Genomic DNA, 288,358 nt, shown 5'->3' with positions numbered 1-288,358 from the left:
TTAGCTATCCTGGGTTTTTTGTTATTCCAGATGAATTTGCAAATTTTTCTGTCTAACTCTTTGAAGAATTGGATTGGTATTTTGATGCAGATTGCATGGAATCTGTAGATCGCTTTTGGTAAAATGGCCACTTTTACTATATTAATCCTGCCAATCCATGAGCATGGGAGATCTTTCCATCTTCTGAGGTCTTCTTCAATTTCTTTCTTCAGAGTCTTGAAGTTCTTATTGTACAGATCTTTTACTTGCTTGGTTAAAGTCACACCAAGGTACTTTATATTATTTGGGTCTATTATGAAGGGTGTCGTTTCCCTAATTTCTTTCTCAGCTTGTTTCTCTTTTGTGTAGAGGAAGGCTACTGATTTATTTGAGGTAATTTTATACTTCAGCCACTTTGCTGAAGTTGTTTATTAGGTTTAGTAGTTCTCTGGTGGAACTTTTGGGATCACTTAAATATACTATCATATCATCTGCAAATAGTGATATTTTGATTTCTTTTCCGATCTGTATCCCCTTGACCTCCTTTTGTTGTCTGATTGCTCTGGCTAGAACTTCAAGAACTATATTGAATAAGTAGGGAGAGAGTGGGCAGCCTTGCCTAGTCCCTGATTTTAGTGGGATTGCTTCAAGTTTCTCTCCATTTAGTTTAATGTTAGCAACTGGTTTGCTGTATATGGCTTTTACTATGTTTAGGTATGGGCCTTGAATTCCTATTCTTTCCAGGACTTTTATCATGAAGGGGTGTTGAATTTTGTCAAATGCTTTCTCAGCATCTAATGAAATGATCATGTGGTTTTGTTCTTTCAGTTTGTTTATATAATGGATCACGTTGATGGTTTTCCATATATTAAACCATCCCTGCATGCCTGGGATGAAGCCTACTTGATCATGGTGGATGACTGTTTTGATGTGCTCTTGAATTCGGTTTGCCAGAATTTTATTGAGTATTTTTGCATCGATATTCATAAGGGAAATTGGTCTGAAGTTCTCTTTCTTTGTTGGGTCTTTGTGTGGTTTAGGTATAAGAGTAATTGTGGCTTCATAGAAGGAATTCGGTAGTGCTCCATCTGTTTCAATTTTGTGGAATAGTTTGGATAATATTGGTACGAGGCCTTCTATGAAGGTCTGATAGAATTCTGCACTAAACCTGTCTGGACCTGGGCTCTTTTTGGTTGGGAGACCTTTAATGACTGCTTCTACTTCCTTAGGAGTTATGGGGTTGTTTAACTGGTTTATCTGTTCCTGATTTAACTTCGGTACCTGGTATCTGTCTAGGAAATTGTCCATTTCCTGCAGATTTTCAAGTTTTGTTGAATATAGGCTTTTATAGTAAGATCTGATGATTTTTTGAGTTTGGCATTTGTATTCTCTTAGGGTCTGTATGACATCTGTCCAGGGTCTTCTGGCTTTCATAGTCTCTGGCGAGAAGTCTGGTGTGATTCTGATAGGTCTGCCTTTACATGTTACTTGACTTTTTCCCTTACTGCTTTTAGTATTCTTTCTTTATTTTGTGCATTTGGTGTTTTGACTATTATGTGATGGGAGGAGTTTTTTTTTCTGGTCCAATCTATTTGGAGTTCTGTAGGCTTCTTGTATGTTTATGGGCATCTCTTTCTTTAGGTTAGGGAAATTTTCTATGATTTTGTTAAAGGTATTTACTGGTCCTTTGAGCTGGGAAGCTTCACTCTCTTCCCTACCTATTATCCTTAGGTTTGATCTTCTCATTGAGTCCTGGATTTCCTGTATGTTTTGGACCAGTAGCTTTTTCCCTTTTACATTTATCTTTGACAGTCTTGTCGATGCTTTCTATGGAATCTTCTGCTCCTGAGATTCTCTCTTCTATCTCTTGTATTCTGTTGGTGATTCTTGTATCTACGGCTCCTTGTCTCTTCCTTTGGTTTTCTATATCCAGGCTTGTTTCCCTGTGTTCTTATTTCATTGCTTTTATTTCCATTTTTAATTCCTTCAACTGTTTGATTGTGTTTTCCTGGAATTCTTTTAGGGATTTTGTGATTCCTCTCTATAGGCTTCTACTTGTTTATTATGTTTTCCTGTGTTTCTCTAAGGGAGTTCTTCACGTCTTTCTTGAAGTCCTCCAGCATCATGATCAAATATGATTTTAAATCTAGATCTTGCTTTTCTGGTGTGTTTGGATATTCCGTGTTTGCTTTGGTGGGAGAATTGGGCTCCGATGATGCCATGTGTTCTTGGTTTCTGTTTCTTGGGTTCCTGCACTTGCCTCTTGCCATCAGATTGTCTCTGGTGTTACTTTGTTCTGCTATTTCTGACAGTGGCTAGACCGTCCTATAGGCCTGTGTGTCAGGAGTGCTGTAGTCTTGTTTTCCTGTTTTCTTTCAGCCAGTTATGGGAACAGAGTGTTCTGCTTTCAGGTGTGTAGTCTTTCCTGTCTACTGGTCTTCAGCTGTTTCTGTGGACCTGTGTCCTGAGTCCACCAGGTAGGTCGCTTGGAGCAGAAAAGTTGGTCTTACCTGTGGTCCTGAGGCTCAAGTTGCTCATGGGGGACTGCTTTTGAGCTCTCTGTGAGGGTGGCAACGAGGTGGGCCTGCGCCGCCCTTTGTGGGAGCCCCCGTGCACCAGAGTCCCAGATGGCATTAGGTGTTTTCCTCTGGAGTCAGAAATGTGGGCAGAGTGTAGTCTCTTCTGGCTTCCCAGGTGTGTCTGCCCCTGTGAAGTTTTAGCTCTCCCTCCCACAGGATTTGGGTGCAGAGAACTGTTGATCCGGTCCCTTCAGGTCAGGGCGGTGTCTGGAGAGCAGGGGACCTGCAGCTCTAGTGTCCCTATCTTCCAGTTCCCAGAGGCCGTATACAGTTTCCTCTTGGGCCAGGGATGTGGGCAGGGGTGGGCAGTATTGGTGGTCTCTCCCTCTCTGCAGTCTCAGGAGTGCCCACCTGTCTGGGCGGTGAGCTCTCTCTCCCAACGTGTTTGGGAGCAGTGAGCTGCGGGCTGGGACCAGCGAGTTGGGGCTCCCGAACATTTCTTTAAGTGTTTCTCAGTCATTTGATATTCTTCTGTTGCTAGTTCTATACCTCATTTTTTTTTAATTGAGTTATTTGGTTTTTGGAGGTTAATTTCTTGAGTTACTTATATATTTTGGATATTAGCCCTCTATCAGATGTAGGGTTAGTAAAGATTTTTTCCCAATCTGTAAGTCACTGGTTTGCCTTATTGACAGTGTCTTTTGCCTTACAGACAGTTTTCAGACTCATAAGGTTCCATTTATCAATTGTTGATCTTAAAGCCTGGGCCTTTGGTATTCTATTCAGGAAATTTCCCCCTGTGCCAATGTGTTTGAGGCTCTTTCCCACTTTCTCTTCTATTAGATTCTGTATATCTGGTTTTATATTGAAGTCTGAGATCCAATTGGACTGGAGCTTTGTGCAAGGTCATCAATATGGATCTATTTTCATTCATCTACATACAGACCACCAGTTGGACGAGCAACATTTATTGAAGATACCCTCTTTTTCCCACTGTATGTTTTTGGCTTCTTTGTCAAAGATCAAGTGTCCATAGGTGTATGGGTTTATTTATGGATCTTCAATTCTATTCCATTGATTGCCCTGTCTGTCTCTGTACCAATATCATTCTGTCTTCATCACTATTGCTTTGTAGTACAGCTTGAGGTCAAGCACGGTGATTCTCCTAGAATATCTTTTATTGTTGGGAATTGTTTTGACTATCCTGTTTTTTTTTATTCATATGAAATTGAGAATTTCTCTTTCCAGAACTGTGAAGAATTGTGTTGGACTCTTGATAGAGATTTCACTGAATCTGTAGATTGCTTTTGGTATGATGGCCATTATTACTATGTCAATCTTACCAATCCATGAACATGGGAGATCTCTCCATCTTCGGATATCTTCTTCAATTTCTTTCTTCAGGGTTTGAAGTTCTTGTCATACAAATCTTTCACTTGCTTGGTAAGAGTCATATAAGATATTTTATACTATTTGTGGCTATTGTGAAGGGTGTTGTTTCCCTAATTTCTTTCTCAGGCTACAGATTTGTTAGAGCTAATTTTACATCTGGCCCCTTTGCTGAAGTTGTTTATCAGCTGTAGGAGTTCTCTGGTAGAATTTTGGGGTTACTTATGTATACTATCATATTGTCTGCAAATAGTGATACTTTCCAGTTTATAGCCTCATGATCTACTTTTGTTATCTAATTGTTCTAGCTAGAACTTTAAGTACTAAATAAATAGGGAGAGAGCAACAACCTTGTCTTGTCCTTGATTGCTTCTAGTTTCTCTCCATTTACTTTCATTTTGGCTGTTGGTTTGCTGTATATTGCTTTTATTATGTTTACATATGGGCTGTGAATTCTTGATCTCTCCAAGACTTTTTTTTTTAACTAAAATGGTTTTTAATGGGAATCAGAGATATGGTTACGATTATGGTAGTCTGACTGATACACACACACACACACACACACACACACACACACACACCCCGCTGCCGCCCCCCCCCCCACAAATATCCATGAGCAATCCTGAATTGTAAGTTTGCAAAATAACAAGGGTAACACTGGGTACAGGAAGAGCTGTTCCAGAACTTCAGGAGCCAGGCTAATATGGCTTCTCCCTATCTGTGCTCACCCCTGGAGTCCATCTTGCCAAGGCCAAAACCACCTCTGTCCCCACCACCCCGGCCCCCTCTGAAGCCCCCACGGTCCCCTCCTCAGCCCTGGTAGCCGGCCCGATCATATCCTCCTCTGCCCTGTCGGTCATCTTTGTAGTTTCTCCCAACATGAGAGCCTCCTGGTCCCCATCCTGGGCCATCTGGCTTAGGTGCCTTACACTGGTTGCATTCATTTCTCCAAGAGAAGTTCATGTTCTCACATGTAGGATTAGGACACTTCCAGTCCCCAGCTCGTTGCTGTCCTCCACCTCCACCACCTCCACTGGGGAATCCTCCCCGGCCACCACCACTGCTGCCACCTCCTCCATAGCCTCCACAGCCCATGGGTCCTCCTCGCCCTCGGCCTCCACAACCACTTCTACCACCCCGGTTGAAATCAGCACTTTGGGTAGCAAATGAAACTTTAATAGGATTCCCAGAGAATTCTTTACCATCAAACCAGTCGATTGCAGCTTTAGTAGAAGGTGGGTCATCAAATGAGATGTTGCCTCACCCTTCAACTTGCCAGTTTCCCTGTCTGTATACAAATTAATCATAGGCTGTCCAGTTTTCTTGTTTGTCTTAATAATTCCAATCTGCTTGAAGTAATCTGCCACAGACTCAATTGTAACATTTCGCCTAGGCCTTGCACGAAGATGGTATTGTTGTCTGAATTATCCTGTTTATAATCATGACGAGATCCTTGATCCCGAGGATGACCAAATTTATTGAAGCCACCATGGTCACTTTCGCCCGTGTTGCCTCTGCCTCCTCAGCCACCTCCACAGCCTCTGGGTTCATAGCCACCACTGCTTCAGTTGTAACCACCTCCACCGCCCTTGCCACGACCCCCACGATCCTATAGGCCTCCCCCGTAGCCACCACCCACCGCCGCCACCACTCTGGTCCTGATTGCCATAACCACCCCCGCCACTGCCACCGCCACTCATAGAGGACTGATGTTGGCCATAGTTGCCTCCACCACCTCCACTGCTGCTGTTGTACTGGTTCTGTTCTCCATAACCCTGAGGTGGGTTATAGGAGCTTTGTTGCTATCCACCATAGGCAGACTGTTGACCATAGCTTCCATTTTGGGGCTGCCCATAGCTGCTGCTCTGAGAACTCCATCATAACTTCCTGAGGTGCTGCTAGGAGCTGGCTGTTGGCCATAGCCGGGGTAGGAGGACTGCTGCCCATAAGAAGGCTGGGAACTTTGGCTGCTGCCATAGCCACCAGGGGAACCCTATCCCTGGAGAGCTGACTGAGTTCCATAGCTGTTTTGGGTCTGTCCATAAGAAGAACCATAGCTGCTCTGGCCGTATCTTGAAGTATCAGCGGTTTGGCCATAACCACTTAACTCTGCTGGTCATAGGGCTGATTGCTCTGTTGGGAATAGCCCTGCCCAGGCTGGGTAGGATAGGTCCCATAGCTTTGAGTTGCTTGTTGGATATAGTCGTTTGAAGCCATGTCCACGCACGTGCACAAGCAACAGGATTCCAGACGACTGTGAAGGGACACCACGAGGACTGATCTCCAAGACTTTTTAACATGAAAGAGTGTTATATTTTGTAGAAGGCTTTTTCAGCATCTAATGAGATGATCATGTGACTTATTTTCTTGAGTTTGTTTATATAGTGTATTACATTGATGGGTTTTTATATATTGAACCTTCCCTGAATTCCTGGGATGAAACCTACTTCATCATGGTAAATGATGGTTTTGATGTGTTCTTGGATTCAGTGTGCAAGAATTTTATGGAGTATTTTTGCACCGATATTAATAAGCGAGATCAGCCTGAAGTTTCTTTTCTTTGTTGGGTCTTTCTGTGATTTAGGGATCAGAGTAACTGTGACTTTACAGAATGAGTTAGTTTTCCTACTGTATCTATTTTGTGGAAATGGTTTGAGGAGTATTGGTATTAGCTCTTCTTTGAAACTCTGGAAGAATTCTGCACTAAAACCGTCTGAGATTTTTTTAGGTTGGGAGGTCTTTAATGACTATTTCTATTACCTTAGGAGATAAGAGAAATGGTTTGCCTGCTCTTGATTTAACTTTGGTATGTGTTATCTGTCTAGGAAATCATGCATTTCACCTCAATTTTCCAGTTTTGTATAGGTTTCTGTAGTAGGTTCTGATGACGTTTTGAATTTCTTCAGTTTCTGTTGTTATGTCTCCCTTTTCATTCCTGATTTTGTTAATTTGGATACTGTCTCTGTGCCCCTTTGGCTAAGGGTTTGTCTCTCTTCTTGATTTTCTCAAAGAACCAGCTTTTGGTTTTGTTGATTTTTTGCATCTTTCTCTGTTTCTACTTGGTTGATTTCAGCCCTGAGTTTGATTGTTTCCTGCCATCTACTTTTCTTGGGTATGTTTACTTCTTTCTGTTCTATAGCTTTCAGGTGTGCTATTAAGTTGCTTGTAGGAAGTCTCTCCATTTTCTTTATGAAGACCCTTAGTGCTATGAATTTTCCTTTTCACACTGCTTTCATTGTGTCCCATCAGATTGGGTATGTTGTGTCTTCACTCTCATTGAATTTTATATAGTCTTTGATTTCTTTCTTTATTTCTTCCTTGATCACTGAGCTGATAATTGTTCAGTTTCCATGGGCACATGGGGTTTCTGTTGTTTTTGTTGTTATTGAAGTCCAGCCTTAGTTTGTGGTGGTCTGATAGAATGAATGGGATTATTTCAATATTTTTGTATCTGTTGAATCTTGTTTTGTGTATGGTCAATTTTGGAGAAGGTTCTATGAGGTGTGGAGAAGAAAGTATATTCTTTTTTGGGGGGTAAAATGTTCTGTAGTAATCTGTTAAATCTATTTGGTTGATAACTTCTGTTAGTTTCATTGAGACTCTGTTTAGTTTCTATTTCAATATCCTGTCCATTGGTGAGAGTAGGTTGTTGAAGCCTCCCACTTTTTTTTTTTTTTTGGCTCTTTTTTTCGGAGCTGGGGACCGAACCCAGGGCCTTGCGCTTCCTAGGTAAGCGCTCTACCACTGAGCTAAATCCCCAGCCCCTGAAGCCTCCCACTTTTAATGTGTGAGATTCAATGTGTGTTTTGAGATTTAGTAAAGTTTCTTTTAAGAATGTAGGTGCCCTTGCATTTGGGGCATAGATGCTCAGAATTGCAACTTTCTCTTTCTGAATTTTTTCTTTGATGAATATGAAGTGTCCTTCCCCATCTCATTTGATAACTTTTGTTTGAAAGTCTATTTAATCAGATATTAGAAAGGCAACTCAAGCTTGTTTGTTGAAACCATTTGCTTTGAAATTGTTTTCCAGTCTTTTACTCTGAAGTAGTAGCTGTCTTTGTCACTGAGGTGTGTTTCCTGTATGCAGCAAAATGCTGGGTCCTGTTTATGTATCCAGTCTGTTAGTCTATGTCTTTTTATTGGGGAATTGAGTCCATTGATGTTGAGAGATATTAAAGACATGATTGTTAGTTCCTGTTATTTTTATTGCTGGAGGTGGTATTATTTATGTGTGAAGCTTTTCTTTTGGGTTAGTTGTGAAATGTTTAATTTCTTGTGTTTTCTTGAGTGTAGTTACCTCCTTGTGTTGGAGATTTCCTTCCAGTATCCTCTGTAGGACTGGATTAGTAGAAAGATATTATTTAAATTTGGTTTTGTCATGGAATATCTTATTTTGTTTTTTAATCTATGGTGATTAAGGTTTTTTGGGGGGAGGGAGTATAGTATTCAGGGCTGGCATTTGTTTTCTCTTAGGTTCTGGAAGACATCCAGGATCTTCAGACTTTTAGAGTCTTTGCTGAGGAATCTATGTGTAATTCTCATAGGTTTGTGTTTGTATGTTGCTTGGCTTTTTTTCCCTTACAGCTTTTAATATTCTTTCTTTGTTCAGTGCATTTAGTGTTTTGATTATTTTGTGATGAAAGGAATTTATTTTCTGATCCAATCTATTTGGTGTTCTGTAGGCTTCTTGTACATTTATAGTCATCTCTTTCTTTTGGTTAGGGAAGTTTTCCTCTGTGATTTTGTTGAAGATGTTTTCTGGTTCCTTGAGCTGGGATTCTTCACCCTCTTCTATTCCTATTATTCTTAGGTTTGACCTTTGCATTGTGTCCTGAATTTCCTGGGTATTTTGGGTTAGGAAGTTTTTACACTTTGTATTTTCTTTGACCAATGTGTCAGTATTGCTTATGGTATCTTCTACACCTGAGATTCTCTCTTCTATCTCTAGTATTCTGTTGGTGATGCTTGTGACTGCAGCTCTTTATCTGTTTCCTAACTTGTCCATTTCCAGGGTTGTCTCCATTTGTGTTTTCTTTATTGTTTCTATTCCCATTTTTAGTTCTTGGACCTTGTTTAATTCCTTCACCCGCTTGATTACATTTTCCTGTATTCCTTTAAGGGATATATTTTTTCTTTAAGTGCTTCTGCCTGTTTGACTGTGTTTTCCTGTATTTCTTTGAGTTATTTATATTCTGCTTAGAGGCCTCTATCATCTTCACAAGATTGGGTTTTAGGTCATTATCTTGCTTTTCAGGCATGTTAGGGTATCAAGAGCTTGCTGTGGTGGGAGAACTGGGTTCTGATGGTGCCAAATTTCATTGGGTTCTGTTTATTTTCATTACTTTTAATCATGTGGAGGTGTGAGTGTTCATTTGTGGGTATGTACATGTGAATGCAGTTGTCCAAAGAGGTTAGAGGCTAGAGGCATTGAATTCCTTGGAGCTAGAGTTACAGGTTGTTGTGAGCCACCTAACACATGTTCAAGGAACTGAATTTAGGTCCTTTGTAAAAGCAGCAAGTGCTCTTAATAGTTGAGTCATCTCTCCTGCTCCTAATCTATGTTTTTAAATAGAAAGACCTGATTATGATTTTTTCCCTTTAGTTTTTAAATTTGTGCTTCTCACTGAATATTTGTTTTGGAATGAAATACGTGATTGACAATCATTGTTCCTGACACTTAGTGTTACTTCTCTGTTGCCTTCCAATCTCTACTGCTGGTTTTGTGAACTCAGTTATCAATCCAGTTGTCTTCGTAATATTCATTTAATCCACTTTTATGCATTAAGTATAATTTTCAGTTTATTCAACAAGCTTCTTGAAGCTTCGATTTCAAGGATATACTCTATTTTGAAAAAAAAAACCTCAGTTTTTTTTATTCCTGCACCCCCACACTATTATTTTTTTTTAAAATTGCCTCTCCCTATCCTTTTCTTTCTCTTCCATAAGCTCTCATTTAAAGAATGTTGAACTTCTTAGTTGGTTTTCCAAGATTTTAACTTTTTTAAAAAATGATTTGTTAGTTTCCTCATTTTTTTTTAACTGTTGATTTCATTTCTCCAAGCATCTTAGGACTCCAGGTTACCAATCGCCTACCTTGTATAGTGTCTTAACTCCTCAGCATTATAAACAGGCTACTCTTGCTTTTTCTTTAGATTATCTCACAGTGGCCGCCATCCTGCAACTCTGGTTTTTCTGCAGGCCTGTTGCTTCTCCATGGTTGGCCTGTTCCCCATGAGATTGACACAATTTTGGAGTAGATTTATAACCTGTTTTTGTTGATTTGTCAGGAGGAAACTTGCTCCTTGAAGCCTAGGGTATAGAAGAATTCTCTAGATGAATTATTTATTTCCTTATACCATGTTATGCATATGTACTGCTGCTCTGGGAGAGAGTTTTTTGCTACCTTTTCAGCTCAGAGGTCTTCAGACCACAGAGGTACATGCAATTAAGATTAGTGGTCTGCTAAATAAAATTACACCATGTGTATGCACCACACAGTATCATTTGGTGATGAACAGCTTGGCTGGTAATGGGATCCATGTGCCCTGAAATCAGAAGAGGATCAATCAGTCAGGAGAGAATGGGGACTGGCAGAAGGGAGAATACAGAAGGAGGACTAATGGGAACACAATTATAAAAACGCCACAACGAAACACATCCCTTTGTATAGGAATCTAAACTATGGACTTGAGAAAACATTGCTAGTCATTTAGATTCTTCCCTTTGAACTTTCCCAGAGTCAGAAGCAATACTCTCCTTTTCTTAGTGTAGACAGATTTCTAGAATTTTGAAACTGACATCATATGCCACAAAAGAAGCATATATTAGTATATATAGAAAGACTAGAAATACTTTATAATAAAGGCAAATATGACCTGTATCCTACCCCAGGCTGACAACCACTTTGATACCTTGATATTGGATATTTTTTATTCATATTTCAAAGGTTATTCCCTTTCCTGGTTTCCCCTCTATAAGCCCACCCTTCCTCTTTCTTCTATAAGGGTATTCCCCCTCCCCAACTATCTCCCTTTCCCACCTCCCTACCTTGAAATTCCCCTACACTGTGGGGTTCAGCCTTGGCAGGACCAAGGGCTTCTCCTCCCATTGGTGCCCAAGAAGGCCATCTTCTGCTACATATGCATTTGGAGCCATGGGTCTGTCCATGCATATTCTTTGGGTAGTGGTTTAGTCCCTGGGAGCTCTGGTTGGTTGGTATTGTTGTTCTTATGGGGTTGCAAGCCCCTTCAGCTCCTCCAATCCTTTCTTTAACTCCTCCAATGGGGACTCCCTTTGCTAATAGCATTCACCTCTGTACTTGTCACACTCTGGCTGAGCCTCTCAGGAGATAGCTATATTAGACTCCTGTCAGCATGCACTTTTTAGCTTCATCAATATTGTCTAGGTTTGGTGGCTTTATATAGATGGGCTAGATCCCCAGGTAGGGCAGGCTCTGAATGGCCAATCCTTCAATTTCTGCTCCAAGCTTTGTCTCCATAACTCCTCCTATGAATATTTTCCCCCTTTTTAAGAAGGACTGAGGCATCCATACTTTGGTTGCCCTTTTCCTTGAGATTCATGTGGTCTGTGGATTGTAGCTTAGGTAATTTGAGCTTTCGGGCTAATATCCACATCTCAGTGCATACCATGTGTGTTTTTTATGATTGGTTACCTCACTCAGGATGATATTTTCTAGTTCATTCCATTTGCCTATGAATTTCATGAAGTCATTGTTTTTGATAGCTGAGTAGTACTCCATTGTGTAGATGTACCACATTTTCTGTATCCATTGGTCTGTTGAAGGGCATCTGGGTTCTTTCCAGTTTCTGACTATTATAAATAAGGCTGCTATGAACATAGTGGAGCATGTGTCTTTGTTATAGGTTGGGGCATCTTTTGGGAATATGACCAGGGGTGGTATAGCTGGGTCCTGAGGTAGTGCATTGTCCAATTTTTCTGAGGAATCTGCAGACTCATTTCCAGAAAGGTTGTACTAGCTTGCAGTTCCACCAACAATGGAGGAATGTATCTCTTTCTTCACATCCTCGCCACGATCTGTTGTCACCTGAGTTTTTGATCTTAACTATTCTGACTGGTGTGAGGTGGAATCTCAGGGTTGTTTTGATTTGCATTTCCCTGATGACTAAGGATGTTGAACATTTCTTTAGGTATGTCTCAGCCATTCGAGATTCTTCTGTCATGAATTCTATTTGGCTCTGTACCTCATTTTTAATAGGGTTATTTGGCTCTCTGAAGTCTAACTTCCCGAGTTCTTTGTATATATTGAATATTAGTCCTCCATCAGATGTAGGATTGGTAAAGATCTTTTCCCAATCTGTTGGTTGCTGTTTTGTCCTAATGACAGTGTCCTTTGCCTTACAGAAGCTTCACAGTTTTATTAGGTCCCTGTCGATTCTTAATCTTAGAACATAAGCCATTGGTGCTTTGTTCAGGACATTTTCCCCAGTGCCCATGTGTTTAAGGTTCTTTTTCACATTTTCTTCTATTTGTGTGTATCTGGTTTTATGTGGAGGTTTTTAATCCACTTGGATTTAAGCTTTGTACAGGGAGATAAGAATGGACTGATTTACATTCTTCTACATGCTGACCTCCAGTCGAACCAACACCATTTGTTGAAAATGTAATCTTTTTTTCACTGGATGGTTTTGGCTTCTTTGTCAAAGATCAAGTGACCATAGGTGTGTGGGTTCATTTCTGAATGTTCAATTCTATTCAATTGATCTACTGTCTGTCTCTGTACCAATACCAGACAGTTTTTATCACTATTGCTTTGTAAAACAGCTTGAGGTCAGGGATGGTGATTCCCCCAGAATTTCTTTTATTGTTGAGAATAGTTTTCTCTATCCTGGAGTTTTTGTTATTTTAAATGAATTTACAAATTTTTCTTTCTAAGTATATTAAGAATTGAGTTGGAATATTGATGGTGATTGCATTGAAACTGTAGGTTGGTTTTGGCAAAATGGCCATTTTTGCTATATTAATCCTGCCAATCCATGAGCGTGGGAGATCTTTCCATATTCTGAGATATTCAATTCCTTTCTTCAGAGACTTGAAATTATTGTCATACAGATCTATCACTTGCTTTGTTAAAGTCACAACGAAGTATTTTATGCTATTTGTGACAATTGTGAAGGGTGTCGATTCTCTAATTTCTTTCCCAGACTGCATATCCTTTGAGTAGACAAAGTCTACTGATTTGTTTGAGTTAATTTTATACCCAGCCACTTTGCTGAAGTTGTTTATCAGGTTTAGTAGTTCTCTAGTGGAACTTTGGGGTCACTTAAGTATACTATCATATCATCTGCAATAGTGATATTTTGACTTCTTCCTTTCCAATTTGTATCCCTTTGACCTCCTTTTGTTGTCTGATTGCTCTGGCTAGGACTCCAAGGAGCACTATATTGAATAAGTAGGAAGAGTGTGGGCAGTCTTGTCTAATCCCTGATTTTAGTGGGATTGCTTCAAGTTTCTCTCCATTTAGTTTGATGTTGGCTACTGGTTTGCTGTATTGGCTTTTACTATGTTTAGGTATGGGCCTTGAATTTCTAATCTTCCCAAGACTTTTATCATGAAGGGGTGTTGAATTTTGTCAAATGCTTTCTCAACTTCTAATGAGATGATCATGTGGATTTTTTTTCCTTTGAGTTTGTTTACATAGTGGATTCCGTTGATGGATTTCCATATACTGAACAATTCCTGCATACCTGGGGTGAAGCCACTTGATCATGATAGTTAATCATTTTGATGTGTTCTTGGATCCGGTTTGCAAGAATTTTATTGAGTATTTTTGCATCAATATTCATAAGGGAAATTGGCCTGAAGTTCTCTTTCTTTGTTGGGTCTTTGCGGGTTTAGATATAAGCATAATTGTGGCATCATAGACAGAATTGGCAGTGTTCCTTCTGTTTCTATTTCGTGGAATATTTTGAACAGTATTGGTGTGAGGTCTTCTATGAAGGTCTGATAGAATTCTGCACTGAACCCATCTGGTCCTGGGATTGCTTTGGTTGGGAGACTTGTAATAACTGCTTCTATTTCTTTAGGAGCTATGGGATTGTTTAGCTGGTTTATCTGATCCTGATTTAATTCTGGTACCTGGTATCTGTCTAGAATATTGCATTTTCCTCCAGATTTTCAAGTTTTGTTTAATATAGGCTTTTGTAGTAGGATCTGAATATTTTTTAAATTTCCTCAGAGTCTGTTGTTATTTCTCCCTTTTCATTTCTGATTTTGTTAATTTGGATACACTGTCTCTGCCCTCTGGTTAGTCTGGCTAAAGGTTTGTCTATCTTGTTGATTTTCTCAGAGAACCAGATCCTTGTTTTGTTGATTCTTTGTATAGTTTTTTTTTTATTTCTTTTCATCCCTGAATTTGATTATTTCCTGCCATCTACTCCTCTTGTGTGTATTGTCTTCTTTTTGTTCTAGAGCTTTGAGGTATGTTGTCAAGCTGCTAGTTTATGCTCTCTCCAGTTTCTTTTGGGAGGCACTCAGAGCTATGAGTTTTCCTCTTAGCACAACTTTCATTTTGTCTCATAAGTTTGGGTATGTTGTGACTTGATTTTCATTAAATTCTAAAAAGTCTTTAATTTCTTTTTTTATTTCTTCCTTGACCAAGTTATCATTGAGGAAAGCATTGTTCAACATCCTTGGATATGTGGGCTTTCTGTTGTTATTGTTGTTATTGAATATCACCCCTAGTCCATGGTGATCTGATAGAATGCGTGGAATTATTTCATTCTTCTTGTATCCGTTGGGGTCTGTCTTGTGACCTATTATATGGTCAGTTTTGGAGAAGGTATCATGAGGTGCTGAGAAGAAAGTATATCCTTTTGTTTTAGGATGAAATGTTCTATAAATACCTGCTAAATCCATTTGGTTCATAACTTCTGTTAGTTTCTATATGTCTCTTTTTAGTTTCTGTTTTCATGATCTGTCCATTGATAAGAGTGGGGTGTTGAAATCTCCTACTATTACTGTGTGAGATGCAATGAGCGTTTTGAACTTTTAGTAAGATTTCTTTTATGAATGTAGGTGTTCATGCATTTGGAGACTATCTATTCAGGATTGAGAGTTTATCTCGGTGGATTTTTCCTTTGATGAATATGAAGTGTCCTTCCTTATCTTTTTTGATAACTTTTGGTTGGAAGTAGATTTTATGTGATATTAGAATGGCTACTCAATGTTGTTTCTTGGGACCATTTGCTTGGAAAATTGTTTTCTAGCCCTTTACTCTGAGGTAGTGTCTATCTTTGCCACTAGGGTGTATGTTTCCTGTATGCAGCAAAATGCTGGGTCCTCTATATATATCCAGTTTGTTAGTCTATGTCTTTTTATTGGGGAATTGAGGCCATTGATGTTAAGAGATATTAAGGAATAGTGATTGTTGTTTCCTGTTATTTTTGTTGTTTGTGTAGCTCTCTTCTTTTGGGTTCATTGCAAGGAGATTCCTTTTTTGGTTTTTCTTATATTTTTGGTTGTGAGCCTAGCCTTTAACAGCTGAGCCATCTCTCCAGCCCCTTTTTTGGCTTTTCTAAGGTGTAGTTTCCCTCCTTGTGTTGGAGTTTTCCATCTATTATCCTTTGTAGGGCTGGATTTGTGGAAAGATATTGTGTAATTTTGGTTTTGTCATCTAATATCTTGGTTTCTCCATCTATTTTCCTTGAGAGTTTTGCTGGATATCATATCCTGGGCTGGCATTTGTGTTCTCCTAGGGTCTATATGAAATTTGCCCAGGATCTTCTGTCTTTCATAGTCTCTGTTGAGAAGTCTGGTGTAATTCTGAGAGGTCTGCCTTTATATATTGCTTGACCTTTTTCCCTTACTGCTTTTAAAATTCTTTCTTTGTTTTGTGTATTTGGTGTTTTGACTGTTATGTGATTGGAGGAATTTCTTTTCTGGTCCAATCTATTTGGAGTTTTGTAGGCTTCTTGTATGTCCTGGGCATCTCTTTCTTTAGATTAGGAAAGTTTTCTTGTATAATTTTGTTGATATTTACTGGCCTTTTTATTTGGAAATCTTTGCTCCCTTCTATAACTATTAAACTTCAGTTTGATCTTCTTATTGTGTCCTGGATTTCCTGGATGTTTTGGGTTAGGAGAGTTTTGCCTTTTATATTTTCTTTGACTTTTGTTTCAATGTTTTCTGTGGTATCTTCTGCCCCTGAGAGTCTCTCTTCTATCTCTTGTATTCTGTTGGTGATTCTTGCATCTATGAATCCTGATCTCTTTCCTAAGTTTTCTATCTCCAGGGCTGTCTCTCTTTGTGATGTCTTTATTGTTTCTATTTCCATTTTTAAATCTTGGATGGTTTTGTTCATTTCCTTTACCTGTTTGCTTTTGTTTTCCTCTAATTCTTTAATGGATTTTTGCATTTCCTCTTTAAAGGCTTCTACTTGTTTACCTGTGTTATCCTGTATTTCTTTAAGAGAGTTATTTAGGACCTTCATGATGTCCTCTATCAACATCATGAGATGTGATTTTAAATCCAAGTCTTGTTTTTCCGGTGTGTTTGCATATCCCATGTTTGCTTTGGTGGGAGAGTTGGGCTCTGATGATGCCAGGTAGCCTTGGTTTCTGTTACTTAAGTTCCTGTGCTTGCCTCTTGCCATCAAGTTGTCTCTAGTGTTAGCTTGTCTTGCTATCTCTGACAGTAGTTTGTCCCTCCTGTAAGCCTGTGTGTCAGCACTCCTGTAGACCTGTTTTCTCTCAGTCAGATCTGGGTACAGACAGCCGTGGGACCTGGTCAGCTCTGGGTGCAGGCAGAAACAGGTAGGGTCTTATGCAATACAGCTCCTGGGTTTGTGTGTCTTGAGGGCTCTAGGCAGGTTACTTGGAGCAGAAGAGTTGGTCTTGCCTCTGCTCTTAGGTGTGTTGGCACTGATGGTGACTGGCTTCAGCTCTGGACTCAGGCAGAAACCAGAAGGTTCCAGAGGGCACTAGGCAGGTTCCTCTTTGGTCAGGAATGTGAACAGAAGTGGTGGTCTCCCCTGAGCTCTCAGGATTTTCAGCACTCCTGAGAATCAACCTCTCTCCCCCTCAGGATTCGGATATAGAGAGCTTTAGGACCAGTTCAGTTCCAGATGCAGCTAGCAATGGAAAGTGTCTTGTCCCGGCCTGCTCCTGCATTTGTGTGTCGTGAGACCACCATGCGGGTTGCTTGGAGCAGAAGAGTTGGTCTGCTCTTAGGTGTGTCGGCGCTCCTGGCTACTGGCTTTCAGCTCTGAGTGCAGGCAGAAACCAGATATTTTAAAAGTTGTATTGATTTGTATCTACATGCACAGAAAAAAAAATTAGGTCATATACTGCATTTTTGTTTATAACTGTTTTTTACTTAAGATAGCATTTAATACTTCCAATAAAATAGAATTTTAATTAAAATATTAACTTATTTATTGGAGAGAGTTAACATTTATTTCACTTTAATATATTTAATATTAAAACCATGGCTTAGGGTATATTCAGTGGCAGAGTACTAGCATGCCATGTTTTGTGCAAGGTCTTTGAAACACACACACACACACACACACACACACACACACACACACACATACACTTCATGTTGTACACACAACATACCTATGCACTTTCACACACACATATGCACATGTGCACACACATGCACACACAGAGGCACCCCACACACAGTTTAAATGCCTGGGGTTAGGGAGAGAGTTAAGTTGGTAAAGTGCTTACCGCATAAGCATTAAGTCTTGACTGTGAGTCTCACCACCCACAGAGAAAGCCTAGTACAATGGCGTGTGTCTCTAATTCCAAGGCTAACAGGTCCAGACAGGCAGATTGCTGGTACTCAGTGTTTAGTCAACCTATCCTAATCTGACAGTGAGCCAGATGTTTAGTTAGAGATCTGGCCTCAAAACAAAACCACAAAGACCAAGGCAGACAGTTCCTGAGGAATAACTCCTGAGAGTGAACTCTGACTTGCAAAACACACATGCACATGCACACACACTCATGCACATGCACACACACCTATGCATATATTCAAACATATTTAAATAGTTTTCTATATAATGTCTTCTTTCTTTCTGTCTTTTGGGTTTTTTCTTCTTTCTCTTTTTTTTAAGTGAGGAAGTTTTTGTATTTTTGTTTTGAAAGAGGGAGGGTTGGGGAGAGGGAGAAAGGAAGGGAGAGGGAGAGGGAGAGGGAGAGGGAGAGGGAGAGGGAGAGAGAGAACTTGATTTTTTAATCTTCTTTCTTTACATTCTTGCACTGGGCAACATCTGAGAACAATTTAATTGCTATTGGTAGAAAATGGTACAGATGTCTAGTAGGCAGAGACCAGGCAGGACACCAAGCACTCTATTGGCTAAAGAATGGTCTTATATCAGTCAATCAATTCAAAATGTCAGTGGTGTCAAGGGTAGGACATGGTTCTATAATGCCATTTTAATAGGTGTTAATAAGATTGGTCTGTTGTCCTCTAATCACCGCAATCTTTAGTGATCAAAACCTTTAGTAACTGTATTCTGAACTTTAGTGAGTTTACATTACTTCTTAAGCAATGATACATGCAGCCTTTAATGATGTTCATTCAGTGTATCTGCTCTCTAAAGATCAACTTCTTTGTTTTGTTGGCAAATCTAGGGCCTTGACTCTGAGCAGTAGTATTGAATAATGAGAACAATGGGAGCTCCTCTTGTGGAGATGCACTGTAGTTTGTTGGGTAACCTTGGGTTCATGATTGAATTCAAGCATTGCTGTTTAGGGATTTTGAGAACTGGATATACTTTTCTAATCTTAATTTAGTGCCTGTAGTATGGTCACCACAATATTTTACTATTAGAGCTTTTGGTGGCATTTGAGAGTCTGTGGGGAAAATGTCAAACACTACTATATAATTTGCAAGTTTTAAAGCATTGGAATATGTGTCTTATTGGACAAGCATATGTAGAATATTTTGACTAATATTAGATCTCAAAGGGCCAGGAAGAGGCAGGTCCTGCTGAGAGTCTACCAGGGTTCAATCAATTCCTTCAGATTGAATTATGGAATTCCTTAGGGAATTGACTTTCTCTAGACAAACATGACACTGTTGAGTGTACTAAGACAGTAATAACTAGTAGCCTAAATATATTACTAGATGAGTATGTGCTGAACTTTGAAAGGGTCCTAGACCCAGAAAGATAAAAGTCACATGTTTTCTCTGATCTGCATATATTAGCTTTGAATCTTCAGATATGTATACTAATTTTGAAATAAAGACAAAAGTAAGGAAATTAATAAGAGGCTATAGGGAGAGTCTTTCAAAAAAAAGGGAAGACTTTATGCACTGTTATAAAGGTCAAAGGGAAAAATGGAATGGAAAGGGTTAAGGAGTTTGAGTTTGAAGAGTAGAGAAAGTAAGGTAGAAGAGGGGATATGGCAGGGGATAAATACCACACACACAAAGAGCCTACTCCCTGGGATGGGTTCCTTCTTTTATAATTGTTGGCGAGTGAATTCTCATAGTCCTCCAATCACTATAAATCATTGCCATTGCTCTTGTTCACCATCTAGAACTTGAATATAAAACCCTATTGAGAAAGATAGCATATACTTTAGTAGTAGTACATGATAAAATCAAGCTGGTACCCCATGGAAGCTTCATACCTGATGCCTAGATTTCATGGCACTGGACTGTTCTATGCAAGCTACTAGAGAGGAAAATAAGCATCAGTAATACCCAGTTTTGAACCCTCTGAGTTACGATGACTGGTCTGACAAGACATACTGATTGGGTGTAATAGTGGCATGGATGTCATGGGAGTAACCAACAACTTTCTGATTGGATTTAAGTCCTGCTCTACAAGATAAAATCGATACACAGAATCACTATTGGGCCAAGAATGTAAGGCTAGACAGGGCATAGGCCCTAGAGGAGAAGCTACTACATTTTTGAAAAGTGTATAAAGTTTAAACTGACATCTAATGACCTACTATAATTGCACATAGATCATTGTATCCTTCAATCCTCAATTGATAAGGTTCTATTTTTGGTATTAGTGACTACACAGTGACCCTCAACTGTCCCAGGTACAGAGAAGAAAAGACTGTAGAAGGCTCGATCCTAAAAGGATATATACTGCGTGTACTCCTCCCAACATTCAGGGATTATTGTAGAAGAGGAATTGGAGAGTGTAAGAGTCAGAGTGGTAGACGACAACATAGAAACATTATCTTTTGGACACAGCAGGGACATTTCACACGTTAACTCACAGCAGGTGTGACAACACTTATAAAACTTGTGCAAATTTAAGACAGGTCAAGACCATGGGGAGAAGAGTTAGACACAATTTCCCTCTCGAGCTTCAGAGATTTATTAATTATTAACTACCAGGGGAGGGAAATAGGTTTTTAAAAAGACTTTAGCCCCTGCGAAGTTGAAGGCTTCTTTAGTAGGAGGCCAAAGATCTAAGAGTATTTGAGCAGCACAAATTTGTCTTTAATGATTTTTTTTTTTAAAAAGGACATAATTAGGTGTGTAGGAAAAAGGGAGTGAATCTAAGAAGAGTTCTTGGATGATGCAATGTGAATATCATCAAAATGTTTCTTAAAAGTCTCAGGGAAATTTTAAAAAAGAAAAGGAATTTGAAATCTATTTATTATTTTTAGGTATTTTGTTGGAATTGTTTTGCATCTATGAATTGATTTTGGTAGAATGGTTATGTTCACACTGCCAATTCTGCCATCCATTAGCATAGGAGATCTTCCCATTTCCCAGTATCGTCATCAATTTCTTTCTTTGGAAATTTAAATTTTTTTATATTAGAGGTCTTTCATCTCCTTGGTTAATTTTATTCCTAGATGCTTTTTCTTTGGGGCTATTGTGAATAGGGGTGTGGCAGCGATCTCTTTCTCGGCATGCTTGTTTTCGGTTTATAGAAAGCTACTGAATTTTGTAAGTAGATTTTGTATCCTGACATTTTGTTGAAATTGCTGATGATTTCTAGAAGTTTTCTGGTAGAATTTCTGGGATTTCTAATATATACTTTCCCTTTTTCTATTTGTATTCCTTTAAACTTTATTTTTTTTTTTGCCTTATTGTTCTGCTTTGGAATAAAGGTGGCAGGGGTAGGGAAGTTGAAAACCCTGTTCATTCCTGTTTTTTTTTTTTTTTTTTTTTTTTTTTTTTTTTTATAATACTTGTGTGTTTATTTTAAAAATCTCTAAAATTGTCACTACAGCATATGAAACTTTTCTCTTTACATTTAGTAATACAAGTAATTTTTTAATATTTCGTGTTTGAAATGCTATATGTTTACTTGAAAATTGTGGCTAACAATGAAATCAGACAAAATAGAATTAAAATCTTATCATAGCGGAATGTAGTCACATCTTAAAAAAACTGAGGGAAATTAAATGCTATTTAGGCTCAAAGGACAATGTGGAAACAGACCGTGTTTGCTAGTAGCTTGGAAAAAAAAGACTGGGTATTTGTAGTAGACACAAAATTATAATCTTGCAAAGTGTAAAATGTTATAAGCACCTTGTTTATACTTAACTATAATATGTGGTATACAGAATATTTGTTCAAATGGTCACTTTCAAGTTATCTTTTTAGCAAATAGAGATAAATACTGAGAAATAGCAACTGATTTGTAAAAAAATTACAAAGCAGGATAATTAAGATTATGTTTTGGAGTTTAAAGTAGACAACTTCTTTGTAAAGATCAGGCATTAATCTTTTTATGTAAGAAATAATATCCTTTTATAAGATCAAAAATCACTTCATATTTACTCCCATAGTCACGTGATTTACAATCAGTTAAAATGTATCATGTTAATGCTGTCTTTTAGATGGCTTAAATCATTACTTATCAACAATCTCTATTTTAACGTTATGAAAACCCATTTCAGAGAGTTGAATAGCATGTTCAAGGCCACACAAGAATGAAATAAAATTTTAAAATACACGAAGTTAATAAATGTTAGGAGTATTTTAACCTACTTTTCCACTTTTTATGTTCTCTAGTTAATTTTTATTCACTCATGGCAAAATATAACATAGATGTTTTGATTAAAATATGTAACAGGAAAATACTATTGACCTGTATAATTGTTTTCTTCTTTTTTTTTTTTTCATTCCTGTTTTTAATTGACCTGCTTCTAGTTCTTCTCCATTTAGGATGATGTTGGCTGTGGGTTTGTCATATGTAGCCTTTAGTATGCTGAGCTATGTTCCTTCAAGTTCTACTCACTCACTTTGGTATATTTCTATACTATGTGCATGAAAGCAGACAGATATATGTACGAACATATGTGAATATGTATATTAACATTTAGTTAAATTTATGTTTGGAGAAGTCTTACCAGCAAACCCAGTATCTTTTAGCCTGTCTCAAGTATACAATTGGCCTACTTTGTTTATCTTATGTTAGCATCAGGGTTGGTAATGTCCACTGCTTGGCTTTTAGTCTGTGAAGTCCGCTGGGGTTTTGTAGAGCTTTAATGACATTAGAAAAAGCTTATACACTGTTATGCTATGACCCATTTGCTGCTAGTCATATGTGACCTCATGCTGTCATGTTCAAAGAGAGGACATGTTTTGTAGCTGTAGGATAGACTTCTACTCCTGCAACACACCAGCAGCATGACCCTCCCGAGCCTCCTCTGTGAACAGAGCCAGACCTATGATGCCTCCAGCTCTGTAGTACTGGGAATTGGAGACTGCATGTAAAACGTACTTAAAGCCATCTGTTTGACACTGAGGCTTTAAAAAGAAAAGCCATAGACTATTTATGCTCTCATCTTATAATGAGATGTTATCTACAGGCCCCAGGCTGTGTCCTGGTTACATTACTGCTCCACAAAAGTAAAACATTACTTTTTGTGGTTACATTCAAAATTATTTGTCATCTTTTTTCTGGCTATATATATCCACTGATCTCATCAATAGACAGCTGTATATGCTCGCTTTTAAATACAGGGAAGTCACAGTGCTTTATCAAATAATGCTACAGCTTCTAGAGTTTGTTAATGGCTCATTGCCACAAAAGATTCTCCCTGAAAAAGTGTGTGTGTGTGTGTGTGTGTGTGTGTGTGTGTGTGTGTGTGTGTGTCTGTGGTGTAATGTAGGAGAAGGCTGCTTTGGTTTAGGTATTCCCAAAGTCCCCACTTTTTCAGGAGGAAAAGAATTCCGAGTGCAAATCTTAACTATGTTCGAATAGGATGATTTGAATGTCGATTTGCACAGGGTCACTTTTCTAGCTCAGTGCCTATGAGAGTGAATACAAAATATGACCAGAATACCCTAGAAATGCTGTCCTTAAAACATAATTCTAAGGGATGGAGAGGCAGCTAAGTGATTAGAAAGATTGGCTTCTCTTCCAGAGGATTCACGTTAATCCCCAACACCTACAAGTTGGCTCATACCCATTTGAAACTCCAATTTCGGTGGGTCTGATGTCCGCCTCTGGCTTTTGTGGGTATCATGCACGCAAGCAGCATACTTGACTGCAACGCAAGCAAAACACCCATCCACATAAAATTCAGAACTGAAATATATATTCATAAATCCTCTCAGGAAAATTCTTTAGGATGGAAATAAAGCTTAGCAAGGCTTAAAAATAGTGGCGCTCCAATAGTGCCAAATGAAACTGTTTTCACTATGGTTTGAGGAGAGCAGTGAGACCCAAATGAAGTAATACTGGGTCACCAAGAGCTCCGAAAAACACACGATGGAGTCCTTTAGGGCAGGGACATGCATATCTTTGACCTCTGCAATTTCTGTAGCAATCTCGAGATGTCCTCTGTGCATTTCCCAATGATAAACTGCTGCCCGAGAGGATGAATGCGGCCCTGTTGGTCACACTGACAAAGGGCAGACTCAGGCCACATTAATTAGGGCCGTGCCATATGTCACTGGGAGTTCAGGACAGATCAAAACTTGCTCAACCTTTTATTTCCCGAGAGGGCAGAGCTAATTGTGACTAAGAAATATATCACTCTGGACTGAATTCAGTTCCTAAAAGGAAGACGCTTACATGTTTTTATTCAGAAACTGAGTGTGCTATGTGTCTTAGTTAGGCTTCCTATTGCTACGAAGACACTACAACTATAGGAACTCTTCTAAAGGAAAATATTTTGTTGGGGATTGCTTACAGGTTCAGAGGTTTAGTTCATTATTGTCCTTGTGTGAGGCATGGAGACATTCAGGCAGGTACCATGGTTATCATGAAAAGAAATGGCTTCACTGTGACATTTTTATATACATATGTATTACTTTATCCTTATTCACTCCCTTATGCACATTACCATATACTGTCCTCCATAGCCCCTCTTGTCTGTCTGTTTCTCATCTATCTATCTATCTATCTATCTATCTATCTATCTATCTATCTATCTATCTATCTATCTATCTATCTATCTATCTACTATTTATCCTGTCTGGTTTTGTGTGTCAACTTGACACAAACTGGAGTTATCACAGAAAAAGGAGCCTTAGTTGTGGAAATGCCTTCATGAGATCCAGCTGTAAGGCATTTTCTCAACTAATGATCAAGAGGGGAGGACCTACTGTGGGTGGTGCCATCCCTGGGCTGGTAGTCTTGGGTTCTATAAGAAAGCAAGCCGAGCAAGCCATGAGAAACAAGCCAGTAAGTAACATCCCTCCATGGCCTCTGCATCAGCTCCTGCTTCCTGACCTGCTTGAGTTCCAGTCCTGACTTCTTGGTGATGAGCAGCAATGTGGAAGTGTAAGCTGAATAAACCCTTTCCTCCCCAACTTGCTTCCTAGTCATGATCTCTGTGCAGGAATAGAAACCCTGATTAAGACTCTATCTATCTATCTATCTATCTATCTATCTATCTATCTATCTATCTATCTATCTATCTATCTATCTATCATCTATCTATCTAAACATCTATGGATCTATCATCTATCTATCTATCTAAACATCTATCTATTCTCTTTCTTTCTCTCTCACATATGGTATGTATGTATTTTTTAATCTCCTTTGTCCCCCTCTCTTCACTTTAGTGTTCTTTCCCAGCTCTGAAAAGCTTCATGTCATATGCATAAACACACACACACACACACACACACACACACACACACGCACACGAGAGGAGAGAGAGAAAGAGAGAGAGAGAGAGAGAGAGAGAGAGAGAGAGAGAGAGAGATTTAACACAATGATTTCTGACTGCTCCAAATATCCTGAAGCTGTCAATATCGTTTTCTTTATGACTGAATAAAGTCTATTGTGTATATGTGCCATCCTTTACTTAACCATTCATTTCTTTTTTTTTGATTTGTTCTATGTTTAACACATTAAAACATTTTTTGCTTGTATTTACATAGCCATAGTCTCTTAGCTCTTTCACTGGAGTTCTCTGTATTTTTTTTTTATTAACTTGAGTATTTCTTATATACATTTCAAGTGTTATTCCCTTACCCAGTTTCCGGGCAAACATCCCCCTCCCCCCTCCCCTTCCTTATGGGTGTTCCCCTCCCAACCCTCCCCCCATTGCCGCCCTCCCCCCATAGTCTAGTTCACTGGGGGTTCAGTCTTAGCAGGACCCAGGGCTTCCCCTTCCACTGGTGCTCTTACTAGGATATTCATTGCTACCTATGGGGTCAGAGTCCAGGGTCAGTCCATGTATAGTCTTTAGGTAGTGGCTTAGTCCCTGGAAGCTCTGGTTGCTTGACATTGTTGTACTTTTGGGGTCTCGAGCCCCTTCAAACTCTTCCAGTTCTTTCTTTGATTCCTTCAACGGGGGACCTATTCTCAGTTCAGTGGTTTGCTGCTGGCATTCGCCTCTGTATTTGCTGTATTCTGGCTGTGTCTCTCAGGAGCGATCTACATCCGGCTCCTGTCGGTCTGCACTTCTTTGCTTCATCCATCTTGTCTAATTGGGTGGCTGTATAGGTATGGGCCACATGTGGGGCAGGCTCTGAATGGGTGTTCCTTCAGTCTCTGTTTTAATCTTTGCCTCTCCCTTCCCTGCCAAGGGTATTCTTTTTCCTCATTTAAAGAAGGAGTGAAGCATTCACATTTTGATCAACCGTCTTGAGTTTCATTTGTTCTAGGGATCTAGGGTAATTCAAGCATTTGGGCTAATAGCCACTTATCAATGAGTGCATACCATGTATGTCTTTCTGTGATTGGGTTAGCTCACTCAGGATGATATTTTCCAGTTCCAAACATTTGCCTACGAATTTCATAAACTCGTTGTTTTTGATAGCTGAGTAATATTCCATTGTGTAGATGTACCACATTTTCTGTATCCATTCCTCTGTTGAAGGGCATCTGGGTTCTTTCCATTTTCTGGCTATTATAAATAAGGCTGCGATGAACATAGTGGAGCACGTGTCTCTTTTATATGTTGAGGCATCTTTTGGGTATATGCCCAAGAGAGGTATAGCTGGATCCTCAGGCAGTTCAATGTCCAATTTTCTGAGGAACCTCCAGACTGATTTCCAGAATGGTTTTACCAGTCTGCAATCCCACCAACAATGGAGGAGTGTTCCTCTTTCTCCACATCCTCGCCAGCATCTGCTGTCACCTGAGTTTTTGATCTTAGCCATTCTCACTGGTGTGAGGTGAAATCTCAGGGTTGTTTTGATTTGCATTTCCCTTGTGACTAAAGATGTTGAACATTTCTTTAGGTGTTTCTCAGCCATTCGGCAATCCTCAGCTGTGAATTCTTTGTTTAGCTCTGAACCCCATTTTTTAATAGGGTTATTTGTTTCCCTGCGGTCTAACTTCTTGAGTTCTTTGTATATTTTGGATATAAGGCCTCTATCTGTTGTAAGATTGGTAAAGATCTTTTCCCAATCTGTTGGATGCCGATTTGTCCTAACCACAGTGTCCTTTGCCTTACAGAAGCTTTGCAGTTTTATGAGATCCCATTTGTCGATTCTTGATCTTAGAGCATAAGCCATTGGTGTTTTGTTCAGGAAATTTTTTCCAGTGCCCATGTGTTCCAGATGCTTCCCTAGTTTTTCTTCTATTAGTTTGAGTGTGTCTGGTTTGATGTGGAGGTCCTTGATCCACTTGGACTTAAGCTTTGTACAGGGTGATAAGGATGGATCGATCTGCATTCTTCTACATGTTGCCCTCCAGTTGAACCAGCACCATTTGCTGAAAATGCTATCTTTTTTCTATTGGATGGTTTTGGCTCCTTTGTCAAAAATCAAGTGACTATAGGTGTGTGGGTTCATGTCTGGGTCTTCAATTCTATTCCATTGGTCTATCTGTCTGTCTCTGTACCAATACCATGCAGTTTTTTTCACTATTGCTCTGTAATACTGCTTGACTTCAGGGATAGTGATTCCCCCTGAAGTCCTTTTATTGTTGAGGATAGTTTTAGCTATCCTGGGTTTTTTGTTATTCCAGATGAATTTGCAAATTGTTCTGTCTAACTCTTTGAAGAATTGGATTGGTATTTTGATGGGGATTGCATTGAATCTGTAGATTGCTTTTGGTAAAATGGCCATTTTTACTATATTAATCCTGCCAATCCATGAGCATGGGAGATCTTTCCATCTTCTGAGGCCTTCTTCAATTTCTTTCCTCAGTGTCTTGAAGTTCTTATTGTACAGATCTTTAACTTGCTTGGTTAAAGTCACACCGAGGTACTTTATATTATTTGGGTCTATTATGAAGGGTGTCGTTTCCCTAATTTCTTTCTCGGCTTGTTTCTCTTTTGTATAGAGGAAGGCAACTGATTTATTTGAGTTAATTTTATACCCAGCCACTTTGCTGAAGTTGTTTATCAGCTTTAGTAGTTCTCTGGTGGAACTTTTGGGATCACTTAAATATACTATCATGTCATCTGCAAATAGTGATATTTTGACCTCTTCTTTTCCGATCTGTATCCCCTTGATCTCCTTTTGTTGTCTGATTGCTCTGGCTAGAACTTCAAGAACTATATTGAATAAGTAGGGAGAGAGTGGGCAGCCTTGTCTAGTCCCTGATTTTAGTGGGATTGCTTCAAGTTTCTCTCCATTTAGTTTAATGTTAGCAACTGGTTTGCTGTATATGGCTTTTACTATGTTTAGGTATGGGCCTTGAATTCCTATTCTTTCCAGGACTTTTATCATGAAGGGGTGTTGAATTTTGTCAAATGCTTTCTCAGCATCTAATGAAATGATCATGTGGTTCTGTTCTTTCAGTTTGTTTATATAATGGATCACGTTGATGGTTTTCCGTATATTAAACCATCCCTGCATGCCTGGGATGAAGCCTACTTGATCATGGTGGATGATTGTTTTGATGTGCTCTTGAATTCGGTTTGCCAGAATTTTATTGAGTATTTTTGCGTCGATATTCATAAGGGAAATTGGTCTGAAGTTCTCTTTCTTTGTTGTGTCTTTGTGTGGTTTAGGTATAAGAGTAATTGTGGCTTCGTAGAAGGAATTCGGTAGTGCTCCATCTGTTTCAATTTTGTGGAATAGTTTGGATAATATTGGTATGAGGTCTTCTATGCAGGTTTGATAGAATTCTGCACTAAACCTGTCTGGGCCTGGGCCTTGGGAGACCTTTAATGACTGCTTCTATTTCCTTAGGAGTTATGGGGTTGTTTAACTGGTTTATCTGTTCCTGATTTAACTTCGGTACCTGGTATCTGTCTAGGAAATTGTCCATTTCCTGAAGATTTTCAAGTTTTGTTGAATATAGGTTTTTATAGTAAGATCTGATGATTTTTTGAATTTCCTCTGAATCTGTAGTTATGTCTCCCTTTTCATTTCTGATTTTGTTAATTTGGACACACTCTCTGTGTCCTCTCATTAGTCTGGCTAAGGGTTTATCTATCTTGTTGATTTTCTCAAAGAACCAACTTTTGTTTCTGTTGATTCTTTCTATGGTTCTTTTTGTTTCTACTTGGTTGATTTCAGCTCTGAGTTTGATTATTTCCTGCCTTCTACTCCTCCTGGGTGTATTTGCTTCTTTTTGTTCTAGAGCTTTTAGGTGTGCTGTCAAGCTGCTGACATATGCTCTTTCCGGTTTCTTTCTGCAGGCACTCAGCGCTATGAGTTTTCTTCTTAGCACAGCTTTCATTGTGTCCCATAAGTTTGGGTATGTTGTACCTTCATTTTCATTAAATTCTAAAAAGTTTTTAATTTCTTTCTTTATTTCTTCCTTGACCAGGTTATCATTGAGTAGAGCATTGTTCAATTTCCACGTATATGTGGGCATTCTTCCCTTATTGTTATTGAAGACCAGTTTTAGGCCGTGGTGGTCCGATAGCACGCATGGGATTATTTCTACCTTTCTGTACCTGTTGAGGCCCGTTTTTTGACCAATTATATGGTCAATTTTGGAGAAAGTACCATGAGGAGCTGAGAAGAAGGTATATCCTTTTGCTTTAGGATAGAATGTTCTATAAATATCTTTTAAGTCCATTTGGGTCATGACTTCTCTTAGTCTGTCTACGTCTCTGTTTAATTTCTGTTTCCATGATCTGTCCATTGATGAGAGTGGGGTGTTGAAATCTCCCACTATTATTGTGTGAGGTGCAATGTGTGTTTTGAGCTTTAGTAAGGTTTCTTTTATGTATGTAGGTGCCCTTGTATTTGGGGCATAGATATTTAGGATTGAGAGTTCATCTTGGTGGATTTTTCCTTTGATGAATATGAAGTGTCCTTCCTTATCTTTTTTGATGATTTTAGTTGAAAATTGATTTTATTTGATATTAGAATGGCTACTCCAGCTTGCTTCTTCTGACCATTTGCTTGGAAAGTTGTTTTCCAGCCTTTCACTCTGAGGTAGTGTCTGTCTTTGTCTCTGAGGTGTGTTTCCTGTAGGCAGCAGAATGCAGGGTCCTCGTTGCGTATCCAGTTTGTTAATCTATGTCTTTTTATTGGGGAGTTGAGGCCATTGATATTGAGGGATATTAAGGAATAGTGATTATTGCTTCCCGTTATATTCATATTTGGATGTGAGGTTATGTTTGTGTGCTTTCATTCTCTTTGTTTTGTTGCCAAGACGATTAGTTTCTTGCTTCTTCTAGTGTATAGCTTGCCTCCTTATGTTGGGCTTTACCATTTATTATCCTTTGTAGTGCTGGATTTGTAGAAAGATATTGTGTAAATTTGGTTTTGTCATGGAATATCTTGGTTTCTCCATCAATGTTAATTGAGAGTTTTGCTGGATACAGTAACGTGGGCTGGCATTTGTGTTCTCTTAGGGTCTGTATGACATCAGTCCAGGATCTTCTGGCCTTCATAGTTTCTGGCGAGAAGTCTGGTGTGATTCTGATAGGTCTGCCTTTATATGTTACTTGACCTTTTTCCCTTACTGCTTTTAATATTCTTTCTTTATTTTGTGCGTTTGGTGTTTTGACAATTATGTGACGGGAGGTGTTTCTTTTCTGGTCCAATCTATTTGGAGTTCTGTAGGCTTCTTGTATGTCTATGGGTATCTCTTTTTTTAGGTTAGGGAAGTTTTCTTCTATGATTTTGTTGAAGATATTTACTGGTCCTTTGAGCTGGGAGTCTTCACTCTCTTCTCTACGTATTATCCTTAGGTTTGATCTTCTCATTGAGTCCTGGATTTCCTGTATGTTTTGGACCAGTAGCTTTTTCCGCTTTACATTATCTTTGACAGTTGAGTCAATGATTTCTATGGAATCTTCTGCTCCTGAGATTCTCTCTTCCATCTCTTGTATTCTGTTGGTGAAGCTTGTATCTACAGCTCCTTGTCTCTTCTTTTGGTTTTCTATATCCAGGGTTGTTTCCATGTGTTCTTTCTTGATTGCTTCTATTTCCATTTTTAATTCCTTCACCTGTTTGATTGTGTTTTCCTGGAATTCTTTCAGGGATTTTTGTGTCTCCTCTCTATGGGCTTCTACTTGTTTATTTATGTTTTCCTGGAATTCTTTCAGGCATTTTTGCGATTCCTCTCTGTAGGCTTCTACTTGTTCTCTAAGGGAGTTCTTCACGTCTTTCTTGAAGTCCTCCAGCATCATGACCAAAAATGATTTTGAAACTAGATCTTGCTTTTCTGGTGTGTTTGGATATTCCATGTTTGTTTTGATGGGAGAATTGGGCTCCGATGGTGCCATGTAGTCTTGGTTTCTGTTGCTTGGGTTCCTGCGCTTGCCTCTCGCCATCAGATTATCTCTAGTGTTACTTTGTTCTGCTATTTCTCACAGTGGCTAGACTGTCCTATAAGCCTGTGTGTCAGGAGTGCTGTAGACCTGTTTTCCTCTCTTTCAGTCAGTTATGGGGACAGAGTGTTCTGCTTTCGGGCGTGTAGTTTTTCCTCTCTACAGGTCTTCAGCTGTTCCTGTGGGTCTGTGTCTTGAGTTCACCAGGCAGCTTTCTTGCAGCAGACAAGTTGGTCTTACCTGTGGTCCCGAGGCTCAAGTTCACTCGTGGGGTGCTGCCCACGATCTCTCTGCAGCGGCAGCAACCAGGAAGACCTGTGCCGCCCCTTCTGGGAGCTTCAGTGCACCAGGGTTCCAGATGGTCTTTGGCTTTTTCCTCTGGCGTCCGAGATGTGTGTGCAGAGAGCAGTCTCTTCTGGTTTCCCAGGCTTGTCTGCCTCTCTGAAGGTTTAGCTCTCCCTCCCACGGGATTTGGGTGCAGAGAACTGTTTATCCGGTCTGTTTCCTTCAGGTTCCGGCGGTGTCTCAGGCAGGGGTCCTGCCGCTCCTGGGCCCTCCCCCACGGGAGCCCAGAGGCCTTATACAGTTTCCTCTTGGGCCAGGAATGTGGGCAGGGGTGAGCAGTGTTGGTGGTCTCTTCCGCTCTGCAGCCTCAGGAGTGCCCACCTGACCAGGCGGTTGGGTCTCTCTCTCACGGGGTCTGGGAGCAGAGAGCTGCTTTGGGCCGGGATCCGCGGGTGTGGGACTTCCGGTAAACACAGAACGTGCCCGGTCCTAGAGGAATTCTGCTTCCGTGTGTCCCAAGCTCACCAGGCAGCTTTCTTGCAGCAGAAAAGTTGGTCTTACCTGTGGTCCCGAGGCTCAAGTTCGCTCGTGGGGTGCTGCCCACGGGCTCTCTGCAGCGGCAGCAACCAGGAAGACCTGTGCCTAACCATTCATTTTTTGATGGACACTTAGCTTGCTCCTAAACATTATAAAGAGAAGATGATGGAAGATGATGGCTAAAGATGAATACCTTTTCAAGTATTTTTGACCATTTGTGCTTCTTTCTCGAGAAGGAAGAAATTCTTCAGTTCATTAGTCCTTATATTGCTTGGATATTTTGTTTTGGAGTTTTCTGCAGGTTCTGGAAATTAATCTCCAATATATAGTTGGCAAAGATCATGTATTCTATAAGCTTTCTCTCAACTCTAGTGATTATTTCCCTTTTTGTAAAAAACCCTTTTATTTTCATGCAATACCTTTTGCCATTGTTTTGTTGGTGACTCCCTTTCAGAAAGTCTTTACCTATGGTTGTGTCTTGAATTGCCTATGTTTTTCTTCAGCATTTTCAGAGTGTCAGTTTTCTTAAGGTGTTTGATCTATTTTGAATTGGTCTTCTGTAGAATGAGAGATGCAGATCTGGTTTCATTCTTCTGCATGGGGATCTATCCATGTTTCCCAGCGCTATTGACAAGGCTATCTTTTCTCTAATGTAGTTTTTGACATGTTTGTCAAAGACTAAGTGGTAGTAGGTATGTGAAGTCACTACTGGGTCCCTCATCTTACTCTACAGATCTTTTCCTCAAGGATATTTCATAGAACAAATTCTAAGATTTAAAAGTGAGACTCTATATAATTTTTAAAGCCACCCTCAAATGGGTATCAAGCTTTCTAAACAATGGTATGTATCAAAATCTCGTATTAGTAACAGTAAGTTTGTCATTCCTTTCAATTTCATCTTTATTTTTAAACTGATCTTCAGTTTTTTTCTGGTATCATTTAAATACCAATTTTATTAATTCTGGCATTCCACCATATGCTATTTCCAACACATCTTTGATGTTGATGTGGCTGACATTATCTTTATACTACAAATGACAAAAAGTGATATTTAGAATAGGAAAGTGCCTTGTCTAAGACTCAAACTTTGAGTGGAGCCATGGTATTAGCTGAGGTCTTTTGACCTTGCATTCTTTCCATTGGAAGACTTATGTCTTTGAAAGAGGCTGTAGCATGAAAAGTATTTTAAAATCTTCTAAAGAATCTTAAGAACATTTCCCCCATAGCGTTTAGTCTTTAAAAATGTTTTAATGACATCCCAGTTGCTGGGATTATAGCCATTCACCACCACGCCCATTGTATGTGATACTGGGAATCATACTGAAGGTCTCAGGCAGGCTAGGAAATACTTACTGAACTGAACTGTATCCTTGGTCTCATATTTGAACTTAAAAATTGTAATCTGAAGACAGACAAATCTAATAGAATTTTAGGGAAAAGCACATATCGAGGTTCAGACTATGTATAGTTATGTGAAGGAAAAAGAATTTCTTTGAGCTTTTGTGCAGACAATAGATTAGAATAGGATGATAAAATGAAGCAAAACAGGAAAATAATTATCATAGATGTTCCCTATCCTCACGTGTAGTGACTTATTTGTGAATTTCTCTTCTTAATGACTTTCTGAGGACCAAAGAAGGTATTATCAAAGTTTCTTAAATAAAGAAACCTGTATGCCAATTGAACATGTCTTCTCAGGATCACCATAACACAGTAACCCACAGCAAATGTGCTTCTAAGATGACTGGAGTGCATTATTCACACAAAAACAGAGACATGGCATCCATAGATGCTATAGTTTCCATTACAGTCTGTAAAGACATATGTAAAAATCCCACTACTACTTTATCTTTAGTTTATTATTGTGGTTATTGTAGCTACCCATCCATCCACCCTATTTATTTTGAATAACTTGTGTACAAAGTCAGTATGCATCTGAGAATGTTAGCCTATAACCTACGTGATTGTCATACTGTGTCTTGCCTCTCTGCTGAGGGATGTTAGGGTGCCTCTGTCATGCTGCTGGGAGAGGACATGGCAAAGTCAAAAATGGGAAATCCACAGTGGTTCCTGGTCACCTCTCCGGGTACCCAGGCAACATTGGTATACTGCTAGGAGGGGAAGTCAGAATAGGATTCCATGGTCTACGTTTCCTCTCAGGGCATCTACATACCAGCAGGAAGGGGAACAGAAAGGGGAAGAGGAAAGCAGACCTTGGGATGAACAGGATCCTGATAGCTAAGGAGTGAGGGTCCAGAGTACCAGAGGGATTGGAGGAGAGAAAATCTTCCCCAGGAGTTTTAGACGCTCCTCTTTAAGGCAAAGTCCTTTCCCATGGCAGTTATAAATGAAGCGATTCTCTGAGATGATCCTTGCTTGTTCATACTGCTTATATATCTTTTGGGGAATGGATACCAAGGATGGGAAGGTCATTGACTAAAGGCTAAGGCTATCTTGATACCTCATTAACATGGAGGATTGAGTGCCCATGGTCTTCTCAGGGGTGTTGTGGTTATAAGTTTCAGAGCAGGTGCAGAGAAAGGTAGGGAAAGGCTCCACTCCTGCCGTTCTCAAATTTCTGAGATTCCCAGGGTTTGAGTTCATTCAACTTTACCAGTTCTTACACCTGTGTGGTAGCATGATCCTCCATGCCCTAACAAGTGACCTGTATCAGCTGCAATGGAAAATTCAAAGTTTCATAAAATGGCTGGGCTAGATATGCTACCGGGAGGAAGAGTTCAATAGATGATTGCTACTCTAAGATAGTGACGTCATCAGCTTTGCAACATTCCAAACACCTGAAGAGTCAGGAGCTCATAATAACATTTGACTGAGTGAAGGCAGTAAGGTGTGTGTGTGTGTGTGTGTGGGGGGGGTTGTTATACACATGGATCTCTCTTCTCCCAGCTTTAAATAGTCATGGTGGAGGCCAATAAGACCAGTCCAATCTGAGAACACACTCCAAATCTTTAATTGTGTCAAATCTGCAATGAGGACTCAGTTATGGACTAAAGTGAGTCACATGACCAAGCCCAATATAAACGACATAAAGATGAACGGAACTATGGAAACGATGGGGAGAAAACTATTTCTGAAATATAACCCAAATTACATAACAGCACAAGAGAAGAGCAACAGCAGCAACATGATGTGGTGTGTGATCCTTTTCTTATAGTACAATGGTTGCTAGAGGGAGCCAAGCATGAAAGAGAATAGCTGTCACATCCCAGAATTCTTTGCAGCCCCCCCCACACCCAAAGTTCCTGGGGAAGAAAAGGATACATAGTCTTGGGGGAAAGAGCTTTGGCAAAGCCATTGGAGAAGTATGGGCTGAATTCCAGGTGACAGTTGACAACTGTGGGACCACTTGTGAGTGTAAACAGCAAGCAAGCTTCCCAGGGCTTACATGCTTTAGAACAAATGCCACGAAGCCCCTCAGAGGGTACCTAGTCTAGACATTATGTTCAACATGCCTCTGTGTCTATAATTTCATGGATGAGTTTTGGAGAGCAGGTCCTGCATGCCTGTATCTTACTTGGCATCAGGCAGTCTTGGTCTACAGAGGCAATGGCATGAATAGGAAGGAATGTTGGTCAGACAAAATGGCAGTAAGGCATCTGCTTCTGAAATGAAGAGGTCTTTATTCTCTGTGCTAGCCTTGAACATGCTTTTGTAAGCCAATAAGTTCTCCTCTGGGTCTTTCTTCCACTCCCTGGAACTGTACCTGACATTATAGTAAATTCTTAATGAAATTTTTTTGGCCAAACGAATAATCCATATTTAAAATTTCATGTCTCTAAAATTCCTATAATAAAGCTGACTCGAGGAAGGGAACGGAGTGACTAACATTTCTTTTAAAGTAAAATGAATTAAACATTAATTCTAATGGCGCACTATCAGATTTCATATTCCTCCTTCCAAGAAAAATATGAATTCGAAGTAAATGAAATCCCAGGGAAAACATTTGCTGAGCAAAAAGATAAATGCTCGTGTGTTGCTCTTTATGTAACCTGTAATTCCTATTTGAGAAGGAAAAGACTATCCAGACAGCCATCGCTTCGATTCTTCCCATGGACAAAACCCCCGAGTATCTTAGAACTTGCAGGTTTTAGACTCTCCTGGTGAGTTACAGCTTCCCATGACCCCTCAGTGGATCTGCTGTTTGTCAATCACTTTGATGGGCCCCTTATTTATCCTCATGCTCGGTTGTGAGCCTGGCGTTTAATGGCCGAGCCATCTCTCCATCCCAGTTTATTTATTCTGGATGAAGAAAATAAATCCTTCCATCGACAGAAATATAATTACTGCCCAAATATAGATATTTTCTTTTGTTCCTTTTTAACCACAGATAAATGGTATGGAAGTCTAGTTTTGCTTAACTTAAAAGAAATGCAAAAAACCATCCTGGTGGCAGGACAGAGGAAACCATACAAACGTGGCACTTTCTTTAGGACTCCCTACTAGACAAACAGGAGTATTAAGCAGTGCCACTGTCTCTATTGCTCCTTAAGTGTCAACTTACTATGGGTTTTCAACCTCCTTAAGAAACTAAAAAGGCTCTTAGAGAGATAAGAAAGGCTAGAATCTGTCTCTGTCTCTTTCTCTGTCCTTCATGGCCTTCCCACTCCCATACTGAAAAACATGAAAAACATAATTCAATGATTTTTCTCTAGCCCTATAGGACATTTAAGTTATTATAAGTCGGATTTTGACAGTTGTATGGTGGTTGGTCCCAAGAGTTTGGAGAAAGAGATGCTTTTGTCAAAACCTCAGCACTACCTTTGGGCCATTTGCTTAAGCTGTACCTTGCTCAAGTTAGGATTAAAAGTGTTATAAAGATTGACTTATATCAGAACTTTACAGAGATACCTGGCAGGTAGTATCATTGTCTATGCAGAAGTGTAGGGGTGTGGAGAAAGAGAGGCATCAAGTTTAACATATGCAAGAAGTCAGTTGGCAGAGAGACTGGGAACTCTTCCTGACCTGGTCCTCAGTTACAGAGCGTTCACCAAAAGGCCTGTCTTATGCAAATCGAGAAGAAGGCTGGTGCTATGTAAATACATGTAAAGGATCAGTGGCACGTCGGGTTTGAGCATCTCTCTTCCCATATCACTGGCCCATTTCCATCCCATAGGTCACTCTTTGTTCTTAGTTAACTGTCTCTATTTTGATTGCTATCCATATGCTCTTGGTTCAATTTATTGCCCTGGGACACAGAAAATCTCACTGGCTGGCCCCTTGGACTCCGATCTACAACTGTAACAATCACGCCAATAACATTTCTCTTTGTTGGCATCAGGAACTGGCTTTATGGTCACAGGTCACCGTCGAATCCAGCGATGACGGTGACGTCACCCATACACAGGGACTCTCGCATTCGTGGCAATCGCCATACATTCCCAGTGTCCATCTGGTCCACCTGCCCACTTTTACCTCTGCCAGCGGTGTGTGAGGTTACCTCACAGCCCAAATAAAAGGCAGACCCCCCCCTTACCTTCTCTCTCTTTCCTTCTTCTTTGTTACCCCCTTTGTCCTTTCCCCCACAATAAACCTCTCCGTGGAACTGTACTGGCCTGGTGCGATCGGTCCAGACGAGCTGCCATTCTAAAACGACACTCTCGACTTGTTATTCTACGTCTGTTGTTTGAATATAGATACTCTCGCGGTTACAAGCTCATCAACCTCTTTCCTTTTGCCTTTGCACCTGAGATTCCATCTTTAGAAACATCTATTTGGATTTGGGGACAAACAGTAAACTCTTTAATAAAAACTGTTCATCAGACAGGGAGAAGTTTCTAAGCTATTTAAAGATGCTCCCGTCTTCTCCTAGCTTTGGTGTGTTTTATGTTTTTCTCTGGGCAGCAAAGTCAGTTTGAAATTGTAAAAAAAAGACCCATGAAGCTCTGATCTTGCATTAGGGTGATTCTGGAGGCATCTAATTTGCATGTTATTTTGCATATTAAAAGCCGTCTTTCCGTTGGAAAGTAACCATTTCTACAATTCAGCGTCAGTAAGGAATGTCCTCCAGCAGGAGTGAGAGGCATACTTACAGCGTGAATCCAATAAGAAACTAAACACGATCAGATCAGTTTTCGCTTAGAATGGATCTCACTGTGCACGTGGGGCTCCTTTGGGCGCTCGTCGTGTTTTCTTTAGTTTCTTGTGTGTTTGGCCATCCTTCATTAAGATAGCTCATCTCTCTTAGTGGAATCACGGCAGAAATGTAAACTTTTGGGGCCTCAATAATCTACTTGCTGTAGAATGTCTTCATTTTGCTACAATGACTTTAGGCTGCGGGGTTGGGGGATGAGAGTGGAGACAATTAGAGGAAAACCTGTAACAGTTAAAACTTTGTCGGTCCCCAGCTCCGAAAAAAAAGAACCAAAAAAAAAAAAAAACAAAAAAAAAAAAACAAAAAAAACAAAAAACAAAACAAAACAAAACAAAACAAAAAAAAACAAAAAAACTTTGTGGTGTTCCAAGTGGGGCCCGGTACTTACACTTAAGACTTTGAAAAGCATCCATGGTTTAAATGCTTTATTAGTATAGTCAAAGGGTCACGATTCATCATCTGGATGTTTTGTTGAAGAGGCGTGGCTTCAACATATTAGGAGGTCCTGGCAGAGTAATCACAAGTTAACAGAAATTCGGGTGTTTCCTCTCAAGATTTTTTGGTCTCAATAGTAAAAGAATTCAAGAATGAACTGAAAGGAAAGCTGGAGGACAATTTCAACAGAGTCAAAAAGGAAAACACCTAATTTAGGCAGGCTGTCAATCTCAGTGGCCGCCAGTGAGGGAGGGTGGAAAAGAAGAAAGCCTTTTGATCTTAGTCAGAAGTGAAGTCAGCCACAAGGTGGGGAGGTTTGCTTCAGAGAAAGAGTAAAGAGGCCCCAAGTACCAAGGAAAGAATACTTAGGCACTGGATAGCATCAGAGAAAAGGTACAGCAAAGAAAAAGTTATCCGACAGAATCTAATGGAGTCTTGTAGGGTCTGTGTTATATAAGAAGGAAAAATGTGTTATCTCCACGGATACTTATTCTTTTTACCTCTTTACCATCGCTTAAGGTACACCCACCTTCCTGAGGGGTGGTCTTGCCTTCCTGAGGGATGGTCCTTCCTTTCTGAGAGGTGGTCCCTCAAGCAAGTCATTGAGCTTTGTGACAACTTGCGCTACTTGGTCCCAGCTGTGGTGCTATTGAGGGAGAACATGGAACTTTTAGGATGAAAAGACTTGCCTGATGAAGTATGTCACCTTATGTGGGGTGGTGATGGAGGAGGATTGAGAGTTCATAGCCTCATTTCAATTTCCAACTTCTAATTTGCTCTCTCTGCATCCAATGTGTGAATGGAGATTCTCTCCCTCTCCCTATCCTCCCTCTCTCTCTCTCTCTCTCTCTCTCTCTCTCTCTCTCTCTCTCTCTCTCTCTCTCTCTCTCTCTCAGCTTCCCACTCTCACCCTCTGATGTTATGTTTGCCTCTCCTGCCATTTCAGAACTCCTCCTTTGGAACTCTAAGCTAATTTAAATGCTTTTGCCTGTAAGTTGCTTTTGGTCATGGTATCCCAGCAACAAGGTTAACTAATACAACAAAACCACAAATAATATCTGTAGGAGGTAGAGGCAGGAGTCTGATAGAACACAAAACTGTTAGTGTTCCTATACCCTTACATGCTCTGTTACTCTGTTAATTCCAGAGAAAAGACAGATGGAGATGCTGTGCAACTGTGTTGCTCCGGGATGTTACTCTTGTAACATTTTCACTTCTCTGAAGGAAATACAGAAGGTGGAAAGAGCTAGTTCTATCCAGTCTTGGTAACACCTAGTAAAACAAAAAAAAAAAAAAAAATCTGTCTTCCCAGGTTAGCCAGGGCTCCATAGTGAGTCTCTGTCTCAAAAAGCAAATCAAATAGAAACAACACAAAAGTGAAAATAAAGATAATCATCCTATTCTCTCTCCATTTTCACAGCCAGAGGCCCAGCAGTTCTCCACTGGGCGGGGGAAAGCTTTCCTGTGAGCTCCTTGCTTGCCTTTTATTTCAGAAGACCAAGAGCCACGGCTAATTTTAAGGCTGTCTTGAGCACACCATTCCTTATCATTTCAACTTGAAGTTGCCTCTCAGTTGCTTCTTTTTTCAATTAGGATAAAAACCTCCATTCTTTTATTTTTTTTAAAAATAAATTTAAGTGCATTCACATAAAATTCATTTATTTTTAAAAACTTGTGAAACAAACAATTATGAAAAGCAAGTTAAGTAAGAACTCCCAATTTAAATAATCTACAACCTCTAAAGTCTTTCTAGTGTGTGTGTTACTATGAGTGTGTGTTATATATCAGTGTATGTGTATGTTAATGTGCATGAATGAATTTGCTAGTGTGTGTTGTAAGAGTGTGTGTGTGTTTGTTAATGTGCATGAATGTGTGTTTTACTGTGAGTGTATGTTCCTGAATATGTGTGGGTGTGAGTGTGTGTTATGTATGAGTGTGTGCGTTTGTTAATGTGCATGAATGTGTGTGTTAGTGTGTTGTGTGAGTGTGTCTGTGTGTCCTGTGTTATGTATGTGAGGATGTATATGAGTATGTCTGTGTGTATGAGTGTGTATGCTGTATGTGAGTATGTTTGTGTGTGCGCGTGTGTGTGTGTGTGTGTGTGTGTGTGTGTGCATGGACAGTTATTTATGGTGTAATCCTTCCAAACTTAGTAGCTTTAAGTGAACAACTACTTTGTATGATGGTATTACACTGTGTGTCCATACTTCATGCCGACCGCGATTAGAAACTCCCTTTGCTGCATGTGGTAATCACTGAGGTTACTTGGTCGTCTCTAGCACATGACCAGCCTTGTTTAGGGGAATCCAAACCTGGCTCTTTTTTTGTCGTTCTGCCTGCTGTGTGGGCTGTACTGCTTCTATTGAGCCTTCCCTTCACCAGTAGTGTAAGGCTGTCTGCATCTCGTCTCTCCTGCAGGCCGTGGGCAGGCATATAGCACGCAGCCACTCTAAACACTCTGGTCAGTTTCTGCTCCTTGGAGAGACTATTCTATGGCTCTTGCCCCTGTTCTCTGTGTCTTCCAGTGTAGCCTGTCTGGAGTTGAGCAGTCTTCTCAGCCTTCTTCTGACCATGAAGGATTGAGATACAATGGTGGCTTTACCTCTGGAATATCTCCATTAGTCCAAGCTAATAAAATTCCTTTATAAGTTTTGTGTGTGTGTGTGTGTGTGTGTGTGTGTGTGTGTGTGTGTGTGTGTAGAGGGGTTCTTAGATATCAATTTATAATAGTCTCCTCCCCACAGAAGTCGCCACAATATTTCTTGCTTAGTCCTTCTGGCTTTGATGAATATGAAGGTGCTATTGGCTGATACCTTTTGGATTTCAAAAACCTCTCTTGCCTCGTATGAGCACATGAGAAGGAATGCTTATACTTAGAAGTCCTCCAGCACACCTTGAAGTGCTCCGGGATAGCCCTGCAGTGACTATGTCTTTAGATCATGCCCTTTAGTTTGTGCTTATATTATTGTGAATGTGTGTATGCATTTATTTATTTACTTATTTAGCCTCCAAGCCATTTCTTTTAGACCAGCATGTTGGAGAGAGTGGAGACAGAGAAACACCTTGCTGTGATCTGACTAGGAAATGTTCCTCATCAGCTCCTGCATTAGAACAGCTGGTCCTGGGTTGGTGATACTGTTTGAGGGCAGGTTATACAAACTTTTTGACTACAGATTTTCTTTAAATTCTACTGGAAAACTGAGCAATATTTTAGGTTGATCTTTTCTTTTCTTTTCTTTTTCTATAATATGCTGCCACAGGCTTTTAGAAGCAACCCGGCATGGCCTACATTCTGCCTGGTAAATTTCACAGCTGGATCTATGAGTTCTTTCATTGTCCTTCCTACATGGCATCTGGTCAGTGTAGCTAACTTCTCTACTATGCAGACCAATAACTCTCTTCCCTCTTTCAGACCCTCACCAACATTCTCCACAGGCTCATTGTGCAGGCCTGGGAGCTAAGGGCTCCCAGTTTTGATTTGTTTCCCCTGGGGTAGAATTCCATGTCTGGAGGCTGACTTCTTGTACATGTCACAAATTTAATGCGTAATTACCACCATCCTTCCTGTCTTCTCTCTCCCACTCCTTGATACATTCTCTGTGATGTCCACACAAGATCTCGAATTTCCTCTCCTTGTTCTTGCTTCTGAGCCTTCTGTCAGTGGAACAGGTTCTAAATAGACTGAGAGAGGGAGACTTTGCATGCTAAAGAATCCTGAAGTCAAATAAACTCCTTTAGACCTAAATTAATCCCAGAGATTCCTCTCTCTTCAGTCTCCTTAATGCTGCAGCATGACACAAAAATAACTGAAAGTAAAACAAAAAGGAAATTTAAGGAAAAGGTCAGAGACAAATATTATTTTACTTCTTGGTCGAGTTTGATAGAACTTGGCCCGTTTGCTCAATGTTTGTATCATGATGCCTAGTCTTAGCGTGGATTATGGGCTTTAGGAATTGATAAGAACACTCCCCTCCACACCTGTGACAACTAATAGACAGGGTGGGAAAGGAGAGATTAGCAAGTGAATGTGAGCTATGTTCCAAATAACATTCTGGGTCGCAAATATTGTTTTATTTCAGTAAGTCTTGGTTAACTTTCTGAAGCCTTTACCATTAAAGTAGTTATTCTTAAGGGGGTGGTACTGTGGGGATTAGGGAAGAACAGGAGAGAGTGGAAAAGAAGGGAGACATATATTAACGGGGGGGACAAGAAATAGGGCTTAGTGGTTAAGGGCACTAGCTACTCTTCTGGAGGACCTGGGTTCAATTTCCAGGACTCATTGGGTTACAACAGTCTATAAGTATAGTTCCAGGAGATCCAATATCCTCTTTTGACTTTCAGGGCACTCCATGCACTTGGTCATGGGCATATATGCAGGCAAAATGCCCATACATATAAAAACAAACAAACAAGCAAACAAACAAACCTTTAAAAAATCATCAGGAAAATGTTTTGACTGTTTACAGCATTAGAGATCGAACCCAAGGATTTGATTAAGATAGGCATCCAGTTTATGTCTGAGTTACATCCCCAGCCACTGACTGAGACAAGGCCTTGCTACGTAGCCTGGGTTAGCTTCAAACTCACCATGTTTTTTTTTTTTTTTTTTTTAATCAACCTTTTTTGCTTCTGCCTCTCAAGTGCTTATATTACTGCTGTTTTCTTTCGGAATACTGGTTCTTAAGCTTCCCAGGGAAGCCATGGTTACTGTTGTGGTCCTTTGAGGCCTGGAAGTAATTTGGCTTTTTGTTCTAGTTGACCAAGCAATTCCAGTTGCTTTAAATTCTTTGCAGTTTATGACTGCCCAGTGGATTTGTAATCACAAAAGTTTTCTATCACAGAGCTTTGAGCAAGTTGCTTCTACCTCCTTGGCACCATTTTTAAAGAATCTCTACAGAGCCTTGAGAGTAATTTCTGTGCTCTTAAAAAGGCCATGGCTCCAGCCACATACGTAGCAGAGGATGTCATTGTCCAGCATCAATAGGAGGAAAAGCCCTTGATCCTGTGAAATCTCGTTTCCTTAATGTAAGGTAATGCCAGGGTGTTGAGGTGAGAGTGGGTGGGTGGGAGTGAGAGCATCCTCATAGAAGCAAGGAGAAAGGGGAGGGGATATGGGTGAGGGGGAAAAGGGGATAACATTTGAAATGTAAATACATAAAATATCCAAGAAAAATAAAATTAAAAAAAGGCATTCCTATGGAAGAAACATCATGTATTGTCTGTGTGCCTGAATGCAGCAAAATTTGAAATAAAACTATACATTTTACTATAAGCTACACCCCAAGTTGTGGCCAGCTAGCGATTTTGCATTTAATGAAGGCTTATTCCAGTGTGAAAGACAGCTAAGGATGATGGATTTATAAAAACATAAAGAGAGGATATGTTCCAGGTTTCAGCACCAACGTTAGTTGATAAAAAGATAAAGAGAAGGGGGGATATGCTGTATGGAGGTCTGAGGAAAGGGGGTGACTCAACTGGCCCATGCTGAGTCATCCCTCCCCACTGAGGGACCAGTCACAGGATGGTATAGTATAGAATAGAGTTTATTCAGGGTAGTAGGGCAGAGAAAAAGAAGTAGAAAAGAGGAAGAGTAGAAGAGTAGAGTAGAGGCCGGCCATGAGCACATGGAGAGAAGGGGAGAAGGGAATGGGGAGAGACGGTTCAAAGGGGGAAGAGGGTTAGAGCAAGAGAGAAAGGAAGGGGTGAGCAGCCCCTTTTATACTGTCAGGCAAACCCTGCTGTTGCCAGGTAACTGTGTGGGTGGAGCTTAGACTGAATGCTAACAAAGGAGGTATTCAATTCAGCTGGAAATCGTTATCTCCTTTTCCTAATCAAAGATAGGGAAGAACTGAGCTGTAGTTTTGAAGGTCACTGTTTGTAAGATCCTGCAACCTTCCAAGCCTCCCTATCTTGTGGAGCAAGAGTAATAAGGATGATTTTCTTTCTTCCTCCTCCTCCTCCTCCTCCTTCTTTTTGGGGGGGGGGTTAGGGAAATGACCCCCATGGGGAGCTATACTTCTTTTATAGCCTTTGTGTTCCTCATTCCTGAAAACTACATAGCAGAAGACAGTGGCTTCTGGCTGCCACTGTTGAGAGAAGAGAACAGCAGAAACTGCTCTGTTTTGATGCCATTTGATGAGGTATTGCAACTTGTTTATCCCTTTCCCCAGCTAAACCTGCATGAGCACTTCCTCTGCGCTGGTGGCAGTCAGCTATCAGGTCCCACATGACTCACAGGAAGGAGTTTTACAAGCGAAGCAAATGGGCCATCACATGAACTGTTTATTATCAACTCAAAGATGAGATTTTTATTAAAGAGCTTCCAAGAACCTACAAGTACTTTAAGAGAGAAAAGTCCAGCTTTGACTATGATTCACATCCCGGCAGCACAAAAAGTATATTAGCATGGAAATACAGAACCGAGTGCTTTTCCTCAACCTTGCCTTCTTCAGCTCCCCATCACCAGGAGGCGGTGGAGGGAACCTAGAGAGTGGCCAGGTGGTGGGAGAGCACCACTTATCCCCAGAGCTGCTCACCCAGAGCAGAACAGACATGTTTGTGGAGAAATGTGCAGAGGAAAGAAATTTCAATTTTAAATGACATGTATGCTATGTTTATGTGCCTCCGTGTGCGTGTGTGTGTGTGTGTGTGTGTGTGTGCGCACGCTCGCGTGTATGTGCATATGTATGCATGAACATGCATTTAGCTACTGCTTTCAGAGACCAGAAGGGGCATCAGATCACCTAGGATTGGAGTTACAGGTAGTCTCGAGCTGCCCCACATGGGTGCTGCCCGACATGGGTGCTGGAAACCGAACTTAGGTCTTTTGCAAGAGCAGGACATGCTCTTAATCATCGAGCCATTCTCCAGGCCCTAAAATTTAAATATTTTAATGAAGATGTGTTAATTTTTATTACTGTTACTTGGGAAAATCTATATATGTTTATGAAAATAAAGAGAATGGTCACAGGGTTTTTAAAGTGAAATAACCCATTAGAACAGAGGTGGAAAAGGAAATATTTCAGCCAAGGCGTCTTTCTTGTTTGATGCAATGACTGCAGAGTTGGAACCTAAAGGTGGATGTTGCAGGGCTTATTATAAAGGAAATATATGTAACCCCAACCAAAAATGTTTCTGGAGTAGAAGGTCATTTCTTGACTTAATTACAAAAGCAATCATAGCTGTAAAATTGATGCGAAATAAATGGGCTGCCACTGTTTTCCTTTTTCCATTTTACTTTCCATTTTTATTTTGCAAGATATTTTGAGGAGTGACTTTTTTTCTGGCCCCACCTTCAGATATAATATTTCAGTTTAGCTACACAGTGTTCCTCTGTTTTTAAATACATTACTTTAGAGAGTGGGGGTGAGGGGGAGGATCTGCAGATAAGGAAGGTAGAATATTTTTTTTCTGTAGACCTCACATTAACTTCTAGAGGCAGTGTCTGATTAAATTTTAACTAAAGTATGGGAAGAATGGTTGGGAGGATGGCATCTGTTGCTCTTTAGGCGATCTGATTTCAGTTCCCAGCACATATCAGGTGGCTCATAACCACCTGAAACTCCAGCTCCAGATGTGACATCCTCCACTGGCTTCTGTGTGCACCTGGTCTCTCCCTACCTCCCCCCCCCCCAAATTATGGGAAGAGGAGTGGTCACAAACTTCTCTGTCCCATTTACCTAGAGCCCATGTCAGGGCAGCAGCCATACACAAAGAGTGGAAACTGATAGCAGGTTCATCCTGAAGCCATTCAGAGACTGAGAAGTCTTGCACTGAGTGTGGTGATTTGAATATGCTTGGCCCATAGGGAGTGGTGCTGTTAGGAGGCGTGGACTTTGTTGGAGGAAGTGTGTTACTGTGGGGGATAGGCTTTGAAGTTCTGCTCAGTGTGGAAGAGTTAGTCTGCTCCTGGCTTCCTTTGAATGAAGATGTAGAACTCTCAGCTCCTCCTACACCATGCCTGTCTGGATGCTGCCATGGTCCTACCTTGATGATAATGGACTGAACCTTTGAACCTGTAAGCCAGCCCCAGTTATGTGTTGTCCTTTATAAGAGTTGTCTTGGTCATGGTGTCTGTTCACAGCAGTAAAACCCTCACTAAGATTGAAAGAACCTAGCTCGAGTCTCGGGATGGCATGCCACAGGAAACACCGATCCCGGACGAGCCCCCAAATGAAAGATTTCCGAAGAGAGACCCTTACTCAAGTCTTGGGAAATCGCGGACCCCAGACACAGAGAGACCATTTTGGATGTAATAAGCAAAGGCGAGGTTTATTACGGAGATCTATAACGGCCCGTAATAGATCTCCGGGCCGACATGTATCCTGTGCAGGAGACAGAGGTGTCGACCCCGAAACTCATAAGTCAGGGGTTTATATAGGGAAAGCCAGGGGGTTTGGCGCGGTTACACACAATTGGCTAATTTCTGGCGCAGCTATAAGTGATTGGCTCATTCAAACATGGCAGTGAGATTACACCACAGCAGAAGAGTACATGTTGACTGGAGCATACATGATTTTAGAAGCCAGGGGCTTATCAGGGTTTGAAGGACATCTGGTTAAAGTATGGCTCTGAGTAAGCTGGGGGAGGTGCCCTCCTGCCAAATGGTTTATGAGAGTCTTGATAGCTTGGGCTGGTTCCTGCATTCCTTTTCTTTATCTTTATGGTCTGTTAGTCCGGGCGGGGCTGCCTGGACTTGCTTTTTACAGTGTTTAGCCCTGAGTCTGTGAATTTTGAAACTTACTCTTTTAATTTTATATTTTTAAACCTTAAATCTGTATAATTTTCCTTTCAAGATGCTATGTAAAGCTCTTCTTCACTGATACCATTTCCATTCACTGACTATTGGAGAAGATTTTTTTCTGGCTGAACTCTGCTACTTACTTACCCCCGCCCTCCGCCCCCAAAAGCCAGGAAGTAGAAAAAGAGACACAGAGTTATTTTTATTCCTTTAAGCAATGTTCTGAACTTGCTGGGGTGGTCTTGGGGCTTTTTCTTTAATTACATACAGCTTTCCTCAAATGAAGGAGAAGTCATGCAGAGGTAAGATATATCAACATTCACACACACTTTGCTCTGTTGTTTTTTAGCCCCTGGTGTTGCAGTTTATAATGGGACCCCCTTTAAGGGAAGCTGTAAGAATATTTTGTTATTATTCCAAGTCTTACTGATTTTATTTGAAAATATGAATGTAAGTTTGACCTGTTCTCTAACTTCATAGTCATAGAATGCAAATTCCCTTCTCACAGATGTAGTTTTTTTGTTTTTTTTCCCCAGGACCTGTCACCTTCCTCCTCTGAGAGATGCATCATCACAGCCTACTTCTGTGGCTATAGTATTTGAATACCTACTCCAGCCCACTCCTTTGACTGTGGCATTTGGATATGACTTCTTCTGTGGTCACAGAAGACTGGAGAAGGGCCAAACTTTTGAGTTCATCTAGTCTTTATTGGCAGGTTGCAGCCAGGATGCAGAAATACAAGTTATTCTAGTCACCTTAAGTGAGATAACATGAGTTCTGGAACAGAGGTAGCTGCAGTGGGCTGGTCGTTTGAAGTGACAGTTTTTAGAGAAAGAGAAAAATGAAACAACTATTTCAAGAGGTTAAAAGATAAGACTGTGTAGGTAGACAGAGAGGAAGGAAGTGTGGCAGAAGTCAGCAGAGACTTGCCTTGGTTACTGGTAGATTGGTTTCCTCCAAAGGTCCTGATTTTCAGGGACAACAATGGCAGGTCTCACAATTTAACCCATATTGACCTAATATTTTGTTTGCTTATTAAGTGTCCTCTTTGGACTAAAGAGTTTCTGATAATTTGAAGCCCAATACAAGATGTGCTGAGCTATTTATCCAGTTGCAAAACAGATGTTGACAGCTCAGCAAATTCTTTGGCTTATGTGACCAGCAGCTGATTCCTTCAAAAGTGCACAACTATGATAACTTGTAAGCCAGATAAACCTCCTTCCCCCCATATTGCTCTTTGTGAAAGTATTTTACCATAGCAACAGAGAATCAAACTTATGCATCATTTAAAAAACAGTATGATGCATGCCCTAGCTAGAATACAAAGGGGAAGCAAGATGAGAGGAATATATTGCCAATTAATAAGAATTTAAGTATGTAAGCTATTGGTCAAACGTGTTCTGGAAGATTTAGTGAAGGTTTCAGATATTTATAGATCAGTGATTCACATCCTGTCTGTCATGACCCTTTGGGGGTCAAATGATCCTTTTACAGGGGTCTCCCAAGAATATAGGAAAATGTAGATATTTACATTATGAATTATAACAGTAGCAAAATGATAATTATGAAGTAGCAATGAAAATAGTAGTATGGTCGGGGTTACCACAGAATGATAAGCTATATTAAAGAGTGGCAACATTGGGAAGTTTGAGAACCGCTATTACAGATGAACATCAGATAGCATGAACAATTCAGATAGATTCAACTTTGTAGGTTGGTGACTCATGATTCATTCCTGAACTCCTACTGATATGCTGTGCTCGCATGGTGAATGACTTGTATAAATTCCAGGACAAAATGAAATGCCACTTTCTAGATTGATCCAGAAGTGATACACACTGTAAATGGTGGCACACACCTGTCATCCTAGAAATCTAGAAAGCTGAGGGAGGAGAACCGACCTGACTAGGGTTTAACCTGGGCTACTGTAGCAAGCCTCTCAAAAAAAAAAAAAAGCTCAAAATACCAAATGACAAAAAGTGTACAAATTAATTTGGTTTTGTATATAGAACAGGATGACTCTCAAGTACTAATAAACCTCAAAACATGTCTGGTGAGATATCCTAAAATCAGATGGTAGAAGGCTTCTTTATTGTATTGTCTCCACACTAAATGTCAACAGTGGCCTTTAGCCATGCTGATGAACAATTTATTTCTCAGGGACTGGGCTGCATCCCTGGGAACAGCTGGAATTGAGCATTGTAATAAATTGGAAGAGGTGCTAAGGAAATGGATTGAGAGATGAACAAGGATGGGCCATTCAGGGATGCGGTAGCCAGGGGACACTCAAAGATCCATGGGTTCTTTTTCCAAGATCTCTTTAATCTTTATAACTTCTTGGCTTTGTTTTTAATAGCTAGTAGAAATGGACTTCTATTTCTAAATGGTCCCTAGGACCATACTAAGCAACATTACCTAGAAACTGCAAGACACAATTGATTTATTTGCCTGCTTCAGTTTAGGGTATTGAAAATGTAAAAGTTATTAAAATTGAATGAGAGCTTAAGGACCTTATGGAAAGATGAGGAGAAGAATTAACCATGAGAAAATGATAAATAAAGGGAAGTTTCAGCTAGATTAAACTTGTCAGCACAAATCCCTTGGAAAAGGCATGTCTTGATGTCATTTGGATAGTTGAATGGATAAATTCTGAATATTCTGAATAGAGATGATAGAAAACCTTAGGCTAGAAGTATTTTCCTCTATTTATTATTGTTTTATAGCTTGTCAACATATATATATATGAAAAACCATAGTTTTGGTACTAAAGGTGGTTCTAAAGGAACTGAATCATAAACACCTGTTTTCTAAATCGCCCTTGTGGTTTTTGGAAATGATTCTATGATCTCCTTATGTTTAACAGTGCTAATGGTTAGTAATTTTCAATATCAAATAAAGTTTTAATAGCTCAATAGGTGTGACCTAGCAGTAGAAATATACAGGGGTTGGGGATTTAGCTCAGTGGTAGAGCACTTGCCTAGGAAGCGCAAGGCCCTGGGTTTGGTCCCCAGCTCCGAAAAAAAGAACCAAAAAAAAAAAAAAAAAAAAAAAAGAAAGAAATATACAGTATATCACTATTTGTGTATTCCCATAAGAAGATAAACACATATGACACTTTAACATCTATTTTTTTTTGGTCATTTTATATAACACAATTTGCTGGTGTGATGGGTAATAGTGTCAGTTTGACAGAATCTAGAATCACATGGAAGATGGGCTTCTGACTATGCCTGTAGGCTTATATTTTTCAAAACCTACTTTAATAAGAGTTCTTAAATGCTCCAAGCTCCCTTATAGCCCTCCGACCACTAGCAAAACACCAAACATGAATAGCAGCTGTGGCGAGATCCAGAAGAAGCTGTGAGACTGCTGATTGCAGGAACCCACTGACATGGGAGCAAGCATCTTGGAACACCACCAGAAATTCTTCGGTGGACTTCTCTCTGCAAAGTATGACAAGAGAAGATCAGCAAAGGAAGCAAGTCAAACCAGTGCAATACAGCTGTTAGCAAAGACGAGTGTCAGTGAAGCTCAACAAAGACCAGCGATGCCAACCAATGCTGAGCGTTGTCAGCTGTCTGTGGGGTTATACTTACACTCTTTCCAAACATTACATGTCTGTTCATCAGGCAGCCTCTAGTAAAACACCACCTGTCTGTTCTCAGCAAAACATTCTCTCACAGGCCTGCTTCAGCAAAGCATCCTCTAATAAGACACCTTCCAGAAAAATATCACATGACACAATGGGGTCGCCAAGGAAACCAGAAACTTCTATTTCATATACTGGTGGGAATCACCTTGATTATGTTAAATTCTATGAGAAGACCCATCAACTGTGGGTGGGACCATTCCCTAGGCAGGGGATTTTGAACTATAGAAAAGAGAAAGTGGGCCAGCAGATATTTACACTCCTCTGTGTCCGGATTGTCCATGTCATGTGACCGACTTTCTCAGGCTCCCCATGCTGCTTTAACTTCCTCAGTATCACGGATTCTGCTAGAACTGTGGGCTTAAACCAAAAACTTCTTTCCTGGATTGCTTCTGTCAGTGTATTTCATTGCAGTAACAGGAGAGAAAGCTAAAGCAGGCTTTTCTTCAGTAATCCCTGGGCAAAGCAGGAATTGGGATGGATGAGTTTGGAATGCAAATTCAACAGATACTAGAGTTGCAGAGGAGGAAGGGTGGATTATCACAACACTGTAGCCTACAACCTCAAGGCTACTTGGGTCAGGCATGGACAGAGCAGTGGAGAATTTGAGGGAATTGCTTCATTGGTAGGAAAAGCAAAGGCCCAGGACTGTAGTGGAAAGTTTAAGGGAAGGAATAAGCTTTGTTCTCTGAAAAATCTCACAACTTCTTGCCTTACCACATTTTTTACTGGTATACACTTAAGAAAGGTTGGTCAAACTGGGCCACATTCTTGATGACAGAGCATTTCTTTCTTTTGCTGCTAAGGCTTTAACACCAATAGAACTGCCTATTAGCTGATGAAGGAGTGCTATGGTGCAGCATACTGGTGAACTAATAAGGTAAGTTTATTTATATCAGTTTGCTTACTCCAGAATAAATGAATAAACACTTTTTAGGTAGGAGGATTTTTTTTTCTTTTTCTTTTTTCATTTCTTTTTTCTTCTTAAATAGCTGACTTAACTACTGATAAGAAACTGAGGACATAGATATTCTACATTGCTTAGCTTTTGGGATCTATACAGTCTCACTTCTGATTTTTATCCCCCTTCAGTTAAGTGAGATAATATTAACCCCAAATCATCTGGCTATTATGAAAAATGTTTTAATAAAAATATTCCCACCCCGAAGCACCCCTTCGGTGATGAGTGAATGTTGGGATAATGAGAAGGTAATCTCCAGCTCAGTAGGAGGGAAAGAACAGAGAACAGCATTAGGAGCCAAAGAGACCTGCAACCTCCCTGGGAGCAATTATGCTAATAACCACAATAGCAAGAATAAGAGCAAAACTCCAACAGCACTTTTTCATTATGTCAGAGCTGCTGTAGGACTTCTGCATGCAAACTGGAAGGAGCTGAGGCTCAAAGGCTTGTCTTGAAGTTGTGTGGAGTGCTGGTCTACCTCCAGTTGAGAAGATGCTAGGATAGCAGCGTTGGGATAGACAAGTGAGCAGACCCGAAGGTGACGGTGAGGATCACTGTGTCAAGCTGCTTTTCTGCCTCTCAAGCTACGTCTTGAGGGTGATGCCTATTGCTTTATATTTGAGTACCTCATCCCCGTACAGTGTCTGTGGAAGGGAGTGTCTTTTAGTACACCATCCACGTGTAGTCTCTGTTGAAGGAAAAATTTTTGCTTAAACTTCTGCTTTATGAAATTCTCTTACTAGATGAAATTATGTAAAAGAAGATGTCAAAGGAAGACTGTTCTGGAAGTTATGAATAAGGGTCTCATCCTATTTGACGTCATCTCAATCACAGTCACAAAGCAAAGGGGAAGGGTGCTACCATCTATATAAAAGCTCCTAGTTTGATTATATGTTGGTAATCAGGACTGAGGGCCACAGTCTTGATCAGGATAAGGTATTCTCATTGTCCCAACCAATACGTCAAGCTTCTCCTTGTCCTAGAATGTCCTAAATATTTTGGAACATAGCTAAAGTTACCATCCTGAAAATGAAACGGTGTCACTTACATGCGAGGAAGGGCTCAGGGCAGCTTCTATGATTCTAATCTGCTATGCACAAAAGGAAAGACACACTTTTATCTCAATTTGAATGCTGGTCCCTTTTATCAGTTTACTGTAGAGGATCTCGTGATTGCTGATTAGAAGTGAATTAAGAATTTCTTCCTTCAGTAACTCCAGTAAGATCCTTTGACAGTATTCCGGCCACACCTTACTGCACGTGCTCCAGGCATCAGATCCATCCTGAGAGGCCAAACTGAACTTTACATGTTAAGCAGTGTATTTGTGTTTTTGATACTTGAGCTTTGCCTGGGGGCATCCTCTATAATTAATCATCCCACAGGTTTAGAAGACTTCTGCTCAATCCTCTTGGATTTGTTAAAGAAAAGTTTTCATATGGGAATGTCCCTCTTTGGTGTCACGTCATATAGATTTCACTTTTTAAATCCACTTCCTGCTAAAATTTAGTGAGCGTCTCAAACCGGGAAGATGAAAAGCCTACATGTATCTGCCATCCATCAACACTGGCAGGTGGAGAACGTAATACGGGAAAGGGAAGGAATAGCTATTTAATACGCCTTCATTCTCCATTCTGATCACACACACTTCTGCTGAACGAGGACACACAGCATGGAGTCTGACCTCATGGCAGGGGTCTTCAGGAAGCCATAGTTGAATAGTCCTCATTAAAAAGATCCACAAAAGAATCACAGCGAGGACAGTGCAAACAATAAACCTTGCAAAAACTGCTTTCATATCTAAGGGAGTGGGGAAGATTCGCTTCAGTAATGGTCTTCCTGATCATGGGATGATTTTTCCTAATCTTGTGGTCTGAATTTATCTAAGGCAGCTGTCCTCAACTTGTGGATGGAGACTCCTTTTGGGGCATGTCGAATGACCCTTTTGCAGGGGTTGCCTAAGACTGTCAGAAAACACAGATATTTACATTACAGCCCATAACAGAAGCAAAATTACAGTTACGGAGTAGCAAGCAAAATAATGTTATGGTTGGGGGTCACCACAATATGAGGAGCTATAATAGATGGTTGCAGCATTAGGAAGGGTGAGAGCCATTGGAGGCAAGCAGGCATCTTCCCCTGAGTTCAGAAGGACCAGGAACCATTTTAAATGCATCCAATTCAAGTTAGTCATCTCCAGAAATTTATCCTTGATCCTGAGAGAATACTCAATAGACAAGCTAATTATCTTGATCACTTAATTAATAGGCAATTCTTACAAAGAGGCTAAACACCTGAACCCATCGAGTCTTCTTTTCCCAGGCAGATTGGCCCAGTCTACACACTAACTTCACTCAGTGAGAACTTGGGCAAAATGTATGTTGCTACAAATAATATTAAATGTATCTCAGTCACAAGCAATAATGAGAAAACACCTCTTGTTTTATCTTTATTCACAAAGGGGGTTTTAGAAGGCTCTCCGGCCCAATGGTAAGGGCTCCAATGTTCCTACAGACAGACAGCTCAGCCCCCTTGTCTGCCTCTCCACAGCTACTCTGCCACTTTCTTCTGGCCTTGCCTGACAAAGTCTCCCTTTTACTCTTAACCACCTAATGAACTTTTGTCTGTTTTTCCCATTGCTGTGTTTGTTCCTCATTCAAATCCTCAGATCTGTTGGTGTCCGGGCACTTAGATGAACTGATCTGTCTCTTCCATGGGTGACCCATTAGCCAGCTTAGGTTTCACAGACTTTGGTTTAGTGGTGGCTCGATTCTTCCCCATCTGAAAAATGCAAGAAGTCCTGTTTTAGCTAAGTGCATTTATGCAATATTTTTATACTTTTGGGTAAGGTCAATGTTGTTGCCTTTGTAATAGCCATTTAATAAAGGATCTGACCTTCTATAACATTTCTTCCATAGGAGTCGTGTGTGTGTGTGTGTGTGTGTGTGTGTGTTTGTGTGTTTGCATGCATGTGTGTTCTTCAAGTCACCTGACTAAATCAGTAGGACTCAAATTTCATTTAAAAACAAAATGAAACATTTAGTTTTTCCAGGGACTTTTGGGAGGCCTGGATAGATCATGAAGTTCGTAGTTCCAAGTTTCCAGGCTGCACAGCAGCTACTGCTTCAAGGGACCTGTTGCTTTAGAGATAAGAGGGAGAGGGATTAATATTTTGGCTTGAGGTTCAATAATTCCTTGAGAGTTGTTATTATTAAATTTTTATTATTTAACACAAATTTTAACTTTTATTTTTTTGATAATTGTTTTCCCTTCCCCATGTTCTTCCAGATCCTTCCCTACTCCCTACTCATCTAACTTTAAGTTCCTTCTCAAAAAATCAAAAATTCAGTCCAACTACAAAACCCTTAAACCAAGAAAAGAGAAAAATCCCAACCCCCCCAAAAAAACACGACCAAAAAAGAACAAACAAAACAAAACACAAATCTGTAAGCAATTAAAAGCACAGACAAAAACCTGTGGAATCCATTATATATTGGTCAACTACTCGTGACCATGGGACCTGCCCTGAAGTGGTCGATAAATCCAATGTCACTTTGTTAGAGAAACCTATTTCCTATTGTGTTGGTTATGGTTATGAGCCTTGCCTTCTTACCTTTGCAGCTGTAGCCTTTCAACTGCTAATGCTCTCTCAACTTTAGATTCGACACTGTTAGTTTAACAGGCATCCTTCACGTAAGAAGAAGAACAGAGAAGAAGTGTATTTAAGGGTCGATTGTGCTGGGAAGTTTTGCTCTTATTACTCATATTTCTTCTCTAGAACTCAATCTTTAGTGTTTCTAATTGAATCATAAATGGTCTAAAAGGTGTATATAACAGAAACCAAAAGAATTTTGAAAGCACACTCTTTTTTAAAAGGTTACAATTTTTTAACATGTTTACTCTTCATATATGAAAATAGAAGGTTTCAATAATCAAAACAACATACTACTAGCTTAGAAAAAAGCAAATGACTTAAAGGAATAGATTAAAAATTTTATCAGGGTTGGAGATTTAGCTCAGTGATAGAGCACTTGCCTAGCAAGCACAAGGCCCTGGGTTCAGTCCCTAGCTCCGAAAAAAAGAAAAGAAAAAAAAAATTATCAGACATAGGCATATAGGCAGATATGAATTTATCCATTTGAAAAGAAATACATACAAATGGATACACAGAGAATTTCAAGTTTGTGAAAAAATATAGACAATTAAACTGTATTGGGAACATTAGCTACTGATTTAAAGTAACTATGACACAAAAGTAATTTCTAGGTGAGTTTTTACAATCTGAAATAAAAGAAACAGAAAATAAAATGAAAACAGGATAGAAAAATCCTGCTATATTTCTGTAATGTTAGAGAATAAAAAGCAAAAGTAAGTGCTGAATGGAAAACCAGAAATTTACATTACTAACTTACATGTAAAAAACATCTACTCATTTTAAATAGTTTGGCTAAAACTATTTTGAAAGCCAAAGTAGAAAATATTTGAATCCAATTATAAGGAAAGGATTAGATAATAAAAGTAGCTTTTCAAAGCACCAGAAGAACAAAACACAGAGTATGATTAAAAAATTTAAGTAAAGCCTAACAGTAGCCAGTGGAGAAGAAGACGGGCTAGAAATGACTGAGGTAGATAGGACATGACATCACCGAAGGGCCCAGTATGGCCGACTCCATATTGTTTTTACATTCCATTTTATTATGAACTTGCCCTCCAAATGAACTCAGCTCCTGGAAAACTCCCAACTTTTTCCAGGAGCCATGTCACCCTGGTAACAATCACAATTCCCCTGAGCAAATGGCCACTCTGCCCCTAGCAACAATCAACCAGTTCTAAGGGGAAAGTACCTAATGTCCAAAGTAGATTGATTAAACTAGCAACAATTGTTCATATCAACCTGAAATCATGACTAGCCAATAAAAGTGTGCCAAGCAAATGTCAACCAATCATGTAACTGCCAAGCTAGAAAGTCCGTCACCATGATACAACAACCATGGTAAAAAGGCAAGGCTTGTACTGGCTCAGGACTTTACACACCATCTACTGTGCTAGAGAAGTTGGAGGGTCTGAGCTCGAGCTTTAATAAAGACTCTTGCTTTTGCATATGACTTGGACTTCTGGTAGTCTGTGGTAGTCTGTGGGGACCTCACGATTTGGGCACAACAATTGCAAGACTGTGGAAGCCCTGTCAAAGTTAAAAATAAAAATAAAAATAACTTTCCACCAAAGTTATTGGTGGAAAACAAAAAGTGCACACTCTTTAAAATGAAAAGCTACTTCTAGCAATTTCTGCATTAGAAATATTTTCATGTAGGAACAATAACATTCATAAGGATGTTTGTTGAAGCATTATAATATTTTAAGATGTTTTAAAACAGATTTTCATCTAATATATTTTGATAATCTTTGTCTTTGCCCCAATTACTCCCACATACTTTCCAAACCTTCTTACTAACCCAATTTTGTGTTCTTTTGTCTCTCTTTCTCTTTAAATAAACAAATGCAAAGGGAAACAAACAACAACCTTTACACTCACAAAAAATACCCCACAAAACACAAAAATAGAAATTGAAATATACAAAGAAATGCCTACCCCCAAGAAAAATGAGGCAAAAAGTACCACTGTGTTTGTTTTATGTTGACCAGCTATTCCTGGGTATGATGCCTGCCCTGAAGTGTGCTTAATACAATCAGGAAGGCACTACTGGGAAAACTGATTTTTCTTTGCCAGTGGGTATCAATTGCAGATAGCTTCTTTATTAAGGCTGAAATCTCATGTCCAGTTTCTTCTATTGATGCTGAGATTCCATCTGGCTTGAACCTGTGCAGTGTGAGTTCATATGTGCATCAATCCTGCTCTTGTTTGAGAGATCCTATTTCCTCAGGGTTATTCATCACTTCTGGATTTTACAGTCTTCCTTCTTTTCTGCTTAGATCCTTGAACCTTGAAGGGAAGATTTAGATGAAAAAAAATCCCGTGTAGGGTTGATTGTTTCAGAGTCTCTCACTCTCTGCACATTGTCCAGTTGTAGGTTTCTGTTAATTATCATCTATTGCAAGACTAAGCTTCTCTAATGAGGGCTGGATGATGCACTGGTTTATGGGTGTAGTAATCTGTCCTTGTGAATCATTTTATTGCTATGTTCCTTTAGTATAGTGGTTTTCAACATTCCTAATGTTGTGGCCCTTTAATACAGTTCCTCATGTTGTGGTGACTCCCCCCACCCCCCAATAAAATTATTTTCTTTGCTACATCATAACTGACGTTTTGCTACTGCTATGAAATGTGATATAAATATATGATGTGCAGAAAATCTGATATGCAACCTATATGAAAGGGTCTTTCAGTCTCCAAAGGGGTCGTGACCCATAGGTTGATTTAATAGAAGAATAATAGTAACATGTCTTCTAGAATTTATTCATATTTTATCTAGTTTCAGGTTCTTGTCAACTTTAGTAGTGTCAGCCTGAGTTCCATGTTATGGAGTGAGACTTAAATCCAATTGGAAAGTGGTTGGTTACTCTTAGAACATTTGTGCCACAATTGCATCAGTATACCTTGCAGGAAATCACTGCTACAGGTTGTACCAATGGTAGCAGGGAGATATTGATGATTGCCTTTCTTCTTTAGTATCACTCAGAGTACCTTCAAGTATCATGAATGTTAGTCAATAGGGATGAGACTTATAGTTCAACTTCTCTGTGTTTGTTGCCGTAGTTAAGTGTTGTCTTCAGCAGTAGAGCTTTGTTGTTATGAAGAGGAACCTCTGATGTTTTCGGTTCTGAGGCCCCTTTGACAAAATACTTAAGAAGATGTAACCAATTTTGTGTACTATAACTATAGGCTTTACTTGGTGAGATTAAACAATTGGGGAATTGTCTTTCTATTATTTGATGACTCCACTTAGATTCCTTTCATCTATCTATCTAGCTGTCTGTCCATCCATCCATCCATCCATCCATCCATCCATCCATCCATCCATCTATCGTCTATCTATCTATCTATCTATCTATCTATCTATCTATCTATCTATCTATCTATCAATGGAAGCTAGTAGGTTGTCATATGGTTTTCATATGGCCTTTACTTTCGGTTGTCTCTCCTTTACTCTTCTCTTGCATCCCCATTCCTATTTAGTCTTCTATTCTGAATTCCCCATTGTCTTCCGATAAAAATTTATTGATCCATCCTTGGGAGATCCTCTCCTCCTCCTAGTTTCTTACTAGGTACATAAACTCAGTGGTTATTCATATTGTTAGAGGCTAACACCAACATTTGGGAGAACAGAGTTGTCTTTTTGTGTGTGGTTTACCATAAAGTTTTAATTGTACAGCTCTTTAGAACAACTTGAAATTGGACATGGTGATACTTCTAGGAGCTCTTTTTCTTACTCAGGTTCTTTTTAACTATCTTGAATTTCTTTTGTGTGTGTTACCATATAAAGCTGAAAATTAACTTTCCAATTTCAAGGAAGACTTGTGCTGGGGATTTGATGGAGATTGTATTGAACTTGGAGATTGTTTTTACTAGGATAACCATTTTCACAAATTTTTAACATGATATCTTCATTAATTATTTGGGAATTCACATAGCTCCACTTCCCTCCCTTTTGACTTGCCCCAAAGAAAATAAGAAAAGGAAAAAGAAAACAAATACCAAGTTCAATTTGTATTATCCATGTATTCACTGGAGTGTGGTCAAATTCCTAGTGGCCAGCGTTTAAAGAAATTTGAGTGTTTTCCCACCCCCTACCCCTCCAGAAGTCATCAGCTGGGAAAAGCTACACTTCAGGATCCCTATCATAATTTTTAGGAGTTCTTTCCAATGCCTTCCTGAATAGATTGTTTCCTTTGGAAGGGTATGCTGTGTGGGGTCTGGGATATGGGAGAGAGATTTTTATAGAAGCTCCCTATGTCTCTCATTCTCAGCTGTAAGTTTGCAGTCATCCATCATACCATGAAAAAGAAGCTTTTTTGCCCTTTAGGGTCAGCAGCAGCACAGGTCATGGTTTCTGGTAGCTGTACAGACCACAGATATCGAAAGGGCCCTTGGCTACAGCATGGACCATAGACATCATTGTGGTCCTCAATGGCAGCACAGGCCATGGACACTGATTTACTGAGTGATGGGCCTAGCATTAGCTGTGCTCTAGCAGGAGTACAAACCACAGGAACACACATGACTTCTAGCCTTGGAGGGGGTCTTCATAAACTCTGGTGCCTTCTTCAACTTTTTTCTTCAATATCTTAAAGTTTTTATTATGTATATATTTCACTTGCTTAGTTAGAGTTTTAGGATGTGTGGTAGTGAGTACTTCTGTGGGTAGAGGTATGAAGACAGAAATGGAGATGGGCTGGGAGGAAAGGGTGAAAGGGGCCATGGGTAAGACCTAGGGGATAAGCCTGCACCAAGAGGCAGGGTATACAGAAAATTGAGGTATGTATGGGGCAAGAGGCTCCTGTAAGCAGACTGTTAAAGGGCTAAGAGTAAGTCTGGATAAATTCCAATGAAGGACAGGAAGGATAGTGAAAACCATCTACCTGAGTCCTAGTCCAGTGTAGCTACTGTGGATCTCTGTTAGAAAGGGTTTCTGCAGATTGGGGGTTGACACAAGGTAATGGATATGGTTTAGCATAGAAAGATTAGAGAGGGTTAGTGGGAATGATTTGAGCTGGGTCTGCACCAAAAGTGTATTTCCTATGACTGAGGCAGTTCTCTGAATGCGAACAAAATTCAAAGCAATCAGTGTGTGTGTATCCAGAAGAACTGGTTAATTATATTGTGGCACTTAAATGTTGTGTAGAGGAATTTCCAGAAAGATGCTCTGCCTACTGGGGCTGTTTGACTGACTAGAACCTGAGTGATGTGTTATTGTAATCCCAGAGCCAAGTTGTTCTTGGGACATTTTTAGCCCTCTTACTAGCATATATTGCTGCCCCCCTACGTATGTTTTAACATATTTCATAACCTCTACAAAAATTCTTTGGAATATATGAACAGACCCTTAGTTTCTAGCAATCAAAGAGCCAAGAATGGTGTCAGATAATACCTAATACTTATAGCAGAGTTTCTCATCCTTTGCTTTGAATCATCTACTTGATATACCCATCAATGTATTTTAAAAGTGTGTTATTTTATGTCTTTTAGTTCTATTTCTGTAAAGAGTTTATGAAATTTGTACTTCATTGGTATTTTGGGAAATCTGAACCTGCAATTCCATACAATGGTCAATCACTTATATTGAGCTCCAAAATTATGGGTAATATATAGAAATCTGCTTTGGGTCGTTGGAATGCACAATGCATAAAACTATTAAGACAGTGAGACATTTAAAAATTACTGATTAACCAAAGAATACAGATTTTTGATTTCTGGTCTCAGAAACCACTATTTCCACAAACAATATCCAAAAAGGATAATGGGACATATACCAGGAGGACTAGAAATTAATGATAAGAGAAACTAAAACAACTCAATTAGTGATCCTCAGATTTGAATGTATATCAAATCCAGCTAGAGGATTTGTTTAAGCACAGATTGACTTCAGCCAATAATGTCTTTTTATTAAAATTTTTATACAATATACTTTGATCATACTATTTTCCTTCCTCTACTTTCCCCAGACCACTTATACTTCTCTGCCTACCCAACTTCATCTCTCCCCCACTCTCTCTCAAAAATTAAAATAAAACAAAAGCAAATTAAAACAAGAAGCAAGCAAGCAAACAAACAAACAAAAAACTCCAATCAGACAAGAAATACCAAACCAAACACACACACACACACACACACACACACACACACACACACACACACACACACACACACACATACACACCAACCAAACATAGCATAACAAGTCCCAATAAGACCGGGCACATACCATCCCATCAAGGCTGGTCAAGGCAACCAAGTAGGAGAAAAGGTTGCACAAATAGGCAAGAGTCAGGGAAAGCACCCATCCCCACTGTTAGTACTCACATAAGAACACTAAGCTACTCAGCTTTAACATATATGCAGAGGACAGCCAGACTCCTGTGGGTTCCTTGATATCTTCCATGAGTTCCAGTCAGTTAATTTTTTGGCCATGTTTTGTGGTGTGTCCTTGACCCCTCTGGTTCCTCCAATCCCTTTTCTTCCTTCTCCACAGAACTCCTCAATCTCTACCTCATGTTTGGCTGTGGTATTCTGCATCTTCTCTTATTGGTTGCTGCATGACGTCTCTCTTGTCTCTTTGATGATGATTTTGCTAGACCCAAAAGGACAAACAGTGTGTAACCACTTATAAGTGGATGTTAGGTGTAAAGGACCATCACACTATAATCCACAGACCCAGAGAGGCTAAGTGAAAAGGAGGGCTTAAGGGGTATGCAAGGATCTCCCTAGGAAGAGGGAATAGAATAGATTTCAAGGGAATGGATGGGAGTGAGTGGGGTTAGTAACAGGAAAGAACATGTGGGGCAGAGGGAGGGAGGAAATACTGGGAGAGAAGACTGGATTTGGAGTGCATTTTGGGGCTAGGTGGAAATCTAGTATAAAGGAAACTCCTTGGAATCTACGAGAGTAATCCTAGTACAGACTCCTAGTAATGGGGTACTGTAGCTGTAAAATTAGTAACTGTAAAATTATAAAAAAAAGCTGTCTTTTATGGCGCACTAGATCCAGCACCATGGTGCCCCAGGATATCTGTTGGATGTCTCCATCTCAGTCAGGAAAGTATCTCACCCGCTTTGCTCCATCTCATATCACATTGCTGATGGCTACTGTCTGAGCCTGGCAACAGTCTCTCTACCTGTCCAGTTCCCAAGGCAAGTTGCCACCATACCAGACATATACATCCCAATTCTGTGTCTCCAGTTGCCTACTCTCTTGAATTCAATTCAATCACCACATGAAAGAACACACAACACAATAACCTCTGATCCAATTGATAAGATATAATTGCCCACCTAGACATCCAAAGCCCTGTACACATCTATCCCTTAAGAATATTCATAACAACCTGTAATGTGCAGAGAGGAATCTTAACATCTGCCTCCATCTTCTCTTGGCTGCTTCTCTCTCTCCCACTCCAGTCTCCTCCTCCTCTCTAAAACTTTTCTCCCACCCATCCTTCCTTCTCGTCCAATGACAGGCCTTGTTGTATCTTGTGCCTGCCTTCACCTGCATAATGACATCATCCTATAGGGTACATGGAGCCTGAGCCGGCCATCTTCTTTAAAAGATTTTAATAGGTTCTCTTTGCTAATTCTTCTCTGAAGGAGCCAAAGGGGACCTCACAAGCAAGGTTGTGCTAGTTTCTAGTACCACTTCCATGGAAAGGAGCCAAGATAAGGCACTGAGAATTATCAACGATTTGAGGTCTTAGACTAGTTTGGGATGTCTTGTGCTAGAAAGTAAGGAAATACGAGAAGGGATGGGCACATGGGACAAGATCACAGAACAACTGCTTAAGTGGCTAGTCTCAGGAGTTTCCCGTGGTGACTCATTGGAATCCTCAGATTGCCAAAGTCATGAAATACAATTAAAAAAGGAGGTATCCTTAGTTACAGATAATTGAATGTATGGCCCATGCTTAGATCATGAATTTTAAAAACATAGTTAGCAAGGATGTCTTTGTAGACAAGGAAATCTGAGCTCAGATTCTCAATAAGGCAATATCACATCTGTACTAAATTTCCTGGTTGTAATAACAATGCTGTTTTTTTTCTGGCCTGAAAAGGTATTTCCATATAAACGTGTAAAGAAAAATTACAGAAGTGAATTTTAAACTTATTTTCTCTGAGTATGTATTAATGTAATGCCAATGAAAGGCAAAGGTGTCTGTCTGAATATACCAGGAATGTCCAGCTGTAATCGGTATATACTTATCAAAGTGTAGCCACTTAAAAAGAGAAGCAAGAATCAATGGAGTTTCCTAATTGTCTTCAGTATGTTAATGTGCTTGTATTCTTTAGACTCTTTCCTCTTAAGAGAAAAGATTGTACTTATCTCTTACAGGGGTCAATGAAACCAATAGGAGCATTTATGTGTGGTTCAGTTTGTTTATTTTCATTATTTGCTTTTCTGTAGATGAGTGTCATGGGAAACATATTGCAGGACTCTAAAAAAAAAAGGAAAACAAAGTAATATCAACAAATTCAGGTGACTAAATTTATGAAAAACATAGAAGAAATTGTAGGTAGAACATAGATAATTTAATTTTTGTTGTCTACAGTGGGATGATATTTCATTCCCTGGTCTTGCTATCTTAGCAGAGGACTAAATACAATGGGTGGCTATGAGGAAGCAGCTGTGAGCCTTCATATCCCACTTCACTTGCCAACATTTTTATGACCAAACAGATGTGCATGCGAATCACACCTGCTCACCCTCCAGAAGCCGTGCTTCAATCAAACACTTGGAAATAACTTCTGCCTTGAAGATAGAAAATGTCCTAAAGAATCCTGAAGGCCGGACAATGAAGGTGTCGGCAGCTCCCGACCAAGGGCACATTTGAGACATATGGTCACATTTTCATAGTTTCATGGGACTCCAGGGAGCACTGGATAACCAATCAATGAAAACCTATTAGATGGGAAAATAAGGCCAGAGAATGTGCAGCAAACAATGAGAGGCAGCTTGCCCTGCAGATGCTGTTCAGAAAAGTCGAGAATGCCAATAGCCTTATTGATATCCTAACTGCAGGCATCCTGCATTTTGAAAGTCAAAGTTGCATTCAGAGAAGATGAAAGATACTGCACTTGCTGTTTTGATTCCTCCTAAAGTACTTTGGTTTGGTTTATGCAATATATCACAACTTAGAAGAGAAGACTGATACTCTTTCTATAATAGTATAGTAATCGAGAGAGACTTGCTTCATTTTGTAACCCACATCCCCCCAAAGTCACCTAGTGTGCTAAAAGATTCTTAAGACTTCTAAAAAAGTACATTTACTGAGTGATGGGTGTAGCATCAGCTGTGCTGTGCCAGGCCCTAAGACTTTTCTTCTCTCACGTAATGGCCTCTTGCTATTTCTTCCTGGTTATTTGGTTCTGGCTGGAATTTGCCGAGGTATGCTCGAAAACAGCACAATTATTTCTCACTGCATTCTTTGCAGACATGTGATGATTTGTTGTTTTTGACAGCAACCCAACTATCCCTGTTGCACTTGCCTTTTATAAACACAAAGCCAAACTTATGGTGGTCCTTCAGTCTCCCAGCTGACGATCTTTCTGCTGGTCCCAATCCTGTGCTGTTAAGATCTTCCCGACGTTTATATTCAGTTTCGATTTCCTAGTAAAGTCTTTGCTACACACATATGTTTTGATCTTTAAATTTTTATGAATGTATAGAACACATAAGAAAGCTAAACAAACACATTATAAGCTTGAATATTCTGAAGAATGTCATATAAATATACCCAGAAAATGGAATACAGACAGAAAATGGCATACTACTCTGATCCCTTTGCGTTTTACTCACACCTTCTGTTAATAATCACAGTCCTAATTTTCAAAAGATTCTCTCAATTTTATCTACTTTTGAATATTTCTCTCTAGTTTTTTTTTAAATTTCTATGCTACAGAGCATTCCATAGAACTGCTTCTTCTACCCTAAGGATGGGACTTAATTCTTTTTTTTTTTTTATGAACTTGAGTATTTCTTATATACATTTTGAGTGTTATTCCCTTTCCTGGTTTCCGGGCAAACATCCCCCTAATCCCTCCCCCCTCCCCTTCCTTATGGGTGTTCCCCTCCCCATCCTCCCCCCATTGCCGCCCTCCCCCCACCAGTCTAGTTCACTGGGGGTTCAGTCTTAGCAGGACCCAGGGCTTCCCCTTCCACTGGTGCTCTTACTAGGATATTCATTGCTACCTATGAGGTCAGAGTCCAGGGTCAGTCCATGTATAGTATTTAGGTAGTGGCTTAGTCCCTGGAAGCTCTGGTTGCTTGGCATTGTTGTACATATGGGGTCTCAAGCCCCTTCAAGCTCTTCCAGTTCTTTCTCTGATTCCTTCAACGGGGTCCTATTCTCAGTTCAGTGGTTTGCTGCTGGCATTCGCCTCTGTGTTTGCTGTATTCTGGCTGTGTCTCTCAGGAGAGATCTACATCCGGTTCCTGTCGGCCTGCCCTTCTTTGCTTCATCCATCTTGTCTAATTGGGTGGCTGTATATGCATGGGCCACATGTGGGGCAGGCTCTGAATGGGTGTTCCTTCAGTCTCTGATTTAATCTTTGCCTCTCTATTCCCTGCCAAGGGTATTCTTGTTCCCCTTTTAAAGAAGGAGTGAAGCATTCATATTTTGATCATCCGTCTTGAGTTTCATTTGTTCTAGGCATCTAGGGTAATTCAAGCATTTGGGCTAATAGCCACTTATCAATGAGTGCATACCATGTGTGTTTTTCTGTGATTGGGTTACCTCACTCAGGATGATAGTTTCCAGTTCCAACCATTTGCCTACGAATTTCATAAAGTCATTGTTTTTGATAGCTGAATAATATTCCATTGTGTAGATGTACCACATTTTCTGTATCCATTCCTCTATTGAAGGGCATCTGGGTTCTTTCCAGCTTCTGGCTATTATAAATAAGGCTGCGATGAACATAGTGGAGCATGTGTCTTTTTTTATATGTTGGGGCATCTTTTGGGTATAGCTGGATCCTCAGGCAGTTCAATGTCCAATTTTCTGAGGAACCTCCAGACTGATTTCCAGAATGGTTGTACCAGTCTGCAATCCCACCAACAATGGAGGAGTGTTCCTCTTTCTCCGCATCCTCGCCAGCATCTGCTGTCATCTGAGTTTTTGATCTTAACCATTCTCACTGGTGTGAGGTGAAATCTAAGGGGTTGTTTTGATTTGCATTTCCCTTATGACTAAAGATGTTGAACATTTCTTTAGGTGTTTCTCAGCCATTCGGCATTCCTCAGCTGTGAATTCTTTGTTTAGCTCTGAACCCCATTTTTTAATAGGGTTATTTGTTTCCCTGCGGTCTAACTTCTTGAGTTCTTTGTATATTTTGGATATAAGGCCTCTATCTGTTGTAGGATTGGTAAAGATTTTTCCCAATCTGTTGGTTGCTGTTTTGTCCTAACCACAGTGTCCTTTGCCTTACAGAAGCTTTGCAGTTTTATTAGATCCCATTTGTCGATTCTTGATCTTAGAGCATAAGCCATTGGTGTTCTGTTCAGGAAATTTTTTCCAGTGCCCATGTGTTCCAGATGCTTCCCTAGTTTTTCTTCTATTAGTTTGAGTGTATCTGGTTTGATGTGGAGGTCCTTGATCCACTTGGACTTAAGCTTTGTACAGGGTGATAAGCATGGATCGATCTGCATTCTTCTACATGTTGCCCTCCAGTTGAACCAGCACCATTTGCTGAAAATGCTGTCTTTTTTCCATTGGATGGTTTTGGCTCCTTTGTCAAAAATCAAGTGACCATAGGTGTGTGAGTTCATTTCTGGGTCTTCAATTCTGTTCCATTGGTCTATCTGTCTGTCTCTGTACCAATACCATGCAGTTTTTATCACTATTGCTCTGAAATACTGCTTGAGTTCAGGGATAGTGATTCCCCCTGAAGTCCTTTTATTGTTGAGGATAGTTTTAGCTATCCTGGGTTTTTTGTTATTCCAGATGAATTTACAAATTGTTCTGTCTAGCTCTTTGAAGAATTGAATTGGTATTTTGATGGGAATTGCATTGAATCTGTAGATCGCTTTTGTTAAAATGGCCATTTTTACTATATTAATCCTGCCAATCCATAAGCATGGGAGATCTTTCCATCTTCTGAGGACTTCTTCAATTTCTTTCTTCAGAGTCTTGAAGTTCTTATTGTACAAATCTTTTACTTGCTTGGTTAAAGTCACACCGAGGTACTTTATATTATTTGGGTCTATTATGAAGGGTGTCGTTTCCCTAATTTCTTTCTCGGCTTGTTTCTCTTTTGTGTAGAGGAAGGCTACTGATTTATTTGAGTTAATTTTATACCCAGCCACTTTGCTGAAGTTGTTTATCAGCTTTAGTAGTTCTCTGGTGGAACTTTTGGGATCACTTAAATATACTATCATATCATCTGCAAATAGTGATATTTTGACTTCTTCTTTTCTGATCTGTATACCCTTGACCTCCTTTTGTTGTCTGATTGCTCTGGCTAGAACTTCAAGAACTATATTGAATAAGTAGGGAGAGAGTGGGCAGCCTTGTCTAGTCCCTGATTTTAGTGGGATTGCTTCAAGTTTCTCTCCATTTAGTTTAATGTTAGCAACTGGTTTGCTGTATATGGCTTTTATTATGTTTAGGTATGGGCCTTGAATTCCTATTCTTTCCAGGACTTTTATCATGAAGGGGTGTTGAATTTTGTCAAATGCTTTCTCAGCATCTAATGAAATGATCATGTGGTTCTGTTCTTTCAGTTTGTTTATATAATGGATCACGTTGATGGTTTTCCGTATATTAATCCATCCCTGCATGCCTGGGATGAAGCCTACTTGATCATGGTGGATGATTGTTTTGATGTGCTCTTGGATTCAGTTTGCCAGAATTTTATTGAGTATTTTTGTGTCGATATTCATAAGGGAAATTGGTCTGAAGTTCTCTTTCTTTGTTGTGTCTTTGTGTGGTTTAGGTATAAGAGTAATTGTGGCTTCGTAGAAGGAATTCGGTAGTGCTCCATCTGTTTCAATTTTGTGGAATAGTTTGGATAATATTGGTAGGAGGTCTTCTATGAAGGTCTGATAGAATTCTGCACTAAACCCATCTGGACCTGGGCTCTTTTTGGTTGGGAGACCTTTAATGACTGCTTCCATTTCCTTAGGAGTTTTGGCGTTGTTTAACTGGTTTATCTGTTCCTTATTTAACTTCGGTACCTGGTATCTGTCTAGGAAATTGTCCATTTCCTGAAGATTTTCAAGTTTTGTTGAATATAGGTTTTTATAGTAAGATCTGATGATTTTTTGAATGTCCTCTGAATCTGTAGTTATGTCTCCCTTTTCATTTCTGATTTTGTTAATTTGGACACACTCTCTGTGTCCTCTCGTTAGTCTGGCTAAGGGTTTATCTATCTTGTTGATTTTCTCAAAGAACCAACTTTTGGTTCTGTTGATTCTTTCTATGGTCCTTTTTGTTTCTACTTGGTTGATTTCAGCTCTGAGTTTGATTATTTCCTGCCTTCTACTCCTCCTGGATGTATTTGCTTCTTTTTTTCTAGAGCTTTTAGGTGTGCTGTGGAGTTGCTGACATATGCTCTTTCCTGTTCTTTCTGCAGGCACTCAGCGCTATGAGTTTTCCTCTTAGCACAGCTTTCATTGTGTCCCATAAGTTTGGGTATGTTGTACCTTCATTTTCATTAAATTCTAAAAAGTCTTTAATTTCTTTCTTTATTTCTTCCTTGACCAGGTTATCATTGAGGAGAACATTGCTCAACTTCCACGTATATGTGGGCATTCTTCCCTTATTTTTATTGAAGACCAGCTTTATCCCGTGGTGGTCTGATAGCACGCATGGGATTATTTCTATCTTTCTGTACCTGTTGAGGCCCGTTTTTTGACCAATTATATGATCAATTTTGGAGAAAGTACCATGAGGAGCTGAGAAGAAGGTATATCCTTTTGCTTTAGGATAGAATGTTCTATAAATATCTGTTAAGTCCATTTGGCTCATGACTTTTCTTAGTCTGTCTACGACTCTGTTTAATTTCTGTTTCCATGATCTGTCCATTGATGAGAGTGGGGTGTTGAAATCTTCTAGTATTATTGTGTGAGGTGCAATGTGTGTTTTGAGCTTTAGTAAGGTTTCTTTTACGTATGTAGGTGCCCTTGTATTTGGGGCATAGATATTTAGGATTGAGAGTTCATCTTGGTGGATTTTTCCTTTGATGAATATGAAGTGTCCTTCCTTATCTTTTTTGATGACTTTTAGTTGAAAATTGATTTTATTTGATATTAGAATGGCTACTCCAGCTTGTTTCTCCTGACCATTTGCTTGGAAAGTTGTTTTCCAGCCTTTCACTCTGAGGTAGTGTCTGTCTTTGTCTCTGAGGTGTGTTTCCTGTAGGCAGCAGAATGTAGGGTCCTCGTTGTGTATCCAGTTTGTTAATCTATGTCTTTTTATTGGGGAGTTGAGGCCATTGATGTTGAGAGGTATTAAGGAATAGTGATTATTGCTTCCTGTTATATTCAAATTTGGATATGAGGTTATGTTTGTGTGCTTTTCTTCTCTTTGTTTTGTTGCCAAGACGATTAGTTTCTTGCTTCTTCTAGGGTATAGCTTGCCTCCTTATGTTGGGCTTTACCATTTATTATCCTTTGTAGTGCTGGACTTGTAGAAAGATATTGTGAAATTTGGTTTTGTCATGGAATATCTTGGTTTCTCCATCTATGTTAATTGAGAGTTTTGCAGGATACAGTAACCTGTGCTGGCATTTGTGTTCCCTTAGGGTCTGTATGACATCTGTCCAGGATCTTCTGGCTTTCATAGTTTCTGGCAAAAAGTCTGGTGTGATTCTGATAGGTCTGCCTTTATATGTTACTTGACCCTTTTCCCTTACTGCTTTTAATATTCTTTCTTTATTTTGTGCGTTTGGTGTTTTGACTATTATGCGATGGGAGGAGTTTCTTTTCTGGTCCAATCTATTTGGAGTTCTGTAGGCTCCTTCTATGCCTATGGGTATCGCTTTTTTTAGGTAAGGGAAGTTTTCTTCTATGATTTTGTTGAAGCTATTTACTGGTCCTTTGAGCTGGGAGTCTTCACTCTCTTCTATACCTATTATCCTTAGGTTTGATCTTCTCATTGAGTCCTGGATTTCCTGTATGTTTTGGACCAGTAGCTTTTCCTGCTTTACATTATCTTTGACAGTTGAGTCAATGATTTCTGTGGAATCTTCTGCTCCTCTTCCATCTCTTGTATTCTGTTGGTGAAGCTTGTATCTACAGCTCCTTGTCTTTTCTTTTGGTTTTCTATATCCAGGGTTGTTTCCATGTGTTCTTTCTTGATTGCTTCTATTTCCATTTTTAATTCCTTCAACTGTTTGATTGTGTTTTCGTTGAATTCTTTCAGGGATTTTTGTGACTCCTCTCTATGGGCTTCTGCTTGTTTATTTATGTTTTCCTGGAATTCTTTCAGGGATTTTTGCGATTCCTCTCTGTAGGCTTCTACTTGTTCTCTAAGGGAGTTCTTCCCGTCTTTCTTGAAGTCCTCCAGCATCATGATCAAATATGATTTTGAAATTAGATCTCGCTTTTCTGGTGTGTTTGGATATTCCATGTTTGCTTTGGTGGGAGAATTGGGCTCCGATGATGCCATGTAGTCTTGGTTTCTGTTGCTTGCGTTCCTGTGCTTGCCTCTCGCCATCAGATTATCTCTAGTGTTACTTTGTTCTGCTATTTCTGACAGTGGCTAGACTGTCCTATAAGCTTGTGTGTCAGGAGTGCTGTAGACCTGTTTTCCTGTTTTCTTTCAGCCAGTTATGGGGACAGAGTGTTCTGCTTTCAGGCATGTAGTTTTTCCTATCTACAGGTCCTCATCTGTTCCTGTGGGTCTGTGTCTTGAGTTCACCAGGCAGGTCTCTTGCAGCAGAAAAGTTGGTCTTACCTGTGGTCCTGAGGATCAGTTTTGCTCGTGGGGTGTTGTTTATGAGCTCTCCACGGCGGCAGCAACCAGGAAGATCTTTGCCCCCCTTTCTGGGAGCTTCTGTGCACCAGGGTTCCAGATGGCGTTTGGTGTTTTTCTCTGGTGTCAGAGATGTGTGCAGAGTGCAGTCTCTTCTGGTTTCCCAGGCATGTCTGCCTCTCTGAAGGTTTAGCTCTCCCTCCCACGGGATTTGGGTGCAGAGAACTGTTTATCTGGTCAGTCCCTTCAGGTTCTGGCGGTGTCTCAGATGCAGTGGATCTGGTCCTCCTGGGCCTTCCTCTATGGGGACCCAGAGGCCGTATACAGTTTCCTCTTGGGCCAGGGATGTGAGTAGGGGTGGGCAGTGTTGGTGGTCTCTTCTGCTCTGCAGCCTCAGGAGTGCCCACCTGACCAGGCGGTGAGGTCTCTCTCCCACGGGGTTTGGGAGCAGAGAGCTGCTGCAGGCAGGGATCCGCTGGTTTGGGACTCCCCCCTCTAAATACCGGAAGTTCCGGGACTTAATTCTTAAGCTCTTACATATAGAACTGTTACACTTAGCTTTATAAATGCTTTGGATGATATGCCATTCTGTTGGGTATATGTCCACAAAGAGAATCACTAGATAGACTAGATAGCTATTTTTGATTGTAGAATCGTAGGAAAGTACATGTCTAAACTGTCTCTTAGAAAGGTCTTTTTTTTTTTTTTTTTTTTTGGTTCTTTTTTTCGGAGCTGGGGACCGAACTCAGGGCCTTGCGCTTCCTAGGCAAGCGCTCTACCACTGAGCTAAATCCCCAACCCAGAAAGGTCTTTCTTAATATCAAGGAAATAATCCCATTGACAATAGCCTTGAACCCACCCCCATACACAGCCCTTGGAATAAACATAGCCAAGATAACAAGAGAGCTCCACAATGAATTGTTTACAACCAAAGGAAGAAATTGAGGAAGACAGCAGAACTATGACTTATCCAATGCTTTTGGATGAAAAGAATTGATTGTAAAAATGATCAAAAGTAATCTACAGATTTAATAGAATTCCAATCAAAATGGTAACTATATTCTTCACAGAAATGGAAAAACTAATCTTCAATTCACATGGTGTCTTAGAGTCATTCTATTGCTCTAGTTCTTCAGCAGAATAATAGTATTTGGTTTCCCCTAGGCCCATAACCTATCAGTTCTTTGCCACTTTATCAGTGTCAGGTATGGACTACATCTCATGGAGTGATCTCTGAATCCAATCAGAAAATGGTTGTGATTTCCCATAACACTGGTGGCACCACTGTATCAGTATACTTTCAGGAGGGTCACTGCTATGTCTTGCAGGGATTGTAGCTGGGAGATATTTGTGATTGAAATCTGGGATGATGATACCTAGAGTAGTTCTTTTATCATTTAGGATTGATGTTAGCAATCCAGGATTTTCTATTTCTATATGAAGTTGAATGTTTATTTTTCAATTTTTGTGAAGAATTGTGTTGGGATTTTGATGGTGATTGCACTGAACCTTAAGATTGCTTTTGGTAGAATGGCTATTTTTTTTTTTTTTTACAATATTAACTTATATCAAGTCAGTGGATGGCAAAAGAGATTGAAATGTGCCAGGAGAAAACGGGTCTTGGGAAAGAGCTAGAGGGATCATATCTACACCAAGAGGTGGAGTCTCTAGGTCATGGAGATGTTGTGGGAGGAAAGGTTCCTGCAAGCAGGTTGCTGTAGGACAAAGAGCAAGTCTGGAGAGATGGGGATGTTAGGGCTTAGGGGACACTGAGTCTGCACCAAAAAGGTGGAATCTTCAGTAAAGAAGGTAGAAGGAGGGGGCTCCTGCCTGCAAGGGCCACTACAGATATAACAGTATGTCTGGACCACAAAAGCTCCATTTTGCAGAGGAGATGGTTAATACAGAGACTCCTATCTGGTCAAAGTTCTGAGAAGAAGTGGCTGTTGAATGCTCAGCCATAAGTGGGATACCATCTAGTACCTAAGGCCCAAGGAACATCATATAAAAAGGGACAGAAAGAGTATATGATCTGGAGATTGGGGAGGAATGCAATCTTAAACACATAGCCACAATGCTGATCTGCTCAAGATTAAGCCATCAAACTTTCCATCATGGATGCAGGAAGTACCCACGAAGCTCTATCTCTTCCTGGGGCCTCTATTGACTGTTAATTGTTTCTGTGAGTGTGGGTGACATTTTCTTTGATAGTGTGGCCACCCCAGGATGAGTTGAGAAGAAGGGGTTCAGAGGGAAAAGAGTGGGGGCAACAGAGATTAATGCGAGGCAAATGTAAGCACAATATATTGTGTGCATATATGAAATTGCCAAAAATTAAAAAAGGCTATAACTGCTACAAAAGATGGAAGATCTTTATCATAGCATTGAATGAAGAGATTAAGGGTGATGAAATAATTTAGATGAGGACTAATACTATTTGAACTAATGATTTCAGTGAGCTGGAAATAAAGATGAATCTGAAAGCTATTTATGAGTCAAAGTAATTTGAACTTGATGCTTTAAGTAGACTCTGGGGGAAGACCAGGATAACTTATCAAGCATCTGAATGGATATTGGTACAATGCTTCAATATTAACCAAGCAGTAGTGAATATTGGTACAATATTAAGCATACTAATACCTAACACATGGTAATTTTTATAATAGACATGAGTTATATTACATTTAGTTAATGCTTTGTTACAATTTATAACAAAGATAGCAGGAGATGGAATCTGGGGGCTGCAATTGTGGCTCAGTGGTTAAGCACATATTGATATTTCAGGGAATGTTGAGTTCAGGTCCCCACATCAAGTGATTCACAGCTGCCTGACTTCAGCCTTAGGGGGTTTGATGCTATCTGCTAGCCTCCATGGATACCCGCACCCACATGTACATAACCCCCCTGCCCCATATTTGCACAACCATTCAACTGATCAATTAATAAATGTGTACATAAAACTGGGATTATATTTATCTTATTTATCAGCTTCTACCTAGGCCTAACCATTCCCAACATGCTGTTTTTGATCTAAAATAGAGATACTAGCATGCTTAACTCTTACCACAAATATATTCCAAGGCTCCCCAACAAACCTGCCCGCCATAATCTTTAATTGATGAGTATCCCCCATTGGATTTAAGGGCCTCAAAGTTTATGCCAAGATAAAGTGTATGCTGATAAGATTCTGCTACATGTTCTTGGTTTCTAAGATATAAACCTCCAATTGCCTTGGGAACAAAGCTGTGCAGAGCACAGTATGAAAACCTACAACCTCAGTTTTGCAGCGTGGAGATTATTGTTATCCACCATCTATCTGTACCTATATCTGTATAGGAGACAGAAAGACCTAGGGCCACACCAGCTTCCGCACCAGTCAGTTTCCATACCTACAGAGTACCACATGTATTCTGTAGAAGCCATGATTTTTCATCCTGCTAGGGGTGTGTGTGTGTGTGTGTGTGTGTGTGTGTGTGTGTGTGTGTGTGTGTGTATTCAGAGAAAACAAGAAAGACCAGGTTTCCCTCTGTCTTTGTCCCTTGTTTTCAGATATGCAGACACTGCAGCATAGGCTGTGGAAAATTTTTGAGGATGAAAATATTGAACACAAGGCAGACTTCTTCATAAGTGAAATCAGGATTGCAAAGAGAAACTTTTATAGAGTGCTTTCTATCAGACAACTGGCTTCCAAGCAGTCCACTCCTATCATGGCCTGTCAGTTTCCTCTACACTACACTACACTAGCCAATGTTTTTACGCAGTACCACACCAAAATAAAAATATGGTAGCAGAGCCAACTAATGTTATTGTGAAATAATATTCACTACCTATTCACGTGGATAATAAGACATACACTGGACTAGAAGACTGATCAAGAGTAGAAGGTCCTCGGCTAGGTCGTCTCTTCCTTCCGGCCCGACAATGGCGACGTACACCTGCATCACCTGCCGGGTGGCGTTCCGCGATGCGGAGATGCAGCGGGCTCACTACAAGACCGACTGGCACCGCTACAACCTGCGGCACAAGGTGGCTAATATGGCCCCGGTGACCGCCGAAGGCTTCCAGGAGCGGGTGCGAGCGCAGCGGGCGGTGGCGGAGGAGGAGAGCAAGGGCACGGCCACCGTGTGCAGCAAGAAGTTCGCCACGTTCAACGCCTACGAGAACTACCTTAAGTCCCGGCTGCACGTGGAGCTGGAGAAGAAGACGGTGCAGGCCGTGAGCCGCCAAGTGGAGATGATGAACGAGAAGAACTTGGAGAAGGGACTGGGCGTGGACAGTGTGAACAAGGATGCCATGAACGCCGCCATCCAGCAGGCCATCAAGGCCCAGCCTTCCACGTCTCCCAAGAAAGCGCCCTTCATGCCCACGGACGAATCCAGGAGGGTGGCGGGCGCGGTCCGACGGGGCACCCGGGAGCAAGACCCGACGGAGAAGCCGCCCTGGCTCCAGTGGTTCGAACAGCAGGAGAAGAAGCTGGCGAAGCAGCAGTGGGAGGAGAGTGAGGAAGAGGGAGAGGAAGACGACGAAGATTGGGAAGATATTGATTCCGATGATGGATTGGAATGTGAGAACCCTGGAGTGGAGGAAGAGGATGCAGAAGATGCAGAGGCTGAGGAGAGCCCACCCCTAGGTGCCATCCCAATAACAGACTGCTTATTTTGTTCCCATCATTCAAGCTCCCTTGTGAAGAATGTGGCTCATATGACTAAAGTCCACAGCTTTTTTATTCCTGATATAGAGTATCTTTCAGATTTGAAAGGATTAATTAAATATTTGGGAGAGAAAGTTGGTGCTGGCAAAATCTGCTTGTGGTGCAATGAGAAAGGGAAGTCCTTCTATTCCACAGAAGCTGTGCAGGCACACATGAATGACAAAAGCCACTGTAAGCTCTTTACAGATGGTGATGCTGTGCTGGAGTTTGCAGACTTCTATGATTTTAGGAGTAGCTACCCAGATTACAAGGAGGGGCAGGATCCTGCTGAGATTGAAGACTTGTCCTTGGAATGTGATGATGAAACCATGGAGCTGATAATTCCCTCTGGTGCCAGGGTGGGTCATCGCTCCTTGATGAGATACTACAAACAACGATTTGGCTTGCCAAGAGCTGTGACAGTTGCTAGAAATCAAAAGGCTGTGGGCAGGGTCCTCCAGCAGTACCGAGCCCTGGGGTGGACGGGCAGCACAGGAGCAGCTCTCATGCGTGAACGGGATATGCAGTATGTACAGAGGTGAAGTCGAAATGGATGCTGAAGACCGGGATGAAGAACAATGCCACCAAGCAGATGCACTTTAGGGCCCAAGTGAGATTCTGAGAGGCTGAGGCTGAGAGATGTATCTCTGGCTGCATTCCCTCCTTGTCTGAGGACCAGTGAAGCCAGATTGCCGAATGGTTCTTTTGCTGCTACTTCATTTGTTCTGATCTAATAAAGTCAAGATCATAAAAAAAAGACATACACTGATTTACTGATCTTTTCTGATGCACAAAAGGACTTGAGATATATTAACTAGCACTCAACTAAATTCTCACTTCCTTGCCCATACTCCCTGGTTACCAGGCTGCAGAAAACTATCATACAAGGCTACTTTGGCCTTTCAAACACAGATGAAAAGGGTATCTTTATAAAACAACCCAGGACGGATCCAAGTGTCTAGTTCTTGTTGTTTTGTGAGGCCCAAGGAAACTGAGGGGAAAAAAGTGTTTTAGGACTCCAAGGTCTCTTGATGGAACATTTTTTTTTTCTGGTCGTGTGGAAGCAGATGTGAAGCAGCTACCGTGTCCTGTTACACTCTGAAGACTCAGTAGAAATCTTTTGTTTACTGAAACCCTAAACAGGTGGGCAGACACATAGCCAGAGTATAAAAATGGTCAAGCTGGGAGATGCTGAGCTTCCAATCAAATAATTGTCTCTGGAGCCCCAACTAATAGCATCAGCCCAGGGCAATAAAATACATTGGAAAATCATTTCCAAACCCTCAGTCATGGCTGAAAGTCTGTATATTTTACAATTCTTTACATGAGATGTGAAAATGATCGAAATCCCAGAGTACCTATTTACGGAGGTTAAATACATCCTCTTCACGCTGGATTTCCTGGCAGTGAAGGATGAGCCAGATATTGTTGAAAGAGAACTGGGAGTGAGTTGACATCCAAGTCTATTGGTGTGCATCCACAATTGATGTCCACTCCTGTGCTGTAGGCCCTTCCCTCAGAACAGGCCTCTGGTGGTCTTGCTGTCTGCTGCTCACGCCTGAGCAGTTGGCAACAGCAGCTGGAAACAGGGTTACAGGCATCAGGGTGAGGTGTGCTGGGTCAGTAGGAGCGAGTTAGCAGGAAACAAGCTTCCTCCAGTCATCCGTGTAGTGAGTCCTACCTGTGTCTCAATCCGCCTCCTACTCTGTTCGTTCTCTGCCTCTAGAAAAATCTGTGATTTCCTACAAATAAACATTTCTGCAAAACTCAGGGGAAAGGCATAAAAGTTGAATGCTCTGGGTGTGTTTTATTCTGCGCTGCATTTCGTGGAGGCGCTTGGTTTGGCTGCCGTGTCTGTTTTGATTTGTTGGCTATTTATTCTTGCTCAAATTTGTTTTTAGCTTCAAGCCTTTGCTTTATGACATTGTGTATTAAAATCTGAAAGGGAGGAACACATGGGATTGGCTTTTCTTCAAAGAGAGTGGTGATATGAATTCTCAAATATTTGACAAAATGCTTTAGACCTGTGAGAGCCAGTCTGTTTCAGTGACACAGATAATTATATGTTGTTTGAATTGATCTTTTCAAGGGTACATATTCTTTTCTGCTAAAGACCTTAATAAGTAAGTGCAAAAAACACTTCTTTTTTTTTTTACTGTAAGTATGTGTCATGTATTTACCTATGAATTTCTTGATGTGTCTCGTCAGAAAGTATTCTTACTGTACACATATATGGGACGTGCATTTATATATGGATTCCCTGAGCTGGTTTGGATTATGGAACATTATCATTGAAGATTTCTACAAGTCTCAGAAATAGCTATTATAGAATCAGTATTTTACCATCAGCTGTATTCATTTAATGTTGACCACATCAGTGGTATGCTGGAGGCGAACGTGAGAGTGTGTCCACGCTGTGACAAGCAAGAGGGCCCAGGGACAGTGAGTCTCTACTCAGAAGCAGTTCCGAACTTGCCTCCAGAACGACTCACACACTTTCTTTTCTGCACAAATTACATCCTATATCCATTTACCTCTACTGATATAACCTTTTACGTCAATGAAATCCTTTTACAATAAAAATACAGCCTGATATGTGATATACACCCGTTCACCCACACACTCATCGATTCCACTTACTAACAGGTTGAAGCCAGGATCTTGAATATACCGCATAGGGGTGTATCGCCAGGTATCAGCCAGCCCTCTTGAAGTTTGAGTTTGGAGACAAGGCTCAGGCTGGCCTCAAACTCACAATCCTCCTGCCTCAGCCTCATGAGTATGTGGGAGCAGAGGTGTGTGCCACCCGGTTGGGGTATATGTGAGTACTCTTTATGCGGGTATAAGCAGTGGCCTTAATTTCCTTAGATCTTTGAGTTGTCACATCCTTACATAGCTTAGATGATATGTCCATCTTCTCTTGGCATTCCCTTCCCTACATGACTTCTCTTCACCGCACTTCCCTCCAGATGACACACGTTTACTTGTAGACATAGCCCTAGCAAATACACGCTTAGGAGACTCTATGCTCACTGCTTACGTCCTAGTTAGGACAGCAACAGGTCTGCAGATGGTGACCACTAAACAGGCATTAAATGAATATGTCCTCCTGTACATTTGAGAGCAGATTGTGTAGGCGAAATCCTAGAAGTGAGGTTGTCATGTTAAGGAATATTTGTGATTTAAACATATATTACCGAATTGATTTCCCCAGAAGTTGTAGAAACTTATACCCACTTCCCCCTTTAATTTAAAAGATTTTTTTCCAAGGTGATAAATCTTAGTTGTCATTTTACTTTAGTCTAATTTCCCCATGGATGATGCACCCAGTTTAAAATCTTTAACTGATTACAGTAACTGGCGATTAATATTTTCATTTAAACCTTCTCGAATATGCACAGATGTTCTCAGTACTCCAGTTCTGGTACTAGAAACCGCGTGCAGGTTGTGCACAGGGCTCTGTAGGCACTTAGAGCTTTCTGACAGCATGAGCTGTTTTTGCTTATTCATGGTGATACCTATCACTGACCTGTGCTGAGTGACAATTTCATCCTTTCGTTCCCTAATGATAGTCCCCAAGTTATCATCTTGTCTTAACAACCATTTCCAAGATACTTCCCAAGTCTACCTTCCATCACTAATCTGTACAGAAGTTTCTAGCATCCAAAGGTACCCTCTTCCCTTCAGGTAGCCCGTGTAAATTTTTCTTATAAAATTTGTCCCACACTACTGTTATAGAGCAGTCTGAGACACAAGTGTAGAGCTACATTTTAGTAGATATTCTTGCCTTTAAATCTCTCTCTCTTTTTTTTATTAACTTGAGTATTTCTTATATACATTTTGAGTGTTATTCCCTTTCCCGGTTTCCGGGCAAACATCCCCTAATCCCCCCCTCCCCTTCTTTATGGGTGTTCCCCTCCCCATCCTCCCCCCATTGCCGCCCTCCCCCCAACAATCTAGTTCACTGGGGGTTCAGTCTTAGCAGGACCCAGGGCTTCCCTTTCCACTGGTGCTCTTACTAGGATAATCATTGCTACCTATGAGGTCAGAGTCCAGGGTCTGTCCATGTATAGTCTTTAGGTAGTGGCTTAGTCCCTGGAAGCTCTGGTTGCTTGGCATTGTTGTACATATGGGGTCTCGAGCCCCTTCAAGCTCTTCCAGTTCTTTCTCTGATTCCTTCAACGGGGGTCTTATTCTCAGTTCAGTGGTTTGCTGCTGGCATTCGCCTCTGTATTTGCTGTATTCTGGCTGTGTCTCTCAGGAGAGATCTACATCTGGCTCCTGTCGGCCTGCACTTCTTTGCTTCATCCATCTTGTCTAATTGGATGGCTGTATATGTATGGGACACATGTGGGGCAGGCTCTGAATGGGTGTTCCTTCATTCTCTGTTTTAATCTTTGCCTCTCTCTTCCCTGCCAAGGGTATTCTTGTTCCCCTTTTAAAGAAGGAGTGAAGCATTCACATTTTGATCATCCGTCTTGAGTTTCATTTGTTCTAGGCATCTAGGGTAAATCAAGCATTTGGGCTAATAGCCACTTATCAATGAGTGCATACCATGTGTGTTTTTCTGTGATTGGGTTACCACACTCAGGATGATAGTTTCCAGTTCCAACCATTTGCCTACGAATTTCATAAAGTCATTGTTTTTGATAGCTGAGTAATATTCCATTGTGTAGATGTACCACATTTTCTGTATCCATTTCTCTGTTGAAGGGTATCTGGGTTCTTTCCAGCTTCTGGCTATTATAAATAAGGCTAAGATGAACATAGTGGAGCACGTGTCTTTTTTATATGTTGGGGCATCTTGTGGGTATATGCCCAAGAGAGGTATAGCTGAGTCCTCAGGCAGTTCAATGTCCAATTTTCTGAGGAACCTCCAGACTGATTTCCAGAATGGTTGTACCAGTCTGCAATCCCACCAACAATGGAGGAGTGTTCCTCTTTCTCCGCATCCTCGCCAGCATCTGCTGTCATCTGAGTTTTTGATCTTAGCCATTCTCACTGGTGTGAGGTGAAATCTCAGGGTTGTTTTGATTTGCATTTCCCTTATGACTAAAGATGTTGAACATTTCTTTAGGTGTTTCTCAGCCATTCGGCATTCCTCAGCTGTGAATTCTTTGTTTAGCTCTGAACCCCATTTTTTAATAGGGTTATTTGTTTCCCTGCGGTCTAACTTCTTGAGTTCTTTGTATATTTTGGATACAAGGCCTCTATCTGTTGTAGGGTTGGTAAAGATCTTTTCCCAATCTGTTGGTTGCCGTTTTGTCCTAACCACAGTGTCCTTTGCCTTACAGAAGCTTTGCAGTTTTATGAGATCCCATTTGTCGATTCTTGATCTTAGAGCATAAGCCATTGGTGTTTTGTTCAGGAAATTTTTTCCAGTGCCCATGTGTTCAAGATGCTTCCCTAGTTTTTCTTCTATTAGTTTGAGTGTATCTGGTTTGATGTGGAGGTCCTTGATCCACTTGGACTTAAGCTTTGTACAGGGTGATAAGCATGGATCGATCTGCATTCTTCTACATGTTGACCTCCAGTTGAACCAGCACCATTTGCTGAAAATGCTATCCTTTTTCCATTGGATGGTTTTGGCTCCTTTGTCAAAAATCAAGTGACCATAGGTGTGTGGGTTCATTTCTGGGTCTTCAATTCTGTTCCACTGGTCTATCTGTCTTTCTCTGTACCAATACCATGCAGTTTTTATCACTATTGCTCTGTAATACTGCTTGAGTTCAGGGATAGTGATTCCCCCTGAAATCCTTTTATTGTTTAGGAAAGTTTTAGCTATCCTGGGCTTTTTGTTATTCCAGATGAATTTGCAAATTGTTCTGTCTAACTCTTTGAAGAATTGGATTGGTATTTTGATGAGGATTGCATTGAATCTGTAGATCACTTTTGGTAAAATGGCCATTTTTACTATATTAATCCTGCCAATCCATGAGCATGGGAGATCTTTCCATCTTCTGAGGTCTTCTTCAATTTCTTTCTTCAGAGTCTTGAAGTTCTTATTGTACAAATCTTTTACTTGCTTGGTTAAAGTCACACAGAGGTACTTTATATTATTTGGGTCTGTTATGAAGGGTGTCGTTTCCCTAATTTCTTTCTTGGCTTGTTTCTCTTTTGTGTAGAGGAAGACTACTGATTTATTTGAGTTAATTTTATACCCAGCCACTTTGCTGAAGTTGTTTATCAGGTTTAGTAGTTCTCTGGTGGAACTTTTGGGATCACTTAAATATACTATCATATCATCTGCAAATAGTGATATTTTGACTTCTTCTTTTCCGATCTGTATCGCCTTGACCTCCTTTTGTTGTCTGATTGCTCTGGCTAGAACTTCAAAAACTATATTGAATAAGTAGGGAGAGAGTGGGCAGCCTTGTCTAGTCCCTGATTTTAGTGGGATTGCTTCAAGTTTCTCTCCATTTAGTTTAATGTTAGCAACTGGTTTGCTGTATATGGCTTTTATTATGTTTAGGTATGGGCCTTGAATTCCTATTCTTTCCAGGACTTTTATCATGAAGGGGTGTTGAATTTTGTCAAATGCTTTCTCAGCATCTAATGAAATGATCATGTGGTTTTGTTCTTTCAGTTTGTTTATATAATGGATCACGTTGATGGTTTTCCGTATAGTAAACCATCCCTGCATGCCTGGGATGAAGCCTACTTGATCATGGTGGATGATTGTTTTGATGTGCTCTTGGATTCGGTTTGCCAGAATTTTATTGAGTATTTTTGTGTCGATATTCATAAGGGAAATTGGTCTGAAGTTCTCTTACTTTGTTGGGTCTTTGTGTGGTTTAGGTATAGGAGTAATTGTGGCTTCATAGAAGGAATTCGGTAGTGCTCTGTCTGTTTCAATTTTGTGGAATAGTTTGGATAATATTGGTATGAGGTCTTCTATGAAGGTCTGATAGAATTCTGCACTAAACCCGTCTGGGCATGGGCTCTTTTTGGTTGGGAGACCTTTAATGACTGCTTCTATTTCCTTAGGAGTTATGGGGTTGTTTAACTGGTTTATCTGTTCCTGATTTAACTTCGGTACCTGGTATCTGTCTAGGAAATTGTCCATTTCCTGCAGATTTTCAAGTTTTGTTGAATATAGGCTTTTATAGTAAGATCTGATGATTTTTTGAATTTCCTCTGAATCTGTAGTTATGTTTCCCTTTTCATTTCTGATTTTGTTAATTTGGACACACTCTCTGTGTCCTCTCGTTAGTCTGGCTAAGGGTTTCTCTATCTTGTTGAATTTCTCAAAGAACCAACTTTTGGTTCTGTTGATTCTTTCTATGGTCCTTTTTGTTTCTACTTGGTTGATTTCAGCTCTGAGTTTGATTATTTCCTGCCTTCTACTCCTCCTGGGTGTATTTGCTTCTTTTTGTTCTAGAGCTTTTAGGTGTGCTGTCAAGCTGCTGACATATGCTCTCTCCTGTGCCTTTCTGCAGGCACTCAGCGCTGTGAGTTTTCCTCTTAGCACAGCTTTCATTGTGTCCCATAACTTTGGGTATGTTGTACCTTCATTTTCATTAAATTCTAAGAAGTCTTTAATTTCTTTCTTTATTTCTTCTTTGACCAGGTTATCATTGAGTAGAGTATTGTTCAATTTCCACCTATACGTGGGCATTCTTCCCTTATTGTTATTGAAGACCAGTTTTAGGCCGTGGTGGTCCGATAGCTCGCATGGGATTATTTCTATCTTTCTGTACCTGTTGAGGCCCGTTTTTTCACCAATGATATGGTCAATTTTGGAGAGAGTACCATGAGGAGCTGAGAAGAAGGTATATCCTTTTGCTTTAGGATAGAATGTTCTATAAATATCTGTTAAGTCCATTTGGCTCATGACTTCTCTTAGTCTGTCTACGTCTCTGTTTAATTTCTGTTTCCATGATCTGTCCATTGATGAGAGTGGGGTGTTGAAATCTCCTAGTATTGTTGTGTGAGGTGCAATGTGTGTTTTGAGCTTTAGTAAGGTTTCTTTTATGTATGTAGGTGCCCTTGTATTTGGGGCATAGATATTTAGGATTGAGAGTTCATCTTGGTGGATTTTTCCTTTGATGAATATGAAGTGTCCTTCCTTACTTTTTTGATGACTTTTAGTTGGAAATTGATTTTATTTGATATTAGAATGGCTACTCCAGCTTGCTTCTTCTGACCATTTGCTTGGAAAGTTGTTTTCCAGCCTTTCACTCTGAGGTAGTGTCTGTCTTTGTCTCTGAGGTGTGTTTCCTGTAGGCAGCAGAATGTAGGGTCCTCGTTGTGTATCCAGTTTGTTAATCTATGTCTTTTTATTGGGGAGTTGAGGCCAATGATGTTGGGAGGTATTAAGGAATAGTGATTATTACTTCCGGTTATATTCATATTTGGATACGAGGTTATGTTTGTGTGCTTTTCTTCTCTTTGTTTTGTTGCCAAGATGATTAGTTTCTTGCTTCCTCTTGGGTATAGCTTGCCTCCTTATGTTGGGCTTTACCATTTATTATCCTTTGTAGTGCTGGATTTGTAGAAAGATATTGTGTAAATTTGGTTTTGTCATGGAATATCTTGGTTTCTCCATCTATGTTAATTGAGAGTTTTGCAGGATACAGTAACCTGGGCTGGCATTTGTGTTCCCTTAGGGTCTGTATGACATCTGTCCAGGATTTTCTGGCTTTCATTGTTTCTGGCAAAAAGTCTGGTGTGATTCTGATAGGTCTGCCTTTATATGTTACTTGACCTTTTTCCCTTACTGCTTTTAATATTCTTTCTTTATTTTGTGCGTTTGGTGTTTTGACTATTATGTGACGGGTGGTGTTTCTTTTCTGGTCTAATCTATTTGGAGTTCTGTTGGCTCCTTCTATGCCTATGGGTATCTCTTTTTTTAGGTAAGGGAAGTTTTCTTCTATGATTTTGTTGAAGATATTTACTGGTCCTTTGAGCTGGGAGTCTTCACTCTCTTCTATACCTATTATCCTTAGGTTTGATCTTCTCATTGAGTCCTGGATTTCCTGTATGTTTTGGACCAGTAGCTTTTTCCGCTTTACATTATCTTTGACAGTTGAGTCAATGATTTCTGTGGAATCTTCTGCTCCTGATATTCTCTCTTCCATCTCTTGTATTCTGTTGGTGAAGCTTGTATCTACAGCTCCTTGTCTCTTCTTTTGGTTTTCTATATCCAGGGTTGTTTCCATGTGTTCTTTCTTGATTGCTTCTATTTCCATTTTTAATTCCTTCAACTGTTTGATTGTGTTTTCGTCGAATTCTTTCAGGGATTTTTGTGACTCCTCTTTATGGGCTTCTGCTTGTTTATTTATGTTTTCCTGAAATTCTTTCAGGGACTTTTGTGACTCCTCTCTATGGGCTTCTACTTGTTTATTTATGTTTTCCTGGAATTCTTTCAGGGATTTTTGCGATTCCTCTCTGTAGGCTTCTACTTGTTCTCTAAGGGAGTTCTTCATGTCTTTCTTGAAGTCCTCCAGCATCATGATCAAATATGATTTTGAAAGTAGATCTTGCTTTTCTGGTGTGTTTGGAGATTCCGTGTTTGCTTTGGTGGGAGAATTGGGCTCCGATGATGCCATGTAGTCTTGGTTTCTGTTGCTTGGGTTCCTGCACTTGGCTCTCGCCATCAGTTATCTCTAGTGTTACTTTGTTCTGCTATTTCTGACAGTGGCTAGACTGTCTTATAAGCCTGTGTGTCAGGAGTGCTGTAGACCTGTTTTCCTGTTTTCTTTCAGCCAGTTATGGGGACAGAGTGTTCTGCTTTCGGGCGTGTAGTTTTTCCTATCTACAGGTCTTCAGGTGTTCCTGTGGGCCTGACTCTTGAGTTCACCAGGCAGGTCACTTGCAGCAGAAAAGTTGGTCTTACCTGTGGTCTCGAGGCTCAAGTTTGCTCATGGGGTGCTGCCTACGAGCTCTCCGCCGGGGCAGCAACCAGGAAGATCTGCGCCGTCCTTTCCGGGAGCTTCCGTGCACCAGGGTTCCAGATGGCATTTGCCTTTAAATCTCTTATGCAGTAACACATAACTTCCCCTGTCGGGCCGTGGGCCTGTTATAGCTTTTAGGATGCCGGAGCTGCAGACAGGTCGCTTAGGTGCGATAGCATGCAATCTGATAGAACTTTAAAGGTTCTGAAAGATTCTGAGAGGCTCTGCCCTGGCCGGAAAGTCTAAAGTGTTACAACTCTCCCAGGGGAAGCTAGGGTGGGGCAGGCAGCCAGATGTCTTCAGTTTCCCTTGCAGCCCCGTGGTAGCAGTAGTGACAGCCATAGCAGGTGGCCAGCTAGGAGAGCCATAGCCTGAGCCACTAAGCAAGAGGTAGAATGTGGCTGCAACCAGCAGCAGGGTAGCTATAGCAACTGTGGCAGGAGCTTGAGCTAGGCATGCTGGGTGGAGTCAAGGTCCAGTCTTGTTTCCTTCTGGAGAGAAAACTCTTCTCTGGAGTGTTACAGCTCAATAAAAAAGCCGCCCTCAGACGATTCTTGATGAAGTAACTCGTGCACTTTAATCCATGCAGTTTTGGGAGTAAGGTGGGATCCAGGGTTAGATGCTTCCTATAGGCTCAGTCTGAGGTGTTAGGGATGCTCTATTTGCATGCAGAAGGTCTTCAAGTGTTGTCCCTATGTAACTGGTTCTCATGGCCTTTTCAATGAAGTGTCGCGGTTCTATGTTCCAGGACAGGTAGACTCTGGGTAGACGTGGTTCCAACACGTGCCACTCTCAATTATGAGAATTCCTGGGGTTTTTGAACCTACTTCAATCACACCAGGTCTTCTGTCTGGTGGCATGGTCCACTTGTCCGCATTCCAGTTCATTTAATGTTCTACAAGAAGAGTATACTTCGCTGAACTCCACAAAGAGTGTATTTTACCACCACCAAGTAAAAGGTAGTAGGAATTTCATATGTAATCGGGTCTGATTTAAAAGGGTAGAATCTGCTTTGTCCTGTTGACCTACCTATAGCCCAATAGTGCCTTTGATTTCCTCTTGTGAATATTTATGCATTTCAGACTCATTTGTTTAGATGGCCATGCTTCCCCTAAAAATGTAATGGGAGTTTCCTGTTGAATTTTTTGGAGTAGCTTGTCAGATGAACTGTAACTGTGTAAGACATGGAGTCCTCACAGCAGGAGGACATGATTTCCCTGAGATGACCTGCAGGGCTGGGTTCTCCTGCCACTGTAAATCTTAGCATGCTGACGCTTCTGTAGAGCTTCCTGACAGAAAGAATAGAAGGCTTCAGGGAAACCATGGAGCTGGCTTGGCCTGGTTGCCTTGAGAGGCATGTGTCATAGGTTTTTCAGATTAAAGTCCATGGCTCCTGCGGTGCAATGTGCCTTCCCATTTCGGACAGACCAATGCACTCCCTCAGGCAGTGAGGCATTCAGGCTGCTTCATGTTTCTCAGACTGTTCCCTCAGTAGTCAAGGAAGTAAGGAGACTTGTCAGGACAATTGGTCTCAGATGATAATTTTGTGAACTCTGCATGGCCTGCACTGTATCCTGGAACTATAACTGTATTGATCCTGGCAATTGGCATTCTATTCTGTCTCTGATAGGGTTATAAAAAGTCCGATTTTCTCAACAAAATTGCCACAGCTTAAGTTTTGGGACAGATTCTTCCAGTGGCCTGCTTTCATTCTTTGTGGCCATATCAGTGAGCTTGGCCTGGTAAGTAAGCACAGGCAGGAGCTTATGGAAGGTGTGGGATATTTACTTTTTAAAAAAATTACTTCTTTAGTTTTTGAGATTATAATTTAATTATATCATCTCCCACCACTTCCATTTTCTCCCTCCCAATCCTCCAATAAGCCCTTTTATGCTCCTTTTCATATTCATGTCCCTTTTTCATTAATTATTACATACACATATGTCTATATCTGTGTACATATTATGTAATATATTACATTATTTAAATCATATATATGAATTGTGCATCAACTTAACACAAGCTCGAGTCATCAGAGAGGAAGGAACCTCAGCTGAGGATTCATCCATGAGATTCATCTGTAAGGCATTTTCTCAATTAGTGATCAATGGGGAGAGCCCAGCCCATTGTGGGTGGGGCTACTCTTGGTCATTCGGTCCTGGGTTCTATAAGAAAGCAGGCTGAGCAAGCCATGGGGAGCAAGCCAGAAAGCAGCACTCCTCTGTGGCCTCTGCATTAACTCCTGCCTCCGGGTTCCTGCTCTGTCCGAGTTCCAGTTCTGACTTCCTTCACTGACGAACTGCAGTGTGGAAGTGTAAGCTGAATACACCTTTTCCCCCCAGCTTGCACTACGGTTACAGTGTCCTTGTTGCATCAGCAAAAACTGTAACTAAGACAATATATACTCTCAAGTACATAACTACAACCTATTAAGACTCTAGAACGTTCTTTATATATATGCTTTTCAGGCTGACCATTGCTATTGGTTCTTTGTTGTGTGTAGGGATGAGGCCTCCTGGAGGACCTTTCCACCATTTTTTGTGTGTTTATTGCTGCTGTGCTTATTCAGCTCATGGTTAGGCAGTCATGTCGGTGAGACTTCGTAAGTGTAGTTTCTGATAGTCTTAAGAGATGCAGTCTCAGAGCAAGCTCCATGATCCTCTGGCTCTAACAGTCTTCCCGCCTCCTCCTGTGCAAAGCAGTGGACCTTAGGCACAGTGCTTATTTACTTTGTACAGTGGTTTCAGACATACAACAAATATCACTGTAAGAATTTTGGACAGAGACTTCAAGGTAATTGCCATGTCTCCTTCAGATGTATACCATTTAACTTCCTAAAATTGCTTTCTTACATTGACTTATCTGTCTGATCCCACACATGTATGGTGACTAGAGACCCACTTTCAGGAGTTGGTTTTTCTCCTTCCACTACGTTGGGTCTGGGAGTCGAACTCAGGTTGTCAGAGTTGCTGGCAGATACCTTTATCCACTGAGTCATCTTGCAGTGGTCTTATTTCTAGCAAATCCAATACATGGTGTGTGAACGTCTAACTGTGGACCCCTAAATTTGGTTATGGCACATGCTTTGTAGATATTGTCTTTACTCTTCTTTCCTTCCGTGGGAAATGATGAGTCACTATTAAGCACTTGGAGATAATACGTAGCATATATTTAAATATTAAACCAAATTAGCAATATGTTGATCAAAATACAATTAAAGATCACAGGGACTTGGTTTTCCTAAAATTCACAAGCTAGAACCAGATAGTAGGTTCTATGAGCAAGGGCAAAGGAAATAAGGAAGATTTTTTTCCCTTATGCTAAACGACATTGGACTGAGTTTGCTCTAACATTCTTGTAGGGTAGAACTGCATGAGATTTTTTTAATAAGCAGCAGCCACAGGGTCTGATGATTACCCAAAGCTCTAGTGGCTGATGATAGAAACATAGAATCCCTGATGGGCTCTGGATGGCTGTGTCGTAGGCATGTAATGTAGAAACCTCTCCATGCTGAGACTTCATACCTGGGGTGGTCGATGCCTTGGTAAAGTTTGTAAAATAAACATATCAACTAAGCAACTTTCATTATTACATCTGCAGGGAGTCTCGGTCTGAAAGCTTTTCACATCAAGGATAATTTCAGTGCAGTTCAGGAAAGCCTTGTTGAGCTTTGGGCTTCTGCTTGTATTGTAATGCTAAATACTGGTTGGCCTCAGGGGCTAGAGAATCTGCACGTACACAGATGATAAATAATGCCTTGTAACCTTCCTCCCACCCCAAGTTATCCCCTATTGGTTAAATAAATAGATGCTCTCGGAGCCAATAGCTAGGCAGAAGAGATATGGGCCTGGCTTGGGGTACCTGGGCTTGGGATTCTGAGAAGAACCACAGGAGAGAGAGGGAGATGGAGAGAGGAGGAAGTTGCCCAGGGAAGCTGAATCATGAAGGCTAGCCAATTGGAGTTAAGAGCTGCCCAGGTGGAACATGGTAAATTATAAAATGGGGTTATTGATGGGGAAATAGAGTCTAATAGCATAGAGGATAGATATCTGCCCAGCTCTAGAACAATTAAGGCTTATTATAAATATAAAGGTTTTGTGTCTTTCATCTGGAAACCGAAGAGTCAAAGGCGGGGTAGAAATCCCTGATTGAGATTAAATACTTCCTACAACAAGCCTGAATGTCAAAGACCAAGCAGGCAGCATCAAAGTTCTTAGAGAGAAATGTGAGCTTTGGAACCTAAGAAATCTCACACGTACTTTGCTCAAAACATGAATTATTAAATAAAGTTTTCATTCCATGAAAAAAAGAAATATCTTATGCGTCAAGTTAGTCTCTTTTCATAAAAATTCCAACCTGTCCTTTCTCCCTGTCGATTATGGTGTATTTTATGTGCGGTGAGTGTGATCCACTGAATGTAGTTCACCCCATGCCTTATTCTTACCTCTGCCTCCATTCAGTGGACACAAGGTTTAAAATTATTTGCTGCTTTCTTCTCACCTCCCTTCTGTCCTATCCTGGTGCTGAGAGCAGTTTTCTATATTTCAGGTGAGCCAACAGCATCCCGAATCTTAAGGCTTGTGTTATGAGAGTTACAAGTGTGTGCAGTAGAGATGGGGTACCATAGGGTGAAGGAATTTGCCACCGAGCCTGATGACTTGAGTTCAGTTATCTGGACTGACGTGGTAGGAGGAGAAACCCCTGTGAGTTGTCCTCCAACCTTCACGTGTATGCACACGGCACTCATATCCCACTGCCCCCTGTAGTAAATCGATTAAAAGGCAGGGTTTCTTTCTTAAGACACCTCAGAAACAAACTTCAGGGAGTTTCCTCACTGAAGCTAAGCATGTGGGGCAGTGCCTGTCCTTAGGATGTCTTTATTGGTTAACTTGCAGCTTCACTTTTCCGGCCTTTTTGCATTTGCAAACACACACACACACACACACACACACACACACACACACACACACACACACACACACACAGAGAGAGAGAGAGAGAGAGAGAGACAGAGACAGAGAGAGAGACAGAGAGAGAGACAGAGAGAGACAGAGAGAGACAGAGACAGAGACAGAGTAAGAGAGGAGACAGAGAGATGGGGAGGGGAGAGAGACAGAGACAGAGAGTCACACACAAAGAGAGACAGACACACAGAAAGACAGAGCAAGAGAGCCAAGGGTCTAGTAGAATAACTAGGGTTTTGTAAACCTGAAGCTGATGTTCAAACCCGAGTTCAACTGATGCTTAGATTGCCTGTCTGAATGAATTCCCAACTCCATTTACTAAAGTACCCAAGAGCAAATATAGTTTAAATAGTTTTTGTACCATGTATGTAAACTAATGTATTATTATGCATATATTTTGCAGATTGCACTCCAAACATTTACAGTGAGAATAACGTTGCAGTTGATTTCAAAAGGGCCAGTGATCTGCAGCCATGCACAAGGTCTCAACACAGGAACAAGAGCAGTAATTTAGTGAGAACAAAATTCTAGCACTTGGTTTCTAATAAGCATCTTGGGAAAAGTATCCAGGAGGCATAAACAAGTGTAAAGTGGCGGGAACTGCAAATGTATTTCTGAAGGCTTGCCATTTTAGACTTGGTATGGAAGTAGTAGGCATGTGCACTTGATGACTCTTATGCTAAAAATACTAGTCAGCGTTTTATAAAGCCTTCAACTTTTTAGCCAATGTTTTATTCATAAATGTTGCAATAACAATGGCTGGCAACACATTACAAGTAACAAGCATGAGTCACCTCAGATGAATCAGTCACTCTTTTTCCTTTTAATGTAACAAGATAGATAAATTTAACACATATATGCAAACACTCTCACACATGTACTTACACAAAATATAGTGCAAGGTCATCCTTAGCTACATAGTAACTTTGAAGCCACCTTGGGCTCCAAAGACCATGTTTAATTAATCCAAAATTTGTTCAAGAGCCTTAACTTCTTAAGCCCTTCTGTTAAATTAATCTGTTTTAAGTGTAGCATCAAAAGGAAATTGATATCTGTGTTTTCCTTGATGACGATCCACTTCATTTTACTGAGACCAGGTTTCTGGATGAATCTAGACTTTGATTCAGCTTGCATTGAAGGTCATCTGACTGGACATATAGATATGTGTTGCCGTGCCCGGCCTCATATGGTGGTGGAGATTGAGCCTGTGGCTTCATGCATGCTAGGCCAACACTCCCAACTGAACTACATGCGTTCTCAATTCATCTCTAATATATATATACATTCTGTTATTTGTTTGCACATGTATGTATGTTTCTCTGTATGCTAGCTTGTGTGGCAGTTAGAGGACAACTCTTGAGGTTAGCTTCTCTCTTGTCACCTTGTGAGATATGGGGGTTGAACATAGGTCATCAGGCCTAAGGACAAGTATCACTTCTCACTATAACATCCCATTGACCCTCAACAATATTACAGGCTAAATTTACTGTGTCTGTAATGATTTTCATGACACTGTCAAAAGCTTAAAATGAAACAACCAACTTGTCTAAGTTTCTCTCACATTCCTTGCCAACTGCTTCCTCTCTAAAGCTTCCAACAGTTTAAATTCTGGTGTCACGAGGAGCAAAACGAAGATCCCATTAGTTAACACTGGCATGTTTCACACAAGTGGGATGTGTCTGTATTAAGGACCTATCCTAGATGACAGGCAGATCCGATTGTCTTAGGCTATGAACTCCATGCCTTTGGCTTGGCTCTCTGATGAGAACGGTCCCGTTGGTGAATCTCCTGTCCATTTCTGCTTGGAGACTGCATTACTTTGGCTCCTTCTGAGCATCCATACTCTCCTTTTGCCTTCCTGTCTTCACTCCTGTGTTTTGTTCTTCTGTTGTAAGCCAATAACTGATGTTCACATCAACAGGGAGATAAATCCAGTGACGAGTCTGGTTATGGCTCATGCCCAGTGTGTGTACTTGTAATCTCCATATAGGTCATCAAGATGACCTAAAAGTGGTGACTTTAGAACGGGATAGTATTTCATGATGGCCACCAAACTCATTACACTGGAGAATTTCTGGGTCCCAGGGGAGTCTATCAGTGTTTCCAACTAATACGACAAAGCTGGGCCACCCAAAGGCAAATGAAACGAACCCTGCATTGGCACATGGCCTGCTACGGTAGCTGAAGAAATGTGCTGGAGTGATGTTTTTGTATACTGTGTGAAGATGTGTCTCTCTCCCCTTCCTTGCCTGTGCCTAAGGGACATTCTGATTGGTTAAAATAACAAGCCTATGGCCTATAGCAAAAGGCAGAATAGTAAGGTGGGACTTCCCGACAGAGAGGGTAGGAGAGAGGCTGAGAAGATTTGTCACTGAGATAGGGAGGAAGTCAGGCATATGAAACTGAAGAGAAGTAACTAGCCATGTGGCGGGGCTTAGGTTAGTATAAATGAGATAATTGGGTTATGAGCCAATGGGAAGCAAACCCAGCATAAGACAGATCTATTAAAGAAATAAGAGTCATTATTCAGGAGCTGGGGTGAGGTTAGAAAGGCCCACAGTTACAGAATGTGTTTTTTTTTCTTTTTAAAATTTTTATTAGACTTTTAAAAAATTTACATTTCAAATGTTATTACCTTTCCCGGTTTCCCGGACATAAGCCCCCTATCCCATCCCACTCCCCTTCTTCTATAAAGGTGTAACCCTCCCCATACAACTCCCCTTCCTACACCTCTGACATTCCCTTAAACTGGGGTTCCAACCTTGGCAGGACCAAGGGCTTCTCCTTCCATTGGTGCCCAGCAAAGCCATCCTCTGCTACATATTCGGCTGGAGCCATGGGTCAGTCCATGTATATAGTCTTTGGGTAGTGGTTTAGCCCCTGGGAATTCTGGTTGGTTGGCATTGCTGTTCTTATGGGGTTGTAAGGCCCTTCAGCTTTTTCAGTCCTTTCTCTAATTCCTCCAACAAGGGTCCTGTTCTTAATTCAGTGGTTTGCTGCTAGCATTTGCCTCCGTATTTGACATGCTCTGGCTGTGCCTCTCAGGAGACAGCTATATCCAGTTCCTGTCAGCATGCCCTTCTTAGTTTCATCAATCTTATTTAGTCTTGGTGACTATATATATACCACATGTGGGGCAGGCTCTGAATGGCTGTTCCTTCAGTCTCTGCTGCAGACTCTGCCTCCATATCCCCTCCTATGAATATTTTTGTTCCCCCTTTTAAGAAGGAGTGAAGCATCTGTACTTTGGTCATCTTTCTTCTTGAGCTTCATGTGGTTTTTGTATTGTTTCTTGGGTAATTTGAGCTTTTAGGCTAATATCCACTTATTAATGAGTGCATACTGTGTGTGTTTTTCTGTGATGGGGTTACCTCACTCAGGATGGTATTTTCTAGTTCAATCCATTTGCCTATGAATTTCATGAAGTCATTGTTTTTGATAGCTGAGTAGTACTCCATTGTGTAGCTATACCACATTTTCTGTATCCATTCCTCTATTGAAGTGCAACTGGGTTCTTTCCAGCTTCTGGCTATTATAAATAAGGCTGCAATGAACATAGTGGAGCATGTGTCTTTGTTGTATGTTGGAGCATCTTTTGGGTATATGCCCAGGAGAGGTATAGCTGGGTCCTCAGGTAGGGGAATGTCCAATTTTCTAAGGAACCTCCAGACTGATTTCCAGAGTGGTTGTACCAGTGTACAATCCCACCAACAATGGAGCAGTGTTCCTCTTTCTCCACATCCTCGCCAAGATCTGCCATCACCTGTGTTTTTTTATCTTAGCCATTCTGGCTGGTGTGAGGTGGAATCTCAGAGTTGTTTTGATTTGCATTTCCCTGATGACTAAGGATGATGAACATCCTTTAGGTGCTTTTTGGCCATTCAATATATCTCAGCTGAGAATGTTTTGTTTAGCTCTGTATCCCATTTTTAAATAGGATTATTTGGCTCTCTGGAGTTTAACTTCTTGAGTTCTTTGTATATTTTGGATATTAGCCTTCTATCAGATATAGAATTGGTAAAGATCTTTTCCCATACTGTTGGTTGCCGTTTTGTCCTAATGACAGTGTTCTTTGTTTTACAGCTTTGCAGTTTTATGAAGTGCCGTTTGTCGATTTTTGATCCAAGCATAAACCATTGGTGTTTTGTTCAGGAAATTTTCCCTAGTGCCCATGTGTTCAAGACTCTTCACCACTTTTTTTCTGTTAGTTTGAATGTATCTGGTTTGATGTGGAGGTCCTTGATTCACTTCGACTTAAGCTTTGTACATGGTGATAAAAATGGATCAATTTGCGTTCTTCTACATGCTGACCTCCAGTTGAACCAACACCATTTGTTGGAAATGCTATATTTTTTCCATTGGATAATTTTAGCTCTTTTGACAAAGATCAAGTGACCATAGGTGTGTGGGTTCATTTCTGGGTCTTCAATTCTATTCCATTGGTCTATCTGCCTCTCCCTGTACCAATACCATACAGTTTTTATCACTATTGCTCTGTAATACTGCTTGAGGTCAGGGATGGTGATTCTCCCAGAAGTCCGTTTATTGTTGAATAATGTTTTCTATATCCTGGATTTTTTGTTATTCCAAGTGAATAACAATTGCTCTTTCTATCTCTATGAAGAATTGAGTTGGAATTTTGATGGGGATTGCGTTGAATCTGTAGATCGCTTTTGGTAAAATGGCCATTTTTACTATATTAATCCTGCCAATCCATGAGCATGGGAGATCTTTCCATCTTCTGAGGTCTTCTTCAATTTCTTTCTTCAGAGTCTTGAAGTTCTTATTGTACAGATCTTTTACTTGCTTGGTTAAAGTCACACCGAGGTATTTTATATTATTTGGGACTACTGTGAACAATGCTAATTTGCTAATTTCTTTCTCAGACTATTTATCCTTTGTGTAGAGGAAGGCTACTGATTTATTTGGTTAATTTTATACCCAGCCACTTTGCTGAAGTTGTTTATCAGATTTAGTACTTCTCTGGTGAAACTTTTAGGGTCACTTAAGTATACTATCTGCAAATAGTGATATTTTTGACTTCTTCCCTTTCAATTTGTATCCCTTTGACCTCCTTTTGTTGTCTGATTGCTCTGGCTAGGAGTTCTAGTACTATATTGAATGAGTAGGGAGAGAGTGGGCAGCCTTGTCTAGTCCCTGATTTTAGTGGGATTGCTTCAAGTTTCTTTCCATTTCTTTAAGGTTAGCTACTGGTTTGTTGTATATTGCTTTTACTATGTTTAGGTATGAGTCTTGAATTCCTGATCTTTCCAGGACTTTTATCATGAAGGTGTGTTGAATTTTGTCAAATGCATTCTCAGCATCTAATGAAATGATCATGTGATCTTTTCTTTGAGTTTGTTTATATAGTGGATTATGTTGATGAATTTCTGTATATTAAACTATCACTGCATCCCTGGGATGAAGCCTTCTTGATCATGATGGATGATCGTTTTGATGTGTTCTTGGATCTGGTTTGTGAGAATTTTAATGAGTATTTTTGTGTCGATATCCATAAGGGACATTGGTCTGAAGTTCTCTTTCTTTGTTGGGTCTTTGTGTGGTTTAGATATAAACACAATTGTGGCTTCATAGAAGGAATTTGGTAGTGCTCCGTCTGTTTCTATTTTGAAGAATAGTTTGGATACTATTGGCATGAGGTCTTCTATGAAGGTCTGATAGAATTCTGCATTAAACCCATCTGGTGCTGGGTTCCTTTTGGTTGGGAGACTTTTAATAAATGCTTCTATTTCTTTATGAGTTTTAGGGTTGTTTAGATGGTTTATCTGTTCCTGATTTAACTTTGGTACCTGGTATTTATCTAGAAAATTTTCCATTTCCTCCAGATTTTCCAGTTTTGTTGAACATAGGCTTTTGTAGTAGGATCTGATGATTTTTTAAAATTTCCTCAGATTGTATTGTTATATCTCCCTTTTCATTTCTGATTTTGTTAATTTGGATGCACTCTCTGTGCCCTCTGGTTAGTTTCATTAAGGGTTTATCTTTCTTGTTGATTTTCTCAAAGAACCAGCTCTTGGTTTTGTTAATTCTTTGTATAGTCCCTTTTATTTCTACTTGGTTGATTTCAACCATGAGTTTGATTATTTCCTGTCTTCTACTCTTCTTGAGTGTATTTGCTTCATTTTGTTCTAGAGCTTTTAGGTGTGCTGTGAAACTGCTGGTATATGCTCTCTCCTGTTTCTTTTTGCAGGCACTCAGAGCTATGAGTTTTCCTCTTAGCACAGCTTTCATTGTGTCCCATTAATTTGGGTATGTTGTCCTTTCATTTTCATTACATTTTAAGAAGTCTTTAATTTCTTTCTTTATTTCTTCCTTGAAATATCATTGAGTAGAGCGTTGTTTAACTTCCACGTATATGTGGCCTTTCTCTTGTTTTTGTTGTTATTGAAGACCAGCTTCAGCCTGTTGTGATCTGATAGGGTGCATGGGATTATTTCTAGCTTCTTGTATATGTTGATGCCTTTTTTCTGATTGATTATGTGGTTAATTTTGGAGAAAATGCTATGAGGTTCTGATAAGAAGGTGTATCCTATTGTTTTAAGATGAAATGTTCAATAAGTATATGTTAAGTCCATTTGGTTCATAACTTCTGTTAGTTTCTCTATGTCTCTGTTTAATGTCTGTTTCCATGGTCTGCCTGTTGATGAGAATGGGGTGTTAAAATCTCCTACTATTGTTGTGTGAGCTTTAATAAGGTTTCTTTTATGAATGTAGATACCCTTGCATTTGAACATAGATATTTAGGATTGAAAGTTCATCTTGGTGGATTTTTCCTTTGATGAATATGAAGTGTCATTTCTTTTCTTTTTTGATGACTTTTGGTTGAAGGTCGATTTCATGTGATATTAGAATGGCTACTCCAAGTTGTTTCTTGGGACCATTTGCTTGGAAAGTTGTTTCCCAGCCTTTTACTCTTAGGTAGTGTTTGTTTTTGTCTCTGAGGTATGTTTCCTGTATGCAGCAAAATGCTGGGTCCTCTTTATATGTCCAGTCTGTGTGTTTTTATTGGGGAATTGAGTCCATTGATGTTAAGAGATACTAAGGAATAATGATTGTTGCTTCCTGTTATTTTCATTATTAGAGGTGGAATTATGTTTGTGTGCCCCTCTTCTTTTGGTTTCCTTGCAAGGAGATTACTTTCTTGCTTTTTCTTGCATGTCGTTTCCTTTCTTGTTTTGGAGTTTTCCATCTAATATCCTTTGTATTGCTGGATTTGTGGAAAGATATTGTGTAAATTTGGTTTTATCATAGAATCTCTTGGTTTCTCCATCTATGTTAATTGAGAGTTTTGCTGGATAGAGCAGTGTGGGCTGGCACTTGTGTTCTCTTAGGGTCTGTATGACATCTGTCCAGGATCTTCTTGCTTTCATAGTCTTTGGTGAGAATTCTGGTGTAATTCCTATAGGTCTGCCTTTATATGTTACTTGACATTTTTTTCCCTTCCTGCTTTTAGTATTTTTTGTTTTGTGCATTTGGTGTTTTGACTATTATGTGACAGGAGGAATTTATTTTCTGGTCCAATCTATTTGGTGTTCTGTAGGCTTCATGTGTGTTTATGGGCATCTCTTTTTTTAGGTTAAGGAAGTTTTCTTCTATGATTTTGTTGAAGATATTTACTGGCCCTTTAAGTTGGGAATATTCACTCTCTCCTATACCTTTTATCCTTATGTTTGATCTTCTCATTGCGTCCTGGATTTCCTGGATGTTTTGCACTAGGAGATTTTTGTGCTTTACATTATCTTTAATGGTTGTCTCAATGTTTTCTATGGTATCTTCTGCCCCTGAGAGTCTCTCTTCTATCTCTTGTATTCTGTTGGTGATTCTTGGATCTATGACTCCTGATCTCTTTCCTAGGTTTAATATCTCCAGGGTTGTCACCCTTTGTGCTTTCTTTATTGTTTCTATTTCCATTTTTAAATCCTGGATAGTTTTGTTCAGTCCCTTCACCTTTTCAGTTGTGTTTTCTTGTAATTCTTTAAGGGATTTTGTGTTTCCTCTTTAAGGGCTTCTATTTGTTTGCTTGTATTGTCCTGTATTTCTTTAAGGGAGTTATTTATGTCCTTTTTTTTTTATTAACTTGAGTATTTCTTATATACATTTCGAGTGTTATTCCCCTTCCTGGTGTCTGGGCAAACATCCTCCTCCCCCCTCCCCTTATCTATGGGTGTTCCCCTCCCCATCCTCCCCCCATTGCCGCCCTCCCCCCAACAATCTAGTTCACTGGGGGTTCAGTCTTAGCAGGACCCAGGGCTTCCCCTTCCACTGGTGCTCTTACTAGGATATTCATTGCTACCTATGAGGTCAGAGTCCAGGGTCAGTCCATGTATAGTCTTTAGGTAGTGGCTTAGTCCCTGGAAGCTCTGGTTGCTTGGCATTGTTGTACATATGGGGTCTCGAGCCCCTTCAAGCTCTTCCAGATCTTTCTCTGATTCCTTTAACGGGGGTCCTATTCTCAGTTCAGTGGTTTGCTGCTGGAATTTGCCTCTGTGTTTGCTGTATTCTGGCTGTGTCTCAGGAGAGATCTACATCTGGATCCTGTCGGCCTGCACTTCTTTGCTTCATCCATCTTGTCTAATTGGGTGGCTGTATATGTATGGGCCACATGTGGGGCAGGTTCTGAATGGGTGTTCCTTCTGTATCTGTTTTAATCTTTGCCTCTCTCTTCCCTGCCAAGGGTATTCTTGTTCCCCTTTTAAAGAAGGAGTGAAGCATTCACATTTTGATCATCCGTCTTGAGTTTCATTTGTTCTAGGCATCTAGGGTAATTCAAGCATTTGGGCTAAAAGCCACTTATCAATGAGTGCATACCATGTGTGTTTTTCTGGGATTGGGTTACCTCATTCAGGATGATAGTTTCTAGTTCCAACCATTTGCCTACGAATTTCATAAAGTCATTGTTTTTGATAGCTGAGTAATATTCCATTGTGTAGATGTACCACATTTTCTGTATCCATTCCTCTGTTGAAGGGCATCTGGGTTCTTTCCAGCTTCTGGCTATTATAAATAAGGCTGCTATGAACATAGTGGAGCACGTGTCTTTTTTATTTGTTGGGGCATCTTGTGGGTATATGCCCAAGAGAGGTATAGCTGGATCCTCAGGAGGTTCAATGTCCAATTTTCTGAGGAACCTCCAGACTGATTTCCAGAATGGTTGTACCAGTCTGCAATCCCACCAACAATGGAGGAGTGTTCCTCTTTCTCCGCATTCTCGCCAGCATCTGCTGTCATCTGAGTTTTTGATCTTAGCCATTCTCACTGGTGTGAGGTGAAATCTCAGGGTTGTTTTGATTTGCATTTCCCTTATGACTAAAGATGTTGAACATTTCTTTAGGTGTTTCTCAGCCATTCGGCATTCCTCAGCTGTGAATTCTTTGTTTAGCTCTGAACCCCATTTTTAATAGGGTTATTTGTCTCCCTGCAGTCTAACTTCTTGAGTTCTTTGTATATTTTGGATATAAGGCCTCTATCTGTTGTAGGATTGGTAAAGATCTTTTCCCAATCTGTTGGTTGCCGTTTTGTCCTAACCACAGTGTCCTTTGCCTTACAGAAGCTTTGCAGTTTTATGAGATCCCATTTGTCCATTCTTGATCTTAGAGCATAAGCCATTGGTGTTTTGTTCAGGAAATTTTTTCCAGTGCCCATGTGTTCCAGATGCTGCCCTAGTTTTTCTTCTATTAGTTTGAGTGTATCTGGTTTGATGTGGAGGTCCTTCATCCACTTGGACTTAAGCTTTGTACAGGGAGATAAATATGGATAATCTGCATTCTTCTACATGTTAACCTCCATTTGAACCAGCACCATTTGCTGAAAATGCTATCTTTTTTCCATTTGATGGTTTTGGACCCTTTGTCAAAAATCAAGTGCCCATAGGTGTGTGGGTTCGATTTCTGGGTCTTCAATTCTGTTCCATTGGTCTGTCTGTCTGTCTCTGTACCAATACCATGCAGTTTTTATCACTATTGCTCTGTAATACTGCTTGAGTTCAGGGATAGTGATTCCCCCTGAAGTCCTTTTATTGTTGAGGATAGTTTTAGCTATCCTGGGTTTTTTGTTATTCCAGATGAATTTGCAAATTTTTCTGTCTAACTCTTTGAAGAATTGGATTGGTATTTTGATGGGGATTGCATTGAATCTGTAGATCGCTTTTGGTAAAATGGCCATTTTTACTATATTAATCCTGCCAATCCATGAGCATGGGAGATCTTTCCATCTTCTGAGGTCTTCTTCAATTTCTTTCTTCAGAGTCTTGAAGTTCTTATTGTACACATCTTTTACTTGCTTGGTTAAAGTCACACCGAGGTACTTTATATTATTTGGGTCTATTATGAAGGGTGTCGTTTCCCTAATTTCTTTCTCGGCTTGTTTCTCTTTTGTGTAGAGGAAGGCTACTGATTTATTTGAGTTAATTTTATACCCAGCCACTTTGCTGAAGTTGTTTATCAGGTTTAGTAGTTCTCTGGTGGAACTTTTGGGATCACTTAAATATACTATCATATCATCTGCAAATAGTGATATTTTGACTTCTTCTTTTCTGATCTGTATCCCCTTGACCTCCTTTTGTTGTCTGATTGCTCTGGCTAGAACTTCAAGAACTATATTGAATAAGTAGGGATAGAGAGTGGGCAGCCTTGTCTAGTCCCTGATTTTAGTGGGATTACTTCAAATTTCTCTCCATTTAGTTTAATGTTAGCAACTGGTTTGCTGTATATGGCTCTTACTGTGTTTAGGTATGGGCCTTGAATTCCTATTCTTTCCAGGACTTTTATCATGAAGGGGTGTTGAATTTTGTCAAATGCTTTCTCAGCATCTAATGAAATGATCATGTGGTTTTGTTCTTTCAGTTTGTTTATATAATGGATCACGTTGATGGTTTTCAGTATATTAAACCATCCCTGCATGCCTGGGATGAAGCCTACTTGATCATGGTGGATGATTGTTTTGATGTGCTCTTGGATTCGGTTTGCCAGAATTTTATTGAGTATTTTTGTGTCGATATTCATAAGGGAAATTGGTCTGAAGTTATCTTTCTTTGTTGGGTCTTTGTGTGGTTTAGGTATAAGAGTAATTGTGGCTTCATAGAAGGAATTTGATAGTGCTTCATCTGCTTCAATTTTGTGGAATAGTTTGGATAGTATTGGTATGAGGTCTTCTATGAAGGTCTGATAGAATTCTGCACTAAACCCGTCTGGACCTGGGCTCTTTTTGGTTGGGAGACCTTTAATGACTGCTTCTATTTCCTTAGGAGTTATGGGGTTGTTTAAGTGGTTTATGTGTTCCTGATTTAACTTCGGTACCTGGTATCTGTGTAGGAAATTGTTCATTTCCTGCAGATTTTCACGTTTTGTTGAATATAGGCTTTTATAGTAAGATATGATGATTTTTTTTAATTTCCTATGAATCTTTAGTTATGTCTCCCTTTTCATTTCTGATTTTGTTAATTTGGACACACTCTCTGTGTCTCCTCGTTAGTCTGGCTAAGGGTTTATCTATCTTGTTGATTTTCTCAAAGAACCAACTTTTGTTTCTGTTGATTCTTTCTATGGTCCTTTTTGTTTCTACTTGGTTGATTTCAGCTCTGAGTTTGATTATTTCCTGCCTTCTACTCCTCCTGGGTGTATTTGCTTCTTTTTGTTCTAGAGCTTTTAGGTGTGCTGTCAAGCTGCTGACATATGCTCTCTCCTGTTTCTTTCTGCAGGCACTCAGCGCTATGAGTTTTCCTCTTAGCACAGCTTTCATTGTGTCCCATAAGTTTGGGTATGTTGGACCTTCATTTTCATTAAATTCTAAAAAGTTTTTAATTTCTTTCTTTATTTCTTCCTTGACCAGGTTATCATTGAGTAGAGCATTGTTCAATTTCCACGTATATGTGGGCATTCTTCCCTTATTGTTATTGAAGACCAGTTTTAGGCCGTGGTGGTCTGATAGCTCGCATGGGATTATTTCTATCTTTCTGTACCTGTTGAGGCCCGTTTTTTCACCAATGATATGGTCAATTTTGGAGAGAGTACCATGAGGAGCTGAGAAGAAGGTATATCCTTTTGCTTTAGGATAGAATGTTCTATAAATATCTGTTAAGTCCATTTGGCTCATGACTTCTCTTAGTCTGTCTACGTCTCTGTTTAATTCTGTTTCCATGATCTGTCCATTGATGAGAGTGGTGTGTTGAAATCTCCCACTATTATTGTGTGAGGTGCAATGTGTGTTTTGAGCTTTAGTAAGGTTTCTTTTATGTATGTATGTGCCCTTGTATTTGGGGCATAGATATTTAGGATTGAGAGTTCATCTTGGTGGATTTTTCCTTTGATGAATATGAAGTGTCCTTCCTTATCTTTTTTGATGAATTTTAGTTGAAAATTGATTTTATTTGATATTAAAATGCCTCTCCAGCTTGTTTCTCCTGACCATTTGCTTGGAAAGTTGTTTTTGAGGTAGTGTCTGTCTTTTTCTCTGAGGTGTGTTTCCTGTAGGCAGCAGAATGCAGGGTCCTCGTTGTGTATCCAGTTTGTTAATCTATGTCTTTTTATTGGGGAGTTGAGGCCATTGATGTTGAGAGATATTAATGAATAGTGATTATTGCTTCCTGTTATATTCATATTTGGATATGAGGTTATGTTTGTGTGCTTTTCTTCTCTTTCTTTTGTTGCCAAGACGATTAGTTTCTTGCTTCTTCTAGGGTATAGCTTGCCTCCTTTTGTTGGGCTTTACCATTCATTATCATTTGTAGTGCTGGATTTGTAGAAAGATATTGTGTAAATTTGGTTTTGTCATGGAATATCTTGGTTTCTCCATCTATGTTAATTGAGAGTTTTGCAGGATACAGTAACCTGGGCTGGCATTTGTGTTCCCTTAGGGTCTGTATGACATCTGTCCAGGATCTTCTGGCTTTCATAGTCTCTGGCGAAAAGTCTGGTGTGATTCTGATAGGTCTGCCTTTATATGTTACTTGACCTTTTTCCCTTACTGCTTTTAATATCCTTCTTTATTTTGTGCGTTTGGTGTTTTGACTATTATGTGACAGGTGGTGTTTCTTTTCTGGTCCAATCTATTTGGAGTTCTGTAGGCTTCTTGTATGTCTATGGGTATCTCTTTTTTTAGGTTAGGGAAGTTTTCTTCTATGATTTTGTTGAAGATATTTACTGGGCCATTGAGCTGGGAGTCTTCACTCTCTTCTATACCTATTATCCTTAGGTTTGATCTTCTCATTGAGTCCTGGATTTCCTGTATGTTTTGGACCAGTAGCTTTTTCTGCTTTACATTATCTTTGACAGTTGTGTCAATGATTTCTATGGAATCTTCTGCTCCTGAGATTCTCTCTTCCATCTCTTGTATTCTGTTGGTGAAGCTCACATCTACAGCTCCTTGTCTCTTCTTTTGGTTTTCTATATCCAGGGTTGTTTCCATGTGTTCTTTCTTGATTGCTTCTATTTCCATTTTTAATTCCTTCAACTGTTTGATTGTGTTTTCGTGGAATTCTTTCAGGGATTTTTGTGACTCCTCTCTATGGGCTTCTACTTTTTTTATTCATGTTTTCCTGGAATTCTTTCAGGGATTTTTGCGATTCCTCTCTGTAGGCTTCTACTTCTTCTCTAAGGGAGTTCTTCATGTCTTTCTTGAAGTCCTCCAGCATCATGATCAAATATGATTTTGAAACTAGATCTTGCTTTTCTGGTGTGTTTGGATATTCCGTGTTTGCTTTGGTGGGAGAATTGGGCTCCGATGATGCCATGTAGTCTTGGTTTCTGTTGTTTGGGTTCCCGTGCTTGCCTCTCGCCATCAGATTATCTCTAGTGTTACTTTGTTCTGCTATTTCTGACAGTGGCTAAACTGTCCTATAAGCCTGTGTGTCATGAGTGCTGTAGACCTGTTTTCTTGTTTTCTTTCAGCCAGTTATGGGGACAGAGTGTTCTGCTTTTGGGCATGTAGTTTTTCCTATCTACAGGTCTTCAGCTGTTCCTGTGGGCCTGTGTCTGGAGTTCACCAGGCAGGTCACTTGCAGCAGAAAAGTTGGTCTTACCTGTGGTTCTGAGGCTCAAGTTTGCTCATGGGGTGTTTTCCTCTGGCATCAGAGATGTGTGCAGAGTGCAGTCTCTTCTGGTTTCCCAGGCGTGTCTGCCTCTCTGAAGTTTTAGCTCTCCCTCCCATGGGATTTGGGTGCAGAGAACTCTTTATCCAGTAAGTCCCTTCTGGTTATGGTGGTGTCTCAGGTGCAGCGGTCCTGCTGCTCCTGGGCCCTCCTCTACGGGGACCCAGAGGCCGTATACAGTTTCCTCTTGGGCCAGGGATGCGGGCAGGGGTGGGCAGTGTTGGTGGACTCTTCCACTCTGCAGCCTCAGGAGTGTCCACCTGACCAGGCGTTGAGGTCTCTCTCCCATGGGGTTTGGGAGCAGAGAGCTGCTGAGGGCAGGGATCCGCCTTTTTGGGACTCCCGGTAAACAGCGGAAGTGCCCGGTCCTAGAGGAATTTTGCGTCTGTGTGTCCTGAGTTCACCAGGCAGGTCTCTTGCAGCAGAAAAGTTGGTCTTACCTGTGGTCCCGAGGCTCAAGTTTGCCCGCGGTGGCAGCAACCAGGAAGATCTGTGCCGCCCTTTCCGGGAGCTTCCGTGCACCAGGGTTCCAGATGGCGTTTGGTGTTTTCCTCTGGCGTCAGAGATGTGTGCAGAGTGCAGTCTTTTCTGGTTTCCCAGGCGTGTCTGCTTCTCTGAAAGTTTAGCTTTCCCTCCCGCGGGATTTGGGTGCAGAGAACTGTTTATCCGGTAGGTCCCTTCAGATTATGGCAGTGTCTCAAGGCGCAGCGGTCCCGCTGCTCCTGGGCCCTCCTCTACAGGCTATTTATGTCCTTCTTAAAGTCCTCCATCCTCATCATAAAATGTGATTTTATATCTAAATCTTGCTTTTCTAATGTGTTTGAATATCTACTATTTGCTTTTGTTGAAGAACTGGGCTCTGATGATGCCAAGTAGTCTTGGTTTCTGTTGCTTAGGTTCCTGTGCTTGCCTCTTTCCCTCAGGTTGTCTCTGGTGTTAGCTTGTCTTGCTGTCTCTGTTGGTGGCTTGACCCTCCTGTTGGCCTGTGTATCAGCACTCCTGTATACCTGTTTTCTTTCAGCCAGATCTGGGAAGAGAGAGCTCTGCTCTCAGGTGTGTAGGTGCTTCTGGTGACTGGTTTTCTGGTCTTGGCACAGCAAAAACCTGATGGGTCTTGCCACTGACTGCTCCTAGGTCCCTGTGCCCTGGGGGCACAGGTGGCACTAGGAGATTTCCTCTTGAGTAGGGAATGTGGGCAGAGAATAGTCTCCTCTGAGTTCTCAGGAGTGTCCACACTTCTGAGGTTCCAGCTCTCCCTCCCATGGGATTTGGGTATAGAGATCTGTGTTGTCTGGTTCAGTTCAGTTCTGGGCACAGGTCAGACCCAGGAGGTTCCTGCCACTGACTACTCCTATATCACAGAAGTCGTTGTCATTCAACATGCTTGCTTTATTTAAAACAACTGAAGCAGTAAATAAATGGTGGAATCAAGGTCTCACCCACCTTGTATTATCCTCCAATCCTGCCAAAGATCTACGTATCACGTCAACAAAGCCAAAATGGAAGGAATGCCATATTCATTAGAATAATGGCATACTACTAATAAAGACCAAAGGCATACAAAACCAAAATTCAAGATTAGCCTTCAGAGAGCTACAACACTAAGCCAGTTAGAAGCAGGGTCAAATGGTGATTGTCGGCTCTTTAGAAGACCCAGCCTTCTCCCTGGGTCTTCAGATCTTCAGAATATCTATATTTGTGCACACTCATCTTTTCTTGTTTCTGGTTGTCTAGGTTCATGAGGAACATTTATAAACTTAACTTTCCCTGTCTTGGTTGATATGAGATCTTCTAGGTGACATCAAGACTCTAACAGTGCATGGATTTAGTAGGTAGTCCTCCAGAATAAAGACCTTTTCTTTTCAGCTAAAGATATCAAAAGAAGTCCAGTGTAGGAGTCAGGGGAGGGAGTGGTAGTAACATGAGGGCTGCCTATCTTGGCCAGTCCTCATGGTCTGAGCCAGATTCCAGTTGAAGGTGAACTAGAGACCATCAATAACTCTAACAAAAAAGTAAAGCTGCCCTCAAACAAAGAAGCTGTAACCAAATCTCTACTGAATAGTCACTAGCAATAGTGGCTGATGACTATGGCATTTCGTCACTGGATATAGCAGCCAACATGGTGGAAGATATCCATAACACTTTGCTGATGGTGGCATTGAATAAGCCTTTTATTTCATTTGTATAGGTGGTGGTTGGTCTGGGAAATGCATAAAAGAAGCAGACAGAATCAAGACTCCAAGGACCCCAAAGCCCCAGGGTCCTTGTCAATAGCTTGTAGGTGTATATGAATTCCCAAACAGTAATTTAGAACAATAGAGAGTCTTGCTAAATTTGTTTCCTGTCTCTCAGGAATCTCTGTCCTTCATTTCTTTATGATCAGTGTCCTGAAACTTTGTTTCACTGAGGGAGTGTTAACCATTTTTTAAGTTGTTTCAGACAATGGATCACTTCATTTTTGCCCAAAGTGGAGGATTCCAAATATTAGCTTCTAAACACTACATTTAAGTATTCTCTTAAAGAATACTTAATATTCTTTGAGAGAAGAATAAGTACTATTGTAAATATGTGAACAAAAAGAGAGCTGAATGCAATATTTACATTTATACCATAATTTTATCCTGTGGCACAACAATAATAGCTTGAACTCTCCTTTAGTTTGTTCGTATATTAAAATGATTATTATTTAATATATGTTAAGCCTCCCAGATATGTATGCCATAACTCTACTGTAATTAATCACATTCTTGCCTGGGGAGCTTGAGATCTAATGGCATGGAAGATAGATACATGGTGTTGGAACTCAAAAATAGAACCGAAGTAAAAGTGGACAGTGCAGGTGAGTGTGGACATGCACTAGGCTAAAATTTTAATCTTTCCCTTAAAAAAGTGCTTTCAATGTCTATAAACAGAGGCTTAATGAAAGGATTTGTCATAGAGGAGATAAATTATGTAGCATTTTATAATTACTATTATAAGTACTATTAGATGATCACACAGAGATGGGACAAAGAGGGGCTCTGTATAACCACATCCAGAAGTAGGGGCACAAGTATTCCCATATTCCCTCAATTTTGATGACAAGAATGTCAGAGTTTGGGGTGGGGCATAAATAATGACTTTGTTAAAGACCTGCTCTGACACATTAATCGAAGGTGACTCACCTAACTATTCATTTCTTTAACATATCTTTTATTAGTGCTTGAGAACTTCACACTGTGTCTATACCCCCACTTCTTCCCAGTTCTACCCTCTTGCCCATCCATACTACTTTGTACCTTTTACCTCCATTAAGGCCAATTCATGATGCCCAAGCATCCTTGGGTGTCTGGCCTTCCACTTGGACATTTTCTTATGAGTGTCTACTCTCAGAGCAAAATGACATTCCTCCCAGTAGCTATCAGTTTCTAATGGCTCCTCAGCAGGAGGTGGGATGTTGTGTCTAACTCTTCTCTGCATGCTGGACTTTGGTCTGGCCTCAACTTGGGCATCATGCCACAACAGCTATTAGTTTACGTGTGCGACCACCCTGCTGTGCCTGGGAGGCTCTGTTTCCTTTTGTTATCCATGGTTTCTCGATTGTATATTCTTTTTTGCCCCCCTTTCCTCAATGGCTCTTTAGTCTTGGAAGGAGGTGAGGTATATACGTTCTGTTCTAGGTGGAGAATTTTGCAGTCTCTTATTCTCTGTACCTTGGCCAGTTGTGTGCCTCTGTGCTCATTACCATCTGTTGCAAATAGAAGATTGTCTGATGAAGGTTGAAAGATGTATTCATCTATGGAAGTAATAATAAGTCATTAGGAATTGATTTTTTTTAAAAAAATATTTAACGCAACAGATGATGTCCAACGGGACAGGCAAGAATCCACTAGAAATATAAGATTCTTAGCCTTTTGTTAGTAATCTAGTAAAAAATTGGGAGAGAGTCGGGTAGAGTTGAGTCATGTGTTGACTCAAGGCAGGAACCCTGAGACAAAGAAAGAGGTCTCTGAGGTCTTCTGCTGTGAAAAGAGACAAGATGGCTGCTCTGAGTCAGAAAGCTGGAGAATGGAAGCTGCCTACTTCTTGGTGGCAGATACTGATTGAATGGTGAATTTATAAAATTGGGATTATTTGCTCTTAGGATAGATTTATATACAGATTTTGTCTGAATCATGTGGGAAATTTTAGAACTAGGATAGGAAAATTAGTCACTGACTTCAAGCAGAGAGCAGTGATAATTTGCCTGCTGTGAAAAGGTATTGATAAATAGAAGTCTGTGACTCCAGGTAGAGAACACAACAGATAGATGGTATATTAAAGTCTACAAAAACTCTTATTCCACCAAAACTAGATAAGATTGTTGACGCTAAGAAGTGCATACTGACAGGAGCTGGATATAGCTGTCTCCTGGGAGGCATAGCCAGAGCATGTCAAATCCAGAGGCAAATTCTATCAGCAAACCACTGAATTGAGAACAGGATCCCTGTTGGAGGAATTAGAGAAAGGATTGAAAGAGCTGAAGGGGTTTGCAACCCCATAAGAACAGCAATGCCAACCAACCAGAGCTCCCAGGGGATAAACCACTACCCAAAGACTATATGCATGGACTGACTCAGGGCTCCAGCTGCATATGTAGCAGAGGAAGGCCTTGTTGGGCACCAATGGAAGGAGAAGCCCTTGGTCCTGCCAAGGCTGGACCCCCCAGTGTAGGGGAAAGTCAGGGGAGGCAGGAAAGGGGGATGGTTAGGGAGGGGAACACCCTTAGAGAAGAAGGGGAGGGAGATGGGATAGGGGGCTAATGTCCCAGGAAAGGGAATAACACTTGAAATGTAAATAAAAATAACCCCAAAAAAAGAAAGAAACTCTTATTCTCCGTTATGGGCTTCATGGGAATTTTGGATTAATTTCCAGACATGACAGAATAGAAAAAAAAAAAAAGTAAGAGTAGGCTCATACAGCATTTCAGTTTGCTTTGTTTTGGATTGTTTTAATTTTCAAAATGGGTGTTGTTTTGTGTTTTGTTGTTATATTATTCCTCTGAGAGAGAGGTCAAGCAAAGACTTTTTTTGTTATTGGCTTAAGAACATGGTATTTTGGGAGAAAGGTTTTGTCTTTGTCTTTTTAGAAAAGGTGATTAGAGTCTATACACCTTTCAGAGTTATATGGATCAGATATGATGAAGGGAGACCCCCTGAAGACTAGATTCCAGAGAATTAAACAAAACAGTATTTTGATGATACTTAAATTTTGTTTTAAGATTTGTATATTACAGAATGTACAGCTTTGGTGAGATCCATTGTCAGACATGCTGAACCGACCTGCTTGAATTCCTGATCTCAGAGCCAATCAGGACAGACATCAGAGAAAACAGCAATTGTTGGTGTGGTCTTCTTAAGGCCAAACAACTCCCCCATTTTCCCTCTCCTCCCCCCAAAACTATCTCAATGTCCATATACAGCTAGAAGTTATGAAGAGTCATTTCCCTGGTTCCCTGGACTTGGGGGACTGGAGGTGATTATTCTAAGGTTACCTTTCTGGGAAATTTAGAAATGGTCATAATTTAGTGGGAGGAACTAGCTAGAATTGATTGTGCAGCGATAATCTCATTTGGTAGATGTGCAAGTCTTGCACCCAGTCCTTCTATAAATGCCATTACAAACTGATCTGAGATGATGAAGCTTATGAGTTAAGGGCCAGATAGCAAATTCTTGGCTCCCAGTTAATTACTAGGGTGTTTACAAGATAATTCTATTAGAAATAGCTGAAAGTAGTTAACGGACACCAATACAGTTACTTTACATAGATAGTTTTCAAAAACATCAGAAATCCACAGAATATGACATTTAATGTTATTTATTCAGTTGTCGAGACATCTTCTCCTAATGTCTCCTCATTTGTGGATTCAAAGAAGCAGCTGAGCATCCCTACCTCCAGGTGAGGTTATACATTGTGCTAGGTGGCCACTGGGCAGAAATTGCCTATTTCTCCTATAGACCTGTGTAGTTCTTGAGAGGACACAGATTACAGGTTAGGACAGCTTAGTTCTGCCAAGACAGAATAAGCTAGTCCTTAATAGTTCCTGTTTCACTAAGGTCTGTCAGATTCCTGGGCCAGAAGGCTGAAGACTGATGCTCCAACTTTCTGACAATACAGGGGCTGTATAGGTAGGCAGCTGTCTCTACAACTTGACTCAGTTCTGGAAGCTGTGTTAGGCTTCCTATATCTCTAGATAATATTGGTCATTCTTGGATGGATTTCTGACAGGGCTGAAAGACTAGTTATAGTTTGTAGCCAACCCAGGCTACTTAGCATTGAGAGAAAATATTTAATTGGATAGCTTTCAGATCGTATACAAGCTAGCCAGGACATAACATATGGATTTTAGGCCTTTCTTAAGTTAGGATATATAACAAGAGTGTTTTATTTAATTGACAAAAATGCTGGGTTGGGTGTTAGTTGTATTTTGTTCTTTGTAAATTACAGAATGGTAGTAGTTGTGCTCAGCTTATAGTTGAGAGAAAAGTTCTTTTTTAATTGGACAGAAAGGGTGAAATGTGGCAGGATCTTCCCCTAATGAAAAAGGATTTCAGGGGACCAATCACTGGGTGAGGAGTAGGTGGGACTTCCAGGACAGAGAGGGTAAGAGAGGAGGCCGGAAAAGGGGACTTACTTTCAGATGGGTAAGCTGGGAGGACAAGGTGTAGCAAACAAAAGACTGCTGGATCAGATGGTGGATCCACTAGGATTCGCCACCGGAGAATTTAACTTAGAATGGCTTGCAAAGTTAGGATGCTATTTCCTGCGCCCTGTGATTGTGTTAGGTGTTGACTCTAAACTAAGATTGTGTGGTGTTTTCCTTCACAGGGTGACCCTGCTGGGTTCCAGAGAAAAAGGTTTGGTGGCCAAACAAGGGTTTTCGAGAAGTATGAACCAGCTAGCCACGTGGATTTGGATGGGTGGGGCTAACACGGCAGTGACCTGCTGTGGGAACTTAGCTAGTTGGGTGGAGAGATTTCAGAGCTTGGGGTAAAAGAGTCTGCCCTGCTGCTGTCCTCAGGTGATGGTATGGGTTCTTGGAGGCCTTGGAGGTGTTGAGACTGCCGGGGCCAGAGAGTAGCCAGTGCTAGCGTGTGATGGTGCCCTTTTTATTATTTCACACAGCAGGCATCATATTCATTTAGCAAAAGAGTAATAGCAGATTCTCCCCTTGGGCCCACGCTATGTCTCACTATAGGTTCTTGGCCGGATAATGTTGCCAGCTATGAGTTTCATCTTGTGGAGCAGAACTTAAATCCAATAACTAAGTGATTTCTTACTCCTATGATGTTCCTGCCATGTTGTGTCCGTGGACATATCTTGGCAGGCACATCATTACCGTAACTTACAGAGTTCAGAGCTGGGTGTAATTGATGGCTACTTTTCTGTTAGTATCCACCTGTTAGCACTATGGAAGCAGTGGATAGAGGAAGCTTCCAGGGGAGTACCATCTTGATTTCATCATGTTTTATGGCTTATGTGTGTGGTGTCTTCAGCACTAGGCTTCTTCCTTTCTGTCAGTTCTGGACAGTAATTAATAGTATTGGCAAGATGCGGTAATGTATGAAGGCCTGTGCACTCTTTTTTTTTTTTTTTTTTTTTTTTGTTTTGTTTTTTTTTTTTGTTTCATGATAATATTCTTTTTTTTTTTTTATTAACTTGAGTATTTCTTATATACATTTCGAGTGTTATTCCCTTTCCCGGTTTCCGGGCAAACATCCCCCTCCCCCCTCCCCTTCCTTATGGGTGTTCCCTTCCCAACCCTCCCCCCATTGCCGCCCTCCCCCCATAGACTAGTTCACTGGGGGTTCAGTCTTAGCAGGACCCAGGGCTTCCCCTTCCACTGGTGCTCTTACTAGGATATTCATTGATACCTATGGGGTCAGAGTCCAGGGTCAGTCCATGTATAGTCTTTAGGTAGTGGCTTAGTCCCTGGAAGCTCTGGTTGCTTGGCATTGTTGTACTTTTGGGGTCTCGAGCCCCTTCAAGCTCTTCCAGTTCTTTCTCTGATTCCTTCAATAGGGGACCTATTCTCAGTTCAGTGGTTTGCTGCTGGCATTCGCCTCTATATTTGCTGTATTCTGGCTGTGTCTCTCAGGAGCGATCTACATCCGGCTCCTGTCGGTCGGCACTTCTTTGCTTCATCCATCTTGTCTAATTGGGTGGCTGTATATGTATGGGCCACATGTGGGGCAGGCTCTGAATGGGTGTTCCTTCAGTCTCTGTTTTAATCTTTGCCTCTCCCTTCCATGCCAAGGGTATTCTTTTTCCTCATTTAAAGAAGGAGTGAAGCATTCACATTTTGATCATCCGTCTTGAGTTTCGTTTGTTCTAGGGATCTAGGGTAATTCAAGCATTTGGGCTAATAGCCACTTATCAATGAGTGCATACCATGTATGTCTTTCTGTGATTGGGTTAGCTCACTCAGGATGATATTTTCCAGTTCCAACCATTTGCCTACGAATTTCATAAACTCGTTGTTTTTGATAGCTGAGTAATATTCCATTGTGTAGATGTACCACATTTTCTGTATCCATTCCTCTGTTGAAGGGCATCTGGGTTCTTTCCAGTTTCTGGCTATTATAAATAAGGCTGCGATGAACATAGTGGAGCACGTGTCTCTTTTATATGTTGAGGCATCTTTTGGGTATATGCCCAAGAGAGGTATAGCTGGATCCTCAGGCAGTTCAATGTCCAATTTTCTGAGGAACCTCCAGACTGATTTCCAGAATGGTTTTACCAGTCTGCAATCCCACCAACAATGGAGGAGTGTTCCTCTTTCTCCGCATCCTCGCCAGCATCTGCTGTCACCTGAGTTTTTGATCTTAGCCAATCGCACTGGTGTGAGGTGAAATCTCAGGGTTGTTTTGATTTGCATTTCCCTTATGACTAAAGATGTTGAACATTTCTTTAGGTGTTTCTCAGCCATTCGGCATTCCTCAGCTGTGAATTCTTTGTTTAGCTCTGAACCCCATTTTTTAATAGGGTTATTTGTTTCCCTGCGGTCTAACTTCTTGAGTTCTTTGTATATTTTGGATATAAGGCCTCTATCTGTTGTAGGATTGGTAAAGATCTTTTCCCAATCTGTTGGTTGCCGTTTTGTCCTAACCACAGTGTCCTTTGCCTTACAGAAGCTTTGAAGTTTTATGAGATCCCATTTGTCAATTCTTGATCTTAGAGCATAAGCCATTGGTGTTTTGTTCAGGAAATTTTTTCCAGTGCCCATGTGTTCCAGATGCTTCCCTATTTTTTCTTCTATTAGTTTGAGTGTGTCTGGTTTGATGTGGAGGTCCTTGATCCACTTGGACTTAAGCTTTGTACAGGGTGATAAGGATGGATCGATCTGCATTCTTCTACATGTTGCCCTCCAGTTGAACCAGCACCATTTGCTGAAAATGCTATCTTTTTTCCATTGGATGGTTTTGGCTCCTTTGTCAAAAATCAAGTGACCATAGGTGTGTGGGTTCATTTCTGGGTCTTCAATTCTATTCCATTGGTCTATCTGTCTGTCTCTGTACCAATACCATGCAGTTTTTATCACTATTGCTCTGTAATACTGCTTGAGTTCAGGGATAGTGATTCCCCCTGAAGTCCTTTTATTGTTGAGGATAGCTTTAGCTATCCTGGGTTTTTTGTTATTCCAGATGAATTTGCAAATTGTTCTGTCTAACTCTTTGAAGAATTGGATTGGTATTTTGATGGGGATTGCATTGAATCTGTAGATTGCTTTTGGTAAAATGGCCATTTTTACTATATTAATCCTGCCAATCCATGAGCATGGGAGATCTTTCCATCTTCTGAGGTCTTCTTCAATTTCTTTCCTCAGTGTCTTGAAGTTCTTATTGTACAGATCTTTTACTTGCTTGGTTAAAGTCACACCGAGGTACTTTATATTATTTGGGTCTATTATGAAGGGTGTCGTTTCCCTAATTTCTTTCTCGGCTTGTTTCTCTTTTGTATAGAGGAAGGCAACTGATTTATTTGAGTTAATTTTATACCCAGCCACTTTGCTGAAGTTGTTTATCAGCTTTAGTAGTTCTCTGGTGGAACTTTTAGGATCACTTAAATATACTATCATGTCATCTGCAAATAGTGATATTTTGACCTCTTCTTTTCCAATCTGTATCCCTTTGATCTCCTTTTGTTGTCTGATTGCTCTGGCTAGAACTTCAAGAACTATATTGAATAAGTAGGGAGAGAGTGGGCAGCCTTGTCTAGTCCCTGATTTTAGTGGGATTGCTTCAAGTTTCTCTCCATTTAGTTTAATGTTAGCAACTGGTTTGCTGTATATGGCTTTTACTATGTTTAGGTATGGGCCTTGAATTCCTATTCCTTCCAGGACTTTTATCATGAAGGGGTGTTGAATTTTGTCAAATGCTTTCTCAGCATCTAATGAAATGATCATGTGGTTCTGTTCTTTCAGTTTGTTTACATAATGGATCACGTTGATGGTTTTCCGTATATTAAACCATCCCTGCATGCCTGGGATGAAGCCTACTTGATCATGGTGGATGATTGTTTTGATGTGCTCTTGAATTCGGTTTGCCAGAATTTTATTGAGTATTTTTGCGTCGATATTCATAAGGGAAATTGGTCTGAAGTTCTCTTTCTTTGTTGTGTCTTTGTGTGGTTTAGGTATAAGAGTAATTGTGGCTTCGTAGAAGGAATTCGGTAGTGCTCCATCTGTTTCAATTTTGTGGAATAGTTTGGATAATATTGGTATGAGGTCTTCTATGAAGGTTTGATAGAATTCTGCACTAAACCCGTCTGGGCCTGGGCTCTTTTTGGTTGGGAGACCTTTAATGACTGCTTCTATTTCCTTAGGAGTTATGGGGTTGTTTAACTGGTTTATCTGTTCCTGATTTAACTTCGGTACCTGGTATCTGTCTAGGAAATTGTCCATTTCCTGAAGATTTTCAAATTTTGTTGAATATAGGTTTTTATAGTAAGATCTGATGATTTTTTGAATTTCCTCCGAATCTGTAGTTATGTCTCCCTTTTCATTTCTGATTTTGTTAATTTGGACACACTCTCTGTGTCCTCTCGTTAGTCTGGCTAAGGGTTTATCTATCTTGTTGATTTTCTCAAAGAACCAACTTTTGGTTCTGTTGATTCTTTCTATGGCCCTTTTTGTTTCTACTTGGTTGATTTCAGCTCTGAGTTTGATTATTTCCTGCCTTCTACTCCTCCTGGGTGTATTTGTTTCTTTTTGTTCTAGAGCTTTTAGGTGTGCTGTCAAGCTGCTGACATATGCTCTTTCCTGTTTCTTTCTGCAGGCACTCAGCGCTATGAGTTTTCCTCTTAGCACAGCTTTCATTGTGTCCCATAAGTTTGAGTATGTTGTATCTTCATTTTCATTAAATTCTAAAAAGTTTTTAATTTCTTTCTTTATTTCTTCCTTGACCAGGTTATCATTGAGTAGAGCATTGTTCAATTTCCACGTATATGTGGGTATTCTTCCCTTATTGTTATTGAAGACCAGTTTTAGGCCGTGGTGGTCCGATAGCACGCATGGGATTATTTCTATCTTTCTGTACCTGTTGAGGCCCGTTTTTTGACCAATTATATGGTCAATTTTGGAGAAAGTACCATGAGGAGCTGAGAAGAAGGTATATCCTTTTGCTTTAGGATAGAATGTTCTATAAATATCCGTTAAGTCCATTTGGCTCATGACTTCTCTTAGTCTGTCTACATCACTGTTTAATTTCTGTTTCCATGATCTGTCCATTGATGAGAGTGGGGTGTTGAAATCTCCCACTATTATTGTGTGAGGTGCAATGTGTGTTTTGAGCTTTAGTAAGGTTTCTTTTACGTATGTAGGTGCCCTTGTATTTGGGGCATAGATATTTAGGATTGAGAGTTCATCTTGGTTGATTTTTCCTTTGATGAATATGAAGTTTCCTTCCTTATCTTTTTTGATGACTTTTAGTTGGAAATTGATTTTATTTGATATTAGAATGGCTACTCCAGCTTGCTTCTTCTGACCATTTGCTTGGAAAGTTGTTTTCCAGCCTTTCACTCTGAGGTAGTGTCTGTCTTTGTCTCTGAGGTGTGTTTCCTGTAGGCAGTAGAAAGCAGGGTCCTCGTTGCGTATCCAGTTTGTTAATCTATGTCTTTTTATTGGGGAGCTGAGGCCTGTGCACTCTTAAGGGCCAACTTCAAAAGAAGTGACCTGGTCCTGGCACTAGGCATTTTTATTTGTTGCTTCCTTATAGGGTAGCTTCATCTTATCCTCTTCCTCTCTTGCATATGTGTATGTGGAGTCCTCTATAGCAACGGGTTTCCATATGACTTTTGCGAAAGCTTTAGTGTTACATATTCCTTCCTACCTTCACGTGTCTACTCTATGATCCCCTTCTTTACCCCAGTTTGACAATTCCTGTTCCATTATCCCCATTTATAGCAGTGTATTCTGTCTCCTCTGTTGTAAGGCCTCCCATCTCCTTTATGTATTTCCTGACCTCTGTGTGTTTTTCAAATGAGCTCACATACCTGGAGAACCAAAGCTAATGGAATTTGTCTTACACAGTTATGAGAACATACTAGGCCTGAGTGGCGAGTTGACATGGTCCTCTAGCTTGCTTGCTGGAGTATGTGCAGATTTGTCACCCAGGGAAAGATAGACTTGGAGGTGTTCAATTTGACACGGACGTGTCAGATGCCTCTGTGGGGGTGTCTTAGGAGTTTCTGTTTCTGTATTTCGAATCCTATTAACAATTTGGTAGTTTTGACAGTATCGTAGAACCATGCTGGGGCCCTTGAGTTCTGAGTTGCTCAGCAGAGTTTTATGCATATGGTAAGGGATGAGTCAATAACTGTGGAAAAATTCAGGAATTGTAGAAGAATTACAGCTAAGATATACCACTGACTTTAAATTAAAAAACAACAACACCTTTCTTGTGAATTCATATTTATTTACAAAGCAAGAGATTTGCAAAGCAAGGCTGGAACCAGTCTGCTGATCTAATGCTTTCGATGAGTGAGGAACAATGAAGGATTCATTGGGTTGCACACTTTCCTGTCTTCCATGGGTACTGTCTTTTCCTCATCCACACATCCACATCACCAGCCTTCTCTCTACCACCGTCATTGTCCCACACCAGAAGCACCATGACCTCAGCTGCCTACTGGCAAGTGGCCTCTCTGCTTCCAACTTTGACCTCCTGTTCTTGACAGAGTATACCTGGTGGTTGAAAAGTGTGTTGTGTTACTCTCTGGTTAAAATTCTTTTGCATGGTGTCCTTTTTAAGTGAAAACAAATTCTTCGGTGGCCTGAGTTGTTAAGCTCTGCTTGTGTTTTATTGCTTGCCAATCACTTGCTTTGGATACTTTGCCCTTTTCCATCCCAAAGTGACCCTCATTATGGGGTCCTCAGTAGGACATATATGAAACTCCCAGTAGACTTCCCTGGGAAATCACACACATTTGGATATTACACGGCTGGTCCAAGTATTAGATGTGATGTGATCTAATTGCAAAGCTTTTGGAAGCAGAGATGGTTTAAAAGTGAGGGTTTGTCACCGAAAAGAAACATTTCCATGTCTTGTACTGTCTTTGGAGGCTGCCAATCCTGTTGGCAAAAGAGCCGCCCAGGGTCTGTGTTGGTATAATAAGCACACGGCATTCATTTTATCTCCCTCAGTATGCTGTCACCTCTGCAAGCAGAGTTTTCCAGCTCGAATGAGCATCCTTAGGACTGGAACCCCTGACCTTCCCTCCAAGGTCAACTGCAGTTCAGTCGACAGGGACGAAGCTATTACACCCGTGTTGTACAATTTGTGCACTGCTCGGATCCGTTTTGTGCCATTCATGTGGGCTTTGCTCTTCTGTCAGACAAAGAGCTACATTCAGGGAGACAGACATGAAAAATGACCTGGGGAGAAATGGGATTTTTCTAACAAAGAGATCCATCAATGGGAGAATGTATTAAAAACATACCGTTTATAACGCACAGAGATCGTTCATTGGTGGAGTCACTGGTGCTATTCTCAGCTCCCTTTCCAAGATTTGAGAGCAGAGCAACGTCCTCACACGGCCTCTGTTGTAAATGATAGGTTTTCCTTTTTATGCTGTGTCTGCAGTGTCTGTCCATCTGTCCATCCCTGTTTGCGCTAATTTCCTTTCTAGCTTGTCTTTTCTAAGGTGGTTATAGGAACTATGTTCCTCCCTTTTTGAAATAAGACATATAGAACTTATCTTTCTGCTTTGAGAAATTTAAAACATCCACAAAAGTATGCATGCTTTTTTTTTTTGAAAAAGGTGATACTCATAAAACATCTGTACCAATCAATTTTGCTTCCAGTAAAAATACTTTGACAGCTTGTGTTGCCATGGCTAAGTGTACTTACTGTGTGTTTGTATAACACTCAACAAGAGGCTAGATTTTTCCTCGGCGGATGTTTATGGACCTTGGTGCAGTCTTTGTTAACCTTTGGCTTCTTCTTATGGTTAGAGATAGCCACCGAGATGCTTGAATCAGCTTAACCAACGTGTTGATAGTTGTGAACGAAGTGCTTCAGAGACTGACCCCACTGGTCTCTCAGAAGCAGAAGAGGTGGTGTCGAATTTAAAGGTTGCCTCTGTACTAGTGGCCACGTGACAGGGTGTCAGGGAGACTGTGGGAGAAAGCACCAGGTAAACTTTAAAAATTTTAAAACATCATCAATTTTTAATTAGAGCCCAGCAGTGTAGGCTGTGTACCCGTGGCATCTTGAAATGTGCTTTTCTTTGCTTTCTCCCTTTCTCCTCTCTGTCTTCCTGACCCCTCCTTGCTCGGGGCACTTTTCCAATCTCTGTATTTGCAAATTCCACAATTCTAGCTTTCTTCATGGCTGAATAAAACTCCATTGCATCTATGTGCCACATTTTCATTATCAACTCATCTGTTAATGTACATCTAGGCTGGTTCCGTTTCTTTGCTATTATGAGTAGAGCAGTGGTAGATACAGATGTTTAGCTACTTCTGTGGTAGGATCTAGAGCCCTTTCCCTATGCCCAGGAGTGATATACCTGCATTATAAGATAGTTCTATATTTAATTTTCAATAAATATTTTAAAAATAATCTCCATGATGGCTATACCAGTTGCCACTGACACCAAAAGTAAAATAAAATAAAAAGTAATACTTCCCCATGTCTGCACCAGCATCTGTTGTCATTTACTTTCTTGATCTTAGCCATTAAGACTAAAGTGAGTTGGAATCTCAGAGTAGTTTTAAGTTGCATTTCCCCAGTGGCTAAGGATGTTGAATACTTTACTGACTGTTTCCATTTCTTCTTGGGAGCTCTGTGTTCAGTTTCCCTCTTTTATGTTGCATTGGTCCACGTTCTGTGTCAAGAGTGTGCTACATTTGTCTACGTGGCCCTATGGTGTGGTTTAAGGCCAAGTGTGCTGGTTAGGATTCCTTTTGAAAATTGCGTTTCCACATGACTTTTAGGATGACATTTATTGATGAACTGTGTTGATATTTCATTGTTCAATTTTTATAGTTCCGTATACGTTACAGACATCAAATCTGAAGTATAGCTGGTGCACCTCCATTGTTTACGTTGCCTCTTCAGTTTGTTGAGTGGTGTGCAGAAATTCATATTTTTAATTCATGTAACCCGATTTATCAATCTAGAGGGCGTTTTGTGCTTTATTAAAGTTTTTTGCACCTATGCTCTGAATTATTTCCCTCTGCTCTGCTTTAGCAGTTTAGAACTTTTCCATTTAAAATAAAGGCCTTTGATCCACTTTGAATTGACTTTTATGGAAAGCGAGAGATTTGAGTGTAATCTTTTTTTCTGGTACATATTTTGATGCCTTTGTAAAAAACCATTTTGCCATATTTGTGTGAGTCTATTTCCGGACCCTCTTTCATGTTCCATTGATCCACATTCCGTGTCAAGAGTGTGCTACAATTGTCTCTGTGGCCTTATGGTGTGGTTTAAGGCCAAGTATGCTGGTTATTTTTGCTCAGGATTCCTTTTGAAAATTGTGTTTCCACATGACTTTTAGGATTGTTTTTCTGGTTCTATGAAAGTATCGTTAGAATTTTAATGGGGATTGCACTGAATCGGTAGATTGGTTTTGGTCAGGTACAAGTTAGATTTTTGCCAACTCGACACAGACTAGAGTCATCTGGGACAAAGGAACGTCAATTAAAGGCATATCTGCAGTCATTTTCTTGGCTAATGATTGACAGTTTGTCTCCATTGGCTTGGCATTGTGCCACGTTGGGCAGGCAGACCTGGGCTGATTGAGAAAGGAAGCTGGGCAAACCGTAAAAAAGCATGCCAATGAGTAACATTCCTCTTTGGTCTCTGACTAAATTCTTTTGTCTTTGTTTGTTTGTTTGTTTGTTTGTTTGTTTCTGAGCTGAGGACTGAACCCAGGGCCCTGTGCTTGCTAGCAAGTGCTCTACCACCGAGATAACTCCCCAACCCTTCTGACTAAATTCTTACATCCGAGATCCTGTCATGGCTTGCCTGGATAGTACACTGTCGTTGTAACCTGTAGGGTAAAACAACGAACCCTTCCTCTCTACATTGCTTTCGTTGTGGTATTGATCAATGATCAGAACACAAACCTGGACAAGTAATACCCTAGTGGTATTAATTCTGTAGTTCAGGATCTTTTCCTCATCTAGAATCTTCTCCGATTTCTTTTTCTTGGGTTTTTTATGTTTTCATTGTAGAAGTTTCTCTGCCTCCTTGGTTAGGGTTGGTTTTGTTTTGTATTTTCTTTTTTTTTTCTTTCTTTCTTTTTTTTCGGAGCTGGGGATTGAACCCAGGGTCTTGCACTTGCTAGGCAAGCACTCTACCACTGAGCTAAATCCCCAACCCCTTGTATTTTATTTTTTAAGCCGCTGTTTATGAGATGCTTTCCCATTCCCCTCTAGATGTGCTGAGTTTAGCTCGGATGATGTTTCTAGTGCTCTGAACTGTTTCCTTTTGGCTCTCACAGAGCCTGGTACTCAGTCTTTTGCTCCACTCCACTCATGGGACCCATCTCGGGCTAGCAGCTTGGCATGGTGGGTTCTTCCCTGAGAATGTCCCATCTGGTCCAACTTCTGCTTTCAGCATCCCTTTATTTTATTGCTGTACTGGTTGTCCTTTTAAAATTATCTTTTTTTAATAGTCCAGTCATTATCCCCCTCCCATTCTGCCCCCTGACAGTTCCTCATCCCATTCCTCCTTCCCCATCTCCAAGAGGATATCCCCACACCCTCATACCCCCACACCTCCCATGCCCTGCCATGCCTCCCCATTCCCTGGGGCCTCAAGTCTCTCAAGGGTCAGGTATGTGTTCTCTTATTGAGACCAAACCAGGCAGTCCTCTGCTGTATATGTGTGGGGTGCCTCATCTCAGCTGGTGTTTGCTGCCTGGTTGGTGGCTCTGTGCCTGAGATCTCAGGGGTCCAGATTAATTGTGACTGCTGGCCCTCCTATGGTGTCTCCTTCTCTTCATCTTCCAGCCTTTCCCTAATTCAACCACAGGGTCCCTGACTTCAGACCATTGGTTGGGTGTAAGTATTTACATCTGTCTCAGTCAGCTGCCTGTTGGGTCAGCCTCTGGGAGGGCAGCCATGCTAGGCTCCTGTCTGAAGGTAACACCAGAGCATCAGGGATATTGTTTGCTTTTAATCTTGATTTTGTTTCCATCTGAATGCCGGATAGGTCACGTGATGCTCCTAGTCTTAGCTCCAGTCCCCAGAAGACAGCCTGTCCCGAAGCAGCAAAGTCAGCTCCATGCCTCCCTCCCTCTGCAGATTCTCTCATTCCTGCTCAAGATTCAGTCTGCCACTCAGTCTGGACATGCTGAGGAAGACTTGTAACCAGTGGTAGCTTGTGTGCTTCCCAGAGCTCAGGCAAGGCATTAGATGTGTTCTACTGATCTGTAATTAGTATTTCCTAAAGATTTGTGTCTGCAAAACTTCATAAGGCAGGATCTTAACTACCAGGAAATGGAACTTGTTGGCTTTGGGGTTCATGCCCTTTGACCATACCAAAGGAACTGGTTTGCTTTTTCTACTGTGAGAAGATGGTGCTGTCTAAGTACCAGGAAACCAGTCTTAACCAGACATCAAAATCTCAGGCTCTGTGATTAAGAACTCCCTGACCTCCATGACTGTGAGAAGCACATAGCTATTTGGAATTTACCAAGTCAAGATCTTTGGTTGCAGCAGTTGAAACAAGAGCAGCACTACCAACAAAACCCACACGTTTGAGTTAACCAAAAAAATTTCCATCTCACAAATCTCCAGTTCGTAATTATTTTATTATTCAACCTGAAAGGGTATTTTACCTGCTTATGTACTGCATACACGGAGTGAAGTGCCTGGGGAGACGAGCAGAGAGTGACAGACGTTTGGAAGAGGAGTGAATAGATGATTCTGTTTTTGTTTATATATATACACACATATGTATGTATGTGTATATACATATATAATGGGATTTTTAAAATTTATTTATATTTCAAATGTTATCCCCTTTCCAGGTTTCCTGTTTATAAAACCCTATCTCATCTCCCCTCCCCCTTCTTTTTTTTTTTTTTTTTTTGGTTCTTTTTTTTTTTCCGGAGCTGGGGACCGAACCCAGGGCCTTGCGCTTCCTAGGCAAGCGCTCTACCACTGAGCTAAATCCCCAACCCCTCTCCCCCTTCTTCTATGAGCGTGTTCCTCCCAACCACCCATCCCTTCCTGACTCCCAGTCCTGACATTTCGCTACACTGGAAAGGTGGTGGTGGTGGGAGTTTCCAGCCTTGGCAGGACCAAGGGCTTCTCCTCCTATTGTTGCCCAACAAGGCCATCATCTGCTACATATGACCTGGAGCCATGGGTCTGTCCATGTGTACTTTTTGGATGGTGGTTTAGTCCCTGGGAGCTCTGGTTGGTTGGTATTGTTCTTATGAGGTTGCAAGCTCCTTCAATCTTTTCTCTAAGTCCTCCACTGGGGACCCCATTCTTAGTTCAATGGTTGGCTGCTAGCATTCACCTCTGTATTTGTCAGGCTCTGGCAGAGCCTCTCAGGAAGCAGATATATCAGGCTCCTGTCAGCATACACCTCTTTGCATCCTCAGTAGTGACTGGGTTTGGTGGCTGTATGTATATGGGCTGGATCCCCAGGTGGGGCAGGCTCTGAATGGCCGTTCCTTCAGTCTCTGCTCCAAACTTTGTCTCCATATCTCCTCCTGTGAATATTTTTGTTCCCCGTTCTAAGAAGGACAGAAACATCCACACTTTGGTTGTCCTTCTTCTTGAGTTTCATGCGGTCTGTGGATTGTATCTTGGGTAATCTGAGCTTTTGGGCTAATATCCACTGAGCTGCCATGTAAATGCTGGAATGTGAACCCAAGTTTTCTAGAAGAGCAGCCAGCTTTCTTAATCTGAGCCATCTTTCCAAAATCCATTAGAGCTTATTCTATGCACAAGTTCTGTTATAACTTAGATACACACATTTAGAAGAAGTGAAGACTCCTTTCAAAGAATCCTGTGTATGAATGCTTTCCAAATTCTAAATTAAAAAAAAATCCTTTTTTCCCTGAGAACTCAGGATTCTGTTTTTAAAATGAACTTTTTGAAGCCCATAGTTTCTCTCTAAGATACAAAAATAGGCTTTATAACATTCTTTTCCCTCAGACTTAATTAAAACAACATCCAGTTTTACTTTGCTGGTAGTTTAAGGCTCAGGCGTCATTCCCTTCTGGGATAAAATTCTATTCTTTGCCAATTGGTTTCAGCTACACGTCTTCAAATAAAACAGTGTTACAAACAAAATAGTTTTTAACATCGTGGAAGTATTTTAAAAAGCTATGCATTTAATTGGTTAATAAAGTCCTCACAGTAAAGAACTCAGGAGCCTAGACTTCTAGTCCTCCTTCTTCCTTCCAGGTTTCATCTTGACTTCGTTTATGAAATATTAGTACCATGTGCCATGGTGGACTTAGAGGTTATGTTCTCTCTCTCCTTATTGCCCTTCAGCTTCCTTTTCTGTATTTGTTGTATTTGAGATTCAGTTCCAATCTCATTCATACTTTGTTACTTTTGATTGAATGTATTTGCCCCAGTTTCAATCTCATTCACGTTTTGTTACATTTTATTGAATGTATTTGCCTTAGTTCCAATCTCATTCATACTTTGTAACATTTGATTGAATGTATTTGCCTCAGTTCCAATACCATTCACATTTTGTTACATTTGATTGAAAGGCTGGCCATAAAAGTGTGAATGAGGATGACTTTTATTTTCAAGGGTTTCATAGGTGTCATAGGGCACACCTATCATGATTTCTTTGTGGTCACTTATTACTTTGAAGCTAGAATAGACACTTAATATAATAACAAAAGATATTGGAGTAAAAGTGTGTCGAATATCAGACTGTTAACTTGGCAAAAATTACATTCTATTTTTAGTACTTAGCCAAGAAAGAAAGTTCTCTTAATTATAAATGAATTTCAAACTGACCAAAGTTGAAATTTTTCTTTAGATATGGCTTTTGTATTCAAAATACTGTCAAAGATTAGACTCTTAAATATATTCTTTAAAAATGCTTACAATAGCCTTAACAAAGCTCTTTGCATTGAGTGGCAAATGGTGAGAAGCTGAATAAGTCTGATGTGCTCTTCTGGTCACCAAATGCTCCTTCACTCATCATCTTTGAGGCCTGAGATTCTATGTGCTTACTCTGTAGATCATAACTTCCTTAAATTTTCCCACTCTTGAACTCCTGTGCATTTATGAAATTTTTACATGACCCCAGCTATAGAGGCATGCAAAATAGTTATACAAGCCAAACACTTTCTAATTATATAAAGAAACATATTTTAAAACAATTCTTTGGTATGCATGTACTTTACCATTTATTAAATATGCAGGCAAATTTGCATACTAATGCCTTGGTTATTCTTGTCTATTTTTTATTTAAAGAATTTAATTTTGTTTGATTATTTGACATGCCAAGATATAAAGCATCTTCAATTTTCAGAGTTATTTGGTAGTCTGATTGTGCTAGTGCTGAGAACACTGGTTTACCTAAATATTAGTGCAAAATGGTAGATATATGTTTATGGCCATTTCAGAATTTTCTGGAAATTATTTTCTAATCCTAAACCAAACTTTACTTAACAGTTTTTTTAGAATTAAACTTGTCATCAACTGGAACAATAGTTGTTTAAAAGGCTAACATTCTTACAATAAAGTCCAAAGGTATAATAACTTGAAACTTGCATACAAGAAGTGATGGTAAGAAAATACTGTTTCTGTTTTCTGTAATTAAGTCATCGTATTTCTGTAAGGGTTACAGAACCTTGCATGATCATCACAAACCCTGCAGCTCATAATTTGTAACTTATAAATGTTTAAACTTTATAAGTGGTGGAACCAGAATACAGGAGAGTTCTGCCTGAAACACCCCAGATTCATCATACATCTGATTTTGAATTAATTCAGAAATCTTTTATTGTAGCCAATTTTTTCATGATCCCTGCATTCAGGTCTAGGCCTGGCAAAGAGCTACAAGTTACAGTTGAAGAATCTGGGCTCTTGACATCTTTCTAGGTAGTAGATCTATTCTTCAGCACTTAGACCCTCTATTTTAGCAAGTATGACCTCAAAAGGTAGGTGTCACATAGGACACGTGGCCATTTATCTCAGCATGGATCTCATGCTTCCAGTGCCCAAGTATAAAATACCAAGAGAAAAATCTATTGAAAGGTTTGAAAAAAATATTCTTATAAGAAAAGTGATTTTGAAAAATTGTTACTTTATTTCATCTGCTTTTTAGCTGTTAAATTTCATCTCCAAATACCTTTACTACACATTCAGTATATCAAATTTTATAAGTTAAGACAGGCTGAAATGCAAATTATGCTGTCTTTAATGATCATGATACCAGAGGGAATATTTTTTATGTTGAACTGTACTGACATATTTAAAGTTAGAATAAACATAAATCTGGGGATTTTTCTGAAGATTACCTATGACAGTGACATATGACACACACGCTGTATTAAGGAATGTAGAATGAATATGATGACATGAAATATTTTTTTAAGGAAACGTAATGTCAATACAGGCATTAGAACAGCTGATGACTATTGCATTAAGATTTATTTTGGCAAGGTAGTCAAAAATTAATCTTTTTAAAAATCATCGGATCATGAAATTTTAAATTCAATTTCTATTAAGAGCACAAGCATGTAATTTATATAAACCATTTTAAACTTTCTTAACTTTTAATGTTTTGATTTTTTTAATGTATGAGTGCATGTATGGCTCTGCACCACATGCATGCAGTGCCTGTGGAGACCAGAAGAGGGCGTTGCATCTCCTGAACCGGAAGTTATGGATAGTTGTTGGCCACTATGGGTGCTGGGAATAGAACCCAGGTCGTTTGTGAGAACAATCAGTGCTCTTACCTGCCAAGCCACCAATCCCACCCATATCTTTTACTGTTTTATTTTACATGTATGAGTATTATATATGTAAGCACACTGTATGTGTATGAGTGCCTGTGTGGTGTGTGCGTGTGTGTGTGTGTGTGTGTGTGTGTGTGCATGTTTGTGACATGTACACATTCATCATGCCTGCAGAGGAAGAAGAGGTTGTTAGATCCTCTACAGCTAGAGTTATAGACAGTTGCCAGCCATCTTACAGGTGCTGGAACTTTTCGCCTACATCCTCTGCAAGAACAGCACCGTTTTAGAGCATAAAACATGTGAAGCTTTTAAATTCTAAATTATCTGTATATTAATAATAAAACACAAAAGGTGATTATATGTCCATTTTATGTCTCAGCATGAGTCCAAATATCTTAAGAGTTTACTAATAAAGGAAGTTTACCATTTCACATTAATGAGAACAGTCAGCAAAATTACCATAATAAGTGGAAATCTTTTTTTTTTAAATCAAGTCACAGAGCACATGTATTCACGCTGATTTAAATGTCTGAAACACATTGGGGGTCTATTCAGTCATTCCTAGAACTTAAGGTTTTACACATACACAAGGGGATGGACAAATGTTGAGTCTGCTACAAGAAGGTGTAGGGAGTTCCTTGCTTGGTTATTGACACATAGTCTTTGCAACAAATAAAGACACCTTTAATTTTTCAGGGAGATCTTTTGTACCAGGAGATAGCATAGAACTGACAGAGAAGACAGCTGAAAGCTGCGCCCCTTTGCACTCCATGGGTCGTGGCATTATCCTGGAGATGTTATTAGTTTGTCTATTCTGGTCTGAAATGATGGTTTGGGCCGAAAACCCTCTATGCTAACTTTATGCTCTATAAATATCCAACTCTTTCTCTTATATCTTTTAAAAGGGAAAGAAGCCACTCATGTTTTTCTTTAAAAAGTAAAAAAGCTCAGCTCAACTTTGGTTAACTAGTAAGTTAGAAGGTTCTAGTTTTAAAGAATGCTAACACATCGCTTTACCAAATAAAGAGATAATGGCCGATCCTTTTGCCTACAAGTCAGCTTGAAATCCTCAACAATGCTGGAGGCTAAAATGCTGTTATTGGGAACTTAGTCTCTAAAAATCAACCTCTTTACCCAGCATGAGAAGCAACCAGGGTGATTTGCCTTATGTCCTAGCAACCATCATAAAGACACCATTTGGTTTTCTATCAAAAGACAAAACAGTTTCTCTCCTGCTATTAATTTTGTGGACCAAAGTTAAGGAGGGAGAGATTAGATCATGATACCAGATGAACACAGGCACACAGTTAAGTGGATGCCACAAAGGGTGTGTCTGAAAACATGGAATTGACTGAGTCTAAGTCAAATTTTGCCCAAGTGGTCTTTAAGATGCCCTTGGCTACAACAATCTCACTGGGAAAAAGAGTTCAAATCCCAGCAACCACATGGTGGCTTGCAACCATCTATATGTGTAAATCTTAAGATGTTATCAATAAATATGTCAAAGACAAAAAGGAAAAATGGATGAGAATTAGTGGGAAAATCATAAATAATTTTAGATATGGTTTTCTATCAAAAATTTCAACTTCAAATGATTAAGTTTTATTAAAGAATGAAGAGAGATGGTTTGTTGCTATTAAATGAATATTTATGCCCTGATGAACTCGATTAGAGTTAAAGTCCTAATCCCAGTATCATAATACTTGGTGTTGGGACCTCTGGGATGTGAACAGGTCTTGCAGACTCTGCCCTTAGTCTTGAAGGATCTTATAGAAGAGATTCCAGAGAGCTCCCCTGTCATGAGAATGATCAAGGAAGTAGGTGCTCACCAGATACCAAATATGCTGGTGAACTGATCTTGTATTCCCTAGTCTCCTTAAATATGTTCTTAGCTACAGACGCGGTGACACTAGTTACTGAGTCCATGCCCACAAATTAATAGAGTCCGAAAACATAATCACTTAGAAATGGAACTTAAAAACAGAATAGATGAAAGAGTAGTTTTTAAACTAGCATAGAGTCTCTGAATGTCTAGAAATAGATGTCATAAAAATGTCAACATCTGTGCATTGGTACTACAATAACTGTGATAAACACCTGCACACTGTATTTCTTAAGAGAACACAGGTGAAGTCTAGGCTCCTTGAAGACAGAGCCATCAGACTGTGAGCTGACAGACAAACCCATGTGCATTCCAGTGCTATGTATCTCCAAAGTCATAAGGCTCTATATTTCCATTTAACTCAGATACCCAGGGGCAAACCCAGGGAGATCCAAGGAAAGGGAGGGTTTCATGAAGACATTTTAAAAGCTGAGTAATCTCTGAATATGCATGAGTGTAGTTGGACCTTAAATAAACAGACCAGAAGCCTAAGCATGTTAACCATCTCAGAAGCAGGCTGATTGGTTATAAACGAATCAAGGCATTGTGTTTTCTCCGTGTATCTGAATTGACTTGTAAACTAAAAGGAAAATTTGAAATGAAGCCTGTACTAGGGTTCTCCGGAGGAATAATTAGTATATATTAAAGAGGGTTTATTAGATTGACTTAATATGATACCGTCTGAGTAGTCCTACAGTGATTGTCGCAGACTGGAGTGGCTGAGAGAACAGGGGTAGCTTGTCAGTTCACAAGGCTGCGTGCCTCAACAGAGCTCCAGACCGGTGCTGAAGGCCTGGAAGATTCCTGGAGAGCTGTTAGCCTTTCGTCCAAGCTAGAGGCTGGTTCTCAAGTCTGAACAGAAATTAGCAGCAACGAACCTCCCTTCTCCTGTGTCCTTTCATCTGGACTGCCACTGGAAGGCGTGTGGCTTGTCTGACTACTTCAAATAATCTTCCAGGAAAAGATTTTGCCTTTTAGTTGATTCTAGATTCAGTCACGTTGACGCCCAAGATTAGCCATCACAAAAACCATGTAAAGGTCTGACTGCATTTCACACTCAGTTAATTGGAATATGTTTGGATAATCCAAACATCTATTTGCATTTGCTTATGTTAAAACAATCAATTATCATAAGTTAAAAATCATGCCCTCTTAACACTTGGAAACAATTAAAACTGTAAGCTTTGCAGTTAGAATGCTTCATGGGTGAGTTAATACATGCATAGTAGTTCATTTGCTTCAAAAGGCACATGCATCTTTAAATATGTGTTATCGTAGGGAAATAGCTTTCGTTCTCATGCAATTTATAGCATCTTAGGGCAAGGCAAATCCCTGAACATTTGCATGTGATTGCCACTGTCTAAAGTCACAGACCATTGTCCACCCTTAAGCTTCCTACCTATTCTGCATATTAATACTTTGGGCCCAAGACAGAGTTTTATCAGCAATAAATCCAATAAATATTAAAGAGGGGAAGCAGTGTCATGGGGTAGGGCATTGTGCTTTTCTCTATGTTTATAAAGGAATATTTTATTCATTTCTTGTTCTTCCTCTCCAGGGTAGAGTGCAAGCAGTCATTTCTTTGTTTCCTCTGTCCCTGTCTTTATGCGTGTGCTTGACTTGGATGAGTACTTCTGTTCATTTGGGAACGCACAAAGCAAGCCAAACCTCCCTATTGATGGTTGCCATTTCAGAGAGCCTCATTGCTAGACTGCTATTCAAGGTTGGGAAGTTGCTGTGACCATCGCAAAGGCGGTGGGCAGCCTTTGCATCAGACAACCAGCTTGGCACCTCAATCCCTTCCTGCCTCCAACTGCAGTAGGCTGTAATGTAATAGAATTCAAATCCTTGGGTGCTTTGGAGCAGCCAGGCAGCAGGCCCAGAGGCCCTTTCAAATGAGGGTTTTCTACACTTATTTTAATCCACGGGAGATGCCAGCATCTCTCTGCCTCACAAAGGCAGGGAAAACTGTACAAAGAGTCTGGTAGGACAGTCTGGCAAAGGAAGTTGAGACCCTATTCTCTCATGGAAAAAAAAGTATGAGCGAATCCACATGGACTATTCATTGTGCTAATCTGCCATTGTCACTGCTTGGGGATGGATTTAGGAAGGACTGAATGAGGGTGACAGTGGGTTCAGGCACACACCAACTCTGTGTAGCAAATCTGTAGCCAGCGCACAGGTAGACCATGTGATTTTTACTCAACAGAGTAAATATTAGCAGTCATTTTCTCTTGCTGTTGGGTGAGGTTGAACATTGAGACATTGGTGGCAACAGGGACATGGCTTTACCAGGTCATCCAGATACAGCTTAGCTCTGGTTACCACCTAAAGCCGAGGAGTAGTGTGGGCCACATAGCTGAGGAAGAGGAGTCTGATTGGTTTGTTGTTGCTTAGGATGCCCGGATGCTGACCCTGCTCCATCATTTATTACATATGAGGATGTGATCCCATTTAAAGAGTTTCCACACTCTGGAGAAAGAAAAAAACTGTGATGCTACCATCTCTAATGCAAACTAGATGGCTAGACAATAGGAAGACGCTACTCATAGTCTGCAAACCTGCAGCAGCAGCAGCATGGCCTGGGAGGGGTAGGTGGAAGGGGCGCTGGAAATGCAGATCCGTCAGTTCTGTTTATGAGAGTGTAGCAGAATCAATTTCAGCAGAATGCCTACTGACGTTAAACTGAGAGATACGATTGCGACATAGATGCTGGTCCTGAGAATTCTGGAGGGCTTGCCTGTAAGCTGTACCAATAACAGCCAGGCACCCTGTTTCCTCTTCTGTTCAGGCTCTAAGCCCGTGGAAGAGACTTTGGTTTCTCTGACACTGGGCTCTGATTACTGTGAGTTTTGGTGGACAATGGCTTTGCAAACCCGTTTTCTACATCATACTCGACCTTCATACTGATCTTCAGTGGTTTCTTTGCCTTTTGAGTCTGATGTTTCTGGCTAGAGCCATCTAATCAGCCCCAAGTATTTCAGTGTCAGTTTGACTCAATGCTTTGGCTTCCACGCCTCATCCTGATGCTTCTTTGTTGGCTGCCAGTGAAACAGGATCCTTTAGGCAGAAGCCCTTATTAACACACCTTCATGTGTCCTTTCCTTTTGTTTCACCTTAAACCTTTTGCAGAAAACTGAGCATGCTCAAAGACGTTCCTGTCTTTTGTACTTCACCTTTTGAGCATATGTTCCATAACCTTGAGCTAAGCATGCTCCCAAGTGTGCCTGCCCATCTTTCCTTCTGGGACAATAGGCAGCGCACATTGAAGAATGCTTTGGGAGATAACTCCCATGTTCTTCTCTCTGCTGTAGACAGGAAATCTCCATTCTTACTTCTTGGTGAGTTTGTTTTTGGCTTTGTACCTATCAAGACACACGCCCTTTCCTTTGGTTACATTTGCAGTTCATCTGGACGGTCCCATGCTCAATTGTTCTTCCTGAACAAAACAAGAGTAGAAGGAACACATTAAGAGAAATGAAAAAATTATTTCATATTGCCCACTAAGGCTCTATGTTGCACCTAAACGTTGGATTTCTATGGGTGTATCCAAGAAGCGATTTTCTAACAGAAATTTTACAACAGAGAAGAGAACTCAGCCTTCAAGGGATACAAAGGTTGACAAAGCAGAATTTCTGTATTTATTGTGTGAGTGTGACATTAAGACCTCTTAGCAGTCAACATTCTTTTGGATTTAGGGAAGAGCTCATCACCGCACCGGCTTGCTTTATTTCACATCTAATAGTCTTTAGTAATGTGGCATAGAAGCAGAGACCTTCCATAAGCTTTCACATCAAGCTCATCACAATCCCATGATGCTTGGCTAGCAAGGCAGCTACACTGGGTAGGCCTAGAATGCTGTGAAGTACGAGGATGCCATTGTACTTGAAACGGACAGAATAAAGGCTTCAAGGCCACCCTTAAAGTAGCAGGGCAACCTGTCGGAGACTGGAATTCACAGAGAATAGGTCTTATGCCCAGGATCAAACTGGCAAAGGGGAGAGGTTAGCTGTTTGGAAACTGTGAGATGACTGTGATCACAGACTTTTTCAGTAATGGATACCTCAACTGCTTGGAAGAAAAAATCAACAACTCAACCACTTGGCCTTTCACAGGCACTGGTTGCATCCTTTTCATATGGTGCCATGTGGGCAGTATAAATCTATAGGTGAAACCCTGGTTCTTCATTCCTAAGAACTGACAGTATGGACCTATGCCCCTGAGAGGAAAGGGTTTTTAACAGGGGAAGGTTGAAGGATCTAAAACTGTAACAGACAGGGAGTTGCTTGTGTTCCATCCAGTCGTCATTAGCTATGCGCAGCAGCATGCAAGTGACACTCTGTTAACCTGCGCAGTTTGTGGTCTCATTGCTACAACTCTGAGACACTCCACAGAGACTGGATCTGCCTGTACCATGGTGAACAGAACAAAATACACTCTGCCTATAGGCACACATCTCGGAAGGAAGGACCAGGAGGCACTGCAGTGTGAGAGCTTAGCTCCTCAAAGTCTACCAGTTAGAAGTCATCATCTTCCTTGAAGATAGATGTCTCTTGTTTCCTCACTTTCTCCAGTTTAGTTTTAATCTTCTGTGTAAGTTGGTATTTATGCAAGAAACCAAATAAATACCACTACTGCTATCAAATATTTTTCTTTTTATTTGTGGTTTTATTTGGTGTCAAAGTATATACATTCTCTCTCTCTCTCTCTCTCTCTCTCTCTCTCTCTCTCTCTCTCTCTCTCTCTTTCTCTGTTAGTGAGGCATGTTCTTTCCGTTAAAGTACTTATCACTTGTTATGGTTTTAAAACTATATAAATTCAGAACAAAGATTGCATAGCTTAGAAATTGCATGCTTTCCTCCTGACTAATAAATTTATTGCATTCTGATTCTTCCTTATGGTTACTCTTGAGGGGTTAAGAGAGATGCTTGCTGGAAAGTGCCTATTCTATCAACCTGATTGAGATCTATTAAAGATGCCTGCATGAAAATATGATTGGAGGCTGAGAGGAAATGAGAAAGCTGTTTGAACTCTCCTGTGGAAGGCAGATGAGATTTAGCCCACATGGCCTCATTATGTGTTACTAAGAGAAATAAGAACTGAAGTCACACGGAGATGCTTTATAGCCTCAGAAAGGAGAAAATTCCAGCAATGTGTAACACATTGGTATTAAGAAGATTGTTTAGAAAGATTGTGAATATCCTATCTCTAGAAATTATAGAGTTCTTTCTAAAGATTATTTTAAGCATTTGATGATTGGTTAGTTACTCCAGAAACTCCTAAAAGCCTGTCTAAAACTAGTGGCCATACTGGCACATTAGACTAACCCCAGAGAGTATGCAAATCAAAAGATTACTAGATATAAAAAATTGATTTATGAACACTGTGATATACATATACATATACATATACATATACATATATATATATATATATATATATATATATATATATATATATATCTCAAGCTTCTTGGTGGGTGTAATAAGACTGTGCCAAGAATGGGCTTCTGTTGAGATTATGTGCCAGGCTACCTCCAAATATGACATCTGAGGAAATAGTAGACAGCTCATACTGTCCTTCCCTGATACAGGTTATAAAGCCTCAGTGCGTCAGTGACTGTCCTCCTGCTCACAGGATGATGGGTGTGTCGGAGAAGAGGAACAGAAACGTAGGCTCTGAGAGTGTGGAATGTGAGCCCGCCTATGTGCCCTGCAGTGTGTCACCTTTAGATCATGCCCTCTTTGTCCCGTCAGGCTCTACACAAACCTCTGCTGTTCATAAAGTTTATGTGTAGAAGTGAAGAGTTTCTGTCCCTTTGGGTTTTTGTATCCGAAGGTCGCGCTGTCATGTAAAATTGAGATAAATAAACCTGTGTGCCCTTTTTCCTTTGCACCTGTCTTTTTATTACAGATGTCACTTTTCTACACTTGATGATGGGTGAGACCAAGGCACTTGCTTTTGTCTTTTGTAGGCGTCCCTATGCCAAGACTTCCCTAGGCTTTAGAATTCACTAGAAGGGCTCACAGGAAAAATATTATGCTTTTAGATTATAAAACGATACATATTACATCAGCAACAAAAAGGGAGTGAAGACACTGGGTGCAAGTAAGTGTCTAGGTACTAGTTCTCTGTGGATTTAATCTCCCAGTCACAAGGTGAGAAGCAATGTGTCAGGTCCTGGGAGCTGGCTATGTTCTCCCCAGCCATGACTGGTCAGGGACTTTTTTTTTTTAATTCTATTTTTCTTGGATATTTTATGTATTTACATTTCAAATGTTATCCCCCTCCTTCTGCTTCTATGATGGTGCTCCCGCTCCCACCCACCCACTCCCACCTCAGCACCCTGGCATTCCCCTACAGTGGGGCATCAAGTCTCCACAGATCCAAGGGCCTCACCTCCTATTGATGCTGGAAAATGCCATCCTCTGCTACATATGTGGCTGAAGTCATGGTTCCCTCCATGTGTACTCATTAGTTGGTGGTTTAGATTCTGGGAGCTCTGGTGGGGTCTGGTTAGTTGATATTGTTGTTCTGCCTATGGTGTTGCAAACCCCTTTAGCTCCTTCAGTCTTTTCTCTAACTCCTCCATTGGGGTTCCCTTGTTCAGTCCAATGGTTAGCTGCAACCATCCTCATCTGTATCAGTAGGGCTCTGGCAGAGCCGCTCAGGAGACACCCATGTCTGGGCTCCTGTCAGCAAAGTCAGTTGTTTAAGCATTTGACACCTGTGCTGGCTATGTTTACATCCTTCTGATATAAGCTGTAGTCATCTGAGAGGAGAGAAACCTGATTGAGAAGACATCTCTGTAAGAGAGGGCTGTAGGTGAGCTTATAGAACACTATCTTAATTAGTGATTGATGGGGGAGGGCTCAGTCCATTGTGGGTGGTGCCCTTCCTGGCCTGGAGGTCCTGGAGTGCTATAAGAAAGCAAGCTAAGCAGCTCGGGGGTGGGTAAGCCAGTAAGCAGCACCCCTCTACAGCCTCTGCATCTGCTCCAGCCTTAGCTTCTGCCTCCAGGATCCTGTCCTGTTTGAGTTTCTGTTCTGACTTCCTTCCATGATGAATGGTGATGTGGAAGTATAAGCCAAATAAACCTCTTACTGTCCAAGTTGTTTTTGGTCATGATGTTTGGTCATAGTAATAGAAACCTAACTAGAGAGCATGAGAGTGATTTACCTTAATGATTCTTAGGCTTCTCTACTCCTCACTCCCTGAAGTCAAATGGAGGCCAAGTAGGCCCTCAGTTTCAGCTACAGCCAGCTTTGGCTAGCAGGGTATCACAAAGGCTCCATTGCCTGAGAACCAGCTATACCTCTCCTGGGCATACACCCAAAAGATGCCCCAACCTATAACAAAGACACATCCTCCACTATGTTCATAGCAGCCTTATTTATAATAGCCAGAAGCTGGAAAGAACCCAGATGCCCTTCAACAGAGGAATGGATACAGAAAATGTGGTACATTTACACAATGGAGTACTACTCAGCTATTAAAAACAATGACTTCATGAAATTCCTAGGCAAATGGATGGAACTCGAAAATATCATCCTGAGTGAGGTAACCCAATCACAAAAAAACATGCGTGGTATGTACTCAATGATAAGTGGATATTAGTTCAAAAGCTCGCATGACCCAAGACACAATCCACAGACCCCATGAAGCTCAAGAAGAAGGACAACCAAAGTGCGGATGCTTCACTCCTTCTTAGAAGGGGGAACAAAAATATTCATAGGAGGAAATATGGAGACAATTTGGAGCAGAGACTGAAGGGATCCAGCCTACATACCTACAGCCACCAAACTCAAACAATATTGCTGATGCCAAGAAGTGCATGTTGACAGGAGCCTGATATAGGATCTCCTGAGAGGGTCTACCAGAGCATGACAAATACAGAGGCGAATGCTAGCAGCCAACTATTGAACTGAGAAGGGGGTCCCCATTGGAGGAGTTAGAGAAAGGATTAAAGGAGCTGAAGGGGCTAGCAACCACATAAGAACAACGATATCAACCAACCAGAGCTCCCAGGGACTAAACCATCATCCAAAGAGTACACATGGATTGACTCATGGCTCCAGCTGCATATATAGTAGAGGATGGTCTTGATGGGCACCAATGGGAGGAGAAGCCCTTGGTTCTGCCAAGGCTGGACCCACCAGTATAGGGGAATGTCAGGGCAGGGAGGTGGGAAGGGGTGGGTTGTTGGGTGGGGGAAAGGGGATTTTTATTTACATTTACATTTATTTACATTTATTTACATTTCAAATGTAAATAAAAATATCCAATTTAAAAAAAAAGAAGCTGGTCAAAGCTAGTCTTTATTTTAGGACAGCACAATGTTTGGGCATCCTGACCCACTGAATTAACCCTTGGGCTGCCTGGAGCTTCAGGTATGGTCTGAGGTATGGCTTCCTTCAGCCCACTAGCAGCCAGATGTCTATGTTAGGTACCTTAATCATGTGGTCTCTTTGGGAGTCCCTCAGTGTGTGAAGTTGAGGGTTAGGAAAATACCTAGAATATCCATAGTTCCTCAGGGGACTACATAAACCAGGAGGGCTACATAAACTCCTCAGGGCTTGCCACTGAAAATAGTGTTAGGAAGGAAGGTGCAACAAATTGTTGAACAAAGGTGTTTGCAGCTCTTTGTGATTTGCTTGTGGGATATTCAGCATAATCTAGGTTTTTCTAGAGCCTATTGATTTTATCAACTGACTGTGATTAATCGCAGTTCTCTCTGCACAACATCAGTGCTAAATATTAAGGATTTTTTTGAGATAGTACAAATACCAAAGTTAAATAATTACCACATCAAAATCCGGTAGCCTCATAGTTAGTTGTGACAGGTGACCTGCCCACACTGGTTAAACAGGGTCTAGATGTTGTGAGTTGATTTGCACTTTGTTGGAAGCTTTCTTTGCAGCTTGCTACTAGTTGAAATTCTTCTTCTTCTTCTTCTTCTTCTTCTTCTTCTTCTTCTTCTTCTTCTTCTTCTTCTTCTTCTTCTTCTTCTTCTTCTTCTCCTTCTCCTTCTCCTTCTCCTTCTCCTTCTCCTTCTCCTTCTCCTTCTCCTTCTCCTTCTCCTTCTCCTTCTCCTTCTCCTTCTCCTTCTCCTTCTCCTTCTTCTTCTTCTTCTCCTTCTCCTCCTCCTCCTCCTCCTCTTCCTCCTCCTCCTTTTTCTTCTTCTTCTCCTTCTTCCCTTCTCCTCTTCCCCCTTTTCTTCCTCCTCCTGCTCCTCCTCTTTTTCTGTGACTTCTCTTGCCTGTCTCTTACATATAGTTGTGCCCAAATTAAATCTAATGGGACTTATTCTTTGTGCCTTATTTTTCTCTTTATGTTATTCTTATGGGAAAATAAATAACAGATGTTTATTGCGTTTCTATAATAAGACAGGGAAACCCTGGGTAACATGGAGGTAGTAGGCAAACCAAGATCCTTGCTGCAAAGACACAGAGACTTTAGCCTCTTGTGAAATTGAATATTGTACTTTCTTTCCTCTACAGACACGGTCTCAAATCATATACTACAATCCTTTGCTTAACCTTAATCCTTTGCTAACCAGTCAGTACTGACTGGTCAGTGAAGAAAATTCCCCAATCCTTCCTTTCCCTGAAAACATAGTGTCTTTTTTCCCGAGTTCCCTTCATCTATTAAGTAGCACTGTTGCAACCTTTCAAAGCAGCCCCTACTAAGCCATGTTTATAATGCCTCTGCTAGGCCTATGATGTCCATTTCCTTTTCTCCTGTCTTAGTAGGACCCAAATGACTTCCACCAACGTAAGTACAGTAGTCACTTGTGTTCCTGGTCCTAAGTCATTACATGTTTCTTTCTACTCATCTTTTGTGGTCTCTTTCCTTGTTTCCTGTTGTCGTAGTCCACGATCTTTTCCAGTGTGGTCCTAAGAAGTCTTCATCTAGCCATGTTCACTGTGTGCCCATTCCCCGAACTAGACAAAAAAATTCCCTGATACGCTCATGCATTCCCAGTCCTGTTGATCTCTGGGCCTGGGGTTCGCTTTCTCCATGCTTTGTTTAGATCAACCCCAACCACCGCATCATAAGGTGGGTTTTTCCACTGGGACTGCCTCTTTCCCAGCTAAATGTTCAGTGGGACATGGGACATTTCCTTAATGTACACTCTCCTCTGCACAGCGGCTTATGGTTCAGGAACATGACCAGATGGTTGGTGAATTCTTTTCTTTTCCCTTTCCCCCTTTTTTAGTACAGCAACATTTATATCTAAGGTTCTCACAGAGAGTCCAACTTACTTTAACCCCAGTAAAAGCCTGAGTTGGTGACTATTGATTATATTTAATTGATGGAAATACAATTGTAAAGTGTAAATTTTAACTTGGTTGGTGTTTTATTAGCTGAGAGTTTTGGTGCAAAAAGAAAATCCATTTTTTCCCAAATTTCTGGAGTTTTTCTTCTTATATGGCACTCTAAAGGACAACTTAACACCTGGAAAAATGATTGTGCAGTATGGCAGTTACGTTCCATTGCCTTGACCAAATACCTGGAAAATAGCAATAGAAAGATTTATTTTCTCTCAAAGCTTAAGGTAGTGCCCATCATGGTGAGTGGAGAGGTCCTAATAGAGCTCAAAATGGCAGAAGCATAGGGCAGGAAATCCCCAGATTTGGGTAGATCATGAACCAGGAACAGGAAGTGCTGGCATTTGGCTAGCTTTGGGTCAGTAGTGTGAGAAGTGTTGCTGTCCACACTTAGGGTAACTCATTCCTCCACAGTTAAAGTCTCTGGGAACACCCTCACAGACAAGCACAAAGGTGTGTTTCTTTTTTTTTTTTTTTTGGAGCTGGGGACCGAACCCAGGGCCTTGCGCTTCCTAGGCAAGCGCTCTACCACTGAGCTAAATCCCCAACCCCCAAAGGTGTGTTTCTTAAATAATTCCAAATCCAGTCAGGCTATTGGGGAAGATTAACCATTGTTAGCCTCACCTCTCTCTCAGCAGATGGGCTGAAGGAATTGAAAGCATGCCGAGAGTTTGCAAAGCATATTGCTTCGGATCCTGTGCCAACACCATTTCTAATACTGCACTTTGGACTTTAATGAAGAAGAGATTGCATGATAATTTTGTTTTCGCCCCTTTTCCCTCACCCAGGTTTTCAAGAATACAAATATAGGACGGTTTATATTTAATTGTATTTATGAATTCATTTATAAGCTGGTTATAGGTCCATTACCACAATTTCATGGTAGAGTCATTGATTTTAGTTATTATGTGAAGCTTTGGGAATTGCTTTAAGTTCAAGGTATTGCAGGGTGTTATGCAGTAAGTTTATTATTGTTGCAAAGTGCTTAGCAGTGATGGGTAATTCCAAATAATCTGATCATCTCCACAGGGTGTATTTGAAGGTACTTCAACTCATTATAGTTTGGGTGACAAGAGTGCAGGAGGACAGTCATTTAGCAATGACATCAGAGATCAGGATGCATCCTTCCAGAACCTTCCTGGATTTAATAATCCATTCAAGAGATTGTTCTTTGCAATGAGCTTAATTTAAGATTGTGAAAAGCAACAACAAAGGAAGACTTGGGATTTTCTCAGACTTAGTATTTAAATCGAAAACTACTCAGAACGGAGAAAGATGACAGTAACATTTGGAGAAAATGGTAAAGTGATTCCAAACATCAAAACTAATTGTAGTAGCATGGGTAATTCATGTCAGTGGTAAGGGCACAGGGAGACAGCTTCACAGTGTCACCCCCAGCAACCTGAGGCATCTTCTTAATATTATAGAGACTTTGTTTTTGGCCACACTGATTTTTTGAGGCTTTGATGCAGAAAAGCATTTATGGACTAGCCATCATATAACTGACCTGGAGATTTTATTGAATATCTTTTAATGGATAGAAAGACAGGTGCTCAAGAAATGAACAAGAGCATGAATGTGAGCTTCTCAAATAAGAGCAACAGATATAAGATACACTTAGCTGTGGGTACCAGCTCCTTGAATGTCTTTGCATTAGCCATCCATACCATTTGAGTGGCTCTAAGTTACATCTCCCTGCACCACAGAGGCTATGCTAATCTTCTCTGTAATTGTTCGTTCCAATTTTAGTATCTGTGCTGTTGAAGCCGGTGCTCAAGTTATATCTCAAAAAGTTTCTAAATTTTTTCCCCACTGTTCTTGAAAAGTGAGAATTATAGCATGGCTCCCAAGGTGCTTTGGATGTAATTATAATCTGATAAGTTGAGACCAAGAGCCACTGGAGTTGCACGTGGTATTTAGTACAGCTTTTCCTTGCAAATGGGGTTGGTTTATGGTGAGATTCGTAGACAATTGCAGTTTATAGTTGGAAAGGAAGAAAGGCCATAAGCAGTTGTTAATTTTACTAGAATATTGGCTGGAGACTTCATCCTGATTCCTGGGTAATAAACTTTTTTTTTCTTAAATACCCACAGTATTCTCTGTCTTCTTATCCCATTTCTATCTGTTTAAGAATAAGCTGATCTTCTTTTAGCTTCTACAATTAGAACAGGAGCTCTTTAAACAACTTCTGTTTTTTTTAGCACTAGATATCACACTTAAGCCTACACACGCAGTAGCCCAATGATCTATGTACTGGACCTTTTAATACTTTAAAGGTCTTGCTAAATTTATCAGATGACCTTAAACTTGCTTTATATCCTAGACAGGTCTTGAACTTGATCTCTTCGTTCCTCAGCCCTCACAAGGACCTGTGCTTCCAAGACTTTGCCACCATGACCGGCTCAAATGCTGCTCTCTGTGCCTAGCACTGAGTTTTCACAGCTGTAGAGTGACCATATGTAGTCATCTATCTGGGAAGATTCTATTTTGGGAGTCTGGATTATGCATGGTATTATTTAAAACTTCTAGAAATATTTGAGTCAATGCCTTAAACTACTATGTTTAATTTACTCAGAAATAAAAGTCATGTCTCCTGTCTGCTGGTGACTTTCAAAACATGGAAGTGAATTAGTAAGCACAGAGAAGTTTGTCACTTCCCACTATAATCCCCTGAGTTAATAGTAAATAAAGCTAAGTTGCTCAATCAACAATTGTTCTGTGTGGGAGGGTATTTGTATGTAAAATTGCCTAGTTTGCTTTGATCTAACATTGATAGGACTTGATCGATCTTTAAAAGTTTTATGAAAAACTACAGACTGAAATTAAAGGCAGTTGAGTTGTCTGACTCAGCTTTTCCATTGGACAGACAGACAACTGTATTTCTGATAGCAGAAGCTGTGGTTTATATCTGTTACTGACTAGTTCGTTAATTACCCATGTCTGACAGTAATTAAATGTCATGCTACCATCTAGTTTATATCAAGAAGACCTACCAGCCTATTAGGAAATATGTTAAAATGCCAGCTAGACTGTTCTTCTAGGCCTTCACCCAATTTTAATGCCATCATTATAGTGGGAGATTATGACTTTTGGTTTAGGATTTGCTTCCTAAATAACAAGTGTATTGCATAACATTGTCATGTGTGATTCAACATGCAAAATATCAAGTCAGCCAGTTTTGCTTCATAATTTTCAATCTAGAAAAGGCTGTTCTTTCAAATTTTATTTCCTGCTTATTCATAAATATTGTCATGATTTTTGATAAACAGGAGAACTGTCATTAACTGGATAATGCCCAATAGTTAATGCTTGTAACTAAAATATCTGGGAAGTACCATGTGTTTATATATTTATTTCATCCATCAAATTTGCTGGTTATTGAGTGTATCTATGATTTTCCTATTGTTGGTATGAAAATGACCATAATAGATTGAATGGAAGAATACTATCTTTGTATTTACAAAGGCCTTTGGTTAAATGCTCAGTAGTCTTCCCTCCTGCCCAAATCCCAAATTTAATGAGTTTGAATTACACAGATTTCTTAATTTATGTCTGGAGACCAGAAGTTGCAGTAGGGTCCACAGGCTAAGGTCAAGACGGTAGTAAGGTTTTTCCTTGAGGCATTAGGGAAGGATCCAGTTCCTTACCTTTAATAGCTTCCATAGGTATCTGCATTCCTTGGACCATAGCCAGTTTCTCTATTAATAATAATATCACTGCTATCTGTTTTGATCCCACTAGACTCACACAGAAGACCTAAGATAACCTCATTTCAAATTTCCTAGTTTAAGCACAGATACAAAATCTCTTTTGTGTAGAGGGTGTCCTCACAATCAGTCCTGGGTCCTTTACTCTTTGTGAAAGACTTGAAGGACACAGTATTCAGTCATATATTGTGACATAAATAAAAAGGTATGTGGAAAAGGAGATCGATGTGGTCTGGAGCTATCAGAGGCTGGATCTGGGTAGCATCATTCGGAGTGTGCTCAGTAACCTTAGCAGTGAGCTGCAATGTATACTGCTAACGGGAGAGACTTATTAGAGACTCAGTGCCCAGAGTTTTTACTGAGATTGGTTAACTGTAATCGGTTGATCCCTTCTGTGTTGCTTCAAATGAGAAATGTTCTCCATAGGTTCTTACGCTTGAACATTGGGTCACCTGTTGGTGGCACTGTGGTGCAGCCTTGCTGGAAAAAGTACAGTACTGGGTTTGGGTTTACGAGTTTATAGACTTGATCACTTCTAGTTCTGTAGTTCTGTAGTCCTATAGTTCTCAGTTCTCTCTCTCTCTCTCTCTCTCTCTCTCTCTCTCTCTCTCTCTCTCTCTGATTTGTGTTTCTGATTCAAGGGGTGTGATGTGTGATCTAAGTTTCTGTCTTTTGCACCATGTCTGTTTCTTGCTGCCATTCCTCCCATACCATAATGGACCTTTATTCCTCTGGAACAATAAGTCAAAAGAAGCATTTTCTTCCATACATTGATTTTGGTTCTGATATTTTATCACAACAACAACAACAAAATAACCAATATATAAATTGATACCAGGAAAGGAATATCGCTGTTTTTAATTAATTAATTAATTAATTAATTAATTAATTCACGTTACATCTTGACCAGTGCCCCCTCTGTGAGTTCTCCCCTCAAAAGTCCCTCCCCACATCCCTTCCTTCCCTTATCCTCTGAGAGGGTGGAGCCACCCCCACCCCCCACCAGTATCTCCCTACCCTGGCAGCATCAAGTCTCTGCAGGGATAGGCACATCCTCTCTCACTGAGGCTAGACAAAGCAGCCAAGTTTGGGGAATAGAGTCTAAGGACAGGCAATAGTTTTACGGACAACCCCTGTGCTGGTTATTGTATGACCTGCATGAAGACTGAGCTGTACCTCTTCTACATTAGTTGGGGTGGGTAGTGTATGCTTTGTGGTTGGTGGTTGAATCTCTGAGAGCCCCCAAGGGTCCAGGTTAGTTGAATTTGTTGGTCTTCCCGTGGAGTTCTTATCACCTTTGAGGTCCTAAATCTTTCCCCTAAGTCTTCCATAAATCTCCCTGAGCTCCATCCAGTGTTTGACTGTGATTCTCGAAATCTGTTTCCATCATCTACTAGGTGGGGCCTCTCAGGGGACAGTTATGCTAGGCTCCTGTCTGAAAGCATAGCAGAGCAGACTGGTGCTTTCCATGGGATGGGTTTCAAGTTGGTCTGGGTATTGGCTGACCATTCTTTCAGTCTCTGCTCCACCTTTCTCCCTTCATTTCTCATAGATAGAAAAAATATTGGGTGGAATGTTTTGTGGTTGGGTTGGTGTCCTTATCCCTTTACTGAAGGTCCCGCTTGGTTACAGGAGATAGTCTCTTCATGCTCCATGTCCTCGATGTTAGGCATCTTGGCTAAGGTCACCCCATTGACTCCTGGGAGTCTTCCCATTCCCAGGATTCACCCACCTCCATCCAAGGCAGCTGCAGATTTCCATTCATTCTCCTGGCCTTTGGACCCTCTCTTCTGTCTCTCCTCATACTTCATCCCAAATTCCTCAGCCCTCCACCCCATACCCATCCCTATCCTATCTCCTATCCAGTTCTCTTCCTCTATCTGCCTCCTATTCACTCTTCTAAGTTGGATTTGAGTATCGTTGTTTGGGCTTTCCTTCTCGTTTAGTTACTTTGGGTCTGTGGAATGTATCATAGGTATCCTGTACCTATGATATTAGCCATAGTTATTATGGCTAATATCTATTTATATGTGAATACATACAATGTATGGTCTTTTGGGTCTGGGTTTCTTAACTCAGAATTATATTTTCTAGTTCCATCTATTTGCTTGCAAAATTCAGGATGTCCTTGTTTGTAATACCTGAGTATTCCATTGTACAAATCAATCACATTTCTGTATCCATATCTTTCAGGCATCTGGGTTGTTTCCAGTTTCTGGCTATTACAAATAAAACTGCTATGAACATAGTGAAACACTTGTCCTTGTGGTATGGTAAAGCATTTTTGGGGATATGAACAGGAATGGTATAACTGGGTGTTCAGGTAGAACTATACCCAGTTTTCTGAAAAACCACCAGACTGATTCCCAGAGTAGTCATACAAGTTTGTACTTCTACCAGCAGTGGATGAGTGTTCCCCCATTCCCACATCCTTGCCAACACGTGTTGTTGCTGGAGTTTTTGATCTTAGCCATTCTGATGGGTGTAAGTTGGAGTCTCATGGTCTGTTTGATTTGCATTTCCTGGATGACTAAGGATGCTGAACATTCCTTGAAGTGGTTTTTGGCTATTCAAGTTTTCTCTGTTGAGAATTCTGTTTAGTTCTGTTCCCCATTTTTAATTGAGTTCTTTGGTTTTTTTGGAATCTAACTTCTTGAGTTCTTTATATATTTTGGATATTAGCTCTTTGTCAGATGTAGGGTTAGTGAAGATCTTTTCCCATTCTGTAGGCTGCTGCTTTGTCCTATTGACAGTATCCTTTGCTTTAGAGAAGCTTTTCAGTTTCGTGAAGTCCCATTTATCAATTGTTGATGTTAGAGCCTGAGCCATTGGCTCTGTTCAGGAAACTGTCTCCTGTACTAATGTGTTCAAGACTATTTCTCACTTTCTCCTCTATTAGATTTAATGTATCTGGCTTTTTGTTGAGATCTTTGATTCACTTGGACTTGTGTTTTATGCAGGCTGATAGATATGGTTTTATTTGCATTCTTCACCATGCTAACATCCGGTTAGACCCACACCATTGCTTGAAGATGCTTTCTTTTTTTCCCATTGCATGGTTTTGACTTCTTTGGCAAAAATCAAGTATTCACAGGAGTGTGAGTTTATTTCAAGGTCTTCCATTCGATTGCATTGACCAATCTTCTGTTCCTATACCAATACCATGAATTTTTAAAAAAATTACTATTGCTCTTATAGCTTGAAGTCAGGGATGGTGATACCTCCAGAAGTTCTTTTATTGTTCAGGATTATTTTAGCTATCTCCATATGAAGATTTGGTTTTTGGTTTCTCCACATGAAGCTGAGAGTTTCCCTTTCAAGGTCTATATAAATTGAGTTGGAATTTTGCTGGGGATTGTATTGACTCTGCAGATTGCTTTTGGTAAGATGTCCATTTTCACTATTAATCCTCCTGATCCTTGAGCATGGGAGATCTTTCCATCTTCTTATATCTTCTTCAGTTTCTTTCTTCAGGGACTTGAAATGTGATACAGGTCTTTCAGTTGCTTGGTTAGAGTTACAACTATATATTTTATATTATTTCTGGCTATTGTAAAGCACGCGGTTTCCTTAATTTCTTTCTTGGACCATTTATCATTTGTATAAAGGAGGAATACTGATTATGAGATACATACATGCATATATATATTGAGATGATCATGTGATTTTCTTCTTTCAGTTTGCTTATATTGTGGATGAAGTGGAAATTTCTGGTTTCTTTGGAGACTCAGTTGTGCCATGTGGTTTTTTTCTTTTGGAAATGATATTTCTTTTGTACGATACTTTGACAAGAAAGTTGCCTGTGTTCTGCCTTATATCCTGAGAATTTATGGGATGCTGAATAAAAAACTAACAGACTAGGATTTGGGTGGAGGAAATTTCAAGATGGCATAACATTAACTTCGTGACATGGTTATCACTGAGAGATAATGTTTCTGTAGGTCCATGATGGAAAAAAAAAAAAACAAAGAAAACAAAATAAAATACCTAAAAAAGAAAAACAAGTGGGACAGAAAGAAATACAAAAGGTACTGGAAAAAGGCATCAAGATTCTTAATATTAAAGCTAAGGCTTGTGCTAAAAGAGATGCTGTAACTGTTAAGCGTAGAGAGAGGTTTTCTGCTCTGTAAAGGAACAGTAAGAAAGGCACCCTGAGGACAAGACCCCCACCCAGTCAAGCTTCTAGCTTTGCAAGGAGAAAGCCCAAGGGAAGTTCTGCTCCTAGAAAGAAACTGTATGAAACATTTCTGGTAATGTGACTCAGGAGGGCAAGGGTCTTTTCCAGTTTGGCGGTCTCATTTACACCATACTGACTTTGGAGGGACAGACAATGGACAAGTAAGAGGGTTGTGGACTTTTTCCACCATGGATTGACAGAGCCACCAAAGCAGATGGTGTGTTGTAAAGGAATCCCCAAGTGGAGCTCCTAAAAGGGCAGGGTGCCATGACAGACCACTGTGAGAAGCTGTGAAGGTGAAGTCAGCATTGGAGCAGCAACCAATTGGAGAAGCCAGAGCTTAGAGACATCTGCCAAGGAGAGCTGAGGACAGAGAATGGAAACAGCCTACGAAGGAGATGGATGTTGTAGGTAGCAAAGCTGGAGCAGTCTAGACATTGGATATGGACCCTCTGGGTTTGAAGTTTTTCTTGCAGGGCTTTAATATTATTTTGGTTCAGCATTTCCTCATAATGTCCCCGTTCTTCCCCTCTGTAAATATGATAACACATATTTTGCAATACTGTATTTTAGATGTAGATAATGTGATTTTATTATTTTATGGATGTTTATAGTTTAATAGACTACTTTGAGCCTCAGAAGAGGCTTTGAACTTTTAGACTGTGTTGAGACAAAATGACTATGGAGCCTTTTAAAGTTGGGCTGCATACATTTTTCATCCTGATATGGCCAGAAGCCTGTGGTGGCCAGGGAGTAGAATATGGTGGTTTGGATGAGAAATAACCCCCATAGGGTCACCTGTTTGAATACTTGGTCTTCAGTTGGTGGTACTGTTTGGGAGGGTGTGAAGTTTGTCACTAGGGGTGAGCTTTGAGAATTTATACCCTCACCCTATTTCCCGTTCATTCTTTGCTTTGTGTTTGCTGTTAAAGATGTGCCCTCTTAACTTCTTGTTCCTGTTTCCATGCCTGCCACCCGCACCTTTCCCACCATGATGGACTCGTAGCCCTCTGAAATTGTCAGCCAAAATAAACACTTTCTTCCATAAATTGCTTTTGGTCAAAGCATTTTTTTTTTTCCCGGAGCTGGGGACCGAACCCAGGGCCTTGCGCTTGCTAGGCAAGTGCTCTACCACTGAGCTAAATCCCCAACCTGGTCATAGCATTTTAACACAGCAACACAAAGCAAACAATACATCTCCCTTTTTTTTTACTCCTCACCTCTGTTCAATCAACAAGTCTTGATGATTTTCTTCTCTTTTTTGAAACCATTTATTGTCTCGAGAGCTTACAGACCACTAGTATAGTCCGGGCCACCATAACTTCTTGGTTATCTCTATCTATATACATCAGGTTGATTTTAAGAGTCTAGGTTTGCTTTCTTCCCATTCACTGTCCACATAGAAATAAGAAGACAAATAACATCAGAACACAAATTGTGCTGTTGCCCTATTTAACCTTCCCCTCCCCCTGCCCCATGAGCCTTGTCTACCTCCATGTTATCTTGTCCTAAATATACTTTCCTGTTGAGTTCAATTACTCTCAGTTTCTCAAACAGAACATGTTTCTTGTTATTGTCGGGGTTTCATAAGAATTTGCTTCCTTTGTACTGAGCTCTCTTTGTCTAGTTAGTTCCCATGACCCCTTCACTTTCTGCTCACTATACACATTTCCTGCCTCTTCCAGAAGTTAAGCAGGCCTCTGAGTAGGCTAAGTCTTTCTGATACCCAGTTCTATGACCTGTATTTCTCCATGATTGTTCTCATCATCTCAGCAATGAGTCTGTCTTTCTTATATGATAGGTTTTCCATAAGTTATGGTAGAGACTATACCTTATCTGTCCACTGATATGTCACTAATCAAGAAATGGGCATGCTAGATTTTTCAGTAAATATTTATTACATGAGGGAATGAATGAATTCTGAAAATTTCAGAGTGAGTGAATAGCTGCTTTGGAAATCATTCAGGCAGTTGCTTAATAAAAAGATCAAACATCTAGTTTGTTGTGGTGTACACACCCATGAGAAAATAAAAGCATGTTACAGGAACAGTTGCTTGCAGTGTTATTAATAATAGCCGCTAATCAGAAGCAACCAACTGTCTATTACTTGTGGACAAGTATAAAGAAGTATGAATAAACAAAATGTACTATATTCATATATGGGAAACAGGAAAGTGATATTGATATAATATAAATGAACATCAAAATGTTGAGTGGAAAAAGGGACAAATCTAATGTATCCCAGCATTCCACGGATCTGAAATGTCTGAGCAGACACATTTTTTGTAGTGACAAATGTTCAGCCTAACGGTTGCTCAGAGCCAAGGACTTTGGAAGGCAGTGGACAGTGACAGGAGATGACCATAGACGGTCCCATATGACAGGAATGTTGTAATGCTGACTCTGGTGATGACTGCACACTGCCATCCAGACAGTAAAAACTATTGAGTTACACAGTTTGGGGATTGTGAATTACTATAGTAATAAAGCTCTTATTATAAAAGAACAGTGACTGGAAATCAGCCAGATCTAACTTGGAAACAGCACTAATGTTTAGCAAGAAAGGAATACTGACATCAAGAAGTATTAGTTAATGGATGGCCCATTAGTGGCCTCATCTACCAACTTCGGCATTGACTGACACATCTGCTCAGTTTGTTCACTTTACAGCACAAACAATCACATGTGCTTTTCTTTGGATGACCATTTCACTTTGTTATGGGACAGAAATATTTTTGATATATTTTGTCATACAAATATTTTAAAAAGAAGTAAATTTAAGTTCAATTTTTCAAAATTCATGTTAGTGATTCATTAAGGATGAAAACTCCTCTCCTGCTTTGCCTTTCCCCAAAGCACCTCCACCAACAGGCTAAGAGGTAAGATATTTTACTATTATTTTTCATCACATGTCCAATATTAACCCAATAAGGAAGGTTTGGTGGTTTGAATAGGTTTGGCCTATAGACTCATGTATTTGAATGCTTGGCTTATAAGGAGTGACTCTATTAGGAGGTGTGGCCTTGTTGGAGGAGGTGTGGCCTTGTTGGAGGGAGTTTGTCACTGTAGGGTAGACTTTGAAGTCTTCTATGCTCAGTTGCTGCCCGGTGTGTATCACAGTCCACTCCTGTCTGTCTGGGGAAGACAGTCTGCTTCTTCTGCTTGTGGATCAAGACGTAGAACTCTGTGCTCCTGTGGCATCATGTCAGCCTTCATGATTCACTGATTCCTACCGTGATGATAAAGGACTGGAACTCAAACCATAAGCCAGCCCCAGTTAAATGTTGTCCTTTATAAGAGTTGTCTTGGTCATGGTGTCTGTTCAGAGTAATGAAACCCTAACTAAGACATAAAGGCCAATTCCTTATTATCTCATATTAGACTTGATCAATCATATCTGTAGATAATAGTTTGAGAACTGCTGTCCTAGGTGACATAAAACTGTTTGCAGTTCTGTCTGGCATTAGAGTGTGTCCAAGTGTTTCTTTCAGGGCTGATTCCATGCCAGTCAGAAGGAAATTATTTGGTCTAGTTTTTCCATAATATGGTACAGAGTAGTTTTGTCTCTTAATGAGCATCTTTGTCCTTGTCACTGACAGAGTAACAGCAGTTGTTCTCACCTCAGGCTTTCTCAGGTCTTATTATTCTATTGCTCTTCCCTCTTAACTGGCTTGGTACCAACCACAGAAAGCAACCACTGAGGGGAAACTGGAAGTGTACCTTGTGTGATAAGTAAGCTTCTGCTCTGTGAAGTTTGTAAATGCCTACTTTGAATATGGTTTCTATAAAGCCTTCCAGATGATTCTTGGCTATAGATTGAAGGACTGAATCTTCTGGCTGCCCTACAGTTTGGAACTGAGAGGCTGGCCACCAAGTACCTGATTTGTGTTTAAAACATGACATTCTCAGCTTAGTTGTAGGCGGAGTTAGCCTCAGCACGTGAATGACTCTCTCTGCAATGACGTAAGGCTGAAACCACCAGACTATTCTATAAGTTGCAGTCTGGCTTTTTGATAGAGCTACTGTAATTCTGTGACAACACTGAAGACTAACTTGCCAGTGGCAAGTCAGAGCTTTGCGATGTGCAACTGCTAATGTTTTCTCTGTTTAGCTTCCCCCTCCCTGTGGAGAACACGGAAATACTTCTTTGTTGCGGGAGATTTCTCAGCACAGCCAAGTGGCAATTAAAGAGCCTGATGAGGAAAATGAATCATCCCCAAGTGTCAGAGTCAAAAGATTCATCGCAGCTGCCCTGTCTCACAGGGTCTGGGGTGAAATCTACTTTCTCAATTACTGCCCTGTGCCACTTCTGCCTTCTCAGCGTCCACCGTATTTAGATGGCATCCCTGCCCTCTCTTCATCTGTTTGAGTGGCTACTCCGGCAAGAAGGAAGCTGAGCTTTATCCCCCTAATGCATCTTGCTGTCTTTGGCACATTTGTTGTTTGTTGTTGATGGTGCCAGGGCTCAGCTGTTACATGACAGGCTTTGATCGAGTGAACCAATTGTTGTTGTTTTTCCTTCATGAAATACCCATCAGACTCTGTGGCGCTCTCTCTTCAAAGGGAAAAGGGATGGCTGCTTTGTAATGGTTCCAATCAGGAATAAGAAAAACAGTGCAGGAAATGAATGCTATTTTGTTGATTTTTGTATGAAATGTCAGAAGAAAAAGTTCACTGTCTTCTTACAATATTCATTTAGTTGAGAGCATATTCTAGATTTCTCAGAAATCTCATTTTCTGAATATATAATATTTGTCTAATTGGATGTTTCCACGTAGAAGAATGCAAATAGATCCATATTTTTCACCCTGCACAAAACACAAGTCCACACGGATCAAGGCCCTCAACATAAAACCAGATACACTAAATTAATACAAGAGAAAGTGGGAAATAACCTTGAACATTAGTATAGGAGACAGTATCCTGAACAGAACACCAATGACCCAGGCTCTAACAAGAACAATTGATAAATGGGACCTTGTGAAACTGAAAAGCTTCTGTAAGGCAAAAGATACAGTCAACAGGACAAAGCAGCAGCCTACAGAGTGGGAAACGATCTTCACTAACCCTACATCTGACAAAGAGCTAATATCCAAAATATATAAAGAAATTAGATTCCAACAAACAAAATTAAAAAAAAATAGGATATAGAGCTAAACAGAAAATTCTCAATAGAGGAACCTTGAATGGTTGAGAAGCAGTTAAATAAATGTTCAACATCCTTAGTCATCAGGGAAGTGCAAATCAAAACTACACTGAGATTCCCCCTTACACCAATCAGAATGGCTAAGATCAAAAACTCAGGTGACAACAGATGCTGGTGAGGATGTGGAGAAAGGGAAACACTCCTTCATTGCTGGTGGGATCCACTCTGGGGATCAATCTGATGGTTCCTCAGAAAATTGGAAGTAGTTCTACCTGACAACCCAGCTATACCAGTCTTGGGCATATGCCAGAAAGATACCCCACTATGCCTCAGGGACACTTGCTCAACTATATTTATAGCAGCCTTATTTGTAATAGCCAGAAACTGGAAACAAACCAGATATTCAACTGAAGAATGAATACAGAAAATGTGGTTCCTTTACACTGTGGAATATGACTCAGCGGCTAAAAATGATGACTTCACAAATTTCACAGGCAAACCAATGAAACTAGAAAATACAATCCTGAGTGAGGTAAGCCAGACCCTAAAGGACTCCCTTATAAGTGGATATTAACCTTAAGACTACCATGATACATTCTACTGACCCAAAGAAGTTAAACAAGAAGGAAGGCCCAAGTGAGGAAGCTTGAATTGCACTTAGAAGAGAGAATAAAATAGTCATGGGAGGCAGAGGGAGGGTAGCGAATGGGAGAAGGGAGGGGAAGGGGGGTGCAGGATCAGGTGTGGGGTGAGACAGGAAAGAGGCCCAGAGGATCAGAAGCATGAATGGAAATCTGGGGGGCGGGTAGGTGGAATATCTAGGAAGTTCCAGAGACCTGTGATTGGTGAGGCTCCCAGGAGTCAATTCAGGTGACCAAGATGCCTAACAGGAAGGACATGGAACCTGTAGACAGGCAGGACCCCAGTGGAGGGATAAAGACACGAACTCACACACAACACTTTTGACCCCAAGTTTGTCCTGTCTAAAAGAAATGCAGGGACAAAGATGAAACAGAAACTGAAGGAACGGACAACCAATAACTGGCCCAACTTGAAACCTATCTGATGGGTAAGCACCAATTCTTGACATTATTATTGATACTCTGCTCTGCTTGCAGACAGAAGTCTAGCATAACTGTCCTCTGAGAGGCTCTACCAAGCAGCTGTCTGAAATTGATGTAGATATCTATAACCAAACATTGGCTGGAGGTTGGGGACTCTTAATGGAAGAGCTGGGGGAAATATTGGAGGCCCTGAAGGGGATGGGAACCCCACAGGAGGACCAACAGTGTCAACTAACCAGGACCCCGCTAGCTCTCAGAGACTGAACCGCCAACTAAAGAGTGTACAAGGGTTGGAACAAGGCCACAGGCACATACATAGCAGATGTGTAGTTCAGTCTCCATCTGGGTATCCCAACAATTAGAATGGAGGTTCTCCCTAAAGCATAGCCTGACTGTGTTATGTGTTCCCAAACAGGGCTGCCTTATCTGGACTCAGTAGAAGAGGATGCACCTAATTTGGCAGAGACTTGATTTTCCAGGGCTTGGGGTTACCCAGGGCAGGGACCTACCCTCTCAAGGGAGAAGGAGAGGGAAGATGGAGGAGGGGCTCTGTGGGGGTGGACAGGGAGGTGGCAGTATTTGGGATGCAAGTAAATAAATAAATGAATATGGATTTAAAAATATATTAAATAGACCTTGGTTTTTAAATTCCATAGAAAGACACAGAGAGTGACAGAGAGACAGAGGGAGACAGAGAGACAGAGAGAGACAGAGACAGAGAGACAGAGACAGAGAGAGACAGAGAGACAGAGACAGAGAGAGACAGAGAGACAAAGACAGAGACAGACAGAGATTTCTAGCTCTCCTCTGTTCCAGGTCCAGGGAGGAATTCACTGTAATTTGTGGTGTTCTTTGGGGGAATCTCTAGGTTGGTTTTCACTTGAGCATTATCTGAAATCTGTGCTCTGTGGCTCTGCAATCTTAGGTTCAGGGTTGAGGGTTTGTCATCTAAAGATTTGACTCTGCATCTCTCAAAATGACAAATGAGAATTGGTAGAGCGGACCACAGGATAGCGACTATCTCATAAGTATTTTGATATCCTCAGAAGACTGAGTAAGAAATTCAGGAAGTTGAATATCCCTTGTTTCTGAATTGTTTAGCCTTTTATACGTACCATTGTACAAAATATCAGCACCAAATTAAAAGTGATCATAAAAAACTTTGATTTTATAAAGGCTTAAAGATTATGTTTGTTATTATTATTTAATTTGTTCTTCTCTCATAAAATACACCCCAACTGAACACTCCCTTTCTCTACTCCTCCCAGTCCCCCTCCCCACCTCCTATCTCCTCCAGATCCCTCTTCCTCTGTTTCCTTTCAGAAAAGGGCAGGCCACTCAGGGATATCAACTGAATGTGGCATAACAGGTTACAACAAGACTAGGCACAAACCCTCATATAAAACCCATATAAAGGGTTTTAAAAAGACTGAAATTATATAAAATTATATGTATAATGTAACAATTATTTATTATATATAATATCATAATAAAATATATAATACATTTTTAGTATATATTATACATACATTCTGGATTACTTGAATATATTATATATAACTAGATTATCTCTTTCTATATAGATATTATATGGATATATACTAAAAACCAAACAAAGCAAGCAACTCTAAAATACAAGGAAGCAATCCCTACCTTGGTGCTTTCTGTATAAACTGAGGACATGACCACTCCAAGGCATGGCTGGCTGGAAGGGTTTTACTGTAGATGTGAGGGAGAGTATATCCAGAGGCATCTGGAAAAGTCCAGAGCAGGGAGAGAAAGTAGGTTAACCTTGTCCAGCAGACAGGACTGGGCCAAGAGAGGAGGGTGGGGTGAGAGAAGAAGACAAAGAGAGCACAAGCAAAGGAGACCAAAGGAGAGTAGTGGGGACCAAGGGAGGAAGACAAAGGGAAGCAGGGCTGAAACATGTGACAGGGTTATGTGGGAATGAAAAGCTGGGGGAGGGGAAGCCCATGTGATGGAGAGGTTTAAGGTGTGGGAAGGCTAAGGAGTGCAGAAAAGAGCCACAGGCACTTCTAGTACTGAGGAAGCCTGTAGGCTCTGCGTGCCCTTCAGCATGCTAATAGGCAGCACACACAGCCGTTTGTCCCCAGCGTCTATCACTTTACTCTTTCTCAGGATTTGCTAATAGTGGCGTTGAGGATACAAGCCTGTGTGGCCAGAGGCTCCTGTAATCTTTACTAAAGAACCAAATCAGCAAAAGAGAAGGGTAGAAGTCGCGAGACCTTCCTGCTAACAGTGAAGGAGCGAGGTGAGCGAGCAGTCTGTGGTGGGAGTTTCTTGGCACCCTTCCTTGCAATGCACTGTTGAGTAGGTAGGGAATTTTCACAGAGCAGAGTGTGCTAAGTCAGGGGGAGGCTTCATGCATGGCGAAAGGCTGTAAAGACTTTATCCCACAACCCTCAACTCTCCTTATGCCACATTGAGTGAACGTTGATGTGCTACCCATTGCTCTACAGGTCTGCCTTACGTCCAGTGTGTTGGCACAGATGTGTGAGCGAATCCTGTAACTAACATTTTATTAAATGTGACAACTTTGTCATTGCTGTAGTGAATACTGTCACTCAGAGCTCTGGGAGATGTGGTATAAACAGCATATTTGGACAAGGTGATACAGTTTCTTTATTTTATAACTGGCACGAACGAAAGGGCATATGCTTATTGGAATGTATGAAAACCTTTGCACCATGAAGATATAAAATCAGGTTACAGTCAGGCCAGTGGGCAGCTGTATTCTAACAGCTGCACGTGTTGAAATCCTACAAGGGATCACAAACTACTGACAAGCTGTTGTAATTAATAAATATTTCAATGTCATTGTCCATGACTTTGATATGGGTTTGATATTTAATTCTTTCAAGTTTGCTGCCCAATTTCTATAACTCAAAGGTTTGACAACTTCTGAAAGGTTGAAAATGACTGTTTTGGGAGTAGTTATAATTTTTAAAAGACTGGTGTGAGGCACTTGGATGTTCGGTAATTGATTCTATCAATGTCATCTTGTCAGTGGAAAAGAGGCATTTCAATGGAACCACATACATACTTCCTGTCTATCATCAAGTGGTGAGGGTACTCATTCAGGTCAGCTGCCTTTACCTCACGGTGACTACTGCAAGCTGCAGGTTTCACTTGAAACATTTCTACAGACTTCTCAACAGAGAGGCAACATACCTGATGGTGTCTAGAAAGCTCACGTATCCATGGTGAGACAGGGAGACCTAGTTATCCTGGGGAGAGAAAATAAATCTGTTTTCTTAACTTGCACTTGATGCCTTCTGGGAAAGTGAAAGTCAGTTTTCCCCAGTGGAAGATATGTCACTGGGTATATGGGCCACACTCCAGGACAGGTGCATAGCAAGAAGGAGTTCTCCAACCATAAATGGACACCATGCTTCTTTCCTTTATTTGTGGTACTTGTCTTACTCTTCCTTCCTTCCTTTCCCCCTCCCTCCCTCCCTCCCTCCCTTCTTTTCTTCCTTCCTTCTGTCCTTCCTTCCTTCCTTCTGTCCTTCCTTCCTTCTTTTCTTCCTTCCTTCCTTCCTTTCTTTTTTATATTTTTATGTTTTGTTTTTGTTTTTGAAGAGAAGAAATATGAAGTTGAATGGGTAGCAGGTTGGGGAGGAACTGGGAGGAGACGGAGGAGGAGAAAGAGTACGATTCAAATACACAGTATGGAAAAATTATATAATAAGAATTGAGGGCTTTCTCTTCTCATACAACAAAAAGGCAAGAAAATGCCAAGAACTTAGTTCCTTGCAAACTCTGCCAGGAACAGGCTGCTGCTGCTTCCTTCACATTGGCTCTTGTTGTTATGGTAACAAATGGGCAGGGTTTCTCTAGGCCCAAATTTCCATCCTAGGAAGGAGGAAGGCAGCAAACCCAAGCCTGCTACTCACAGCTCTAATCTATTATTCCAGAAGGAACCTGCTTCTTAGGGATTTGATCTACACATAGAACCTCTGGTCCCAGTACCTCGGTGTGACTTTAACCAAGCAAGTAAAAGATCTGTACAATAAGAACTTCAAGACACTGAGGAAAGAAATTGAAGAAGACCTCAGAAGATGGAAAGATCTCCCATGCTCATGGATTGGCAGGATTAATATGGTAAAAGTGGCCATTTTACCAAAAGCAATCTACAGATTCAATGCAATCCCCATCAAAATACCAATCCAATTCTTCAAAGAGTTAGACAGAACAATTTGCAAATTCATCTGGAATAACAAAAAACCCAGGATAGCTAAAGCTATCCTCAACAATAAAAGGACTTCAGGGGGAATCACTATCCCTGAACTCAAGCAGTATTGCAGAGCAATAGTGATAAAAACTGCATGGTATTGGTACAGAGACAGACAGATAGACCAATGGAATAGAATTGAAGACCCAGAAATGAACCCACACACCTATGGTCACTTGATTTTTGACAAAGGAGCCAAAACCATCCAATGGAAAAAAGATAGTATTTTCAGCAAATGGTGCTGGTTCAACTGGAGGGCAACATGTAGAAGAATGCAGATCGATCCATCCTTATCACCCTGTACAAAGCTTAAGTCCAAGTGGATCAAGGACCTCCACATCAAACCAGACACACTCAAACTAATAGAAGAAAAACTAGGGAAGCATCTGGAACACATGGGCACTGGAAAAAATTTCCTGAACAAAACACCAATGGCTTATGCTCTAAGATCAAGAATCGACAAATGGGATCTCATAAAACTGCAAAGCTTCTGTAAGGCAAAGGACACTGTGGTTAGGACAAAACGGCAACCAACAGATTGGGAAAAGATCTTTACCAATCCTACAACAGATAGAGGCCTTATTTCCAAAATATACAAAGAACTCAAGAAGTTAGACCGCAGGGAAACAAATAACCCTATTAAAAAATGGGGTTCAGAGCTAAACAAAGAATTCACAGCTGAGGAATGCCGAATGGCTGAGAAACACCTAAAGAAATGTTCAACATCTTTAGTCATAAGGGAAATGCAAATCAAAACAACCCTGAGATTTCACCTCACACCAGTGCGATTGGCTAAGATCAAAAACTCAGGTGACAGCAGATGCTGGCGAGGATGTGGAGAAAGAGGAACACTCCTCCATTGTTGGTGGGATTGCAGACTGGTAAAACCATTCTGGAAATCAGTCTGGAGGTTCCTCAGAAAATTGGACATTGAACTGCCTGATGATCCAGCTATACCTCTCTTGGGCATATATCCAAAAGATGCCTCAACATATAAAAGAGACACGTGCTCCACTATGTTCATCGCAGCCTTATTTATAATAGCCAGAAGCTGGAAAGAACCCAGATGCCCTTCAACAGAGGAATGGATACAGAAAATGTGGTACATCTACACAATGGAATATTACTCAGCTATCAAAAACAACGAGTTTATGAAATTCGTAGGCAAATGGTTGGAACTGGAAAATATCATCCTGAGTGAGCTAACCCAATCACAGAAAGACATACATGGTATGCACTCATTGATAAGTGGCTATTAGCCCAAATGCTTGAATTACCCTAGATCCCTAGAACAAACGAAACTCAAGACGGATGATCAAAATGTGAATGCTTCACTCCTTCTTTAAATGAGGAAAAAGAATACCCTTGGCAGGGAAGGGAGAGGCAAAGATTAAAACAGAGACTGAAGGAACACCCATTCAGAGCCTGCCCCACATGTGGCCCATACATATACAGCCACCCAATTAGACAAGATGGATGAAGCAAAGAAGTGCAGACCGACAGGAGCCGGATGTAGATCGCTCCTGAGAGACACAGCCAGAATACAGCAAATATAGAGGCGAATGCCAGCAGCAAACCACTGAACTGAGAATAGGTCCCCTATTGAAGGAATCAGAGAAAGAACTGGAAGAGCTTGAAGGGGCTCGAGACCCCAAAAGTACAACAATGCCAAGCAACCAGAGCTTCCAGGGACTAAGCCACTACCTAAAGACTATACATGGACTGACCCTGGACTCTGACCCCATAGGTAGCAATGAATATCCTAGTAAGAGCACCAGTGGAAGGGGAAGCCCTGGGTCCTGCTAAGACTGAACCCACAGTGAACTAGTCTATGGGGGGAGGGCGGCAATGGGGGGAGGGTTGGGAGGGGAACACCCATAAGGAAGGGGAGGGGGGAGGGGGATGTTTGCCCGGAAACCGGGAAAGGGAATAACACTCGAAATGTATATAAGAAATACTCAAGTTAATAAAAAAAAAAAAAAGATTTTCATTTTGTCCTACTTGTCAACTTTTTATCATAAAGCTTGAGCCATTGGTGTTCTTTTCAGGAAATGTCCCCTATGCCAATTCATTCAAGGTTATCTCCCATTTTATCTTCCATTAGATTCTGTTAAATTGTTTCACCTTGAGGTCCTGTTTACAAGGTGATTAATGTGGATTTATTTTCATTCTTTTACATTGATATCAATGGTTAGATTGGTACCATACATAGAAGGTGTTTTCATTTTTTCCACTGTATAATTTTGAATAGTTTTTTCAAAAATAAAGTGTTCGTAGGAATGAAAAAAAAAAAAAAAGAACCTCTGGTCTGGGGGACATGGCTACCCTGACCTGGGAGACTGTTCTCTTTAGTTACACATTCAGATGAGAACGTCACACTTCTGTTAAGAAGGACAAAGATGATACCAGCCAATTGACTGGTAGTGTTTGCCACTGGTGCTGCCTTAGTTCTCAAGCTGTTTGGGCTTTAATCTAGGCCTTCAGTGAGCAATAAAACATGACTTTTCTGGCAGCCACAGACTTTATTCACTGTGTGCTTTTTAATAGGCATTCGTACTCCAATTTGAAAAGGTTAATTCTTCTTGATCGAGTGGTCAAAGGACAGATACATCCCCAGACACTGGATAGCTCATTTGGTGAACTTTAAAATGTAAGAGAATTAACATCTGGTGGTTAATAAGCCTACTGGAAGGTTTGTTATCCCAAAAACTAGCAACCTGATTGCCTCACACTGGGGTTTCCTCTTCTGCACTAATATGTAGGTGCCGCGTGGACTGTGGACTTCTCCAGCTGTCTCTCTGTAATTCAACTTCAGCATCAACCTCCATTGTTATATTCTCAGGGGTTGGTCAGTTGGGCATTGAGCTACTCCGTGCAGATTGGTGGTTGTGAGTTAAGCTTTAAGTTCAAAGAGATTTGTTTCAGCCATTTTCTCTGGTACAAGTGCTGCAAAATAGGATGTTTTCTTTTTCTTTTTCTTTAAAACTCTGTAATAAGAAAAGACGAAAGTGCATTGTCCTGATTTTAGAGATTTACAGTCACACATCAAATGTAAGTCAAAGCTTCGTATAGTCATAAATATTGCTATAAAACATTTCGGAGAGTGAAGTCATGTCACTGTGAGCCTTCAGCATGATTAAAGGAATTGCCGATCCTTCACTGCTGCTTCTTAGAGCCATTCCATCCTCCCTCAAACAGCGGCTTTGACCACAAGCACCAGCCTATGAATTTGTACCCATTGCCTCTTGTGTGAATTAATTTAATTAGAAAGAGAATGCTGGCTTTTCAAAGATATTAGAGATGTCAGGAGTGAGAACTTATGAAGTCACTGCCTTCTGTATAAAGCAGAAGGCAAACATCTTTGTGTGTGTGTGTGTGTGTGTGTGTGTGTGTGTGTGTGTGCGTGTGTGACTACTCACAGTCTGTCACATCTCCCTTCTTTTCTTTCTTCCCACTCTTAGCTTAGAGGACCAACCCAGATTGTAACCCACAAGCTAAAGCTTCACTACTGTCACTCTGTATCACCAGAGCAGGAGTCGCCGATGTTCATTGACAGTAGACCCATACTACTTGAAATGTTTTAATAATACACTCCTGAGTAGGTATGCATTTATAACCTATTAGCATACTTTTCACTAGGTTAATAATTTACACTGTGAGATGTATGCATAGTAGACATGATTGAAGCACGAGAGGCAGTGAGGCAAGCAACTGCTCAGAATGAACTTTCTGTGTCCCAGGATATCATTGCCCTGAACTCAGGGATCCTTTTAGGAGAAAAAGAGGACACTTCCTTACATGAAAGACAGCCACAATTTTATAAATCTTAATCCGTTTTACTCCAAGTCAATTTAAACCCCAGGGAGCTTAATTCGTCCCATTCTGCCAAAATACAGGTCAAAACATTACAAGAATAGACTTGAAAAATATGATCCGTTTTCTAAAACTACATAAGAGATAGGCCGTGATCAAAACCAAATTCCCCTTGACCATAACATTTTCCTTCAGGATCATGATTTATTAACCATCTTTTGCTGGTGAAATAGAGTCTTTTAATTTGATATCTTACTTGAAATGCCAAGGCCACCCTTCGGGAAACAGCTTACAGCTGAGGCATAGAGAGTAATGGCCTGGAACCCAAGGTACTTTTAAACTATTTTCTCAGATTTGTATGTCATACTTGTGCAGGGGCCATGCAGCTTCCCTTTGTATTGTTCCTTTTTATTTTATTTAAGTATATATGCTGACAAAGTGAGTGTGCATGTTATTTTCCAAGAATAATTGAAATACATGTCCTCCACCAGATCTCAAGACTCTTAACCTTGGGTTCAGGGATTCTATAAGTGGTTGTAGGCAGTTTCTGTCACTAAAATTTTTATATGCAACATTTGTCCTCATTTCTGGCCATGACTAGTCATTTAGGGGACAGGAACCATAGTAGTCATTTATTTTTCTGGAAAGAATTTAATGTAAAGAATTATCGGTAGCTAGGCCCAGAGGAGGCTTTATCTGGTTTATAAGTCATGGCCCATCATCAAGGGAAGCCAAGACAGGAACAGGAAGTGAAGGAGAGACCACGGATGAACACTACTCTCCACAGTTTGCATAGCCAGATTTCTCATACAACCCAAGACCACCTGTTGAGAGGTGGCAGTGTCTACTGTGGGCTGAACCCTTCTCCATCAATCATCAGTCAAGAAAATACTCCATAGACAGGTCCACAGGCCAATCTGATGGAGGCCATTCCTAGACTGAAGTTTCCTCTTCCCAGGTGACTCTAGGTGTATCAACGTAACAAAAACTGACCAGCAGCACACGTAGTAATCAAGAAAATGTGTGTTAACACACCTATGGTGATTGTGATGTGTAAGTTATAACATGAAGGTTATCTGTTGATCCGGGAATCGGCCTAAGGGGATTGCCTGGGTAAAATTTCTATCCCAGAGGCATGACCCAGCCATCACTGTTACAGACTTAAAAGACATAAGTGACAGATCAAAAGTTATTCTTGAGTTAATATCAAGGTGTCAAGCTAACAACTATGTACTTTCTATGTAGTTGCTATTATTTACAATGAGTACTTTGAAATTATTTTATATGTCTGAGCCACCATCTCAGCATATCGAATGAAAAGAATGCAGATGTAATCGATTCTCCCAAATCCAAAGAAAACCAAAGCAAAAGGAGGTAAGGAGTATTTGAAAAAACGTTTTCGATAATAATCAGAAACAAATTATTACCTTGGGGGTAGATAGTGTCATGTAGGTAAGCTCTACCCAGTGTACTCAGCTGTTGCAAAAATCAGCTTGATACTTTCAGCCATCTATCCTGCTGGTCAAAGAGACACAGGCTCATCTTCTTTGAAGACCGGGGTAACCATGGTGATTCTCCAGCTATGCAGATCACACAGTCACCACCTGAGACAAATTTCAAGCCGTGTTAGTGCAGCCGCACACTCAGATGTCTTTCCCTCCTGTGCATGGTACCTCTGTCCACCTTCGAGAATGGCTGATGTCAACGTAACTGAAGTAGAACTTCGAGATTCTTGACGAGCCTTCTTGTCCCCTTCTCTCATTGTCTGCTTTCATTGTCCAACAATTTCTCAGAGCCAAATCTTGAGTTGTTCTTGACATAAATCCTCTTTTTGCTCACAGTGTACTTCCGTTCTGTCGCTTCTTGGTTTCATTGCCTGTTGCCGTGATAAAATACCCTGACAAACACAATTTAGGGGAGAAAGGGTTTATCTGGATAAGTATTGCTACTTACAGTCTACTGCTGCAGGGCACTCAAGGTAGCTGAAACTTGAAGGAGCTAGTCGTATGAGCTGTCCAGGACAGAGCATGAGTAACTGACTGTGTGTTTGTGCTTAGCTAATTTTCCCCCTTTCTTATACAATCCAAGACCCAAACCTAAAGAATGGTACCATTCACCTTTAGACTGGATTTTCCCACATAAATTAACCTAGTCCAGTGTAGTGGTTTGAATGAGAATGGCCCCATAGATTCCTATATTTGCATGCTTAGTTGGTGAACTGTTTGAGAAGGATTGGGAGGTGTGGCCTTGTTGGAGTAGGACATGTGTCACCTCAGATGTACTTTGAGGTTCCAAAAGTCCACACTAGGCTCTCAGGCTCTCTCTCTCTCTCTCTCTCTCTCTCTCTCTCTCTCTCTCTCTCTCTCTCTCTCTGCCTAGCCTATGTAAGCCTTTCAGCTACTGTTCCTGTGCCACCATATGATTTGCTTTCTGCCGTGAGGCTAATGGACCAAACCTCTGAAATTGTAAGCAAACCAACCAATTTCTTTCTGTTATAAGAGTTGCTTTGGTCATGGAATGTCTTCACAGCAATAGAACAGTGACTGAGACATCAAGATAGTACCCCATAGACAGGCCCTCAGTCTAACGTTAGCTAGACAATCTCACGGTGACACTTCATCTCCTGTGATTGTGTCCAGTTGACACTTGAAACTAACCACTGCACAATGAAATGCAAGGTGATTAAGGGAAGTGATTGGGAGAGGCTATGAATTGTTATGTTATTACCACTTTGGGGGGACAAGAGACAGAGCTGATGTCTCTTCTCCTTGAATCCGCAAATCACAGCTCACTCAAGGTGGCTTGAATATCAAGTGCAGGGCAGCACACATGAGTTTTGGTGTCTGCTTGAAAGTGACTTCACAGCTTTACTTAGGTTAATAGCTATAAGGTGTGGTTGAAATGACTTTTTTAGCATAGGGTGAGAGGGGAGGGGAAGAGAATATTAAATATACAAATGATAAATGTTCAATAAATAGTGTCATTATTGCCAAAAACCCAATCCTTGAATCCAGTTTGAACATCATAACTTAAAAGTCTATCATATTCTTACTTGCTCGAAAGGCTTCTCCATCTCCCAGAGCTACAGAAGCCCTTAACTGGCTGTTCATTGCCTTTCAGGCCTTCTGATCTTCACTATGGAGAAGTCATAGACATAGGTTAATGCATGAACCATCCATTATCTTTTATATCATCTTTAATTACACTTTATGCAATTAACATGTGTAATTTTTATAACCTAAAAACAACTGGATTTTACTGTTTTTGCTTTCAGGTGAAATCCAGTATTTTAAATACAAATTGAAGAGAGTGTTGCTTGGTAAAGCGTTGCTTCCTTTAATCATCTGATTTGATGCACAAACCCTGATGCTGCTTGACTATCTGTATTGAAAGATCATTAGCAGCCAGCACTCAGTGACACTGGAAGATATTATAATAGAGCAGGAAAGGTCACGTTTTACCAGGAGATGTAAGATCGAGTTTACTTGACAAGGAATTAGCTAGTAGCTTCGGCCTGTTGACTTAAACTTTCTGCCCACTCCTGAAAACAGTGAATAATATCTGGCTTACCTTCTATGTAGAATTTTCATGAGGATCAAATACACATTTGACTATGTTTGTGAAGGGTAAAGCACTCAATGAATAACAGTTAAAAGTAACAGAATCACACAACAGACAAACCTGTAGACAAAATGATAAGTAACCTTGAAGTACTTACTGGGGTAGTGTATGTGCTTAACTGAGTATTTTTGCCTTTTCCATGTGCTATAATAAATAAATTCCTATATGGAGAGAAGACGATGGCTAGATTAGTGGATATCAGCTGCTAACCAAATATAAATTAAAAGGAGGGGTGTGGAGTTGGAGCAGCCCTGCTTATCTCTGGTGACAACTGTATATTACTTAGAGCAAAACCACCTGTTTAAGTGGACAGGCTTTCTCACATACTGGGGCAGTTGGGACAACAGGTTGGAGCATGGATAGTAACTGCCCAGCCTGACTTAGGAGAAGAATTGTACCTAGCAGTACTTTTGAGAAAGCTGCAGGATGACCTAGATCAGTGGTTCTCAACCTTCTGTATCCCTTTAATACAGCTCATATTGCACTACAATGCTGCAACCCTTTAATAACCCTCATGTTGTGCTGACCCCCAACCATAAGATTATTTTCGTTGCTGCTTCATAACTGTAATTCTGCTACTGTTGTGAATTGTCATCTAAATATCTGTGTCTTCTGATCATTTTTTTTTTTTTTTGGGAATTGTGATCCACAAGTTCACAAGAACTGACCTAGAGAAAGACAAGAAATATTTTCCTCAGGAGAAACTAGGCTCTTGTGCTTCTAGTCCTGGAAGCACCACAGTGAGTAGAGATGAAGGCTCACTGAGTGCCAGGCACACTGCTAGGTTCACTTGTAAATTATTGTGTTGGATTCTCAGCACATAGTTTTAGGTGGCATTTTAGTCATACTTCATAACAAATACCCAAGACGTTTAGTTTATAAAGGGGAGATGCTATTTTTGGCTCACAGTTTTGGGTGTTCCAGTCAATGCTTAGTTACCCTGTTGCTTTTGGGTCCTATGGCAAGGTAACAGTGCACCATAGAGGAGGAGGCTTCGAGGCCCCACAATCCTTTTTATTATGAATATTATCCCTCCTCCCTGTCTTCCCTTGAAGACTTCTTTCCCCCATCCTCCTCCATTTCCCTTCTGAGAGGGTGCTCACCCACCCAGTATCCCTCTACCCTGGGGCATCAAGTCTACAGGGTTAGGGGCAATCCTCTCCCACTGAGCCCAGAGAAGGCAATCCTCTGCTACATATGTATGGGGGGGTTCAGACCAGTCTGTGTATGCTCTTTGGTTGGTGGGAGTCTCTAGGAGTCTCTAGGAGCTTCCAGGGGTTCAGGTTAGTTGACACTGTTGTTATTCCTATGGGATTGCCAACCCCTTCAGCCCCTTCAGCTCCTTTATCCATAGGGGTCCTCAGTCCAATGCTTGGCTGTGTGTCTCTGCATCTGTCTCAATCAAGTGCTGGTGGAGCCTCTCAGAGGACAGCCATGCTAGGCTTCTGTCTGCAAGCCCCACTATCCTTTTGGAAATGTCCCTAGTGACAAGTCCCATCATAAGCCTTACAGGTTTCACCACACCTGTAGTGTCTCCTGAATACCTGGCTGCAACCCAGGGACCCTTGGGTACTAAAGATTCAAACTCTAGCAGCTGGCATCAATATCATTGTCATATTGGACTCAGGAATCAGAGTTGTTCAAGATCTCTTAGTAAGGGACCAATGTGGGACTGAAATTTCAATTCATTTGGCCTCCTTATCCTAGATCCTGTTCAGTGTCAATGAGCTGCTGTCTACCAGATATTTTGGATTTGCTTATATTAAAGATTGTCCCAGAGCTACATGTGGAAATGTTCATATGTCTTGATAGAGCCTTTGATGCCGGAGTATAATGTTATCAGAAGCAACAAATCCCAGGGCTGTGTGAAGCTACTTTCTTTAACAAAGGAGGAAAATTAGATTCATGGCTAGGCCTATCTGACTATCACAATTTCTTTCCAGTTAGATATTTTCTTGGTAAAGAAATACTTTTGCGACTTTGAATACTGCCTTTACGATATCCCGAAGGACCTTACTGTATCACTGCACACTAATTTAGAAAACCAAGGTTTTCCCTACAGTTCCATCCAGGTCTAGCAAATGGCAGAACTGCCTATAATTCCTGACCTGCTTCAGGAAGTCAGAGACAGTGTTTGACGAGGACACTACTTCATTAACATTTTTTCCCTGGCTTCAAGTCACAAAACAGAACACGTTATTTCAGTGAGCTCCTTTGTGTCATGTGCGACTTCTAAAATACTTCGGGACCAGATATCTGGTAGGAGAAACCCCAGATCTGCCCAAATCTCAGCCTTTTAAATTCCACTTTTCTTTTCAGACAGACTCACATTTTCTAAGGCACTTTAGATACATAATAAGACTCTCCTGTGCATTTTGTTGGCTGTGTGTTTTTTTATTAGAATAAACCTCTTATTACTGCAAGAACTCAGACTTTTGCTTAGCATTTACATTCAGTAATGGAAATAAAACCCTAGCTTATAGAAACTTGAAATGTTTTACATTTAGGCTATGTCATATAAAACAAATTGGTAAAACCCATTGTCCATATGACAATTGCATTATTATAAGTTATTTTAAAGGGACATTATTCTATATGTCTTAGCATGAAAGCAATTACTATATATATGCACATATACATATATATGCTATGTGTACGCATATATACTATGTATACATATGTTATGCACATATATGCTATGCATGCATATATGTATTTATGTATATATAAGGAGTATATAATTTCAGTATTATTTGAGTCAATAATACTGAAATAAGTTAATTATTAACGGAATATTCATCACAGGTTAAACTGTGCACAAAACCTGAAAGATATAAAAACTAGCATCTGCTCATGTGGTTCCTGGTGTTCCTTTATATATCTCATACTATGGATCAGCAGATGACATTTTAGAGGAAGCTCAAGCACTGTTTAGATATGGCATAAGAATAATCAGTGGCTGATTTGTGATATTTACACTTTTTGTTGTAAGTGTTAATTCTGTGATTTAGTGTGAGCCAACTGCATTCATCTGTTTGAAGTCAAGGCAGAGGATACCCCACTGTTCTTAAGAGCAAGCACAGCTTCTGTCTTAGGAACGCTTGGTAGGCTTCAGAGTGCTCCTCTTGGCACAGTTTATTTTAGAAATTGTTTATCACACTTCCTTAACATTTTGGAAATATTTTGTAGTTTGTAGGGTACAGTAGGCGGCATGTTTCAGGGGTGTGTCTTAGCTGTTAACACAAACTACTTCAAATGGGAGGTTTTCAAGAAATGCAGATTCTCTCTGAGGATTTGCTCATATGTGGTGTTGGTTGGGATTATACAGCTGAGAGCTTCCCCTGAGGCCAGGGTTCTTCACACAGTTCCTTTGGCAGTTTAGCTGATAATATTTTAGAATAGGCAGTCAGGAAAGTGATATTTCCATTAGGGTCAACCTTGGGAATATCCCTGCACATCGGATAGTTGTGAGTGTGGCAGGAACTTTCATGGGTGTGAATATTGGGGATGTATAGTTTAAAGGGGCTTCTGATGTGTTTCCTACACCTCTGCCCTTTTCCATAGTAATAAAAGTCATTATTATTGGATGACATGGTTGATTAGAGGAAAAAGGCAAGGAAGGATTCAATGAAAGCATGTGACTTTTGGGTTATGTGTGATTTAACTATTAATATCTAAATATTTACCATCAAACTTCCTCCCTTACACAGGAGTTAGGACTTAGAAGCAGCTACATTGGAGAATTTTGGTTCACAGTCTTTCGTTTTCATGAGACTTCATTTAGGTAGTAAGAAGCACTAATGATATGGACTATATTGTTTGCATGTTCACTCCCATGGCACTTGGACGGAAGTTCCATGTGTGGGGAGGAAACCTTATTTATTTACCATTTAGAGCTTTTCCTAGGACCTCTCCAGAGGCAGTGAGGCTCACACTAGTCCAGCTAGCTTCCACAGGCTGAGAGAGTAAAGGTGGATGTATAGGTGGCACGGGGACAGAGGTGGAAGAGAAAGCAAAATGTCTTTTGTGATCAGACCTTTGAAGTTACATCTTCTCTGGACGTTTTGGTCACACAGAGTGACAATAGGGTTGCAGAGGAACGATAGAAGAGATTAGTGATAGAAGGAATGACCCATGGGTACCATCTTAGAGCTGCTTAGCACAGCGATTCTAATAAAAAGCCAGTTTCTTCTTACTTTGAGCATCAAATATTCTTTAATATTCTAAGCAGTTACATCTGACAAGACTTCCAAATCAAACCCTGGCTAAAAGGGTTTCTGCTGTGTAACTAAAATCATTAGTGTGTTTATTCTTTATTCTCATTAGGAAGAGGGAGAAAGTTGTTTGTTGAGGGTAGAACCAGTCATGACAATATTTACTGAGAATTTTGTCCTCTAACCTGCTAGGAGGCTTGTTGGATTGTCTGAAAACACTCTCAGAACATGGTCTGAAACAGAAGCGGTGCTGCCCTATTCATATTCACTGAAGAAATAATTACGGAGCATCATTTACTATGCTCTTTCTTTTATAAGCAGACTGTAAATGGGAGTGTACAAGCTGTATGCTGTATAGGCGTGCCTTCCCCTGCTGACCAACTGTGCTGTTGTTTTCCTGTTGTAACTGTATAGCCTTTCTTCAATACGCAGAACACAATGTGTGTGCAATTACAAAAGAGAAAGTCACATCCCATGCAAATGTTTGGACCATTGTAGAATGTGAACATTTAATCTGTATACAAACTACATTGGCCATCAGTCAGAGATGAGCTCAAATGCCAGTGTGCCCTTCTTGTTGCCATGTGTCTGTTCTGTAAAAGACAGTTCTTCAGCTGTAAAGTTAATTCAATGTTTAATGTACAGGATGTTATTGTGTATAAGAGGCAAAACCTTGAACCATAGTAAGTTTGGTGAATACAATCATTAATAGTAAGATTCTTTAGATTTTGTTGTAAGTTTTTTTTTCTTTTTTTTTTTCTTTCTTTTTTTCGGAGCTGGGGACCAAACCCAGGGCCTTGCGCTTCCTAGGCAAGCGCTCTACCACTGAGCTAAATCCCCAACCCCTTGTTGTAAGTTTTAATAGCTTGGGTGGATGGCTAGAATATTTCCCGACCAGACCTATTTGAGACAATTCATATTCATTCTCTCTCTCTCTCTCTCTCTCTCTCTCTCTCTCTCTCTCTCTCTCTCTCTCTCTCTCTCGCTCTGAGTGTGTGTAAATGTAACGTTTATTCACTTGAGGTGGCTGTCATCTGTCTGCTAATCCAGGCCTAGTTATGGAAGCCTCTAGCCTCTGTACAATCTTATCTAGGCCTAGAATATTTTCAGCTTTGGAGACTTACTACTGAATAAGCTCACCCTTTCTAGTTCTTTGAGATCTTCGGCTGGCTGGTTCAACCCAGCTGTTCTGGGTCAAACTCCTTTCCAAGATGACTGATTTAATCTGGCTTCTCTCTGAATTGTTCTGCTTGGCCTCATATTAACTTCTGTAATATGTTGTAATCTTCTGGCTCCTTCTCATTCTCTGGTTCATTCCGTCTTTACCTGTATCTACCTTGTTCTGTCTTCAACCTGTCTATCTGTACAATTCTCTGGGTAAAACTTCCCTCTCTCCTCTCTGTTTCTGCACTACTCTCTTAAGTAGCTTCTTTTTCCTCTCTCTTCTCATGAGAGTTGGACATACCCTATTCTATCAAATCTTTTTCTGACTTATCACTTTGTCTGCCACTCAACTAGACATCACTTTCCAATATGGGTGCTTCCTTCTATAAACTAACTCTATCCTCTTTATTTGGGATTAAAGGTGGAGTCACACAACTAGAAAGTTTTTTTCAGCAAATAACACATTTTGGGGGGGTTCATGGTGTGATCAAATATCCTGTAAAATATGTGTGCTTGTACATGTACATGTGCATTGAAGGTTTAGGGTACTAGAAGTGTTAAAACTAAGAACACACATTTCCCCTTTGAATGCCTCTTTTTTCCAATGGTTTATTTATTTATATTTATATTTATTTTTATGTTCACTGGTGTTTTGCCTGCATGTATGTTTGTGTGAGGGTGTCGGATTTCCATGGAAATGGAGTTATAGACTACGTGGGAACTGGGAATTGAACTTAGGTCCTCTGGAAGAGCAGTCAATGGTCTTAACCACTGAGCCATCCCTCTAACCCTTGAGTGTCTCCTATACTGGAATTCCTTTTTATTTATTTATTTATTTATTTTTTTATTAACTTGAGTATTTCTTATATACATTTCAAGTGTTATTCCCTTTCCCAGTTTCCGGGCAAACATCCCCCTCCCCCCTCCCCTTCCTTATGGGTGTCCCCCTCCCAACCCTCCCCCCATTGCCGCCCTCCCCCCATAGTCTAGTTTGCTGGGGGTTCAGTCTTAGCAGGACCCAGGGCTTCCCCTTCCACTGGTGCTCTTACTAGGATATTCATTGCTACCTATGGGGTCAGAGTCCAGGGTCAGTCCATGTATAGTCTTTAGGTAGTGGCTTAGTCCCTGGAAGCTCTGGTTGCTTGACATTGTTGTACTTTTGGGGTCTCGAGCCCCTTCAAGCTCTTCCAGTTCTTTCTCTGATTCCTTCAACGGGGGACCTATTCTCAGTTCAGTGGTTTGCTACTGGCATTCGCCTCTGTATTTGCTGTATTCTGGCTGTGTCTCTCAGGAGCGATCTACATCCGGCTCCTGTTGGTCTGCACTTCTTTGCTTCATCCATCTTGTCTAATTGGGTGGCTGTATATGTATGGGCCACCTGTGGGGCAGGCTCTGAATGGGTGTTCCTTCATTCTCTGTTTTAATCTTTGCCTCTCCCTTCCCTGCCAAGGGTATTCTTTTTCCTCATTTAAAGAAGGAGTGAAGCATTCACATTTTGATCATCCGTCTTGAGTTTCGTTTGTTCTAGGGATCTAGGGTAATTCAAGCATTTGGGCTAATAGCCACTTATCAATGAGTGCATACCATGTATGTCTTTCTGTGATTGGGTTAGCTCACTCAGGATGATATTTTCCAGTTCCAACCATTTGCCTACGAATTTCATAAACTCGTTGTTTTTGATAGCTGAGTAATATTCCATTGTGTAGATGTACCACATTTTCTGTATCCATTCCTCTGATGAAGGGCATCTGGTTCTTTCCAGTTTCTGGCTATTATAAATAAGGCTGCAATGAAAATAGTGGAGCACGTGTCTCTTTTATATGTTGAGGCATCTTTTGGATATATGCCCAAGAGAGGTATAGCTGGATCCTCAGGCAGTTCAATGTCCAATTTTCTGAGGATCCTCCAGACTGATTTCCAGAATGGTTGTACCAGTAGGCAATCCCACCAACAATGGAGGAGTGTTCCTCTTTCTCCACATCCTCGCCAGCATCTGCTGTCACCTGAGTTTTTGATCTTAGCCATTCTCACTGGTGTGAGGTGAAATCTCAGGGTTGTTTTGATTTGCATTTCCCTTATGACTAAAGATGTTGAACATTTCTTTAGGTGTTTCTCAGCCATTCGGCATTCCTCAGCTGTGAATTCTTTGTTTAGCTCTGAACCCCATTTTTTAATAGGGTTATTTGTTTCCCTGTGGTCTAACTTCTTGAGTTCTTTGTATATTTTGGATATAAGGCCTCTATCTGTTGTAGGATTGGTAAAGATCTTTTCCCAATCTGTTGGTTGCCGTTTTGTCCTAACCACAGTGTCCTTTGCCTTACAGAAGCTTTGCAGTTTTATGAGATCCCATTTGTTGATTCTTGATCTTAGAGCATAAGCCATTGGTGTTTTGTTCAGGAAATTTTTTCCAGTGCCCATGTGTTCCAGATGCTTCCCTAGTTTTTCTTCTATTAGTTTGAGTGTGTCCGGTTTGATGTGGAGGTCCTTGATCCACTTGGACTTAAGCTTTGTACAGGGTGATAAGGATGGATCGATCTGCATTCTTCTACATGTTGCCCTCCAGTTGAACCAGCACCATTTGCTGAAAATGCTATCTTTTTTCCATTGGATGGTTTTGGCTCCTTTGTCAAAAATCAAGTGACCATAGGTGTGTGGGTTCATTTCTGGGTCTTCAATTCTATTCCATTGGTCTATCTGTCTGTCTCTGTACCAATACCATGCAGTTTTTATCACTATTGCTCTGTAATACTGCTTGAGTTCAGGGATAGTGATTCCCCCTGAAGTCCTTTTATTGTTGAGGATAGCTTTAGCTATCCTGGGTTTTTTGTTATTCCAGATGAATTTGCAAATTGTTCTGTCTAACTCTTTGAAGAATTGGATTGGTATTTTGATGGGGATTGCATTGAATCTGTAGATTGCTTTTGGTAAAATGGCCATTTTTACTATATTAATCCTGCCAATCCATGAGCATGGAAGATCTTTCCATCTTCTGAGGTCTTCTTCAATTTCTTTCCTCAGTGTCTTGAAGTTCTTATTGTACAGATCTTTTACTTGCTTGGTTAAAGTCACACCGAGGTACTTTATATTATTTGGGTCTATTATGAAGGGTGTCATTTCCCTAATTTCTTTCTCGGCTTGTTTCTCTTTTGTATAGAGGAAGGCAACTGATTTATTTGAGTTAATTTTATACCCAGCCACTTTGCTGAAGTTGTTTATCAGCTTTAGTAGTTCTCTGGTGGAACTTTTGGGATCACTTAAATATACTATCATGTCATCTGCAAATAGTGATATTTTGACCTCTTCTTTTCCAATCTGTATCCCCTTGATCTCCTTTTGTTGTCTGATTGCTCTGGCTAGAAACTTCAAAACTATATTGAATAAGTAGGGAGAGAGTGGGCAGCCTTGTCTAGTCCCTGATTTTAGTGGGATTGCTTCAAGTTTCTCTCCATTTAGTTTAATGTTAGCAACTGGTTTGCTGTATATGGCTTTTACTATGTTTAGGTATGGGCCTTGAATTCCTATTCTTTCCAGGACTTTTATCATGAAGGGGTGTTGAATTTTGTCAAATGCTTTCTCAGCATCTAATGAAATGATCATGTGGTTCTGTTCTTTCAGTTTGTTTATATAATGGATCACGTTGATGGTTTTCCGTATAGTAAACCATCCCTGCATGCCTGGGATGAAGCCTACTTGATCATGGTGGATGATTGTTTTGATGTGCTCTTGAATTCGGTTTGGCAGAATTTTATTGAGTATTTTTGCATCGATATTCATAAGGGAAATTGGTCTGAAGTTCTCTTTCTTTGTTGTGTCTTTGTGTGGTTTAGGTATAAGAGTAATTGTGGCTTCATAGAAGGAATTCGGTAGTGCTCCATCTGTTTCAATTTTGTGGAATAGTTTGGATAATATTGGTATGAGGTCTTCTATGAAGGTTTGATAGAATTCTGCACTAAACCCGTCTGGGCCTGGGCTCTTTTTGGTTGGGAGACCTTTAATGACTGCTTCTATTTCCTTAGGAGTTATGGGGTTGTTTAACTGGTTTATCTGTTCCTGATTTAACTTCGGTACCTGGTATCTGTCTAGGAAATTGTCCATTTCCTGCAGATTTTCAAGTTTTGTTGAATATAGGTTTTTATAGTAAGATCTGATGATTTTTTGAATTTCCTCTGAATCTGTAGTTATGTCTCCCTTTTCATTTCTGATTTTGTTATTTTGGACACACTCTCTGTGTCCTCTCATTAGTCTGGCTAAGGGTTTATCTATCTTGTTGATTTTCTCAAAGAACCAACTTTTGGTTCTGTTGATTCTTTCTATGGTCCTTTTTGTTTCTACTTGGTTGATTTTAGCTCTGAGTTTGATTATTTCCTGCCTTCTACTCCTCCTGGGTGTATTGGCTTCTTTTTGTTCTAGAGCTTTTAGGTGTGCTGTCAAGCTGCTGACATATGCTCTTTCCTGTTTCTTTCTGCAGGCACTCAGCGCTATGTGTTTTCTTCTTAGCACAGCTTTCATTGTGTCCCATAAGTTTGGGTATGTTGTACCTTCATTTTCATTAAATTCTAAAAAGTTTTTAATTTCTTTCTTTATTTCTTCCTTGACCAGGTTATCATTGAGTAGAGCATTGTTCAATTTCCACGTATATGTGGGCATTCTTCCCTTATTGTTATTGAAGACCAGTTTTAGGCCGTGGTGGTCCGATAGCACGCATGGGATTATTTCTATCTTTCTGTACCTGTTGAGGCCCGTTTTTTGACCAATTATATGGTCAATTTTGGAGAAAGTACCATGAGGAGCTGAGAAGAAGGTATATCCTTTTGCTTTAGGATAGAATGTTCTATAAATATCCGTTAAGTCCATTTGGCTCATGACTTCTCTTAGTCTGTCTACATCTCTGTTTAATTTCTGTTTCCATGATCTGTCCATTGATGAGAGTGGGGTGTTGAAATCTCCCACTATTATTGTGTGAGGTGCAATGTGTGTTTTGAGCTTTAGTAAGGTTTCTTTTATGTATGTAGGTGCCCTTGTATTTGGGGCATAGATATTTAGGATTGAGAGTTCATCTTGGTGGATTTTTCCTTTGATGAATATGAAGTGTCCTTCCTTATCTTTTTTGATGACTTTTAGTTGGAAATTGATTTTATTTGATATTAGAATGGCTACTCCAGCTTGCTTCTTCTGACCATTTGCTTGGAAAGTTGTTTTCCAGCCTTTCACTCTGAGGTAGTGTCTGTATTTTTCTCTGAGGTGTGTTTCCTGTAGGCAGCAGAATGCAGGATCCTCGTTGCGTATCCAGTTTGTTAATCTATGTCTTTTTATTGGGGAGTTGAGGCCATTGATATTGAGGGATATTAAGAATAGTGATTATTGCTTCCCGTTATATTCATATTTGGATGTGACGTTATGTTTGTGTGCTTTCATTCTCTTTGTTTTGTTGCCAAGACGATTAGTTTCTTGCTTCTTCTAGGGTATAGCTTGCCTCCTTATGTTGGGCTTTACCATTTATTATCCTTTGTAGTGCTGGATTTGTAGAAAGATATTGTGTAAATTTGGTTTTGTCATGGAATATCTTGGTTTCTCCATCAATGTTAATTGAGAGTTTTGCTGGATACAGTAACCTGGGCTGGCATTTGTGTTCTCTTAGGGTCTGTATGACATCAGTCCAGGATCTTCTGGCCTTCATAGTTTCTGGCGAGAAGTCTGGTGTGATTCTGATAGGTCTGCCTTTATATGTTACTTGACCTTTTTCCCTTACTGCTTTTAATATTCTTTCTTTATTTTGTGCGTTTGGTGTTTTGACAATTATGTGACGGGAGGTGTTTCTTTTCTGGTCCAATCTATTTGGAGTTCTGTAGGCTTCTTGTATGTCTATGGGTATCTCTTTTTTTAGGTTAGGGAAGTTTTCTTCTATGATTTGGTTGAAGATATTTACTGGTCCTTTGAGCTGGGAGTCTTCACTCTCTTCTATACCTATTATCCTTTGGTTTGATCTTCTCATTGAGTCCTGGATTTCCTGTATGTTTTGGACCAGTAGCTTTTTCCGCTTTACATTATCTTTGACAGTTGAGTCAATGATTTCTATGGAATCTTCTGCTCCTGAGATTCTCTCTTCCATCTCTTGTATTCTGTTGGTGAAGCTTGTATCTACAGCTCCTTGTCTCTTCTTTTGGTTTTCTATATCCAGGGTTGTTTCCATGTTTTCTTTCTTGATTTTTTCTATTTCCATTTTTAATTCCTTCAACTGTTTGATTGTGTTTTCCTGGAATTCCTTCAGGGATTTTTGTGTCTCCTCTCTATGGGCTTCTACTTGTTTATTTATGTTTTCCTGGAATTCTTTCAGGGATTTTTGTGTCTCCTCCCTATGGGCTTCTACTTGTTTATTTATGTTTTCCTGGAATTCTTTCAGGGATTTTTGCGATTCCTCTCTGTAGGCTTCTACTTCTTCTCTAAGGGAGTTCTTCACGTCTTTCTTGAAGTCCTCCAGCATCATGATCAAAATGATTTTGAAACTAGATCTTGCTTTTCTGGTGTGTTTGGATATTCCATGTTTGTTTTGATGGGAGAATTGGGCTCCGATGGTGCCATGTAGTCTTGGTTTCTGTTGCTTGGGTTCCTGCGCTTGCCTCTCGCCATCAGATTATCTCTAGTGTTACTTTGTTCTGCTATTTCTGACAGTGGCTAGACTGTCCTATAAGTCTGTGTGTCAGGAGTGCTGTAGACCTGTTTTCCTCTCTTTCAGTCAGTTATGGGGACAGAGTGTTCTGCTTTCGGGCGTGTAGTTTTTCCTCTCTACAGGTCTTCAGCTCTTCCTGTGGGCCTGTGTCTTGAGTTCACCAGGCAGCTTTCTTGCAGTAGACAAGTTGGTCTTACCTGTGGTCCCGAGGCTCAAGTTTGCTCACAGGGTGCTGCCCACGGGCTCTCTGCAGTGGCAGCAACTAGGAAGACCTGTGCCACCCCTTCCGGGAGCTTCAGTGCACCAGGGTTCCAGATGGTCTTTGGCTTTTTCCTCTGGCATCCGAGATGTGTGTGCAGAGAGCAGTCTCTTCTGGTTTCCCAGGCTTGTCTGCCTCTCTGAAGGTTTAGCTCTCCCTCCCACGGGATTTGGGTGCAGAGAACTGTTTATCCGGTCTGTTTCCTTCAGGTTCCGGTGGTGTCTCAGGCAGGGGTCCTGCCGCTCCTGGGCCCTCCCCCACGGGAGCCCAGAGGCCTTATACAGTTTTCTCTTGGGCCAGGGATGTGGGCAGGGGTGAGCAGTGTTGGTGGTCTCTTCCGCTCTGCAGCCTCAGGAGTGCCCACCTGACCAGGCGGTTGGGTCTCTCTCTCACGGGGTCTGGGAGCAGAGATCTGCTCCGGGCCGGGATCCGCGGGTGTGGGACTTCCGGTAAACACAGAACGTGTCCGGTCCTAGAGGAATTCTGCTTCCGTGTGTCCCAAGCTCACCAGGCAGCTTTCTTGCAGCAGAAAAGTTGGTCTTACCTGTGGTCCCGAGGCTCAAGTTCGCTCGTGGGGTGCTGCCCACAGGCTCTCTGCAGAGGCAGCAACCAGGAAGCTGGAATTCCTTTTAATAGCTTGAGTTGTGTTAATATAGGAAAGTAACTAGAAACCATTTCTCATCTGTTTACCCAGCCAGTCAATTATTTAACCAACATTTAAAGCATCCATTATATGTTGAACATTTAAAATGCAAAGACCAAGGTGTGCTAACTTTTTACCTTTAAGGTTTTTACCCTTTGAATGAAGAGAGGCATGGACAAATAGCCAAGTCCAAGTGACAGTCACCATATTTGTGATGTATCTATTATCAGTTGTTTGTGGCAGGTATGATCTGCTGGGGAAGAAGTGTGAGATCCCTTCAGAGGCTATGAAAGGGTTGACACTTATTCTGCTTCTTAAGAAGTGAGTGATTTTCTTGGGTGACTGAGGAAAGACCTGGGGGGTATTATGGAGTGGTAGGACACTCTGGGTAGAGGCAGAAGATGGAAAGAGGATGGAAGAACTTAATCCATTCTGAGGAATCTCCTCAGGTAGGCTGGCAGGGCAGGGCACTGATGGTGGGCAGCAACCAGGGCAAGGCTGGAAAAGCAAGCTGGATGGATCTTAAGGATAGTCCTGTTCTGTAGATAAATGTGGATTTTCACTGAGGATATCAGTGAACCATTAGAAGATTTTTAAAACAGAGGTCATATTAGCATTTACACTCAAGCACCTAGAATCTAGACAGAGAATGAGAAGGGACGGGAGAACTGGTGAAAGACACAGCTCTCATCCAGAGAGGTGAGGAAGGGGCTGAACAGAGACAGTTCTGGAGGACAGACTGAGTGTGTAGCTCATGGCAAGCACTTGAAAGACATAGGCATGGGGATGTCAGCAGTGGGAAAAGAAGGAGTGCCTCTGAAGGAAGGAAGGAAGAAAGGAAGGAAGGAAGGAAGGAAGGAAGGAGGGAAGGAAGGGTTTTTTTGGCTCAGAGTTCCAGGGTATAGTCCATTATAGTGGACAGGTGTCTTAGGGTTTCATTGCTGTGAAGAGACACCATGACCAAGGCAACTCTTATTAAGGACAACACTTAACTGGGGCTGGCTTACAGTTCAGAGGTTTAGTCCATTATCGTCATGGTGGGAGCATGGCAGCATGTAGGCAGATGTGACACTGGAGAAGAAGCTGAGGGTTCTACATCTTGGTCCAGAGGTGACAGAAGGAGACCATAGTTCCACACAGGATGTAGTTTGAGCATTAGGAGACCTCAAAGGCTGCCTTCACAGTGATAGACTTCTTCCAAAAAGGCCACACCTACTCCAACAAGGCACACTTCATAATAGGCCACTCCCTATGGACAAAGCATTTAAACACGCGAGTCTGTGGGTGCCAAATCTATTCATGACCAGCAAGTCATGGCAGCAGGTGCTCGAAGCATCTGGTGGCATTTCCTTTCACAGTCAGCATGCAGAGGGAAGTGAGTGGTAGTGATCATTCAGCTTTCATCTCTTTCTATAGACCAGGATTCAGATCAAGGAAGCAGACCCATCCTCTCTTACAGTGTGTATTCCCACCACAACTAACATAATCAAATCAAGAAAATTCCTCACAGGGCTGAGTGGAGGCAAACCTAATCTAGGGTATCCCTCATAGGCCTGCCTAGGCAATTGTCTCCCAGGTGGTTCCAGATTCCATCAAGGTGACCATGGACATTAGCCATTGCAGAGGTTGCTGGAGGCTTTCAGGCCATCACTCTCAGCAAGCAGCCATGTGGGCACAGCCCTGAACCCTGCTCCGAATGGAGTAGGCTCTGCATGGAAATCTGAGACCAGACACCTCTGCCTGTGGCAACTTACTGTACCTTCTGACCCTAAAGATATATGCTTGATGGCTGCTGCATTGGCCTAACACATCGACCTCATTCAGTGAGGTACTACGTTTTCTATTTATGCCAGCTATGCCAGACACTGCTCAGCTGAGGAAAAATATCCCATTTCACATGTGCATTGCATTGTTTATTCATTACATTCAAGGATTTTTTTTGAATCATACTTTATTTTTCTATTTCTGTTTTTATTTTTTTTCCCTAAACAGGATCATGCCATGGGCATTACTTAGGCTTGCTTCACCCTGGTAGGCTTAAGGAAACTCCCAGCTTTAGACTCCGGAGTAGCTGAGACTACAAGCATGTACCATCAGCAGGATTTGCTCTCTTAATTTCTAAATTTACTTCTCCGTCTTCTCCTTGCTAGCAAGAGATGTTTGAGAGGCAATTCTCCGTGAACTGCTTGTTTCCAGAGCAAAGAGTACAGAGATGCTGATAGTCTTTGCCTAACTGTCTTGGGAAAAAAACACGTTTACACAAATAGCCCTGGAAGGTTGTGGTGGTAATTTGAATGAAAATATTCCAGTAGGCTCATAGGGAGTGGCCTTGTTGGAGTAGGCGTGGCCTTGTTGGAGTAGGCGTGGCCTTGTTGGAGTAGGCGTGACCTTGTTGGAGTAGGTGTGGCTCTATTGGAGGAAGTGTGTCACCAGTTGTAGACTTTGAGGTTTCAAATACTCAAGACAGGCCAAGTGTCTCTTTCTCTTCCAGCTGCTTTTGAGTCTAGATGTAACTACCTCTCCAACAGCATACCTGCCCGTGTGCTGCCATGGAGGTAATGAACTAAATCTCTGACACCGGCCTCCATGTAAGGTTTTCCTTTATAAGACTTGCTGTGGTCATGGCATGTATTCAGAGCTGTAAAATCATAACCAGGTCAGCAGTCTTTCTGTACGGCAGAGGGCTGGCCTGGTTACTTTGCTGTAGGATGAAGAAACTGTCCTCTTCCAGAGCAGGTGTTCAGCAATGTTGGCTCAGGTCCTTCTTAAGACGTGCTAAGCCTTTCCAGACTGAGGGAGCCTTGCCTGTGACACAAACCTCGTGGAGAATGTGTTGAACCTTGTAAACATGAAGCATATGCTATTTGCCACACTGTAACAAAGCCCGCTGTTACAAACTTGGGAAGTGTAGCTTTCTGCCAAGCATCCTTGAAATAGCGGCAGGCTCACTTCTTAGCTTCCAAGTCAGCTCATGTCTAAAACTCTCTGCCCCACTACCACTTAGCTCTTAAAAATTTATTGCTATTTTTGGTGTTGCTTTTAAAAGGTAATATTTACTAAGGGTTATTGGCTGAAGTTTGGGGAGAATACTTAAGACTATTTTACTTACTATTATGGTGTATATGATATACGTGAGTACATGTTTGTATGTCAGAGAGACTGAGTGTGAATGTGTGTGTGTGTGTGTGTGTGAATGTGAGAATGTGTGTATGTGTGTGTGTGTGTGAGAGAGAGAGAGAGTGTGTGAGAGACTGTGTGAGAGAGACTGTATGTGAACGTGTGTGTGTGTGTATGAGTGTGTGTGTGAGAGAGAGAGAGTGTGTGAGAGACTGTGTGAGAGAGACTGTATGTGAACATGTGTGTGTGTATGAGTGTGTGTGAGTGTGTGTATGTATGTGTGTGAGAGTATGTGTGTATGTGTGTGAGAGTGTGTGTGAGTGTGTGTGTGTGTGTGAGAGAGACTGTATGTGAACGTGTGTGTGTATGAGTGTGTGTGAGTGTGTGTGTTTATGTATGTGTGTGAGAGTATGTGTGTATGTGTGTGAGAGTGTGTGTGAGTGTGTGTGTGAGAGACTGTGTGAGAGAGACTGTATGTGAACGTGTGTGTGAGTGTGTGTGTATGAGTGTGTGTATGTGTGTGTGAGTGTGTGTGTGTATGTGTGAGAGTGTGAGTGTGCGTATGTGTGTGAGAGAGTGTGTGTATGTGTGTGCGAGAGACTGTCTGTGAGAGACTGTGTGAGAGAGATTGTGTGAGAGACTGTATGTGAATGTGCGTGTGTGTGTGAGTGTATGTGTGAGAGTGTGTGTGAGTGTGTGTATGTGTGTGAGAGTGTGTGTGAGTGTGTGTATGTGTGTGAGAGTGTGTGTGAGTGTGTGTGAGTGTGTGTGAGTGTGTGTGTGAGAATGTGAGTGTGTGTATGTGTGTGAGTGTGTATGAGTGTGAGTATGTGCACGTGTGTGTGAGTGTATGTATGAGAGTGTCTATGTGTGCGTATACATGTATGTGTGAGTGAGTCTGTGTGTGTGCCACAGCATGTACCTGTGGAGGTCAGAGAACAACTTTTCAGGTCTTGGTTCCCTTCTTCCAGTGAGTGTTCTTCAAACTGAACTCAAGTCACCAGGCTTGCGCAGCCGCTGAGCCATTGTTGAGCCATCTTTGGGCCAGGTGGTCTAAATCTTAGTAGTTGCATAATCTTGAGTAGAATGTTATTCCTCAAGTTATAGATGCCAGGAACCAGCTTTAAATTGCTAAGGTTACATCATCAGGAAGTGGTGGAGTTGGTTGGTGGTCAAACACAAACCTGAAGTGTTACCTTGCACCCTGCTGCACTAGTTCAATGTAAGGCTCTTCCCAGAAACTATAATACAATAACTGGGTGCAATTTCTAGTGAAAATAAACACATTTTCTTGTTCATTTGGAGACAGGAGATGTTTTGGAGTAAGGAAGACTTCCTTACCCTCTGCACACATGAGCACAGGAGAGAATGCTCTGTGTGTATCCAGCCTGGTGGCGGGAATAGGATCTGGGCAGTAGATACAATCCTGCTCTCAAGGACCTGGTTTGGGAGGTGAGATTTGCCCATAGGAAGCAATTAGGTACCATAGCAATTAAATCCCACACCGAGTGGTTCAAGCGGCTAGTAGAAGAAATTGCTAGTTGAGGGAGGCACAGCTGAGGGACTCAGATTTACTGGCAGAGATGTGTGGGCAAGGCGGGGCTTGAGCACAGCTTGGAGAATGGGAAGGTAAAGAAGAAACCCTAAGGAAAAATCCTAGGAGAAAGTAATGTTCTTGCTTTCTGTCTCCAGAAAAAAAAAGAGAACAGTCTCTTCCTCTGTTTTTCTCCATGTAGGAAAAAAAAAAGATTTTTGTTATCTTAAAAAAAAAAAAAAAGATCACACACACACACACACACACACACACACACACACACACACCCAGAGCCCAGTACAAAAAGACCAAATCTCCACCATGATATCTTCTCATTTGCACTTGACTCAGAGCCTGTGCCCCTTCATCTTGGCGTGGTTGCTGCTACAAGCTCCCGGCATTCCTAACTTGATGGGATTCCCGCAGCGCCGTCTACTTCAGCCTACCTTTTTTTAGACCACTTGAAAGTTTTTCAATTTATTCAGCGGAATATATCAGCCTGTCAGCTCCAGAGAGCTGATGCCTGCAGAAGATCTATCTTTCCTCTGCAGGTGGCACTGGCTGCCAATTTTTCTTTGGCGTGAGCTCTTGTTCCGAAGCGGCCCTCTGTGGTTTGAACACTAGTCACATTAGAGTTGATCTCCCTTCCCATCTCCTGCTCTGTCTGGGTAATGGCTAACCTGCTGTGTGCGAGCGGAGAGAGATGCCTATTGTGTTATTTCTTTGCTTTGTGATTAGCAAATTACTTTTTGCTAAAACTGGGTCATCCCATTGCTGTTTTTTTTTTTTTCTTGCCTCAGCAATTTATCTGCCGCTATCATTTCCTGGATGTTGATATCAATGTCACTTTGCCTCAGATGCTGTGTCCCTCGAGTCCTTGGAGTCCCTGCTATCTGTCTTTCCTTTGATTATCTGCCATCCACTGTGCAGAATGGCTTCAGGCTCCTCCTGCTGTCTGTCCCCATCAGGCGAGCAATCCAGCTCAGCTGAAGAAGGCCTTCCTGGCTGGGCTTCTGGGAGCAGGCTGAAGAGTTTCCTCTGGGGTTTCCTGAGCTCTCTGGAAGGCTCAGTATTTACTCCTGGTAACATAGGACAAAGCTTCAAGACAAAATATACCCACCGCTGTTGGCCTTTTTCAGTGGACTCTGGTGGCATTGACTCTAACAAAAACCTCTTCTGTGACTTGACTTTCTTCTCACTTCCTATTCTCCAAAGTTTTGAATGTGAATTTCCTGTTCATTCCTCCTGTTCCAGCATGTTACTGAGAGAGAATTTTTTTAACTTCAGCCACATGAACTATAATTCTAGATGAACTTCTTTTTCTTCTTCTTTTTTAAATTGGATATTTTATTTATTTACATTTCAAATGTTATCTCCTTTCCCGGTTTCCCCTCTGGAAACCCCCCTGTCCCATTCTCCCTCCCCCCACTTCTATGAGGGTGCTATCCCACCCACATTCTCCCACCTCCCGCTCTGGCATTTCCCTCCTCTGGGGCTTCGAGCCTTCCCAGGATCAAGGTCCTCTCCTCCCACTGATGCCCTACAAGGCTGTCCTCTCCTACATATGCATCTGGAGCCATGGGCCCATCCTTGTGTACTCTTTAGTTGGTGGTTTAGTCCTTGGGAGTTTAGTCTGGAGGTCAGGTTGGTTGGTATTGTTGTTCTTCTTATGGGGTTGCACACCCACCCCTTCTGCTCCTTCAGTCCTTTCTCTAACTCCTCAACTGGGTACCCCATGATCTGTCCAATGGTTGGCTGTGAGCATCTGCCTCTGCATTTGTCAGGATATGACGGAGCCTCTCAGGTTTTAACTTGTGTATCTGTGAATACCCACGGAGGCCAGAAGATGTCAGATACCCTGGGGCTGGGTTTATAGGCAGCTGTGAGCTGTCTATCTTGGATGCTGGAAATTGAACTTGAGTCCTCTGGAAGAAAAGGACGTGCTTTTAATCGCTGAGCAATCTCTCTTGCTGCTCAGACTGATTCTTGAAGTATAGTAAATTCTAGTAATGGAGAGGCTAGAAAAGCCACTGAGTTTGAGGGAGGACCCTTGGGCATCAGAGACAGATGGGTTTCCACGCTATTTATAGGTGTCTTGTAAAATAGGCAGTAGGAGGATCTGGCTTCTGGTGGCCCAGTCTGTTTTTTAACAAATAACAGTATTAATGAGGGTTGTACACTATTAATAAAACAGCTTAGGAAAGGAGCTGAGAATTATGGTAGCTAATGGTCTGAAGAGCATTTACCATAAACCTGATTTTATGACACATTTTGGAAGAGTGCTCTGAGCATAAATATTCACTGTCTGATGACACATTGCTCGTAAAGTCTGTTCCCAGGAACGTCTTTAGTCTACCATCTCAAATTACAGAAGACAAGAAAGGATTGCTTTCCTGCAGCGGGCAGTTCCTGCAGGCTTTTGCTATCTATCCTTTTAATAGGAACCCTTAATCAAATTATTTTGACTAAAGGTCTACCCTTAGGAAAACTCATAATAAAGTGTTAAGGTCAACTCAGTAAGAATTCTTAAACGCTGCTAGATTGAGACAGTCAATCAGTTGGCAAGTGTTGTGTTTCTGGATTTAATTTGCTACTTCTAGAATTATAGCATTCTGTCTTTTAGTGCCACCATGCTTAATGTAAACATGGCAGAGTTTTCTCTCTTTCTTTTGATCAAAGACACCAGCTGAGTCTTCCCCACAGAAGTGGTGGAGGGATCTGCTTTACTCACCACTTGTACCATGGACAGGGACATAATTTCAAATAGAGCTAGCAAAACTGCCACAGAAACGTTTTTCTTCCAATAATTCCAAAGGGATTTTAAATTTAAATTTAAAGTTTTAAAACCATGTTGGGATACCCATGACATATCAGGTGAGGATTCTATCATGGAGTTTTACACCTTTGAAGAGTCCTGGCTGTCCTTAAACCAGGTATGGGCAGGAGAACCTCAGTGTATTGAAACTTACAGAACTATTTCTCATAGCTCTCAAGAGTATGTCCTATTAGTTTGAATGAAACAATGGAGAAATTATGATGACTTTAAAGATAATAAAGACATTTAAAAATTTTTAACATTCCTTGAACTCAGGTCTTAAGAGTAAGCAGCACACTCATATTCAGAAGAATAAATAAAAGGAAGAAAATGTATTTGTGGTTTATGTGGGTTTCTTGATTTTTTTTAAATATAATGTCTCTTTGCCAATATTTTTAGGTCAGTGGTCTATAAGTTACTTTTTTCATGCATCTCTTGGCAAAATATTTTTAGCATGTATTCCCCAATACCTTTACGTCTGTTTATTTATGTGTTAAGTACACTTCTTAATATACTAATTAGTTATATATAAAACATATAAAGTAACCTAAAGTGAATAATTAAAATTTAAATGTTTTACATCAATGAAAACTTCAAAGGCTTTGAAAAAGGTAATTACTAGTCATAGAGAATGTAAATTCAGGGGCTAGAGTCGTGTCTCAGTGGTTTGCTGCTCTTGTGGAGAACCTAGGTTTGACTCCTGGCATGCTCATAGCAACTTATAACCCCAGTTCCACTTCCTTCTTCTGGCCTCTATAGGCTCCTGGATTCACAATTTGCACATACACATATGTGTAAATCAAAATTAAATAAAAAGGAAAATGTAAGTTTTTAGTCCTAATTATTGCATCGATGAACTATGTTTTGGCAGCCAGGTTATTATCATCATAATCCTTATCTTTGAAAACAATTCCATACAATATATTCTGATTATCCTTTTTTCTTTCCCAATTTCTTCCAGATCCTTCTCATCTCTTCCCTGCTTCTACCCAGATCCTACCCACCTAACTCCAAACCTTTGCACCCTTTCTTTCCCAAACAAATCAGGTTAAAAGAAGCACAAGAAATACAAGAAAAATACACACAGAGACACACAGACACACAGACACACGCACACACACACAGAGAAAGAGATAGAGAGAGAAAGAGAGAGGGAGGGAGGGGAGGTAGGGAGGGAGGGAGGGAGAGAGAGAGAGAGAGAGAGAGAGAGAGAGAGAGAGAGAGAGAGAGAGGAAAAAAATCTCATAACTCAAAATAGGAAACCATAATATGCAACCAAAAGACCACTAAGGGGGAAAACAGTACGAGACAGTCTATAAAAATACTATTGAGTTTGCTCTGTGTTAGCAATGGTGTGGGCTGATCCTTACATGTGCTACCACTCCCAGAGAGACTCTGTTGGAGAAAACTAATTGTTCCTCTGCAAGTTTCCTCATGGCAACTGTGATTGGCTCTTGGTTAGGGATGGGAGCTCTGGTCCATTTCCCCATCTCCATGCTGGGATTCCATCTGTCTTGAACTTAATCATGTCCTATGCATACTGCTCTAGTCTCTGTGGGTTGATCCTGTTATGTCTGGAAGACACTGTTTTTCTAGAAGCACTCATACCTTTGACCCTTACAATCTTTCTGCATTCTCATTTACTCAGCTCCCCAATCCCTGATGGGAGGGGTTTGATGAAGACATCTCATTTGTTCCAGAATTTATCATTCCCTTTATATTGTCTAGTTGTGGATATTTGTGTTAGTTCCCACCTACTGCAAGAGGATGTACCTCTGATGACAGCAGGGTGAGGCACTGATCTACGGGCATAGCACAATATTGTTAGGAGTCATTTTATTGCTATGTTCCTTTAGCAGAACAGTAGTATTTGGCTTACCCCTAGGTCCATGGTCTACCTAGTTTTGTGCTTCTGACTACTTGAGCAGATTCATGGGCTTCATGTTTTTGAGTGGGCCTTGGATTCAATCAGACAGTGGCTGGTTACTGACACAACGTTTGTGTTTCTATTTCACCAGGATAGCTTTCAGGGAGGTCACCATTGTAGAGTATAGGATTTGTGCCTGAGTTGGTATTTACCTTTCTCCTCTGGTAGCGTGAAGACTATATATCCATGAACACTAATTAGTAGAAGTGAGCCTTCTACTTAGGTACCAACACAATGTCTTCATGTTCAGTGAGATATGTAAATCTATGTTCATAAATAATAGCATATCATTTTTTGGGAAAGAGCCAACAGCCTGAGATATTTGGAGGCTTTTCATGGACTCTCTTGAGCCAAGAACACAACTAGATATCTGGGACAGGGGGTTTCACTTTGTGGCAAAAGATGTTCAGTTGTGGCATTGTATCCCCTAATATTTATTTACTCTAGTAAGATTTATTTCATAAATGTATATATTTTAGGAAGCTTCTATAGTCATAGGTTTGCATATGGTCCCTCAAATGCCCTTTAGTGTTGGTTGTCCCTCAGAATAGTCCCTTCCTTACTATTCCTTTCTATTTCCCTTCCCAATTAACCCTTCCACTACAATCTTCCATGTCTCTTTGAAACTATTTATTCTATTTCCTCTTTCTTGAATGATATTCCTCTTCCCCATCCCCTTATTCAATACCCAACCTCTATGATTGTATGGATTGTAGCATCCTTGTCACTTAAGAAGCGAACATACAAACATAAGAGAAAACACACAATTAGGTTGATTTTTTTCTAGCTCCATCCATTTACTTATAAATCTCATTTCATTTTATTAACAGCTGAATAAATATTTCATTGTGTGAATGCACCAAATTTTTATCATTAATTCATCATTTAATGGTTATTTGTGTTATTTATAATTTCTATCTTTTATGAAAAGGGCAGCAATAAATATGAGTAAGCAAATATTTCTATAGTAGACTGTCAAGTACTTTGGGCATATAACCTAGAATAAGATGGCTGGATCTTGAGGCAGATTGTGGTGGTTTGAATATGCTTGGCGCAGGGACTGGCACCTGGCACTATTATGAGGTATGGCTTCATTGCAGTAGGTGTGGCCTCGTTGGAGAAAGCATGTCGCTGTGGGGGTGGTCTTTGAGACCCTCAGACTAGCTGCCTGGAAGACACTCTTCTTCTGATTGCCTTTGGATCAAGATGTAGAACTCTTAGCTCCTTCTCCAGCACTAGATCCTGCCTAGATGCTGCCATGCTTCCTTCCATGATGACAATGGACTGAGCCTCAGAACCTGTAAGGCAGCCCCAATGAAATGTTTGCCTTTATAAGAATTGCCTTGATCATGATGTCTCTTCACAGCAGTGGAAAGCAAAACTGGGGTAGAGATCTACCCCAGTTCCCTAGGGAACTGCCACACTGATTTCCACAGTGGATATACAAGGTCACACTCTTGTCACCAATGAGTAAGTGTTCCCCTTTCCCCACATCATGTCCAGAAGGAGCTGTCATGTGTTTTGGCCATTCTGACTGGTGAGGGTGAAATCTCAAAGTAGGTTTGATTGGCATTTCCCTGATGACTAAGGATGTTGCATATTTTTCAAAGTGCTTCTCAGCCATTTGTGTTTTCATCCTTTTGAGAATTCTTTGCTTAGTTGTTCTTTACCCATGGATAGAACTGGAAAGATCTGCTTGAAATGTTAAAGGCTAGGAAATAGGGACCAAGCTTAATTCTTGATTCAAATATAACCTAGAGGATAAATATTAACATTTTAAGTAGGTTGTTTTCTTGATGTCCAGGTTTTTTAATTTTAGTTCTTTATGTATTTAAGAGACTTTCTATCAGATGGGCAATTGGCATAGTTCTTTTTCCAGTGCGTGGCCTGCTGTTTTGCCTAAATGATGGGCAGGATGTCCAAGAGCTTTTGCCATATAAAAGCTGTTTAATTCATAATTTACACTTATTAATTGTGCAGTTAGTGCTATCAGTGCCCTGTTTAGAGAGCCTTTTCCTGTCCAATAGTTTCAAGACTATCTCCCCCTTCTTTTCTTCATTTTAGTCTTAAAGCAATGAGTGTTCTTTTTGCCAGTTTTGATTCATTCATGTTTACATCGTTAGGGTCAGATTTAGTTGTTACAAGAGCATTTTAGATTACTTGTTTACAAACATTTTGTAGTTGAAATTAAACAGCAACTCATCAGTCTGGTTAGCTAGTCACACTTCAAGTCCAATGTCAACTTAACTTTGGCAAATAAATAGTTTAACTCATTATATTATGAATCCACTCTTTCTGTTTATGATAACATGATCTCTTAGATGTGCTGGTGACTGTATCAAGAGTGAGTGAAACTGGGAATGTTTGCTTGAATGTTAAAGGCTAGAAAATAGGGGCAAAGCTTAATTCTTATTACGAATGTAAGGTAGAGCGGGAATATTATCATTCTTTGTCTCACCTCATGGGAAACTGTTTTGTGTACTTCCAAGAGTAGCACAGTGCCTCGACTAGCGCTGTTTTCTTTAAACTTACATAAATTCCCATCTGTAAGTTAAAGACTAAATATTTACGAGCCTATAATGAATTTCATTATCATCTTAAGAGTTTTTTCCTTTTTTTCTGTTTTTTTTTAATCAAAAAATTCATATAATACATTTTCTCTATATATTTTACACTGGGAAAGGTAACAATGATTTTTTTTTCTAATGCAGCAACAAATATGAAATGTTTAGCTTTTTTTCTCTAGGTATTTTGTATTTCTTCCTTTTCTCCTAAAGCATAATACTTGATGAAGACCACGGATTTTTTCTCACAGAGATATCAAGGTTTCCTCAGCTGTTACTCAATTGAAGAACTCAGTGGTATTTGCAGGAACAACTGCCAGAAGAAACATCTTCCAATTGTGACTTACAAATTTCTAGGATATGTCACAACTTTTCAACTTGGTTGTTATAGAAGGGGCTAATGTTGGGAGGTGTCCATTCTTAAGACTGAAGTTTGTTAAGATTTTTGTCCTGTCTCTTTTTATGTTATTGTGTGAAGTTGGCATGAGTGTTTGGGAATGGATACAATAAAACTGTCGTCCTCCACAGATTCTGATGATAAATCACTTTCTTCTTTTTGGCTTATGCATTTCAGACGCTGTTTGTTAGATGTATTCTATGCACGGATTACATATCCCCCAGACATCGAGCAGATTTTGAATTCCCTTGCAGTGCGAGAATCACATCTTTTTTATTTTTATTTGTCAAAGTGCTGTTCAGCTTTTGTTTCTCTGGCATTAAAAAAATGTATCAAAATCTATTAATGCTTTCTATGACCTTTCCCAGACGAAGGTAAGGAAATAAACTTTTTTTTATCCCCAAAAATCAATTCAAATTATTCTTAGGACAGCACTGAATGAACCACCCTGCGATGAGAGTAGGTGCTTGGCTTTCGTGAGATGAGGTGTAATGAGTGGGCCGATGTGGATATTGATCGGCAGTGAGACTTAGGGGTGTCTATGAATCCTCACTGTAGATGCTGTAGGAAATAGATAGGAAATTAAAATCAAAAGTGATACAGAGCCTCCTTGTCTTTAGCCAATGTTCCTCTGTACTTTAGGTTACAGTTTTCACAGGGTCTTTTTGTTATTCATGCTTAAACCAGTGGCTTCTAAACATTACTGCCTGCCAAAGTCATGATGGACCAGGAGAGAAATCTGCTTTTTAAATCTCTCTGTATGACTGTAGCTGTAAGCCCATACCAGCTATTCTATGACTCCTACACTCCAAACCAAAGCAGCTTTCCTCCTTCAGATCTTTTCTGATCCAAAAGCACAGTGGTATAAAATCCCCAATACTGTCCTAAGAATTAGTGAATGAAATAACCCACAGAAATTGTCTGATTGTTCTTCCTCTTCACAAAGCTCTACTGGTTTCCCTCAAAATATACTGCAAGTTTCCCCATTGTGACTTTTTCAGTAACTACACACTTCACTGATATTCATTCCACAACTCTATAAATTAGAGTTGGATGTAACTGTTGACATGGTCAAGTCTCTACGTTACTATAGCTATTAGAAAGGAAAGAAAGAAACTGACTTATAGGCAGAATTTCAGGCAATCATATTATTGAAACATATACTAGAGAATATTTCCTTCACTGTCCCTACTGAAATATTTTTAGCTGAAGTAATGAAACTTCATTCCTAGGTGACAAAGCCTGGCAGATTTAGTGAGTAGGCGCTGTGAGAAGGTAGTCAAGAAGGGAACTAGAAGGACAGCATTCTTTCTGCCCTGACAAGATAATTGTAAGGGTTTCTTGTGTTGGGCTATGTGAGGTCTTGCACAGATGGGAGATCTTTAAACCACAAGGGTTCATAATGTGGAAGCCTATAAAAGACAGAGGCCCAAGAAGGACAGCTGTCTGAATTGTCAATGGGACAAAAACAACTGTCTAGTGAAAGAGTTGTCCAAGAGCCCACAAAATCTCTGTGAGAAAGAGCCAGCCATCACTAAGGACCATTTCCTGAAAAACCATTTACCAAACAATGGTACCTGCCACTGTTTATATACTTTTCCTTGATCTTCTCCTCTGTAGGTCCTGGGAGTTTTAAATCTTGCAGAGGAAAAAGGAATAGAATTGAACCCAGAGTGTGAGAAGGGTCATGCTACCCACCTCTTCCACTGGAAATGGTCAGCCTAGGCTTACAGAAGGGGAGCAGAGAAGCAACACCACGTTTTGATTATTAAGTTAACCAGTAAAATGTACCCCATTGGGGTTACTTATAAAGAGATTTCTACTATGCAAGGGTATGTTAAGAAACAAACAAGCAAACAAAAATCAAAGTAGGACTTAAGAATTAAGGTTGTGTTTTAATCCTGTTTTATTTGTTCACGTAGCAACTTTAAATAGGGAAGAAGATCTGGAAATATTTATGTGCCCTGGTTGAGAAGTGAAGAAGCTGAAGGCTGATGAGAGCTAGAGTCACAAGGTAGTAATGTTCTGGACCTAGAAAACCAGAGGCTGGTGGGCAAGATCAGAGGCTCCCATTTTGAAAGCCAGTGTGATACCGCAATATGGACCTGGGTCGTGCAGGAGTGATGCTGAACTTTTCCCTAGACAAGGCCATCTCTTCTGGCATGACTCTATTTAACTGATACTATCCTTGACGGCCAGGTAAGGCTAGCAGGCATTTACAACTCATTATTGTCGTATAAGCAAAGGCTGAGTCATATGAAAGGACAGCTTCAATTAGGTCAGTGTAAGGGTTTGAGATGTGCTTAGTTATCGTATTTGCATGGCAATTACTGGTATGGCAGTGGAATGAACGTCAGTGAGGTGTGTAGTTACTGAAAACGTCACAATGGGGAAACATGTGCAGTATATTCTGAGGGAAACCAGTAGAGCTTTGTGAAGAGGAAGAACAATCAGACAATTTCTGTGGGTTACATCATTCACTAATTCTTAGGATGGTGTTGGGGATTTTACACCACTGTGCTTTTGGATCAAGAAATATTTGAAGGAGGAAAGCTGCTTTGATGTGGAGTATAGGAGTCATAGAATGGCTGGTATGGGAGAAGCCTATGGTCATTAGAGTTTTCTCTCACTTTCACCTTTTCTTTTCTGTTTGTCTACGTATCTATCTATCTATGCATCCATCTACATATCTATCATCTATCATATTTATCATCTATCATTTATTAATCTATCATTATTGTCTATCATCTATCTATATCTATCATCTATATCATTACTATTTTGTCTATCATCAATCAATCAATTAATCAATTATTTAACTATTTATTACAGTAGAGTTTTACTGTTAACCCAGGTTGGCTTCAATTGCATGAGCCCCTTGCATCGATCCCTCAGTGGGGCTCAGGCATGTGCTGCCGCACCTGACCTGTTCTCCCCCGCCTCCACCCTCTTTTTCTCCAGCACTTGTCATAGAATCCAGAATCTCTTTTCTCCGAGGGAAGTCATAACAACTAGAACTTTTCTTTAAAACCAGCCATAAAAATAAAATCTAGCAATATTACCCCAGCATCTTCTCCTCCCCATGTAAGAGCTGGCCATAAAGGGAATCTTTGTTCAGCGATAATAGATCAAACACTCTCCTTCCAGATGGAGTCCTGTTCTATATGTGGGAGGGAGGAAAGATGAGCGAAAACCAGTTTCGCTGGCTTCCTCGCCCGATCTTTCACTAGAGGACATGTCCTTTCCGTCTGGTTGTATTGCTATAAGCTATGGGTGCTTCAGCAAATTTAAACACAAAGCCCAGATCTTTGGGTCTTCACTATGAAGGCTCCCGTGTCATGAAAATTCAACGAGCAAATAAAGGACCTTACTATTCTTTTTTGTTAACTGTCTCTTGCTACAAGAGTGCTGGCTATCATGGCTTGGATGAAGGGTGGGAAGCAGCAACCATTTTGTGTATGCCTTTGAGTCTGTATAATGTGATTTTATGTCTCAGCACCTCCTTCAGTCTCATCTCTTCATGGGCTTACTTGGGAAGCCCATTGAGAAGAAGCCCCTCCCCCAAACCCTCACACATCAAGTAACCAATGAAAGAAAATATCCAATGCCACCAAAAGAAAAGAAAAAGTGTCTCAGAGATCCAGCTTTCTAAACACACCCTGTAACCACACAGTGGGTTCTGCAGGGGGTGTTGGCAGGGTTGGGGGCTGGTAAGACAACAAGAAACCCCAGAAATGGTTCTTAAGCTCTGCCCATTCCTCTAGGAGCTTCAGAAGCTAGTACCATCTAGGAAGTGAAAGTGGGTTCACTTTATTATTCTGAAAGGAATCTGAGAGTTAATACACCTTTTTTTTTCTCCTTTTATAGGTTTGGGAGGCAAAAGATGAGGACAGTCACAGTCTTTATAGAGTCAGAAGCAAAACCCACATATTACGACCTCTTTAAGCTAAGAAGAGTGTCTTCTCAAAGATTTGTCTAAGCAAAAACCAGATGGGCACCAACATGCCAGGCACACATAACATGGCAGCAGGGGCTGGAGAGATGGCTCAGTTCAGAACACTGGCTGATCTTTTGAGGATTCAGCTTTGATCTCCAGGACCCATACCACGGCACCTCTAAACTGTCTGTAAACCTAACTCCAGGAGATTCTGATGTTTTCTTCTTTCCTCCATGGGCACCAGGTACACACACAGTACACAGACATACTTGCAGGCAAAGCATCTATCTGTATAAAAATAAAAAAATGTATGGAAGCAATAAGCTTGCAGAGGAGTATATTCAAGTATGCAGATGCATTGTGGCCTTAAAAATATCACATGATATTATATTATTTTGTAAAGAGTATAAAGACTTCTAACTTTTCATTTTAAGATATATGATGTGAGTATCCCCAGTGCACTGGGATAAACACAGCCTGTGGTTTTGGTGTTTGAACTATGACATGGTTCCCAAGAGTATGAACTAACACACAAGAATGTGCTGGATTTCAATTGTAGTGTTGGGATGTGTAAGCCTGACTATAGGCAAGGTGGTGTGGAGCTTAGATGATGAAGCTGATGAACAAAGGGAAATCTTTATTTACTCAGTATTTGGTATGTGTGTGTGTGTGTGTGTGTGTGTGTGTGTGTGTATGCGTATTTTGCTTTCTGTGTACATATGTGTGTCTACTTATCTGTATGTGCTGCTGTGCATGCAGTACTCATGGAGGGCACCAGAGGGCTCTAGATTCCCTGCAGCTGGAATTGAGAAACAGTTTTGAGTTTGATGTGGGAGGTAAGAGAAGAGCAAACATTCTTGACCGACTCCCCGACCCCCAGTAGCCTCTCTAGCCACTTCTTATTCATTCTTGTAGCAGATGGTGTTTCCAAAGAGAGGTTTATCTTCTACCAGGCATTCTTTTACAAAGGCGTTTTACTACCCCTTTACCAAGAAGTGGAATCCATTCCTCATTGTCTGGATATCTCAAAAGCTTTACATCAGCTACACACGGAAAGAGCCACTAGGAACCTCATGTTATAAATGAGAAGTCCATCAAGGTAGCAAAGTAATAGTGTTCTCAGGAGTAACATTCGAAAAGTGAGAATTACAAGGAAATTCAACTGAACTTCAGTTCATGCACAGAAAACCACCAGGAAATCCTATTAGAATTTGAAAAAAAATTTTTTTGCCTTTAATTTTTATATTTCACTTTCTTATTTCCCCTGGAAAAGATAAGCCTCAGAATGAGCTCATAAGCATTTTCCTGTCTTTTCTAATTATTTTTTTAAAAAAGAATTATTTCGTTTTAGTTATGTATATTTGTGTGCATCTCTGTGTGGTTATGTGTACATGATCCATAACCACACACAGTATCCATCCAGTTTCTAGGCTTTGTGAATAAACTTCCATTTTTTTCACAATAGAAAAAGTTCTAGATATTGATCTCTGTGTCTTTTTGTTTCTGTCTCTGACTGTCTGTCTGTCTGTCTGTCTGTCTGCCTATGTATGTGTGTCTCTCCTGAAGTGCTAAGAATTAAATAGAGGACTTCACGTATAATAGGCAGGTGCTTTACCAATGGTATACATTTCCAATCTCCAGTCCTTGATTTTATTAATTAAAAAATTCTGCCTTCATAGTAATTTCTCAACCCAAACCCAATCTCATAGTTTAAGCTCTTAATGTTTGATTCTACTGTATCTGATTCTTAAGATGTTTACAGCCCCCTCCCCGTCTCCCACCCCAAATCCTTTCTCGTTTTTATGTTGGATTCTGGCGGTGAGATTCTCTGAACCTAGACCAGCCCTCACTCAGCATGCTGTTTCATTAATGCATCGTCTCATGTAGTTTTTGGGTGTTATGGAGGATTTTTACATTTTAGGCTAGCATAAGGATTCTTCATGGCATCTTTATATGCATGCGTAATACTTTGTTTAGTCATTGGTCTTCTTCACTACCCTCCTTCTGTTTGGTTCACTCCTCTTTCCAGCTCGTTCCTGTCCCCAAGTTAGCCTTTCTGCCTTCTTACCACTTGCATCCAAACACCTTGTCTTTTATCCCCTTCAGGATGCTCCTTTGTTTCCAGTGATCCAGGATCCATTTCCTAGCTCAATACACTACTCTCCTGTTACAGTTTCTGCATATGAAAGGAAACAGGGCATTTGTTTTTCTGGAATCTAGCTCATTTTGTTTAACGAAAGAATTTCCACTTGCAAATTGTTTCCTTTAAATATCATCAGCTCTTCTTTATGCCACATAAAATGACACCATGCATATGTACCCTGGTTTCTTATCCATCCTTGTGGGTGGACATCTAGGCATGTTCAATGTCTTAGCTAACAGGGCACAGTATCAGATGTGGGTGTCCAGGTATTGCTGTGGATACTGACCTAGAGTCCTTGGGTATGTACCCTAGCGTGACGTGGCTGGGCTGTGTACTAATTTTAGGTTTTTGAGGAACCTCCATACTCGTTCCCGTAATCTCCTCAGGGATTCACCAACCACAAACCAATTTTCCCCTTTCAACATATTCTTGACCAGCATTTGTTATCTCTTTTATTTTCATGATAGACAGTTTGATAGGGACGAGATGTAACCTCAACGCAGTTTTAATCTGCATTCGCCCGATTGCTAAGGGTCTTGAACACCTTCTCAGGCATTTATGGAACGTTTTGCATTTCTTCTTTTAAGGGTGGTCTACTCAGGTGATTTGTAGGCTTTCTGGCGTTCGGTTTTTCCAGTTCTTTATACATCTTAGATTTAATGCCTTCTCTGATGGGCTGGCGAAGATTCTCTCCCACTCCGCAGTCTGCCTCTCCCTTTGGTGATTGTTTCATTTGCTGAGCAGAAGCTTTTTAATTTCATTTAATCCCGTTTGTCAGTCCTGGAGGTTACTTACTGTGCTATTGGAGCCCTTTGCACAAAGTCTCCCTCTACACCCAGGCTCCTCCATTTTAAAGCATTTCTGCTCCTAGTATTTTATCTCTCTGCACTCATTTTACCTGATATTCCCTCTCTGTTAGAAGAAAATCTGGCAAAGACCTTTTTCTATTATGTGGGTTGGATTTTCACCTACCTGACTGTTTGCTTCGTTGTGCAGAAGATTTCAGTTTCATGAGAGCCCATTTGTCAGTTGCCTGACTTATTTCCTGTGCTACCAGAGTCCTGTTTAGAAAGCCTTACCTGTGCCTTCAAGTTAAAGTTTCCTTTTCTTCCAATGTATATTTTCATGTCATTGACAGAATTAATGAAACTGTAGTTGTATAGACTTATATCTGGATGCTGCATTCTATTTCATTGACCTAGGTGTCCACTATTAGGCAGGTACTACACTGACTCTTTATTATTATTATTATTATTATTATTATTATTATTATTATTATATTATTATTAAGCATAATGAAACCAGGTATGATGATAACTCCTCCAGTATTGCTTTTATTCAGGATTTCTTTGGCCGTCAATTTTTTGATGCTTTTATGTGAATTTTGAATTGTGTCTTCTATGTCTGTTAGGAATCATTTTGGATTTTTTATTACCATTGAATTGAATTTGTAGATGGGTTTTAGTTAGATGGCCAACTTCACAAGGTTAATTCTTCAGTCCATGAGCCTGGAACCACATTGAATCTCTTAGTGTATTCATCATTTTCTTCCTTCAATGTTTTAAGAAAGTTTACATTTCCTTGGTTGGACTTATTTCAAGGTGATTGTGGGGTGTGTGTGTGTGTGTGTGTGTGTGTGTGTGTGTGTGTGTGTGTGTTGTGAATGGGGTTCTTTTCTCTGATTTTTTACTTTCTCAGTATGTCATTGGTTTATGACAAGGCTACTAACTTTTGTGTGTTAATTTTGTATCCTGCCACTTTGCCGAAGGTATTTATCAACATTTGTGCTAGAAATGCCCTTAACAACAAATTTGTGTCTGAGCTGCCAAATATATAGGAATAATTGCAGTTTGGAGGAATACATGTGACATTTAATGTTACTCTACTGTGTGTGAATACTCCTGGGATTCCTATCTTCTCAAAACATCCAGTGAGGATGCTGCTGGAAAATTTCAGGTGTAGGTTGTTAGGGCTCTGGATCTATTGCTGTTCACTATTTTCCCCAGCATCTGTGGGGTATATCTTAGTCTCTGAATGTAGAAGGAATGAAGACTATAGAAGTTCTGGTATAGTATCGAAACACAACGGCGTTCAAAGTGCGAAGGAAAACGTCTCTTTCTGCAAGCCTGCGAAAGTATCAAGGAAAGGCTTGGAGTAAAGCATGTTATCTTAGAAAGTGCAAAGCCATGAGATCAGTCCCCAACTAAACTAAAAGACAGTGGAGAAGGGATGCTTCCTGGAACACTCCATGCCCCAAGGCCTTCCTCTCTGGGCAGAGGTATATCATATTCCTCCCAAACAAGAGAATGGAGCTGTCAGAATTGACTGTAGCCAAACAAATTTCAGCCCCTTTTCTAGTGGCTCTAACCTAACTTGAATCAGATGGACACATGAAGAAATGTGAACATTGGAACAATGTTGTGACACATTTTGTGACAATGTTTGTGACACATATATATTTCTTATTTATGGAGGTTAGAGTATCTAGGCCACATAATTTATGTGTGAGGATGAAGAATTTCAGATTTACTTATTATTATAGATTAAGCAGTCATTAAATTTATTAATAAATTGTCTTGTACTAAACCAGCAGTTGTTGGTATATAACAATTAAGAAGGTTCCTTTTCTGTATGGGTAAAATTAATATCTGATAATAATGCAAGGGGAAATATCAGATATCAAAGGGCTCCCTGATCAGTGGCAATACTTAAGGACGATGTGTGGATTCTCTGTGCCTTCCTATGCTTCCAGATGTAGCTAGTAAACCACGCATTGCTTTGAGAAATGATGAATGTAGGGTGGAATCCTTTTCAGACAGCTCTTGATCATCGGTTGGAGTGAGTCTCCAAATGAAGTATCTTCACTATGCTGTAAGGAGAGTGCCTGCTTCGGCACAGTTGGGGGGAAACTTTCAGTGTAAATTTAAACAAAATAGAAGAAGACTGATCAAAAGCAGAGGAAACAGAAACAAGTGATAGTTTCATGAAGTCACAGCTCTTGGTATGTATGGTTCCAGCATGATACAAAGACCATATAGAAGAAAGGATAAAGATAATCTTAGAGGTGGAGTAGAGACAGATGGCAACAGGGTCAATGTGACAGTGACACCTTTCTCTTGGTGTCCTCCTTCCCTAAGGGTGCTCCCTGCCTTCCCCTCTTGGTACTTTAATCTTCATTCTCTTTGCTGTCATCAGAGTCCTACTGTCAGCAAAAGACCCACAGACGTGATCACTCTAGACAGCACAAGATTGATAAGGCTCACTGGGAAAAATTACAAAGTTACTTTGAATAGTTTCTTTTGTATATTCATAGTGAAGGTGTGAAATTAGGGTGTAACTACAAGCTGGTGAGACTGGAGCAAGGGCAGGGGCATGGAATGCTTCAGGGGTAGAGAGACCTTCCTCAGGTCCATGATCCTGTATCAGAAAGTAAATACAACAGAGGTCAACAATTCCTGTTGACAATAGGGGAATACTCAGTGGAGAAAATTTCCCCAGAGTGCCCAATGCTTTTTCTAAGATGCTGTTATTGTGATAGCCTATAAGTCCATTGCTTTCTCATGGTCACTAATTTTAATACATTTTCATCAGTTCTTTTCAACTCTGTATCTATTAACAATCACTTTTTGCCCCTTCTCATCTCCGGTAGCTAATGTGTTCTGCCTCTGTGTCTCTATGGTTTGCCCATTCTGACCCCTTCATGTAAGCAAACTCATACAATGTGTGGCCTTTTGTGACTGTGCCCTTTCATTTGGCACACTGTTTTCAAAGTTTACCCATGTTGTCATACGCATGACACTTCATTCTTCTGTTGACAAGTAATTCTTCATCATCAAGATACACAGAACTCATTTTGCTCATTCATTCTTTTGTTACCAGACATGTGGATAATTTCTATGGTTGATGTTATGGAGATCCTGATGTAATTGTATTTTTTTGCATGTTTTGATGTGGACATGGGTTTCCATTTCTTTGGTTATATATTTCAAAGGAAAGCCTAATCCTCTGACAGCTGTTTAACCTCCTAAGCCATGGCCACATTTTTTTTAACATGGCTGTACAATTACATTACATGCTTAACATCTGCATGGTAGTGTTCTAATTTCTCCACAATTTCACCAAAGCTCCCCTTTTTCTGACTTTTTGAATATGCCCATCCTAACAAGTGACACATTTCTAGTTCGTCCTCCTTCCTTTTTCTTTCCTGCCCCCATTTTATTTTTTTCCATTTCAAAACTTTTATTTGTGTGTGTGAGCATGTGTGTGTGCATGTGTGTGCACACGTGCACAAACACGTGTGTGTGTGTGTGTGTGTGTGTGTGTGTGTGAGAGAGAGAGAGAGAGAGAGAGAGAGAGGGGGGGGGGGGCACTTGTGAGGCGTTCAGAGGACAGCTTGTGGGAGTCAGTTCTCTCCTACCATGTGGGCCCTGGGGAAGTAACTTAGGTGGCAGCCTTGGTGTTGGCACGTTCACCCACTGCTGTCTTGCTGTCTTTCTTGCTTTCTTGAAGCACTCAGGGCTTTGAACATGCTGGACGTGTGCTCTGCTGCTGCTGAGTTACATTTTCAGCTCAGCCCTGGTCTCCATTCCCCTGATGGCTAGCCCCATAGCTTGCTCAATAGTATTGCACTCTCTTGTCACAAGGGGAATTTGAGGGGGAAGATGGCAGGACAGAAAAATGCAAATGCAGTAGTCCAGTAGTCATCTATGAAATTCTCCAAAAAATCTTTAAAAAGAAAATTAAGAAATTCATTTTGATTTAATTTTCATTTACACAGATAAAAGAGATTCAAGTATGAAATTATGGTGGAAAATACCCCCTCCCTCCAGTGCAATGTTATTTCCTGAAGCTTGTTTGGTTCATGCCTGTTTGCAGAGACCATAAGCCCTTAAGGACATTAGGTGAACTTTTGGTGCCTTTATGAGTCTAATTTTTATTACACATACATATCCCCATACACAATTATATAATATACTATATATGTATATACTTATATACATGTAGTAAGTGTATATTATATATGCATATTTATATAATTATACACATATTCAACTATTATATATTATGTATACATATTTATGCATATGCATGAATATAGTATGTATACATATATACACATGTAATATATAATATATAATTCAAATATATGTAAGATGTATGCAAATATACATATAAAATAATTATTTACATATATTTATATATGCATATAAAATACATATAATACACATATAGTATAATTATATAATTATATATAATTATGTATGATGCTTAGCATATTATATCCTTAAGATTTATCCAGTAAATATACAAGATATGGGAAGGAATCAGCCTTCTTTAGTGACATTTCCAGGACAATGTCTAGAACGCAATCACGTGCTTGGTAACTATTGAGTAAATGAAGAAATGAGACATGAGCTTTTTACACATAGGACATAGGAAATCCTAGCTGTTACCTGAAATCAAGCTCTAGACTATTTCAAAGTGAATAACCGACTCACTCTTCTGGATGACTGAGAAAGGTAGCTATCAGATTTACATCATTTTAAACAAGGAGAGGAGAAACTTGTTCAAGCTCACACAAACAAGACAAACAAGTGGCAGAGCTTAGCCATGTGTAAGAGAGTATACCCAGCTTGCTGCCTCCTAAGCCTGTGTCCTCGTTCTTGGGACTGCTCCTCTCTGCTACTGAGGAATCAATAATCAAAGCCCTGTGCCCTTTCATCACTGCCTGGCAGCCCCAGAACTGGCGAATGCTACAATTTAAGCAGAAGAACTGTGGAACTGTGTATGAGCTGTCTCTCCCTGTTCTGAAGCATACAGTCCTTTGAAGAGCGGAGAGCAGATACTCGGGGAATAGAAAAGAAAAACTTCAGCTGCTTGAATTCCAGACGAAAGTTGTCAGCTAGTGTTATTGATCCACCCCACGTGGAGCAGCCGGTAAAGGGTTTGTTTTAACTTGCTCTGTCTCCCGACACCACAAAGTTTTGCTCCACAATAGAATTACAGAACGGAGAGATTGCTTAAACCCAACCCAAGCCTTTTGATGTGTTATTTTGAGAAATTATGGTAATGGGCCCTGCTGATGGTAATGGCCATTTTCGAGGGATGAGGTATAGGGAGAGGCAGTGGCTTAATACAGACTGAAAACATGGCTTTCTGCAGAGTCAAGACACACATCGACAGCAGTGCTCACTTACAGTCTAGTAGTAGTATCTTGGAGTCACTGGTATGCTAATGAGTTTTGTAACTTGTTATAGCTAAGGGCTTTGAGGGGTACATATAGTCAAGAAATGAATCTTCTATATACATATCTAAATGAATTTGGGCCAGATTTCCAAAAATTAAATGAGTCTACCAGAAAATAAGTTTTTTCTTATTTGTGTATTGATCTGACCAAAGGACCCCTTTTTATCTTTCTTTATATTTTCATTCATTGTCTTAGCCAAAATATTATATTTTGGGATTTATACCCTGTGGTCCTTGTTTTGCCTTTGAAAACATACTTAGTTGAAAATGTTTTGGTATGCTTGTATTCTATTTCGAAAAGCACATTTGCTGCATGAGTCTGGCTTCTGGCAGAGCAGCAGAATCCCCATCAGTTATAAGGCAAGACACTTAAAGCAAGGATTACAACTTCCATAGTTGTAAGTCATGGCTCAAAGGGGTGACTGGAGGGTCAAGAGAAGCAAAGACCACCAAACATCTATCAGTGACTGTGACTCTTGAAGGACACTCAGCTGCCGAAATCAGATGCTGGGTTCTTGAGGGTTATATGGTGAGCCAGGGCTCTGGGGCATACGCCTCTATGCATCCACTCCCATCCTGGGTGACTTAGGCTACTGTTGAGACATATGGAGATGAAGTGGAGTCCAGCCAGGACTCACAGGAATCCATTCCTCACTCTGTCAGTCTGTCCCTAGAGCAACCGCAGTGACCTTCAGAGAGACTCGTGGCTCTTTTTCTTCTTCTTTTTTAACCTCCACTTCTTTGTGCCAATTCTATCCTAGAAAAATAAAGGGAAGAGTGTTTTAGAAGTGTATTCTATTTTTAGTTCCAAATTTGCCTTTAACATGATGAATTCAGAGTTGAAATTATTGTAGTTTTGGGCAAAAGCCAGTCACATTGAGAAAGTATTGATGTTAATAACCAATTTGTTGTTCTAATATGAACATATTCCAACATTACTAACTGTGTAAGAGAGTTTGATAGTTAAGCACAATGAGTCATCTATGACAGGAAGATACTGATACTATCTATAACGTGGAGTTGATGAACAATGCCATCTTTGCTGGCAAAATGGCTCAGCGGATAATAGAGTTTGCCATTGGCCTGAAGACATGAGTTTAATTCCCAAGACCTAAATGATAGAAGGAGAAAACCGTCTCCTGCAAATTGGCCTCTGGTCTCCACATAAAAGGCGCAGCAAGTTATACACACAAATTCAGACTAACACATGCTAAATAAATGCAATTTAAAAATTTAAAAGACCTATATTTTATTTAAAAATTGTAAAAGACATATAGAATTTACACCTTAAGTAACAAATCAGAACCACACCTGAATTGTAACTATACATACATTTGTGGGCCTGAATTGTTACTCTATACACATTTGTATGCCTGAATGAATTGTTACTGTGTATACATTTGAGTGTCTGAATTGTTATCTTGCATACATTTGTGGGTGTCTGAATTGTTACTGTAGATACATTTGCATGTCTGAGTTGTTACTGTGCATACATTTGTGTGCCAGAATATGTTACTGTGCATATATATATACGTATATATATATATATATACATACATACATATATATATATATATATATATATATATATATATTCCTATATCTTTTATTGCCTGAGCCAAGAACCATCAAATCCGGCAGAGGAGATCATGGAGATAAGAACCAGCCTGGATGAATATTCTACCTCATCACAAGTCTGCTTCCTGCTGTCTTAATTTTTTGATGGTTATTATTTTTGACTTTGGATTTTACAAAATGTATGTGCTTACTTTATCATAAGCTTTGTGGATTCTGCATTGTCCACATAGACCAGAATTCTTCCTATCCCCTAATCTATTGATTTATTATTCTTCAAAATATGTAGCTTAATATTTAATCAACCAGTATGACATTGTCAATCTTTTTTACTTTCTCCATACATGTAAGTACCTTTTACCTCTGTTGTAGCAATTGACATATTACATGAGTTCCAATGATTTTAGCCACTAAAAATATAAGGGCTCATACAAGGATATCCTTGTAATGTTTGCTATTGAGCCTCATTAGATTTTTCTGCTGTTTTTTCCTTTATTTTCAGTGATAAGTTTTCTGAAAGCAGCTCTATCAGATTTACTATCTATGTCATCCACATGATATACAGTTTGTTGTTATTCGATTTATTAAAATGAAATAAAAAATGTCTCATACTACAACAAGTTGAAGTTTAATTTATGAAATCAATTTGATGCTTTTAAACGAGGTTTTATGTTTAAGATTTTTCTTGTGTTTCTTATTTTCAAACACATTTTCTTGATAATGAATAATAGTGAAGAATTAATAGGAAAATCTGAAGAAAAAATAAAAATTATCTGTAATCTCCCTGTGCAAAGAAAACTGCTGTTAATACTTTGAGTTTTTATCAGACCCATTTTTCTCTTTTCATATAAAAATTGATCAGGTAACAGATGTGCTAATACACAGGCACACCGATAGTTTTATAGCATTCAGTGTGGGATCCCACTCCGTATTACATCATATGATTGTTCCATTTAAATGAGTTTTATTAGCTATGTGATTATTGCATAGGTCAATCTCTTGTCATAGTACCTAGGACATAGTGAGTACTTATGTGGTAACTCTTGCTACTGTCTATGTATATAAATATTTATACATCAATCTGACTATTGTTAAAATGTATAGAATTGTAGACATTCAAAATTATATTTATTTTTTATGCATATTGACATTTTGCCTGAATGTATGTCTGTGTGAGGGTGTTGGATCCCCTGGAACTGAAGTTAGAGACAGTTGTGAGCTGCCCTGTGGGTGCTGAGAATTGAAACCTGGTCCTCTGGAAGAACAGTCAATGCCCATAATCACTGAGCCATCTCTCCAGATTTAGATTATAGACATTTTAATTTAACAAATTCCCATCTTTCTTTTAACAAAGAAAAAAGAAAAGGCAAGTACTTTTGGAAAGCCTGTTCTTTTTTATCCTAAGGAGCAAATGCTCTTTGTCCTTTCATACATCAGGAGGATATCTGTGTCTGTGCTAGCAGTAAGATGGATGCCTAAACTGAGAGATATGTGTTTCCCAACTAATCATGGGCCTATCAATTTATTCTGGCACGTCTTAATTTTAATTTCATATTTTTCATCAAGATAGAGCACACATCTCTGCTTGAATATTAGATGTTCAGTGGTAGTCATTTTAACTTGGTAACTTGTATTTTAAATGCGATTTTGCCTAAATTTAACATCATTGCTGTTCTTGGTGGCTTCCAGCTCCATGCATTTGCTGTAGATTCTGGGGATTGAACCCAGGGTCTCGTGCATGAGGGACAAGGGTCAAGCCACTGAGCTGGAGCCCAACAGCGCCCTAAGCTTTTGTGGTTAACTGACTGTAAACATCCTTTTTTCATTTTGCTAAATGGGGAATTTGAGCCGTTCACACTCCTCATGGATCTGTTGTCATTTGTGATTTGCTTTTTCTTATACTTATTATTACTGATTCCCAATTAACAAAAATCTAATTACTCTGTGTATCTGTAGGGCTCTCCAGTGATTCAGAGATATACTGTAAGTTTGTTTCATTTTTGAAGATGCTTTTTGTGTACATTTATAGTCATTATTTTATTGAGATACACAACACCTTCTTGATCTCTATGCTATTTTTAGTGTTGGTCCAAAATAGCCCTAAGTCTTTCATTTTTATTTATTTTATTTTGAGTTCTAGGCCAGCTCCCATACCAATGGTTAAATATTTGATACATTACATTGTTTAAGTCCCAGTGGGTCTTTATTGACAATAACAAAATCAAGTTTCAATAAAGCATCTTTCCCAAACTCAGTAAAGAGTCTGGTCCACACATCTGTACACAAAATATAACATCCCAACACACTACATTCTCATGAGACATAGCTAATAAAGCAGAAAACTAATTTGTCCTTCTCCAAAATGTTTGCAAAGTTTTCGTTTCTGTTTTCTGTAGAACTGGTTCCATAGAGTGATGGACATTAGAATTTTCTCCCCTTACTGGGGCTGGAGAAATGGTTTAGTTGTTAAGATCACATAATCTTAGAGAAGACCTGTGCCCAATTCCCAGTGCTCACTTCTGACATCTTGCAACCACATGTAACTCTCCCTTCAAGGGACCGAGCACACTCTTTTTTTTTTTTTTTTTTTTTTTTATTAACTTGAGTATTTCTTATATACATTTCGAGTGTTATTCCCTTTCCCGGTTTCCGGGCAAACATCACCCTCCCCCCTCCCCTTCCTTATGGGTGTTCCCCTCCCAACCCTCCCCCCATTGCCGCCCTCCCCCCATAGACTAGTTCACTGTGGGTTCAGTCTTAGCAGGACCCAGGGCTTCCCTTCCACTGGTGCTCTTACTAGGATATTCATTGCTACCTATGGGGTCAGAGTCCAGGGTCAGTCCATGTATAGTCTTTAGGTAGTGGCTTAGTCCCTGGAAGCTCTGGTTGCTTGGCATTGTTGTACTTTTGGGGTCTCGAGCCCCTTCAAGCTCTTCCAGTTCTTTCTCTGATTCCTTCAATAGGGGACCTATTCTCAGTTCAGTGGTTTGCTGCTGGCATTCGCCTCTATATTTGCTGTATTCTGGCTGTGTCTCTCAGGAGCGATCTACATCCGGCTCCTGTCGGTCTGCACTTCTTTGCTTCATCCATCTTGTCTAATTGGGTGGCTGTATATGTATGGGCCACATGTGGGGCAGGCTCTGAATGGGTGTTCCTTCAGTCTCTGTTTTAATCTTTGCCTCTCCCTTCCCTGCCAAGGGTATTCTTTTTCCTCATTTAAAGAAGGAGTGAAGCATTCACATTTTGATCATCCGTCTTGAGTTTCGTTTGTTCTAGGGATCTAGGGTAATTCAAGCATTTGGGCTAATAGCCACTTATCAATGAGTGCATACCATGTATGTCTTTCTGTGATTGGGTTAGCTCACTCAGGATGATATTTTCCAGTTCCAACCATTTGCCTACGAATTTCATAAACTCGTTGTTTTTGATAGCTGAGTAATATTCCATTGTGTAGATGTACCACATTTTCTGTATCCATTCCTCTGTTGAAGGGCATCTGGGTTCCTTCCAGCTTCTGGCTATTATAAATAAGGCTGCGATGAACATAGTGGAGCACGTGTCTCTTTTATATGTTGAGGCATCTTTTGGGTATATGCCCAAGAGAGGTATAGCTGGATCCTCAGGCAGTTCAATGTCCAATTTTCTGAGGAACCTCCAGACTGATTTCCAGAATGGTTTTACCAGTCTGCAATCCCACCAACAATGGAGGAGTGTTCCTCTTTCTCCACATCCTCGCCAGCATCTGCTGTCACCTGAGTTTTTGATCTTAGCCAATCGCACTGGTGTGAGGTGAAATCTCAGGGTTGTTTTGATTTGCATTTCCCTTATGACTAAAGATGTTGAACATTTCTTTAGGTGTTTCTCAGCCATTCGGCATTCCTCAGCTGTGAATTGTTTGTTTAGCTCTGAACCCCATTTTTTAATAGGGTTATTTGTTTCCCTGCGGTCTAACTTCTTGAGTTCTTTGTATATTTTGGAAATAAGGCCTCTATCTGTTGTAGGATTGGTAAAGATCTTTTCCCAATCTGTTGGTTGCCATTTTGTCCTAACCACAGTGTCCTTTGCCTTACAGAAGCTTTGCAGTTTTATGAGATCCCATTTGTCGATTCTTGATCTTAGAGCATAAGCCATTGGTGTTTTGTTCAGGAAATTTTTTCCAGTGCCCATGTGTTCCAGATGCTTCCCTAGTTTTTCTTCTATTAGTTTGAGTGTGTCTGGTTTGATGTGGAGGTCCTTGATCCACTTGGACTTAAGCTTTGTACAGGGTGATAAGGATGGATCGATCTGCATTCTTCTACATGTTGCCCTCCAGTTGAACCAGCACCATTTGCTGAAAATGCTATCTTTTTTCCATTGGATGGTTTTGGCTCCTTTGTCAAAAATCAAGTGACCATAGGTGTGTGGGTTCATTTCTGGGTCTTCAATTCTATTCCATTGGTCTATCTGTCTGTCTGTGTACCAGTACCATGCAGTTTTTATCACTATTGCTCTGTAATACTGCTTGAGTTCAGGGATAGTGATTCCCCCTGAAGTCCTTTTATTGTTGAGGATAGCTTTAGCTATCCTGGGTTTTTTGTTATTCCAGATGAATTTGCAAATTGTTCTGTCTAACTCTTTGAAGAATTGGATTGGTATTTTGATGGGGATTGCATTGAATCTGTAGATTGCTTTTGGTAAAATGGCCATTTTTACGATATTAATCCTGCCAATCCATGAGCATGGGAGATCTTTCCATCTTCTGAGGTCTTCTTCAATTTCTTTCCTCAGTGTCTTGAAGTTCTTATTGTACAGATCTTTTACTTGCTTGGTTAAAGTCACACCGAGGTACTTTATATTATTTGGGTCTATTATGAAGGGTGTCGTTTCCCTAATTTCTTTCTCGGCTTGTTTCTCTTTTGTATAGAGGAAGGCAACTGATTTATTTGAGTTAATTTCATACCCAGCCACTTTGCTGAAGTTGTTTATCAGCTTTAGTAGTTCTCTGGTGGAACTTTTGGGATCACTTAAATATACTATCATGTCATCTGCAAATAGTGATATTTTGACCTCTTCTTTTCCGATCTGTATCCCTTTGATCTCCTTTTGTTGTCTGATTGCTCTGGCTAGAACTTCAAGAACTATATTGAATAAGTAGGGAGAGAGTGGGCAGCCTTGTCTAGTCCCTGATTTTAGTGGGATTGGACCGAGCACACTCTTATGACCTCCACAGGCATCCACGCACATGAACAGACATTCACATACCTACACATAAAGTAACAAAGCGTCCCTTAAAGAAGATTTTTCTACCATTTTTATGAACAAATATATTTACTTTGTTTCTTAAAAGTTTATTTTGTTTCTTAAAAGGAGAAGTCACTTTGCTTTTTCTAGGTAACCAACAACCACCAGTTAAAGTACAACAGCCTACATCTTACTGACCTAAATGACCCTCCGTTGCTACTTATGATATTTTTATAATCATGGTTGCCATTATTTTTGTAGTCAATCCTTACTTGATTCCAATGATCACCACCATGTTGTATCAAATTTTGGCTGAGATATTTTGATGCCAGTTTTAGTTAACTAACTTTAGCTGGTCAAGAAAGCCTTCTGACAGCTCTACTCTGCAACAAGTTCTGAAGAGCTGATAAGAGAGGAGGGGGCCAAGTGGGATGAGGGATACTATTGCTTCACAACTTTTCCATGTGTTGGTCTGAGCTGATTTGAAGAAAATTCAGCATTGGAAAAATGAGCAAACTTTAATAGGAAAATAGTCCTAATATATTGGTTTATAAAATCATAAAAATAGTGAGAGACAGACTGAAGGTTGAATGCACAGGAGTGAACCTCAAACAACAACTCCAAACCCAGCTCCCTGGGAAGGCTGTAACAAGAGGCTGTACCTTTTATACTCAGTCAACCTTTAGTTCAAAGCAACCTTTTTATGTCCAGGAATCTGCTTCTGTTGTTGGATGCCCCACTTATTATAAAATGTCTCACTAAGGGAATGCATGGCAGTCTACTTATTGTTTTTTAAAGTCACAAAGCTTGGTAGGGTCTGGACCCCATGCTGCCTCATAGAAAACAAAGTCTTCTGTGCTTCTAGGAGCAATGCTGGTAGTGGCCATGGAAAGTACATTCTGCTCCACTGTGGATTTCCCAGATCTCCAGATGTGTTTTGCCCATCAAACCCAAAGCACATCTGGAACTTTAGTTGACATGTTTTTCATTCTCTCCTTTGAAGGACTCTTATCTGGGGGTAGAGAGAATGCACACCCGGAGTCAAACTTCCTAGCAACCACACTAGTAGATAAAGCTGAGACTGTTGATGGCAAATTATCCAGAAAGGCGGTGGGTGAACTGCAGACTACCTTCCTTCCTGAAGACCCAGCATGGGTGGATGGTCTATCAACCAAGGCTAGAAAGATTGGATCGTATGCTCTACATGAGCTGGTACTATGTAACTTCTTCAGGAGAAAGGCAAATATCTTATTACACCAATAATTGGTACCCCAGAAAAGGTGCCAATGATAGATCAAAGAAATGATTCTTCTCAAGTCTACCTTGGTGAAACAATAAGTATAATTATGGTTATCTACAGGAGTATTGGTGCATGGTCACCTACAGCATTATGACTCCACCACCAAAGAAGTTAAGAAATAAGTCTCCCTTCCTTAGCAAACATTATCTGCCCATAAGTCCTCCAGGAGGAAGGTGCCTTTGAGCCCTTCTTACTAGCAACTGTTAACTGTTTCTAAGTCTTGGTGAAGGATAGGACCTTTTGAGTCTTCCTGGTTAGCAACTGTCAACTGTCTCTAAAATCTTGGAGGGTATGGTTTCATGAGCTCACCCTTATCTCCATAATAGGATGTTAGTGGACCGGGTCCTTCCCCTAGTTACTAAGGCTGACGGGTTCGGAGGACAACTCTCCATATCAACTTTCTTTGTGCTTTCACTTTCTCATTTGGTTCACTCTTAGGCATTTCATTTTTTTATTTGAATCAGTCTCTTTACTATGAAACTCTCTCAGCCCAGATGGGCAAAAAGAACAAATGCTATGCTTTCAGTATAAATTGACACAAGATGGATATAAATATTTCCATTCCATAAAGGAGGAACAGGATCAGAGCCAGCAAAGGTCAGACCAAAGCGAGATGGAATCACAGCAGGGCAGATAACAAACCCTGGAGCTCAGAGTCTGATCTCTGGGACTTATAATAGCATCACCTAGGCTCCAAAGGTGGTGAACATCTCTTTACTTCCAGGTCTGCTACCTACAGCACACGTGAGGGCTTAATAATGGTTTGACCAACTGTGGAGCAAAACTTTATAGGACAAAACTGTATCTAGATTGTAGATAGATAGACTTGTTTAACATTGTTCCCTCTATGGATATAGTGTAACAGGGTGAATGGGTCTAAGAGATATTGTAGGCTCCATTTCAGACTACTGCAGTAAATAAAGTGCTTATCACAGCACATGGGAGAGTCACAAGGGCATTTTGGTTTCCCAGTACCTTTAAAGTTATGTTGACACTCTAATGTAGCCTCTAAAATGTACACAAACATCGTATCTTGATGGAAACACATAATTGTAAGCAATATCATTAGAAAAGATGTTGGAAAAATGGCACTGATAGATTTTCTTGATAAAACATCAAAGGTTAGAGATGTAGGTCCTGGTTGCTAGAAATACTCCAGGGAGCTTATAAGCCTAAGAGTTGAGGGTCTGATACCTGAATTCTGAGAACTATAAAACTAGAAGGGGCTAGCATCTTGACATAAGGCACTGGAGAATGATAACATTGGCTAGAACAAGCTGCTGCTGCTGCTGCTGCTGCTAGCTACCACTAAGAGGCCCATGACAATCAAATCCCAGACCAGACTCTGTCTGCAGCACCTCTAGGGCTGGAAGAGTCTGGAGCTCTGAGATATAACTTTTAGTTTTCAGGGCTCAGAGACACCAATATTTGAGACTGCTGGTCTACCCAGTAGTCCATTGACACTCTACTGTGTGGAACTGTGTATGCCTAAAAAGCCCATTCTTGCTTATTCTTGATTTCCATGTGGATAGATGAAAAGAATTTCAGCCATCAGGTAAGTAACCATGGGAGGATCCTTCTTTGGGAGGCTGTTGATATTTCTGGATGGAAAGCCCATGAAATTTTGAGGGCTTTCTCTAAGGTAGAAGCCTTAGGTTTCTTCAGTTACCTACTAGTCCCCACTCAGATGCCAGTACTTTCTCCAAATTACCACTTAAGCATTGTTACCAGTACATGATTCTAGTGGCATCTGTTCCAGGTAACCAGATCTCAGTTATTGATTCTCCCTGGAGGCATCTGTCACTTTATTTTCTTGGAAGGAATTGATCTGTGGCCCCAGTTCTCTGGTAGGTCTAAGGTTATTGATTTCTTAGTTTGGCTTTATTTTTCTTACTGTAAGGATAGGAATAAAAGCTTCCAATAGCTTTCATGTCAAAATGGCAATTAGAAGTGTTTCTGTTGGAGTCTTTCAGAAGTCATCTTGCCAATGCATTTAGGGTATTTTAAATGTTCCCATTGCTTTTGCCAGGCAACTGATTTAATCTAACCTTGTGGTCAGTGTTGTTTCCATTCTGTATGAACTAGAACTTGAACACTACAGAATGATGTGAAAGATGCTTTAATTTTTCCCAATATTTGACAAATGTAAATATCTAAAAGTCTTCAATTTTAGGTTAGTTACAGATCTCTGAAATCTTCAAATTCCACAATTGTATGTCAATTATACACACACACACACACACACACACACACACACACACACACACACACAGGAGGGAAGGGGAAGGAAGGGAGAGAGAGAGAGAAGGGAGGGCTAGATAGATAGAGATAGAGATAGAGATAGAGAGAGAGATAGAGAGAGAGAGAGAGAGAGAGAGAGAGAGAGAGAGAGAGAGAGAGAACATTATGTGATGTCTTAGGCTTTTCAGCCTCTCTCCAACTGTGTGAGAATTTATTTTTAGCTGATTCAAAAATACTGCCAAGCAAATTATCTAATGTAGTAATTTCTCCCAGCAACATACTTGTGATAATCATATCTTTTAACTCTACAGATAACATTATCAAAATAGTCTTAATCTCCAAAACTTCAAAAGTGAATATTTTACAATCTATTCTGCTACAAGAATAACATTTTATATATCCAAATATTTAACAACTGTGTCCAAAAAGGGAACCAAAACCAAAACCCAACATATACTTGTTATATACAATCATTTGAGCAGCCAGAAGTAAAATAAAAGATAAAAATTATTAGTACTAATCGAATCCAATTTTAGCTTCAGCAATCACTTTTCCTTGGACAATGATTACTTTTCTGATGATTCTCCTATCACTCCTCCTCTCACACATGCAGAGGCTCTAAAAGCAAGGTGTGTAAACCATGATTCTCCTCTAGGGGATAGTTGCTTTGAATGCACAAAGTGGAGGCAATTGCATTTTGAAAATAGATTTAGAACTTTGATCGAGGGACACTTTGACTTTGCATGTCAGTCACTTGTCTTAAGTAAATCTGAAAGCTGTCTGGTAGCCCTCATCTGCTTTCTTCATGTTGAATCAGAGATGGCTGCTCAGCTAGGAAGCAGGCCCTGAGAGAGAAACAGATACACAAACACCACAGAACCTTAAATGATACACAGGAGTGGGGAGGGTTTCGGTAGGATTCCATGGCTATCTTTAGCTTGGAGTGATAATTGTTTTGTTTTTCTTACAGTAAAATTCCCTCTGCTGCCTATGCTGTTTGTCATCATCTGTCTTACAGCTGGAAATTATTAGAGGTGCATTGTTGGTGAGAGTCAGGATAGGCTTTTATAGAAAAGAGAAGGCTGCATATTCAAACATTAACATTTAGAATTTTCTAAGTATATAGTCATAGTTGAAGTTTATACTAATTATTAAGTCACTGGTTTCGTTGACGAATGATATAACAGCATTCTATATTACTCCACAAAGCTTCTACTTAAGGTTATAAGATTAAGAAATAGAAAATTGATTTGATTTCATCAGCTCAATGCTTGAGGCCTACTTCCTGTTTGTAAAGCTTTGATATGATTTTTTCAACTGATAGATTGCCCATATTTTACTTCTGACTGTCATGAATTATCAGTTCCACCAAGATGAATACCTTTGTTGTTTAACTCTTTGGACTTTCTGGCCCAACTATCCCAAGAGAAAGGGGACTATTTTTTAAATAGTCAGATATACAGTATGGTTACAGTCTTTTATCCTTGGAAAAGGATAAAAGAATCGTATGAAAGTTGGATGGATGGCCCAGTCATTGCTACAGAGGTGTTTTACAGAGGACACTGAGAGCTTTCTACTGGTTTCTGTTCATCAGTTCTTAGGAATTTTGATAGTTAGCTTCTCTATAGTTCAGGCCTGTAGGACTACCAGACAGACAGCTGGAGGATATTCACAAATTGTGTGTCTCCTTCAAGGTAGGATTGGATAGTCAAAATGTGAGGCATGTATATAATTGCAATTCTACCCTTAAAACTTTAGTGTTAAAAATCCCACTTGAAAGATCTTAACAGTTTCCATTTGAATATGTGTCTGTATATGTAATATATGCATATGTATTTATATATACAGAAAGTAAATGCATGAAAAGAGGTTTAGCTTGACTGGATATAAAGGAAATGCAAATTAAAATAAAAAGATAGCATAACACCTACACTAAAAAGACAGATCACACCAAATATTACCAAGAATAAAGAACTGAAGTTTCATGTATTCTTGTAAATATAAGGTAAACTGTATACAGTAAAGTGTGGATGATGTGGTGGCTAATTTTGCATTCACTTATTTGGGCTACTGGAAAAGGTCACTCATTGGAATATCTGTGAGGTTGTTTCAGACTGAGCTAAAATTTCTGCCCTTACCAATCCAATATGGCTAGGTATCTGACTCTCTCTCTCTCTCTCTCTCTCACTCTCTCTCTCTCTCTCTCTCTCTCTCTCTCTCTCTCTCTGTTTCTTCTCTCTGTCTTTCATTTCCCCCTCTCTCCTCCTCTTTCTTCCTTCCTCTCTTGTCTCTCTCCTTTCCTCTTTCCCTTCTTCTCTCCAGCCTCCTCAGCTAGAATGAGGTGCTGTTCCCTAACTTTGCACACTCACATACACACTGGCTTTCTGACTTATGGTCTCAGAATGTAAGATATACAATATCATGACTTCCCTGGCTTCACCCATTGTACTTGGACTGAATCCATCACTGGCTTGCCTGGTTCTCTAATCTACTGACAGCTGATGGTAAGACTGACCATTGGTTATGATAATCATCAGTTAATTCCAGCATGTCATACCTCTACTAACTCCAATGCTCTGTCAGTTTTATTAACATACTACATCACTTTTCATGTATTCACATGCCATATGTTTTTTTCAAAAGGAAACTATTTGTTAAGATCTTTGACTGGGATTTATTTTTAAATACTTAATTTGTAGGCATAGAATTGCAAAATAATTTCTTTGTTAAACATCTATTACGTGGTTCAGCTATTTCACTTCTTGGTAATTTTACTGAAGTCGTAAAAGCATATGTCCACTGACAGTCTCAGTCATGTTATTGAGAGCAGCTTATTAACAGTTTCCCCAAGCTAGAACATTAACAGGGAAATGTGTACACAACGCTATGTGTGCATACTACCATAGTACTCAGAAGTACAAAAGGCAAATTCACTGCTGACAGATCTTTAGGGATAGATAGACTTCCACAGTTAGGAGATTACAGGGAGACAGAAGAATATTATATATTCTGTGACTCTGTCCCTATAAAATTCTATAAAGTACCAATAAATCTACAGTTACAGAAACAAGATGATCAGTGTTTGTCTGAGAATAATAGGAAAGGCTTATGGGAGGAAGGTGCTTCAATGGGACTGAAGGACCATAGGAAAGTAGAGTATTTGTGGTCTGGATTCAGTTTTTGTGAGAAAGGGTGCACGATAATGTTTCCTTAAAACACTCCGCTTTGATACGTCTTTGACCTCAGATTAGCAACTTTATTAATGACCGAGACAGAGGCACTGGAGAGTCTAAGTTTGCCCGTCCTTGAAGGTCTTGTGGATCTACTTTACACCATATGGCCTCTGCAGATGTGGTGGTGTCTTGTGTGTGTGAAGGATATTCTCAAAATGATTTGGTTCATAAACCTGTCAGTCGATTTCATGCATCCAATTGAAGAATTCTCTACCTAGAACGTGGCGTCTTGCAGAAGTACTTCTGCTTTATTTACATCGCATTTCCCCATAAAACAGCAGGTTTTCAATAAGGCATTTGACACCCCCCATGGAATTTTGAAAAAAAAAAAAAAGAAAACAATCTACAATCTGGCACAGGCTAGACACAGTGTGAGACGGCAGACTGGGGGTATCGCTTAAGCAGCAGCAACTTCCACAAGTAAATGAAGTGTCATCTTAAGGAGTCTGCTGTTAATGCAATTTAAATTACTCACCTGAAATTAATATTCTGCTGAGGGAAATAAAGCAATTTAAAAGACCACATAATTTCCGATCACTTTAATGACATTATGTGGTCATGGACGGCTCCCTTATCTAATATAGTAACACTCCAGTTTTTTTGAACACTGAACACATTTTTCCACTTTAATTACTAGGCTTCTGGAGGAGAAAAAAAAGATCTAGTCATTCCCTGCAGATGGTTAACTATTTGAAATTTATGCATTGCTTCATTACAATTAGGTAAACATGACCTTGACACACTTATTATCAAACCTAATATTCATTCCTACTGAAGAGGGGAGAAACCAAAGAACTGTGACTTATGTGGAGAGTCCTCCCAGCCCTTCAAGTCCATAGAGGCCAATTTCGTTTTTCTTCCTCCTTATAGCTAGAAGCAGAGAGCTCCCACCTTCTCCCTTGTCGTTTGGCACGTAGAAATGTTAAAGGGGAATAACATTTTTCACAATTGTCCAGTTGTCCCTGGAGAGAAGAAAAACACCACTAATTATTTTGGGGTGCATCTTTGTTTGGGGTTTCAGGAGATGAGATTACAGAGGACAAATATGGTGACGGTCATTGATCCATACAGGAGTTACTATTTCTTTGAAGAGAAAAATAAGAGGCCCTATTTCAGAGTTGACTTGGAAAATGAAGGATGAAAACAGCCAAACAGTATGTTTGGTAAATATCCCCATTTCTTAATGTTTCCCTAACCTTTGGTCTCTTCTGCTACACAAGTGTGAACAATCTGTTGGTTCAGACAGGCAATGAGGCCACTGAGGTCAGGAGTCCTGTAGTCCATGATCATCTAGCCTTGTGTGAAGTTCTACAGTCTTATCTTGAGCTAAGTGACTAGTAAACCTACTGGCTCCACTTGCTTTTAGTTGGTCCCCACCAACTTTGCTGTGCAATAGTTGTCCCCGAGCCACCTTCCTGGTTAAAGGCTACTCTCAAGCAAATGCTTTTACATGCTACTTTTGTCTGTGTCCCCTGGTCTTGCAGGAGAACAGTAGCCATTTTCTGTCTTCTCCTGTCTTCTGGGATGAGGTATGGTGGTGGTGCCTCTGTATCCTGTATTGTCACAATTAACCGAACCATTATTTGGGCCAGGGAGAAGAGTCATAGAGGAAATGTGTCATAAGACTCCCCTCCCCCAGTCCATCCGTTTTCTTAAGATTTACAGAATGCAAAGCACATGGCGACCGATGGATCACAGCAGCCTGGGCAACTGAGATCCTGCAACCCACAAAGGAGACTTACATTGATGGTAGTCTCTGTCTTTATGTTTGCTAACTTTTCAAATAACCATCCAACAGAGCTGGTGGTATAAAGTTTACTTTCTTGACCATTAGACCCGAGCCTGGAGTATGTCTCCTTTTTTTCATTGAGCTTCAGTTTTCTCTTCTGTTTAATGATATGAATGGTCTATGGGAGTTTTGTTTGCTTGTTTGCTGTTTGTCTATTGTCATTTTATCTTCTAGGGATTCAAGGTGGCAGCTGAAGAAAATAGGTGACAAGCTCTGAGACATTCCTGTTGGTTCAAACTATGAAGTCAGCAAAGCAGTCTTGAGGCATGAAGTGATCTTCAGGTCGGCCTGATCAGAAGGTCAGAAAGGGGATTTGTTACCACAGAAGGCACGACCTCAATGTTCTGTTTCAGGATATCACATATAGCTTGTCTGTATGCTGATGGCCTCCAGCATGTCAGTCCTTGAAGAACAGTTATGGAAATGCTCTTATCTGTTTGTTATGTTGTTGGGAAATCATTTTGTGGCACTGTAACAGGTGTTTACATGGCATCTTGCCACAGGGATGGGAAATACAGTGGAAGATGAGAATGGGGAAGATGACAAAGTCAAATATATTTAGGTTGCAGCCTAAGTTCATTATTTAATATGAGTGACATAGGGCTGGGGAGATGGCTCAGTACAATGACTCCTGTGTGCATGGGGACATAAGTTGGCATCTTCAGAACGTTATGTCAAAAGCTGGAGGTGACAGTGTGCATCAAGCTTGGTGAGAATCTTTCTTAAAAAAGCAACTAAGGAAAGACACGCAGTGACAACTTCAACCTCTGGCTTCTATATCCACACTCACCCATTTGCATGTGCACCTGCACATCTCTATGTAGGCATCCACACTAATAAGCACACATGCCACACATACGTACATTACTACTCACATAAACTTACATATTATTCAATTTGTCTGAACATTGAATGGGCTTTGGGTGCAGTCCTATCATCCCTCACTGAAAACCCTTCTGTCATCTTAGCCAAAGCTACCCTATTCTTGGGGCTTCTCTACTTCAGTAATGAAGAAGAATCTTGAGATGTTGTTATTAGGTAAAGTGGGAGATGTAAAAAGATTTGGTGTACAACATCCCCTGTAACCTTTGCTGATTGCTACTGAGGTGTGGCTGCTTGGCACCAAAGCGCTAGATATTAAAAAACAAACAAACAAACAAAACAACCCTTTCTTCTGCTGCTTACTATTCTCTAAAGCCTAGTAACTTATTTTAAATATTTGCTAATTTTTATCTCTGTGCAAGTGTGTATATTTGAATGACTGTATGTCATATGCATGTGGCTTCTCTCAGAAGCCAGAAGAAGTCAGATTCTCTGGACTTGGTATGGTAACAGGTACTTTTGAAACACCTGATGTGGGTGCTAGGAACTGGACTTGGGTTCTCTGGAATAGCATCAAGTGTTGTAATAGCTGAACCATCTCTACATCCCTCTCCACTAGTTACTTCTTCTGCATACGTCTTATCTGTACCCATATTACTGTAAATTGTATGAGTTACAATAACCAGGATGCTGATATTTACAACATTTACAATACTTACAATAATCAGAAATTGCTGGGTCCCTGAACGATACATATTAGCCTATTATGTCTATAGAGTGGAAAGGTCACCTGCTGACAGTGTGAGACACCCAAAGGCTTATAGTGCATCTAGTACTAGGGTTCCAAATCTTCTTATCTAGTTATTGGTGCTATTGGCCTTGGCTTGCTGACACAGATTCCATGGGGATTGTTAGATAGTCAGAGTTGGCTCTTTCCCCATGCCCGCCGTTAGAATTACACATTTTAGCTTTCTGTTTTTTAGATGCAGATTCTCCTTTGGAAGCATTATGCCTCTCATAGATTGCCATAGCCTTCTTAGGCATTCAACTCCAATTTATATGTCCAGCTTAATTCACGGTTCCACATCACTTAGATTTTCCACATGTTTCTCAAGCGCTTAAAATAGGACATATGCAAGACTGAAGTCTCCAGTTCAGTCCTTTCAAACGTCTCTTTTCTTTCTTCCAAACAACCATATTAAAGATGGGGTACAGAGATAGAGAATTCTCAACTGGCTGAGGAATCTCGAATGGCTGAGAAATATTTTAAGAAATGTTCAACATCCTTACTCATTAGGGAAATACAAATCAAAATGACCCTGAGATTCCCCCTCACACCAGTCAGAATGGCTAAGATCCAAAAACTCATGTGACAGCAGATGCTGGTGAGGTTGTGGAGAAAGAGGAACACTCCTCCATTGTTGGTGGGGTTACAAGCTGGTACAACCATTCTGGAAATCAGTCTGGCAGTATCTCAGAAAATTGGAAATAGTTATACCTGAGACCCAACTATACCACTCCTGGGCATGTACCTAAGAAATGCTCCAATATAGAACAAGAACACATGCTCCACTATGTTCACAGCAGTCTTATTTATAATAGCCAGAAGCTGGAAAGAACCCAGATGTCCTTCAACAGAGGAATGGATACCGAAAATGTGGTACATTTACACAATGGGATATTACTCAACTATTAAAAACAATGACTTCATGAAATTCATGGGCAAATGGATGGAACTAGAAAATATCATCCTGGGTGAGGTAACCCAGTCACAAAAGAAAACATATGGTATGTACTCACTGATAAGTGGATATTAGCCAAAAAAGCTCAGAATGCCCATGAGACAACTCATAGACCATATGAAATCCAAGAGGAAGGAGACCAAAGTGTGGATGCCGCAGTCATAGTGAGAAGGGGGAAGAAAATAATCTCCAGAAGTAGAGAGAGGGATGGATTTTGGAAGGAGAGAGAAGGGGGAAAGGAAAGAGGAGGCAGGATCAGATTGGGGAAAAGACAGGGGAGAAATACAGAGGGTCAGGAATTTGAATGGAGGTGTGTGTAGCCACTAGAAAGTGCCATATGCCAGGGACCCAAGAGGTTCTCAAGACCCAACACGGATGACATTAGCTGAAATATCCGATAAAGAGGAGATAGAACCCATAGAGACCATATCCAGTGGATAGGCATGGCCCTCATTGAGGGATGGACAGGGCCCCCACCCATCTCAAAAATATTAATTCAGAATTCTTGCTGTCTAAAGGAAATGCAGGGGCAAAGAGTGGAGCAGAGACTGAAGGAAAAGCCATCCAGAGACTGCCCCACCTAGTAGTTCATCCCATCTGCAAACACCAAACCTAGACACTATTGATGATGCCAAGAAGTGAAGTTCCCTGAGAGGCTCTGCCAGAGCATGACCACTACAGATGTGATTGTAGGCAGCCAGTCATCTAAGTGAGCATGAGGACCCCAATGGAGGAGTTAGAGAAAAGACTGAAGGAGCTGAAGGGGTTTGCAACCCCATAGGAAGAACAACAATATCAACCAACCAGACCCCCTCCACTCCAGAGCTCCGAGGGAGTAAACCACCAACCAAAGAGTACACATGGAGGGATCTATGGCTCCAGCTGCATAGGTAGCAGAGGATGGCCTTTTCCAGCATCAATAGAAGGAAAAGCCCTTGGTCGTTGGGAGGGGAGTACCTTGGTCCTTGGAGGCTTGATGACCCACCATAGGGAAATGCTAGGGCACTGAGGCAAGAGTGGGTGAGTGGAGGAGCACCCTCATAGAAGAAAGGAGAGGGAGGAAGGGTTGGGGGTTTGTAAAGGGGAAACCAGGAAAGGGAATAACATTTGAAATGTAAGTAAATAAAATAACCAAAGGGGAAAAACTACTCTCTTCTCATTATTTTCACAGTTATTATCTTCATGGCACCCAGCTTTTGACACAGTCTGTCCCTCATACAAACCACCATTATCCTTGAGAACATTTGCTTATTTCCTCCCATGACCTCCTGTATCTGTTTACCATAAGGTAATTGCTGTGTGTCCAAAGAGAAACTTCACCTTGACTCCAGATAACATGTATAATTAATGCTTTTTTCCTTATCTATGTACTTGCTTGGGTGCTATAAGATTGGACCCAGGGTTTTGTGAGTGTGTGCAGGCACTCTACCAGTAAGTGTTCACAACTGCAGTTCTTGTTTTTATGAGACAGGACCTCACTCTATTGCCCTGGTTGGTCTGAAGCTCACAAAACCCAGCCTGGATATAGTGTTTAGTTGTCCTGCCAGAGCCTCCAAAGTACATGAATTATGAACATAAACTACTATGCCTGAAAATTTATATTTTAAGTAAAATAAAAGCAATAGTTTACCTGGTATTGGGCACTTTTATGAAGTTCAAACATTTCACACAGCTTTGAAATCCTTGCTAGATTTTGATCTGAGTGCCTATATTCAGTATTATTGTGGTTCATCTCTACCTTTGTTCATTTTTTCTAAAGTCTCCATCCTTCAACTTTTACCTCTGCAACTGTTTCACAAACTGCTCCTCTCTCTCTGCTCTAGCACTCTTAGCACCTCTACTCACACTCTTTACCTGATCCTCTTGATCTAGCAAGTCTTTTTAAAGACACTAATCTCCTCTATGCTAATATAAACAAATCCAATCCAATATGCTATAATTTAGGCTAATCTAACCTTGTCCTACAGGCCTTATCTGACACTTTCCTATTTTTCTTCAACATCATATCCATACAGTTATTTAAAGTAGTCTATGCTTTTAGAACTTTTGGACCATTTCCTTGTTTGGGGTTTAGCACTCTCAACAGATAATGAATACTAACTGGAGTATCACTGACTGTGGTTGCTTTGTGCACTGTGGAAATAAAAGAAATAAAATAATGCCTGCCACAACCTACTGAACTGGCCATTTAATGAAGAGAGATAACATGGGGGTGGGAACAAGGTATACTCAGAGCTTCTGGGTGCTGTCTTGTCTATGTCCTGAAGTTTATGAATTTGTGGCTCAATTTTCTTTGTCTTTTTTCCTGCTAGTTCTTGTTGTTGTTGTTGTTGCTGCTGCTCCTCCTCCTCTTCTTCCTCCTCCTCCTCTTCCTCCTCCTCCTCTTCTTCCTCCTCTTCCTCCTCCTCTTCCTCCTTCTCCTCTTCCTCCTCCTCCTCTTCCTCCTCTTCCTTCTCCTCTTCTTCCTCCTTCTCTTCTTCCTCCTCTTCTTCCTCTCCTTCCTCCTTCTCCTCTTCCTCCTCCTCCTCTTCCTCCTCTTCCTTCTCCTCTTCTTCCTCCTTCTCTTCTTCCTCCTCTTCTTCCTCTCCTTCCTCCTTCTCCTCTTCCTCCTCCTCTTCCTCCTCTTCCTTCTCCTCTTCTTCCTCCTTCTCTTCTTCCTCCTCTTCTTCCTCTCCTTCCTCCTTCTCCTCTTCCTCCTCCTCTTCTTCCTCCTCCTCTTCCTCCTTCTCTTCTTCCTTGTCTTCTTCCTTCTTATTCTTCCTTCTTTCTCCTCCTTCCTTCTTTTTATTCCCTCCTCCTTCCTTCTTTCTCTTCCTTCCTCTTCATTTCTTCATCCTCTTCCTCCTCTCCTTCCTTCTTTCTCCTCCTCCTTCCTTCTTCTTCCTGCTCCTTTCTTCTGTTTTTTCTTCCCTTCTTCTTCTTCTCCTTCCCCTTTCCTTCCCCTACCCCTTCCCTCTCTTCCACCTTCCCCTCCTTCTTCTTTTGGAAACCCATTTGCTGGTCTCTTTTCTCACTTCCTTTGCCACTATTGCCATTATTCTGCAGTTTGGGTTTGTAGTTTATCTCTACTTTTTAACTGTATGAGGTTTTCAAGCTGAAGCACATAAATGCAAAGTGTGACTCTGGTGGTGCAATGTTGCTTTGGGCTGATGAAACTGAAAAAGAGAAAAGGGTAAAATGATTAAAGGCTAAGGCAGAATAGGTTCCATCCATGGTCTCAGAGCAGCCACTGTTTTTGTGCACAGGTCCTAGCCTTCAAGAAGTTCACCTACATGGAGTCAGTCACTATAACTGCCACCTTCTCTTGTTAGAAGACAGAATTGAATGCACTATATAACAGAAGAGGTTTTGGAAAGCACCCTCAAAGATTTCCACTTCAAGAAGACCTACAATCTCAACACTTTGACCTGCCCAGAAAACTCAGAACATTTTCCATAAAATTTTAAGATACAACCCACTAGGCTCTTTAGTAGTATCCCATTTCTGTAGAGACAGACTATATGTATTGATGGAACATGGTCCAATAAAGGGATCCCAGGAGAGGAATTTTGAGTTCTTGTGAGAAAACTCCAAGAAAACAAGCTAGAGTCTTGTGACAGTTTTTTTTTAAACACTGAATTGTTCTTGAGCTGTGTATCAGTTAAGAATAAGTGTATTTGGGCCTATTCATTGCCGCTGGCTTTGTTGTTTGTTTACATGCCTTTATGGAAAACATGTTTCTGTCATGTACAGCTTGTTCAAGTGATTGTATACAGCTTTAACTCATTAGAGTTTTACTCAAGTGACCTGTCTTAACCCTCAGGGTATAAACTGTCTGATATTCTGAATAAAGTTGCCTATTTCATGAGACTTTAGATTGCCTCAGGCTTCATTTCCTCAGGTTCTACTGCCTCTAGAGTGGTAAACAGATTTACCTTTAAAGGCCCAACTCCAAACACTTCTCCAACTTATTTATGAGAAGTAAAGCATATGTGGGCTGTTCCCAAGAGGTTAATGGATCCCATGGAAGGTAGGCTGGGCTCCTGATCATTCTTCTTTGTGCCAGCAGAGGTGCCATGGACTTTGTGTGCTACTGGTTGTGCTATGTGGTATGTGTGACCTAGCATAGGCAGACTAGCTCAGTAAGTATGTTTTTTAGTTAGATTTATTTATTTTAATTTTCATGTATAGATTTTTGCCTATGTGCATGTGTGTGCATGTATATGTGTGTGTGCATGTGTGTGCATGTATGTTCACAGTGTGTGAGCTAATGACTGCAGAGATCAGAAGGTGCCAGATACCTTGGTACTAGTGTTATAGATGGTTGTGAGCCACCAGGTGGGTGCCAGGAATCAAATCGAGGTTCTCTGAGAGAACAGCCAATTATATTTGTTAAAGGGTAGAACACCAAAATATTTTAAAATGCCGATCATTTTCTTTTAATCAAAAGTGACGTTTCTTTGGTTTGCACTCCTAGAAACTTTGAAACAATTGAAATAAGGTCTAATTTTCCCCAGTGATTATCCTCTTTGTTTCTATGTCGTCCACAGAAACAATTTTTAATCTTCTTCACTTTGAGGTAAATTAATTAAGGGCTTTAAAAAGCCCATGTTATGCGGTCTCTGCCAGTTTTATATTTCTTACTCATTTAAAATTATAGGCAGACTAGATCAGCAAGTATCTTTTTTAGTTATATTTATTTTAATTTTATTATGTATAGGAATGTTTTACCTGTATGCATTTATAGGAATTAAACTGACCCTTGTATAGCAGAAGTCTGAACTATGTGGATGCTTGTATACCTGGGTTTTATTTTTGAGATGAATTTGAAAAACTTTGGAAGCAAGTTACATTGGATGCAAATATTTAAAAATCAAGAAAACTGAATTTTATGAATGTGTAATATATATATATATATGTATTATCCTGGCATAACTTAATTATCACTAATATATAAAATTAGTGTTAAAATTTTAAACTGTGGAGACAGCTCAGTTGACAAATTGCTTGCCGTGGAAGCTTGAGTACCTGAGTCTTGGCCTCATGTGAGTCTTCAGTATCATGTGAAGATTTAGTTATGATGGAGTTCACTTGCCGTCTTAGGGCTTAGAGACAAGGCTCAGGCAAATTCTTAAGGCTTGTACTACATTGATGATTTCATGGTCACTACTGTGGTTCCTGTGATGTCCTTAAGCATTAGTTAGGATCCACAGGACAGCCATATGATGCTAATCACCTCTGGAGGAACTTTGACAAATTGCTTCACACAGTTAAAAATAAAACCCTCTTCATTTCTGATTTTATTAATTTGGATACACTCTCTGTGTCCTCTGGTTAGTCTGGCTAAGGGTTTATCTATCTTGTTGATTTTATCAAAGAACCAGCTCCTGGTTTTGTTGATTCTTTGTATAATTCTTTTTGTTTCTTCTTGGTTGATTTCAGCCCTGAGTTTGATTATTTCCTACTGTGTACTCCTCTTGGGTCTATTTGCTTCTTTTTGTTCTAATGCTTTTATGTGTGCTGTCAAGCTGCTAGTTTAGGCTCTCTCCAGTTTCTTTTTGGAGGCACTCAGAGCTATGAATTTTCCTCTTAGCACTGCTTAAATTGTGTCCCATAAGTTTGGGTATGTTGTGCTTTTTTTTCATGAAATTATAAAAAGTCTTTAATTTCTTACTTTATTTCTTCCTTGACCAGGATATGATTGAGTACAGTGTTGTTTAGGTTCCATGTATATGTGTGCTTTCTGTTGTTTTTGTTATTATTGAAGACCAGCGTTAGTCCGTGGCAATCTGATAGGATGCATAGAATTACTTCAATCTCCTTTTATATATTGAGGCCTGTTTTGTGACCAATTATATGGTCAGTTTTTGAGAAGGTATCATGAGGTGCTGAGAAAAAGGTATCTTCTTTTGTTTTAGGATAAAATGTTCTATAGATATCTGTTAAATCCAATTGTTTCCTAACTTCTGTTAGTTTATCTGTGACCCCGTTTAGTTTCTGTTTCCATTGATGAAAGTGGGGTGTTGAAGTCTCCCACTAATATTGTGTGAGGGGCAATGTGTGCTTGGAGCTTTAGTAAGGTTTCATCCTTACATTTGGAGCATAGATATTCAGGATTGAGGGTTCATCTTGGTGGATTTTTCCTTTGATGAATATAAAGTATCTTTCCTTATCTTTTTCGATAACTTTTGGTTGAAAGTAGATTTATTTGACATTAGAATGGATGCCCCAGCTTGTTTCTTGGAATCATTTGCTTGGAAAATTGTATCCAGCCTTTTACTCTGAGATAGTGTCTGTCTTTTTCATTGAGGTGTGTTTCCTGTATGCAGCAAAATGCTGGGTCCTCTTCATGTATCTAGTCTGTTAGTCTGTGTCTTTTTATTGGGGAATTGAGATGATCAATGTTGAGAAATATTAGGGACCAATGATTAGTGTTTCCTGTTATTTTTGTTGTTTATGTGGCTCTATTCTTTTGGGTTAGTTGAAATTAGATTATTTTCTTGTAGTTTCCCTCCTTGTGTTGGAGTTTTCCAGGTATTATTCTTTGTAGGGCTGGATTTATGGGAAAATATTGTGTAAATTTGGTTTTGTCATGGAATATTTTAGTTTCTTCATTTAGGGAGACACAAAAACAGAAACTGAGGAAATTAAAAAAAAAACATCAGATCATACTACAAAAGCCTATGCTCAACAAAACCAGAAAAATCAGGACGAAATGGACAATTTCTAGACAGAACCAGGTACCAAAGTTAAACCGGGAACAAATAAACAATCTAAACAGTCCCATAACTCCTAAAGAAGTAAAAGCAGTCATTAAAAGTCTCCCAACCAAAAAGAAACTCAGGACCAGACCGGCTTAATGAGAATTCTATCAGACCTTCAGAAGACCATTATAATACTGTCCAAACTATTCCACAAAATGGAAACAAAAGCAACACTATCCAATTCCTTCTATGAGGCCACAATTATGCTTATACCTAAACCAAAAAAGACCCAACAAAGAAAGAGAACTTCAGACCAATTTCTCTTATGAATATTGATGCAAAAATACGCAATAAAATTATCAGAAACCAAAGTCAAGCACGCATCAAAACAGTTATCCATCATGAACAAGTAGGCTTCATCCCAGGGAAGTAGGGATGGCTCTATATATGGAAGTCCATCAATGTAATCCACTATATAAAAAACTTAAAGGAAAAAAAAAACATGATCATCTCATTAGATGTTGAGAAAACATTTGACAAAATTCAACACTCCTTCATGTTAAAGGTCTTGGAAAGATCAGGAATTCAAGGCCCATACTTAAACATAGTAAAAACAATATACAGGAAATCAGTAGCTAACATCAAACTAAGTGGAGAGAAACTTGAAGCAATCCCACTAAAATAAGGGACTAGACAAAGATGCCCACTCTCATCCTACTTATTCAATATCAATGTCCTACCCAAAGCAATCAGACAACAAAAGGAGGTCAAAGGGATACAGATTGGAAAGGAAGAAGCCAAAATATCACTATTTGCAGATGATATGATAGTGTATTTAAGTGACCCCAAAAATTCCACTGGAGAACTACTAAACCTGATAAACGACTTCAGTTAAGTGGCTGGGTATAAAACTAACTCAAACAAATCAGTAACCTTCCTCTACTCAAAGGATAAACAGGCTAAGAAGGAAATTGGGGAAATGACCCTTTACAATAGTCACAATAATATAAAATACCTCAGTGTGACTCTAACCAAGCAATAGCTGTATGGCAAGAACAACAAATCTCTCAAGAAAGAAATTGAAGTAGATCTCAGAAAATTGAAAGATCTCCTATGCTCATGGATTGGCAGGATTATTATTGTAAAAATGGCCATCTTGCTGCAAGCAATCTACAGATTCAATGTAATCCGCATCAAAATTCCAACCCAATTCTTCATAGAGATAGAAAGAGCAATTTACAAATTCATTTGGAATAACAAAATATCCAGGATAGCAAAAACTATACTCAACAATAAAAGAACTTCTGGGGGAATCACCATCCTTGACCTCCAGTTGTATTACAGAGCAATAGTGATAAAAAAACTGTATGGTATTGGTACAGAAACAGGCAGGTGGATCAGTGGAATAGACTGGAAATGAACCCACATGCCTATAGTCACTTGATCTTTGACAAAGGTGTTAAAACCATCCAGTGGCAAAAAAAAGATAGCATTTTCAGCAAATGGTGCTGGTTCAACTGGAGGTCAACATGTAGAAGAATGCAGATCGATCCATTCTTATCACCCTGTACAAAGCTTAAGTCCAAGTGGATCAAGGACCTCCACATCAAACCTGATACACTCAAACTAATAGAAGAAAAACTAGGGAAGCATCTGGAACACATGGGCACTGGAGAAAATTTCCTGAACAAAACATCAATGGCTTATGCTCTAAGATCAAGAATCAACAAATGGGATCTCATAAAACTGCAAAGCTTCTGTAAGGCAGAGGACACTGTGGTTAGGACAAAACAGCAACCAACAGATTGGGAAAAGATCTTTACCAATCCTACAACAGATAGAGGCCTTATATCCAAAATATACAAAGAACTCAAGAAGTTAGACCGCAGGGAGACAAATAACCCTATTAAAAATGGGGTTCAGAGCTAAACAAAGAAATCACAGCTGAGGAATGCCAAATGACTGAGAAGAACCTAAAGAAATGTTCAACATCTTTAGTCATAAGGGAAATGCAAATCAAAACAACCCTAAGGTTCCACCTCATACCAGTCAGAATGGCTAAGATCAAAAACTCAGGTGACAGCAGATGCTGGCGAGGATGTGGAGAAAGAGGAACACTCCTCCATTGTTGGTGGGATTGCAGACTGGTACAACCATTCTGGAAATCAGCCTGGAGGTTCCTTAGAAAATTGAACATTGCACTACCTGAGGACCTAGCTATACTTCTCTTGGGCATATACCCAAAAGATGCCCCAAAATATAACAAAGACACATGTTCCACTATGTTCATCGCAGTCTTATTTATAATAGCCAGAAGCTGGAAAGAACCCAGATGCCCTTCAACAGAGGAATGGATACAGAAAATGTGGTACATCTACACAATGGAATATTACTCAGCTATCAAAAACAATAACCTTATGAAATTCATACGCGAATGGATGGAACTGGAAAATATCATCCTGAGTGAGATAACACAATCAAAGAAAAACACACACGGTATGTACTCATTGATAAGTTGATATTAACCCAAATGCTCGAATTACACTAGATGCACAGAACACATGAAGCTCAAGAAGGATGACCAAATTGTGAATGCTTCACTCCTTCTTTAAAAGGTGAAGAAGAATACCCTTGGGAGGGAATAGGGAGGCAAAGTTTAGAACAGAGGCAGAAGGAACACCCATTCAGAGCCTGCCCCACATGTGGTCCATACATATACAGCCACCAAACTAGAGAAGATGGATGAAGAAAAGAAGTGCAGACTGACAGGAACCAGATGTAGATCTCTCCTGAGGGACAGAGAGAGAGAATATGCAAATACATAGGCGAATGCCAGCAGCAAACCACTGAACTGAGAACAGGACCCCCGTTGAAGGAATCAGAGAAAGGACTGAAAGAGCTTGAAGGGGCTTGAGACCCCATATGAACAACAATGCCAAGCAACCAGAGCTTCCAGGGACTAAGCCACTACTCAAAGACTATACATGGACTGACCCTGTGCTCCAACCTCATAGGTAACAATGAATAGCCTAGTAAGGGCACCAGTGGAAGGGGAAGCGCTTGGTCCTGCCAAGACTGAACCCTCCCAGTGAACGGGATTGTTGGGGTGAAGGTTGTAATGGGGGGAGGATGGGGAGGGGAACACCCATGTAGACGCGGAGAGGGAGGGGTTAGGGGGATGTTGGCCTGGAAACCAGGAAAGGGAATAACATTCGAAATGTAAATAACAATTAAAATGTAAATAAGAAATACCCAAGTTAATAAAGATGGGGAAAAACAAACTCACTAAAAGCTTAAGAACAACAACAACAAAATGTTATAGTTAGGGATTCTGTTGCTTTAGTGAAGTAGTAGTTGTTGATTCTCCTCCCAGATCCATGGTTTTACTAGTCTTGGGCTATTGGCTAGGTTTCCATGATTAGTTTACTTTTTGTTGAGCAGATTCTAAGCCCTTTTAGAGTACTGATGTTTACCACCAACATATATATGCCATTACTGCACCCTTAAAGTCACTGTGCCACAGTATCATAGCTGAGTAGCAGAGATGGTTGCTCCTCTCTTTTGGAAACTTACAAGGTTCCTACTGAAACTTAGAGCATCAACAGCCAACACGTTATTAAAACAGCAGAATCCCTAATTACAACATACTAAAATGTGTCCTTATACCGAGAGATATGGATAGTCTTCAACTTTTATATTGAAAACTAGTTATTAAAATACTTATTTTATTAATAAAATAAATATGTATTATAATAAGTGATGTAATATATAATATAATATAATATAATAATGAGGATGAGAAGACATTTCTAGGAGTCTCTCTTCCCCAATCATAAAATCCCTAACCTTGTAGGGAAACATGATGAAAACCTGAACTGAGAGATATTCGATAAAATATATGACTGCTACTCATAAGAATTTCCTGAAACATCAAAAATTGAGGAAAATCAGAGAAACTGGCAAATCAGAGGGTTCCAAAAGAACATGAACAAAATTAAATGCTGTATGAGGAAGAAATACCGACAAATAAAAGACTTTCAGCAAAAACTAAAGAAATCTGTATTAAATACAAAATGTCCTAAGAATGTCCCCTACTGCAATGTTTGTTATGGTGGGGAAATGGGTTAACAACAAAATACACTAGGTAAGCGGGTAGCCTATTCTAATATATCATCATTTATTGCATGGATTTTGCAATAATATCTGTATATATCTAAGCTATTTTGTGACACAAAACACATTTTAAACTCCTTTATCCATTTTGATTGGAGTAGCGAATAAACCTCTTCTTAAAAATTCATTTTTAAGAGAGAAAAATGACTTCATGAAATTCTTAGGCAAATGGATGGAACTAGAAAATATCATACCTTTGAGGTAACCAAATCACAAAAGAACACACATTATATGCATTCACTGATAAGCAGATATTAGCCCAGATATTTCCTTGGAATACTGAAGATACAATTCACAAACCTCATGAAGCTCAAGAAGAAGGAAGACCAAAGTGTAGATGCTTCAGACCTTCTTAGCAGGGGGAACAAAAATACTCACAGGAGGAAATAAGGGGACAAAGTATGGAGCAGAGACTGAAGGAAAGGCCATCTAGAGACTGCCCTACCTTGGGGATCCATCCTATATACAGTTATCAAACTCAGTCATTGCCGATGACAAGAAGTACTTGCTGACAGGAGCCTCATATAGTTGTCTCTTGAGAGGCTTTGCCAGAGCCTGACATATAGAGGTGAATGCATGAATTCAGCCATCAGACTGAGCTTGGGGACCCCAATGGTGGAGTTAGAGAGTGGACTGAAGTAGCTGAATGGTTTTGCAACGCCATAAGAAGAATAATAGCAACCAACCAGACCCATCCTCCACCTACACCCCAGAGCTCCCAGGGACTATACTACCATCCTAAGAGTACTCAGGGATGGGCCTATGGCTCCATCCCCATATGTAGCAGAGTATGGCCTTGTCAGGCACCAATGGTAAGAGAGGCCCTTGGTCCTGTCAAAGCTGGATGCCCCAGGGTAGGGGAATGTTAGGACAGGGAGGTGGGAGGGAGTGGGTGGATGTGTAGGGGAGTACCCTCATAGAAGCAGGGGTAAAGGGGAAGGGATAGTGGGTTTCTGGAGGGGAAACTGGGAAAGGGGATAACATTTAAAATGTAAATTAAAAATATTCAATAAAAGAAAAAAATCCCTGACTATTCCCATATATTTCAAATAAATAATGTCACAACAAAATAAACATGGACTATTGCTCACCTGTTGATCAAGATTGGGTTGTTATTTTTGTGGAAGTAAGAAATGGTAATGTAGACATGAGGCGAACAAGGACAGTAACAATGGGCATACTAAAGTAGACTGGGGAAAGGCCAGGAGATTTCAATCCTGTACAAGGAATTATGGGCAACTATGGAATGCTGAGAGCAGAAGAAATAGTCTTTCCCAGGGAAGAGCACATCAATTGGTCATCCAATACCAAATGGTCAGCTGTGAAAGCACACATACACATGACATTATGCAGAATAAGCAAAGCATGTTGGTTTTAGGAATTTATATGTACATACATATGTATGTACTAACAGTCAATGAAAATAGAGGCCAAGCCTTTAAAAGAGCTCAAGGAGGGGCGTATGGAAGGAAATAGAAGGAGGAAATGATGCAACCATATTACAATTAAAAAAACCGTAATTTTAAAGGGGGAGAGATTTATAATTGGATGGGGTATCGGAGTCCCTAATTCCTGCATTATCCAATGTCCAACTGAGTCGTCTTTATTGCTGTTCCTAGACACAAAATAGTGTGACGACAGCAAACCACATTTTAAACGTGAGAGGAAAGAACAAAAAGCTCCAGGTCCATCATTAGTAACCATTCGGGAGTGGAGATGCCTGTTTTGTTTTTAATTGAATGTGCATGTATTTTTCTTTTAAATGATACATTGTTGAAATCTCAAGGATCTTAAGGTTGTAATTGCCAAAGTGTCTTCCAAACACCTCTCCTCCCCACAGGTATAGTCCATTTACAGTAGTTTAAAGAGGATAATGTAATTTATATCGTGGCAATATTAAAATTTCAACTAACAATAGTGGTGACCCATGGGTAAGGACGATTTCTCCTGAGGTGTAGTTAGTAAGACAACGTTGTTCATGAGTGAAGTGAAACTGTCTCCAGGCAATTTACACCACTTACATTTACCTCAAAACATCCTTTTTAAAAATCTGATAACCCCCACTTTCACGAGATGAACACATTCATAATTCATAGCAATTAAATAAATATAATTGTTCTCCGTGTTTGGTATGATGAGCACAGGCAGATTGCCCTTTTGACTGTCATTTATAAAAGCTGTGTGCGCCTCTGCCAGGCAGCTGAGTTCAGAGGTTGGACGCTGGCCGAAGCATCTGTCAGCATCCGTGTTATAAGGTGAGGACAAGTGTACAATGAAGACATCACAAGCAGAGAGGCATGAAGAAACCGGAAGAGAGGGTGGGAACCTGGCGTTTTTCTTCCTCTACTGACAGGCATATTCATCCTGCCTGTCATTTCCTCAGTCCCTTCTGTGTCTGCAGGCTGACAGCATAGTCTGTAAAAGCCTTCAACTTTGGAAGGGAGTACAGATTACATCAGTTTTGATGTCCCGGTTTGAGTTCAGGAATGGGAAGATAAGGGATGTTTAGGGTCTGAAAAAAAACATTATCTGTTTATTTTCAACCACACATATCCATTTCCAGATTGTTCTTTGATCGATATTAAGTTTCCACTTATAATTTTCCTTCCTCCTCCCTTTTCATTCGTCTCGTGCGTGAACTGTAGATAAAGCTGTGGGGGTGGTGGCTGGTTCTATGTTGTGCTTTGCCTCTGGTGTGGTTGCTTGGGTCACTGCTATGATTGTTATTATTGCTCTCATATAATTTTAATGTTAGATCTTCCTGGCTCTGTAACACCATAATTATTTTTATATGAGTTCTGCCTTGGACGTTGTAACCCAGAGAACACACATGGATAATAGATTGCTTTTGTACCTGTAGAAAACAATTCCTATATGCTGGAAAAAAATGACCGCAGCATCCAGATTCTTTCTGTTCATGAAAGACATGAAAGTCCACCTCCCCCCCCCCCCATCCTCTCCTAGTGCCTGCCCAGTATCTGTAAAAATTATTATTGCAAAAACTTCACTTCTTTGGTATATGTAAAGGTCAAATCCTGTGCCATGACTGACTTTGATACATTAAGTTTGACAGATTGGTCCTGTTAAAAGATCAGGGAGAGATAATGCCCAGGTATCAGGAACAAGAAAGCTATTGTGAATCTGGAAGTATCCAGCGTGCATGCGAGCTGGCTGACAGCCGTAAGAAACATGAGAACAGTGGTTTATTGTGTTCGGCCCTAGCACCACTCATAAATATTGTACTAATCCTATGTAAGATCGAAAGGCTATAACATAACATATAAGGCCTTATGTAATAAATGTGTACTCAGTAAATATTTATTGCAGTATTGATTTTTTACAGGAAATCAGTCAAGAAGGAAACAATCACTTCATTTTTATATTTTTTATGTTTAAAATATTTACAGTTTATTGATGTTTTACTCTGTGCTGAGTGGTTAACGTAAAACCTTTGGATTTTTTCCATCTTTATTAAATTGGGTATTTCCTATTTACATTACAATTGGATATGTCGCAGTGGTTGAGAGCACTTGTTGGTCTTGCAGAGGATTCTGGTTTGATTCCCAGCACTCACATGGTGATTCATAATCCTCTGTGAATCTAGGCTCAGGGGATTCACCTTCATCTCCTGGTCTTTGAAGACACTAGGAATGCACACAGTGCACATACAAATATGCAGGAAAAACACTCCACAAGGCCACACTTCCTAATCATTCTCAAATAGTGCTACTCCACAATGACAAAGCATTCAACTATATGAGCCTATGGAGGCCATCTTTATTCAAACCACCACATTCACTAAGCCAGACTTAGGTGCAATGATGTATGGAGTCTGTAGCCCGTTCCCTATCTTGGGTGAGTAGACTATTTATGTTTGCTCAGGACAAGACAAAGGACAGTGTTGGTCAAGGTCATGCCAATGGTGAGAAATGCACTAACCCTCAGAGAATATAAGGCATCTGGGGTTTGTCTGCATTTCAGTGACCTTAGTACATCCTGGTGTTGAGTCAATATTTTCAGGTTGCACAAGGGCTGTTGCTTCAGAAAACATAGACCCCACTGCTGTGTGAGGGATGCAGGTACTATCACTGTTGCTGCTGCAAGTTCGTGTGTCTGGTGTCAACTCCACAACAGCACGCCATATAATGATCATGGAATATGCTTCTGTATGTATGATCTACTTTGTATGTTCTGAGGAGATTTCTTAGCACACTTGGTCCTCTATATCGATAGGTTGTACATCCTTGGAGTCCAAATGCCATGGATAGGAAATAATAGAGCGAACAGATTTAAACTTTTGCTGTTATTATCCCCTGGCCAAGGCAATGCAGTAATGACTTCCTAGCATCCAAGTTGTATTTGGCATTAAAAGTCACCTGAACTTGATTTAAAGTATTTAGGAGTATGTGTGTAGGCTCTGTGAAGATAATATAGCCTTTGTGAGCATATGCAGCTCTTAGAACCTGTGAGATTCTGTACAGATGGCTATGGACAGCTATGGATTCATTTTTCCCTTTAATTACACTATATGAATTGGTGTGTGTCGATTACAAAGGCTTCCCTTTCACCATCCCACATTGTGGTATATATGATCTCATTTGGGTGTTGTTTACCTTTTATAAGGTAGCAGTGTTGTCTGAAAGAACCTTTTCTTTAGTAAATTAACAGGATATATATGTGCATGAACTATTCTAGATTTATGAAGCCATTCTGATAAGGTGACTCGAGCTTTTCTTCAGTTAGAGAAAAATAATCTGGTACCAGCATCACGATGACATATTATTTTACCTGCAACAAGCCATCTATTCAGTAATAAATGCCCTGAATATTTCCTTAAAATATTTGTTCAAGATAGGCATGGTACATGCCCATTATCCCAGGCGTTAGGCTGACGCAGGAGTATCAGAAGTTAAACATCATCCTCAGGCTGCATAGTGGAACTAGAGGCTAGCCTGGTCTATATGAATCTCTGTCTGTAAGTATAAAATAAATAAACAAAACTTTGAAAACTGTCATTTTTCAGACCTGAAGTGGCTCAAAAGATAGGAGAAAAATTCACTTTTGTCTCAATGAGCCATCTTTAAATTAAAAAAATCATGGATATATTTAGAAAACCTTTGGCCATCCTGAATTTAAGTCTTTTTATAACTGCTTATTGTTTTCTGTTCAATAGTCATCTTTTCTCCGGGCAATGCTGTTTTTAAGGTGGAACATATGCTCATTCTCTGGGTGGCAAGATGGGCAGAGGTGTGGTAGGAGGGGCCGCATCACCTCTGACATCAGGAGGGATAGAAAGAAGGGCCTCCTAGCCTTATAAAATTTTACACGATGACAGAATTGGGTATTCATATCTGTTACTAGAAATCCAGGTTGCATAGATTTTATGTGAGAAATCATGGTTTAATTAGGAAAAAAATATTTCTTTACAAGAACAAAACCTGGATACACCCTTTCATGGGTCAAGCAGTTGTACATATTTTGTCAAAGTGAACATTCCTGGGGGAAGCCAGTGATGCTGTGGATCTTGATGGATAGTGCTGTTGGCAGTGAAGGTTTACAGTATTTTATTCATGTTGCCGTTGCCAAAATATTAATGATTTATAAAAGCTAATGAGATGTAAAGAGAAAAATACATATCACTTTATTTGTGTGTTTTTATTGTGCTTTCTCTGCTTCATGGCTGAACGTCAGAGTCCTTCCAAAGCTATTTTATGATGAAGCTGTAAATTAACAAGCTCTCTGGAGTAGGGCGCCACCACCTGCACTTGTGTGGTGAGCTAAGCTTCATTCACTTCCTGAACTTGGCCTTCCATGTAATCTTTCTGTCTGTCTGTCTCTCTGCCTGTCTGTCTCTTTCTGTCTTCCTTCCTTCCTTCCTTCCTTCCTTTCTTTCTTTCTTTCTTTCTTTCTTTCTTTCTTTCTTTCTTTCTTTCTTTCTTTCTCTTTCTACTTTTCCTCCTCCCTACTTCCCTCCCTCCCTTCTTTCTTCCATCCCTCCTTCCCTCCTTTCTTTCTTTCTTTCTTTCTTTCTTTCTTTCTTTCTTCCTTCCTTCCTTCCTTCCTTCCTTTCTTTCTTTCTTTCTTTCTTTCTTTCTTTCTTTCTCTTTTTGGAAACATGCTTTATTTCTTGTGTGTTTCTCAAACAAGCTCTTGTGCACATGATTCAAAGATTCATGTGTTCTTATAACGTACAAACACAGGCGGCCTTCCCTCTCATGTCCTTTCTTTTCTCCCACTTCCTCATACATGCTTAATTTCAACTGGCACACATCCTTTGAGTTACCTCCCACATCACAAACATGGTGGATGTGTCCAGAAACAGCCTTGAGTACAGCATGGCCCCGAAATGCCCTCTCAGTGGACATGTGAACAATAACTGTGCAATACTGTAGAAAATACTCTTTGTGCTCATCGGACCACAATACTTTTACAAGGTATTTACAAGTCCAAGTTTAGTTTCAGCTTTACAGAGGAAATGTGGGTTGACAACTGAGACAAATAAAGGTAAATTGTGTGAGGGGTGAGGAATCGGGAGTGAGGCCTTTTATTTTCATCTGTTTGTTCTGACCCAGCCCCAAAAGTTTTGCTTCCTCGAAAAGTGGACATTCATCCCCTCTTTTGTTTCTTGAAACAAATTCTACCCAGAAGAGGCTTGAAAGCTACTTCACAGGATACCGTGCTGTGGAACATGTACTTGAATTTGGGATCATGGATTATTGAAAATTGAAGGTCCTGTTACATGCTGATTGGATGGAATGGACCATTGTTTTTCATCCCATGCAAAGGTTTGGGAAATGTATCATCTTTATAAAGCAGACTTGTTGAAACTTGGAGTCAGCTTATAACTCAGTTACAACCACTTGAAAAAAAAGGGACTGTGTTTGGATTTGATATGTTTGTTCTAACATCTATGAGTGAAGCTAAATTTTAGAATCATAACAGGGGTCATAAATTCCTAAGCAGACACCGACTTGAATGATTTGCCTGTACTCTAAAAATCAGTGGCTGAAAAATTTGAAGCAATGCCACTAAAATCAGGGACTAGACAAAGCTGTTCACTCTCTCCCTACTTATTCAATAGAGTACTCAAAATCATAGCTAGAGCAATCAGACAACAAAAGGAGGTCAAAGGGATACAAATTGGAAAGGAAAAAGTCAAAATATCACTATTTGCAGATGATGTGATAGTATACTTAAGTGAACCCAAAAGTTCCATTAAGCCTGATAAACAACTTCAGCTAAGTGGCTGGATATAAACTTAACTCAAACAAATCAGTAGCCTTCCTCAACTCAAAGGATAAACAGGCTGAGGAACAAATTAGGGAAACAACACCTTTTACAATAGTCACAAATAATATAACCAAGCAAATGAAATATATCTGTATGACAAGAACTTCAAGTCTCCGAAGAAATTGAAGATGTCAGAAGATGGAAACATTTCCCATGCTCATAGATTGCAAAATTAATATAGTTAAAAATGGCCATTTTGCCAAAAGCAATCTACAGATTCAATGCAATCCCCATCAAAATTCCAACTCAATTCTTCATAGATTTATAAAGAGCAATTTGTAAATTCATTTGGAATAACAAAAAACCCAGGACAGCAAAAGCTATCCTCAACAATAAAAGAACTTCTGGGGGAATCACCATCTCTGACCTTAAGCAGTATTACAGAGCAATAGTGATAAAAACTGTGTGGTATTGGTACAGAGACAGACAGGTAGATCAGTGAAATAGAATTGAAGACCCAGAAATGAACCCACATACCTATTACCATTTGGTCTTTGACAAAGGAGCTGAAACCATCCAGTGGAAAAAAGAAAGCATTTCGACATGGTGCTGGTTCAACTGGAGGTCAGCATGTAGAAGAATGCAAATTGATCCATTCTTATTGCCTTGAACAAAACTCAAGTCCGAGTGTATCAAGGACCTTCACATAAAACCAGATACACTGAAACTAATACAAGAAAAAGTGGGGAAGAGCCTTGAACACATGGGCACTGGGGAAAATTTCCTGAACAGAGTACTAATGGCTTATGCTGTAAGATCAAGAAACAACAAATAGGACTTCATAAAATTGCAACACTTCTATAAAGAAAAGGACACTGTCATTAGAAAAAAAATGGCAACCAACAGATTGGGAAAAGAACTTTACCAATCCTATATCTGATAGAGAGATAATATCCAATATATACAAAGAACTCAAGAAATTAGACTCCAGAGAATCAAATAACCCTATTCAAAAATGCAATACAGAACTAGACAAAGAATTCTCAGCTGAGGGATATCAAATGGCTGAGAAGTACCTAAAGAAATGCCCAACATCCTTAGTCATTAGGGAAATGCAAAGCAAAACAACCCTGAGATTATACCTCACACCAGTCATAATGGCTAAGATCAAAACTCAGGTCACAATAGATGCTGGCGAGGAGGTGGAGAAAGAGGAACACTTCTCCATTGTTGGTGTGATTGCAAGCTGGAAATAAGTCTGAAAGTTCCTCGGAAATTTGGACATTGCGCTACCTGAGGACCCAGCTATTCCTCTCCTGGGCATATACCCAAAAGATGCTCCAGCATACACCAAAGACACATGCTCCACTATGTTTATAGTAGCCATATTTATAATAGTCAGAAGCTGGAAAGAACCCAGATGTCATTCAATAGAGGAATGTGGTACATCTACACAATGGAGTACTACTCAGCTATTAAAAACAATGACTTCATGAAATTCAGAGGCAAATGGATGGAAGTAGAAAATATCATCCTGAGTGAGGTAACCCAGTCACAAACATACACACATGGTATGCACTCATTGATAAGTGGATATTAACCCAAAAGCTCTGACTTCCCAAGACACAACCCACAGACCACATGAAGCTCAAGAAGGACGACCAAAGTGCGGATGCTTCAGTCCTTCTTAGAAAAGGGAACAGAAATACTCATAGGATGGGATAAGGAGGCAAAGTTTGGAGCAGAGACTGAAGGAATTGCCATTCAGAACCTACCCCACCTGGGATTCCAGTCCATATACATACAGCCACCAAACCTAGACAATATTGCTGGTGCCAAGAAGTGCATGCTGACAGGAGCCTGATATAGTTGTCTCCTGAGAGGATCTGCCAGAGCATGGCAAACACAGAGGCAGACTCTCACAGCCAACCATTGAACTGAGAATGGGGTCTGCACTGGAGGAGTTAGAGAAAGGATTGAAGGAGGTGGACGGGTTAGCAACCCCATAGGAAAAACAATACCAACCAACCAGAGCTCCCAGGGACTAAACCACCACACAGAGAGTACACATGGACACATCCGAGGTTCCAGCTGCATATGTAGCAGAGGTTGGCCTTTTTGGACACCAATGAGAGAAGTCCTTGATCCTTTGAAGGCTGGATGCCCCCGCCCCCAGTGGAGGGGAATGTCAGGGCAGGGAGGCAGGAGGGGTAGTTGGATGGGTGGGGAGGGGCATTGGATAAGTGTTTATGGGCAGGAAACTGTGAAAGGAGATAGCATTTCAAATGTAAATTTAAAAAAATATCCAATAAAAATATATGATAATTAAAAATTAGTTTTGTTAAATACTGACCTATGTGGCCTAATGTAAAGAAATATTCAGAAATAAAACATTCTCCTTGAGAATGACTTCAAAGCTAAAGTGAGTTCTTAGGTGTTGCAATAGTGTGATATAACCATCTTCACAGAATATCTATGACCAAATGCAAATACCCAGCTGAAAACAAACCTAAGACTTTGTAGATCTATGCTGAATGATTGTGAATGGTCAGGCAGTCCAGCCTCAGAAAAACTATGAATTTGAGTGAGCAGTCACATTTAACTGATATTAATTACTTGTTTCTGAAAACTGATGGATCTTCATTTTAATTTAAATCTCACAGTTGCCGAGATACTCAAGTAATAAAAACAGGATCAGCACCACATGGCTTTGTGTATCTATACGTCCTTGTGCATGGTTTTGGCAGAAAGCTTCTCAGATTGACAGTTACAAAAGAGCTCACTTCTACATTGTGCCTTCTATGTTCCTGAAAATGTAACTGTGTTTTGAAAACAGGATAAAGAAAAGTTCATTTCCTAGGGCTTTTAGCCACAAGTCAACCTAATGAAGTCTCAGCCCTGAGCCTCGAAAAGCAAATGGCTTGTGTCTGGTTAAAGCTGAAAATGAAATGGTTTTTCTCTACTCAGTATGTTTCTCCATAATATATTTTATCTTACTTTGGTCTAAAAGTTGATCTGGTTTAATTCCTTTTACCATATGAGTGTAAAAGAAACTTTTATTCACCTTATGTAATTGTTGCCTTGGAGGCTTACTGTTGAATAAGCTTGCTCTTTCTAGCTCTTTCTGAATTCTAACTGAGTGCTTCAACTCAGCTGTTCTGGGTCAAATTCCTCTCAGAACTGACTGATTCAAACTGGCTTCTCTCAGCTTCTGACTGAATTGTTCTGCTTGGCCTCAAACTAACTCTAACAATCTGTTCTAATTTTTTGGCTCATTCTCATTCTCTGGGTTGTTCTGTCTCCACCTGTGTCTAGCTTGTTCTTTCTGAAAACTGTCTGTAAAACTGTCCCTTAAAACAAAACAAAACAAAACTGACCAACCAAGCAAACAAAAACCTGTCTCTCTATTCATTGAACTGAATTATCACAAACCCCTACACTGCCTCTTAACTCATCAGACTTAATCCAACTGACTGACTAGAGCTCAGAGACCTGTACGCCTCTGTCTCTGAGTGCTTGGATTAAAGGTGTGTGCCACCACTCCTGCACCTAAGATTTTCTTTACCTGAAACTTTCTCTATACCAGGCTGACCTTGAACTCAGAGATCTGCTTGCCTTTGTCTCCTGGGGTTAAAGGCATGTGTCTGCATTACAGTCAGATCACAAACCTACAAAGTCTTTTATGTGATCCCTTGCCAGTGTACTCATGTTTCTGGATTAAAATTTGTCTAAATTAAGGAGAGTAATAGGAGCTAAACTTGCTTAGAAATGTATTCCAAGTTTGTTAAGAAAATAAGAATGTAAAATAGTATATATTTTAGGGTTCTTAAAAGAAAACTTACCAGTGGTTCATGGTAAGAAATAAATTTCTAGAATTAGGCATAAGCTATTCAGCTGGTATCTTCCATCATGAATAAATTATGTTTTGAGTAAGAAATGTGATGATGCCTTAACTTAAAGTAACAGAATTGTATTATTTTTAACTGCACAAAGGGTTTTACTCTGTAGAAACCATTCCTCCATGGTCACCTAGACATTATTTGTGAGGTTCCAGAAACAAGGACAACTAAAATACTAGGTTCAGAAAGACAGATACAATATCTCTGTGTTAATTGATCAGTGCTGAAACTGAGTATCATCTCTTCCTTTTTAATTTTTTCCCCCAGTTTCTTTGTGTAATGAATCAAATCTTGTTCCTTATTCAGAGAGTTATTTGCTGTAAAGGAAAATACACAGAGAAAGATATCAGGCATTTCTTACTCAATTTAAAAAATAATATCCCTAGATTTCCAAATTGGCACCTCTCTCTCTGTCTCTCTGTCTCTGTCTCTGTCTCTGTCTCTCTCTCTCTCTCTGGTACGTGGTGTGTGTGTGTGTGTGTGTGTGTGTGTGTGTGTGTGTGTGTGTGCGCGCGTGCATGCGTGCGTATGTGTGTGTGTGTGTGTGTGTGTGTGTGTGTGGTGTTATGTTTGTGTGTATGCATGTGGTTTGTGGTGTGTATTTGTGTGTGTGATATGTATATGTGTACTGTGTGTGTTGTATGCTTCTGAATATATGGAAGTGCTCGGTCTATAGGATGAAAGTTGAGGCCAGCAGTTGTCTTCCTCAGTTGCTTCCTCTGCCTTATTGCCTCTTAATGAGCCATCCTGTTATTCACCATTTGGGCTAAGCTAGCTGGCCAGTTAGCTCCCAGTATCCTCCCATCTCCACCTCCCACAGCTGAGGTTTCAGGCCTGGTTAGCCATGTGTAGTTTTTTACATGGGTGCCGGGGATTCAAGCTCAGGTCCTCCTCACATTTGCAGAACAAGGGCCCTTTGCCACCGAGTCATCTACTCATTCCTCAGAGTGGATAAATAGAAATTAAAAGGTACATTAGCAAATATTAATGGATTACACTAGAAACTATGGGGCTGATTAAAGCAGCTGGTGTTCTAAAGTTACCATAGGTACAACTAAATCTGATTTATATTTTCCTTTGTGACTATTTTTGCTTCTTATCTCATTTCTACAATATAATAGTATTCTCATTTTTTTATTGGATATTTTCTTTATTTACACTTCAAATTTTATTCCCTTTCCCAGTTTTCCCTCTGGAAACCCCCTATCCCATCTCCCCTCCTCCTGCTTCTATAAAGGTGCCCCCTCCACCCACCCACTCCTGCCTGCCTGCCTGCCCTGGCATTCCCTTACACTGGGACATTAAGCCTTCACAGGACAAAGGGCCTCTCCTCTCATTGATGCCTGACAATGCCATCCTCTGCTACATATGTGCCTGGAGCCATGGGTCCCTCCATGTGTACTCTCTGGTTAGTGGTTTAGTCCCTGGGAGCTCTGTGGTGTCTGGTTGGTTGATATTGTTGTTCTTCCTACCCGGTTGCAAGCCTCTTCAGCTCCTTCAATCCTTTCTCTAACTCCTCCTTTGGGGACCCCATTCTCAGTTCAATGAATGGCTGCGAGCATCCATCTCTATGCTTGTCAAAATAGTTACTAAAAATAATTCCTAAGGGTATAGCATTGTCTGGCCCTTACAAGAGGGTAACAAAAATGGAATGACCCAGGTTCAGTTTCTTAGTTGGCATGTAGTTATTCCACAGTAAGGTCTTAATTTGTCTTCCCATTAGAGAGAAATAGAAGTTTTGATTGGTAGCTACTCTCAAACATGATTATACATAGGGGCAAGCCATTGCTATTTAGTGACTCTTAGATGGGGCATTTGAAACACTCTTGCCTTCGCAGTACATATGTGCAAAAACTGAGCATTCATTCTGAAAGGAGGATCTGACTCCTCTCTCTGTCTCTTCATGTATTTTTTTTCTCCTCATACTGTGTGGGTAACCTGGATACCGAAGCTGAGGTCATTTGTCAAGTGGAATCTGGTTACTTTTTATGATTGTGTGCTCTTTTACATAGTCGAGACTTGAAAATGTAAGTGGGAATTCCCTGAAAGTCGTGACTACAAAGGTTGATTGACTGAGGTTGAAAGTCATGAGCCAAGGATAGCAGTTTGCTGTCCTCCTCTGTGTATGACTGCACATCTTTGCGACCATTACGTGAATTCATTGGAACATATAAAAGGACCCCTAGCTGCCACCAACCGAAGGTTAGGAATGCAGTCAGAACTCGATAGCAAGAGATTTCCCTGCTTTGCTCGACCCCATCTATGGGAAGTTTCCACTGAAGTATCTAAAAAGTGTCTTTGTTTTGTATCTAAAAAGTTCTCTTTGTTCTGCTGCTATAAAACTTTATGGAACAGTTAGCACGTTGGAACGCGGGTTGTTAGGAAACCTGAATCTATGTTCCTAGGCCATGATGATTTGCATTTGGCTCCAGTCAAGTCCACTCTTCTGTTTCTTTGAGGTGAGAATAGTCTCTTGTTGACAGTACACCTAACAGGATCTTCTCATTATGTGAAATTGAAGTGTGAACAATGTTTTTGTCTCTCTCCCTTTTTAAAGATAGTGTTATGTAGTCCAAGTTGAACTTGAACTGGAAATCTGCTGCCTCTACTCCCTGGGCGCTGGGGTTACAGTCCTGCTCCCTATAGCCGGTGGCTTTTGCTTTCTGTCTTCTGCTTTTTGTTCAGAGTAGGTCTCGTGGATGGCTTCTGCTTTGTCACATCTCAGCCCATTCTACTCAGCCTTCTACCACTGATTACATTAGCTCAACAGTCGTTAACTACAGTTTCCATGGTCAGTCATTAATGAAAGCTTCCTTCTGCCTGTCTTATTACTTTGCCAACGGAACTGCTGGGAAGTTAATTACCTGGCAGACATTTAAAGCATGAGACTCGAGGAAAAGGCTTTTGCTGTTAAGTTGTGAGGAAGGCCCACTTTTGTTATTACAGAATAACAACAGATGCCTTTGATAAATAAGCCAAGCAGGTCACTTGAACCCTATTGTTGAAATGGCTGATAAAATATTCACAAAACTGAAACCTGGTGGGATCCGGAACTCCTGGCTGTGTAGTGTGCACCAGTTTGTAACGTCCTTTGAAGAATGTTCATAATTTCTTTTTGGATCTTGCTTTAAACAAAAGTTTATTTTTTGACCTGCTGAGCTTGTAACATTTAAAGGAGAATAAGTGGCTTCCATAAATCATAGCCGCCTAGGAAGAAAGGGCTTTCCCCTCAAAGGAAAGCTGAGGGGAAGACCTGACCTCAGGAGTCATCATGAGGCTGCACCGTTGGCCTTCTGCACTGTGACAGGGGATGTTTAAGAAAGGCAGCTCTTACAGGATGGACAGTTCCATCCATCTCGATGCCTCTGAACAATTCTTCATTATGATACCCTAGCCTTGCACTGGGACTTTTACTTAGCTATCTCCTGTGTCCTGTTAAGGAACCTGTTAGGGAACAGATGAAGTACCGAGTATGTACTGTTGACACGAGGATGTCATGGTCTTGTCAAAGACCATAATTCCTCAGACCCTTGGAAATGGCAAGGATTCCTTCTCATCTGAGTTTCGGTATTGACAGTATATACAGAAATCACCAACCACAGCTTTCTCCTTTAGGATGACTGCAGCTTGAGACTGCTCCCCTACTAAGAACCATGCCCCCCGCCCCTCCCCCAGCAAGATTATACTTCCTGGCTCAGCTGTTTATAAGTCCACCTCCTTGTTCAGTTTCTCTGTATACCATAGAGGTGCTAAGTTTCCAGGCTGCTGGTGTGCCCCATTAAAGCTCATTAGGCACCAGATCCCAGCTTTTCTGTGTCTTATCTTCTTTCCTCAATTCCCTGCAGCTTGTTTGAGGTTAATCCTCAGAACTGTGCAGATCACAGCAGGAGTGTGTGGAGGTCAGGTTTCACCCTGCTCTGAGTTACTTCCTGTTTTGTGAAACAGTGCCATAGGCTTGATCTGGGAGACTGTCTTGTAGAAAGCAGAACTTGGCAGCATTTTTCCCCCATCTTCATTAACTTAGGTATTTCTTATTTACATTTCAAATGTTATTCCCTTTCCCGGTTTCCAGGCCAACATCCGCTTAACCCTTCCCCCTCTCCTTCTATACTGGGTGTTCCCCTCCCCATCCTCCCCCCATTACCGCCCTCCCCCCAACAATCTCGTTCACTAGGTGTTCAGTCTTGGCAGGACCAAGGGCTTCCCCTTCCACTGGTGCTCTTACAAGGCTATTCATTGCTACCTATGAGGTTGGAGCCCAGGGTCAGTCCATGTATAGTCTTTGGGTAGTGGCTTAGTCCCTGGAAGCTCTGGTTGGTTGGCATTGTTGTTCATATGGGGTCTCAAGCCCCTTCAAGCTCTTTCAGTCCTTTCTCTGATTCCTTCAATGGGGGTCCCGTTCTCAGTTCAGTGGTTTGCTGCTGGCATTCGCCTATGTATTTGCTGTATTCTGGCTGTGTCTCTCAGGAGAGATCTACATCCGGTTCCTGTCAGTCTGCACTTCTTTGCTTCATCCATCTTCTCTAGTTTGGTGGCTGTATATGAATGTGCCACATGTGGGGCAGGCTCTGAATGGTTGTTCCTTCAGCCTCTGTTCTAAACTTTGCCTCCCTATTCCCTCCCAAGGGTATTCCTGTTCCAAAATGGCAACCAACAGATTGGGAAAAGATCTTTACCAATGCTACAACTGATAGAGGGCTTATATCCAAAATATACAAAGAACTCAAGAAGTTAGACCGCAGGGAGACAAATAGCTCCATTAAAAATGGGGTTCAGAGCTAAACTTGGTAAGGGCAAATAATAGAGAGAGGATGGCTGCATCCTGTTGTGGGTGTGGACACTACTACCTGGCTAGTGCCCAGCACAAGGGACAGAGCAAAGGATAGCTTATTCCTACAAGTAAGAAGTCACTTCTGAAGGTATTGAAATATGCTAGGAGCATATGGGCATAACCGCGCGCGCGCGCGCATGCGCGCGCGCGTGCACACACACACACACACACATATCAAACATACCAACCAATCCTGGAGACAACACTTTCACTTGGACCATGTGAAAGAATGCCTAAAACTATTGTGCTGATGACCCTACTGACGTGGCATTTTGCCACTAGGGGTGTTTCAAGGGACTCACAGGAGAATTCCCAAAGCCCACTAAAATCATGGGGTCTATCTGTATGCTTACCTGACTGGTCCAAGTCCTGTGAGTCTCCTCTGTGGTCCTGGTCCTCTGAGGCTTGGTTTGACCCTTTGACTGACAAGTGTAATATCTTATCTAGCCACATGTAGTGACACTTTGCACATAGAAAACCCCTTGGAATTCATTGTTCTCTTTTGTGCTTTTGTAGCCATTCTGTAACACACGTACATGCACATGCATGTATACACACAACTGTAAGATGCTTAGTTTGTGACTTGAGGGCTAATATCAGTAACTAAGATCGCTATCCTCCAGACATGAAGGGAAATTGGCTTTACTCACAGCCAAAAAACCAGATCGGCTTATGAATTGATTGCTACCCTATAAATTCTGACATTGTCAGGAGCATAGTGCTCATCTGAGACTATCCAGAGCTCACAAAGAAACGCAACTGCCCAAAAAATGTGAATTTCAGAAAATTGGTAAGTTTTGCTTACTCTGTGCTTCCTCGTGAAGTCCATTGTTTGAGCTCTGTCTGTTTTTATCCACATAAAAACTACCCTGGTTTTACTGTCCTATCTGGCAAGCTAGGTCACGAATGAGATATAATTTTATTAATTTATTAGTACTGTATTTAATTTGGGTAGGGGGCTTTTTGATATATACCATTTCTAAATATTTTAAAGTGTTGTTTCTAAACTTGGTTACCTGTCAAGCTCACAACTTAATCAAACGCGCTAATGTATGATCAGACCCGTGTCCCTTTCAGCTTCACTTGGCTGAGGACATTTTTAAAATAATAGCTCTAACATCAAGTGGCAGCCTAACTTCTGTCGATGTTAGAAAGCATCGGGGGCATTTCTATACTGAACTCTCCTGGCAAAGGACCTCTATTTGCATCTACGAACTTGAACAATGTTAAAAGACCTTCCGTGCTTTTGTCTCCCTGTAGCTCCGCTGAATTCTGCAGGAGTCCTTCCCCTTATGGTATCCTGAAGGGAATGCGCTTTTGTTAAAGTGTATCTCATGCCTTTTCGTTTGACAAGGACAAGGCTAGGTTTGTAAATCCTCTGGATGATTCTGCTGCTCTACACTGGAGAGACATACTGGCTTTTGCAATGGTTTGCACAATGCCGTGGTGATAAACCTCAGAATCCATTTCTGGTTATAAAACAAATTTGCAAGGCTCTGGGGACTAGCATTCCATAGGCTAGCACCCCAAATCTCCTTCCTTTAAATTAAAAAAAAATTACAAAATTTGTCATTGCTCACTTTTCCCTTTTCTTCAACTAAATTGGGTAAATATTCTGAACTTCGCATGCAACTTGACATTTTTGGTTACCGAACTACAAGGCCTAGATTTCTTCTGAGTAGGACATTCACTCCAAGGAGGTAGAGAGAAGTGAAGGAGAGGAAAGAGAAGGCTAGAGTACCACCATTCCATTAGTCCGGTGGAAACAGAGCAAGAGAACACTAAACAGTTTCCCGCAACAGAAATCGTGGACCATTTGGAGCACGGCATTGAAGCCAGTGCAGAACTGTGATTAAAGCAAGAGCTGCAACCTGGGGTCCTTTCTGTGCCCCCTTGCATCTCCGATAGGCATGGAAACGCCACAGGCAGGAGACCTCCGGCCTTGCCTGGGAGATTTTTCTGAGTGTACAACATTGGAAATCCCTGTGACTGAGAAGGATAATAGCATGTCATGGCTATCGTTTGAGTTAGTTTTCTACTGCTGTCGCAGAACACCATGACCAAAAATGACTTGGGAGGAAAGGATTTATTTCAGCTTACAGTTCATAACACAGAGCATTGTTGAAGGTACTCAGAGCAGGAACTTGGAAGCAGGAACTGAAGCAGAGGACTTAGAGGCGTGGTGTTGTCTATGGGCTTACTCCCCAGGACCACCTGCCTAGGGATGCTACCATCCACAATGGCCTAGGCTCTCTCACATTAAGAAAATGCCCTCACAGGCCTGGCCACAGGCCAGTTTGATAGAGGTATTTTGTCAACTGAGATTCCCCCTTTTGAGATGATTAGAGTTGGTGACATTGACAAATCCTAACCAGCACAGTTGTGATGTTAGAGTGGAGGATGTGAAGTAGACAGGGGTGGGGCAGGGTGGATGTCTCAGAACACGATGCCTAGATGTTCAGAGTATAAGTGGGGAGTCCTATGCCAGGAAGCCAGAGCAATTGAATTGGTTGCTAGGGCAGTGACAGGCTTGCTTACAGTTAATGAACAGCTTGAAACAGCAGTATTCTTTCAAAGAACATTTGTTTGTTGCAAATAACTTGATTAGCTTTTTAGGATAGGAATAGTTATGTGTGTCCCATTTTAGACGTTAGCCTAAAACACCAAGGGCTTGTATTACCTCTGTCCTGGTTGGTTCTATAAACTATCACCCCACTTTCCTGGAAAAAGACAAGTGGGGCGTGTATGGCTTGCCATAACAATTTATGTTTGCTTAGGATTTTCATTAAAATCCCTGTTTATTTGTTTTTAAATTTAAACATTTTTAAATTTTATCTAAGCAGATATTATGACTATTTTCTTCTTTAGAAATAAAAACATATTTCCGGGTGGTTCAAGGCTTACAAGAGGCCTCCAGAGAACAGAATCTTGGGTAGCAGGAGATGCAAAGGCACCTCTGCCCCCTTTATTCTCATTGCGTTTGATGGTGAATCTTCAAAGGATGTGGCCAGTGGGGCCATCCTGGTGCCTCTAAGCTGTGGGTTAGCAGGGCGGGGATGTATCTTTATGGTGGCTTTCTTGTCTAGAGTAGAAATGGTTTTCCCAGGCTGTCTGAGATAGCATTCGTGTCAGTAGATCCCGAACACTGAGACTTGGAAGGGCTTGGTTGAAATTCTCAGGCTCTTGGTGGTTATCAGGCATCCAGAGTTTCACTACATTCGTCTGGAACACCTAGGCTGAGGCCGTGACCCCATGTTTTTGTCTTTCTCTGTCTGAATGAGGGTGTTCGGAGTGTTTTAGCATTAGTGAAAAATCACAGAAGGAACAACTACTGAAAGACAATTCAAAGTCAAATTCGGTGAGTGGGAGGCATTTCTGGCTGTGCTTTCTCGTTTGTATCAGGAGCCTTCACCGCAGGCTTGGGTTTGAACACACAGCACGCACACTTTGCACTCCGTGTGCTTTCATATCAGTGTCACAGCAGTGAACGCTGCCCAGAAACCGAGGCATCGATTTAAGTCTGCCCTTGCTACTAACTGCAGTGGGTTCTTTTCCTTTTCTTTACTATGTGAACACTTTTCTGATGTGATAGAAACCATCATGCCCATAATAAACAAATACCTTAAGTATTTTTATCTACTATCATTCCTCAGGATTTAAGTACTTAGAATGTTTGGATGGCATGGTGTTCGGAAGCTTGATTTGAGCAATTGTGGTAGAGACACTGATTTCTATTCTATATAAACATATTCTTAAATGTATTTTGGTTTCGGATTTGGACAGGATTTCAAACAGTTTTTGAAACAGTCCTAAATGTATTTCTGTGGTTTTATAACATGTATGCAACAAATAGGTATTTGACATTGACATTGGCATTGACGATATTGATCAATTCTGAGAAATGTTGAAGAGGTTCTATATTCTGTAATATTTAACATTCAGCCAAGACGTAATTCTTTATGGAAAAATAAATAAGCACATCCTCATTAGTATGCAAATTTACTTTCATCTTTAATAAGTGGTAAAATCGCATGTATGCTAAAAAGTTGTTTTAAAAATAATTTTCAGTGATTTCTTTTAATCAGTAAGTGTTTAATTTGTATGCCTACTCTATACAATTATGTATCCGAGACTTGTAAAAATATGTTTAGGCAAAAGGCTTCACTAGTGGAAAATGTTTAAGAAACATTGCATTAGAAAGTATCTTTTCAGGTCCTGTGACAGAGCACTAACTATGCCCTTAGTTTAGTTTTAAGACGGTCTCGTGTCTTGCTTTGCACTCTCTGTAGATGACCCGGAGCTCCTGATTCTTCTCCTTCTGCCTCCTGAGTGCTGGCAGGGGTCTGAACCGCCACACTTACTCTCGGGCAGTAGTTGGGATTTAATCCAAGGCTTCAAGTATGCTGGGCTGGTGCTTTACCAAGCGAACAATAACTCCCAGCTCATGCCGACCAACCAGGAGAGGAGGTGGCTCTTGCCTTACAGAACACAGAGGTAGGACTAGGAGTCCAGAGTCCAAAGGAAAGCATGGCCTAGGAGGACCGCAGAGTCAGATAACCAGTCTGCAATGGCCGCCATCATTTTGTCGAATCTGCCAGGTCATGGTTACTGGATAACAAGTAGGAGACGAGCGAGAGCGAGAGCAAGAGCTTGAGAGACTAATCTTAGAGACGGCAAATGCAAAGGGCTGAGGGGACCATCAAGTTGCAAATGGAGGTGCAGGGAGGCTGGAAAAGAGGGAGTCCCTTTCTTCTCCATTAGATGAAGAGAGAGAGATCCAGAGCACCTCAGAGTCTATTGTCTATACTGCATCTATTCTTATGCCTCAAAACAGTATCTGCTTCAAACCTTGAATAACAAACTCTCCAATAATCATTCAGCAACTGTCTTCCTGATTTCATACATAGTGTCTCCACATATTTTATTATTTAATTTTTTTTGACATTTTGACACATGTATAGAATGCACTGTCATTAATTTCACTTCTTATCCCATCAAATACCCTACTTCCTACAAATCCCTTTCCCACGTTCATGTCTTTTAAAACTATGTACTTTATCCATGAGGACATCATACAATGTATTTTGACCATATCCACCCCATTTTCCTTCCCTTGAGTCCTCCCAGGTCCAACACTAACTCACTACACCTGTAACTTCTGTCCTCTTTATTTTTATAAAAGCAGTAGCCAATTGACTCCAGTTTGCACTGACTATGTACTTCTCTATGTGGGGACATCTACTGGAGAATGGCTAACCTACTAGGGGCCACACACTTACAGAAAACTGACTCCCTCTTCTCTGCAGGAGCCATCAACTGTCCACAGCTCCTCAACTAGGGATGGGGTTCACGAATCCCTTCGTACTTCACGCAAGAATATTGATGGGGTTGATCTTATGTCAGCGACCGCAGTGACTCTGAGCTTGTGAGGGTAGTGCTTTGTTTTGTTTATGACCCAGTGGACCTTTTTAGTTTACTGTAATCCAGATTTCAGACTAGACTGGGGCATGGGATCCTCTTGCCTCAGACTCTCCAGCTATGGTACAGCAGGCATGCAGAAGCCATGCTTCACTATCTTGATCAATTTTGATTAGACAATGTCACCAGCTCTGCTGAATTTTGTCTCTAGAATTTTGGATTTGATGGGTCTCATAATTGCATTTACTTCCTTGAGATGGAGGTCAAATGAAATAGGTATGGGCTATCTGCTTATATAACTTGCGAGAAAATTCATCACGAATCTCACTTTTAAAGAATGATCTTCACGACTTTCCATAGAAGAATGTTTATTTTTTCATAGACGTCTTCCTGTTTTGAGTTAAAGTAGAGGTTTTGTAGCAAATGCTTTAATAAGCCTGTTTAATAAAAAATTGCTTATTTAAACTTACTGAAATTGGTTTACTAATCCAAATGTTAAAAGTGACCATCTTTATTTTCAGAACTGTATGTAAATCTTATATTAAGAAACACATTCAGAAATATTTTCTCTGAATCTGTCAAGTTTAAAATAAATTAATCTGAATCTGGTAAGGGTGCGGGGCCTGGGGACATTTCTAGGATACACCAGAGACCTGGGCTAGGGGAGGCTCCCACGAGTCTATCGGGTGACTTTCTCTGAGACTCTTAGCAATGGGGATATGGAACCTCAGGTGGCTACGTCCTAGAGCCAGGCAGGACCCCCAGTAGAGGGATAAGGATACCAATCCACCCACAAAGCTTTCACCCAACTGAGGGAACGGTCAACCAATAACTGGCCCAAGTTGAGACCCATTCCATGGGCAAACACCAATCCCTGACACTATTAATGCTACTCTGCTATGCTTGCAGACAGGAGCCTAGCATAACTGTCCTCTGAGAGGCTCCACCCAGCAGCTGACTCAGCCAGATACAGACACCCACAGCTAAAGAGTGGGTGGAGCTTGGGGACTCTTATGGAAGAATAGGGGGAAGGATTGCACACCTCGAAGGAGATAGGAACTCCACTGGAAGACCAACAGAGTTAACCCCTTTGGGCCTCTCAGAGACTGAACCACAAACCAAAGAGCATACACAAGCTAGATCTATGCCCCCTGTGCCTATGTAGCAGATGTGCAACTTAGTCTTTATGGGGTTTTCCTAAAAACTGAATCAGGGGACTGTCTCTAAATCTGTTGCTTGCCTGTTGATCCCGTTCCTCTAACTGGGCTTCCTTATCTGGCCTCCGTGGGTGAAGATGCATTTAGCCCGGCAGAGACTTGACATACTAGTGTTGGCAGAGTCGGGATGGGGGCCACCCTCTCAAAGGAGAAGGCAGGCAAGAGGGAGGAACTAGGTGAGTGGGGTGGGGGGACAAGAAGGAGAGGTCAGCAATCAGGATGTAAAGTGAATGAATAAATAAATAAATGGAGGAAAATAAATCCTGAACTAAAACCTGTATTGGAAATGTGTCCAAGTAAACCTAGCAAGGGCAATGTGTTAGGAAAAAAATTTACTTTGCATCAGCGCACACATTAACATATGTATAATCAATACATACAGATGCATCCATATTGTGTCCTTTCTGTCTCCACACATGCATGCATGTGCCCACATGTAGGATGCCGCCATGCTGTTTTGGTAATTTGACATTAGCTTTTGCTTGCTTACATTCTGTACGTGCAAGTATGCATATTTAACACTGTCGTAACTCATTTCAGTAATTTCACAAGTTCTTTCACAGTAAAATACTTGTTTATATTTAGACAAATTACCTTCAATTCTTTTAAAGGACATAAAGAATATAATGACTTTATTTTTTCATTTTATACCCAAAGCACATCTGAAAGTTTTAGAAGGCCCACATAATGCTGTAAGCATTTACTCGGAGAATAAATCAAGGAAAAGCAAATTTATATGAGACCAACTAACCAAGTAGGGAATGGATTCTCAATTTAGAGAATAAAAGATATATTAAAACATGTCAGCCCAATTAATTTCCAGCTTATGGCTTTGAAATAGCCAGTGTTCCTCCTGCAAGTGATTTTGGACAGTACTCTTTTTCTCTTAGGTCCTGAGATGGGCGAATAGATAGAAAGAACCATTTCCTGCAAGTACTTAATCCCTTCTTGCTAGTTTCTCCCTGCATGCTCTATAAACAAGTTTCTATGTGTGCATTTATTTTGTCACATTCAAATTATAAAAATTATACTTCCATCCATGATCGCTTAGTTAGACCCTAGCTGAGGTCGAAGTGGGAGCAAGTGCCTGGTTGTTGAGCTATGAGTGGTGGTAACTCATGAATGTGACTATCAGCATAAGAAGTGTGTGTGTGTGTGTGTGTGTGTGTGTGTGTGTGTGTGTGTTCAGTTGTGTGAAGTTGGTCTGGTCATGCACATATACATGCATACACACAGAACAGAGTCAGTGTCTTCCTTAACCACCCCTCTCCTTTTTGGGATGGGTCCTTTCACTGAACCCAAAGCTCATGGATTTGGCCAGACTATTAACTGGCCCTTAAGCCCTAGTATTCTACCTGCCTCCTCCTCTGTAGATTCAAAGGTACACACTGCCACAAGCAGATTTTGATGAGGGGCTTAGGGATCTAAAGTTGGGTTCTCATGCTTGGACAGCAGGCATTTTACTAACCAAGCCATCTCACCAGCCTCGAAGCAAAAGAAGTTTTGAATTTCAGAAACAGCTAGAAAGGAGCTGGGGAATATAAAGGCCAGGAAGAAAATATGGCTGTAGCCCATTAGGGCTTTTGAACACTAGGGGAAAGAATGCAGGGGCTGTTTTCAGGAGGAATGTTTTACTTGGGTGAAATGCTAGGCTGCTCCAAGGATAGCACTACATTAATGCAAAGAGTATGTGAGGAGACTTATTTCCTACCCCAGAGTGTGAGTGGCATAGCCCCACCTCTAGGATAGGCTACATTTCGAATTCAGAAATGGAACATTGGTTTAGGCTTGGGCATTTCACAGAGGCCTAGGGACGCTATTAATGTGACTGGCAGTTTCCCATCAGAAAGGCAATCCTGGAAGAAATGGATAGAAACAGATAACATAGGAGATTGCTTCTCCCTTCTAGGACTTCCAGAAACACCTGGCCAAGTGTCTCTCCCTGATATTTAAGTCTCCCCAATGAGCAGAGTTGAAGAATGGATTTTGGACATGGACTTTTAGGGCTTCTTTTTTCCAGACTGTTGTCATCTGAACACATCCTCATTATTTTTTTCTATGGAGGTTCAGAATAACTCTGATAAACCTTTTTAAGATAAGTTTAATTTACAAACACTTAAGAAGTACAAACAACACTTGATACCCAGGAATACTATTTCCTTTCCATAATCTAAGTCATTTTAAAATATGCATATTGTCTCTTTAGATATTAACTTACTCAACAGCTATAGAACAACTGAGACAATATAATTAAAAGGCCATTAGTCAGTATTCTTAGAACATAGCCTATCTGTATTATATCTATCTTTACTCAAGAAAAACATTTTCAGTTTCAGGACATCATTATATTATTGAATTATAAGAAGCCCCTTTGTCAATAAAATTGGGATTGCAATTTCATTCTAATTTGATTGGTGCTGTAATATATACTGAGTTAAATATATTATTTGGTACACCGTCACGAAATCAGTAGTAGACCAGTGAAATAATTGCCCATTTCCAAGCATAAGCTTTGCTATTCTGCTTTAAATCTTGAATGATGTTTGAGGATGGAGAACCTCTGTAAGAGGCTCTGGGGGATGTCACCATCGTGCGTGTCACTTGTTTGAAGTTCAGGCTTCTGTTCTATTTTGCAGTTATTTGGGATGTGATATGCTGAGAAAAATTTCCATCCAGGCACAAACGTGCGGGGTCTATGTGCACACATATACAGTCAATACTAAAGCAGCAGCTTGCTTCCCACTTGCTAAGATATCCTGAAGTGGATCCTCACGTTCTTTATGGTTGCGGTCATCTTTAAAGCAGGAATAACAGAAACGCCAGTGCTGAGCAGGGACTTGGCATGTGTTCCCATGCATGGTGTGGCTGAGTACTCTCTAACTCCCTTCTGAGATGCAGTCCTTGAACAAGCAAAGACTTTGCCATGAATTCGGATGCATGGTCTTTCCCCACCAAATATCTGAGGCTTATCATTAGGCCGTCGCCAAGTCTTAACTCCGAATTTAGACGACCTGTCAAAGACAGAGGATGACCCGTCCAGCGGGTCCAGTTATTCAGGGTTCCGAAGAGGCGCTACCTGAGGGTGGGGTGGGGGGAGGGAGAAAAGAAGGAGACCAAGCAAGGTTCTGTTGTCAAGGTCTTGTTTATTGGGGTGAGCGTTACAGCTTATAAGGCATTCAGATAGGGGGAGTGCCCTTTGTGAAACACAAAGGAGGGAGGGGCGAGGGTATTCAGGCAGTGATAGCAGGAAGCAGAGAGGTCAGGCGGTGGAGACATCTAGTGTTTGCTCAGGAGCCATCTGGTATCTGCTCGGGCTGAAGCATTCCGTGATTGTTATCTTCCTGTGCCATAAATTCGTGGGAGAGGCTCTGTCCAACAATCTCAAGATTTTATGGCAGTCATCTTAGGGCTGAGTATCTGTGGCCATACAGCCCAGAGTCACGTAGCCACTTTGAGCTACACAGTCACAAAGCGGCCAGGCCCAAATCTAATACGGCTCCCTACAAGAGGATAAATATATTTATTTCTAGTTCCAGAGTCTCTGGCTCCATGATTTGCATGTGGAGTGTCTTTTGTGCTCTCTATCTCCTTTCTTCTCACCACTGTGATTGTAGTTGGGTCCTTATCATTTCACACAAAGGTCACTGAGCAATACCAGGAGGCACCAGGCCAGACCTCTCTCCTATTTTGAATTTGCACATTACTGAGATTATTTTCTTTGAAAATTATCTCTCCCCTGATCATGGTAGGATGGGAAAACTATAGATTTTTATCATGCCCTCATTTCCCTCTGAGGTTTGATGGCTATTAATCTCATCCATTTCCTCCTCTCTGTAGAGCCCATGTTTCTGGGAGGAGTGTTTCCTCTGTGGTTCTTTTCTCTAGATTCCATGTCTTATGTCCATTATTCTTGTCCCCTGGTAAGCTTGTCCTTTGACCTCATGAAGTTAGGGAGCATCCGCCTTGTGTTTCCAACAGTATTTTTGGAAGACTCACGAAGTAATCGTGTCTATCAAAGCTTTCCCAAACATATACAGGCAACAACTCATGAATTCTGACACTTTTGCTGAAAGAAAATATACATAACTTAAAATTCATCACAGGTGCGCCCAGATATCTCAGTTGCTCTAGGCATTGTCAAGTTGAGAATCATGATACGCAATCATGTTTTTTTTTTTATTTGTTTCTTTATTTTGAATGATCTATGAATTTTGAAGTGGCTTGTATTCATGCCTGATTCAACAGACATGGGGAAAGCTGAATAATAGAAGGGGGTGGGATCATACACTGAATAAACTGTGATTCACTGGGAACCTTCAAAGGTCACAGCACATGACTTTTTTTTTTATTATTATTTGTTTGAGTATTGCCTGTGCTGACTGACTGGATGGTTTGTATCAATAATTTTGTTTGCAGAATTTTTTTTGCTGTTGTTTTTGATTTTTGTTTTGTTTTTGTTTTAGTATCAAGGTCCCTGTCCTTTTAATCTAGATCCCAGTCTCTTAGAATTAATCATAAAATTAGGCTAAATAACTCTGATGAGTGTTTGAGTGGCTCAGCTGTTGAGGAGAGTAAATAGTTCATTGTGTGGAGCTTGTAATATAAAGAGATTCTTAATCTGTCTACTGATAAAGTTAAGAAAGACTGAAGAGAAGTGAGATTTTTTTTGTCACCTTCTCAAAGGAATGTCCACCTTTGGTTACTTACTCACTGAATTAGTCAGGTTTTGCACCTCTGCGCTAATACAAAGAAAAGAAAGATTTGTTTTGGCTTGTGGCTTCATTCTGTTTTTTTTTTTCCTCTAATTTTTTTATTCACATTATATCCCAATCACAGTCCCTCTCTCTGTCCTCTCCTCCCAGCGACCTTTAAAAATCCCTCAGAGAAGTCAGGTCCACCTTGGGTACAGCCCTGCCCTGGGACAGCTAATCCCAGCAGGACTAAGCACCTCTTCTGCTACTGTAGCCTATCCTGGTAGTCCAGGTAGGGGAAGGGGATTCGATGGCAGGCAACAGAGTCAGAGATAGCTGCGTTCCAATTGTTAGGGGACCCACATGAAGACTAAGCTGTGCATCTGCTACAAATGTGTGTGTGTGTGTGTGTGTGTGTGTGTGTGTATGTGTGTGTGTGTGTGTGTGTGTGTGTGTGTGTGTGTATGTGTAGGGGAGGGCCCCTTCATGCTCTCTGGTTGTTGGTTCATTCCCTGTGAGCCCCCATGGACCCAGGTTAGTTGACTCTGTAGGCCTTCTTATGGTGTCCTTGACCCTTCCGTCTCCCTCAATCCTTCCCCAACTTTTCCGAAAAAGTCCCGGAGCTGCCTGATGTTTGACTGTGGGTCTCAACATCTGTTTCCATTTGCTGGTGGATGAAGCCTCTCAAGAGACAGTTATGCTAAGTTACTGTCTGCAAATATAGCAGAGTATTATTAGTAGTGTCAGGGATGGGCTCTCTCTGATGGGATGGACTTAAGTTGGGACAACCAATGGTTGGCCATTTCCGCAATACCTACACCATCTTTATCTTCATTCCAAGAGACAGAGAGTATCATGGTTGGGGGGGGGGCTTTTTACATAATGGTGTCAAGGGACAGAGAGAAGAATATCAAGAAGGACCAGGACCAAGAGACTCTACTCAAAGGTGTGCTCCCACAGCATACTTTCTTCAGAGAGCACCGACTTTCACTCTTCTACCATTCTCAATATTCTAGTCACATTTTTGAACCTTCCTTGGATTAAATCATTGGTTGTACTTGAGTTCCCACAATCTAACAGCCTCTGGAAAAGCCTCCACAGCTGTCCAGAGTTGTGTCTTACCAGCACCTGTGAAGCCAATGCATTAACAATTGACATCAGCTGCACTTCCCCTGTGTGTAGTGTGTTGGATATTTAGTGGATATTTAATCGGTTAAGTGCCTTTTGTGTAGGCCTGTTCAAGCTATATCATAGAATTGTTTTTATATTTTGCCGTGGTTATTAGCATCAGAGCTGCAAGCTCAGGGAAGGAAGCTGTAACCAATTACCCTTCATAATTAGCTTTATTAGGAAAGATGGCTCAAAGTGAAAATCTTTAAAATTTGGAGGCTAGATGTATTTCTTCCCATCCTCAGAGATTGCGTAGTAAGTGCAGGGCCTTTCAGTGCTTTGTCTCAGGGGACAAACTGCACAGGTCATGGTCTGATTTGTCCAGGCTGCTTCTCTGATGTCTTAGAATGACCAGTGTCTTAAAGTGGTAGGGTTATGATCTAGCAATGGCTATTTTAGCGTTTTCTATTGTTGACTCTAAAATTATGACCGTTATTAAGCATGGGATTTCTGTGTTATCAAAGATTACTTTCTTTCCCCCATGATTCTGTTGTTCAATAGTTTAGAATATCCCTCTCCTTGGCCATCCTGATGATCACACTTGGCTCTCTCCAGGGGCTCTAGGCAGCTGAGAGGTTGGTTGGAATCCGATTGCCATCGATGGCTCTATTCACCTGGGCAGGAGTTGGCCCCATGGAGTGATAGGATCATACCCATACCTCCACCTCTGTCAATCCAGTCTGCTTTCTATAGGGCCCCAAAAGTAACAAGTGAAGACAAGGTCATATGTACTAAAGTTCCTTGACCAATGAAATTTCATGGCTATGGCCCAACTCAAGGGAAAAAGAAATAGGTTCTATTTCTGCATGGGAGAACTACAAAGTGAAAAAAATTACTTTGTTTTAAATCCACCACACTAGCCATATTCATTCACAGACTTGGTGTTTGCAGATGTAGTATAATTCTCATGTGAAAACAGTATTTCCAGGATGATGTTCATACCTTATGTGCAGATTGAAGCATTAAGTACAGGATGCTGGACATACTAAGAGGCTCGCAAGATCCTCTTTGAGTTTATGGTGTAAAGTTTAAAATATTTTCAGCAGGTTTAAAAATTCAGTAGTTTGCCTTTTAAACAAAGTTCCTAAGGTAAGAGAATTATTGTAATGCCCAAATCCTGCAACTGAACGCTGAAAATTTCAATATGAAATCACTCCCCAAAGCAACTGTGCCCTTTTAATTTTAACTTCTATAGAATATCAGAAGAGGGAAAAAGAGGATAAAAAGAAAATATAGAGTAAAATTGCAGTCATAAATCTATTGAAGGTACCTATGTTATTTGGAAGCTAATTATGACTGTGTGCAAAGCAAATGAAGTGAGAACTGAATTAATGGATACCAGCTACCTCCCATAAGGTAATGAGGCATGCTTTATAGCAATGGTACCTCAAATTGAAAAATTAAACTGTGGTAGAGAGAATAAAGGAGCAGTCAGGTTAAGAATAACAAACACGGCCAGAGGACTTCCCATAGGCCTTCTCTGGGATTAACAATCTTTGCTTGTTTTCCTGTGATAGGGAATATATTCAGCACAGAATTTTAATGAGTTACTACACCTTTTTGAAGGGAGGGAGGGAGGGAGGAAGAGAGGGAGAGAGGGGGAGAGAGAGAGATATATTAAAATATATTCAATCTTTTAGCTGCTACTCTTAAATTGGATGCAATGCTAACCTTTCTGTTTTTTTGTTTGTTTGTTTGTTTGTTTTTTTGTTTTTGTTATGGACCCATTGGTGATACTAGTTTCTTTTTATGTACTCCCTGTTTTTTATATGTTAAGATCCTTTGATCAATGAATCACAAGACTCCTGTCAGATTCAGGAAGCAAAAGTAGATTCTATAAATTGCATCCCTACATAGAAAAGGCAATAGTAAATTATTGTGAATAGCTTTTACTATTTCACAACAATATTCACTCCTTGACATCATCCCATGTATGTATGCATATCTATATCTATATCTATATCTATCTATCTATCTATCTATCTATCTATCTATCTATCTATCTATCTATCTATCTATATCTGTTGTTTGATACTATTCCTGGGGAGACTTGAACAAATGTCCGCATGTCTGCTTATTCAAATAAGAAACAAACAATAGCCCAAAGTACCAAATTACCAAAGTCTAAAGGAGGTTGAAGAGTGCCCTTTCCAGGTGGCTCAGCTGATCTGAACTTCTTCCAGTTAGCTCAGAGCATCTTTTCCTCCATATGGGTCAGTTGGTATCTGCTTCCTTTACAGGGCTTAACTGAACTCTGCCTCCTAGAGTGGTCCAGCTGATCCATACTTCTTCCAGACAGCTTGTCCAGTACTAGTTCTGAGTCCGTCCTTACCAGGCAGCTAAGCATGACTGAGAGTCCTAGCAGTCCTCAGTGTGTGTGTGTGTGTGGTGGGGAGTGTGAGGGGGCTAGTGAACTAGGTTTCAGGAACATCCTGAACCTATTGAGTTGTTCACTTCCTACTGGATGGAATGTTTTACCTCCCCTTATAATACCCACTTGTATCATCACTGTAAACAAAGTTTTAATGAACTGCCCTGTAAGAAATTATGCTTTTTAAAAATCACTCTTTTAATATCCCATCTTAAATTATCCTACCATTTTATCTCACCTTAAATATAATGTTTTGTAGTTCACTCCTTCTAATATGAATGGTTTTGATATCAGAGGACCTGCTATACAACATTGTATACCTAGCATCTCTCTCTCTCTCTCTCTCTCTCTCTCTCTCTCTCTCTCTCTCTCTCTCTCTGTGTGTGTGTGTGTGTGTGTGTGTCTGTCTGTCTGTCTGTCTGTTTATATAATCTATCTCTTGTCTTTGAAAATATGTAGAAACAAAGATTTCCAAAATTTATATGTGGGATAGTTTCTTTTGGAAAATTTGTTTCCAGGATTCTTATTTTGTTCTACCTTTCATTCCCAGGAACCAGCACTCCACTGTTACAGTTATTATACCAGGATATTTCATTTAAAATCTTAATTCATATTTTAATCTTTAAGAATCTACTACGTCACATAAATTGTATTTCTTAACTAATATATATATATATTATGTGTAAAGTGATCCAGTAATTTTGAAAATATCTTAATTTTAAGCCATTCAAGAAGTATTTCTTGCATATATGTGCTACAAGTAGCAACACACACATAGACACATACAGAGATACACAGATAGATACACTACACACACACACACACACACAGACACACAATTACAGACACACAGACAGACACACACACACAGACACACACACACACAGACAGACAGACACACACACAGACACACACACACACAGACACACACACAGACACACACACAGACACACACACACACACAGACACACACACACACACACACACACACACCATTTGACCAAGACTTACAAATGTTTGGAAACTAAAGAGAAAAACATTTTGGTAGGACTTACATATGTTATTTGCTTAAGTTTTGCTCTGCTGGTATCAGGGGTCTTGTCTTATAGAGGCACTGGAGCAATAAACAGCAGCACAGGTTCTTGTTTCTGCAGCTGTGATGGAATACTATTAACACAAGCAATTTTAAAGCAGAGCATTTACTCTGGCTTACATTTCCAAGGTATAGTCTGTAACATAGAAGTCATGGAAACAGAGACTTGGGGGAGGATGGTCACATGTGTACCCACAGTTAGAAAACTGAGAATGATAAACACACACTGCCACTCAATTCCTAGATTCAATTTTTATAGTCCACGATTCCTATCAGGGAATAGTCTGACCCCCAGTTAAGCTTCCAACACCAGATAATCTGATCTAGCCCTGTAAGCAGAGGACCATTTCCCAGGTGAGTCTAGATTCTTGTCCAGTTGGTAATCACACTAACCACCACAGCTACTGTGCTGCTTAAAACTAGAAGGAATAAATGACATGGAGTATTATTTGTGAAATATTTAAAAATTCAATTTTTTTCCAAAGAAAATAGAATTAAAATTTGTTTTACCTATTGAGGCAATGTCCTTCCTAATCATTTAAATTTGCTAATTTCTTTCAAACACTTAAGAACTATTTAAATTTTTCTGAATATAAAAGTGAGAAATAATTTAAAGACTTATAAGCAGCAAGCATATATCATAATATGACTTGAAATTCAACTACATATTTTGACTTTCCATTCTGAAAATCATTTAAATAAAATTAATGCAATATAAATTATGTTGACTATATTTGTGTATATTCTGCTGTTCATTTAACATAATCATGAAACTTCTGTGTTAAAAGCATACATTCAAATATGAGTTATATACACTGTCATTCCATTATATCCATTCTTCCTACTAGGCCATCACTGACTGAATGATAAATAGTACTGTACAAGGATTATTGTGTTTTTCAGTTAATTTTGTATTTCAGTTCATAAATCGTGTCATTTCCATGATAGGCACTAGCAGAAAACCTACCTTTGATTCCTTTGATTAAGACCATTTAAGAGTATAACTTGACTCCTGAGTGGAGTATTGCTGAAAGGGAGAAGGCATTAGCCGTGCTTATCAGTTGCTTATGAAAATTTAATGGAATTTGTGATATAAAATGAAATATTGGATGAACTTAGGACAAGTTGTCTTTAATGACAGCTTGGAATGCAAATACCTCATTCTAGAGGCCACTTACCTAAGGCTTTTAAATTAAATTTTCTAAGTATCTTGCATGTTCAGCTCTACATTTAAAGCAAGTGGCACTCTACTTCAGGGAACTGAAACCACTTATGGTCATAAAATAATAGCTTTAGATTGGCCTTTCAATAAAGGGATGAGCATGCCAGAAATCTGAAGGGTATTACTGTAAGTACAAATCATTACTCAGAACTACAGAGAGCAAGTTGATTTTAAAGGTTGTCCTCTTTGCTGGCACATGATAAAATACAATAACGATAATCAATATTAAAATGTTCCCCGGGAAGGAAGATATTCTGAAGCAATCCATAATTCCAGTCTTGAATGGCTCAATGTCATCGATATGATTGCTGAGTGTGTCAAATGGATGGCTTATCTCAGTGGGGGACTGAAAATAGAGACTGAACACAGAGGAAAGAGCACAGAAGTTTACTATTAGGGTTATCTTTGCCTTTCTTAGAAACACTGCCTTTAGTCCATCTGACTCAGTTTACAAAGACATCTATCCACTCAAATATGAGTCAATGTTGCATGAAGAATATAGCTACATGTAGAGCTGGGTCTAAGCAATACTATTTGTTAGAATGATTTGGTTAGAATTATTTATGACAGTTTTTATTTATGCCTTTTTAATAACTTTTTATTTGCAATTCTTTTTATTATTATTTGTTTTATAGGGAAAAGCATGTTTTCTTTCATTTCTTTAAAAAAAATTCCAGCACCTGTTAAAGAGAAGTGTGCTATTCTAGAGTTATGAATTTATGTATATATATGTATATGTGTATATATGTATATATTATTATATAATTAACATTAACAGAGTTATATAACAACTGAATTGAAGGGAATGTAGGCCAAGTAAGAACAGAGTTTTGCAACTAAAAATATTCACAGCAGCAATGTTTGAAAAATATTTTATTAAAGTCCCGGTCGCACTGATCATTTTATTTATGTAGCACAGCAAGGGCATTCAATTGTAACATTTCTCAATCCTGACTGTAACTGATTGTCTCATTCTGTTTCTACACTTCAAGTTCAAATGTAAGCATAAAAGGTTCATCAAAAATTTAATACTATGAAGAAAATTAATAGTTCTGAGGTCATTAAAAATAAAAAGAACAAATGCAATTAAATTACTTAATAATGCAACTCAGAAACTTACCAAACAAGAGCAAACCAGATCCCAAAATAGTCAATAGGAAGAAACAATAGAAATCAGAGCAGAAATCAGTAAAATAGAAACCGGGAAAACAATGCAAATAATCTGTGAATTTAAGAGCTGGCTTGTTGAAAGATAAACTACATTGGCAGACCCTTAGCCCAACTAACCAAAAGAAAGAAAGAAAGGAAAGACCAAAATGAACAGAATCAGAATGAACAGGATAACATTGTATCAATCACCAAAAAGAAAGAGCAGATTATTAAAAGGAAATACTTTAGAAACCTGTAACCCATTAAGCTGGAAAATCTTAAAGAAAAGAACGAAATTCTAGATTTACTCAGACTACTAAAATTGAACCAAGAAGTGAACAAACTAAACAGATACATAGCAAAAGAGGAGACTCTGGCTGAATTAGGTAAAAGCAGGAGGAAACAGAGGAGAAGGGTGACCCTGTAGGAGGACCAGCAGTCTCAATTAACCTGGACCCCAAGATCTCTCAGACACTGGATTATCAACCAGGCAGCATCCACCAGCTGATATGAAGCTTTCAACAAATATACAGCAGAGGACTACCGGGTCTGGGTTTAGTCAGAGAAGATGCACCTAATCCTCAAGAGCTGGAGGTCCCAGGAAGTTTAGAAGCCTTGTGGGGTGGGGACATCCTCGTGGAGACACGGGGAGTGGGGAGTAGGGTACGGGATGTGGAATAGTTGGAGGGTAGACTGGGAGAGGAATCAAATCTGGAGTGTAAAAATAAATTAAATCAATCAATCAATCAATCCTTACAGCTAAAAATTGGTTAGACTCAGATGGATACACAACAGAATTCTATTAGAGTTTCAGAGTATTACAGACAGTTCTTTATTAATTACTTCACTTTTAAATTTTTATTGGTTATTTTGTTTATTTACATCTCAAATGTTATCCCCTCTGAAAACCCCCATTCTACTCCCCCTCCCCTGCCTCCACAAGGGTACTCTCCCACCCACTCACCCACTCCTGCCCCACCACTCTCTATCATTACCCTACCCTGGGGCATCAAGCCTTCACAGGACCTAGGGCTTCCCCTCCCATTGTATAAATTAATTTTTTTAAGAAAGAAAGAAATAGAGAAAGAAAAGAAAAGAAATAGACACTCCCAAAATCCTTTGAGAAAGCTAGTATTATTCTAATACCAAAATCAGGTAAAGACACAACAAAAAAGAACATGGTGGGCCAATATTCCTGGTGAAAACAGACTCAAGTATGTTCAATAAAATACTTTACAGACATATATCAAAAAGATTATCTACCTTGACCAAATTTGTCAAAGTCCACCTAACAAAACACCAACACTATGAATGAGAAGCCCTCTTTTGAGTTGTTGGTCAGGATTGTTCAAGATTCTCCCCAAACATTGCAGACTATTGCTATTGCCTTTGGTTGTCCCACAGACATGGAAAAGTAAGTGCTTATTGCTAAAGACACCGTGTACTTCAGAGCCAGGTATCAGAGGCCCATCAACTGGAATTGATCTGAATGCTTCTTCTCTGAAGACTCTGGTTCAGGGAAACAGAGGATACCTCATAAACTTCCCAAGGAGGGAAACCAACCAATAGTCCTGCATTGCTAAAACACCGAGGAGCCAACATGATGGCCAGCATTCCACGATAACCTTAAGGGTGCAGTAGTAGTTCAGGTACCTTGGTGGTAACCAGCAGCTCACTAATTGGATTTAAGACACATTCAGTAAGAGAGAAATCATGCCTGGTGCTGGAAATCTTGCCAACTACCCTTTGCTACTAATGTCATAGATCATGGAGGAACACATCTTATTTAAGTCAACATAATCTCTGACTACACTCTAAAGATTACTCCTTATACCCATATATAAATGTAGCCCCTCTCTCTTCATGAAAGATGCATAATTTGTAAAATGGACACTATTACAAAAAAAACCCACAATCAATCAAGGTCAGTTATAGGGCTCATCGTCAATGGACTCATCTATAATCACTCCTGTACCTAAGGCACAATAAAGATTGAGAGGGGAAGCTGAAAAATTGTAAGATTCAGAGAATCAAGTGGTTTTCTGTGAGACTGTGTCTGCTAGTAATGTCAAAAGCTATACACATACAATCTCACCAACAGACTTCTTAAACATGAGCTGAACAATGTCACAGAAACAGACATGGGTGAGAGAAATCCCGGGCCTCAACCCTATATATAGAATTACAGGTAACTAAGGAATGCAGAGAGCAGGAGAAATAGTTTTCCTTAGGGAAGAGCACATCAATTGCTTAATCAACACCAAAAATCAACACTAAAAACATGCACATGAGTAGCAGTACGTAGGCTAATCATGGTATATTTAGGACTATGTATTTATGTGCATATATGTATATGCATGTAAGAATATTTAATGAAAAGAGGCCATAAACCTAAAGGAACTAAAAATATATGGTTGGGCATGGAGGTAGGAAAGTGATGTAGGCGTGATATAATTTTATTATAGTCTCAAAAATAAAAGAAGAAATCAAGCACGTTTCCAGAGCACATGGATTTTTTTTCGTCTATGTGTTCACAGTAAGGAGTGTGAAAAAGTCTTCTATAAGACCAGCCCTGTTCTCTTTCTGTATCTCCAAAATATTATGTGAAGTCCTGTATGGTGGCAACAGCTTTATCATAGCAGAAGGGAAGTTTAATGGTTATAAACACTAGAATGGTAACGTTAAAATTCAATTAGAAACTTAGTATTGTGTTTCAAAGTATGGTAAATCTGAGTTATACATTCATTAGTAACTTGGAATGATGGATTCCATGCTGTTATTTATACGTGGTGTGTGTGTGTGTGTGTGTGTGTGTGTGTGTGTGTGTGTGTGTGTGTGTGTGTTTGTGAGTATGTGCATGTGTGTGTGTTGGGTGGGGAACTAATAATTTACCTCTAAATAGAAGTAATCATTATCTTTATTATAATTGTAATTCATTGTAAGTTTTTGTTTCTTTTTTTCGGAGCTGGGGACCGAACCCAGGGCCTTGCGCTTGCTGGGCAAGCGCTCTACCACTGAGCTAAATCCCCAACCCCTCATTGTAAGTTTTAATGGGCACCGTTGTAACATTTCATACAGATTAATATGATCTGGTGAACATAGCCATACTTCCAACTTCCCTCCCTTGAACAAATTCTGGTGTGCTGTATTTTAGCTTTTATCTGTCTTAGTTTTCCATTGGTGTGATGAAACAACATGACCAAGAGAAGTTGGCTCACATTTCCTGAATCACACCCCATTGAGTGAAGTCCAGGGAGAAACTCAAATGGGCCAGGAACCTGGAGGCAGGAGCGGATGCAGAGGCCATGGAGCAGTGCTGCCTACTGACTTGCTTCCTGTGGCTTGTTCATCCTGCTTCCTTATAGAACCCAAGACCACTAGCTGAGGGGTACCCACATCCACAGTGGGCTGGGCCCTTCCCATCAATCACTAGCAAGAAAATTCGATATGGGCTTGTCTACTACAGCGCACCCTTCCAGAGGCATTTTCACAATCAGTGAGTCCTCCTCTCAAAGGACTCTAATTGTGTCAAGTTGACATAAAACTACCCAGCACACGATTTGATTTCAGAAACACTTCGTTGTCTTTCTTCAGGTTTCTTCAGTGAGCCACTGATCCTTTAGAACTGTACTGCTCAATATCCATATGTTTGCAGAATTTTTATAGTTCCTCTTTACTTTGGTTTTTAGTTTTATTCCATTAACATCTGATAGGAAAGAAGTTGTTCTTTGGGTTTTTATACTAGGTTTATACCATACATTCAATTTATTTTGGAAAAAAAAGTTCTAGAAACTGTTGAAAAGTGTGTGTGCTCTGTTGCTTTTGAATGAGATGTTTTGAATATGTCAGTTATTTTATCTGATTTCCCGTGTTTGACACTTTTAATTTTGCTCTATAAAATTGTTTTATTGCCAGAGTGGGGTATTGGAGCCAATCACTATTGATGCCCTCCCTTCCTCTCCTCCTGTGATGTTTTATAAAGTTGATGCCCCAGTGTTTGATATTTGCTTGCTTGCAAATCTACAAAAGAGAACACCTGTTTGGGTTCCAAATGCGTCTGTAGCTGGATATGTATATATTTTCTGATCCTTGGGGAATTTTTAGTGGTAACCAAAATACAAGTCTTATTGTTTACATATTCATATCCTGAAGGTATTCTTATTTTGTACACCAGCTCCTTCTTTTTTTTTTTTTATTAACTTGAGTATTTCTTATATACATTTCGAGTGTTATTCCCTTTCCCGGTTTCCGGGCAAACATCCCCCTCCCCCCTCCCCTTCTTTATGGGTGTTCCCCTCCCCACCCTCCCCCCATTGCCGCCCTCCCCACAACAGTCTAGTTCACACACCAGCTCCTTCTAAATGCATTATTCTTTCACTGTCTCCTTAACTGTGTTCTTGATTTTCCATGTCTGGTATGTTCTTAGTACTATTTTTCTTCCTTATTACACAAATACAGCAATTTATCAATGTTTCTTCAAACCCTGATATTCTATCTTCATCTATTCTATTGGTGAGGATTTCAGCTGTGATTTTATTTGTGGTACTAAGCTTCGTTTACTAATATTTTTATTTTTTTGCAGAATGCCTATCCCCACATTGACATAGGTTTATATTCTACGTGGTCTTCCTCCTCTCATTCAAATCACCACAGTGGATAATGTCTTCATTTGTGTTCAACCATTTCTTTAAATTTCCCATGCTTAAAACTATTATTTTTGAACAAAAGAGTAGTGAGGTTTTCTGAGACAGCTCTTAAGAAATGTGGATATCCAACACATCAACAACAGTGGTGTTGTACTAAAATCCACAGTATACCCAACTCACTGTATGTGTGTCTGGATGAAATTAAAAACTCCAAACTGGTTTGCCTAACAACGGCTGATTGTAATGCCTGTGTGAGTGATTTAAAACCTCCTTTTCTCTACATAAATTCACACACACACACACACACACACACAGACACACACACACACACACACAGACACACACACACACACACACACACACACACACACACACACTGTGCTTTTATCAAACCCATTCCTAGTTCATCCCCTCCAGTCTCTCCCATATTTCCTACCGTGTTTTCCCATATCATGTGCCTGCCTTATCTATCTATCTATCTATCTATCTATCTATCTATCTATCTATCTATCTATCTATCTATCTATCTATACACACACACACACACACACACACACACACACTTTTTATACCTTTTGGATTCATTTAGTTCTACCTATATGTACACCAATGTGGGACCATCCACTGGGTCATGACTGGTCTCTCTGGGGCTATATTCTTGAAGAAAACTAACTCTTTCGTTTCCAGCCTCCATTTGTTACCAAATAGCTTCCAAGATAGAGCATAGGGCTCCACATAGTGATGGAACTCAGATAGATGTGTAAAAAGGTCCAGCTTCCCTGATGATAGTTGAAAAGTATACAGTAAACACTCTATGGGTATAGAGATAAGAACTTAATGTTCGCTACTTATTACAGTTTATTACCTTTAGTAAAATAATAGTATAAGGTGATTGTTAACAAGCCATGGGTTTTTGGCTCAGTTAATTATACTAGACACAAGTTCCATCTAATGAAGTCATATTTAAATCCAGCCATAAAGGTGTTGGATATTTCTGAACATTCTTACAGCAGTAGGCATATCTTGCCAGACCAGTCATTACTGAGTCTCACAGAGGTTCATAGGTGGATAAGACTGTTGATGTTCCTTCCCTGGCAGCATGCACAGGACTTCCCAGCATAGCTATATGTTAGAGAAAAACTCATACTGATTGACCAGAATAATAAACTCAGAAATGTGTGGTGGAGCTAATTGTTAGTAGGCTCTCCATTTCCTTCAAATAAGTGCCAACACGATGGATCAGAAGAGAAAGGCGCTTGCTGCCCAAGCCTGTCCACTTGTGTTGATCCTTGAAATCCAAGTAAAAGTGAAAATGGACATGCACCAGTATTTTCTGTGCCTTTGATCTGGCTTTCTTTACCTTCTTATATATCTATTATTTGTAGAGTTGATCTTTTTCTATTGTCCAGGATTTCCTGAATGTTTTGTGCCTAGATATTTTTAGATCTAACATTTCCTTTATAGCACTTGCTATATCCATTTTTTTCTATCTTGTTTTCAACACCTGTGATTCTCTCTTCCATGCCACATTCATCTGTTGGTGAGGCTTGCTTCTGAAGTTCTTGGTTGACTTCCTAAATTTCATTGTCTCACTTAGCTGTTCGTTTGTGTTTTCAGGAACTTCATTAAGGGATTTACTTACATCCTCTTTGAACATAGATGTAATTTTGTTTTGTGCTTCAACTACATTGCACTTCTCAGAGTCTATTGCAACAGTGTTACAAACTTTTAAAGGAGGCATGTTGTCTTGGCTGTTCATGTTTGTACTCTTGTGCTGGGGTTCAGTCATTTTGCTTGAGGTGTTTCTTACCAATATCTATCTGCTATAAAAGTATCCATTATTATTATTATTATTACTATTATTATCACTATTATTATTATTACATGGTGTAATTGTCATCTCAATACAAACATGAAGTACTTCTGAATTAGCTCACCCTTTCTAGTTCTTTCTGAACTCTAACTGGCTGGTTCAACTTAGCTGTTCTGACTAAAATTCCTCTTCAAGCTGACTGATTCAAACTAGCTTCTCTCGGATTCTGACTGATATGCTCAGCTTGGCCTCAACTAACTCTAGCAATCTGTTCTAATCTTCTGGTTCCTTCTCATTCTCTTGTTTGTTCTGTCTTCATCGGTGTCTAGCTTGTTCTTTTTGCAACCTGTCTCTGTACAACTGTCCTGGTAAAAACTGCCTCTGACCTCCATGAACTGAATTGCCATCAGTTCCACTCCACTGAACTGATTCGCAACTCACTGACTTTCGACTGACTGAATTCAGAGAATTCAGAAATCTGTATGCTTCTTTCTCCTGTGTGCTAGGATTAAAGGCATGCACCACCAGGTCTGGACCTAACTAAGTTTTTCTTTACCTGAGGCATGTTCTATTCTAGACTGGCCTTAAACTGAGGGATCAGCTTGCCTCTGTCTCCTGGGATTAAACGTATATCTGTATTCCAGCCATATCATACAGACCTAGAAGGTCTTTGGATGTGATTTGCTTGCCTTAGCAGCCATGTTGCTGGATTAAAATTCCTCTACAGTCTGGTCTTGTCTCTGTGGGGTAGGCATTCAATTCTCTAGTTTTTGTTGCCTTCTTTAGACCCCATGAAGTATAGTGGCTGTGGGATTTCTTGTAGAGTGCTTCTATACATAGGTGGATGACAAGAGTGGTGTAGAAGGGCTAGGTTGAAAGGCTGAGCATACTGCAGAAAAGATCTAGTTGAACCACAGTCTGCTCTAGGATTCAGAGTTCCTGGGGAATGGAAGTAGAGTGGGAAGAGGGTCTCCTGAAGATGGGCAACAGAAGGAGAAAAGTCTGGAGAGACAGGGGTGAGAGAACTCCAGGTTCTACACCTAGAGATAGGGTCCTAGGCAATGGAGGTGGGGTGGGAGGAGGGGCTTCTCTAAGAAGGCTGCTACAGTGCTAAGTAAGTCTAAAGAGATTGTAGTGGAGGGCAGGAAAGATAGTGAAAATTGTTTACCTGAGTCCCAGCCTACTGTGCCCACTGGGGGTCTATGGTAGAGTTTGTTAGGTTCAATGTCTATCACAAAGCAATGAACATAGGTTAGAAGAGAAGACCAAGAGGGTCTGTGGGAAGTGTTGGGCACTTCTTAATCCTTATGTTGGTAATTAAAACACACTATTACCATATATCTCACTTTTTCTCTCCCTCTTGAGTTTGCTGATCCTACCCCTCTTTTCCTTTTGTGTTTGTGACTTTATTTCTGTTTTCTCTCTCATCCTGAATGTGCCCTACCTCACAAGTCAGTCTTTAAGAAGGCTGATACCAAGGGATTGGTTTCTTACATACCCATTGATGCCAGTTATAATTTCTCACACTCAGTCACCACTCTAAGTTTAAGAAAATAAGAATAGAAGGCAGGGGACTCAATACGATATTCATAAGTGTGATACTGGTTCTTGAGAATCATCTACACTTACCTTCTGTTTCTATGACTGAACCTAAGCTGATGAATGCTTGGAGCTAACAAGCTGAAAACATAGTCCCTCTTCCCCAGGTAGCCCATTTTCCTAGCTTTATCTCTAACCAAGGCCTGCATCGTTGTCCCTGTTTTGCCTGACCAGTGATGTTTTTGTTGGTAGTCTCATACGGCTTGGATGTGAAAAAAAGGATCACTTTCCTTCTTGCTCCTAGCAGCACAACTCCTGGCTTGTATCAAGGGAAGAAGTGCGGCTCAGCAGATCTATCCTAAAGCCACCTTCTCAGAGGGAGGTGATTGGATGAAGTAACTAGGTGATTGACTGGAGATAAATTGCTTTAGACTATTAATGATGATGCTTTGTGGGCCTGGGTTGGAGATGATATGTGCTTGGTGAATCTGCTGTGAGACATGGGGACCAGAACAATATTATATTCCACTTATCTCTATGCACTATGAGTGCCTACACTTCTATCTTGGGTGCGTTTCAGCATCTTACAATATTTGCAAATGCAATCTACCATTTTGATTTCTCACAACTGTCTCAGAAGGAAAAGAGAGCAAGATATCTAGGAAGCTGTTCCAGGAGACCAGGAAGATTAGAAGCATGAGATTAACAAGTAGTTCACGCCATTAATCATGCACCACTAGCTAACAAAGGGCTGGGACCTTATAATGTGCAACAACAACAACCCAGAAGCAAAGCACTGCTGCTACTGTTGGGTCTGCTATGGAGGGCTTGCCTCAAATGTGCTATTTAATCTCCTGTGATACCACGAAGATCTGAGAGATACAGAAGCAATTAATTCTGTCCCTTGAATGTCAGGCTCTTGTCTATTAAGGAATTATAGTCAGCTCTAGAGATGATTTAAAGAGCTATCTGACACATACAATATGCAAAATTAAATAACCCATAGTCATCACGGCAGGATGGTTTACAATAGGTGTTAAATAATGTATCTTTATTAATGAATTTATTTTCTCTTTGGTAGCCACCCCTTTCCTCTGTAAGCCATGACAAAACCTAATAAAAGTCAAATATACAACCCTTGGTCTAATGTTGGTATGGAATCAATTAAATACTCAGGAGGCCACCACCTTTAAGGAGACTTCTTTTGGAATGTTGGCAGAAGAAAGGAATGTGAAAGTAGACAATGTGGTGCCTGGTATGGTAAAATCAGATACTGTTGTTGACACATGCGCAAGAAGGTTAAAAGAAATAAACGAGCAAAAATCAAATGCTACAGCAAAACTATTTGTAGGGAATTCTCTTTTAAAGTGACCACTAAACACATTGAGAAAAAAGATTTTCTAAAGACCATCTTTCCTTACACCTTCAGTCATTATTCCACCTCTTGTCTACATATGATCCAAAACTACATAAGCTACTAATAGTGAGCCAGTAGGAAAAGCCTGGGTCAATGCTGAAAGCTCACCTGGAGAAAGCTCTGTGCGTAGCATCTGAACAGTTGTCTTCCTGTAGAAACATGGGGGTGGAGATATGGTGTGGTGAGTAGGGGTATGTTGAGAGAGAGAGAGAGAGAGAGAGAGAGAGAGAGAGAGAGAGAGAGAGAGAGAGAGAAGACTATATGAGATGATTAGGAGGGAATAAAAAATGAGAAATGATGTAATTGCATAATAATTTTAAAATATAAAAATAGATTTAAAACATGAAGGATATGCTGTTTCACACCTTTAATTGCTATCTATTAATAAGAATTGCTCCTGTCTGAACGAAATACAGTGACAGAGTGGTGCAGAGACTGAAGGAAAGGCCATCCAGGGACTGCCCCACCTGGGGATTCATCCCATATGCAGTCACCAAACCCAGTCACTATTGCTGATGCCAAGAAGTGCTTGCTGACAGGAGCCTGATATGGATGTCTCCTGAGAGGCTCTGTTAGAACCTTAAAAATTCAAATGAGGATGTTTGGAGATAACCATCATACTGAGCATGGGGACCCCAATGAAGAAGTTAGAGAAAGGACTGAAGGACCTGAAGCAATTTGCAACCCCACAGGAAAAATAACAATATCATTCAACCAGACCCCCCAGAGCTCCCAGGGACTAAACCACCAACCAGAGTACACACATATGTAGCAGAGGATGGCCTTGTCCACCATCAATAGGAGGAAAAGCCCTTGGTACTGTAAAGGCTCATTTCCCCAATGTAAGGGAATGCCAGGGTGTTGAGGTGTGAGTGGGTGGGTAGGAGTGGGAGCATCTTCATAGAAACAGGGGGAGAGGGATGGGAAGGAGGTAATCAGGAAACGGGATAACATTTGAAATGTAAATACATAAAATATACAATAAAAAAGAAAAAAAAAAGAAAGCTGGGACAACCAAAACAACAACAACAACAACAACCCCCCAAACCCAATTACTTGTTGGCTAACTTTTAGGGAGTTAAGTTAAATAACTTTTGGGAAAGGTGAACTTTGGACTCTACTCTTAGTACATTCTAGTTAAAATTCTCTTTGGACCCACTTCCCCCCTCCCCATAATCTTTTCAACCAACCACACCAAGGAGCTGGAGTCAGCTTGATCTTTTCCTCACTTTCCCTGAATTCAGTTCCTATGGGCTCAATTTCTTAACTTGGCCCTTTGCAGTTACTCTCATTCTACATTTTGACTGCTTAGCTGTCTTACAGTCTGTGGCTACACTATTTCTTTGAAGCAATATTCTGTATGACTATATTTTTTTCTGTCTGGCAAACACTCACAGTTTCTCACTCATTCTTTGTATGGAACCACAGACTTCACAATACGAACTCAGTCTAACATCCCTGTCCAGTATGTAACTTGATAATCCCACAAAGCTAGCCAAATTAACCTCTTTCTCTACCCATTGCTGGTGTTCCTAACTTCTCCAATGGACACCGCCTAATATGACTCTTGCCTTTCCATAGTTCTAATCGTCTTCGGGATTTTGCATACTCACGCATTGTCATGTATGAGGACAGTTGGTGCAAAAGCATTAGACGACATCTCCACTCCTTGTACTTAAGTAGATGTAAGGCTGGCCTCTGTCTCTATTGTCTGGAGATTCTCCACTGTCTAGGATAGTTCCTCAAAATATGTGATCATTAAATAAGTTAAGTTAATGTCATCAATTAATTGTATAAACCAGAAAAAAAATCTCATTTTGGTTTTAAATGTTTATATTTATAAAGTCTTGGTTTTTGTTTCTTTCTGATTTATAAAGACTATGATGTTAAACCATTCCATGTCATCATATGCCTACTTTAAATGAATAAAAAAAAAGCAGTGCCTTTAACATTGTGAGACTTTTATTACAATCATTATTTTGATTCCTTCAACTCCACAGTCCTATTACTTTTAACTCCCTACTGCTCTTAGCATATTAAGTACACATGACATTATTATTTTTTAAAGTATTAATTAAAACATTTTTTCTCAACTAGAGAAATATAATGTTTTTTTATTGAGTAAAGGGCTAATAGAATCTTAAATCAAGGTTTTCATGGCCTGACAGATTTTGAAAAAACTTAAAGTTGCCATTTGGCAAGAAGGGTGGGACCTGTATGTTTGCTTTTACTTGAAAATTAAGTAAGATTCTTAAGGCTAGTGCTCCCCCTTTTTTGCATCTTTACCTTTATAAATACATACTTTAGCTATGCTGTGAGAGCTCTACTCTTCTCCTGTGGAGATAGATGCCCAGGACTAAGAAGGCTCTCCAATAGAACCTTGCATGTGTATGTGAAGTTCTCTATATCGTCAAGCTATGGAAAGTGTGCTCCAATATGTAGAGTAACCTGTGACATGATGTGGTGGTTTGAGTAAGAATGGCCCCCATGGATTCATGTGTTTGTATGCCTGATTACCAGGGAATAGCACTATTATAAGGTATGGCTTATTATAAGTTGTGGCCTCGTTAGAAGAGGTAGGTCATTCAAGGTGGGTTTTCAAGCCAAGCCCATTTTCTCTTTCTCTCTTTTGGCTTCCTGCAAATCCAGATGTAGAACTCCCAGTTTCTTCTCTAGTACCAAGTCTGCCTGCATGCCACCATGCTTCCAGCCATGACAGTAATGGACGGAACCTCTGAACAATAAGTCAGCCCTAGTTAAATGCTTTTCTTTGTAAGAGTTCCTGTGGTTATGTTTCTTCATAGCAATAAAATCTCTAACTGAGACGGATGGCAAGAAACTTCCTGATGGTAGCCTGATATGTTGCAAATGAGAATTCTGATGCAAATGCTACTTTGAGTCATCCTTCCATTAAATAATAAATTCATGTGCTATAATGGGTATTTCACTTTTTATTTCATTGAATACTTTTAAGAGTTATTATTTATTTATTTATTTATTTATTTATTTATTTATTTATTTTATATGAGTACACTGTAGCTGTCTTCAGACACACCAGAAGAGGGCATCAGATCCTATTACAGATGTTTGCGAGCCACCATGTGGTTGCTGGGAATTGAACTCAGGACCTCTGGAAGAGCACTCAATGCTCTTAACTGCTGAGCCATCTCTCCAGCCTCATTGAATGTTTTAATGTATATATTTTATTAACTAATATCCCAGTAAAGTAACTCCAGTGAGAATGTCGGTTTTAGATTCATCTCCCATTACTTTTATAAAATATTCTTACTAAAGCAACTTAGAAGAGTAAGTTTTATTTTAATTCACAGTTACAGGTTAAAGTCTACCATAGCGGGGAAGTCAAAGCATCAGGAGCTTGAGGGATTTGGTTCTACCATACCCATAATCCAGAGAGAGAGAGCAATGAAATGCATGCATTCATGCTTGCACTCAGGTCAGTTTCTCAAAGTACACAGTTTAGGATCTTTTGCCTTGGGAATGGTTTCATCTACAGTTGGGTGAGGTTTCCACCCAACCAACCCAAATGCTTGTAGACCAACCTGTTCTAGAAAAATCCTCCTGTGTCTCCCTTTTTCAGTGAATATAGATTTTGTCAAGTTGATGATTAATCACCACAGACAATCAGAATTTTTGTAACGTATTTGTGGAAAGGCTGATATTTAGAAGGTTATTTTATGATATAACATGATTTCCATATGTCTCTGAGGACATTCTTTAGGAAGTTTTTGTGTCTCATCATGAAAAGGTTGTCATTAATAATTCTGATTCCTCTGGAGGTTGGGAAAGTTCCGTATTCAACTAAATAATTGCTTCTTTGCTTTGAATTGCAAAGATGGTTTGTTTCTATTTAGAGTTTTAATGCATGGGATATATTTTAGTGTACAGGAGATAGAATAAGTATTTAACGAATTGCATAATCCTTCTTTCTGAGAGCACTGTGTTTATCCTGTATTGGTTATTTTTAAAATTAGCACATAGTCATGGTCCCTTCAACTCCCAACTCATTGGCACTACCTTGACATTCAATATCAAGGGGAACGATGATCCGGATAATATCTGACAATTTTCAAAATAGTCCGGCAGGTTCTTCTACCTGGTATAAAAGGAGATATACTTAGTGGCACACATTTGAAAAATGCCACCCCACAACACATTATTTTTAGATGTACTGTTCCCTTTGGGGGACCCTAAATGAGATCTCTGGCAAACCTCCTGGCTTTTGAAGTCCCTTTGAAATATAGTACTCTTATTTTTAGGTATCAAGAAGGCCAATGTAATGTAGATTAAAAACATCTGGCCCACAGCTTCTCTTCCTTTCACCCTAGCAGAGCCAGGACTGGAGGGCCGAGGACTACATGGCTGGTTTCTTAACTGGATTTGCCTGCTGCTTCCTCCATCTTTGTTTCTTCTGGATCCATCAGGCTTAGACAAGGAGGAAGAACCGGATCAAAAGAGCCAAGTCTTGTTGTTTGTTGGTAGAGTTAGAAGCATCAAGGACATGGTGTTGGCAGATATTCAAACACTCGTCCTTCCTCTCAAAGGATGTGGTTTGGAATCTGTAGAACCTTCTGTACTGCATACTCCTCTGTGGCACAGGACTTATGTCCCCATTGCTCCCTGTCAGGTGGAAGGCACATCCCACATCCTCCTGTCAGCCACAGTGGACATCCATCCCTTCAGGTCTTGCTCGTATGAATATATTAGAAGGCAAGTTTCTTGAGCTGGGAACTTTTCAAGTCCAGATACTATCTATTCCAGAAGAAAGATCAGAATTTGGGTCCTTGTGTCTGAAACTTGAAAATGTAGCTTGTGTCATTTCGGATTCTTCTCTAGTATTTGAGATCATAACCTCCTCCAGGTGAGAGTCCTGTCACTAACCAGTTAGGTTGTATATCTTCCATAATCAGGCTCAGTGTGTTCTGAATATCCATTGTCTGAAATGCTCATAACCATAATGTTTTGAATTTGAGATTTTTACACATAGAGAGATATATTGAGGAGAGTATACAAATTTCACCATGTTTCATTTTTGTTTTATACATATCTTTTCTTCACCTGAAAGGTAGATTTTACACATTTTAATGCACTGGGTTTAGTGTCACATGATGTGAGATGCTAAATTTTCCACTTGGGAAATCAGTTATTCCTGAAAAAAAAGCTAGATTTTTGAGTATTTCAGAATATGCTTTTGGACTGGGGATATTTAACAGACCCTAAAACTGCAAGATTACCCATGGGTTTCTTGGAGTGAGTATGCCTCATATCTGGGGCTGGAGGTGAAGAAGGGGACACAAATTCTTGACCTTATTACTTTTCAACATGTAGTTTTTCAGGCACAGCAACTCTTCAAAGGGGAAAACTTCATTTAGCTATTTGAACAATTTTTACTAGTGACTTTAGATTTATGATAGGGAAGATGTTCTAGTTAGCATTTTGGGAAGAGCACTTAGCACATGCACATACAGCAGTGTCATGAATGCAATGGTAGCAAATTCTACTGTAAATGTGTGGCATTGGGACCCTAGGTCAACTGTAGTCATTAGTTATGTAATTTCTTGGCATTTTAGTAAGCTTCTGAAGAAAAGAGTTCTCAAAAACCTTCAACTTACATGGATCTTCATTTTCTTAGTTGAATTATTATGAAATGTACTTTTAAGTTAGGTCAGACTTTCAGATGCTGCTATGAATAAATCAATTATATCAGTTGAACCTCCTTTCTTCAGTCAGGTGTATATCTTGGAGCAATGGGATGTCTGGGATATCTCCATGTCCTTGAGGAAGTAGAGCTGCAGAGCAGAACATTGGAGAGAAGGGAACACACACTGTTTTACCTTCCTTGAAGCATTAGCTAACTCATAAGAAGTAGAGAGTGAGAGGCTCAAAAAATGAGCAAAAACAGTTGGAAAATGTGGGAAGAAGATAATCTAAATTTTTGCAAACTTTGTGTTGCTTGAATGATAGAAGCTGGAGGTTAGTGTTATCCACAAAGAAGGGGCCCACATTCTCAGTTGGAACCAGAAAGATTTATTTGTATTGAAATGCCCTAGGTAGACAAGCTCTCATAAAGATTGAAGTCCAGTTTCGAATTAACTCTGTATTTAATTTAAATCCTAGACAAACACTCAAATAAACCCTTGGAGGCAAATAACAGCATTTAGAATTCATACAAGTGTTTACACCTGTGTTTCATTTAATAAACAATCATCAGACTGAATGACAAATGAAACTGAGGAAAAAAGAGGGATGAAGGAAACAGATTCACATCATATTGACATAGACTACGACTATGTGATACAATGTGACCACGGAAACAGAAGATAACATCTGAGCCCTACAGTCACATACGCTCCTAAGATCCTAATATTTGTAACTCCCCATTCATATTTTAAAACTTAACAACCAACATGGCAGTATTAAGATATGGCACCTTTGTAAGGTAATTATATCACAAGAGACACCCACTCCTAAATTAGAATTAGAGTCTTGTTCTGGGAAACCTGAGGCATTCTTCCCTGTAGGGACAAAAATAGAGTTTACCATTCATGAGAAACAAACCCTCACATAGCACCATATTCACATGCATGTTGATCTTGGAAGTCACAGCCCCTAGAGCTGCTGGAGATGAATATGTATTGTTTACAAATTACCTAAAGTGTTTTATAGGAACTGGAATAGACCAGTGTATACAGTACTAGTAATATTAAGTAAGACAAAATTAGATTCTAGGTTGCGATAAACATAAATATACTGTGAACATTAAATAAGCTTGAATATATTTTACACCTTTGTAAGAATATTTGTTGTGACATTTATAACTTGTGGTAGACTGGAATATCCTTTAGAGTATAGAGCTTTTCTGAAGGTTGCAAGGTGCCTGTTGTCCCATTTTATCCCAATGTCAATATCCTTTGAGGAGTATTATCTTTATTGAGAATTATTGGTCACCTGCCTACTGTACTCTACCTCTCCTTTTTTTGTTATTGGGATATGATCTTGTTCTGTAAGGTAGACTGGCCTGGAATTTACTATATAGCTCAGTCTGGCTTCTAACTTGCCTTTTTCTCCCTCAGTCTCCTAAACGTTGAAAATTCCAACCTATTTTTGGGGATTGTGGGTTGGGGAAAATAAAACCAGAGTTCTGTGAAAGCTTCACAAATCTGAACAAATCAGACAGTTATTTGCAGAAAAGAATGGCAAAAATAATCTTATAACTCACAAGGCATATCTTTTCTATGAGCTGTCTCTTCTGCCTAGTTTCCTAAATTTTGAGTGATATAGCCTGGATTTTTTGGTGAAACAATAATAAATAAGTCCATTTTTATTACGCTCATTTATATATCTAATATAGTGTAGCCCCAAAGCCCTGATAATTAAAAATACTTTTGTGCTATGGCAATGCAAACTTCTTTCCAAATTTTGAAGGAGGTTGACACTTGGAACCCAAAATTTAACAGTCTCAAAACATCTTTGGTTTCAGCTTAGGGGACATTTAAGAAATATTTTAAAGGCCTCGAATCTGAAAGACCTCAGAAAGCAGGACCCATGATGCAGTTCAAAGCCATCATAGATGCATCATGGGGGATTGTGTAGGAACTTAATGTCAAGATGTATGTTTCCTCTGGAATTCACACGGGCTTCTGATTTCAGCTATGGTAGCATTTTGTAAGTCCCCTCACAGCTCCACAGTTCTTCACAATCACCTGACACCACAGCCTCTACCTGTCATTAACATGGAAGCCTCTCCGAAGTGTAACAGGTTTCTGGGACATTTATCCAATTGCCTTCTGCTTCTCACAACTTTGAAAAATAGGGCTTGTCTGATAGATTGGATTTCTCATAATTTCGGATTTGCATTGTTATCACTTCTTTTGCAAAACACATCAGTGTAGCTATTGTGTTTTAAGCGTTTATGATTATTTATTGGGAGTGCTGAAAATTAGTATAGTCTTATTAATCAACCTGACTAGACTGAAATGCATGATATCCCCTATTGCTATTCCTCATACTAATAGGCTCTCAGGACTTACTCGTTTTCTATATAATTATATGAGTACATATATCTATATTTACATATTAGCATATACCCCGGTTTTGTAAAAGTCTACAAATGAACACCCAAACATACCTTCTGAAAGTAATTACAGAGTAATCACATCTTCAGTTTGTTTGCTTGATTAATTTTTAGGGGCAGGGTCTTGCAATGTAGCCTAAGTAGGTTTGAATTTTGTGATTCTTCTGCTGCAGCCTTCTGAATGCTGGGAATTCAGGAAGGGACTAGAATGTCTGGCAAATTCTGTTTATATGTGCCTATAGTAAACTATCCCCCATCTATCAAAACCTCTGTGAATATAACTTAAATAAGACTTGTTAGGGACGTGCTTCACCCTGACAGATGGATTAGCCTAGAGCCTTTGTGTGGTGCAAACCTGAGTATACTGGGGTTGCTTGAGAAGTGGTGAACACCATTTGCCACTCTTTGTCCCGTTGCCATTTAGTAATGGAATAATGTTCTCACTAGTAATGTGTCCAGGAAGCTTTTCTTTTTCATTCTCCCAAGCAACACATACATTTGATCTTTTGTTTAAATGCAAAGTTTCTATAATTGGCATATGCCTGACCTTTACTGGATTTGAATTTCAATTGTTGATTCTCTCTCTCTCTCTCTCTCTCTCTCTCTCTCTCTCTCTCTCTTTGTGTGTGTGTGTGTGTGTGTGTGTGTGTGTGTGTGTGTATGTGTAATTCACGATTATGAATGCAGGTGCACAGTTGCCATGCTGAAGTGAAGGTCTGAGAACATCCTTCATGTTGGTCTCTCCTTGGCATTCACCTTGTTCGAGGCAGGACTCCCTTGTTTTCTCTCATGGTATATAATAGCCTGGACCATGAGCTTCCGAGAGACTCCCACCTCCTCACTCACCCTCCAGTATCAGTGATGTGACTGCAGATGCTTGTTCTATACATCTGGCTTCTGTGTGGGCTCCAGGGATTTGGTCTCATAACCTCACAGGTGTATAGCTAGTGCTCCAGCTTGGCTTTTACATGTCCCTCTGCTATGTCTGTGCAAACATCTCAGTCTCTGATTTTCTTGAGTCTTTTTTGTATATATTTACCATTGGAATGAACTAAGCACAACTACATAAAATATGAAGCTACATTCCAGGGATATCATAGAGGCCTCTAAGTCCTTTCTTGTCCCTTCATTTTTCTTTTTCTTCCAGTAACATGGATGCTTCCTTTTTCAGTTAAGAACTTGACTCTGTTTTTTCTATTTTGTTTTGTTTTAAAACAGATTTTTATTTAGTAGCATGTTCCTGTTCACTAGCTCTAATTTTTAAAAGAAACGTTTATTTTTATTTGTGTATTTATGCCTGTGAATGTGGGTACTGTTAGAGGAAAGAGGAGGAAGAACAGGAGTTGCAGGTGGTTGTGAGCCATCTGTCATGGGGGCTGAGAACTGAATTGGGAGATGAACTCTTGCCCTCTGAAAGAGCAGTAAGGGCTAATATCCTTTGAGTCAGCATTCTATTCTTTAAAGTTGTATGTATGTATGTATGTATGTATGTATGAATGTATATATGTGTTCGTTCGTTTGTTTGTTTACATCTGTATGAATGTTTTGCCTGTGTGTATGTATGTGGACACCATGCATGGGGAAAACGTCACAAAGTACCCTAGAAGTGGAGTTGTGGATGGTTATGGGTTACCATGTTGATGCTGCTTACCAACCCCATGTCCTCTGCAAGAGCAAGAAATACTCTTTTGAGCTATCCTTCCAGCCTCCCATATCTGATTTTGAGATAGTGATTATGACAAGAAGATGTAGAATTCTGGTTACTCCAAGGAGAATAAAGTACAGGTGTAAGGAGCAGACAGAAGGCTAAGCCTTACAGACTGGCACTACAAAGTTGTCAGCACACATGCTGTTTCCTTGAATAGGGAATTATCTCAGGGTGAGAGAAATATGTAGTCTAATGGCTTTGTTATGTTGTCTACTCATACTCTCAGTGTGCACTCAGTCAGTCTAGAGAAAGTTCCTTAACAAATCAGATTCAACAGTGTTTTCATTATCTGGGGTGATTGGGGCACAGAAGCATAAAAGTACTATATTTGAGATCACATTCTATATCAAAAATTGATACATATGTGTGTGTGTGTGTGTGTGTGTGTGTAAAATTATTATGCATGCCATCATTAGATGTAGTGTAACTAGAGACAATCAGACAGAATCCTGACTGTCACTTCCTGACTATGTAACATGTCCTCGCACGGTGCTTAAATTGTCTGTGAAAATAGAGATAAGCTGTCTTTCCCCTGGAGAAGCTCTCAGTGACTGGCACCAGACTTCAGCCCTTTCCTGTTCTCAGCATGAGATTCCTGGGGAAACTCCAATCCTTGGAGATTGTTGTTAAAATAGGTTGATAATAAAGAAGAAGAAAACACATGTCTCTTTAAAACCCTTTTCTTTATGTCAGCTAGATAACCCTTCTTTCTGGGATGCTGGGACCCCATCTTCTTAGGAGAAGAAGTATAAAAATCGTTATTAAAATCATTATTGGTTGATGATAAGTTCTTTCAGTTTGTGTCATTCCTTTTTCTGATGCTCAGTTTCTTATTGAACCCTCTCTTGCTGCTGAGATACCTTGAAAGATAGGACTGCCTATTGCATCAGCCTGACTATCTTTATCTAGGTCCAGTTATCTTGAACACTCCTTAGATATCTGGAGACAACTATGCAAAGACTGGAAATGATGATCTGACTTCTGAATGCAGAGCCCCAGCTGGGACTGTTTGAAACCTTTCTTTAGGACCTCTTTGTACTTACCTGCCCCAGTGACCATTTTTACCTTAATCAGATAGGAAGACTTGCTCTGGTGTGGGATTGCTATGATTGGTGGAAAGGCTGAAATTAAATCCCAATACAGCACTAATTGTTGCAATTAGTTCAAATGAATATTTGTGATTGGCCAAACAAATGACTGCAATTGTACAGACATCTTTGTTGAAATTATCCGAGCACCTGTTTAGGCTCACTCCGTGAGTTGCCTGGAAAACACACTCTTGCATTTCCTCTCTTGGTTTGAAATATAAGGTTCAATAAAGACCATTTTGGGGTGGTTTTTCTCTCCTGCTTGCAATAATGCAGTCAAGGTGGTAATAGTAAGAAAAAAAAGAGAGAGAGAAGTAGCAGAGGCTGGTGGCAGCGGCAGCAAGGCTAACAGTAGCACCAAGGATAGCGTCAAATACAGTGGGATCTCTGAAGAAATACCAGCATTGGGCCAGCCCACTGACAAGTGGGCGGGTTTTAATCCCCAGGCTCAACCCAGCTCTAATCATAGTAGTGCTCACAGCCTTGCCCTCCTTGACAGCTAGCTGAAGAAGTCCTACACTGCCTGTGACCTATATGGTTCAACACCACCTGGCTCCAGAGCAAGGTGCCTGCAGTCAACATTTTATTTTTTCTGAAGAAGGGGCCACCTGCAGAGACTCTGGGCCTATGCAACAGTAGCATTGCACACAGATCTAAGTCCACCAGGTGTCAGGTGATGTGGCTTATTTCTGGTTGCTGGCCGGGATGTCAACCTGGGTGGGAGTACAGGTCTGAGCTTGAATGACTGCAGCTGTTCCATGTAGCCCAGACTTGAATGGATCCTTGTAGGTTGATGTCATTATGCAGGTGAGGGCAGACAAAATAAAACAAGGCCTGTCATTGGACAAGAAGGAAGGGAGGTGGAAACAGAGGTTTTAGAAGGGAGGGAGAGGAGGAGAAAGGGGCCAGAGTGAAAAGGAAGGAGCTGAGAGAACTTGGCAGCAGATGTTAAGATTCTTCTCTGTGTATAGTTACAGGTTGGTACGACTATTCTTAAGGGACGGATGTGTACAGGATTTTGTGTCGTCTAGATGGGCAATTATATCTTATCAATTGGATCAGAGGATATTGTGCAGTGTGTTCTTTCATGTGGTGACTTAATTGAGTTCAAGGGAGTGTATGGTGGCGGAATGCACAGGGCCACCATGGAATTGGGATGTGTATGCCTGGTGTGGTAACAACCTCCCCTGGGAGCTAGATGGGTAGAGAGATTGCTGCTGGGCTCAGAGAGTAGCCATCAGCAGTGTGAGATGGGATGGAGCTGTGAGTGAGGACAGGGTGTGCATTGGAATGGTTTGCAGACCACATGGGTCAGAGAGTAGATGAGAGATAAATTAGTGCTAGTTCCAATGGCCCACAGGAGCTGGAACTAGCCAGAGAGCCACCGCCAGGGTATGTGCGGGAGCTGTTCCACCAGTTCTTTATTCTTTACCGCAACAGATCCTTAGGTGGCGCAAGTCAGTGATCACTAAGGGAACAGCTTGAACAGTTTGAGGGCTCTGAGAGAGGGAAGACACCTGTAGAAGAAAGATCGCCTGAGAGATCTGGCTCTGAAGTCAGATAGCTTGCAGGCACTCATTTACAGGACAGTTCCGGGGAGCAGCCAAACCTTCAAGATGAAGAATCTTAGACTCCAGGCTGACAGCTATAACCCTAGATGCTACCAAGGACCAGTCAGTGCTAACGCAGGTCTTGGAACACATGGATGGCTAGGGATCCCATCTCTGAGGCTGTATCTCACTGTGACCTCCTGTTCTTTTCTTCTGTCTTCTACTCTCAACACACAGCGAGGGAGATGAAGGCTTCTACAAGAGGCCAGAACTTGAGCAACCTCTCCCATATCTATGATTAATACATAGGCAGAATGAAAGAGCGTCCAACCGTCTGACTTTTGATAGACCCGACTGAGAAGCCATAGTGATACCCGAAAGATAGTAAAAATATCCAAACCAGGTTACATCCGTCTGGGAGTTTTACAGATTTGAGGAAGGAATTGTACTTTTATGTCTTCTGTCAGTACCAAGGAGAAAGTTGGC

The 288,358-nt window shown here is 40.4% G+C and overlaps 1 protein-coding gene and 1 pseudogene across 1 annotated transcript; one reads left to right on the top strand and one right to left on the bottom strand.

Moving 5' to 3' along the window:
* Window positions 1–4,601: 4,601 nt before the first annotated feature.
* Window positions 4,602–6,115, bottom strand: Fus-ps6 (FUS RNA binding protein, pseudogene 6; annotated as a pseudogene).
* A 69,005-nt stretch (window positions 6,116–75,120) lies between these two features.
* Zfp622l1 (zinc finger protein 622 like 1) lies at window positions 75,121–76,701 on the top strand. The gene has a single exon (XM_039084520.2). The coding sequence runs from the start codon at window positions 75,179–75,181 to the stop codon at window positions 76,487–76,489; it is 1,311 nt and encodes a 436-aa protein (XP_038940448.1). The 5' UTR covers window positions 75,121–75,178; the 3' UTR covers window positions 76,490–76,701.
* Window positions 76,702–288,358: the final 211,657 nt, after the last annotated feature.

The sequence above is a fragment of the Rattus norvegicus genome, chromosome 9 (genome assembly GCF_036323735.1).
Source record: "Rattus norvegicus strain BN/NHsdMcwi chromosome 9, GRCr8, whole genome shotgun sequence".
NCBI lineage: Eukaryota > Metazoa > Chordata > Mammalia > Rodentia > Muridae > Rattus > Rattus norvegicus.
Note: the sequence above shows the minus strand (reverse complement) of the source record. Positions and strands in the feature narration are given on the sequence as shown.

Excerpts from the sequence above, each read along its gene's own strand:
- Zfp622l1 (XM_039084520.2), top strand. The coding sequence starts at position 75,179 with ATGGCGACGTACACCTGCATCACCTGCCGGGTGGCGTTCCGCGATGCG.